Source organism: Schistocerca serialis, chromosome 8 (genome assembly GCF_023864345.2).
Source record: "Schistocerca serialis cubense isolate TAMUIC-IGC-003099 chromosome 8, iqSchSeri2.2, whole genome shotgun sequence".
Taxonomy (NCBI): domain Eukaryota; kingdom Metazoa; phylum Arthropoda; class Insecta; order Orthoptera; family Acrididae; genus Schistocerca; species Schistocerca serialis.
In genome coordinates, this window is record NC_064645.1 from 420348142 (window position 1) to 420636499 (window position 288358).

At 42.8% G+C, this 288358-nt stretch overlaps 1 non-coding gene across 1 annotated transcript; it reads left to right on the top strand.

The window, feature by feature from the left end:
• The first annotated feature begins 167994 nt into the window (after positions 1 to 167994).
• Positions 167995 to 168066, top strand: Trnag-ucc (transfer RNA glycine (anticodon UCC)). Its single transcript has one exon. It is a non-coding gene; the product is annotated as a tRNA-Gly (tRNA).
• The last annotated feature ends 120292 nt before the right edge of the window (positions 168067 to 288358 follow it).

A 288358-nucleotide genomic window follows, 5' to 3' on the forward strand; every position in this document is an offset into this window, starting at 1 on the left:
CATCAGTTATCTGCTATATTAGCAGGTCCTCTGCCTCTCCATTTTCTGCGATCCATTGCTTCCTTCTTAAGGCTGCTGTATGTTGTACCGTCCATCATGTCATCCAGTATCTGGAATCTCTTCCTTCCTCGCTTCCTTTTCCCTTCTACATAGCCTTCTAAAACTGTTTTTATCAGTCCGTCATTCTTTCTTAATATATGCCTAATCCAATTTCTTTTTCTTCTCTTTATTACATCTAGTAACTGTCTTTTCTCTCCCACTCTTCTCAGTACGTCTTCATTTTTTACTCTGTCCATCCAAATTATTCTTTCCATCTTCTGCCATGTCCAGATCTCAAAAGCCTCCAGCCTTTCTCTGTCTTTTTTCCTCATAGTCCATATTTCAGCGCCATATAGAGGAACACTCCATACAAGACATTTTATGAGTTTCTTTCTGAGTTCTCTGTCCAGACCGCTGCAGAAGATTCTCCTTTTCTTATACAACGCCTCTTTTGCCATTGCTATCCTTGTTTTAATTTCTGTGGTGCACTTCCAGTCGGTGTCTATCCTGCTTCCAAGATACTTAAAAGTTTGCACCTGTTCTAGTGTTTCTCCATTCAGCATAATTTTTATTTCCTTATTTCCTCATAGTGCCAATACTTTTGTTTTACTTGTGTTAATTTTCAGTCCATGTTTTTTTCCGTTAGTTGCAATGGTGTCCACCAAATCCTGTAATTCTTTTTCCCCTGTGGCTAGAAGGACCATGTCATCAGCAAATCTCAAACACCCTACTCCTCTTCCTCCAATTTCTACTCATATTTTCCAAGTAGAGGTTGAGAAGAGTGGGTGATAAACAGCATCCTTGTCTTACTCCTTTTCCTAGTCTGATCCAGTTTGTACTTTCTCCTCTCAATTTAACTGAAACTTTTTGATTAAGATATAATGAGTTTATAAGTCTTCTGATTTTCCAGTCCACTCTCTTTTCCCTCATTACAGTCGCCAGCATGTCCAAAACCACATTGTCAAATGCCTTTTCTAGATCGATGAAGCACATATATGGGTCTCGTCCTTTTTCAATAAACCTTTCTCCCAAGATTCGTAGGAGCCCTATTGCATCTCTGGTGCCCGTATTCCGTCTAAAGCCAAAATGCTCCTCGCCGAGATTCTCTATTACTTTCTCAAGTCTTTTATTAATTATTCTTAACATCACTTTGGCTGCATGTGAAATGAGGCTGATTGTCCTGTGCTCGCTGCATTTCTTGGTTCCTTGTTTTTTCGGTAATGGAATCATTACTGTTGTCAGAAAGTCCTCAGGCCATTCACCAACGTCATACATTTTATTACATAACATCAATATTTCTCTTATTCCATCGTGGTTCAAGCATTTTAGTATTTCTCCCGGTTTTGTATCTGTACCTACCGCTTTGCCATTTTTCATTGCAGCTATAGCAGACTTTACTTCTTCCATTATGATGGTCGGTCCTTTCTCGTCATCACTTACACTGTTGTGTGATTCAAGTTCCAGAGTTTCTGGTTTGCTATTTGTGTCATATAGCTCTTTTATATATTCTTCCTATCTCTGGGGGACATCGTCACGATCTTTGTACACTGCCGCTTCGTCTTTACTCAAAATTTCCATAGTAGCACCTCCTGCTCTGTTTTGTTCCCATGTCATAGTCTTACTCTGTTGTATAGTAAGTCGTATCTTCCCTTCCTGTCCAGTTCTTCAATTTCATCACATTACTCTTTTAGCCATTTTTTCCTAGCCTACTCTGTTTCTCTTCGCAGTTCATTATTTAACCTTCGGTATATCTTTCTTGCATCTTCAGTGTTCTTGTTTTTCAATTTTCTTCTCTCCTCCATCTTGGAAATCATTTCTTGTGTGACCCATGGTTTGTTTGACCTTTTCCCTTTTACATATCCTATATTTTGCTGTCCTGCTTTAATGATTCCTTCTTTCAGCATATTCCAGTACTCGTTGACATTATCAGGTGCTTCTTTGTCTCGTAATGTGTTTAGAAAGTCCCGAGACAGCGTTTCTGTAATTTGTTCTTTGTTGGATCTTATCTTCTCTATATCCCACTTCTCTACCATGGTCGCCTTCTTCAGTTTTTTCATTCTTATTTCTATTTCTGCCATAAGTAAGTTGTGGTCACTATTAATATCTGCACCTGGTAATGTGTGCACCTTCTTGATTCCATTCCTGTATCTTTCTTCTACCAGTATAAAATCGATTTGGTTTCTGTATTTATCCCAAGTTTCCAAGTGTAGAGCCTCCTCTTGTGGTTCTTGAACCATGTGTTTGCCGCTATCAACTACATTTCCCTACAGAAGTCAATTAACCATTCACCTCTGTCATTTCTCTTTCCAAGACCAAGACTCCCTACTATGTTTCCCTCTTTCCCTTCTCCCACAATGGCGTTCCAGTCTCCCATTACTATTTTGCAGCATTTTTTATTTTCGTCCATTATTCTCTCTATTACATTGTATGTTTCCTCTAAAATTTGGTCATCATGTTCTGAAGTTGGCATATACACCTGGACAATCAGCCTTACACCAATAACCCAGTCATTTGCATTGTCTACATATTCCACACATTTAGCCAATTCCTTTGTCATAATCATTCCTACTCCATTAATTCCTTTTACTTCTCCTCCTGAGTAGTAGAATACATATTCGACTGACTGCAACTCTCCATGTCCATTCCATCTTACCTCAGAAACTCCTACGAGGTCCATATGATTCTTTTCCATCTTTCTTTTAAGGTTTTCTAGTTTTCCTGCTTGTAGCAGAGTTCTGACATTCCAGGTACCAATTCTCGTTTTGATTTTTTGCCTCCTTTCAAGTTGTCCCCCCCCCCCCCCCCCCCCCCGGAGATCCGAATGGGGGACTATTTTACCTCCGGACACTGATTTAACATGAGAGGAAGCCATTTTTTGTGCATAAAATGGAGACGGCATTATGCAGGGAAGATAATCTGTGGTGGTATTCCGTTGCCTTCCGCAGTTCTGGAGGCCGCCCCTAACATGGGATACAGACGCCTTTTGCAGCCACCCGCTCCGGGTCAGACGCTGCATGAGAAGTATAGGTTGGAAAATGAAAGACCCTTAGCCTTCGAAACCTAATAGCGCCAGGGTCAGAAAAGAACAAGAGCTGGCCGACGGTGGCCAGATAGGAAAGATAAAAGTGAGGAGCCTGGCATAAGTAAGCGGAAGCAATGCCAGGACTCAGCTCGGGACCCAGTGGTCGCCAGCCACGAATCACTAGGTGTGACTCCCTGAGGAAGTCTTTAAATTGCTCTTGCAAATGTCTTCCTTATTCTGTAATAGCAGAGCAAAGAACTGGGACATGTAATTTTTACCTCCAGAATATATGGTTCCTAATTTGGGATTTCCTAAATGCGGTTGTAAATAAACACTAAAATTCAATGTATTACAAATATAGTCTTTATTCGCAACAAATTCATGTTTCAAAAGTAAACATAGCTGTATAACTACCAGTTACTCCAGAGACGTTTTAGCCGTAAAAAGAGAAATACCCAGTTTTTGTGCTTTTTGATAGAGAAATCACGTTTAAAAACTTACTAAGTATCACGTCCACATCTGCACGAAATTCATAACACCAACGAATGCAACATATTCACTTAATCCAGATCCATTTAGAAGTATTAGTTGACCACAGTTGGTCGCAATATATGCGCTTCTCGTCCACTTCGTATTCAGATGATGTGTCTTTCAACATGATTTCATGAACGCTTGAATCGGAGTCTTCCTGTCGTTCTGTGGTTCTCTAGTTTTTTTTTTTCGCCAACGGTTCCCTGTGGAGCTTTAGATTTTGGTGTATCAGATGCATCAAATGAAGCTCCTGGAGTAGTTTTGTTGAAGGTTGGGTCTTCCCTACAGTCCTGGTACTTGATTTCTTCTCCATTCAATCAAGGACTGCGCCAACGCCTTTATGAAAGGAGTTAACATCAACACTACTGCTTTACCTTGGGTTTGATGGTGGAAGTACAGGAGATGGAGTGATTTCAAAAGTAGAAAACGCTGTTTCCCGCATTCCATTAATTAAAGTCGACGGTGGCCTTACCGTGGCTTCTGAGGCCTAACCCATATTGGCTGCAAATTGCTGAGGAAGAAAATCCAGAGATGTAGCAACCAGGGAATCACAAGGATAGATCACACATTTTTGTAACCGTTTTCAGCCAGTTCTATTGATGCGAGTCTGCAGTTTGCCCATCAATGGCCCAACGCCTTAGTCTCACAAACACTGGAACTCGAATCAGGAATAAAATTTAGAACATCTGTTTCTATAAACGGACGCCAAATGTCGGGTTACAGCTAGCTGTTAGCGAACATCCATTACTTCTGTTTGAGCACTGTGAACTGTGGACGACACGCCTTATCAGTTCGATACGAAAGAGAATGCTTCATACTGCTATCTCATATGAAATACATTGAATGTATGCCTTATCCGGCTAGAGGAAGAGCTTCCGACGGAATTCTGTAGAAAATGTTTTTCTTGGCTACGATGCAAGAATAGCTGTGAAGAACGAACCGTTACCATCATCGGCACCAGAGCCACAATGGCGTGTGAGAATGAGTTTCGGTACTGTTTGTCGGAGTGAACAACAGATTGCAGCACCAATCAATGGAGATATTCAGCAACCAGGAATTAGGCAACACCAGAAATGTAGGCACTTTCACCCTGATTCGTTTCCTTTTTCACTTTACTGAGCTTTAAATAATGATAACCCACAATAACGTCCTCTTCTAAAGCAGCTCACGATTGCAACTGAGGCAGAAACGTGATGCGTGCTGTCTTGCTGCTTGCCGTTTCGCAGTAGTAGGAACATACGTGTCGCAGCGATAAGCTTCACTTTGCACAACCCCTACTGCAACGTGTTGCACGGCATATCGTATCGTCTTAGTGTGAACTGCACCCAAGTTATACGAACCCGGATCAGCTAGTCGAACGCTAGGCGCTACTTTCGCTTATTACCTGCACGCGACTTGCATCACACAAAGTACTGTTCATCTCAGCTTGTTCTCACGCGGCGGTGTATGCAGACTGACTTCTTCACTTGACGGAATTTGCAGCCCTCCATACCAAGCAGGTATTTAGATCATTGTCTAGTGAAAAAAATGGAAGCTTTTGAGCAAGGTACGAGGCCTGTTCAGAAAGTAAATGTACGGTGACCGTGACGGACTTCAGTTGTTGAGGGTTGGCAGCATTGAGTGAGTTATGGGGATCTACTGATCAGAGCGAGCATCGCAGGAACACGGTTAAACATTAGATCTATATCTACATCTACATCTACATTTATACTCCGCAAGCCACACAACGGTGTGTGGCGGAGGGCACTTTACGTGCCACTGTCGTTACCTCCCTTTCCAAGTCGCGTATGGTTCGCGGGAAGAACGACTGCCGGAAAGCCTCCGTGCGCGGTCGAATCTCTCTAATTTTACAATCGTGATCTCCTCGGGAGGTATAAGTAGGGGGAAGCAATATATTCGATACCTCATCTAGAAACGCACCCTCTCGAAACCTTGTCAGCAAGCTACGCCGTGATGCAGAGCGCCTCTCTTACAGAGTCTGCCACTTGAGTTTGCTAAACATCACCGTAACGCTATCACGCTTACCAAATAACCCTGTGACGAAACGCGCCGCTCTTCTTTGGATCTTCTCTAACTCTTCTGTCAACCCGACCTGGTACGGATCCCACACTGATGATCAATACTCAAGTATAGGTCGAACGAGTGTTTTGCAAGCCACCTCCTTTGTTGATGGACTACATTTTCTAAGGACTCTCCCAATGAATCTCAACCTGGCACCCGCCTTACCAACAATTAATTTTATATGATCGTTCCACTTCAAATCGTTCCGCACGCATACCAGTGTTTGTTCCGCTATCATATAATCGTACAATAAAGGATCCTTCTTTCTATGTGTTCGCAATACATTACATTTGTCTATGTTAAGGGTCAGTTGCCACTCCGTGCATCAAGTGCCTATCCGCTGCAGATCTTCCTGTATTTCGCTGCAATTTTCTAATGCTGCAACTTCTCTGTATACTGCAGCATCATCCGCAAAAAGCCACATGGAACTTGCGACACTATCTACTAAGTCATTTATATATATTGTGAAAAGCAATGGCGCCATAACACTCCCCTGTGGCACGCCACAGGTACTTTAACGTCTGTAGACGTCTCTCCATTGAGAACAACATGCTGTGTTCTGTAACGTTGTGGCGTCCAGCTGCGTGAAATATGTTAGTAACAAATTCCGTCAAGTGGGAGACAAGTACTGTAGTCCGCTTTATACTCGCGGAAGCAATAACACCTACTGAAACTTTTTCGCGAATCAAAATGGTTTGTGGCGAAGTTGTTATGAACAGATCTAGTGTGTTGAAGTGCCGTAGGGAGTTTAGTGGAGGCAGATAAAATGTTCGTGACGAACAGAGGAGTGGAAGATCGAGGAAATTGTTCGAGAAGACCGGCGATTGATAGTGGATGAAATTTCTGCGAAGTTTCCACAACTCTACAGAACATTCTTATTCGTGAAACTCACAGAAACGCTGTGAGACCCTAAAAAAAACTCCAGAGGAGCATTGTGCTTGTTGCACGGCCTTAGCCATCAAGGCGCTCATGCGCTTCTCTTGGCTGGGACGTTTTGGACAACAACAAAATATTCTCATGACTTGGGTCCTTCAAATTATCATATTTCCACCTCAATGAAAGCAGACGTGAATGACAATGTTAAAAAATATATCGGCTCAACCACTTGTTTATAGTGTAAAACACTAATATTGACGCGTTTCGGAAGTCAAGCTTCCATCATCAGAATAATAAAAAGTAAAAGAAACTGTTAAAATTCGTACCAGGTCGGTTTGACGGAGGAGATAGAGAAGATCCAAAGAAGAGCGGCGCGTTTCGTCACAGGGTTATTTGGTAACCGTGATAGCGTTACGGAGATGTTTAATAAACTCAAGTGGCAGACTCTGCAAGAGAGGCGCTCTGCATCGCGGTGTAGATTGCTCGCCAGGTTTCGAGAGGGTGCGTTTCTGGATGAGGTATCGAATATATTGCTTCCCCCTACTTATACCTCCCGAGGAGATCACGAATGTAAAATTAGAGAGATTAGAGCGAGCACGGGGCTTTCAGACAGTCGTTCTTCCCGCGAACCATACGCGACTGGAACAGGAAAGGGAGGTAATGACAGTGGCACGTAAAGTGCCCTCCGCCACACACCGTTGGGTGGCTTGCGGAGTATAAATGTAGATGCAGATGTAAAATGGAACATGTACCAGGCAAAATAAAATGGATAATAAAATTAAAACATCGTGGCTACTTCCCCTGTTGCAGTCGTGTCTTCCAATGTGCATCTCCACATAGTCGTCAAAATATAAAAAACTCTAAAATGGTGTCGCCTATGGTGTTCCACATCTAATCACATGGCTCTCTCCTCTGTCGTCGAAAACCACCCGTGCGTCTTCGTTGATACTACACACCACATAGCCAAACACGACACTGAAACGCGAGTGAGTTCAGGCGCAAGTAAACAAGGAAGTCACAGAGATGTCTATATAAACAGATAACTTTTACATCTTCCAAGGACTTCATGAAGTGATGGTATCCTGCCAATTGCTAAAAATGTAGTTACATAAAGAAACCAGTGAAATGTTTGAAAATGTTATTTGTATCATCAGTTAGCTATGTGGTGTGTTACTTCTATTAGCGAAAAGCTTGATTCAAATAACGCAATCGTTACCAAAACGGACAAATCAAATTCTATTGTTATTATTAGTGAAGAGCAGTACATTAATAAAACATTGCAGTTCTTTTCGGAAAACGATATTACAGAAATCGGCATGGATTTAACAAAAAAGGTACAAGACGAGTTAAAAAAGCTATTGAAGAGGACTTTCTTCCTCTTCACAGAAAAAGAAAAAATTTGCTGCTCTGTCATGAATCCGAAAGCTCCACGACTTAGATCCCAGTTTAAGGTACATAAGGAAAATTGTCCTGCTAGAGTAATTGTGAATTCTCGAAACAGTCCTTTATGCAAAATTACTAAAACGCTCGATAAAATTTTAAAAGAATCTTTCGTGTTCGAGGATAAGTTTTCAATCACTAATAATTCAGGTTTGATAAATGAAATTAAGGATAAGCCTATCGCTGACACGGCCCGCCTAGTATCTCTAGACATTAAAAACCTTTATGCGAATGTTCTGGTAAATGAGGCCGTTAAGGTCATCAAAGAAAATTTGCTTAAGTACAAAACACCGTCTCAGCAAGAAATAGTCGAATTCATCGAACTGTTAGAATTCGTTCTGAAATATAACTATTTTTCTTTTAACAATAAATTTTATATGCAAAAAGATGGACTGGCTATGGGTTCCAGTATATCGGGAACCATGGCAGACATCTTTATAAATCATTTGGAAAAAAGACTCCTCGTTAACCCGCAACATCCCGTGGAAAAAAGTTGTATATTACAAACGCTATGCAGATGACACGCTGCTTCTTATTGATGGACAAGAAAAAGAAGTTGCAGAAATAGTAAATAAATTTAACGAGTTACACGGTAAAATTGAATTCACTGTGGAAGAAGAGAAAAATGGTGAACTGCAATTTTTCGACCTAAGTATTGGGAAACAAAATGGTAGGCATGTTTTTAAAATATTTAAGAAACCAACCTCAACTGATATGTTAATACAAAATAATTCCTGCCATCCTAATAGAAAGAAACTTTCCGCTTTTAGATCTTTGATAGATAGAGCCTTTAGAGTCCCTATGAATGAGGAGGACAGAATGACTGAGTTGAACATCGTCAAACAACTAGCCAGAGCTAACGGATATCACCAAAACGTTGTCAATAAATTAATATGACAGAAACAGAGCGCGAAAGTAAGGGAGAATATCGCAAATAATATTACGAGAGTGACAGTACCATACTTCTCTGATATTTCGCAAAAAGTGGCTAACATTTTCAAACCTTTTAAAGTTGATACGGCTTTTCAGACCAATAATACGCTGCGGTTTAAACTAAGAAATAATTTACAGCAGGAAAGCGATAAGTATGAGAGAGCTGAGGTCTATAAAATTCAGTGTAGCACGTGCAAGGCAAGCTATGTAGGCCAAACTGGTAGGTCCTTTAAAGTACGTTACAAAGAACATAGCGATGCTTTCCGGCTTAATAATTTCGAAAAGTCAGCTGTAGCCACGCGTATTTGGGAAACGGGACACCCCACGTTGGGAATAGATCAGGATCTCGTTATTTTACATAGACAGGACAAAGGCAAAAAGCTGGATCTACTAGAACAGCTAGAAATTACGATACATAGCGTGGATAATCAGAACACACTGAATGAACAGCTAACTCGTGATACAAATAACTTTTTCAAACATTTCACTGGTTTCTTTTTGTAACTAAATTTTTAGCAGTTCGCTGGATACCATCATTTCATGACGTCCTTGGAACATGTATACGTTATCTGTTTGTATAGACATCTCTGTGACCTCCTTGTTTACTTGCGCCTGAGCTCACTCGCATTTTAGTGTCGTGTTTGGCTATGTGGTGTGTAGTATCAACGAAGACACACGGGTGGTTTTCGACGATAGAGGAGAGAGCCATGTGGTTAGATGTGGAACACCACAGGCGACACCATTTTAGAGTTTTTTATATTTTGACGACTATGCGGAGATGCACATTGGAAGACACAGCTGCAACAGGGGAAGTAGGCACGATGTTTTAATTTTATGGCTCTGAGCACTATGGGACTTAACTTCTGTGGTCATCAGTCCCCTAGAACTTAGAACTACTGAAACCTAACTAACCTAAGGACATCACACACATCCATGCCCGAGGCAGGATTCGAACATGCGACCGTAGCAGTCGCGCGGTTCCGGACTGAGCGCCTTAACCGCGAGACCACAGCGGTCGGCTTAATTTTATTATCCATTTTATTGTGCCTGGTGCATGTTCCATTTTTTCGAGTTTTAACAGGTTCTTTTGCTTTTTATTATTCTGATGTTGGAAGTTTGACTTCCGAAACGCGTCAATATTAGTGTTTCACACTATAAACAAGTGGTTGAGCCGATATATTTTTTAACATTGACACTCACAACCACGACCTCTCATCCAGTATGGATAAAAGCAAAGACGTGAATGAAATTAAATTTCCAACCGACGAGCGGGAGCGGAAAAGTGTTCTTAAGTGTAGAATTGGAGCTGGTGGCAGAGTTCTTCTAGGAAGGCATAAAGAAGCTTGTGCTACGACTTACCATACGCTTTCAACGGGATGGCGATTATGTGAAAAGTTAGTCAATAACACTATCAAAAATATCTTGACATTTCCCCAAATAAAATTTTTTTCTGAAAACAATAGAAAATTCTAGTACACCTAGTTTCTGAACATGCCTCTCACACCGATGTAATATGATAAGATACGTACTGATGATTGTCTTGCATTTAATTTCGTTTCCGGTGAGCTTTAAGAGATTTGTAATTTCGCGTGCTAAATGTGCAGTGCGAAATCAGTTTCAGTGATAGGCACCCTATTCCTGAAATGGCTTACACATAGTTTATCTTACTGTGAATATTGTATTTATTCCATATGGAATATTATTTTTGTAATCGGGTTTTGAGTTGCTTTACACAAAGAATTTACAAAATTAATCTATTTCAGTGTGTTAGCGCAGCCAGCATGACTGAATTGTGTACCTAATTCCTTTCACAGTTGTAGCTTCAGTCAATTTAAATTGCCCACCAACATTCATTAATTTATTTTGCCTTTACTCTGAAACACGAACCTTGAATGTAGCACGGCACCCATATTACAACTTTGAATGAAATTGCTCCACAAGCTCATACAATCCATAGAATCTGGTATATACGGAACGCATGGCAGTATTGTGTTAATTTGAACCTACCTTTCGTAAGTGATTTGCAGATTAAAAGTTAAGTTTTACGACGATAGAATTTCTTCCGAGATCTTCATGTGGTGGAGACGAACAGCTTGACCTTACTAGTATTGGACAAATAGTAAGACTAGCAGGCGATTACAAAATTATGGCCAACATGTGAAGGCACATTTGCCGAAGTTACAGAATCAATTTAGGTACTTTGAGTTACGCTTTGCGACAGTGAAACCAGGAGCTCACAGTTCTCAATTGATGGTAAATAATCAGTAAGGCACTAGCCTAAATGATTTTCCCCCTGTTTTAGCGCTTTTGCGTAAGATTCATTTTCCAACCACTATCATCTCGGATCGCGTTATCCTTGAATTTAGGGTACATTTCAGAGCATAGGTAATTGTTTTAAACTTGTATCAAAATGCAAGTTGTAGTTCACAGGTTAGGAGGCAGCTTACAAACTAATCGTTTGCTACTTCCACCTGACGCAACTTGCTGAGGCTCCATAAAAAGTGACCACTGTGCATTGTGTTGCTAGGGCTTGCGTACTTTCCTCCTACTCGCGGATAATCTAACCAAGTTTTCCGATAAAATAAGAATTCCAGCAGCCTTGTGGCTTTGAAAATGGTATGAAAACCCAAATGATACGCCCGTCTCATTGTCTCGCAGTGCATATTGCACCCGTAGGATTATTACCTAGACTGCAATTCGGGATCGAAGAACACGTCCACATCGCCTCCGTGTTACAAGATCTAGTCATACTAGAAAGATTTCGCGCACTACATTCCAGGAAAACTTGTTTATAGGTGCGGTAGTCAGCTTCCGTCCGTTACCAAATGGAATTCACAGAAGAGAAATTTAGAAAACCGTTCCGTGATATGTTATTAGCATCAGGAGAGCATTACAAAAGTGCTGACAAACTCCTGCGCCAACCTTTTTTACTTGCAATCCACGTCCTCGGTTATTTGCTAGGTGTATCCCAGTTCTACAGTTTTTCCCCTCTAGAGCTCTCTCTACTAACATGGGAGTTATTCCTATACGATTTGGTGTTAGAACGACGTTCTGTATCATGGAAACGTTAATTCTTAAATTTTCCAAGGTGTGAAGAACCAGGATGAGTCGAAAAACATATTACCAGTACCAACATATGTCTATTCAGATGTAACTGAATCGCCTTCGAAGTACCAGAGGCTTCCATTTCAGCCTGGCATGTTAACTGACCTCTGTATGGATTTCATCGATTGAGGGCTCTGCAAATTTCGTCCTCACCCACGTCAAAGCATTTGCTGTTTGAGGTATTATGATGTGGCAGTGGGAAAATATTTTGTCCCCCGGACAGTAAGCTTCTATTCATCTCCCAAATGACAATGTAAATAAATGCAAACACAAAATTGACAGCTCATGAATGCCAAAACGCTGCATAGGGTATGAGCAGCCTAGCAGTGGACGTAGTCTATAGCACGAAATGGATGTCGGAGCAGTTCATTTAGTTTCATCAAGCCTCTGCATGTTTAGAGAGGAGCAATTGGTGGAATGTAATGTATGTGTGTGTTGATCCTTCCAAATGAACCCTTTCCAGATAGGATTACTACCGGCGATACATCGTCTTTCAGCATACATTAGTTCCGCAAGCGGTAGAGCGTCAAGGAGTTTCTCATCTAACTCAATTCACAGACGTTGCAAGGTGTGCAATGTGCATCACAGCAAAATTTACGGTCAAAAATCAGAAAATGGATGTTACAGGAAGAGTCAAGCTAGATAATACTTATTTCGAAAATATATCGAGTGATAACCATGACAGAGACCTCTTAGATTCATTGGCAGTTCTTCGTGTGTGCTAGTCTCAAATGAGACAGGGAATATGATAGTGATAAACGAAGTACCACCTCCGCACACCGTAAGGTGACGAGCGAAGTTTAGATTTGTACTTAAGTTGCTGTGGCCACAACAATAATTTCAAGCGAAGCAAACACGTAATATAGATCTCTACCAATCTAGAAACCGGAATAGAAAATTAAAATTCAGAGAAACATAATGAAACTAAAATGTCGTGGAATGTAATTTGAAGTATCGTTAGTCAGCATCTATGGACACAATAAAAAAGAAATGAAATAAAAATTTAAAAAAAGGGAAAACTCATTTTTCGACTGCACTGCTATGACATGATCTCTTTTACAACGATACGGCGTTAAGAGGCAATGCTCAGTTACAGTAAATAGCATCAGGGACGTTCTGCCAACAGATGATCTGAGAGAAAGAGGCGGTTTCCCCATGTCACATCCCAGTAATGGATACATTTGCCAATATCTGTCAGCCACGAAGCTAACAAGCAGAAAACGACCTGGTTTGTGGCGAGGCCTATCTGACATATCTCTTTACTGTGCACATATGTTTGCGGCTGCGGTCGGGTTGCGGAAGCGCGGAAGCGATACTTCAACGTGCGGAATGCGTTGCGTTGCGTTCGATGGAGCGGTCGGGGTGCAGCGATGCGACCCAACAAGCCAGAAGTGGTAGTGGGTTCGAGATCAAATAGGGCTGATCACATAGTGAAACACGTCTCTTAGAGTGCATGCTTACTATTTCAGTAGTTTGTTAGGGTTCCTATCCATCAATTCCCGTAGGCTGTTCCTCTTTCAGTCTCCTTAACTGAAGGACTGAATTAAGTCGTATCAGTCACTACAGTGCAATACATGTCGTTTACCATAACTTCTGTGAAATGAGCCCTAGAGTTCCATACGTCTCTGTCTTTATACATTGTATCATTCCAAGCTCATTGTCTTAAAGTTTACATATGACGATATGTGATGATTTCGTCAGCCAAACCATGGGTATTTTACATATCACTGTGAAACATCCCTGTATTTAGTATGCTGATGAGTCATTTATGAGTAATATGCAGTTTTGATCCATCTGATGTACTGGTTTTCTTCCAGTCGTGCTGGGTATAGAAAGTAACACCGGTATATGCGCAGCTGGTGGCTACAAAAATGCCTTTCATCACACTTGAGTAACTGGCAGCACATTCACAGAAACTCTTTCAGACTATTTAGCGATCGTTTTACCCTCGAATAGCACTTGAAAAAACTTAACTCTTAAATTTGACGTCTGATTTCCCTTATTTAATTGCGATTGCCATTTCTCCATATATATATGGGAGAACAAAAAAGTGGCACTTCTCTCATCATTCAGACGTCTTGTTTAAATCATTTTGTAATTCGTACTGATGTTTTGACGGCTTTAGAAGAAGGTAAACGACAGCATCCTCTCCAGAGTTTCTCCGAGGAAACTCAATGAAGTTTGCAGGTTGCCTGTCTATACGTTTACAGGCGGAACAAAAATTTTATTTTCTGTATTTCGCATGAATATTGATAGCATTTAAAGGCTGAAAACGCTGTCATAATTTACTTATCAAGAGGTATAATCTTACACCAAAAATTTAACACAGTAAGACAGTTATTACAGTCAGAATCTGTGTGTTTGTCTAGAGGCACCATGACCAACGTCACGCAAATGCCTGGGCGTTATTCATCCAGTGGTTGAGAACCGGAGCAAACTTTACACATAATTTGAAACCCTTACGAAGCTTGTTCTCGCTGCAGCGCCTACAAAATTATGAAAGAAAGAAAGAAATAATCGCTTACTACATTTTCGCTGTGCATACTGCAAAATTTCAGCTTACGACGTTTATTTTATTACGTCTTTACTACTAACTCTGCAACACGCTCTGCAGACAGTATCTACATAATTGAATGTATCCACAAAATTATATCATTGTTAGACCTTAGTTCAGGAGATACGTCGCCATAAACGCAGATGTGCATGAAAAACTTGCTTTTGCTCAAAATGGAGCGTAAATTACCCACACTACATTCATAATGAGAGCACTTAACACTGCCCACAGATTTTACGGTATTATTTCAAACCCCATCTAAATTTTTCTCTCTTTACGCTTAACATCAAACATTTACCACATTCACTCATTTGTAAAGAAACGTTTGAAGACGTTTTTATATGTAGGAATTCGATTCTTTAGAGAATATGAGGCTTACTGGTGAACTCCTATATCATTTGTATAGGTTAAGAACCATAGAGGGCCTGTAACACTCTCTTGGGGAACTCCAGAAGTCACATCTGTCTCACTCGATGACTTCGCGTCACTTACTTCGAACTGTGACAGTTCCAGTCACACAACTGAGACTATACTTCATAGACACGCTCTTTGATTATAAGCTGCATGTGAGGAAAGGTGTCAGAAGCCATCTTGTAATCTAGTAATATGGAATTAACTAGCGACCCCCTGTCGGTAGACGCATTACTTCGTGTGTAAAGTGGATAACGATATGTATCATTATTGATACCTGTATTTAAAGGAATCATAGAGTGAACAGATAGGGCATGCCTAGTTATGAATGTATGAGACACATATTTGACGATGTGAAATACAACAGATGTGCTGATATCAAGGAGTTCGCTGGCAAGAGACAGGAATGAAAATCTCAATCTACAGCAGGGTGTTGAGGAACGAAACAAAAAACTCTCTAGCATTATTTTTTCCACTGTTCTGTCTCCCTAAGAATTTGTATATACACACCAAATAAACTTCACAACCCGCCAGGGTAGCCGAGAGTGCTAACGCGCCGCTTCCTGGACTCAGGTAGGCGCGCCGTGCACGGATCGAATCCGCCCGGCAGATTAACGACGAGAGCCGGTATGCCGGCCAGCTTGAGTGTGGTTTTTAGGCGGTTTTCCACGTCCTGATAGGTGAATACCAGGCTGGTTCCCACGCTCCGCTTCAGTTACACGACTCGCAGACGTCTGACCGCGTTCACACTATTCCATGGATTACACTAGAAGCAGACGGCTGGGGTACACTACTTCTGTCCTGGGGAGGGGGGGGGGGGGAGGGGGGAGGGAGGTTACCGGGTGGGATGGCGGCAGGGAGGGCATCCGGCCACCCCTTAAAACTAACCTTGCCAAATCCGTTCCTGACCATGCCGACCCTCCGAATCTGCGGGACAAGGCATCAGCAATAGAAGAAGAAAATATCAAATAAACTTTACAGTTGCTTCTCCAAAAAACAAATTGTAATAATAGTTTACTTCTATTTTCCAGAATTTGTAGCTAACTGTACCAAAAGGGACACTAATTTTCCTTTGATCAGTTTTATCGTTTTTTTCTTACACAAAGTTTCAGTGATTACTTAACAGGAAAACTGTTACATTAATAGGCTTTATGGATGCTGCTCGTGTGAAGAGCGCTGTTGCATGATCTTAGAGTTAGGTTCCTTTTTTATGCATCGTGCTTATAAATTAATTTACTTCACTAAAAGTAGTTGTACTTGCGGCGGGAGACAAATGTACTCGTACATCCGTTGACTCACCATCCCGATTTTTCACACTGAGCTGTGTTGCATATTTCCATTATCTGTATATATCATGTTTCAGACTTACTTTCGGCAGTTCTAGAGAAAAGAAATTCTGCTACTTCAAAGTCATTCAGACTTTTTTCTAGTACATAATATCGCTATGTTACTCGTCTTTTATTCTCAATATGCGAGGAGTATTGAACATCGAGAGATGTTCAGTATGCTAAATAAACGTATATGAGAGAACAAATATAGTGATTTAAAGGGAAAAATCTATTTTTCACCCAAGACACGGACCAAAAAGCATTAGAGGTATGCATGCATCTAGAGAGATTGAAATGCTGTTACATTAACTGAATCAGCCCTTCCATAGGTCAAGATGGACATTTCAACATCAAGTACGAGTAACCATTTGGTTATAAATACAGTCTATCAAGGAAACTGCCATGATATTAGTTCGAAATCGTAGCTTGCTCTGCTCTGACAACTTCCTGTGACTCGTGTAAGCGTGTTCAGGGTACCGAACATTCTCGGAACTTCTCTCTCTGTTACCAGACAAGCGTTTCCCAGAGATTCTCTGAAAGTTTATTTAAGTGTAATTAATTTTTTTGCGGGACCAGTGAATCAAAGCTACTTTGTCATGAAGCGAGTGAATACATGACTCACAGAAATCTGATGGGAAAAGTTAAAAATAAAGAAAATGATTAAAAACCGAAGAAAATTTAGAGCAATGACTTACGGTAGTGTAGTTTGTAAATAATACGGTGTAGTCTACAGCTCTTAACTACTGTAGGGGACTCTATTACTACTGGAAAGACTATACCGCAATGATGCCTTTCAACAAACATTTGAAATTTTGGAATTTGTAAGTCTAATAAATGGCTCTGAGCAATATGGAACTTAACATCTGAGGTCATCAGTCCGATAGAACTTAGAACTACTTAAACCTAACTAACCTAAGGACATTACACACATCCATGCCCGAGGCAGGATTCGAACCTGCGAGCGTAGCGGTCGCGCGTTCCAGACTGAAGCGCCTAGGACCACTCGGCCACACCGGCCGGCTAAGTCTGACATCTCTGTTCACCTGGAAGACATGGTTAATGATACCAGCATAGAACATCTCACACCATACAACGACTGAAGAAGCGTTATACAGGTGCAGTATGCCAAAGCCAGAATTCAGAGCCTCTTGAAAAAATCCTGCGTGGATTTCGGGAAACCAAACTTTAGAAACTCGTGGCTGTCCATTCCTGGGATAACTCTTTGTGAGTGCACGAAGTTGACCCAAAGTAGGGCACAATACCGAACAACAAAGTAAGAGGTCACACAGTAAAGAAGCTTATACAAAGATAGCAAAATTTAGTCTCTACAGCAGTCCTAAAGCACTCCCAAGAGAGCTTAAGCTTCTGACTGATCTTAATTCCTGATATGAGAGTCGTACAATAAGTAACGAAACAATTTTTTGTCTCAAAGCAGTTTGGTTTCATTCAGGATTCCAATACATAATATTATTACCCACTCCTGGTTCAAAATCATTTTTTTATTCAACATAAACTCCGTTTAGTGCGACGGCTTGCGCCACCTTATTTTCAGGCCCTGTGTGCCCGCATCGTGCCACTCTGCTGGTCGACGTTGGAGCCAACGCCTTACTGTATCAATAACCTCCCCATCATGCAGGTACTGCTTCCCGCGGAATGGACCCATCATTGGGCCAAACAGATGGAAATCGGAAGGTTCGATATCCGGGCGGTAGGGTGGATGAGGAAGAACAGTCCAATGAGGTTTTTTGAGCTTCCCTCGGGTACACAGACTTGTGTAAGGCCTTGTGTTGTCACAGAATAGTTCGTTTGCATTTTTGTGGCAAGGGACACGTTGAAATCGTTTCTTCAAATTCCTGAGGGTACCGAAACATACTTCTGCGTTGATCGGTGCATCATAATGGAGGACATCAAATATAACAATTCCTTCAGAGTTCCAGTAGACGTTCGCCATTTACCGGCAGAGGGTTGTAATGTTATGTGTGCCTCACTGTTTTTTTAACTAATTTGTGCCTGATTTTATTCTGAGAAGCTCAGTAATGGATGGAAATACCGTAAATGTAAATGTGATTGAAACAGTACTTGAGGTGAAGTGAAGCGCAGCTGGACAGCAATCACCGCAACGATGGTAGTGGTGAACATTTGAGTATGGACTATGGAATGGAGTATGGAAAAAAAGACAATTGATTTATTAAAAAAAAAAGAGGACTGTTAATCTGTATCTTGTGGAAAGACGACGTGTTGCTAGGCCGTCGCTCAGAACGTGTTGTTACATTTAATGAAAATTGATATTTTAGTGATAAAACCAAGTAAAGTACGTGTAAAAGTTGCCAAACATCAGTTTACAGAATTGTAAGTGTACAAAGTTTACCAAAATACAGGAAAAGAAATGCATTCTATATAGTTTTCGTTCAGTAAGTAACAACTTCTCATAATTTATTAATTATAGTAACTGGATTATGTTCTTGAACAATAATATGGTGTTGAAACCCACTGACCAATTTTGATGTAGTAGGACATGTAGTTTGAAGGAAGTTTGTGTGCCAAGCAATCTAATTTTCTCACGAAAATCAGATTGCTGTTTGATCTTATTTACTTACAACAGTGGTCCCTCAGGTATGAAAAGCTACGAAAACTTGGGCACAAAGCTATCCGCAATACGGCCAAGTAACTAACAGTCGTATTTTAAAACTTAAAGAACAATAACTTACTCCAAATTGTAATATGTCACCAGCAGGTGCAGAAGCTGATCATTCAAGGAGGCAGCAACCAAAATTCAGGTACCAGTTACGACTTAAAGTAAAAATCTCAATCAAAAATCAATCTCTCTCTCTCTGTCTCTCTCTCTCGCTCTTTTTATTCAGGGAAGAGGTGGTGTGGTGCCACTCCATGGATTAACGTTTCGTTTCCCGTTCAAAGAGATGAACCCATGTTTCATCGCCTGTCACTATCAGCCACGTAACGCGCAAGCATTTCCGCATGACCCTTTTTTGCTCTTTGTGGTCTTCTGTTAGGTGACGAGAACCCGAGAGAGCACATATCTGTTAGTATCCCAACTGGTGGAAGAATGTGTGAACACTACCAATAGAGACGTCCAGTTCTGCAGCGAGGTGTGTGATTGTGACCCGTCGATCACCTCGAATGAGAGTGTCCGCACGTTTCAACACGGCAGCAGCCGCAGCCTAGTGCGGTCGGCCGACAGGTGAGAGATATGACCGGACAGGTCTGAGCCACCTTTTTGCGATGAAGACAGCCCCGAACGACTCAGTATGCTTTTGTTCACTGCCAGATCTCCCTGCACATTCTGCAAGCGCCTACGAGTATCTGCCAAAAGTAACTCAGTGCAGCTCTCTACTTGGGACGCACCTAAAGGCTATGTATAGCACCGCCGCCTGTTGGAACTTCATGAAACTGTAGGGGCTGAAGCAAGAATAACGCACTACGCCCCGCATTCTGCATTTTTTTCAACCGCAGTTGGCCTAGAATGAAATGAAACACCTCTTGCCTTGTAAAGTTTACTCTCATACAATCACTCTTTCCACCCTCTCCATCCCTCTCACTTTCTCTCCCTCCCCCTCTACCTCCAGCTTTTCATATCTATCTATGAATGCGAGCCAAAATTGTTATTTGTGCATAATTTCACCACTGTAGCCAATATGATTATTGTACTTAAAGTTTGTAACACTTCACCTGATTGTATAAATGAGGATGAAGTTTAAGCAATTTGAACTTGTCAGAATCGGATATATATACCACCTGAAGTATTTATTCCAACGAATGTATTCAACATCTCAAACGACACCTCCAAATCCTTTAAAAAATGTATTCTGTAATAATGTTGTTAGGACATATTTTCTTTGGACTTCGTGACAATGTTTACTCTTCTGCTATACGATCAATGCACCCAATAGATTCCGACACCATATTTGTTTACAAAATGTGATAGTATGCATGTGATGTGTTATGACTGTGAAAGGAATCTGTGACCACTGGAGGTACTTCATTATATTTATTTTATGTTTACCGTTAGACACATGTTTAATTTTTTGTCAAAAGAAACCGAAAACCATGTTCTCAAATAGTGTTTTGTTTCTCCACTAGACAGTGCCACAAGTTCCTCCAAAAAATCGTAACACAACACACACACAAATATCATATTAACAAATGTAATTCCACCTGATGATGGAGGTTTAATCCATTGAAACGCGTCGTGGAGATAACAGTGACTGGTAACAGTAAACATGTTGTTTTATTTAGCCAGCCGCGGTGGCCGAGCGGTTCTAGGCGCTTCAGTCTGGAACCGTGCGACTGCTACGGTCGTAGGTACGAATCCTGTCTTGGGCATGGATGTGTGTGATGTCCTTAGGTTAGTTAGGTTTAAGTAGTTCTAAGTTATAGGGGACTGATGACCTCAGATGTTAAGTCCCATAGTGCTCAGAGCCATTTGTTTCATTTAATGTCAATAACAGTCACGGAAAAACCTAACCTACAATGTTCGCATTTAAAGTTAATGCATTACTTACGAACGCCCTCATAATTTAAAATACTCGACTTAACTGATTAGATAAACAACAATAAAAGTTCGCTGTTAGAAGACTTCTGTGTCAGTAGCTGCATGCGCTGCATTTTGCTGCAGCTAAGCGTCAGTCTGTGTTCTTGAAATAACCTAATACATCATAACTAAACTGTTAATAATTTACATAGCATTTCAAGCCTTCAGCAGTTATACTTGTGTCTGCTTCAAGCAATAGATAATTGAATCAGTTGCCACATTTAAATACAGATCATTGACATGGATTAAAAAAAAGTGCCGTACCCGCAATTGAACCCTGTGGCGTTCCAGTCAGATACAAACCTCTACTCTGCTAGTTGACACTGTAGGACAGAGGCTCACCTCTTGTTTTCTCGACATTAAACGCAACTCTGTCCAGCAGTTCCCCTAGTTTCAGTTGCTCATATTTGTGCAAATGTATGGCACGATCCATGCAATCATCTAATTTTGCAAAATCAAGGAGACACCCACTGTCATGACGTTGTCATTCACCCCCCACAAAGGAGGTAATGAACAGATTTCGCTCCGACTGTCCTCCTAATTCCTGGCGAGGCATTGTTAGCGGCCGGCTGAAGTGGCCGTGCGGTTAAAGGCGCTACAGTCTGGCACCGCAAGACCGCTACGGTCGCAGGTTCGAATCCTGCCTCGGGCATGGATGTTTGTGATGTCCTTAGGTTAGTTAGGTTTAACTAGTTCTAAGTTCTAGGGGACTAATGACCTCAGCAGTTGAGTCCCATAGTGCTCAGAGCCATTTGAACCATTTGAACCATTGTTAGCGAGCTGGGCCGAGTGCGCGCAGGCAGACAGCGCTGACGGACGGTCGTACTGTCAGCTCGCAACAACGCTATTGATCACGGCGGGAGGGGTGCCCGCGCGCCAGGGAGGCCAACATCATAAACGCCGCGCCGCGCGGGCGGGATTTGGCTGCTACTTTCGCTGGCTGCTCCAGCCGGCAACCTAAGAGTGCTCGATAAGTCCGCGCGGAACTGCTTCTGCCGGATCGCACTGTCTATTCCTATCCCTCTTACTGTGTCTCCGGAAGGAGGGTAATTAATTGGATGGTGCACATATAGACAGTGCCCCACCACCCACCCTTCCTCCATCCCCACCCCAACACCTCACTCCACTCTCCCAGGGCCACGGCCTTGCCGCAGTGGATACACCTGTTCCCGTGAGATCACCGAAGTTAAGCGCTGTCGGGGGTGGTCGGCACTTGGATGGATGACCATCCAGGCCGCCATGCGCTGTTGCCATCTTCCGGAGTGCACTCAGCCTCGTGGTGCCAATTGAGGAGCTATTCGACCGAATAGTAGCGGCTTCGGTCAAGAAAATCATCATCACGACCGGGTGAGCGGTGTGCTGACCCCACGCCCCTCCTTCCGCATCCTCCCCTGAGGATGACACTGCATTCGGATGGTCCCGGTAGGCCACTCGTGGCCTGCAGACGGAGTGCTTTAGTGCCACTCTCCCAGGATCATTCACCAGTTCTCATGATGCCTCAGTCAGCTCTATAGCTCGTGACCAAGAGCTGCGCAAACATGTGCTGTTTTCCTACAATGTAGGTCATGTGTAGCGAAACCTATACTATGTGCACTTAGCGCATGTAGAACAGCAGATTCCTGGATGAACAGGTTACTACGATCGTACGTAAAAAACACAAACTTACGATTGTAAATAGAAGTAACTAGATCCAAACAAAAAGCCAAGAATCATAACATCTCACTTCAAAGTATGCACAATTACACAATTTCATGTGTGTTATAGACAGCTGAAGATGTCTAATATGAATTGGCAAGACATGTCTGGCATTCGAGAATAAATTTCAGTTGCGAAAGAAGGAAGTTTTCTTATCTTTATTAAAACATAATTGATGTTATTTAGTAGCAAGTACAATATAGTACGTAAAAGCACTATGGAGTTGAGAGCACCGTCATGTGCTCTTGCATGGAACATGGAACGTGAATTACGCAAAATGTTTATGACGTTCTTGGAAAATGAAGAGCTCCTCCATAAAAATCAACATGAGTTCCGCAAACAGAAATCCTACAAAACAAAGCTCGCTCTCTTCCTCCATGAGATCCATAGCGCAGTGGACAACGGCGCTCAGGCTGATGGCGTGTTCCTTCACTTCAGTAAGGCATTTGATACCGTCCCGCACTGCCATTTAATTGAAAAAAAATGAACTTACGGTGTATAGGAGCAGACCTGCGATTAGATTCAAGACATTCTTGCAGATAGAATTCAGCACGTCGCTCTTAACGGAACTAAATCGACAGGTGTAAAGGTAATATCCGGAGTACCACAGTGAAGTGTGATACGACCGTTGCTGTTCACAGTATATATAAATGATCTAGGAAAAAAGCGTCGGATGCTCTTTAACGCTATTCGTTATTGATGCAGTTGTTTATACCAAAGTAACAACGCCAAAAGATAGTAAGAATTTGCAGAACGACCTGTTGAGAATTGATGAATGCAGACTCTGGAAATTGACCCTGAACGTAAATAAATGCAGCATATCGGGCATACATAGGAAAATAAATCCACTACTGTACAGCTATACTATTGATGACAAACAGCTGGAGACAGCGTCTGCCGTAAAATATCTTGGCGTAACAATCCGGAGCGACCGTAAGTGGAATGACCATATCAAACAGATAGTGGGAAAAACAGACACAAGACTAAGATTCATCGGAAGAATCTTAAGGAAATATGAACAAAGGAAGTGGCTTATAAGGCGCTTGATCGCCCGATTCTTGAGTGCTGTTCATCTATCTGGGATCCCTATCAGATAGGACTGATAGAGGAGATAGAGAAGATCCAACGAAGAGCTTATCGTTTCGTCACGGGATCGTTTAGCAGGCTTGAGAGCGTTACAGAAGTGCTAAACAAACTCCACTGGCAGACGTTACAAGACAGATGTTGTGCATCACGGAGAGATTTACTACTGAAATTTCGGGACAGCACTTTTCAGGAGTAGTCAGACAACATATAACCTCCTACCACATACATACCGCGTATTGACCACGAGGAGAAACTTCGATAAATTGGAGCCAATACAAAAGCTTACCGACAATCATTCTTTCGACGTACTATTCGCGAGTGGAACAGGGTTGGACGTATCAGACAGCGGTACCGAAAGTACCCTCCGCCGCATACCATTAGGTGGCTTGCGAAGTATGATGTAGATGCCTCTTTAGCTGGTAGCTGATATCGTTGGTGCTACGATATGATACCTGTTTAATTTCTCAGTGGGGATGAGTTTCCGTATAGACAGCAGTATTCGTTGGCTGTTATGCATTTCTTGCCGGATAATAATATCTTTGCCACGTTTACATTCCGAGGGTCAGACCGCGGTCTATACCACTGCCACTCCACCCGGTTTTCGAGGTAGTCGGGGATACCACTCTCAGTTTCCTCCAAAGAATCCGGTTTTCAAGAAACGCGTTGATGAGCAACTGTACAACACTGAAAGCACTTGCAAAACTACGTTTCAAACGGAGATCACTGCAACTTTGGACTAATTATCAATAAGGTGACTATATTTCTGAGAGTCAAAACTGGGACCAATGTTTATAACTGCACACATAGGCACCAAGTGACGACATAACGAATATAATGTAAAAGAGAGGAACATTCATAGTTACTGTATGATTAAATCACGCTTAAACGCTGTGCTAGTATCTGCCACATTGTGTCTGGTCGTTTTCACATGATACTGTGTCTCACACTTCCCTACATGGGCTAGAGAAAACTTGCCTCGTACAATGAACATCGTAGTTTGTCCGACCTCTCTTTATTATGAATGGATACATGTTTCAAATGTAAATAAATGACAGTGTACGAAGTTTGTTTTCAATTAAATCTAATTTAATTAAACAGTCATATCACATCGTTTTCGACACAGGATGATGAATAGTTTACTTACTTCTCCTGAAACTTCGAACTGAAAATGCAATGCCATTTGGGCATTGCGGAGTTGGTTACAGTCAAAACTAAGTGAATGAAGAACCTAGTAGCTGTGCTATATGCGCTAAAATACTCACGCCAACGAAATATTTCGTAAGAGAGCATTACGGTAACTGCGAAGCAAATCTAATTCAGTAACACCAACTTCTGAGCAAGTATTATTGAAAGTCTCGAACTTGAACACAGCGTATGTTGTGAACGCATTTCATAACACGATGTGACATGACATGTTAGACTAGGGATGTTGTTGTTGTTGTGGTCTTCAGTCCTGAGACTGGTTTGATGCAGCTCTCCTTGCTACTCTATCTTGTGCAAGCTTCTTCATCTACCAGTACCTACTGCAACCTACATCCTTCTGAATCTGCTTAGTATATTCATCTCTTGGTCTCCCTCTACGATTTTTACCCTCCACGCTGCCCTCCAGTACTAAATTGGTGATCCCTTGATGACTCAGAACATGTCCTACCAACCGATCCCTTCTTCTAGTCAAGTTGTGCCACAAACTTCTCTTCTCCCCAATCCAACTCATTAGTTATGTGATCTACCCATCTAATCTTCAGCATTCTTCTGTAGCACCACATTTCGAATGCTTCTATTCTCTTCTTGTCTAAACTATTTATCGTCCATGTTTCACTTCCATACATGGCTACACTCCATACAAATACATTCAGAAACGACTTTCTGACACTTAAATCAATACTCGATGTTAATAAATTTCTCTTCTTCAGAAACGCTTTCCTTGCTGTTGCCAGTCTACATTTTATATCATGCTCCCCAAATAGCAAAACTCCTTTACTACTTTAAGTGACTCATTTCCTAATCTAATTCCCCCTGCATCACACGATTTAATTCGACTACATTCCAATATACTCGTTGATGTTCATCTTGTACCCTCCTTTCAAGGCACTATCCATTCCATTCAACTGCTCTTCCAAGTCCTTTGCTGTCTCTGACAGGATTACAACGTCATCGGCGAACCTCAAAGTTTTTATTTCTTCTCCATGGATTTTAATACCTACTCCGAACTCTTCTTTTATTTCCTTTACTGTTTGCTCAATATACAGATTGAATAGCATCGGGGAGAGGCTACAACCCTGTATCACTCCCTTCCCAACCACTGCTTCCATTTCATGTCCCTCTATTCTTATAACTGCCATCTGCATTCTGTACAAATTATAAATAGCTTTTCGCTCCCTGTATATTACCCCTGCCACCTGCAGAATTTGAAAGAGAGTATTCCAGACTAGGGATACGATGTTGAAATAAAGTGGGCTATAGATTCTTAACTCACGAGGTGTGGTCTCTCAGACTGTGCGAAAATCTTCGAACTCTCTCCCCAAGGCCATTTGTGGTGGAATGCTTCTATACTCCCCCTACCACCCTTAAATCGCCAGGCCTACGATGTTTTGCTGTCGGTTGCTTAATCGCCTTCTGTGTTCATTGTTGACACTTGTTACACATAGATGTTGGGGTCTCCTACACCGCTCCTCGTGAACTAGGTGCCTGATTTCTTCAGTACGGTACCATATAGCTCAAAATGAGTGGGCACGAAATAGTCATTTTCAATTTCCCCTAATTTGATGATATTGTTAGTCAGTCTATGGAGGAGGGTGTCAGTGAAACAGTTCAAGAAATAAACGAAAGAGAGAACGATTTTACATTAGCCATTGATCACAGTTCTGCTATCGAACGAGTGTATCATTCAGAGGAAGCTGGTGATGGGGATCTGCTGTAAATTCAATACTCTACTTATGTGTACTAATTACAAGAACCATAAAAAATTATGTGCTTTTGTGTGATAAACAGTAAAATGCTACAGGTTTTGTTGAGTGCAATAAAATAAACAGGAAGGAACCACTTCAAATGGTGTTTGCCTTAAATCTCAGTTCAAACATAGGGGTTCCAGAAATCCCGTCTCGAGGTATACTTTACAGAAAAGTCACCTCGCTAGTTAAGGGCTAGGAATATAAAAGTTATGTGCTGAAACCTCACACGATCCAGAATTTTATTTGATTTTTTAAAAACCAGAACATTTAGACGTTCTGCAGAACTCATTACGACAAGGGGACTGGACTCTAAAAATCGGAAATACACCGGCAAAGTCCGGACTCTGGTCGCTCTATTATCAATCGTGAGTACTGTGTGGAGGGTATGTCGAATCGCTGCCTACGACTAATTCCGCATGTTACAGACGAAATATCCCCTTTCCCCACACAAGCTTTTATCTACACTCCTGGAAATTGAAATAAGAACACCGTGAATTCATTGTCCCAGGAAGGGGAAACTTTATTGACACATTCCTGGGGTCAGATACATCACATGATCACACTGACAGACCTTTCGCAGCAATGCAGGCTGCTATTCTCCCATGGAGATGATCGTAGAGATGCTGGATGTAGTCCTGTGGAACGGCTTGCCATGCCATTTCCACCTGGCGCCTCAGTTGGACCAGCGTTCGTGCTGGACGTGCAGACCGCGTGAGACGACGCTTCATCCAGTCCCAAACATGCTCAATGGGGGACAGATCCGGAGATCTTGCTGGCCAGGGTAGTTGACTTACACCTTCTAGAGCACGTTGGGTGGCACGGGATACATGCGGACGTGCATTGTCCTGTTGGAACAGCAAGTTCCCTTGCCGGTCTAGGAATGGTAGAACGATGGGTTCGATGACGGTTTGGATGTACCGTGCACTATTCAGTGTCCCCTCGACGATCACCAGTGGTGTACGGCCAGTGTAGGAGATCGCTCCCCACACCATGATGCCGGGTGTTGGCCCTGTGTGCCTCGGTCGTATGCAGTCCTGATTGTGGCGCTCACCTGCACGGCGCCAAACACGCATACGACCATCATTGGCACCAAGGCAGAAGCGACTCTCATCGCTGAAGACGACACGTCTCCATTCGTCCCTCCATTCACGCCTGTCGCGACACCACTGGAGGCGGGCTGCACGATGTTGGGGCGTGAGCGGAAGACGGCCTAACGGTGTGCGGGACCGTAGCCCAGCTTCATGGAGACGGTTGCGAATGGTCCTCGCCGATACCCCAGGAGCAACAGTGTCCCTAATTTGCTGGGAAGTGGCGGTGCGGTCCCCTACGGCACTGCGTAGGATCCTACGGTCTTGGCGTGCATCCGTGCGTCGCTGCGGTCCGGTCCCAGGTCGACGGGCACGTGCACCTTCCGCCGACCACTGGCGACAACATCGATGTACTGTGGAGACCTCACGCCCCACGTGTTGAGCAATTCGGCGGTACGTCCACCCGGCCTCCCGCATGCCCACTATACGCCCTCGCTCAAAGTCCGTCAACTGCACATACGGTTCACGTCCACGCTGTCGCGGCATGCTACCAGTGTTAAAGACTGCGATGGAGCTCCGTATGCCACGGCAAACTGGCTGACACTGACGGCGGCAGTGCACAAATGCTGCGCAGCTAGCGCCATTCGACGGCCAACACCGCGGTTCCTGGTGTGTCCGCTGTGCCGTGCGTGTGATCATTGCTTGTACAGCCCTCTCGCAGTGTCCGGAGCAAGTATGGTGGGTCTGACACACCGGTGTCAATGTGTTCTTTTTTCCATTTCCAGGAGTGTACATTACCTGCATTGACTCAAAGACGAAGTACAAGAAATTTTAACTACAGCTTGTAACGTCCCCTTAGAAAAATTAATGAATTACTGTATTGATAAACCTCTTTCATTATTTGATTTTCAAACAGCTGAGCAGAACTGAACGTACTGACATTTCTCTCTTTACTTATTCTGATCAACACTAAACTGACACACAATATTTTTAGCGCAACGCAATCTGACTTTCAATAATCCCTACAAATAATGGCCCTGACTAACATTAACCTATACCTTTCACAAATCACTTACCTCACAAAAATCTTCGTTACTCGAACTACTGCAATACAGCGAGCGCCACTACTTCCAGCTAAATAAAAGATTCAAACTACTGAAGGCACTAACTAGCACTAACTACTGATAGGCATGGTTAGCAAATTAAAGATTTTGATAGAGGAAAAACAATGTATTTACCTTAATATTGTTCAAAAGTCATATTATATATATCAGTTCATGACATCCAGTCTTACAAATTTACTGTGTCTGTCCAGATCATCCGCTCTCAAAACTCCGCCATCTCACACCCCACATCCACCACTGCTGGCGGCTCACCTCCAACTGCGCAACGCTACGCGCTGGTAACATCCGGCTGCCCAACACTACAATGGCAGACAACAATGCGAACTAGCCACAGACTGCACACAGCACAGTCAATGATTTTCATACAGTGCGCTACGTGGCGTTACCAATAAGAAAAACTAAACAGCCTACTTACAAGCTTAATATCGTTTTCAGAATAAAAACTTTATCGCTTCAGCAAAGTAGGAACCTGTCTAGCCAAGTAATTATGCATTCCGTTCTTTTGACCCTGGAGCTACTGTTTTGATTTTGTTAACAGACAGGCTAGTCAAGGAATTCTCCTTACTCTGTGTTGTAAGAAATAGGAAGTAGAAGGCAAGTGTCCAGTCAAGGTCCAATGAGACCATTACATATTCTACAACAAAAGATAAACTTCATTACTGAAGCATGTGTGGTGAAGTGGCAAGTCGACTACCTGTACTGGAAAAGCGGAATAGATTTTCTAAAGCTGACGACAACTGAAACAGAATTTGAAGTGTTACGTTACGTCATCGAAGAATGAACAGAGACCGGGAATTTAAAACAAGCATTCTTTAACAACGTTTTATGTACCTTTCGCGATCGGGATTTTACTAAATTTAACAGAAACACATAGTTTTGAAAAGCACTGATACACCAACATCCCGAAAGAATCAGTGATTAATGAAAAATTACATGTGTGTGTAACACGAGAGCACCGATTAAATTACGGAAAGTAACTAAAAGGCCAGAATGAGATTTTCACCCTGCAGCGGAGTGTGCGCTGATACGAAACTTCCTGGCAGATTAAAACTGTGTGCCGGACCGAGACTCTAATTCGGGACCTTTGCCTTTCGCGGGCAAGTTCTCTACCATCTGAGCTACTTCCGTGAAGTAGAAGGGGGAAAACGTCTGGCAGAAGAAAAATAAATAGTTACACAATGTAGCAACAGATGCTGTAAGCATCATAATTTAATAGAGGTCGACTACAAATGACAAATGAATCATACAACAATGCCTGAGGTGTACGTCTGACGTTAAACAAACTGTAAGACACAGTGTGCGTGGGTGCACAGCTGTGATACTGTTAGTTACGTAAACCCGTCCACCACGGCAAGGTCATGTCACATCGGATGGGAAAAATCGGTTTTCAGTTCTCTTGAGGCCAAAAACAGCATAAAAAGCGTCAATAAAAACCAAATCGGATTATTAATATCCGTGTGACTGGTGCTAAACATGTTGAGTATGCTGTCGACCGTTTTCTGCAACAAGTCGAAATCGAGAAACAGCATATTCCACAACTGATCGAAGTGTTTCCGGGGTCACGTTCAGAATGTGTTGCGCAATGCGTGCCTTCAACGCAGCGAAGTTAGCAATCGGAACACTGAACTCAACATCATTCAGATAGCCCCACAGCTAGGAGTCACATTGATGATCAGGTGATCGGGACGGACAGGCTGTAGGAAAATGGCGGCTGATAATTGTAGCATTTCCGAAATGGCGCTTCAGCAGCTGCTTATCTGGATTTGCAATGTGCGGAGGTTCGCCATCTTACATAAAATTTATCCCATCCACACATTAACACTGTTGAAGAGCTGTAATGAGGTGGTTGCGCAAAAGACGCCCATAGCGCTTACCACTGACGGTAAAGGTAACAGGACTGGTAACACCTCCTCTTCGGAAAAATATGGCCTATGATAAATGATGCCGTGAGACCGGTCCACACAGCGACCTTTTCAGAATGAAATGGTACAGGTTGATTTGCATGTCGATTTTCCGTCGCTCATATTCGACAATTCTGTGTGTTGACATACCTGATCAGATGGAAGTGGGCTTCGTCTGTCCACAAAATCTTCCACCGCCAGTCATTCTACACTTCCGTGGGAACAAGAAATTCTAAAGTAAAGGTCTCTCTTGCTAGCGGGTAATTTTGAATGGATGGCAAAGAAGGATATTTCGTAGGATCCAATGTTCAATGTTCGGACAATTCTCTCGCACTACACGTTTGCACACCACCAACTCGTCTCCTTCTGCTTTTCTGTGGCCATTGTTTCCGCTCACCTCGAATCAATTCGTTTCCTTCCTCCACCAGGTCGCACACCAAAAGAACCTGTCATCTCGAATTTCTGTATCATTTCCTTCAGACCGACGGCAGTCATCGGACCAACGCCTTTTTTCAAAACTGTCAGTGTCCGGAACTTCTGCAGAGCGACGTGTGCACAGTCATCATTCTTGTAATACAGCTTTAGAAGCAGAGCATGATCCTGCACTGAGACAGTCATGGCGAACGTCGCTGACGCGAAAGGAGAGAAAGCCATGCACCCGGCGTTTTTATACCAACTTCAATGCGTCGGGCGTATGACAGAAGTATTATTTACGTATTCTGACACGTACAGTGCCATCTATTGGTCGATTTCACACTTTTTTCTTCTGTCATACGTTTTCCCCTTTCTCCGAAATATTTCGTTGCAGTTTGAGGTCATTGAGACCAGTGGTGTTATTTCTACAGCGTTTTAAAAGTTTAAGTGTAATCACCCTGTAAGTCTTTTTGGGTCATGTTCCCAATATCATTTTCAGATAACGTAAAAATTGTTCCACATTTTATGAGCTTGGGTCAGATATATTGAAATTCTGGTGAATAAGTTGTAAGTAGGCTGTTTAGGTTTTTTATTGGTAACGCCACCTCTGTATGAAAATCACTGGCTGTGCTGTGTGCAGTCTGTGGCTGCTTTGCATTGTTGTAATACTCGCCATTGTAGTGTTAGGCAGCTGGCTGTGAACAGCGCGTAGCGTTGCGCAGTTGGAGGTGAGCCGCCAGCAGTGGTGGATGTGGGGAGAGAGATGGCGGAGTTTTGAAATTTGTCATGAACTGCTATATTTATATATGATGATATCAAGGTAAATACATTGTTTGTTCTCTATTAATATCTTTCATTTGCTAACTATGCCTATCAGTAGTTAGTGCCTTCCATAGTTTGAATCTTTTATTTAGCTGGCAGTAGTGTCGCTCGCTGTATTGCAGTAGCTTGAGCAGCGAAGATTTTTGTGAGGTAAGTGATTTGTGAAAGGTATAGTTTAATGTTAGTCAGGGCCATTCTTTTGTAGGGAATTTTGAAAGTCAGATTGCGTTGCGCTAACAAAATATTGTGTGTCAGTTTAAGCACAGTCATGTATAATTGTTCAAAAGGGGACGTTTCAAAGTGCCCGCGAAATTTGATGTACGGTAGAAATCTTTTATGACGTGTTGTTTAACTGGCGATTTTAATATAGTGAAAATAAAATTGTCAATAAAATTCTTCTGGGTTTGCGACCGCATTGTCAACTATAAAATTCCGACGTTTCGACGACTATTGCAAGACCCCTTCCTCAGGCGTATTGCTAACTGCTTAATGGGCGCTAGTTTGATTACTTATACAGGGTGAGTCGCGTAAGACGTAACACCCCCTTTATTCAGGGAGCGATTGCACGTATCGGCTTGCGGTTTTCGGCGACTCATAGCGGACTATGGGGTACGTACGTTGGTACATGCACAATAATCACAACGTTATATTGACCGAGATAATGAGGCAAGTACTTGTTTTTTAAATGGGACGCTGTACTTTTTTACCATCATTCGAGCTCTCTGGAAAAGACGCGTATAGTGATGCAACGCATGTTGCTATTGTGATTCAAAGTTTGCTTAAAAGAGGGCGGATGAGGATTTACCTACGTAGCGTAGGCAGAGCATGCTGCGTAGAGCACGGCAACTCGATATGTGGGTCGCGCGAGGCGTGTTTACAGTCTGCAGCCGCTTCCGACCGCCTCGGCCTTCAATCGTACGATATTTGGTTCAAATGGCTCTGAGCACTATGGGACTCAACGTCTATGGTCATAAGTCCTCTAGAACTTAGAACTACTTACACCTAACTAACTTAAGGACATCACACAACACCCAGTCATCACGAGGCAGAGAAAGTGCCTGACCCCACCGGGAATCGAACCCGGGAACCGGGCGCGGGAAGCGAGAACGCTACCGCACGACCACGAGCTGCGGACGCACGATATTTCCCAGCGTCTTTGAAGCGAAGTTTGAATCACAATAGCAGCATGCGTTAGATCACTATACGCATCTTTTCCAGAGCGTTCGAATGATGGTAAAAAAGTATAGCGTCCCATTTAAAAAACATGTACTTGCTTCATTATCTCGGACAATATAAATGTTGTGATTATTGTGCATGTACCAAAGTATGCGCCCCATAGTCGGCTATGATTCACCGAACACCGCTTGTCGATACGTGCAATCGCCAACGGAATAATGGGGGTGTTACGTCTTGAGCCGGCCGAAGTGGCCGTGCGGTTAAAGGCGCTGCAGTCTGGAACCGCAAGACCGCTACGGTCGCAGGTTCGAATCCTGCCTCGGGCATGGATGTTTGTGATGTCCTTAGGTTAGTTAGGTTTAACTAGTTCTAAGTTCTAGGGGACTAATGACCTCAGCAGTTGAGTCCCATAGTGCTCAGAGCCATTTGAACCATTTTTTTGTTACGTCTTACGCGACTCACCCTGTATAGTATGGATGAGTGCTGTCATTGGATTTGAGGGTAAGGAGGAAGGGTATTAGGTACTCTTTATTGGTCTTTGCATTGCGTGTTGTCATTGGCGGAAATATGCGTTTTCCATTGGAGTTTCGGTTATTGCTTGCCATTGGTGGAAATCGGCGAATAGGAAATTGAGCGGCGACTGCAGCCTACCGCTGTTTACTAACTGCCTAGTATCAACTAGGGCGCGTCAGCACTCTTTGTACTGTCTGCCATTGTATCCTACTGCGCCCCTGTTGCTATGCGAGAATTGCCTTCCGCAAAACTGACACTCCTGGCAGCCAAGACGCTTGGAGTCGGTACCCGTCTTCTCTATTCATATTCTTCTCTATTCATATTGCTGGGTCGTGTGGCTAATTCTATAGCTTCTCTGATCTTCCTCCTCAAGCCAAATGGCTGTTTCGCCAGTAAGCGGGCCTCTCGAAATTGAATCTGCCACCGCTGACGGCTGATTTGCTGTTTTGTTTCAGACGGATATATCTCTCGTGTTCAGATAACCTTGTGCCTATTGAAGGCCCAGTCTCGCCTACGTACACCAGTCCACTTTCGGACCCGATATATCAGTCTCAAACAATACAACAAATGCGTGGTGTCAGAACACCAGGAACAGTGCAAGATGAAGTGTGGGGCGTTAGTAAAGAGCTCTACGCTGCAGTCGTCTCTCAATTTCCTGTTCTCCGATTTCCACCAATGGCAAGCAGTAAAGGAAACTCCAATGCAGAACGCCTATTTCCACCAATGACAATATGCAATGCACTGACCAATAAAGGGTACCTAATACACTCCCTCCTTACCCTCATATCTAATGAGAGCACTCCTCCGTAGTATGTAAGTAATCAAACTAGTGCCCATTCAACAGTTAGCAATACACCCTGAGGAAGGCGTCTTGCAATAGTCACCGAACGTCGGAATTTTATAGTTGACGATGCGGTCACAAACCCAGAAGAATTTTGCTGACTGTGACAACGGCCGCGGAAGCCTACGTTTACAGAAAATAAAATTGTTTCCCTACAGAGGTGTTACACCGTTCCCATTTATATTGGAAAAATTATGTTTTGGTACAATTTTTATTTTATTTTGAGCGAGTTGTTTGAAGCAAAATGATAGCCTTCCTCTAGTTTCACTGGAAAGTAGTTCTTTTTACATGGTAGCAAGACGAACTGGGAGGGCAAGGTGTAATTATACGCGAAGTTCCAAGTCGTTTTCTGGGACACTGGTTGCGGCCACGAAATGGTCGTTATTTCGGCCGTCGGCAACGCCACATAATTGTGACTGGAGCAAGAGCTGGTGTTTCGGTTGTCATGGTGCGTTCGTGTCAGGAAGGGGGTGCCACAGATTCCGGCGAGTTTCAGCGAAATCCCCGACGCAGTTGGAGTGGAGTAACCGAAATCAGTGAAGTCACTGAGTCTTACTGTGAACAGAGTTGCGTGTTACAAGTACTCCAGTCGTGATGGACTTGATCGCATATGTTTTCGGAATGAAACCATTGTGTAACTTTGATAATTAGTTCTATTTTCCTTTCGCAGCTGAAACATTTATGTTCTTTTATAGTATGCTGCCCTTTTAATACCAACTAGCGAGTGAACTGTGAAGGTGAAAAAACCAACATTGCTTAAGACTGATAGAGCGACGTTTTCCTCCTTATTCCGACTGTACTTGAAAAACTGTGCCTGAGAACTTTTAGTTGTTTTTTCTTAGATTCGGAAAGTATTACCTTTCCTGTACTGTAATGATACCGTGAACTGAATAGCTTAGGATTTAGTACAGAGCAGCAAACAGAATTACATGAAGAGCTTGCCTTGATCTTGACCCAAATATAAAATCTAATTATTTCTCAACTGGAACTTCCAGCTCTTTACGTGATAGTAATAAGTCACTCCTTCAGCTATTTATTCAATTTACAGCACGATGGACTAGTTTTCCAGCACCACAGCTGGAGCTGCCGGCTGGCACACGTAAAAGTGCAGGTAATGTTAGTTTCAAGATTTTCTGGTTGCCATCTGAAGTGCGTAGTGGAGTCTGTTCTGCGGGAGGTACGCATGTGCGAACTTCCAAAGAACACGTTTTCCCCGCTCGCCTCCCCGCAGGTGGAACATGGAAGCGTAGCTTAGCACTGATTTTACAGCCGCTGCCACCTGTGATGAGTCAGTGCGATGTTTCCTCTAGTGAAGTGTTTACCGCTGATGTGACCCTTACTGACGCTCTCCCGTGAGTAGACCCCTACTGTCGGCCTTTTGTGCGCCCATCTCTGGCATCCAGGATTGCTGAAAGTTACAGATATCACATTTGATTTCGGAAGGTCAGTTTGGAGTTCTCGTGTTCTTTCAAACACCGGTTTCAATAACTACCAGTTGTGTGTCATGAACGTGATCTTCGCTAATCACTATGTTCATTGCGCAACGCCTGGTTCTACAACCACAGCTAGATCATGCTCTTTACCACATATAACAGTCTGACTTTGTAGTTCATGCTTTCAAAGGACATTAGGTATCTATGAGGAAGGCTGAAATCAATTGCGGGTTGAACCCCGTTAATGTAATTGCAAATTATTTTGCGAAACTTGTGAGCGTGTGGGTGCTATTCTGTCATTCTGCGCAACGGATTAATCTGAGATGTACCCTTTACCCTGTGGCCCCTGCAAGATGCTATTTCCGCCCCCACACTACTACAGAAGTCAGACAGGCGCTCCTAACGTTCTAAAGAGGAATGCCTGAAAAACTTTCAGCAATAACTATCTTCTGGAGTCGTCCGCTGTAAGGAAATGACACAAATTCACAAAATTTCTTACGTAACTAGTGGGATACTTGGGTACTGGAGTAGTGTTAGTTAGTGTTAGAAAAAACATGAAACTAACGAAAATTATTATCTATTTTGTTAAAATTTCGAGAAATCACATTGGCACTTTCAGTTATGAACTTAACAAGTTATTTCCGGGTTCTTTTCGGAATGTGAAATTACCTCTCAAGGATAGGATTGGCTAATTAAATTTCTATACAAAGTTTAAGATTGTTATTGACTTGGCAGAATGGCTGAGAGCCACGCCTACTCAACTTTAATAATTATCCGATAGAATGTTGCTAGGTACGGTCGAAGTTGTCGCGTGTGAAATGCAGTGAAGTGTACTGATGTGGAGGAAATATGGGGATCGCAAGAGCTGTAGCGCATAATACCGTAAGCTGCGATGACTGCTGTCTGCGCCGCTCGCTGCTAACAAATAAAATAACTCTCGTTCCATCTGGATCGACATTCGCCAATCAAACTCTCCCCACCCCTTGATGAAGTCAAGCACTCCTATTCGCCCCTAGTCTAACTATTGGCGTGGTACACCGGTCAGATAACCAGTCCACCCCGATGCCACTCAAAAATTTGCTCGCAGGCGTTTAACTATAACGCTGTCCGTTCACTCCCCACAATAAGTGTGGCGGCCAGAACAGCGAACAACGCTTCATCACAAGGACTCAATATAGAGTCGCACTCTGATTCGCTCTTGACAGAGGCGCTTTCCCAGTAAAGTACTGAGGAGAGACTTGTTCCTTGCTCTTTGAGTACACGTATGAGCGCACATGCTACATGTTCTCACTCCAAGAGTGACAACGGAACGGCCCCTCTCCACACCAGACGTGAAGGGGTATATCTTTCGGTCTCTTCCATTACTCATTCAGCTCAAGGCGTCAGGAATATCGTCTGCCAATCAGCATTGCTCTTCCAAAACGGGAGAATGACGTTTCGTTTAAGGTGACCAATCCAGAAATCTATAGCATCGGCGTTTGGCGTTTGCTGTCTCCATGTGAAAACCTCTGAAACTGCATGCTATGTTTGTAAAGAATGCGTAGGCTGGGTACACACATTGTAGCAGAATTTGCTTTTAAGCCAAACACGGGATCGGTCGTTCTCCCTTTCACTTGGGCAAACGCTGTCTGCTCCACAGACGGTCGCCAGCTGACGTAGATAGGTTGACTCGTCCTCTGAAGGGACCGCCCCCCCCCCCCCCCCCGGCGTGCAGTTTGCCTCTCCTGAACTAAACGCCCCTGATACCGTCGTGTCTTGAATGTGTGTGTGTGTGTGTGTGTGTGTGTGTGTGTGTGGTTGTGTGTGTGTTTGTGTGTGTGTGTGTGTGTGTGTGTGTGTGTGTGTGTGTGTGCCAGCCTCAAGTATTTCAATCTGGGTGCGCACTTGCAATTTACTAGTTATTTGCATATCGTTTACATGAATTTATACAACGTTGACTTTATCTTATAGAGTTTTGGTACGAATGAAGCGTCTTGATGTGTGGAATATGATTATGAGGGCGGAACACGTAAGCAATGAAGGTCAGGAGACCATGACGTCTTACAAACTCAACACTTAGTTGGTGTTTTTCTTCCCATCTGCATCTGCAATGTGACCCTTACCGCAGTTACTAAAAGCGATCCTCTATTTATAAAATAAACTATATTAATTCTTTCTGTAGTTTACATGTAACACTTTACATTAATACAATTCAAAAGTGGTAAGCTTCGCCACTTAACACACACAACGGTGAATTCCCAGGCTCAGGAAAACGTGCGGATCTTTACTGTCCATCTGTTATCGGATTCTATACATTATTTCTAACTCCCAACATTAAACTTAACATCTGGTTTAGGCGCTGGAGAACAGCATGTAGGAATTTTACGAAATGCTTAACACTGTGCTGTCTATGATAACGATATTTATTCTGATACCGGTTTCGGTCTTAAACCATCTTCAACGGCAGAAAAAGAATCGCAGAATTATCGCACGTCATACATGCTTTGACCTACATTACTACTGAAAACCATAATTGCCAATAAAAATGGAAAAATTGTAGCTAGATTATAATATTGTGGTCCTTTGACAAAAGGACAACACGTGATGCAGAGCAACTCAAGTTAAAGCATATAATTTGGCTCTGACTTGTGTTAATGTACCATCACACGTTCCCCTGATCTATACATATTCATTGTGCATTACGATTGACTTGGGTAACCCCAGCAGGACAATGCGACAGCCCACACTTTCAGAAATGCTACAGAGTGGCTGCAGGAACATTCTTCGCAGGCTAAACACTTCCGCTGGCCACCAAATTCCCCAGACATGAACATTATTGAGGGTATCGGAGATGCCTTGCACCGAGCTGTTCAAAAGAGATCTTCACCCCTCGTAAACGTACACGTTTATGGCCTGTCAATTCCGTCCAGCACTACTTCAGAGATTAGTCGAGTCCACGCCACGTCGTGTTGCGGCACTTCTGCGTACCAGCGGGGGCTCTGCACGGTATTCTGCAGATGTACCAGTTTCTCTCCAAAGAGAGGTCTGGAAATTATCGCTGGAGACTGTCACCAAATCTGATGAGCTAGAACTTAATTTAAGCGTCAGTTAAATGAAAACCGAACAGCCATCACAGTTGGTTCCATTTAAAAGTAATCACCGTACTAGCTTAGATGTTTATCCTACTGGGAGACCAGAAGTTCAATTGAGAGATTTATATAAAATAAATTAAAGGACGACGGAGCTGATCCTCCTTCGTACACAAAACGGTTTAGAACACTGTTACAGAAACAATGAAACAAACATGCCAAAATTAAACAGACGCAAAATCCCTAAGTTTGGCGATCTTATACAGAACCTCGAAATTTAGCGCGGCCTTCAATGCGAGATGCCTTTAACAGTTTCCACAACGAAACTTCGTCTCGAAACCTGGCAGGAAATCCAAAGAGATTCTGGGCGTATGTGAAGTATGTTAGCGGCAACAAACAATCAATGTCTTGTCTGCGCGATACCAATGGAGATACTATAGAAGACAGTGCTGCCAAAGCAGAATAACTAAACACAGCCTTCCGAAAAGCCTTCACAAAAGAAGACGAACTAAATATTCCAGAATTAGAATCGAGAACAGCTGCTAACAGGTGTAACATTGAAGTAATTATCCTCGGAGTAGTGAAGCACATTAAATCACTTAATAAAAGCAAGTCTTCTGGTCCAGACTGTATACCAATTAGGTTCCTTTCGTAGTATGCTGATGCGTTAGCTCCATACTTAACGATCATATACAGCCGTTTGCCCGCGAAAGATCCGTACCCAAAGACTGGGAAGTTGGACAGATCACACCAATAGTCAAGAAAGGCAGTAGGCGTAGTACACGAAATTGCAGGCCCATATTGTTAACGTCGATATGCAGCAAGGTTTTAGAACATATCTTGTGTTCGAATATTATGAATTACCTCGAAGAAAACGGTCTCTTGACACACAGTCAACATGGGTTTAGAAAACATCATTCCTGTGAAACACAACTAGCTCAATATTCACACGAAGTGTTGAGTGCTATTGACAAGGGATTTCAGATCTTTTCCGTATATCTGGATTTCCGGAAGGCTATTGACACTGTATCACACGAGCGGCTCGTAGTGACATTGCGTGCTTGTGGTATATCGTCTCACTTATGTGACTGGATTTATGATTTCCTGTCAGAGAGGTCACAGTTCGTAGTAACTGACGAAAAGTCAACGAGTAAAACAGAAGTGATTTCTGGCGTTCCCCAAGGTAGTGTTATAGGCCCTTTGCTGTTCCTTATCTATATAAACGATTTGGGAGACAATCTGAGCAGCCGTTTTCGGTTGTTTGCTGATGACGCTGTTGTTTATCGACTAATAAAGTCATCAGAAGATTAAAAAAAACTGCAAAAACGATTTTGAAGAAATATCGGAATGCTGCGAAAAGTGGCAGTTGGCCCTAAATAACGAAAAGTGAGAGGTCATCCACATGAGTGCTAAAAGATACTCATTAAACTTCGGTTACACGATAAATCAGTCTAATATAAAAGCCGTAAATTCAACTAAATACCTATGTATTACAATAACGAATAACTTAAATTGGAAGGAACACATAGAAAATGTGGGAAAGATTAACCAAAGACTGAATTTTATTGGTAGGACACGTAGAAAATGTAACAGACCTACTAAGAATAGTGCCTACACTACGCTTGTCCGTCCTCTTTTAGAATACTGCTGCGCGGTGTGGGATCCTTAACAGATAGGACGGACGGAGTGTATCGAAAAAGTTCAAAGAAAGGCAGCACGTTTTGTACTATGGCTAAATCTTGGAGAGAGTGTCACGGAAATGATACAGGATTTGAGCTGGACATCATTAAAAGAAAGGCGTTTTATCGTTGCGACGGAATCTTCTCACGAAATTCCAATCACCAGCTTTCTCCTCCGAATGCAAAAATATTTTGATGACACCAACTTACATAGGGAGGAACGGTCACCAAGATAAAATAAGGGAAATCGGAGCTCGTACGGCGAGATATAAGTGTTCATTCCTTCCGGGCGCTGTTCGAGATTGGAATAATAGAGAATTGTGAAGGTGGTTCGATAAACCCTCCGCCACGCACTTAATGGTGATTTGCAGAGTACCTATGTAGATGTAGATGTATGGTACACCGCTGTCAGCCACTGACGGGCCAACAGCACCCGTTCTTGCACTTACTCGTTCGAGTTAACCGACGTCCACGCAAATGTTTCTTCAGTTCACCAAAGTTGTGAAAACTACACGGCGAAAGTTCCGGACTGAAATGAGGATGCTGCAGTGTTTCCCAGCCAAGTCGCAGAAGCGTAACCTTCGTCCAGTTGGCAGTATTGGGGTGAGCAGTCATTATCGTGGAGCAGGATGATTTTGTCCGACAGCATTCCGGCAGCCCGAGGGCAAACTGCAAGGCCAACATTGGAAACGTTCCCCATCTGCCCCCGCCAAAGAAATCCAGTGCTGCGTTCACACAGGTTCCACTAAGGTCATAATGGCCTCCTCTTTTGACTAAAGAGGTCCTTTGCTCAAGTGCCTCGAGCGTGAAACCACAATCAGTGCAAGGCTCTATGAAGACACTTCGTACAAACAGTTACGTGAAGTAAAGTCAAAACTGCCAGGAAAGTTGTCGGACTGACTGATCCTCTTACACGATGACGTCCGCCACCACACTGTCATTCCGACGAAGGCGACGCTTCAGTGATTTGGTTGGGAAACAATGCAACATTCTCCGTACAGCTCAGATGTTTCACAGTCTGATTTCTCACATCTTTGGCGACCTGAAGAAAGACATGCGTGAAGGTCGGTTTCAGTAGGAGGAGAAAGAGCAAGAGCGGGTGCGACTGTGGAACCGCTTTCTACTAACCAGGAGTTGATCTTCTCGTCTCCCGGTGCGTTAAACATCTTAACGCGTGTGGCGATTATTTTTGGATGGAAACTTTCATGGTCCCATTGCGGCGGGTGTTCGATTTCCAGTTGACTGCCCCACACACAACCTGTCTTCCACCTGGCGGCTATACAGGGTGGTCTATTGATAGTGACCGTGCCAAACATCTCACGAAATAAGCATCAAACGAAAAAACTACAAAGAAGTAAACTCGTCTAGTTCGAAGGGGGAAACTAGATGGCGCTATTGTTGGCCCGCTAGATGGCGCTGTCGTAGGTCAAACGGATATCAACTGCGTTTTTGTAAATAGGAACCCCCATTTTTATTACATATTCGTGCAGTACGCAAAGAAATATGAATATTTTAATTGGACCACTTTTTTCGCTTTGTGATAGATGGCGCTGTAATAGTCACAAACGTGTAAGTACGTGGTATCACGTAACATTCCGCCAGTGCGGACAGTATTTGCTTCGTGGTACATTACCTGTGTTAAAATGGACCGTTTACCAATTGCGGAAAGGGTCGATATCGTGTTGATGTATGGCTATTGTGATCAAAATGCCCAACGGGCGTGTGCTATGTATGCTGCTCGGTATCCTGGACTATATCATCCAAGTGTCCGGATCGTTCGCCGAATAGTTACATTATTTAAGGAAACACGAAGTATTCAGCCACATGCGAAACCACGACCTGCAACAAATGATGATGCCCAAGTAGGTGTCTTAGCTGCTCTCGTGGCTTATCCGCACCTCAGTAGCAGACAAACTGCGAGAGAATCGTGAATCTCAAAAACGTCGGTGTTGAGAATGCTACATCAACATCGACTGCACCCGTACCGTATTTCTATGCACTAGGAATTGCATCGCGACGACTTCGAACGTCGTGTACAGTTCTGCCGGCGGGCCGGCCGGAGTGGCCGAGCGGTTCTAGGCGCTACAGTCTGGAACCGTGCGACCGCTGCAGTCGCAGGTTCGAATCCTGCCTCGGGCATGGATGTGTGTGATGTCCTTAGGTTAGTTAGGTTTAAGTAGTTCTAAGTTCTAGGGAACTAAAGACCTCAGATGTTAAGTCCCATAGTGCTAAGAGCCATTTCAACAGTTCTGCCACTGGGCACAATAGAAACTACGAGGCGATGACAGATTTATTTGCACGCCTTCTATTTAGCGACGAAGCGTCATTCACCAACAGCGGTAACGAAAACCGGTATAATATGCAATATTGGGCTACGGAAAATCCACGATGGCCGCTACAAGTGGAACATCAGCGACGTTGCCGCGCTAATGTATGGTGCGGCATTATGGGAGGAAAGATAATTGGTCCCCATTTTATCGATCGCAATTTCCCTGGAGCAATGTATGCTGATCTCCTACGTAATGTTCTACCGATCTTACTACAAGACGTTTCACTGCATGACAGAAGGGCTATGTACTTCCAACATGATGGATGTCCGGCACATAGCTCGCGTGCGGTTGAAGCGGTATTGAATAGCATATTTCATGACAGCTGGATTGGTCGTCGAAGCAGCATACCATGGTCCGCACTTTCACCGGATCTGATGTCCCCGGATTTCCTTCTGCGGGGAAAGTTGAAGGATATTTGCTATCGCGATCCACCGACAACGCCTGACAACAGGCGTCAGCGCATTGTCAATGCATGTGCGAATATTACGGAAGGCGAACTACTCGCTGTTGAGAGGAATGTCGTTACACGTATTGCCAAATGCACTGAGGTTGACACGGACATCATTTTGAGCGTTTATTGCATTAATGTGGTATTTACATGTAATCACGCTGTAACAGCATGCGTTCTCAGAAATGATAAGTTCACAAAGGTACATGTATCACATTGGAACAACCGAAATAAAATGTTCAAACGTATCTACGCTCTAAATTTTAATTTAAAAAACCTACCTGTTACCAACTGTTCGTCTAAAATTGTGAGCCATATGTTTGTGACTATTACAGTGCCATCTATCACAAAGCGAAATAAGTGGTCCAACTAAAACATTCCTATTTCTTTACGTACTATACGGGTATGTAATAAAAATAAAAGCACTCCGTCGTCAGGCCACGAATGGCCTACCGGGACCATCCGACCGCCGTGTCCGCCTCCGAGGAGGATGCGGATAGGAGGGGCGTGCGGTCAGCACACCGCTCTCCCGGTCGTTATGATGGTATTCTTGACCGAAGCCGCTACTATTCGGTCGAGTAGCTCCTCAATTGGCATCATGAGGCTGAGTGCACCCCGAAAAATGGCAAAAGCGCATGGCGGCTGGATGGTCGCCCATCCAAGTGCCGGCCACGCCCAACAGCGCTTAACTTCGGTGATCTCACGGGAACCGGTGTAATAAAAATGGGGGTTGCTATTTACAAAAACGCAGTTGGTATCCGTTTGACCTATGGCAGCTCCATCTAGCGCGCCAACCATAGCGCCATCTGGTTTCCCCCTTCAAGCTAGACAAGTTTCGTGGTTTGTCGTTTTTTCATTTGATGCTTGTTTCGTGAGATATTTGGCCCGGTGACGATCATTGGACCACCCTGTACACTAGCGCTGAAATTTTATCACCCACCGGTATTTGAAACAGCTTTCCCCGACATGAGTGCCGTCGTATTAATAAATGTTACAATTTCCACACGAGACAGTAGACACGTTACACTCGCGCCACCCTGTGCTTTAGGCGGCCAGACAGCCCTCGACTTCTTTGCCGGGGTTCCGCTTTGCAGCTCGCCGGCGCGCGGCGGAGGAAGGCGTGGGAGCCGCCGGCGGTCGATGCGGACATTCGGCAGGTTTCGGCGCAAAATAAAAACGAGTAATTGGTGCAGTTGTAAGGATCGGCGAGGACCCTCGCCGGCTTCCACCAGCAAAAGGAGCCGCATGAAAGGGAACCAATTACGACGCGCCGCTGCCATTCAGCAGTCACAACGTCGCGCCGCGTCTCCAGATGTTTCCCGTCCGACGGCATTCCGGATCACGGCGCAGCGTAGCAACCAAAAGCGAAAAGAAAGAAATCGATGCACCTGTAGCACTTCACATCGCATTGAAGGTTCTGCAGCGGAAATAAACACAAATATTTTAAGTAGCAGAGAAAGGGAGAACAGATTTTGAAGGGAAAAGCTAATGAGCGTTACTTCCCCCCCCCCCCCCCCCCCACACACACACACACATCCATCCAGTTTCGTTTCCATGTCGTCCATACAGCTAAAAAAGCCAGGCAGAAATGCTACAACATAGACTTTCAGCACTACATTAATAAAGGTTCTTATAAACTTTCGCTTTGGCAATAAACCTATAAACATACGTACAAAATATTTTTATCGATGTTGCTTTCGTGAGTGAGTGCTGTTATTGTGAAACCTTCCCGTCTCCTCTACATCTCTTTTGTGTTACACCAACTTTCCCTTCTACAATAACCTATGAAACATTCCCTTAGGATTTATATCTCTTGCTTAATAATAACAAATGTAATCTTCCCTTTGACATTTATTCTCTTTCTCAGTCTTCGCATACAAATTTAACTGCTGCTTATTAAAAGTGATTTTCTTATTATTTCGACGAAACATAGAATGTGTCGTCGTCGTGGCCCTCAGTCGTTATCTGCAATAACCCAACACTGTTCCTTTCCTTTTTTACTGTTACTGGATCGCCATCTGACTGCTGCATCGAACTGGGACATGAATATACTTACTCTGGTTTACTATACTCTATTAACTGCTGGTGGGCTGTCATAATAAGTGGCTGTATTTATTACCAAACCTGATGTCATCCTTTAATAGCAAAGCTGTCGTTATTCTTTAATGGTAAAGCTGACGTTATTCTTTAATAGCAAAGCTGACGTTATTCTTTAATTAATTTGACTTAAGTTACGTAATTCGTAGTTACACTTTTTCTTGACAACAATAAAAATTTTTGAAAGTTTTACGTTGATGGATTTTGGAATGGATTATAATCAGTAATGTAATATTGCTGGCAAAAATTAATTATATTCTAAAAACGTTTCTTCAAATATTTACTGCTGGTAATGAAATGATTCTACAAACGTTGAAATGGGACTTACTTTTTACAATAATCTTACAATTAGCATTGCGCAAACATACCTTCAGTAGTAGTTCACAAAGAAAATAATTCAATAATATTAATTCCTCTTATGATAGTAGTTAGCTGACATCTCTGTATATCCATTTATAATCTCTTGTAAATCATAGCTGGTGGTTGGCAGTTACACTGCTCCTCTCAACCTCTCGCTTCAGACCTGCTACCGACTCGCTTCACATCTCGTTTACTACTGACTTCCTACGAACATTAAAGTGCGGTCTCTCCTGCCAACAATGCTTTCTGATGCAGACAATCCCTGCTACCATTACAAAATGTATCAATGCGCGGTCTTTCCCGCTCTTTTCTTAAAATGTATCCATACGCGGTCTCTCCCGCCCTTCTTAAAATTATATTAATATTTGGTCTCTCTTGCCAACAATACTTTGGTGCAGACATTCCCTGCTACCACAATTATTTCCAACATGACAAATATTAATCATTCCTACTTAAACCTATTAATAAAATATAAACATCTTTCATAAGTTGTGGTTTGACAATAGACAATAGAAATATGCACGTCTTACAATTAGAACAATAATATGCCTTTGACTAAAAGCCACTTTTCTTTGCTGGCATTCCGGAACCTCCCAGGATTTTTTTTTTTTTTACCCGCCGGAACAACTGAAGATAAAATCTTCTCTTTGGTTAGACCGCGCCAAATTTCTTCTATACGACTGGCGTTTCGGCGCTTATGCCGAGACCTTATTCAGGATCTTCTGTTGTCCATGGTTGACTGAACAGATATCAGTACCACGTTCTCTTTTCAAGGAGGAATTTTCCCGCGCTTCTGCTGGAGAAGTGGGATTACTGGTTAAAATTCTTTCGGCTTACCTTGCTCGTCGATCACCATTAAATAGAAATGGATTTTCCCCACGTTTATGCTGGAGAGGTGTTACTGGTTAATACTTTTCCTGCTGCGTTGGTGGTCCACCGTTGTTGAATAGAAACGAAACGGCTTGGTGGAAAGTTTATCAAAAATGTTATTGTCCCCAGACGTGGCTTGGTGGAATTTGTTTGTATTGCTCGCAAACTGCGGCCCCGTATTCACTGCCATGATGGCGAGAAGCCTCGTAGCCGGAAGCCTGTAGCCATTGTCTCTATTGAAATTACGGTGTTCCTAGGAAGTTCAATCGCTTCTCGGACATTCCTTCTACAAATATTTATTTTCTTAGCCAGCACACGTTATTGAAATCAATGTCAAGGCCACAGTTCTCATGTTGTTCCTCTACATGGAATTTCATACTTCATTTCAGCCGCGTGTGGCGTTCGTGTATCTTAATACGTTCTTTAACAGTCCTTCCCGTTTCACCTATATACACAAATGAGCCTTGTGACGAAACCGGTTTATAGTATTTCGTGACTTTAATTACTCATAAATCATATTTCAGGTAGATAAAATAAAATATAAAACCAGTTACCTGTTGTCAGCGTAACAATTCGTTTGATCTCAAAAATGATTATCCCGGCTAATATTTTTCTGCTAAAGAAATCTCCACGTTGTGTAGAAATGTTGTCTGTAAAGTCGTGCGAGTGGCATTAAATCGCATATCATTTATCAGATTTTACACAACTGTTACTGGAAGCACTTTTCTCTAGCAAAAGGAACATTCAGTCACAAAATACTACCCGCGCTCAACACTGTCGTATGTCTTCTATTAAAATATTTCATGTAAATCGTCCGAAACAATTATTCTTCATACATCAACAAATAAGAAATTGATATTACGTAACGTGATGTGAGCACTATTTTTAAAGATTCAATCTGAGTTCAATTCTGTCTTTTAAAGTACATTCGGGAACACCGGTGTACATTTATTTCCATTCATTTATATCTAACAACATTTATGTTTGTTAAAATTCTCGATTCAAAACTGCCGCGGAGATACTTTTACTACGATGGCGGCAGACTGACGATAGTCAGTTTGTCTATTTTTATTCTCGATTCCCTTTATATCATGTTAATATATTTAGATAAAACTCTTTAAGCCTTTTGTCTCTATTCTTTAGCATTTAAAATTATTTTCAATGGAAATTACGTCATATTTTTATACCAGCTACTAGTAAACTCCGCTGTAAGTTACTAGCGCTAATAGCTCCGCTCCTAATTGCGGACCTGAAAGTTAACACTTAAAAACATTAACTAGATTGGAGTACAACTGAAATAAATACAAATGCACGTCTAGGCAATAGCGACTCTATTTTTCAAATAATAATTAACAATATATGGTTGAAGGTTTTCTCTTTACAGACCTCGCACGTCTCACGTCCGAATAGTTCATCGGTTAGCACAAGAAGAACAACTGAACTACAATTATCACAGATAACAAAAAAGATTATTATTGTCGTTGTCCATGAATGTAGTTCTCTGATAATAGTTTTAATTCACACAGAAATTAAATAATTACAGAAATAATGAAATAATTATCGTCATTTTTACACAATACAGTCTTTTTTATACGTAGTATCGATAATGTTTCAGGCGTTCGGTCGTAAAATATGGTAACCAACAAAATCAATACTTACGGGAAGGCCGGCCGAAGTGGCCGCGCGGTTCTGGCGCTGCAGTCTGAAACCGCGAGACCGCTACGGTCGCAGGTTCGAATCCTGCCTCGGGCATGGATGTGTGTGATGTCCTTAGGTTAGTTAGGTTTAACTAGTTCTAAGTTCTAGGGGCTAATGACCTCAGCAGTTGAGTCCCATAGTGCTCAGAGCCAACTTACGGGAAGTAGGCTGTTGAGGAAAATATCAAATAGTTTGCTCTAACAAAACTCACATAATTATGTTGTGCAGATATTCTATGTGTACTGAAAAGTAAAATTCGTCTTAGCTGCTCCTAATAACATTTTGTTTGCGAATATAAGAACTAAAATCAGAGGAAATATGCCCGAAGATACCATATTTTTCATTCACGTATGCGATATTGCTACCATGTTATCTGCCAGATACCATGTTTCACAACAACTGACGTTAAATGTTGCCTCTGGTACGTGGCTGTTACCACATAGATGGAACCTTACCAGGATGTTTACAGTGCAATGGTGTAACACGATAATCACATTGGAAATAAAATAAAGTAGCCAAAAGTTGCATTACCAATTGTTTTATTAGTAGTTTTTAGGTACAATAATTTTAGATTTAATGCTCAGGAACTAAGCTCGTGTAATATCCGTGATATGCCTTTGGAATATACTTGAACAGGCTGAGGACATCGCGCAATTTTTCCTTATTGACTGGTATTGGTGTATTATACAGCAGTGGCAGAGGTGCGTTAAATTTCCCCAGAAAATCTCTGTAAGAGGACGACCTTTCAGCTTCAATGATATTTCTTCACGAGATCCGAAATATGATTTATAAATAGTCAGAGAATCTGGTTCTTCGCGGACCAACAGAAGTTTGACAGACGCAGCAATTACATTCTTGGGTGCTCTAAACAATGCCTTCAGTGAAGAAACTTGAAAGAAATCTCCCTGCTGCATTCTGTACACATTAAATGGAGGTGAGTCTTGGGCGTGTTTCAAGATCTGTCCCCGTTCCTCCAAGCAGTGCACATACTGAATGTGATCCCTCACATAATGCTCTACTCGGCCGAAATCTCTATCTGATGGCAACGTAGTATGTCCAACTACTGGAAAAACATGTTCAATCCGTTTTACACGGCCACTTGCCAATAATTTAAGCCAGAGAGCGACTATTGACCAGTTTTTATTTTGACCACAGCAGTTATTTGATATTACTATCAGTTTCTTGCACTGTATGTCATTCATGGTGAAGTGTTTCAATATCCAACTTGCAATTTCATCACTTCCTCTCCTAGCAGTAGCCTCGTCCCAGTAATAAAAGTACCCAACGTTATTGGAGCAATCATGAATGCTGAGGTTGTAGCAAAACAATTTTCTTTTGTAAAATGCAGATCCAGTGGTTAATTTTGGAATGGGCCACGCCTGTTGGAGATCAAATGTTAGAACAAGGGCTTCTTGTCCTCTGGGGCCACTTGCAAAAATTTTTGGCCGGCAGCAACATGTAGGAGGTGTCTCTCGATTTTGTATCCAATTTCTTGGACTTCAGCGTCGTTTTCGGCTTGTTGCAGTTCAATTCTCATTGAGTCGCAGTCCTTACATGTGTCTGTCTTAGGAGACCTGAATCCTATATTAAATTCTTGCGTACATATTCTTCTGAACTTGTCTGAAGATACAGGACTGCCAACACTTTCTGAACAGAACTGAGTATATTCTTCAAAACAACGTTTAACTGTGTATTCCATAGACATAAACATCTTATAAGGATTTTTGCGCCTGGTGTAGCGACTTAATCGTATTTGGGAAGTTTTGATATATCGTCTTCTGAATACTTTTTCTTGTGGTGCCCATGTGCACCTCCTTTATCTGATAGAGGAGTATGAGCGCCACTGTTTTTTTTAAACCAAAATTTCGACTCTCCCCCTACTTTTTTAAAGTCTGTGGATGTTGAGGAAAGCAGTTTTACATACTTCTACTTTTTGCCCTTTAACCAAGATATTATAAGTAATGGTAAATTTTCTTCGAGAGGGACTTCCACTCTTTTTCGTACTTATGGTAGTTTCTTTAACATCTATTAGACCAAATAGATAAGCGTTTTGGATGTTGTAGTTTCCCATTCTATTGAACTCTTCAAACACCGAGTGTCGTTCGTCAGCATCAATCTTTGAAAAACATTTTTTCTTACAAAGGCAATCTGGGACTGCTTCTCGAGGTGTTTGTAGATTTCCTTTTCCTCGATAAGACAAATAGCTTTTACCTAAATTTCTTTATTCTTCTATTTTTTTCCTGTTGGTTTCCCCACGTTTCCTTTTTCTACCTTTTTCGTTTGATTTTTCCTGATCGTCTACAGTATCCTTTTGTTTAACAGGTACCGACGATCCTGCATAACGGACTCTACTAGGCGGATCAGATTTTCCAGAAGCAGTAGGTGACCTTACATCGACATTATTTTCATAATGACTGTTGGTTGTAGACCTACTGGTACATCCTGGTACATATTGAGCGCGGAATACTTGTATCGAAAAGTTCATTACCCTTCTTTCTAAAAAAAAAAAAAAAAAAAAAAAAAAAAAAAAAAAAAAAAAAAAAAAGTTTAAGGGATAATAATAAAAATCTCGTGTGCCTTCCGCTTCTGTTGCTAGTCTATCAACTTGAAGCCACTTGGGAGGTTCCCGTATCCACAACCTGCAAGAGAAGGGATCTACAGTTCATCGCGGAAGCCGAACCGCGGCTGTATCTGGCGTAATTCGTATCTTATTGAAAACGATGGGTCCGAAGATTAACTGAAAACGCTTCGTGATCCGACCAGGATTCGATCTCGTGACCTTTCGCTTGGTAGTCAAGCTACACTACAGGACATAAGGTAAAAGTGTTGTGTTTACGTTTCAGGTACAGATTTCTTCTGAAGAGCTTGAGTTACACCATGATAATAGAAAATATCCTGAGTGATTTAACCTAGTGGGTGTAAAACATAGTAACCCTAGTAGATACCGTGGTCACCTACGCACATATTTATAATTTGCGAGACAAAATGAAACCTATTTCGGTTATTTCTATATAATGCATTGTGCTTATGTTTTACGAAGTTTGGTTACCACGTACTCAGTTCATATTTGATGAAAGGAACGTTCAGAATTTCCGTTTTGGAAAAGTTTCAATACGGAACAGGCAGTAAAACTTGGTAAGTGCAATACATACCACCTTTTACTTCAAACAGATTAAGAAATAAAGGCATCTGTTATAATCTTTTTAAGGAGTAATTTGCATCCGATTTGTTTGGACTCATAAACATGATAATACTCAGGGTTTTCATCTTTGGCATTACAGGAAGAACTGTAGTCAGAATTATTGTTAGCGCTCGAAACTATCGATTCAAGTTCGTCCTCACTACGGAACAGACTGCGTCGGGCCGCCATGTTTGTTACTTACAAAGTTTTACCTGCAGTCAGCTGTCACTTACCATAACATAATACCAACATAATTTCTTAAAACGTACACATCTCCCACAGATTCCTTCACCAACCTATGAAATCAGCTGTAAGGAGTCCGACGTTGCCAAAAACGCCAATTGGCAAAAATTGTTAGATATCATGTTTTACGACAGAGTGTCCTCATTTGTTGAAGTTTGTACACTTAGTTCATTTTAACATCTTGTGGCTAGAACATAGTGTCATGGATATTACAGCCTACACCTTTTGAACACATGTTTAATAGCTTGTTCCTCGGACTTCGGGACGAAATACATCTCTGACTCTGCGTATCATTGACGCGACAGTTTGTAAGTAGATTTGTGGGGGCATGTGACATTAAATATCTACGCACTGGTCATTTAATTCCATGACTACCAGGCCGCGCTCTGTAGCCACCCAGATGGTTTCCGTAGGATTTACGTCAGGGGAATTTCGTCCCAGAGACACGAACGCGAGTGCTCCTCAAACTACTGTAGCACAGTTCCGGCTCCGAGACACGGACAATTATACTGCTGCGAGATGCCACATCCGTCGATAAGACATCAAGCACGAAGGGGTGCAGATGGCTCGCAGCTGTCAGCGTATCTTCGGGTACTACCGCAGGTCCCATACAAGCGCAGGAGAATGTCTCCCATACCACAGTACTACTCCCACCAGCCTGCGTCAACGACACGCTGCACGTTTCGAACCACCATTCACCTCGATGACGGCGTTTGTGGAGGGCCAGCGACCTGGCGTAGCAAAATGTGATACACCCGAAGGGCAGACACGTTTCTATTGATCGACGGTCGAAACCCGATGGTCCAGTGCCCACTGCAATTTTAATTGACGATGTTGTTGGGTCAACTCGTGAAGACGTAGGGGTGGTCTCTGTGGACATGTTCAACAATGTACGATTAGTGGCGTGCTCCGGGTCACTTTTGCGTGCGCCAGTGTTCTGCTCTTTCGGCACAGATGCTACAGATCACCATCTGTCCTCCTTTACAGAGCAAACAAGCCTCCGAACCTCACGTTCTATGAAGAGTCGTAGACGTTCAACAGTTTAGTGCCTAGTGGTACTTTCACTGTCCTTGTACCTCTTCCCGTAGATGCTCACAACAGTACGTCAACATTCGACCAGCTTCGCCGTTTTCGAGATAGTCGATCACAGGCTCTGCGTGATTATAATCTGCCCTTTGTCAAAGTTGCTTATCTCAATGGATTTGCCCATTTGCGACCCGTATCTTCGCTACGGTGATTCCCCGACCCTACCTGCTCGGCTTATACAAGGTGTTACAAAAAGGTATGGCAAATCTTTCAGGAAACACTCCTCACACACAAAGATAGAAAATATGTTATGTGGACATGTGTCCGGAAACGCTTACTTTCCATGTTAGAGCTCATTTTATTACTTCTCTTCAAATCACGTTAATCATGGAATGGAAACACACAGCAACAGAACGTACCAGCGTTACTTCAAACACTTTGTTACAGGAAATGTTCAAAATGTCCTCCGTTAGCGAGGATACATGCATCCACCCTCTGTCGCATGGAATCCCTGATGCGCTGATGCAGCCCTGGAGAATGGCGTACTGTATCACAGCCGTCCACAATACGAGCACGAAGAGTCTCTACATTTGGTACCGGGGTTGCATAGACAAGAGCTTTCAAATGCCCCAATAAATGAAAGTCAAGAGGGTTGAGGTCAGGAGAGCGTGGAGGCCATGGAATTGGTACGCTTCTACCAATCCATCGGTCACCGAATCTGTTGTTGAGAAGCGTACGAACACTTCAACTGAAATGTGCAGGAGGTCCATCGTGCATGAACCACATGTTGTGTCGTACTTGTAAAGGCACATGTTCTAGCAGCACAGGTAGGGTATCCCGTATGAAATCAACGTGCTCCATTGAGTGTAGGTGGAAGAACATGGGGCCCAATCAAAACATCACCAACAATGCCTGCCCAAACGTTCACAGAGTCTGTGTTGATGACGTGATTGCACAATTGCGTGCGGATTCTCGTCAGTCCACACATGCTGATTGTGAAAATTTACAATCTGATCTCGTTGGAATGAAGCCTCATCCGTAAAGAGAACATTTGCACTGAAATGAGGATTGACACATTGTTGGATGAACCATTCGCAGAAGTGTACCCGTGGAGGCCAATCAGCTGCTGATAGTGCCTGCACACGCTGTACATGGTACGGAAACAACTGGTTCTCCCGTAGCACTCTCCATACAGTGTCGTGGTCAACGTTACCTTGTACAGCAGCAACTTCTCTGACGCTGACATTAGGGTTATCGTCAACTGCACGAAGAATTGCCTCGTCCATTGCAGGCGTCCTCGTCGTTCTAGGTCTTCCCCAGTCGCGAGTCATAGGCTGGAATGTTCCGTGCTCCCTAAGACGCCGATCAATTGCTTCGAACGTCTTCCTGTCGGGACACCTTCGTTCTGGAAATCTTTCTCGATACAAACGTACCGCGCCACGGCTATTGCCCCGTGCTAATCCATACATCAAATGGGCATCTGACATCTCCGCATTTGTAAACATCGCACTGACTGCAAAACCACGTTCGTGATGAAGACTAACCTGTTGATGCTACGTACTGATGGGCTTGATGTTAGTACTGTAGAGCAATGAGTCGCACCGCATGTCAACACAAGCACCGAAGTCAACATTACCTTCCTTCAATTGGGCCAACTGGCGGTGAATCGAGGAAGTGCAGTACATACTGACGAAACTAAAATGAGCTCTAACATGGAAATTAAGCCTTTCCGGACACATGTCCACATAACATCCTTTCTTTATTTTTGTGTGAGGAATGTTTCCTGAAAGTTTGGCCGTACCTTTTTGTAACACTCTGTATACTTTTGCTATCGGTCACGTGCCCATAACGCCATCAGGTGGCATCCAACGTCGCGGTAGGCAGTGATCATAATGTTTTGGCTTATCAATGTACAGTGGGTCAAATCGGCAACAAAAACTGAAAACAGTAGGAGTGTATTAAGTCGCAGCATAACTATAGTTTGGCACTGCGCGGCACATGTGAACGTGTCAGTGGGTGACCAATGGGATGGATGGTCAGGAACATGGGTTTTGTGTGTGTGTGTGTGTGTGTGTGTGTGTGTGTGTGTGTGTGTGTGTGTGTGAGTGTGGGTGTGTGTGTGTGTGTAAGTGTGTGAAATTGTGATCGGTAAATATCGTTTTTTGTTTGCGACTGACCTCAGCGATTTAGTACCATGGCGACGTACAGAGTGTTTGAACACGAGCGTGTGCATAATGTGCTTTTGCGAAATCGTGTTTCTTCCGTGTCATGACTGATGCCATAGTCGCTGATCAACTGCGTGCATGCCGTAGAAAGAGAACCACTGCTCAGAATGACGTCAAATGTGTACAGCGTATTATTGATATTGAGGGTAACGGCATGGAAGAAAAAAAATTTAACGAAAATTTTCTTAATAGATGGCGCTGAAATGGGTTGGCAACAAATGACAGATAAATCGCACTTGACGGTATGGTTTGAGTTGCACATTACACCATCCTTACTATTCAATGACTGCACGAGTTAGGGACTCAACAGTTGTGGCACTGTCTGTTAGGTAAGCCTATCCACCACAGTAAGTTCGTATCACATCAGATGGGAAGAAAGGTTTTCTATTTATCCTGAGGTCAAAGGCCGTATAGAAACGAAATTGACATCGGATTTTAATTGTTTCGGGGCCGAAACCGCAAAAGAAGCAAAATTACATCGGTTTTGAATTGTCGTGAGAGCAAAAGCCGTGAAAAAGCAAAATTATATCAGTTTCTAATGGTCGTGAGGCTGGCGCAAGACATGTTGGATGTGCTGTCCACCGATTTCTTCCGTAATTGCTGGCCGGAGTTGCCGAGCGGTTCTAGACGCTACAGTCTGGAACCGCACGACCGCTACGGCACAGGTTCGAATCCTGCCTCGGGCATGGCTGTGTGTGATGTCCTTAGGTTAGATAGTTTTAAGTAGTTCTAAGTTCTAGGGGACTGATGACCTCAGCAGTTAAGTCACATATTGCTCAGAGCCATTTTTTTTCTTCCGTAATTTGAAACCGAGAAACACCATGCCCCACAACAAATAGGCGTGTCACATACCGGGTGCGTTGCAGAATGCGTTCCTGCAATTCAGCTAAGTTCATAATTGAGCACTGAGCACAACTTCTTTCAGATAAACCCACATCCACCAAATCACACGGATTAGGACCAAGTAATCTGGATGGCCAGGTTGTAGGTAAATGACGGCTGATAAGTCTAGCATTACCCAAATGCCTCTGCAGGTGCCGCTTCAAAGGCTGTGCAATGTGCGGAGGAGCGCTTGCATAAACATGATCCAGTTGTAATAGCGTTGGTGCGTAAAAGACTTTCATAGCGTTCACCAGTGACGTTACTAGCAAGACTTATCTCCTCGAGAAAATACAAACCTAATGTACACATGCCGTCAAGCCGCACCACATACTTACCTTTGCAGAATGAAGTGGTACCAGTTGACGTGCGTGCGGATTTTGCGTTGCCCATGTTCTACAACTGACATGTCCTTGCACATGGGAAAGAGCTCTGCCCGTCTACAGAATGTTCCATGGGCATTCATTGTCCACTTCCATGTAAGCAAGAAATTTCCAAGCGAACATTTGTCTTTCTTGCAGATCAGCGGAAAGAACCTCCTAAACATCGGTTATTTTATATGGATAACAAAAAATGGTTCAAATGACTCTGAGCACTATGGGACTTAACATCTATGGTCATCAGTCCCCTAGAACTTAGAACTACTTAAACCTAACTAACCTAAGGACATCACACAACACCCAGCCATCATGAGGCAGAGAAAATCCCTGACCCCGCCGGGAATCGAACCCGGGAACCCGGGCGTGGGAAGCGAGAACGCTACCGCACGACCACGAGATGCGGGCTATGGATAGCAATGCTGGGTGTTTCAGGATTTTATGCACCATGCTCGCAGGCACGCCCATTGTAAGGGCAATTCCCTGCACACTCTATGTTTGCAGACCACCGCTAGAGCCCTCCTGCAATGCTGTCGCGACACCTTCGACTGATGTCGGATCGGCTGCTTTCCTCCCTGTGCCACATTGTACCTCAATAGAAACTGTCTCTTCGAATTTTGTAATCATTTTCTCCAGATCCTGATCGAACAGTGGACCAATGCATTTTTTCATACCATTGAGTGTCCAGAACGTTTGCAGAGATACAGGTCCACAGTCACCGTTCTTGTAGAAAAGCTTTACCAGCAGTGCGCAGTCCTTCTCGGAGACAGTAATATAGTCAGTCTTTTGTTTTAGCAATAATTTGATTTTAATAATTTTGAAATGACTAATTGATAGCTGGCTGTTGAGAGATGTTTATTTAAAAAATGAAGTAATTTGGATGACAGGTTTAATTAATAATAGCAGCTAAAGTTTAACGTTTTGGCGCCCTACCGCCAAACACAGCAGCCAATGACAGAGCAGCAGAATCATGCAGGCGGCCTTTCTCACGGGAATGGTACCGAATCTAGCATGTCACCGGTACCTCATCGCACATTTCGTCATCTCTATGCTTCTTGCATCTCCACTGCCCTGGGAATAGCTTCCTGGAGCCTTATATGATGGCTGAATAAGCCAGAAATATTACACGAGGTCGCGTCTTCAGACTCGGGACATTTCTAATTGCTTCTTTTTGTGTATGTCTAGATGCCACTATACAGGGTTTCTCCTCTAAGAGCCATCAGGCGCATATTCTATGGTCTCTCAACAGGTATTTGCAATTTCGTTTTTGCGTTGTGTAGCTGGGTTCAGCCAAGCAATTACTGTCCATCACGTCTTTTAATCAACGACCACTGTCAGCAGAATGCGTCGGTTTGTTTCTCATTACGGACAAAGTTATTTTTAAAGTGGAATTTTACGTGTCCATTCGACAGGGCGCTCCAAATTTAGTCTAGTCCCATATTTATTTTGTCGATACGCATTAAAAGGAACCGTAGAACACGAAGAATAAACAGATATCCAACAGCGACTCAGTAGCGCTGCGTACTTGGCGACAACAGCCAGTGCGGGCCACGGCAGTTCTGTCGCAGGCATATTCCTGTTTATTCTTCGAGTTTTGCTGTCTCTGTTAATGTATAATGATAAAACAGATATCGCATTAGACTAACATGGTACCGCTGTAGCGAATGGACCTGTAAAATTCCGTTTTAAATCAATTTTATTTGTAATGAAAACAAACCGTCAATTTTCGATACATGGCATCATGAAAGACTTGATGAACACTTTTTTTTTGTTTTTGGCTGATTCCAGCTACCCAATGCAAAAACGAAGTTACGAATATCTGCTTAAACACTAGAGAAAAGGCGCCTGGTTACAAAACTGACTGGCCGGCCGAAGTGGCCGTGCGGTTAAAGGCGCTGCAGTCTGGAATCGCAAGACCGCTACGGTCGCAGGTTCGAATCCTGCCTCGGGCATGGATGTTTGTGATGTCCTTAGGTTAGTTAGGTTTAACTAGTTCTAAGTTCTAGGGGACTAATGACCTTAGCAGTTGAGTCCCATAGTGCTCAGAGCCATTTGAGCCAAAACTGACTGTTTAGGGTGATAATATCAAATGTGAGAAAAGGAAATAAATTTTTCTAAAGATCTGCGGCATTTTTCTGGTGACAGCAAACGTAAAACCATCCGGAAACAGCTAATTAGGCTGTGGAAAACTGCATATAGTGTTTATAGTGATGAGGTCATCAAACAGACCGATTCTTTCAAGTTCTTGTACATTCAGTTTCCGATTTAGGGTAGAGCAACAGTGCGTCAAAGCACAGTGGTCATACTAACTTGTTATAGAATATTGAAAACATTAGTTCTACCGATCAGTTACTGTTTTCGAGAAAACAGATTGATAAATAAATAACAAGACTAAGGTCTTGTGGACACGCCCAGGTGAATTTTCTTCGACACTGCCTAGTAGTTTTTGCTTAAAACATCTTTCGTGACAGCGTAACAGATCATTTTTCTCATCAGTCTTCTAACTGGTTTTATGCAGCCGGCCACGAATTTCTGTCTTTATGTCATTCTCTTCATCTCAGAATAGCTCTTCCACTCTACGTTCTCGATTATTTGTGGAACCAGTGGCAGCCAGCTCCGACTTTCATACAGATGTGAGCTACCACAATCAGCAGTAGGTATTGTCCAAACGTGTGTTTGTGATTACCACGGACACCCGATTACTTTATTTATTTGTTCATTTTATCCCGTAAAAAGTTGTACGGGTGCTTCTATTTTCCACAGTACAGCACATGGCGGAGGGTGCTTTCTGTCATCACTAGCCGTACCTTTCCCCGTTCCACTCGCAGGTCAATGCCGTCTCCTAACGAAAGTTCAAGCTCCCACCGTAGATTTGTTGTCGCCTGCGTGGTGCAGTCAGTATACTGACGACAATATTGTTCCCTAAGTAACCTTTATAACGGAATCGAGAGGGAGTAGAACCTCTTTGACTGTTTGAAGGTTGTTGCTGGGGAATGGAGAAGATCTTTCGTCAGTGGTTATGATCTGCCAAAGCAGCAAGATGATATCAACTAGTTAAGTAAGTCTCTTTACCCTTTAACATATTTGTAAGGAGATTTTCCTCGACACATTTGAGTCTCATCTTTATCTACTATGATGCTGAACTCTGAAGGAATGAATTAAAATTTCTTCAGATTCCACCATTGTCATAGATAAAAATGAGACTCGACTGTCTCGCGGAAAATCTAATTATAAGATCTATAGATTACCTACAACTAAGGTACAGAATTTCCCCATTAAGTCCAATTCTGGGGTGCTATTCCAATGTCGGAGAGCCTCGGAAATAGTGACAATCTGAGAAGGGGAAAATAACCTGAAGATACGAATTGAAGTTTGTGTTGGGGAGTGCACTGGACTTGGTAGTCCGTGCAGCAATGTTAACCATAGTGCTGAAGTAGTGTAACGCTTAGCATTCCTACCTAGCAAGCAGCCGGCACGGAAGCTCGGCGTGTTCGGTCAGAGGGTTAGCTGCCCTCTGTAATTAAAAAAAAACTGAGTTAATGAAACGACGATGAACTTGAACAAGCATCATGGGACGTCCGCACTGAACAAATAGAACGAACAATCACGAACAAAATGAGATTTAAAAAAAAGTAAGCATAGACACCCGGGTTCATGTCCTGGCCGTGGCACAAATTTTATTTCATTTCTTCAGAGTCCATCATATTTATAAGTATGTGCTAGGTGTGTGACCATCTAACGCTATATATGATTTACACCTAGTACCAGCTTTTTACTGTCGAAATTCCTTTCACAATGATTCTGTCTTACTACACGTGGGCTTCCCACTATCAAGAGAAAAGAGCCACTTTGATCTTTGTTCTAATCGATGTAAAATGCACTACGTGGGGTGCCTAGCTGTTGTCACTTTTTCTGTTGTGTACTGATACAGTGGCCATCTCTTGTAAAATCGCTACTCATCTTTCAGCAGTTGTCACCTGGAGCAGTATCGTCTCCTGACGAATGAAGTACTGCTGTTCCATTAGGAGCTGCTCCCGTCAAAGCTGCCGGCGCTACCATCGATAATCTCCTTGCTCTATTGCTGCTCACTACTCACTGACTCTGTAACTGTTCGTTCTGCCCGTGGATGACACTTTGTAAGTTTCCTAAGTGACTTTTTCCACTCTGATCTGGCTGCACATGACCAGCTTCGTTATCTTTCTGTAGCACTCTATCTACACATTCCTGTCTACTAACCCGAATGCAAAGCTGACTTTCTACTGTTACGAGTTCGACCTCAGCCATTAACTCATTTGGCGGAATGACAAGTGTTATGCGCATGATGTAGCCTTGGCATCATAGTCTGTCCCAGATTACTTCACAAGGCTCAAAGTTTCTTTAAAGGCTGTAAGTGTCATTTGTCTACGGAAGTAGAGATAAAATGAGAAAATCAAACAAGTAGATGACGCCCAACACAGCGTTCTCACAGTATCTAGTACTAGTTATCTAAAGAAAGCTCGACGAAATGAGATAAGTTGTGTAGTAATATCAGACGTACTACACTAGTTGTCTATTCCACCTACTGGCTAAAAAGAATTTCTTCTAACGTACGTATTTTTGCTCTGCAGTGTCTTTATTTTCTACATTAAGCTTTTATATTAACAGTACTTGATTGTTAGAGGTCGTAGGTGCCATATACAAATCCCATCCAGTCTCGTTGGTTTCTGTTACTTCCGCTTCCCCTAAGTTACTTAAAGGGAATGCTATGGCGAATCTTCAGTATTACAACTGTCTATTCGTTTCACGATTCCTTAGGTCTTTCAGCAATTCCTATTTACTCAGTACCTGCTACTCTTGCCGGCCGCGGTGGTCTAGCGGTTCTAGGCGCGCAGTCCGGAACCGCGCGACTGCTACGGTCGCAGGTTCGAATCCTGCCTCGGGCATGGATGTGTGTGATGTCCTTAGGTTAGTTAGGTTTAAGTAGTTCTAAGTTCTAGGGGACTGATGACCACAGTAGTTAAGTCCCATAGTGCTCAGAGCCATTTGAACCATTTTGAACCTGCTACTCCGTTGGAGTGCCTACTCACTGCTCTGTGGGTAAGTGCCTTCTGGAATCACGAATAACTGTTCCCGCCGGCGCATCGCAGCGTCAGAACTCACAGATGCTGTCCTGCTTCCGCAGTTGCCTATCGAACTGCCTCCAGCTCGTTCGTCTCCCTCTCTCTCTCTCTCTCTCTCTCTCTCTCTCTTTCCCGTCTCGTCACTCTTTTAACGTTGCTGAGAGTTTTATGAGAATACACCATCTCCTAGGTTCGACCATCTGTCACAACCCACTTGTTACGGGTCTCCTGAGGATATATATTTGCAGACGTAGACGCACGGGCGATGCAGTGTGAACAGCTGCCTTATCTTCTTGTTGTTTTTCATTTTTTATCTCACTATTCTATCTACTGTATTGATGCTCGCCACAACCAGTATCTACCCTTCCGTCCGTATCTGCCTCTTTCTCCCAAGGGTCATTAAGGTTGCTTATTGTACATGGCATCTGCTCCTACAAGTATCCCCATCTTACTAGCAAAACCTTAATATCCCAAATCAATAGCATATATTCCACCAAAATGTCACTTTCTTACGAAAGGGTTTTCTGTAGATTTATTTTCTCGCCTTTCTTAGCAGCACATTTCACTCTGCTTCTCCACCTGATTTTAAAATTCTTCTGTTGCACAACATCCTAAATACTTTCCTCCTCCTGTAGATCCTCCAGCGATCTTCTTACAATTCTATGCTAGAGAAATACAGTTCCAGAAAATATATTTTCATCTTTACGTCTATTTCTTTGATTGACTATTCTGCTTAAACGAACTTTCCCTATAGAATTTCCTACTGTCTTCTTTGAGTACCACTACGACTACCATGATTTTCTTCTTAACAAAATCTGTTTCCTTCTGCCTGCTAAAATTCGTTTCTTGCGTCTTCAGTTTACTTATAAAATAATCTGCACATGATACACTGCTTGGTTCATTCAACAGATCTACTGAGTTGTCCTTATTTTCGGCCACCAGATATGTCGTCTGCGAATTTTAGCATTATTACATTTTTGTCTTGTAGTTTCATACATATTGGGAGACTGCCATTTCTTTTCTTCATGGATACTGCAGCATACAAGTTCGACTATATTTCCTTTGAACCGCATCCGGATTTTATAATTATCATGACCCAATACCTTGCTAAAGCTCCCACTTTTATTGTTCTCACCTTTTCAATAATATTGACCATACTTTTGTGTGTCTTGTTGTTGTTGTGGTCTTCAGTCCTGAGACTGGTTTGATGCAGCTCTCCATGCTACTCTATCCTGTGCAACCTTCATCATCTCCAAGTATCTACAGCAACCTACATCCTTCTGAATTTGCTTGGTGTATTCATCTCTTGGTCTCCCTCTACGATTTTTACCCTCCACGCTGCCCTCCAATGCTAAATTGGTGATCCCTTGATGCCTCATAACATGTCCTACCAACCGATCCCTTCTTCTAGTCAAGTTGTGCCACAAACTTCTCTTCTCCCCAATCCAACTCATTAGTTATGTGATCTACCCATCTAATCATCAGCATTCTTCTGTAGCACCATATTTCGAAAGCGTCTATTCTCTTCTTGTCTAAACTATTTATCGTCCATGTTTCACTTCCTGACACTTAAATCTATACTCGATGTTAACAAATTTCTCTTCTTCAGAAACGCTTTCCTTGCCATTGCCAGTTACATTTTATATCCTCTCTACTTCGACCATCATCAGTTATTTTGCTCCCCAAATAGCGAAACTCCTTTACCACTTTAAGTGTCTCATTTCCCAATCTAATTCCCTCAGCATCACTAGACTTAATTCGACTACATTCCATTATCCTCGTTTTGCTTTTGTTGTGTTCATCTTATATCCTCCTTTCAAGATGCTATCCATTCCGTTCCACTGCTCTTCCAAGTCCTTTGCTATCTCTGACAGAATTACAATGTCATCGGCGAACCTCAAAGTTTTTATTTCTTCTCCATGGATTTTAATACCTACTCCGAATTTTTCGTTCGTTTCCTTCACTGCTTGCTCATTATACAGATTGAATAACATCGGGGAGAGGCAACAACCCTGTCTCACTCACTTCCCAACCACTGCTTCCCTTTCATGCCCCTCAACTCTTATAACTGCCATTTGGTTTCTGTACAAATTGTAAATAGCCCTTCGCTCCCTGTATTTTACCCCTGCCACCTTCAGAATCTGAAAGAGAGTATTCCAGTCAACATTGTCAAAAGCTTTCTCTAAGTCTTCAAATGCTAGAAACGTAGGTTTGCCTTTCCTAAATCTAGCTTCCAAGATAAGTTGTAGGGTCAGTATTGCTGCCTCACGTGTTCCAATATTTCTACGGAATCCAAACTGATCTTCCCCGATGTCGGCTTCTACCAGTTTTTCCATTCGTCTGTAAAGAATTCGCGTTAGTATTTTGCAGTCGTGACGTATTAAATCGATAGTTCGGTAATTTTCACATCTGTCAACACCTGCTTTCTTTGGGATTGGAATTATTATATTCTTCTTGAAGTCTGCGGATATTTCGCCTGTCTCATACATCTTGCTCACCAGATGGTAGAGTTTTGTCAAGGCTGGCTCTCCCAAGGCTATCAGTAGTTCTAATGGAATGTTATCTACTCCCAGGGCCTTGTTTCGACTCAGGTCTTTCAGTGCTCTGTCAAAGTCTTCACGCAGTATCATATCTCCCATTTCATCTTCATCTACATCCTCTTCCATTTCCATAATATTGTCCTCAAGTACATCGCCCTTGTATAGACCCTCTATATACTCCTTCTACCTTTCTGCTTTCCCTTCTTTGCTTAGAACTGGGTTTCCATCTGAGATCTTGATATTCATACAAGTGGTTCTCTTTTCTCCACAGGTCTCTCTAATTTTCCTGTAGGCAGTATCTATCTTACCCCTAGTGAGATAAGCCCATACATCCTTACATTTGTCCTCTAGCCATGCCTGCTTAGCCATTGTACACTTCCTGTCGATCTCATTTTTGAGACGTTTGTATTCCTTTTTGCCTGCTTCATTTACTGCATTTTTATATTTTCTCCTTTCATCAGTTAAATTCAATATTTCTTCTGGTACCCAAGGATTTCTACTAGCCCCCATCTTTTTACCTACTTGATCCTCTGCTGCCTTCACTACTTCATCCCTCAAAGCTACCCATTCTTCGTCTACTGTATTTCTTTCCCCCATTCCTGTCAATTGTTACCTTATGCTCTCCCTGAAACTCTGTACAACCTCTGGTTTAGTCAGTTTATCTAGGTCCCATCTCCTTAAATACCCACCTGTCTTATATTATCCGTATTCGTTTTAGGGTTTACAATAACGTTTAAATTAGCTAGATAAATAAATTGTTTTTATGTATATAGTCTGAATCGGCGAGTGAAAATCTGTACCAATGCCGGCAATCGAACCCAGGTTTTTTGCTTGCAAGGCAGGTTCATTAGCCCTAACTCACCGTGGCACAGCGGTTTACACAACTGCACCGATTACCTTGCTACTCCTCAATCCTCAGTCTAAATTATCCCTTAAATTCCCGTGGATCGAGGAGGGAGGCGTGCTAGGGAAAACGGTGCAGATGCGTGAAACGCTGTGCAAGGGCGCTTAGTGGCTAGAGCATTTGTCTAGGAAGCAGGAGTCTCAAGTTCAATTGCCGGACTCGGCACAAATTTTCACTCGCCGCATCAGTCTGTATACACAAAACCATATTTGTATTAAACCAGTAAAGTTTCTGAAATTGTGTCATTTTATATGAAAAAAATATTGTGATGTTACTCTGGTTATTCTTTATCTTTCCTTCCTCCCTTTGCCGAGAGCAAAGTGATACTTGCTTCACTAATTAATTTACCTTTGCTGCAACGAAAGTGAACTCTACTACCATCCATTTCATGCATTGTAAAGTAGCACTCCGGTGAATAATCGATAGTATAGATAAGTCTTAAACACAGAATCAAGTGCTGCCGATTTTAAAGTAAGAAGTGGACTTTATATCCAAATATTTTTATTTCGTTTTTCTTTATTTCGTGTTCTGTTATGAGCTTGTGTATGAAGGTCCGAACTCAGTTAGCCCGATGATGGACACTGAACTCGCAAGGCATTTAGCTGCGCCTTAGATTCCTCATATACATGTGTGTTGGTATGCGAGGTAAGCACTCCGTCTTCAGGCCACAAGTGGCCCATCTCCCATCCGACAGCCGTGTCATCCTCAGCTGAGGATGCGGATAGGTGAGGCGTGTGGTCAGCACACCACTCTCTCGGTCTTTATGATGGTTTTCTTTGACCGGAGCCGCTATTATTAGGTCGAGTAGCTCCTCAATTGGCGTCACGAGGCTGAGTGCACCCCGAAAAATGGCAACAGCACATGGCAGCCCGGATGGTCACTCATCCAAATGCCGGCTACGCCCGACAGCGCTTAACCTCGGTGATCTGACGGGAACCAGTGTATCCACTGCGGCAAGGCCGTTGCCTATGTGAAGTAAGGCTAACTAATTAGTTTCTAGGACACTTCAGTTACATATTATATACTGTATACTGTTGTATATTAAGTCGTGCTTATAAGCACACTGTCACTAGATAATCCTTCGAGTTGTATGGATGTTGTCTATGAAACTTTTTGTTCCTAACGTTACGCCAAGAATTGCGTCGGATATCTTCAGACGTGCCCCTGGTTCTGTTGCGAATTGTTCCGCAATACTCAAAAAAATGGCTCTGAGAATTATGCGACTAAACGTCTGAGGTCATCAGTCGCCTAGAACTTAGGACTAATTAAACCTAACTAACCTAAGGACATCACACACATCCATGCCCGAGGCAGGATTCGAACCTGCGACCGTAGCGGTCGCTCGGCTCCAGAATGTAGGGCCCAGAACCGCACGGCCACTCCGGCCGGCCGCAATACTCAGCGGAATCACAAATACCTCTGAAGATGTACGGCGAAGCTCTGGAAGAAACTTTGGGAACGACAAAGTTTTGTACACCGCAATCGTACAAACCTGAAAATTTACCAGCAGCTCAGGTGCAATTATGTGGAATATCACAAAATACTAACATGCGCCTATAAATATGTTGAACAGCATCAATAGAACCACCTTTTTCTGAGTACTGCCTGAGAGCTGAAACAGAATTTTCCGCTGTTCAGTTCTCAGTTACCCAAACATCACAATCTGCTGCACTCGCTGGTGATAATGGTAAGTCGACAAATCCGCCCTGCAACTGGAAACGGTGCTTTAGAACTGTATGTTCTTTTGATGACACCCTTTTCCTCAGAACAGTCAGTCTGTTGCACTCAAGTGCTACACTAATAAGCCAAAACATTATGACTACTGCCCACGGCGACGTTGGATCCCACCTGATGCCGTTGCTGGCGCGCGGCGCGGTAACAAAAGTATGTAAGCGGAGCAGACACGGACGAGACATCACCTTAGCGAAGATATGGGCTGCAAATGGGTAAATCCGTTGAGATAAGTGAATTTAACAAATGATATATTATTATTATGCAGAGACTGTGAACGAGTATCTCGGAAACGGAGAAGCTGGTCGAATGTTCGCGTGCTACTGACGTGTACATCTCAGGAAAGAGGTAGGAGGACAGTGAAAATAGCACTAGGCGCTAATTGGTTGGTCGTCCACCACACTTCGCGGAACGCGGGGTTCGGAGGCTCGTCTGTCCCGTAAAGTAGGGTACACGGTGATCTGTAGCATCCCTGCTGGAACAGCACAATGTTGATGCACGCACAGGTGTTTCAGAGCACACCGTCCATCGCACATTCTTGAACATGGAGCCCCGCAGCAGACCACCCTTACGTGTTTACATGTTGACCCAACGACATCGTTAATTAAATTTGCAGAGCACACGGAACCATTGGGATTCGACCATCGATCAATAGAAACGTGTCGGCTCTTTGAGTGAATCACATTTTTGCTGCACTAGGTTGATGGTCGTCTACACAAACGCCGTTATCAAGGTGACTGGCGGCTCGTAACGTGCCACGCGCCACAGACACTGACTGGTGGGGGCAGTTTTAGGCTATGGGAGACATTCTCCTGCGCTTGCATGGGACCTGTGGTACTAATCAAAGACAAGCTGACAGCTGCGAACCAGCTGAAACCGATTATGCTTCCCAGACGACATTGTCATCTTTCAGCAGTGTAATTGTCAGTGACTCGGAGCCAGAACCATGCTACAGTGGTTTGAGGAGCATTATAGCGGACTCACTGTGATGTCTTGGCCACCAAATTCGCCTGATGTGGATCCGACGATACCCCACTGGGTCGCTATCGAGCGCGAACACCGCGTATGCAATCAGCGGTCTGTTAATTATGCGAATCACTTGACCCGTGAACAGGTATCAAATGTCATATACTTCCTCAAACCTATCAACGAACTGTCGGATTGCTAAAAAGCAGAATCGATGAAGTATTTCGTTCCAAAGCCTGACAGAGAAGGTATTTACGCAAGTGGTCAAAATGTTTCGGCGCACCAGTATATGCAGGCGGAACACAGGTACCAGCTGTGTCAGATGCAATTTACATGAGTGAAGCGCTGAAGTGCTTCCCTCGTCCGCTGCGACTGTCACTGTCGAAACAGAATTACGAATGAGGCGAAATGCGAATGGCAATGCCGTTTGTGAGCGGCGAGTACGGTACCGTACGATTGCCAGTGAATGCGTTATTGGCCAGCGTCAGATGAAGATGCAGGAAACGATGGCGCTGACGCTAAATTCCTCGGAATCGTACTGGTTAGCTACAGAGCACGGGAGTGTGGAGAGTGCCGCTCTTACATACTCTAGCCCAACAACCGTCAGCAGATATCTCGAGATAAGGACACTGAACATATATACAGAGTCAACGAGAACTCCGCCGAGAAACTTTCAGAGGTGGTGTTATGGGTTACAACAGAAATACTAAATACTCGTAGATCTGCAGTTAAGATGGTTTGATCAGGCATCAGGTGAAAAATGACTTTACTGATCAAAAAGTATGCATGACACGTTTCGGGAGTATTCCCATCTTCAGAAATCGAAGAGCAATGGTAGCAGAAGGACAAGAGCGTTACCATTTGTGCAGGTAACATGAGAGTCAGAGAGCAGTAGCCGACCGAGACAGACGCAGCAACAGGTGGCAGTAATCGCATTTGAGTCATTTACGAGTTCTTAACCAGGAGCGAATTTTATTGTATCATCTGTGTGCTTTAATAGTTTAGTTTCTTGAGTTTATGCGTGTAAATTTAATATGTAATAGACGGAGTTGTCGCGTTTCCGTTTGCGTCGGAAAGTAAACCAATTTTGTGACATTTTACAAGTTCCTAATCAGGGGCGAATTATTTAGTTTCACATGAGTGCTTCGGTAGTTAGGTTTTCGAATATCTGTGTATTACTATACAAAGTTCGTGCGTTTCCTTCAGGGTTTAGATCACAGTTGCGCAGCGCTTGCCGATAGTGCGTTTATCTCCATAGTTTAGTTTTCCACGGTCTTGAGTATGGACAGGGACTGCGATTGTTGTGTGCGGATGCGAGCATAGTTGGTGACACTTCGCTCTCAGCTTCAGGCTGTGATGGCTTCGGTTACACAGCTTGAGGCTGCAGTGGATGGGCGCCACTGTTGTGGGCCGGCCGTAGGGATCCAGCGGACGTCCAGAACGTCAGAGTCCTCCGATCGGTCTTCACCAGTGGCAAACCTATTTACTTCTCGCACTGAGGCCGACCCCTCATCTGTGGTCGAGTGGGAGGTCGCCCTGGGGCGAAGCAGGCGGCGAAAGACTTCCCAGGCGGCCGCAAGTAAGGCCTCCCAGGTTTGTCTGACAAACAGGTTCCAGGTGCTGTCTGTGGCTCACACCGTCGCTGATCCGGATGCTGTCGCCTGTCCCGTTTCAGAGGAAACCACTCAGCCTTCAAGATCCGGGCAATCGATGAGGGTGGTATTGTTGGTAGTTGAGAGCTCCAATTTTAGGCGCGTTATGGGGCCCCTTAGGGACTTGGCTGACAAGCAGGATAAGAAAACCAATGTGCACTCCGTGTGCATACCGGGTGGAGTAATTCCAGATGTGGGAAGGGTCATCCCGCATGCCATGAAGAACACAGGGTGCAGCCAACTGCGGAGGTTGCTCGCGTCGGTACCAGTGGTGTGTCACTTTGGATCAGAAGAGATTCTGTCTGGATTCGAGCGCCTAACAGAAGTGGTTAAGGCTGCCAGGCTTGCTTGCAAGATGAAAGCAGAGCTGACCATTTGCAGCATAGTCGACAGGACAGATTGCGGACCTCTTGTACAGGGCCGATTGTAGGGTCTGAATCAGGCTCCGACGGTTCTGCGGCCGTGTAGGCTGCAGATTCATCGACTTGGGCCGAAGGGTGGCTGGTTTTCGGGTTCCGCTGAATCGGTCAGGTGTACACTATACGCAGGAGGCGGCTCCAAGGGTAGGAGAGACTGTGTGGTGTGGACTGGGCGGTTTCTTAGGTTAGAGGGTCTCGGGAAAACACAAGAAGGGCTTCAGTCACAAAGGGTGCAGGCTGAACACAGGAAGAACGTAGATACAGGAACCTTTCGTATAACAGTTGTGCCGGCCGAAGTGGCCGTGCGGTTAAAGGCGCTGCAGTCTGGAACCGCAAGACCGCTACGGTCGCAGGTTCGAATCCTGCCTCGGGCATGGATGTTTGTGATGTCCTTAGGTTAGTTAGGTTTAACTAGTTCTAAGTTCTAGGGGACTAATGACCTCAGAAGTTGAGTCCCATAGTGCTCAGAGCCATTTGAACCATTTTATAACAGTTGTAAATTGTCGTAGCTGTGTTGGAAAAGTACCAGATCTCCAAACGCTAATCGAAAGCACTGATGCTCAAATCGTTATGGGCACTGAAAGCTGGCTAAAGCCGGATATAAGCTCAGCCGAAATTTTTGCGAAAAACCTAACGGTGTTCCGAAAGGATAGGCTAAACACGGTTGGCGGTGGCGTGTTTGTTGCTGTCAGAAGTACAGTAGTTTATCTTGTCGCAAAATTGAGTAGATACTTCCTGTGAGTTAGTACAGGCAGAGGTCATTGTTGGCATCCGGAATAAAATAATAATTGGATCCTTTTACCGACCTCCCATTCAGATGATAGAGTTGCTGGAAGGTTAAAAAAAACCTTGAGTTTGATTTCAAATACGTACCTGACTCATACGATAATAGTTGGTGGTGACTTTAAGTTTACCCTCGATGTGTTGGCGAAAATACATGTTTAATTCCGGAGGTACGCCTAAAATATCATCCTAAATTGTGCTGAACGCATTCTCTGAAAATTATTTCAAGCAGTTAGTTCATGAGCCCACGCGAATAGCAAACGGTTGTGAAAACACGCTCGACCTCTTAGCAACAAATAATCCTGAGTTAATAACGAGCATCAAACCCGATTCAGGGATTAGTGAACACTGAGCTGTCCTAGCGAGATTGAATACTGTAATCCCCAAATCCTCGAAAAATAAGCGAAAAGTATACCTATTCAAAAAAGCAGATAAAAATTCCATTGACGCCTTCCTAACAGACAATCTCCACTCTTTCCGAATTAATAATATCAGTGTAGACCAGATGTGGCTTAAATTCAAAGAAATAGTATCGGCATCAATTGAGAGATTTATACCAAATAAATTAACAAACGAAGGAGCTGATCCTTCTTGGCACACAAAGCGGGTTAGAACACTGTTGCAGAAACAACGAAACAAACGTGCCAAATTTAAACAGAAGCAAAATCGCCAAAAGTGGCGATCTTTTACAGAAGCTGAAAATTTAGCGTGGACTTCGATGCGAGATGCCTATAACAGTTTCAACAGCGAAACTTCGTCTCGAAACCTGGCAGAAATCCAAAGAGATTCTGGTCGTATGTGAAGTATGTTAGCGGCAAGAAACAATCAATGCCTTTTCTGCGCGATAGCAATGGAGATAATATAGAAGACAGTGTTGCCAAAGCAGATTTACTAAGCACAGCCTTCCGAAATGCCTTCACAAAAGAAGACGAACTAAATATTCCAGAGTTAGAATCGAGAACAACTGCCAACATGAGTAGCGTAGAAGTAGATATCCTCGGAGTAGCGAAGAAACGTAAATCACTTAATAAAAGCAAGTCTTCTGGTCCAGACTGTATACCAATTATGTTCCTTTCGGAGTATGCTGATGCATTAGCTCCATACTTAACAATCATATACAACCGTTCGCTCTACGAAAGATCCGTACCCAAAGACTGGAAAGTTGCACAGGTCACACCAATATTCAAGAAAGGTAGTTGGAGTAATCCACTAAATTACAGGCCCGTATCGTTAACGTCGATATGCATGAAGATTATGTTCGAACATTATGAATTATCACGAAGGAAACGGTCTATTGACACACAGTCAACACGGGTTTAGAAAACATCGTTCCTGTGAATCACGACTAGCTCTTTATTCACATGAAGTGTTGAGTGCTATTGACAAGGGAATTTCAGATCGATTCCGTATTTCTGGATTTCCGGAAGGCTTTTCACACTGTACCACACAAGCTGCTCGTAGTGAAATTGCATGCTTACGGAATATCGTGTCAGTTATGTGACTGGATTTGTGCTCTTCTGTCAGAGAGGTCACAGTTCGTAGTAACTGACGTAAAGTCATCGAGTACAACATAAGTGATTTCTGGCGTTCCCGAAGGCAGTGTTATAGGCCCTTTGGTGTTCCTTATCTATACAAACGATTTGGGAGGCAATCTGAGTAGCCGTCTTCGGTTGTTTGCAGATGACGGTGTCGTTTATAGACTAATAAAGTCATCAGAGGATCAAAACAAACTGCAGAACGATTTAGAAGAAATATCGGAATTGCGAAAGGTGGCATTTGTCCTTAAATAACGAAAAGTGTGAGGTCATCCACATGAGTGCTAAAAGATACTCGTTAAACTTCGGTTACACGATAAATCAGTCTAATATAAAAGCCGTAAATTCAACTAAATGCCTATGTATTACAATAACGAATAACTTAAATTGGTAGGAACACACAGAAAATGTTGTGGGGAACATTAACCAAAGACTGCATTATATGGGCAGGACACTTACAAAATGTAACAGACCTACTAAGGAGACTGCCTACACTACGCTTGTCCGTCCTCTTCTAGAATACTACTGCGCTGTGTGGGATCCTTACCACATAGTGACGGAGTACATCGAAAAAGTTCAAAGAAGGACAGCGCGTTTTGTATTATATCGAAATATGGGCGAGAGTGTCACAGAAATGATACAGGATTTGGACTGGAAATCATGAAAAGAAAGGCGTTTTTCGTTGCGACGGAATCTTCTCACGAAATTCCAATCACCAACTTTCTCCTTCGAATGCGAAAATATTTTGTTGAAACCGACCTACATAGGGAGGAACGATCACTACGATAAAATCAGGGAAATCAGAGCTCGTACGGAAAGATGTAGGTGTCCATTCTTTCCGAGCTCTATACGAGATGGGAATAATAGAAAATTGTGAAGGTGGTTCGATGAACCCTCTGCCAGGCATATGAATGTGATTTGCAGAGTATCCATGTAGATGTGGATGTAGATGTAGTTGACAGATTACGGATATTGTGCTGCTAAAACAACTGCAGCACTATTCTGGATTTTCAGAGCGGGACAATTACGCTGGTGGAAGATACTATCCCTGCCGACTGCTGCCATGGTGCCTTTGATTACTACCACAGGGTCTATGGGATCCGCGGTGAACATCTCTCTTAGCGATACCGCCCACACCGACCTGCGTGTTTGGCGTGGTGCATATTTCGACCAACCGTCCGTCTGGATGACAGGGTATCAGGTCACAACCATCGACTCTGTGCACACGAAACGCGATGCATCAAACAAAACGACACTTCTCATCTGCACCACGGTTCAGTCTCGATTTCTCCATGCGCACTGCAGTCGTAACTGATGACAATGTCGCGTCAACATGGGAAAACGAAGGCGTGGATTGTTGCCAAGTTCCACGATCAACAACGTGCGCCTTACAACGTGCCCCAAAACAATTGCTCCTGCACGTGCATAGCCGTCTGTGTCTGTCGTCAGTTCTGCTACAGATCGCCGCCTATCCAGCGTTATAGAACTGACTGTTTCCCACCCTACATGTTCAGTGATGAAGCAGAGACGTCCAACAACCTGCGTGTCAGTCACTGTTTCCCCGTTCTTCGACTGCTTTGCTTAGATGTTCACGACTGCAGCACACGAGTAGCTGACCATGTTCACCATTTCAGAGATGCCACAACAACCTGCCCTTGTCAAAGTCACTTATGGAGTGAATTCCAATTTTCGGTCCGTATCGTTGCTACAATGAGTACTCATTCGTCTCCACACCGCTTGTATGCTTTCCTTGACGCGTCACGTGCCCTCCCCACTACATGGCGCAGCTCACCCTGGGGTCTGGCAGTTGTCAGAATGTATTGCGTCATAAGTCTATGTTCTGTGATATAGTTTAATTTTCCTTAACAGTGCTTCTGTTCAAAATCTGTAATCGGTAACTTGGTAAAAAATATTAATTATTAAAGAACGTTTGCTCGGAAATTAATACTCTCCCTTGATACCACGCGTTCATGCAGCCAACGACTATATTCTTCTTCAGTGAATGGTTCCGTCATTTCTCGAAAGCCTGTTCTCGTAATACAGTAATGAGTAAACGTAACCTGAGACTCAGAAGGCGAAAAAATTATAAATTCCTTTCACCACCAAGATTCAAGCCTGGTAGTAACTAGTCGAACTTTGAATACAAGTAAAAACTATTTAATGCAAGAAACATGAATTTCTTGGTTATCTTCAGGTCTGTGAGTAATACTGTCCATGGTAATGAGTACACCACGGATTTTTAGGTAGTAAAAAAGTGTGTTTTAGGCACCTAAAATAGGCTCCTTCAGTAGTTCATTTAGGCTATTTAAAACCTAAAATAGGCTCTAAGAAAAATGATGCTGAGAAAATAAAAATAAATTAAAATACACAGTGTTGACAGTATGAACATCTTATTAGTCATTAAAACAAGGAGAATGAGTATTTACACAGTTACAGAGCACAGCAATCTACAACATTAATGTAGAATATAACTCCAAATGTTTTTGAGTTCCTGCAAGATAAAGATCGCCATAAAAAAGATGTGGTAACGGTTTAATTAATACATTCGTAGCTTCACATATTCTGACCATAGTTGGCTTCACAATAAATAACCAGAATCTTTTCTAGTGAAAAACTGTGGCGTTTGTCAGTCAGAATCAATTTATACTCTGAAAAAGAACGTTCTATATCAACAGATGTGACAGGGGGGTACTTCATTTTCGGCACATATTGGACAGGAATGCTGCAGTCAGGAGTGCTGGATTTTCCACTAAGTATGTCGGCAGCTGCACGCAACTCCTTCAACCAGTGTTCTTCTGCAAAACCGTTTGCATTTTTGCCCATACTTTTTCCCCTACTTCCCCTGGCGCTTCATTAATTTTCGTAGTGACTTCTTCGAGCAAAGAAATATTGTTGTAGATAGTCTTCTAATTGTGAAATTATTCTTGCCATAAATGTGTAGTGGGCCCTAATGTTGAGTCCCGTTTTAAAGAAGAATCTTTGAGTAACTCCATTGCTGCAGTTACGGATGCAGCATCCTCCGGTATATTTTCAACCACCTTCTGGACAGCTGAGAGATGCGTACTATAGTATCCTGCTGCTATCAGCCACGATCCCCAGCGGGTGACAACAGGCTCTGCCAGCAATGGGACATCTGGAAGCTGTTCTTTGAATGCCTGTGTTCTTGATGGCGCCTTAACAAGTACCAACGTATACGCAAATTGGAGATTAGGAATAAAAATAGGTTTTAACCTAAAGATCCGTGATCTATTTTTTACTTACGAATAATAAAACACCTATAAAGAGTATTTGGTATTAACAGGGATAGCGATATAAGAAAATAAAAAGAGACCGAAGTGTCAGGCAAATACGAAGCATGAGCGCATATCAACTAGCGACCTTGCTGCACGCTGGGCAGAAAATATTTTTCCCATCTGTCGTATAGTGTGGAAAAACTTGGAGCCACTGTCTTATATGATGAAATAGGCACTTTTTAGGATATTAAAGCCGAAATAGGCAAAAATAGGCACTAATGTCGAAATAAGCTTTTTTAGGTCCTATAGAATTATCGCTATTAAGTGTAAATAGTAATGAAACGCATACGTATAAATTTTTATCCAGATAGGAACAAAGTAGGTTTTTACCTAAAATCCGCAGTCTAGTAATGAGTAGTAAAAACTTCACACACATACTACTAACATACGATTCAGAAAGGGAAAAAAAGTAGTGCGTCAGTTTCACTTTTGGTCGGGTACAGACGGAAATGAGAGCACAAAGTTTACAGAATAACGCTCAGACAGACCGACAACTTCTCAAAAATTCCAATCACCATTCCAGACAGAAAAGAGGAGGAGTTGTAAGTAGCCTGTTCGTATGTTGGCAGCGCTATAGATTGTGTTAATATCGCTCACTGCGCTTTACGCCCTCGGCGAGAGATTCTGTGGTTGGACGGACTCGCGGTTAGCGAGTGGATGGGGTAGTGTACGAACATCATATTCTTAGTGTTGGTAGTACATCCATTGTAAACTGAGATGGAATGATGTGTTTATAAGAAAATACGCAAGGAAATGTATGATGGTGGATGTTTGGTTGATAATGTTTGGGCAGTGGAATTATTGACAACTACATAATTTTCTAAAAACATTGTTTGCTCATCAACAAAATCTTTCTTTCGTTAACCATATGCTTCCTAGTAGTTAAGAGTCTATAGCAGTTAGAATCCTTTTATTTAGCTGGCTGTAGTTGCTACTCGCTGTAATTGCTGTAGTTCGTGTTATGAAGATTTTCTGTGAGGTAAGTGACTTTTCAAAAAGATTGATGGCTTGCTTTGTTTCGCTTCCCGCGCCCGGGTTCGATTCCCGGCGGAGTCAGGGATTTTCTCTGCCTCGTGATGACTGGGTGTTGTGTGATGCCCTTAGGTTAGTTAGGTTTAAGTAGTTCTAAGTTCTAGGGGACTGATGACCATAGATGTTAAGTCCCACAGTGCGCAGAGCCATTTGAACCTCTTTTTTTTTTTTAGCTTGCTTTGTTGGGATTCGTGACTGAAATGAGTTTAGGAAATTAACAGAGTTTGAGGTAGTTTCATATTCCTTCAATTTCATTTTTTTTTAAATTTCTGTTATTGTAAGGATTTCTTGCAATTCAGACTCTTTCATTTGTGTTAGTAATTGGAAGTCATGTTCTCAATGTATAGCAGTAACATTGCATTGGGCTTGTGTATTGTGGGTAATAAACGAATAGGATAATTTTGAGTTGTCTTCGTCAGGGAAAATTCTGTAGATCAGTGTTTAATAAAATTAATTAAAGAGGTAGTTTCAGAGTTAACATACTGGAGGACAGGGTGATAAGAATCAGTGATCCATAATATTTCTGCAAGAACTGAATCATTTAAAAATTACAGTCAGAAGAAATCACTACTCTGACAGAAAATGATAAACAGGGCAAAGGACCTGAATCCTCTGGAGAAAATAACTAGCTGAACAAAAATTTTCCTTCATATTTGTAAAATCATTCACACACGGCAGCAGCAAAGTGCTAACAAAACAAGTTATTGACACAGCGTCTAAATCGGCAAAAATATTAAACGAAACTTCCTGTCGGATTAAAACTGTTGAAACGTCCCCTTAGAAAAATTGTACATGACTGTGCTTAAACTGACACACAATATTTTTAGCGCAACGCAATCTTTCAAAAATCCCGACAATGGCCCTGACTAACAAGAACCTATACCTTTCACAAATCACTTACCTCACAAAAATCTTCGTTACTGGAACTACTGCGATACAGCGAGCGCCACTACTGCCAGCTAAATAAAAGATTCAAACTACTGAAGGCACTAGCTACTGATAGGCATAGTTAGCAAATGAAAGATTTTGATAGAGAAAAAACAATGTATTTACCTTAATAGTGTTCAAAAGTCATAATATATATAGCAGTTCATGACATCCATTCTTACAAATGTACTGTTTCTGATGGACACACGTCCAGATCATCCGCTCTCAAAAATCCGCCATCTCACTTCCCCACATCCACCATTGCTGGCGGCTGACCACCAACTGCGCAACGCTACGCGCTGTTAACATCCAGCTGCCCAACACTACAATAGTGAACAACAATGCAAACCAGCCACAGACTGCACACAGCACAGCCAGTGATTTTCATACAGAGCAATATGTGGCGTTACCAATTAAAAAACCTAAACAGTCTACTTACACAGTCTGTCCGACCGAGACTCGATCTCGGGATCTAAGCCATTCGCGGGCATGTGCTTTAACATCTTAGTTTCCCAAGCACGACTCACGCCTCGTCCTCACAGCTGTACTTCCCTCAGTGCCTCATCTCTTACCTTCCAAATTGCACAGACCTTTCCTTGAAAGAAAGGAAAGGCCTCGAGTTCGAATCTCGGTCAGGCATACAGTTTAAATCCGCCAGGAAGTTTCGTTTAATAATTTTGTCGATTTAGACGCTGTGTAAATAACATGTTGTCTTAGCACTTTGCTGCTGCGGTTTGTGAAAGATTTTACAAACATGAAGGAAAATTTTTGTTCAGCTAGTTATTTTCTCCAGAGGTTTCAGGTCCTTTGCCATATTGACCATTTTCTGTCAGAGTAGTTACTTCTTCTGACTGCAATTTCTTCACTGTCTTCCTCAGGGCTGCTGCAACTGTACGGAGTATGTTTCCCACACGTATAACATCAGCTTACACATAGACTATGTTGTCGCATTGATACTAAGTTTATCTGAGACGATGTCTGAAGAGATTAGCTACATGTTTGAGAAAGTATATTCCAACTGTGACATCGTTTCGTTTCGACTCACCAGGGTGAACTATGGTGTATCAAAACTGGACATCATATTTTTTTCAAAAGAGAGCGGAATATTTTATGCAAGTGTCAGTTTTCACATAAATTGCTTTAGGTTAGTAATCATTTGGGTGACAATCCTATAGGTTGGGCAGTCAGTAGCGTTAGTGCGGCGGCGAGTTGCGTTGTACAGTCCCACTCGCCTTGTAGTGATTCACTTCTCACACACACGCGCCTCCTTGAAGTTACTAAACTACAGTTCTGATCAGGAAAAAGCTATCGACAAAATAGCTGTACATCTCCTAACAGAATGTCACACTAAAATTCGTTTTGTCGGTGAAAGGAATCGCCAAATGAAAGTATTATGTGCGTAAAATTTCACTCTGTAACGGTAAGTTCAAAAATTGTTCAAATGGCTCTGAGCACTATGGGACTTAACAGTCCTCTAGAACTTAGACCTACTTAAACCTAACTAACCTAAGGACATCACACACATCCATGCCCGAGGCAGGATTCGAACCTGCGACCGTAGCGGACGCGCGGTTCCTGACTGAAGTGCCTAGAACCGCTCAGTCACTCCGGCCGGCACTCTGTTAGGTAAGCTTGCACACGTCAGTCAGTACCAAGAGTTGCTATAAGCTGTACAAAGACTGAAGAGTCCACCCGTACACATCGTTCATAACTGTAGCCAGTTTATATTAATCTATAATTATTTTTCACCGAAATATTACAAACGGATTGTTTTCTTTTTTTTTCAGAATAACTCGCTCGTATGTTGGTACAATCAGTCTCACGTAACAAAATGTTCACGTTATCGAGAGTAAGCAACACTCCACGCGCAATTTAGTTATTCAGAAGGTCGCCAAAACCCCTGAATTTTACTCCGTGTATTAAATCGCACTCTCTTCCACACTTTACAGCACTTCTCACACGTTTTGGTACCGAAAAATCACGATATTAATAATTTTCCTCGGAGCACAGCTCATTAATTCTCATCACTATGAGATCCAAGCCCCCGACTCTCCTCCTTTCTCTCTAGAAAAAGAAATTTCTTATTCCCACAATACGAGACATTATGCTAATTTCTGATTGGCAGAGAAACATCACAGCCAATCGGAAAGCAGCATCAAATCCGCTCAATCCCGCGCATGTATACAGAACTAATCAAAATTCGTCTCTGAATCAGAGCAGTAAATTAACAACAATAAATTCTGAACACCCACAAATACTAAATTAATTCCTTCTTAACAAAACTAATTTACCGAAATCACAATCTTCTTTCGCCAGTACTATAAACTGACGGAATAGTTTGTAGCAGATTCCCTGGTGCGAATGACTTACACGTCATTCTCGAACTTTCCTCACGAGTATAAAAACTTAACATAAAACATTATTTCACTTTTACATCTTCATTCACTCTCGTAACTAAGCACAATTACAATAGTAATTAATAAACAATTAGAAAATTAAACAAACAGTACTACAAATAAAAATGACAGTATTTTCAGTGGAGCTCAAACAGTGTTCATCAGTTATTGACATCTACCGGATCGGATAGAAACTACATACACTTGGGCTCCTGACACCCCATGTCCTGCGCGTGACTCAAACTGCAAGTCTGTTCACTGCTGTTGCGATCTCAATACGCACGACGTAAGGCGCTACCCCTCAATTACCATCTGATCTCAGTATTCAATGTTACCTGTTGAGATTGCAATTATCTTGTCTCATATGGTTATCCTGTAAATAAGCTATGGTGCTTTCTAACCTACTTTTGTACACAGAAAATTAGTTTCCTGCGGAGTTATAGCTGGGCCAATAAAATATCTTTATTTGCTCGCAAAACACGAGAGTATTTAAAGTATGTGAATGGTTGCCTTAACAATTCAATTTCTTTTCTTCACAAGAGTCTGCAGTCAAACGAATTTCCTCGGATTCGAAAGGGAACGGAACTTCACCCGACTGCGTTTACCGTGTAACAATTTCTCTTTTTGCAGTACATCTGGCTTTGACACATTAATTATTTGAGCGTAGTAGATTCCGATCGTGTCCCATACTTCGCTGTTGTTCCTTCAGACAGATCTGAGACAATTGAGTCCACATTTCTTATATTCTATTGCTTCCGCAAATTGCTTCTGAGGGGCCGAGACAGAAGAAGTGCAGTTCTGTCAGGATCTGTAATAGTCCGGAATTTGTTTTTAACTTCAGACAAAAGGAAAAATGTTGGTCTCCCGAATTCTTTCACATGTCGCCAGCGATGCAGCGTTGCTTATGCACCTGAATTTTGTAACGTAAGGGTACTGTGACTCCGTATTTCTGGATTTCCGGAAGGCTTTTGACACGGTATCACACAAGCGGCTCGTAGCGAAGTTGAGTGCTTATCGAATATAGTCTCAGTTATGTGACTGGATTCGTAATTTCCTGTCAGAGAGGTCCTTTGCTGTGCCTTATCTATATAAACGATTTGGGAGACAATCTGAGCAGCCATATTCGGTTGTTTGCGGATGACGCTGTCGTTTATCGACTAATAAAGTCATCAGAAGATCAAAACAAATTGCAAAATGATTTAGAAAAGATATCTGAATGGTGTGAAATGTGGCAGTTGACCCTAAATAACGAAAAGTGTGAGTTCATCCGCATGAGAGCTAAAAGGAACTCTTTAAACTTCGGTTACACGATAAATCAGTCTAATCTAAAAGTCGTAAATTCAACTAAATACCTAGGTATTACAATTACGAACAACTTAAACTGAAAGGAACACGTAGAAAATGTTATGTGGAAGGCTAACCAAAGACTGCGTTTTATTCGCAGGACGCTTAGAAAATGTAACAGACCTACTAAGGAGACTGCCTACACTACGCTTGGCCGTCGTCTTTCAGAATACTGTTGCGCAGTGTGGGATCCTTACCAGAAGGACTGACGGATTACATCGAAAAAGTTCAAAGAAGGGAAGCACGTTTTGTATTATTGTGAAATATGGGAGACAGTGTCATAGAAATGATACAGGATTTGGGCTGGAAATCATTAGAAGAAAGGCGTTTTTCGTTTCGACGGAATCTTCTCACGAAATTCCAATCACCAACTTTCTCCTCCTAATGCGAAAATATTTTGTTGATATCGACGCACATAGGGGGGAACGATCACCACGATAAAACAACGGAAATCAGAGCTCCTACGGAAAGATATAGGTGTCATTCTTTCCACACGCTATACAAGATTGGAGAAATAGAGAATTGTGAAAAGTGGTTCGATAAACCCTCTGCCAGGCACTTAAATGTGATTTGCAGAATATCGATGTAGACGTAGAAGTAACAATATAATATTGGTAATATTAATGATGCTACAAATGAAACGCATAATTAGGCTATACAGTATCATCTTACTTTCTTAATCGGTTTTCGATTTACTTTAAAACTTGATAATGGCTTTGTAAACTGAAAACCAGTTAAAACTGTAGAACATAAACAATATTGTACTTTTCAATTGTAATTATGAAGTTAAGCCAAGTAGCGACGAAAAACGAGTAAACATTAGGAATGATGGTAATGTAGATGTAGATGTAACACGCTAGTATGAAAACCTCATCTCCAAACTTGTGTTTCTGATATTTCTGTAACGTGTTGCCATACTTTATCTCTTATTTTACTAAAACACTACTAGATCTGCGATAGTTTTGATGTTGTGGTAATCATCATATCGGATATGGCAAACCAATAAGACGGCAATTAATAAACAATAACTTCTTGATGTTTGACATGAATCTACTTAGCGGATCCTGGGCTCCTATTTCATAAGGGTATACAGAATTCATGAATACGCATCATTTTCTAAATAAATTTGTGGAAGGAAAACTTAGTTGAGTGTTAAGAAAAAAGAGGATATTAATTACGATAAACAATTTTATAAAATGAGCATTGCCTTATAATCGACTCGTAACTTTAATCTCTTAAGATAATGTTGTTAAAAAAGATAAAGAGATGGGAATAGTACAGGTAAAATTATTCCCAAATTTTCCGTGCACCAGGAGAATTCAAGAAGATACCTGAGTGGGACAAGAGACAAAAATCCAATATTACCGCGTAATGAAAGTTTATAATGCGGTCCAAGAATCGTTCTGTTCCGCAGTATGTGTTTTCGTATACAGATACACAAGGGAAGTGTGGAACTCTGGATCATATTCTTCAAACTGCAAAATGTGACGGGAGGCCCCTAATGGTTTCGGTGATGGTATCGTTGTTTTCATCGCTATCTGTAGGAGCCACTATTAAGACATGTTCCAGTAAAGAGCTAAATGAACACTTTCTTCGAAAGGCTCAGCAACATTTACCAGGAAGATGTCTCTTCTCAGTTGTAGCCGGACACTTGGACATCAGTTTTTAATTCGACCACGATTTAATGTAGTGAATTATGGGGGGGGGGGGGGTAAAAGTATCTGTTTATAATTAAGTTCTATGTGCGGTTTGCATTATAGTGAATTGTATCACAGTGAATTTTCTAATATATTTGGAATATAACCTTTACATTGTAAAGTACAGAGTTGTATCTAGATCATAGTGTACCTAGGAACACGTGATGTTTCCCGGTCGGTGTTTCAATACAGTGACTGATTTTAGAATCACATAAAGAAAACTACAATGGAAATTGCCATTGGCAGTATCCGGCATTTCATACTGTTTTTGTTGCGAGACCTGAGACTGCGTTTGTGAGCATTTGTAAATATTAAGAGTTCCACACATATAAGTTCTTTGTAATATAATTTAAGTTCTTTGTAATATAATAAATGTATTTGGAGGATACTGCTAATTCTTCAATTACAGACTTTTATTGGGAGTAAAATTCAGTTCCATAGCGCGTGTGTGGTTCAGCCGTACTTGGTCGGTCCAGCGCCATCTTGCACCCTGAAACGGATCTACTAAAGAATATAGAATGAAGCGCCAAAAAAACTGGTATAGGCATGCGTATTCAAATACTGAGATGTGTAAACAGGCAGAATACGGGTCTGAGGTCGGCAACGCCTATATAAGACAACAAATGTCTGGCTAAGTTGTTAGGTCGCTTACTGTTGCTACAATGGCAGGTTATCAAGATGTGAGTTTGAATGTGATGTTATAGTCGGCGCACGAGCGATGGGAGACAACATCTCTGAGGTAGCAATGAAGTAGGGACTTTCCCGTACGTCCATATCACGAGTGTACCGTGAATATCAGGAATCAGGTAAAACATAAAATCTCCGACAACGCTGCGGCCGGAAAAAGATCCTGCAAGAACGGAACCAACGACGAATGAGGGGGATCCGTCAACGTGACAGAAGTGCAACCCTTCCGCAAACTGCTGTAGATTTCAGTGCTGGTCCATCAGCAAATGTCAGCGTGCGAACCATTCAACGAAACATCATCATGATATGGGCTTTCGGAGCCGAAGGCCCACGCGTGTACCCTTGATGACTGCACGACAAAAAGCTTTACACCTCGCCTGGGCCATCAACACCGACATTGGACTGTTGATGACGGAAACATCTTGCCTGGTCCTACGAGTCTCGTTTCGAGTTGTACCGAGCGGATGGACGTTTTCTGGTAAGGAGACAACCTCATGAATCCATTGACCATACATGTCAGCAGAGGACTGTTCAAGCTGGAGGCGGCTCATTAATGGTGTTGGGCGTGTGCAGTTGGAGTGACATTTGACCCCTGATACGACTTGACAAGTGACACGTACGTAAACATTCTGTCTGATCATCTGTATCCATTCATCATCATTGTAAATTCCGACGGAGTTGGGCAGTTCCAGCAGGACAATGCGACACCCCACACGTCCAGAATTGCTAAAGAGTGGCTCCAGGAACACTGCTCTGCGATTAAACTCTTCCGCTGGCCACCAAACATTATTGACATTATTGAGCATATCTGAGATGCCTTGCAACGTGTTGTTGGAAGAGCTCTCCACCCTCTCGTACAGCCCTGTAGGACTCATGGTGTAAGTTCCCTCCAGCACTACTTCAGACATTAGTTGAGTCCATGCCACGTCGTGTTGCGGCATTTCTACGTGCTCGCGGGCCCCCTACACGATATTAGGCAGGTGTACCAGTTTATTTGGCTCCTCAGTGTATGATACCTGCAAACGCACTAATGTCTTAATAATTATACCTGTCTTGAAAATGAAAATTTTTGTTAGCTTCCAGCAGCTTCTACTTCAAAACAATTTTAACCTGTAGCTGGTTGCAGATAATACTTTCTCTTTATTTCCTTTCGCTTAGTAATTGTTGTTTTGTAGTAATAATATAACATATAGGCTATAAAATACAATATTGACAAGATTTATCAGATTGCAAAAATTCTTAGGTTTAATAGTGCGTTTCTTCCTAGATATATGACCATGTTTACCTTAGAACACTTTTTCACATTTGGAAAAATCTTGCTTTTCCGGAGAAATTTTTGAGCTTTCATGGGAAGACGGAACACACAGAACATGAATCCATAGTTTCCAAATGGAATAAGAGGGCTGGCTAGAGACGAAAGTACGAATAGTGTTCCATCGCACAACTTTCTCCCCCAACGTATGCTTTTTAAAGCATGTGAATAAATTACTTTCATTTAATCCTATACTTCCGACAGCTTTTGCTTTGTGGTTAAATACCGACATAACTGAGTAACACTGGACTATTAATCAACCAACACAATACAACGAAATAATAGTAAGGCCACAGGGTCGGACCATATACTATTGATTGTCCGATGTGTCATCGTGTACCTTTACCGTACATTGATTTAGTGAAATTAGGCAGGCAGATAATAGCCCACAGGTCCGGCATTTGTTGATGACAGCGTTCTGAACATCTACGTCTTCCTCAAACAGATCCTCAATCAACAACGGAGCGAGGTGCAGCACTAGAGACGCATTTGGCAGGAATTAAATTGCCATCCTTCGTACACACTTAGTTTTTGCTTGGTTTCTATCTGTCAAGATCAGCGATTGTCATTGACTCCTATGAACAGAGTGCGTCGAGATCCTGTGACGTCCTTGCTTTTATAAGCTTACTTCCTGTGCTTATGATCTCATCATTGGGAATACGTTCCAGTCAACCGGAAAAGTTATGTTTGGTACTGAGAATCAAAACCGGGATTTCCAATTCGGCACTCACACGCACTGAACGCTCAACAATTATCACAATATTTTTATTGAAAGAACAGCATCTTCCATCTATGTTTAAAAATTTTTTCTTCGTAAACTCCGCCCGAATAGGCCTCTGAAGGCCAGTGGTACCAGTCGACTGCCGTGTCGTTTTCAGCCTAAAAGTGTCACTGGATGCGGATTTGGAGGAACATGTAGTCAGCACATCGCTCTCCCAGCTGTTGTCAGTTTTCATAACCGGAGTCGCTACTGTTCAGTCAAGTAGCTCCCCAACTTGCCTCACAAGGGCTGAGTGCACCCCACCTGACAACAGTGCTCGGCAGATCGGGATGGTCACACATTTAAGTGGTAGCCATGCCCGACAGCCATTAACTTTAGTGACCTAACGGGAAGCGGTGTTACCACTGCGGCAAGGCCCTTGACTTTCTTCGTACAGCTTAGATAGTTCTATTGACAGCTAAATCTCCTTATGCCAAATGAAATATGATAGGAAATCACTCTGCCTGACAGGAAACGAAAGCACCCGGAAGAAAAGTTCGTACATCAATCTAACTTCGTAGACGGACACACAATGGGCGGGAATATAAATGTTGCAACGCTCTCTGACAAGTAGACCGACTATCAAAGTTCAACAGTGTTGTTAGTTATTAGTTTTATTAACAGACCTGTTAGGGTATATAGAAGGTAGTTTCAGAGCAACGGACAGTTTGGAAGCAAACAAATAAATGATAAGTCATATATACACGCCATAACATTCTTACAAGTCTGTGTGAAAGGGTTCTATGAAGTAATAGAACTACATCTACATCTGTTAGTTGACACTTAAGTATCTGGAAAAGGGTTTTTCGAACCACTTTCAGACAACTTCTCTACTGTTCCACTCTCTAACATCACGTGTGGAAAACGAACACTTAAATATTACTGTGCTGTGTACTTTGTACTCTGATTTCTGTTATTTTATTGCGATGAACATTTCTCTCGATGTAGGTTGGCGACAATAAAATATTTTCATATCCTGACGAGAAATTTGCTGACTGAAGTTTCGTAAAAAAATCCCGCCGCAACGAAAAAAATGCTTCGTTTTACTGATTGCCATCTCAACTCGCTTATCATATCCGTGAAACACTCTCTCATATTTCACGATAATACAAGCTGCCCTACTTTGGACTTTTTCGATGACCTCCGTCATTTCTATCTTGTAAGGATCCCACATCGCAAAGCATTTATCTAAGGACGACGAACAAGCGTAGTACAGGCAATCTCCTTAGTAGACCTGTTCCGTCTTCTAAGTCTTCTGACGATAGAACGGTATTTGTTTTGCCTCAAACACATCATCATCTACGAGATCCTTCCAATCTAAGTTCTTTGTGGTTGTGATTCCGAGGTATTTGGTTGCTTTTATATGTTTTACTATAATTATTCTTTTGTAGTACGCTGTATTAGCCAAGTTCTACTCGGTGTTACTACAGTATGCTTAACTGTGGAGAGTGCATTGTCTAATAGGTACTTTTTTAAGGCCTTTTTAAATAATTTTACTTTAATAATCTCTTTAATCTATTTTTGTAAATTATTGCACAAATTTAATAACTGTCGTCACATGAAGCAATTAAAATTTCCAATGACTCGAACAGACCTATAGCTGTATCTACATAAACACTTCACAGGCCACCATATAGTGCGTGGAGGAGGGTAGCTTGTACCGTTACCAGAAATTCCCTTTCCCGCTTAGCTCGCAAAAAGAGCGACGGAAAGACGACAACCTATATGGCTTTCTACGAGCTCTAATTTCTCTTGTCTTCTCAGTTCTTACGCAAGATTTATGTTGATGACAGTAATATCATTTTGCAGTCTGTGTAAAATCCGATTCTCTAAACTTCCTCAATAGTGCTCAGCCATAAGAACATTCCCAAAAGAATGGTTCAAATGGCTCTGAGCACTAAGGGGCTGAACTTCTAAGGTCATCAGTCCCCTAGAAATTAGAACTAATTAAACCTAAGTAACCTAAGGACATCACACACATCCATGCCCGAGGCAGGATTCGAACCTGCGACCGTAGTGGTCGCGCAGTTCCAGACTGTAGCGCCTAGAACCGCTCGGCCACCCCGGCCGGCCAAGAACATTCCCTTCCCTCCAGGAATTATTATTTGAATTCTCAGAGCATTTCCTTAATACTCCCATGTCGATCGAAGAAACTGGCAACAAATCTAGCAGCATTTGTTACTAAGAGCGTGAAAGCTATTTTCGTTTATTATTCTAACGGCCCTTGCTCCCGTTTAAAAACTGTGTGTATGTCATAAACATTCTGTCTACAGAAAAGTGTGCCACCGCTAAGAGTTGGGCGTACACATGAACGGTATGTAAGTAAATCACATTTGCTGATGTCATTCTGAGTGCAAGTATCTTCGTGTGCTCATAGTTTCTAAGCTACACATTTTAGCCTATGCTTACTATATCTTTTTCCTTATTTGATCCTTGGCACCATCTCTAAATGTTGCCTACGCTGCAGTCTTTGCAAACAACAGTACCGATGACGTATTTCACTGTCAGAGGTATCGGAACGATTTTCGCTTTCAACTTTCGACTCGATCGTTCCCGGACCAGGATATGTTACCTCAAGGCGATACATTTAGCCTTCTCCATCACTCCTGAAAGTTTATAACTTCATCATGGACTCACTCTGTATACCCACGTGGCTTGTGTTCATTCACACTGACACAACATGAAACTCACTGGCAGATTAAAACTGTGTGCCGGACCGAGACTCGAACTCGGGACTTTGACTTTCGCGGGCAAGTGCTCTACCATCTGAGCTACCCAAGCATGACTAACGATCCATCCTCACGGGTTCAGTTCTGCCAGTACCTCATTCCTACCTTCCAAACTTTACAGAATCTCTTCTACGAACCTTGCAGATCTAGCACTCCTGGAAGAAAGGATATTCCGGAGACATGGCTTAGCCACAGCCTAGGGGATATTTCCAGAATGAGGCAAAGGTCCCGAGTTCGAGTCTTGGTTCGGCACACAGTTTTAATCTGACAGTAAGTTTCATATCAGCGTACAATCCGCTGCAGAGTGAAAATGTCATTCTGATACAATATGGTCTCATGGAACCTAGAGTAACCTTTCCTGTGTGATTTTGTTTCGAAATCAAAGCACCTATTCACTTTGCAACTCGGATAGCTTTCGTAAGATTTTTCAGCAGTCAGGTAGGTACGCCATGACGCAGTTCATGAGATGCAGCTCAGAATAGCAGTTCGATCATTTTCAGATCCATCTCGGCTCACTGTTTAGCACCTTTTCAAGCGATAACTATAAGGGTTGCCAAGCGGATTTGCCCTGTACGAACTGAGACTATAAGGCTAAAACTATTTTAACCCCTATCCCTCTGTGTATGTGTGTGTGTGTGTGTGTATGTGTGTGTGTGTGTGTGTGTGTAAATTCCTAAGGGACCAAACTGCTGAGGCCATCAGTCCCTAGACATACGCATACTTAAACTACGTTAAACTAACTTATGCTAAGAACAAGACACACAACCATGCCCGGGGGAGGACTCGAACCTCCGGCGGGAGGGACCGCCAATCAGTGACATGGCACCTCTAACCGCGAGGCCACTCCGCGCCACAAACCTTATCCCTGAAGATTGTCCAAGACTGAAACCGGTTCGTCTTTGGGTTCAAAATAAAAAAACAGCTGATAGTCATTTGATACACAATTTTTTCAGGGTACATCGGTTCTGCATTAAAGCACTACATATCTACCAAATTTCACTGCCGTAAGTCGATTACAGCCCATTGTCGACCTCTGTGAGTTGCTGCACTGTAATTATAACCAACCAGTACCAAGTTAGTTTGATGTATTCAACTGTTTCTGTGCTACTATACGCCGAACGTTGGCGAAGAAGTCCACGAAGCCGAGCGGGACAGCCGCGCGTTCTTGGGCGTCTTGCCACGGTCCGCGTGGCTGCCCCCGTCGGAGGTTCGAGTCCTCCCTCGGGCGTGGGTATGTGTGTCATCCATAGCGTAAGTTAAAGTTAGATTAAGAAGTGTGTAAGCCTAGAGACCGATGACTTAAGGAGGTTGGTCCCATAAGATCTTACCACAAATTTACAAAGTCCACAGACATGCCTAGTGAAGTTCTATATGGTTACAGTACGTGCACTACTCTATGGATGCGAAAACTGGAATACTAAGAAAAAAGGAAAAAGTGAATAGAAGCATGTGAAATGAACGTCCTTAGATACGTAGCTGAAAATACTTTAACGGATACTAGGAGAAATTACGATATTCGAGCTGAACTGAGAAGGCAAAATGCATTTGGCACAATGAAACAATATCAGTTGTGATGGAAAGGAAATATAAGCAGTATGCCAGATGCAAGAATGATTGAAACCGTGAAACAGTATAAACCAAGAGGCCAAAGATCTTCAGGAAACCAATAAACAGATGGCTCAATCAATTTGGAGAAGGCAGAAAAGACAAAAAGTCCCATCCCCTCATGGAAACTGAGGTTGCCCTTTTCCCACAAGATATACTAAGAACTATGGATGAAGGGCAACAGGCAAATTCCATATTTCTAGATTTCCGGAAAGCATTTGACACGTTGCCGCATAGCAGGCTGTTAAAGAAGGTACGAGCATATGGGATAAGTTCACAGATATGTGAGTGACACGAAGGCTTCTTAAATAATAAAACCCAGTACGTTGTCCTCGACGGCGAGTGTTCATTAGAGGCAAGGGTATCGTCTGGTGTGGCCCAGGGAAGTGTGATAGGACCGCTGGGTTCTCTACGTACACAAGTTATTTGGCGAACAGGGTGGGCAGCAATCTGCTGCTGTTTGCTGATGATGCCCTGGTGTACGGTAAGGTGTCGAAGTTGAGTGACTGCAGGAAGATCCAAGACGACTTAGACAAAATTTCCATTTGGAATGATGAATGGCAGGAAAAAGTGAAAAAGTGAATAGAAGCATGTGAAATGAACGTCCTTAGATACGTAGCTGAAAATACTTTAACGGATACTAGGAGAAATTACGATATTCGAGCTGAACTGAGAAGGCAAAATGCATTTGGCACAATGAAACAATATCAGTTGTGATGGAAAGGAAATATAAGCAGTATGCCAGATGCAAGAATGATTGAAACCGTGAAACAGTATAAACCAAGAGGCCAAAGATCTTCAGGAAACCAATAAACAGATGGCTCAATCAATTTGGAGAAGGCAGAAAAGACAAAAAGTCCCATCCCCTCATGGAAACTGAGGTTGCCCTTTTCCCACAAGATATACTAAGAACTATGGATGAAGGGCAACAGGCAAATTCCATATTTCTAGATTTCCGGAAAGCATTTGACACGTTGCCGCATAGCAGGCTGTTAAAGAAGGTACGAGCATATGGGATAAGTTCACAGATATGTGAGTGACACGAAGGCTTCTTAAATAATAAAACCCAGTACGTTGTCCTCGACGGCGAGTGTTCATTAGAGGCAAGGGTATCGTCTGGTGTGGCCCAGGGAAGTGTGATAGGACCGCTGGGTTCTCTACGTACACAAGTTATTTGGCGAACAGGGTGGGCAGCAATCTGCTGCTGTTTGCTGATGATGCCCTGGTGTACGGTAAGGTGTCGAAGTTGAGTGACTGCAGGAAGATCCAAGACGACTTAGACAAAATTTCCATTTGGAATGATGAATGGCAGCTATCAGTGAGTGTGGAAAAATGTAACTCAATGCGGATGAATAGAAAGATCAAACGTGTAACTTCCGGATACAGTATTGCTAGTGTTCTGCTTAACAAAGTCAAGTCGTTTAAAAATCTGGGCGTAACGTTGGAAAGCGGTATGAGATGGAACGAGCATGTGAAAACTGTGGTGAGGGAGGCAAATGGTCGACTTCGCTTTATTGGGAGAATTATAGGAAAGTGTGGTCCACCTGTAAAGGAGATCGCACATAAGACGCTGTTGAGACCTGTTCTTGAGTATTGATCCAGTGTTTGGGTTCCGTAACAGGTCGGATTGAAGATGGACACAATAGCAAATCAGAGGAGGGCTGCTAGATTGGTTAGCGGTACGTTCGAACAACACATAAGTGTTACGGAGATGCCTCGGGAACTCAAATGAGAATACCAGGATGGAAGGCACTGTTCTTTTCCAGAAACACTATTGTGAAATTTTAGAGAACCGGCGTTTGAATCTTACTGCCGAGCGATTCTACTGCCGCCAACATACATCGATCGTAAGGAACACCAAGACAAGATACGAGAAATTAGGTCTCATACAGAGGCGTACAGACAGTCGTTTCTCTCTCGCTCTATTTGCGAGTCGAACAGGAGAGGAAATGACCGGTAGTGGTACAAGGTACCCTCCGCCAAGCTCCGTATGGTGGCTTGCGGAGTAACTATGTAGATGTAGATGCTGACGACGAAGACGTGGTAAGATTTCATAAGTTATACATCCCGCACGCCTTACAGGAGCTTGTTGATGGTCTGCTTGTTGCCATACGCTCTCCCGACGCTTCGTGGCGCACAGTTAATATCGCTCGAGACGCGGCCATTGTCCGCGAACTGCGCGCACTCGGCAAGGGGCTCAGTGCTGCCGTAGGCGCGGACTTGGTTACCTCCCACCGACAGACGCCAGACGCTCTCCACCTGCCTCTGCTGGCCGCTGCCGAAGACAATGGCCGGCGCTACAATGGGACGCGCCCCGCTCTGCCCCTCAGAAAGGGCGGTATGCGGTTTCCCGGAATGCTGGCGCCTATAGTGGGGAACTCCGGGGGCAGCAGTGCGCTCGGGGACCGCAAAGGCGCGGAAGCTAATTTGTCCTGAGGCTGCCAGCGAATCCGTGAGATAGGGAGGCCTGGGAATAGGAGACCTGATTCCACACTCTGCCGTCATATTACACGCGGCGTTTGCCTCATGTACCGTTAACTGGTGTACCATCATTAACTGAAACTACATGGTGTTTCACGATTCAACTTACACACTTCTAGAGATTGTAGAGGGGACTTAGTAGATCAAGTTTTACATGAGAACCCATCCGCTGGAACGTCAATCAACGACGTTGCAAAGCGTCAAAGTTACAGTCACCGACGCCTGTAAATGTACACTACTGGCCATTAAAATTGCTACACCAAGAAGAAATGCAGATGACAAACGGGTATTCATTGGACAAATATATTATAGTAGAACTGACATGTGATTACATTTTCACGCAATTTGGGTGCATAGACCTTGAGAAACCAGTACCAAGAACAACCACCTCCGGCCGTAATAACGGCCTTGATACCCCTAGGCATTTGAGTCAAACAGAGCTTGGATGGAGTGTACAGTTACAGCTGTCCATGCAGCTTCAATACGATGCAACAGTTCATCAAGAGCATTGACTGGCGTATTGTGACGAGCCAGTTGCTCGGCCAGACGTTTTCAATTGTTGAGAGATCTGGAGAACGTGCTGGCCAGGGCAGCAGTCGAACATTTTCTGTGTCCAGAAAGGCCCGTACAGGACCTGATGAACCTGCTGAAATGTAGTGTTTCGCAGGGGTCGAACGAAGGGTAGAGCCACGGGTAGTAACACATCTGAAATGTAACGTCCACTGTTCAAGTGTCGTCAATGCGAACAAGAGCTTACCGAGACGTGTAACCAGTGGCACCCCATACCATCACGCCGGGTGATACGCCAGTATGGAGATGACGAACACACGCTTCCAATGTGCGTTCACCGCGATGTCGCCAAGCACGGATGAGACCATCATGATGCTGTAAACAGAACCTGGACTCATCCGAAAAAGTGACGTTTTGCCATTCGTGCACCCAGGTTCGTCGTTGAGTACACCATCGTAGGCGCTCCTGTCTGTGATGCAGCATCAAGGGTAACCTCAGCCATGGTCTCCGAGCTGATAGTCCATGCTGCTGCAAACGTCGTCGAACTGTTCGTGCAGACCGTTGTTGTCTTGCAAACGTCCCCATCTGTTGTCTCACGGATCGAGACGTGGCTGCACGATCCGTTACAGCCATGCGGATAAGATGCCTGTCATCTCCACTGCTAGTGATATGAGGCCGTAGGGATCCAGCACGGCGTTCCGTATTACCCTCCTGAACCCACCAATTCCATATTCTGCTAACAGTCATTGGATCTCGATCAACGCGAGCAGCAATGTCGCGATATGATAAACCGCAATCGCGATACGCTACAATCCGACCCTTATCAAAGCCGGTAACGCGATGGTACGCATTTCTCCTCCTTACACGAGGCATCACATCAACGTTTTACCAGAGCAACGTCTGTCAACTGCTGTTTGTGTATGAGAAATCGGTTGGAAACTTTCCTCATGTCAGCACGTTGTAGGTGTCACCACCGGCGCCAACCTTGTGTGAATGCTCTGAAAAGCTAATCATTTGCATATCACAGCATCTTGTTCCCGTCGGTTAAATTTCGCGTCTGTAGCACGTCATCTTCGTAGTGTATCAATTTTAATGGCCAGTAGTGTATGTATACTGATGTCCAAAATTAAAGCAACAAACGGAAAATTTGCAAGGGTGCGTTTGTTTCACCACAAAACAGTGTAGACAGGTTATAGTAAAGTAGAAACAATGTGAAGAATACAGAACGTAAGCTACTGAAACGTGCATAACGCTAAACAAAAATGTTCTTCGTTTTTCCCAAATAAACTAATTTTTACGCACATTATGACAACTGGTTAATGTGTTCACTATGGGGTGTGACCACCTCTGGCAACTCATGACACCGAAAGACGATGTCATCAGCCTCATGTTGAGCCAATAACGCCTGTGCCTCCTCCAAAGCTGCTCGCAAGTTTTGGAGAGTGGTTGGTAGAAGCTGACGTGATGCAGCCCGTCTCGCCGTACATCCCAGACACGCTCTACGGGATTCAAATCCGGAGAGCGAGCTGGCCACGCCGTGAGTGCAAATTCTTCCGTTCCCAAGAGAACATCTACCACCCGTGAGGTCGAGCATTATCGTCCATCAATACGAAGTCTAGGCCCACCGCACTTCGCATCACATGAGGTTCCAAGGTCTCGTCACGATACCTGACTGCAGTTAAACCTTACAATTTCGTGAAGAAGTGTTCGTGTGTTTAACACAATCCCTGGGCACACCACAAGGGATTCTCCTCCATATCAGTCCCTTTTCACAGAGTTTTGGTTCCCTCCAGGTACGAATCCGTCGAGAATCACTCTCCAGACTACCTGTTCGACCGTCCAGATGGCATGCCGACGACCCCACTCTACACGTTCCCTTCTGTAAAGACGCGTCAGAGGTCCACATATAGCAAGTCTCAGACAGTAAAGGCCACTCTGCCGAAGCCTTCTGTACACCGTTTGCATCGTAAAACACGTCCAGTGAATTCTGCGGGGTCAGAAGTGAGTTGGCGTGCAGTACTAAGGCGTTACGGAGGTGCCCTTACATCCAAATAACGGTCCTCTTTTCTTTATGTCACAAATGGTCGACCTACTCTGGTCTTCGTGATACAGTTTCGGTCTCTAAAACTTCCGCTATATCCAAGAAACAACAGAACGATTCACATTAAGCCACCGTCCTGCTTCCATTCTTCCTGTGGCCCTTCACCGCAGAGAGTTTGATAGGCGCCTTCTTTCTGCCATACTGCACCGTCTGTGACTGTGTGCACAGCAATTGTGGATGAAGGACTAGCCGGCGAACATAACCCGTTTGTTCAAAAAATGTTCAAATGTATGTGAATTCCTAAGGGACCAAACTGCTTAGGTCATCGGTCCCTAGACTTACACACTACTTAAACTAACTTATGATAAGAACAAAACACACACCCATGCCCGAGGAAGGACTCGAACCTCCGGCGGGAGTGGCCGCGCAGTCCGCGACATGACGCCTCAAACCGCGCGGCCACTCCGCGCGGCTTACCCGTTTGACAGGTGCCCTGACGTGGATGTTCATTGACCGTAATGCCACCTTCCGTGTAGAACACGATCGTACGGACATCTGTTGACAGTTTGTATGATTGTATCGTTGAGTTAGACACAGAACAGGAAATAACGATATATTTCTTTAATTTTGGACGCCAGTGTATGTAGGGTGAACATTAATTGATGAAAAAAGGTTCTGTGAAGATGTGTGCGAAAATACATAGTTACCACCTTAGATGGCGCTGACGAATGACAGTTCCTCTGACCACATGTCTTGTGTTCCTTGTGGGTTACAGGCTGTGTTATTGACACAGCGTACTATAAACAGCAGAATGGCTCGAAATTCATGCCGGGAATAAGCCGGGTTGGTGTCTGTGTACGGCCAACCTGATGGAAACACCACAACTGTACGGAAACAAATACCCTCACACACGCCAGCTACATCACACGTTCCGAGCCCTTTTTGGGTGTTGGCATGGTCATGGGTCCTTTCAGACAGATGAACGTGCAGGGAGGTGGCGGACTGTGCGTACACCGAATTTGGAGGATCATATTCTACAGGATATCGAGACGAACCCAAGTACAAGCTCCAGGCAAGTGGCCCGCAAACATGGTGTAAGCCAAAGTATGATTATGTGTATCCTGCATAACAACCGCTACTATCCCTGTCACTTGCAGTACCATGGAGGTCACTTTGAACGTCCGCTGTGGCGTGGGTGCGATGCAACTCTGTGCTGTGTTCTGGAACGAATTTTGACGATGCACACACACCGTCCTTTTCCGACTACATGTTCATAGGACTTTCTTTCCTCCATGTCGGCATTTTGCTGGTTTTTTTTAATGCTCACCTTGTATACATGCTCACTAGATGATAATGTTACAAACTTTCAAAGATGATGGAGAAGGATAAGTGTATCAATTTGAGGTAAGAAGACCTGTAATTGAAACAAAAGAGTGGAGAAGTATAAGCGAAAAATGTTCTGGTACCTCTGACAGTGGAATACATACACCGGTACTGTTGTTAAGTTTGTGGTGTAGGCAACTTTCACATGTGATAGCACAGACAAAAGAAAGTGTCTTGTAAATTTGTAAACGTGCGCTCTAACATGCGTACCTTAAGAGCTATGAACTCTTGTTCAATAGAGGAGATGTGCTACACATTAGCAAACTTGGACAAGTGCTCATAGCTCTTAAGATATGCATTTTAAAGCCCATATTTACTTAACCATTTTTCTTCTCTTAGTCCATACTACTACCTCAGAAAGTTGTATACCCTATCTTCTTACCAACAACCAGTATATGTATTCCAACGTCAGATGTATCAGAATGTTTTTTCGCTTGTAACTTTGGGTCCGATCGTTCCCGAACCAAGGACGCTTACCTCAACTTCATACGTTTATCCATGTCCGTCATGGTCGCAAACTTGTAACACCAACACGGACTCATCCTGTATATGCATACATGTAGAGGTGTCGACGCCTGTAGCTTTTACGGGCTGTAGCGTCACTGTATGAGTTTCGAGCAAAGAGATATGGGTTATGTTTATAGACTAGCCGACGGTAATGCGCATGAAGCTCGACGGTTGTATGAGGAGCGGAACCCAACAAGACGCCACCCACACCCGCAAACGTTAACGGCAATTCACAGGTGACTTGGCGAAACAGGCTCGTTAGCGGGATATAATGGTGATGCTGAAAGATATCGAACACCACGGGATGGTGCATTTGTAGAGGCTGTTCTCGAGCGCTTCGAGGAAGCACCTACGACAAGTACTCGAGCGGTTGGACACGACATAGGGTCACTTATCCGCTAGTCTGGGAGATTTTGAGGGATGACGGCTAGCATATATTTACTTTCCACCCTGTCCAAGACCTAAATCCTATGGCGGACTATGAAAACTGGCTATGATTTTGCCAGGGGTTTCTGCAATTTGGTGCACGGGATTCTGACTTCCCCGTCATTGTGGCGTTTACTGACGAGACCACCTGGCATCGGGACTGCCTTTATAACACTCGAAACGTTCATTACTGGGCCAGGGGAAATCCTCACGGTCCGCCCGCATCTCGTGGTCGTGCGGTAGTGTTCTCGCTTCCCACGCCCGGGTTCCCGGGTTCGATTCCCGGCGGGGTCAGGGATTTTCTCTGCCTCGTGATGGCTGGGTGTGGTGTGCTGTCCTTAGGTTAGTTAGGTTTAAGTAGTTCTAAGTTCTGGGGGACTTATGACCACAGCAGTTGAGTCCCATAGTGCTCAGAGCCATTTTTTGAGCCAATCCTCACGGTCCACGGTCACCAGGAACGATTTTCGCTCAACATTTGGGCAAGCATTGTGGGTGACCATCTGATTGGGTCGATCCGTGTACCTCCTCGTCTTACCGGCGCAAATTACCTTCAGTTTTTGCAAGAAACTCTACCCGCCCTGTTGGAAGAAGTTCCACTGAACATACGGCTACGCATGTGGTAGCAGCATGATGGGGCGCCCGCACATAACAGTCGTGCTGTGCGCGGATATTCAAATGAACTCTTCGACGGCCGGGAATTGGCAGAGGTGGTCGTAGGAAATTGCCCCCGCGATCACGAGACCGCATGCCACCAGACCTTTTCCTGTGGGGATTCTTCAAGGTTCTAATTCACCCACCTAGAAACGAAGAGGAATTAATGGATCGCATTCAGCATGTCGCCAATCGCATGAAGCCAATGCCAGGAATCTTTGAAAGAGTTCGGCAAAACAGGGTTCGACGTTACCAAGCTTTTGAAGCGTCAGAGGATTTCCAGTTCGAGCACCCGAGCACCTGCTATAAGTAAACAATGTCCTAGCTACAAAAAATGCCCTTTTCAGGGCCAACACAGTTTGTAAAAGACTTCCTGTATGCTAACTAACAGCTGTTGACGGGTTTGTTACCGGTACGTCTTATGATGAAACTACAATCGATGTTTCGGGACGGGACTGATGTCCTCAGATGTCCCATGGTGCTCAGAGCCTTGTGTCGGGATCCCGGCGGATTCGCCCCCAAGCCGCCAGAATGGAAGGCTGGCGTGCTACCAGCGAGCGCACGGGCCGTCTTGAATGCATCAGGATCTCCGGCAAGCAAAGCATTCGCGCTCATGCGTTGTCCACAGCATTCGGCAACGGGGCAATCCTGCGCGTGGCGCCAAGTTTCCGTAGTTTAAAAATTGTGCATCGTCGACCTCCATAACATTAGTAATTTTGGTTCCTACTGGCATCAGCTATCCTGGTTTAAAATTTCGTGACACCTCTTTTCTCCAGCTGTGACATCAATCAAATATGTATGTTATCCTCCTGTGGAGAAGTCGATGATGTCTTTACCTCCGCAAAACGACGAACTAGGCCGGGTTCTCACATGGTTGGTTATAGTTAGAAGTTTGATTCTTGAAAAAACTTCACAAATTCTACAAGAAATGTACAGTACTGCACCAAAGGCCTTATTTTTTGTACTGTTTTATGAGGCATCCAGTTCGATGTTCCAGTCACGACGTCTTCAGGCCTGGCAAGAATACAAATATTGGTGCATATCTTACACATGCACGAATTGTACCTTGTGACGGGCTTGAAGACGTCGTGACTGGAACGTCGAAACTGGTTGCCTAATAAAACAAAATCACAATCGCGCCTTTTCGTACAGTGTTGTTACATTTCGTTGACCAGCCGCAGTACAACGATCTTGATCCCAAGATGGAGTAACATTTACAAATTCCAAAAAAATTTCGATGGTAGCAGTGACTATGCCCGTAGTGACTTTGCACGGGCTTCAAAAGAAAAATAGAGTTTCCATGATTCCATTATAGACTTTATTTTAACTAACATACGTATGTAACAGGCAGAATACGACGCTGTAACGTTTGCTACTCCTATATGAGACAACAAGTGTCTGGCGCAATAGTTAGATCGGGTACTGCTGTTACAATGGCACGTTATCGAGATTTAAGTGAGTCTGAACGTAATGTTATAGTCGGCGCACGAGCAATGGGACACAGCATTTCCGAGGTAACGATGATGTGGGGATATTCCCGTACGTCTCTCTCACAAGTGTACATCGAGTGTAAGGAATCCGATAAAACATCAAATCTCCGACATAACTGTTGTCGGAAAAAGATTCTGCAAGAACTGGACCAACGACGACTGATGAGAATCGTTGAACGTGACAGATGTGCAACACTTCACAAATTTCAGCAGATTTCAATGCTTTGCCATCAACAAGTGTCAGCGTACGAACCATTCAACGAAACATCATCGATATGGGCTTTCGAAGCCGAACACCCACTAGTGTACTGTTGATGACTACACGCCACAAAGCTATATGCTTCGCCTGGACCCGTCAAGACCGACATTGGACTATTGATGACTGGAAACATGTTGCCTGGTCGGACGAATTTTGTTTCAAATTGTACCTAGCGGATGGACGTGTGCGGATATGGAGACAATCTCATGAATCCAAGGGCCCTGCATGTGAGCAGGGTACTGTTCAAGCTGGTAGAGGTCCTGTAGTGATATGGGGCGTGTGCAGTTGGAGTGATATGGGACCCCTCGTACGTCTAGTTACGACTCTGACAGGTCACACGTACTTAAGTATTCTGTCGCATCACCTGCATCCATTCACGTCCATTGTGTATTCCGACGGACTTGCGACACCCCATACGTTCAGAATTGCTACAGAGTGGCTACAGGAACACTCTTCTGAGTTTAAACACTTCTGCTGGCCAACAAACTCCCCAGACACGAACATTTTTGAGCATATCGGGGATGCCTTGCAATGTCCTGTTCAGAAGAGCTCTCCCCCCAGCCCCACGCCCGCTCACACCCTCCCGTAGTCTTACGGATTTATGGACAGCCCTGCAGGATTAATAGTGTCAGTTTCCACCAGCACCTCTTCAGATATTACTTGAGTCCATGGCACGTAGTGTCGCGGCACTTCTGCGTGCTCGTGGAGGCCCTACACGACATTAGTCTAGTGTACCAATTTATTTGGTTCTTCAGTGTGTAAGGAGCCTCGAATGCACCTCGTACTGCATTAACTCGAAGTCTTTGTCCAATGATGTGTATCGCGGTCAGCATCGAGCTCCACGAAGAAATGCGTTGCAATGTAATATACAAAAAATGGTTCAAATGGCTCTGAGAACTATGGGACTTAGCATCTGAGGTTATCAGTCCCCTAGAACTTAGAACTACTTAAACCTGACTAACCTAAGGACATGACACACATCCATGCCCGAGGCAGGATTCGAACCTGCCACCGTAGCGGTCGCGCGGCTCGAGACTGAAGCGCCTAGAACCGCTCGGGCGAACCGGCCGGCCTGTAATATGAAAATGGGAATACGAGCCATGGGATGGCTATCTACGGACACCTTTGAGTGGTACGGAGAAATCTTAAGGGTCTATCCACCTCAGTCAGCCTATAAAATAAGCTGCTTCTAACGTTTTTTGAAAACTAATGAAGCATTAAAGTAAAATCTTTTGCACATTGTTTGTTATTTCTTCGACAATATTTTCCGATTTTTCAAGACAGTCAGTCGATCCTATGAGTCCGCAATAAGGCATATCCATGACGGAAGTACTGTAGACTGCAAATCTTTTCGGAAATCAAGAAACAAAGAATATTCTTAATGTATAGAATATTGCGCCCGGAGTAGCAGCACAGTTTCTTTAGATCTAAAAAAAATAATTAAGGGGCGAACGGCACGGCTTTTTCAACAAGTGAAATAATTAAATTTTAAGAAGTCAATCAACGACTCTTTGCAGATATGCGCCTGGTGTAGTCGACGCAAATTTCAGAAAGATATCTTTCATAATGTCTCCGCAGTCTATTCCGCCGGCCTCAAATATGCTTTATTTCAAGCTGACTGAATATATTGGGAGCATTATTAGTTTCACAACAGTAATGAACAGGAAATTCAATTTTGAGGACACTTAGTCTCTGAACTGTGCGACGTAGAATGCAAAATAGTGTGCTTGTTAGAAGATACTGTGCATGTGAAACAACAAAATTTTGGAATATATTTGATTTTTTGAAACATTAAACTTTTAATTTATCATCATTCTTTCCTTATACCTTTCAAAGTAGCGCGTAAGAGTTTGTTTTTCAGTTCTAGCGACATGAAATGTGCACAAGTGGAATGTAGTTTGTACTACAGGCGTTTATCAAAGTAATATAGGAGACTTTATGTATTGCAACGAACCGAACACGTAGAAAAACAAAGTCACTGCACCACAAGCAAAAAGGATCTTTCACGAGAATTTGAAAATAACTTTTTTGCACTCTATAATGGAAGCAATGTAATGCAAAATAGCATATGACAGACGAAGAAAGGAGGAAGCAAATTAGCACAGGCAAAGAGAACAAATATGTGCCAAGAGAAATCCGCTAGTATCAAACATCGGCCTTAATCTGAGCAAGAAATTTTTGAGAATTTACGTTTGGAACACAGCACTGTACAGTAGAGAATCATGGGCTATGAGGAAACCTAAAAAGAACATATTAGACGCATTTGAAATGTGGATCTATGAGAGGATGTCGAAAATCAAGTGGACTGATCACGTATGAGAAGGTTCTCCTCAGAATCGGTGAAGGAAGGAACATAATTACTGAAACCTTTCACAAGAAGGAGGTCAGGATGGTAGGACATACATTAAGACATCAGGGAAGAGCATCCATGGTAATAGAGGGAGCTGTAGAGGGCAAAAACTGTATGCGAAGACAGGGGGTGGAGGAAATCCAGCAAATAACAAGGACTTTGGCTGGAAGTGCTTCTCTGAGATGAAGAAGATGGCATGGGAGAGGAATTCATGGCGGGTGTCATCAAACCAGTCAGAAGACTGGTGAGTCAAAAGAAACAAATTAAGTCAGTTCATATGTTGCAGTGACATTCGATTCGTAGAACCGAGTTGTCTGATCTGTCCAAGCAGTCCAATCAGAATGACATAAAGGAAAATGGTAAAAGTAAAAAATTATGGCCAGCTTTGATGTTGTCATTATACACGCGCGTTTCCATCCATGATTCCACAGATCTGTCTCCCAGTTATTTGACGACACTGTTTTGGATTTATTTAAGCACACTCTGACATCACAGTATTTTTTGATCATGGAAATTTTTTAATCATACAGACGGCGTCGCGATGGGGAGCCCATCAGGTCCAGTCATAGCCAACGTGTTTGTGGAGCGCTTTGAGGGCACCGCCCTGGTCACGTTCTTGGAAAGCCTAGTTGTTTTTATCTTTACAGCGACGACACGTTCATCGTCTGGTCTCATGAACATGAAAAGCTGGGAGAATGTTTTGACAACATCAACAACATCTGTGACAATGTAAAGTTCATGGTGGAGGTAGAGACCCATGATGCCGTTCCTTGAAATTCTCGTTCGCCGCAAAGGAAATGGGTGTATCAGTCACAGTGTTTACCGGAAGCCCACCCATACGGATGTCTGCTCGCTATCACCTACAACCATCCGTCGCAGAAACCTTCTGCTCTGATGAGCTTGGTGAACCGAGCGGAAGCCGTCTCAGCCACCGAAAACCTGCCGAAAGAACTGAGCCACTTACGCGAAGCATTCAAGTAAAACGGCTACAACAGCCGCTAGATTGCGCAAGCCATCCTTCCGAAAACACTGAAGCAGAAATACTCAGAGGATGGCATGAATAAGCTTGCGTTTTTGCCGTTCTGTGGCTCAGTAACAGGAAAGATTAGCCGGTTCCTAAAGAGGCATAAAATCGATTCGGTCTTCAGGGCTCCAACAAAAATGAGACAACCCGTGTGGCCTGTGAAATATGATGTGGACCTCAGAACGCCAGGAGTGAATAAAATACTGTGTGGGTGTGGGCAGTCTTACGTCGGACAGACTGTGATTACCAATAAACAGCACCGTGTAGATGCTTTCGCCTTCGGCACCCGGAGAAATCAGCGGTAGCAGAGCATGCTATACGAGACGGACATCGTGTTGCATTTCGTAACACCTCAGTTAATACACGGACTAATAGTTTCTGAGATAACGTAATTAAAGAAGCTATCGAGACAAAAAAATTGTCACAACACCGTCACTAAAGACGGCGGCGTACAGCTAAGCACGGCTTGAAACCCCGGGCATCGGAAGGCTGAAACGGTCGCGGTGCGTGCGCAAGGGAAACATTACCCTTTATTGCACTGGAGAGAGCACCAGTGACGTCACAGAAAGCAGCGCTGCTGTATAAGGACAGTAGCAGCAACTGAAAGACAGTCACCACTTGATTATAGCCGAGGATTTCGGGTCGAAAGCTCGTGGATTTTGAGCCACCTGACGTGGCTGAAAGGTCGAGAGTATTTCACCAGTAAAAGATTGTTTCTTTGTCACATATGAAGCTTCTTTGGGCTAGAAAATTTTGCCGTATCGCCCGTATTCTCACCGAGTGACCTGTTCGTCTTTCCTCCGGTGATGGAACCATTACGTTGCCGGAAGTTCTAGAAATAATACGTGATTATTTTAGAGGTACCACGTTCCCTGAACCGCCAAAAATGCGGACATCGACTACCAAGATCTCCGCTAATCCATTCATAGTTCGCAAAATATGTCCCACAGTGTCATTGTTTTCGAGATGACGGAACCAGGATGACGTAGAAAGTAACTGAGCGAATCTGCCTGACATTGTTTTCACCATCAACATAAACGCGTTCAGGTAAAGTAGTTGACAGGCAGCTGCACAAAGATGCCGGGCAGTTAAACACCCCTGGCGAGCTGTCGGCGTGCACCTCGTGTCCTGGCAAATTTGCCTCGGCGCCTTGCCGTGTGGCGGGTACAGACGGCTGGTTATTTACGCGTTTGACGCTCACGTTCTTGTAGGGGAGCTCTGGAGATTTACGCGCAGCCATTAGACAACGGTACAGGTCGCGCTCTAGGCAAGGCGTCTGGCGTCTGCTGTAAATTCTGCGAACGCCGCCCAGCACCTGCACGGTCGCCACAAAGTACGCGCCGCACCATTGTCTGCTGGTTGGGTATTCAGAGACAAGTGAGCAGGCGCCGGGTATCTCGACACGTGAATGAAGATACGTAATACCCGGCGAGCGTCAGCTCATTGCCAGATCCGATTATGAACTATGTTGCGCTCTGTGCTGTACCAGAGATACAGGAGGACGAAAATCAGGAAGATGTAGAACGACGTGGCACAGTGTCACCACTGTTAAGTGTCTTCTGCCTTGTGACGTGGCCTTCCACTGCTTTCCCTTGTAAGGTTATGGTTAAATGGGAAACGTCCCCTTAGAAAATCTGACTTTCAAAAATCCCTACAAAAGAATGGCCCTGACTAACATTAACCTATACCTTCCATGAATCACTTACCTCACAAAAATCTTCGTTACTCAAACTACTGCAATACAGCGTGCGCCTATACTGCCAGCTGAATAAAAGATTCTAACTACTGAAGGCACTAACTACTGATAGGCATAGTTAGAAAATGAAAGATTTTGATAGAGAACAAACTATGTATTTACCTCAATAGTGTTCAAAAGTCATAATACATATCTATATATATCAGTCCATGACATCCAGTCTTACAAATGTACTGTCTCTGATGGACACACGTCCAGATCATCCGCTCTCAAAATTCCGCCGTCTCTCTCCTCACATCCGCCACTGCTGGCGGCTCACCTCCAACTGCGCAACGCTACACGCTGTTCACATCCAGCTGCCCAACACTACAATAGCAAACAACAATGCAAACCACCCACAGACTGCACACAGCACAGCCAGTGATTTTCATACAGAGCGCTACGTGGCGTTACCAATAAAAAAAACCTAAACAGCCTACTTACAGGTGGTTTCTTCAACTGACTCTGAGCACTATGGGACTTAACATCTGAGGTCGTCAGTCCCCTAGAACTTAGATCTACTTAAACCTAACTAACCTAAGGACATCACACACATCCATGCTCGAGGCAGGATTCGAACCTGCGACCGTAGTGGTCGCGTAGTTCCAGACTGAAGTGCCTAGAACTACTCGGCCACGCCGGCCGGCAGGTCGTTTCTTCTTCTATGACTGAACACAACTGTGTAAGCTGTAATGACATTCTTTAACACTGCAATTTTGTCACGGAAATACACGCTTTTACGCAGTTTACAATGTGACAAAGTTAAGACAGTTGTCAAAATGACGCATCTCGGCCTCAGAAAGTGAACTAATCCTGAAAAAGAACAGTATGAAATTGTAACTTTCAAAAAGTTAAATAATCCTAAACATAGAAATATTAAATTTTAACTAGAAGTTTCTTTACAAAACTGTTCTTATGATTGCGTTATGATCTTGACAAGTACTACGATAAATCATCCGATTTCGGTTCAAAGTTCGGTACTATTTTTAGGATGACAATCGCGTGTAAAAGATTACCCAAGGTCGGTCGAGTTTACAGTGGACGCAAGCTGGTGAAACAACAAGTTCACGCGTCTGCACGCGGTATTTACCTTAGCTGCGATGAGTTGTTGTCTGCCTGACTGCTCTCGCCCACTGAAATTCCTATAAAATCTAATTAAGCCTTCACTGAATTTTCCAGCAAAAACTATCCCTATGTCTCTCGATATGTGAGAAAACATGAACTCATCCCTAGTCTCAGACTGTGGCAATATACACGCGCATGGCTGGAGCAGCTTGCATAATATAATGCCCTCTCAGTTCTCGCAAGAACAATTAACTAACTGGCAGGTTCGTTTCTCCACAGTTGGGGTTCAACGATGCTGCGGCTACTTTCTAGCTGCAGGTCAGCCACTGTGAACACTGTGTTCACACAAATTTCTCCTCTGCGCCGTACAGAGCGTTATGCGCACCGTTCTGCACTTGACGCCTGTTCAGAGAAGAGTCCCCGAAAATATCCGTCTTGTTTTTCTCGTAGCCGAACTCTCTCGCCACCTGAGTTCTTTCGTTCTCCACGTCTTTTTTCGAGCAGTAGGAGCATTCCTCTTATTTTGTGGAAACCCTCTGTACCAATCGCAATGGTCCTACCATTACACTGTGTCGAAATCTCGGCACTTTACTCCTTCTCGGTGTGTTTCCGCCAATCGGACGTTTTGTGCTTTAAAAGTTACATGTCTATATCACGTGTGTACCACTTGCAGTTCACATGATCGAATGTGTCACTGGTTTCTTTCGTATCCCTTTGGCATTCTGAAATACAGTTTTCTAAAGCATCTGTCTGTCTTACTACTGGTGGCCCATTATTCGCCCTGCAGTAATCGTCACCTGTCCGGTTGCTGACGCTCGCTGCAGGACGCGCCCCCTAAGAGCTTTCTGTAGTGCCTCCCGGGGTGCAGCCCCTGTGTCTGCCTGTGCTGGATTGCACACAAAACGTTTCCTCTCGCTGCTTGTTTCACCTTCTGCTCATTGGCATGCGTTATATAGGAGTGGTGTGTTAATATCGTCGATCAAGTGTCATCTCTTTTGCATTACATACTTATAGGCAAATATGCTCATTACTGCTGAAGTAAGTTAAGTGTCATATTCATTACGATGTATAAAACTCTTATGTTAAGGTGCGAAATTGACCTTAATTTATTCTGCCACTTTACACTCTTCTGGGCCTATCTCTCCATCTCTGGGTAGCACTGTCTCCGAATGTCTTTGGTTACGTGTTACATATTCTAGTATACTGAAAATTCTGTAATCTCTTGAATAAACTGACATTACCAATTACATCGCCCCACAATGGATGCCAAAAATGTAGTGACCCTTCAGAACTCTCTGTGATACCACATATCATTCAAATTACCAATGAGTTCACCTCACACCCGTGGCCAGTATTTGACATAAATATTAAAGTGAAATCAAAAAGCAGAATGTTATGAGATCGAGGGATTGCTAAGCGAAGTTAACTGGTTGCTTAGATGAATAAAACATGAAATGATTGCATTTTACTTCAGTAACAAACTAAGGGAATGAACCATCTCACCATTCTTTGTGGTCATCCGTCGTGTGGTGATGTCGATGGCTCAACACTGGGTCGATACGGCACAGCGTCGAGTCGGTATTTCTCATGGACGACCCACAGCTTTGCGGTGAAGCCCAGGTATGGTCTTCTTGTTGACTGTTCACCGTGTGTTACGTGGCTGAAGCTGCGATATTATGGTGTCGGGGGTTAGATGTAAGCGTTCGTTGGAAGAGCTCCCATGTTCTCTTGCTATCTCGCAGACTTTATTTTCACTTCTTCCTCTCTCTCTGCTAAGCTCAATGACCCATAGAAATTTTCCTCCTCTCGACGTTGTCATTGGCGGACTAAATTTGCAATGCCGCCCTGTGACGGATCGCCGTTTCACGATCACGCTTCCCAGTGTAGGATGAAAAATGTTCTACTTTGTGGGGCTAGAGTGTAACTCGAGAATCGGCGCCTTTCTCACGTTTTCACTGCCAAGACTGTTTCCAGCATTGGCCACATACTGTGCCGATGTTTCTCTGCATTCCTTAGTTGCTGCCAAAGCAGCGACACTCACTGCGTGAGGCCTGGACAGTCTCACGTTTGGTTTCGTATAATAATCTGTGGACCGATAAGATAAGGTATGAGGAGGTTCTGCGCAGAATCGGAGAGGAAAGGAATATGTGGAAAACACTGACAAGGAGAAGGGACAGGATGATAAGACATACGTTAAGAAATGAGGGAATGGCTTCCATGGTACTAGAGGGAACTGTAAAGGGCAAAAACAGTAGTGTATCAAGGAGAGGTTGGCACAGGAGAGGATTCATGGCGGGCCGCATCAAACCAGTCATAAGATTGGTGACTCAAAAGAAAAAGAAAAGAAAAAGAAAAATCTGCTGGGATTCGTGATTTATAAGCGACCCCCTTTAATGTCCAACTCTTTTGTTTTAAACAGAGTGACTTCTTCTGCCGTTTGTTGGTTGCACATCCCCTGCTGTGTCAGTTCTTGGCGCTTTGCGTCTCCACTTCATTCCAATGCCTTTGGGGTTCGTTCACTTCTTGAGACGTTCTTGCTTTTTTAAGGCAGGTGGAAACGGATGCTCCAGCTGGAAGAGTCAGACGCCTCCGAGTGTGCATTCTTGACGCTTTTGTGTCTGTGCTCCGTCCCAGTGACAGCAGGTTTCCATCAGTTTTCGTCAAGCACCGCGTTGTCCACTAGGCACTTCGCAAGATGACCATTCTTGAGCGAGGTAAGGGCGTCCACCTGTATGTTTGCAGAATGCGTTTCCGGCGCTCACTCTATGGGATCCGACTTGGCCCTCGTCCTGGGCCGCTGGCTCTGTGGTTCGGTGGAAGTGGCCACCAGCGAAGGTATCACAATATACAGGATGAACACGAAATCTATGTATACCTTCTATTCCGTGAACGGTTCATGATATCGAAACGAAATGTCAGTGACTGATAGTAGGCCGAAAGGCACGTATTCTGTTATATGGGTAACACTGTTAACTCTTGTATGAACTGAGCCAGAGAAACAAGTATGGAACGCTGTTATTTTCAGTGACGCCTTCCAAATCTTTACAGAATACAAGTACGATGGTATACGTATTTTCGCAACGCTGTTGGAGCTATGTGCTAAATCATGAAAGGCAAAGTGATCGGGATTGTCCACTGCGAAAACGTTCAATCCAAAGATTATTAGTTATCTGATCAATAGTATCTACAGACCTACTAATAGACATTAGTGTAGGTTATGTCCACCTTAGTGACGACTTGAACTCTGCTGGCGATATTCTCAATGAGGTGTATGAATGTCTGTGGAGGAATGACAGACCACTCATTCACAATAGCCAAAACCAGAGAAAGTAGTCATGTCGGACATTGCAAGGAGGGGGGAGAGGGTGTTGGAGCGACGTCAACGTTCTAACTCATCGCAAGTGTGCTCCATTAGTTACAGAGAGGGACTCTGGGAAGGGCCAGTCCATTTCAGGCATGTTACTGAGCACACATCCTTGTTTCACAGATTCTCGTTCACGACAGGGTGCATGATAATGCTGATACGAACAATCATTGTATCTAAACAGCCCCTCTATTGCACCCTGCACATAATGCTGTAAAATATCATTATATCCTTCCACGCGTACTTTTTATTTAGCGCACAAAGTGGACCAAACCTTAACCATCAAAAAGCACCCCTATACCGCAATATTACACCCCTCCGTACCTCACTGTTGGCACTTACATGATGGCAGGTAGCGTTCTTCAGGCTTTCGGCGAACCAAAACCCTTCCATCTGATTTCTACAGGGTACAACGCGATACAACCAGTTACTCGTGTCCAATCATCCACTGTCTGGTGGTGTCGCTCTGTACACCACATCAAAAAACGCTTAGCCTTGACTACAGAAATATGTGGCTTATGAGAAATTGTTCGACCATTGTACAACGTTCTTTTCAATTCCGTACGCATAGTCATTGAGCAAGTTGCACTGCTATTAGCGAATTGGAAATCACGATTGACTCTTTTCGCTGATTGCATACAACTTTTTTCAACCACTTTCCGCAGTGCTCGGCGGTTCCTCTCTATCAGTGCACGAGGTCTGTACTTTGCTACGGCTGTCCTTCATGTTTCACCAATAGTCGACCTAGGCGGATTAGACTGGCCGAAACGTTCCTATCGGATCTGTTAGTCGGGCGTGTCCTGTGACTAGTCCGCGTTCGAAGTCAGAGTTCGCCTAACCGGACGACTTTCCTTTTTACTGCTTCTCTACTGACAACACCACACTTTCCACCTCCTTTTATAATGGTGGGTCATTCTCTCGCGACTTCTAGTGGACAGTTATGCGTTACATACGGATGTCTGGATACTTTTGTTCAGACAGTGTACATTACAGTACTCGGCCTTTCAAAAGCTTACGAATGCGATTAGAAAACGTTTATCGTTCCATTTAAAGAAAACAAATAATGTTTTCTTCAATATCTTGGTTCGTACAAAAGACGGATACCCACATTACGTATAAATGTGTCTGCTATCATTTTCAGGAAAAATCCTTTCAGTATATGTTAATGAAATAAGAAAGGTTTAAGATTTAGGTGATTTGCCCTCTGTATTTCAGGCTTTGCCATCCCATACAGCTCTGGCTCTCTAAGACTCTAACACCATGGAACTTATTCCCTGATGTCTAAATACATGTTCTATGATCCTGTACCTCACAGTAATCAGCGTTTCCCGCAAATTCCTTTCATCGCCGATTATGTGTAGGACATCCACGATGTATCAAAGCACTTAGTTTTCAGTTTCCCTCTGTAACACAACATCTCAGATGCTTCGACTATCTTCTTCTCCAGTGTCCCGTCCATGGTTCACTTCCCCGTACAGATGTGGTCAAGGTTTACAAATTCAGTAATTTCTTCCTCAAATTGAGAGGAATGTTTAACACCTGCTGACTTTTTTTTAAGCAGGAATACCATTTGTACTTACGCCAGCCACCTTATTACGTCACCGTTCCTTCGTCCGTTCCACGGCAGCAGAATTAACTCACTTCTTTAACAACGTGGTCCCAAATTTAGAAGCTAAGCCTTTCAGTGATCCTATTTCCTTCAGCTTGCCTTGATTTACGCTCAGTCCACTTTCTGCCTCCATTAGATCGTTCATTCCATTCAACAGTTACTCACATTCGATGAGAATTGAAATGTTATCAGTAAATATCGTCATTTAGAGGCTTTCACCATAAATTTTACTTGCATTCCTGAATCTGTCTTCTATTTCCATCTTCGACATACAGACTGAAAACTGGAGAGAGAAAGATGCTTCATGCTCTTCTTCGTCCAAGCATTTTTTGTTCCAGTTGCTATTGTTATCTCGTGATTCTTGATGTATATTACCCCTGTTTTACAATGATTTATATCTACTTTCCTGAGGTTTTGGAATATCTTGCATCGTTATACGTCGTCTAATTCTTGTTCTTGGTCTGCAAGTATTGTGAAAGTTCCTCCTTAAGTTTCGTCTGCGTTATCCAGCGCAAAGAGTTTGAATATAGAAGATGCCATGAGAGAAATAGAAAGACCATCGTAGTGTGGGAGTCCTTAGTCACGTACACACACATATCGCTAGTGACATAGAAGATGCTGAGAGGAGCATGATCTGACGTCCATACTGTGGACATGAACAAATACGATGTGTGCATGGCAAGTGGGCATGCTCAATGGCTGAGTGTTAAATTAAGACAAGAGAGTCTTGAGAGAGGTCGAGGAATTTGACTATCTCGGAGATTTAACAAAGACTTAGTACTGAAGCAAGAATAAGAGAAAAAAGTGGATAAAACCGATTTTATAAAAAAAGTTAGTCTTGGAGGTTAGAAAAAATGTTCATCAAGAGCTATGTGAGTATGAGTGGAGAACATGAGCAACGGGATTGACAGGAATAAAGCGACTCGAGGGCTACGAAATTTGCATCTCCTCGCGGACAATGGGATTCGCAGGAATAAGTCGAAGGCTTTGAAATTCGCATCTACTTTTATATCAGTAGTGCTATACTGGTGTGTCAGAGACTGTAAAAAGCTGCTGCAAATGATGAAAACCGAGTGGCAAGGTACTACTTTCGAATATATTCCAGTATCTCGGTTCAAGCACGAAAGCGTTCTTTCACAGCTGTGGTACCATTAAATGCCATGAAGTGCGAGATGTGCTCCAGAAATTTTGGGTCAGGTACTGAGCGCAGAGAGGAGTTTTGGAACATCAGGGAGGAAAAACTGATTTGCACAGTAATTCATATAACAAAACGCTTTTCTGTATATACTCGGTGTTATAAGAATGCTGAGAATTTCATCTCGTTAAAGAGTGAGAGAAGGTTTTGTACGAACACGAAATACGGTTTGCTGTAGTATTAAATCTTTGTGGTAGCTAGATGCACGAGAACAAGGAACGGCTATAGTCCGCCACTGACTCACCATCGATATATTAGGACCGCGTTTTCTTGTTTTTAATTATGTACAGATGTGACAGGAAGGACCCTTAACTTAATGTCATCCTCTAAAATGCGATATGTTTCGTCTCTTTAATCAGGACTTAGATAAGTCACACGTGACGACTGTACATCATGTCTTACCCCGACCACTTTTGACGTCTGTCATTTCCTTTCCATTCACATGCAATATTCGGAGATACGTATAGATTTCCTTGTACTGAAGCTTAAAATTGAGACATGATCCATTTGTTACAGCTGTTTATTTTGCCTGCTAATCAAATATACCACGAGAGTAAGGGAATGCACTGAAGTAAATCATGACAACAACGGCTCATTTCACGAAGCTTGCAGTGACACATGCTAGCTGGAAAGTTAATAACATGTATATTGACTCGGTCCACATGTTTGGCAGGTGTCGTGGAAATGTATCTCACTGTGTAAGTAGTTTAGTCTCAGTTTACAGAATAATTTTCTTTCGTGACACTATTTCTCCAACTATGCTAAACTAAAACTAAATGAGACGCTAAAGCAGGAGAAGTGGGCTAGGAATGTGACTATAAAACAGCTGTGTCAGTGTGTGTCCTGGTGCCGCAGCAAACAGTCGAGTAGCGGGGCCTTTTGTGTGCCTAGCTAAGCGGACCGTTGCGGCATCACCAGTGAACTGGAAAGAAGCTGGCTCAGAAGGCAAACGCCATTTGCGAGGGTTGCTGTTTGCTGAGCACTGTTTACTGTGTACTGTCGGCGTCGCTGAGAATTTGTTATTTCGTGCCTCGAATGGACCCAGCCCGCTGTACATGCACGATGAGGTATACATGCTTCAGAGTGCAGCAAGAGTTGAATCGTCTACTATCTGCCTGACTTGAAAGCAGAGAAAGTCATGGTTAAGTTAGAGGGAGATTACTGAACATTACCTTTTCACACAATCACCTTGCATATATTATAACTGGGCTGATAAAGTCTCTTTTAGAGAGGTTTTATAGATAAAATTACGAATAGTCATAACTAATGTGCAGCTACTCGTAGAGCTCCAGCGTGTGCTGTGATTATCGTATCGCGGCGAAACTTGCTAGATAATGGCGTTAATGCGAACCGATTTACGCTAGAAAAAATTTTGTTCCAATTTTGGCCACCAGGTTCAAATCTGGCGCTGTACACTGTTCGTGTGACGGTATGAGATCCACATTGTCATCTGACAAGCCGTAACGTAAGTGAACATTATGGCTATCGAGAAGAAAGACAGCGAGCTGTTAGTGAATTTGTTTTATGTGGATGGTAGCAATTACAGTACTGCATTGAAAGAGTATCACCGACTAAAAAGTCTGAAGTGAGGCCTGATGTCATTAAATGGTTTAAAGAAGATGATGATGATGAAATTCGGCACGTGGGAGCGGAAGGCATCCTATTCCGGTGGAAGTTATTGACGACGTTTCCGTTGCTGTAAGTGACCATGCAGCACGTGTCCGAGGTAGTGTTAGTGCTGGTGAAGTGGCTCGAGAATTATCCATCCCATGGTCAACAATACACAAAGCTTTCATGTCTCTACTACACTAGTACCCATCCAAGATACAGATGGTGCAGCAGCTAACACCTCTTGATCCGCAGCAACGTTCTGTAAGTGCTCTTCGGTTTCTGGCACGGATCGAAATAGATTAAACGTAGCCGTACAATATTCTGTGGCATGACAAGGAACATTTTACTCTAGAGATTGCAGTGAATATACAGAACTCCCGAATTTAGGGTACTGTAGAACCGCGTCTTGTACAAGAAGATCTGTTTCACTCAGCGTATGTGAATGTGGTGTTGATTCTCAACTACCTTTATTCTCGGCCCGTTCATCTTTGAAGAGAATACAACCAGAATCTCTTTCAGGCGTATTTTGACGTCTGCACATTATCAAAGTCTACTTGTACACCATGTCACCCTGTTTTGGAAGAGCGGTATTGTGGGGAAACCAATGTTTTCATGCAAGATAGGATAACACCTTATGTAGCTCGCCCAGTGAAAGATATGGTTAATGCAATATTCGGCGAATATGTTATCTCTAGAGGTTTTCCAATGTATGACTTGCAAGATCACTTGTTCTGAATCCATGCTACTTTTGGCTGTGGAAATAACTGTAAGAACGCTTTTACGAGGGACAGGTTCTCTCTCTGTCTGATCAATATACAGGAACACGCTGCTCAGATTCCACCGGAACTGCTGCAAGTAACTGTTGATCACGTCGTTTTATGGATGCAGCATATCTCAGCAGATAATAATAAAATCAACAGTAAGTCTATTTCACTTGTTTGACGTTTTCTGCCCACGTTCCCATCCTAATCCATTACTTATGACAACATTTCTATACTACTTTATTACACTGTCCACACTCGGTAGCTGAGTGGTACAAAAAAGAAAAAAAAAGTGGTCAGCGCGACAGAATGTCAATCCTAAGCTCCCGGGTTCGATTCCCGGCTGGGTCGGAGATTTTCTCCGCTCAGGGACTGGATGTTGTGTTGTCCTAATCATCATCATTTCATCCCCATCGACGCGCAAGTCACCGAAGTGGCGTCAAATTGAAAGACTTGCACCCGGCGGAAGTTCTACTCGACGGGTGGCCTTAGTCACACGACATTTTTGTTTTTTAATTGCACTAACAGCGCCAGATTTGCACATGGATGCAAGAATAGGAATCAATTTCGTTCCGGCATAAATCAGTTCCGCAGTAAAGCATCAGAATAGTCACCAAGTTCCGTTGCCATACGATAACTACAGAGCCGGCCGCTGTGGCCGCGCGGTTCTAGGCGCTTCAGTCCGGAACCGAACTGCTGCTACGGTCCCAGGTTCGAATCCTGCCCGGGCATGGATGTGTGTGATGACCTTAGGTTAGTCAGGTTTAAGTAGCTCTAAGTCTAGAGGACTGATGACCTCAGATGTTAAGTCCCATAGTGCTTAAAGCCATTTGAACCATTTCTTTTTGATAATTACAGCCCACGTTTTATCTCTGTGAGTAGCTGCATTTTAAGTATAACCACCCAGTATGTTAACTACTAAAACGCTTCTTTCTTTTGCTTGTGTCTCCGTCCCGCATCGGCGCCAGTCAGCATTTTTATTTACGAATTTGGCAAGGTTAGTTCAAAGAAAGTTCGGGTGTACTTCCTTTTACCAACCGAGACGCGACATTTGTACCCCCAAGCCTTTTCCTGTAGTGTTAGCCATGTGAAACTGACAAGGAAAATCCACATCGCACCCCTCTCAGATTTAGAGGTAAAATGGCCCAGTGGATAGCCCATCGAAAGCTGAACATATATCAAGCATAAAAACTAGAAGAAGGTGTACTGAACTGTGAAAAAAAGAGGCAATGAACACTTCAAGCTCGAGATATTTAACTTTGAGGGACTTGCAAAAACTGCGCCTCGTGGTTGCCTGGGCATGTTGTTATACTGCAAATCTCCCTGATGCACAATTTTTTTTCACAAAATGATGAAATTTCCGTCCAGCCGTTGACGTGTCTGTTCTCCTTCTGTAGTCTTGGATGTTCTCATACTGTGCATTAGTTATAGAATATGAGCCATGTGGTAAGAATATATTACCATTATAAGCAAATGTGACGAACAGTGAGAGCAGCCGAGATCCCTCACAGACCTCTCAGAGACATGAAAACAACAAATAAACGGGTATGAACTATGTTACAACAGAGAAATTCAAGAGTCAAAACTTCCAAAACGGAGTGCAACAGTCATAAAATGTGGTACTTGTGTAGGGCTAGTAGGAGGTACGGACGTCTGGAGACGCCTACTTTACACCTCGCTGTTCCAACCGGACGTTACACCATGGCATAGACACAAACTTGAATACGGCGAACAGACAAGTCAACGGCCGGAGGGACAGCTCATAATTTTGTGAAGAAAATGATAGGAAGGAGATTCTAACACGGATCTCCCTCTTATAAAGGCAACACCATGAACACAATCATGCCGCTGCTGCAATCCAAACACGCTTGTTATTACACATGTTCAGCTTGGACCGTCCGCTGTTTCTATTTTGCTTCTTTTTTCAAAGTTCAGTATACCCTTTCCCTGTTTTGGTGCGTAATATGTCTTCAGTTTTTCACGGGCTGTGTACTGGGCCATCTTAACACTAAATCTGAGGGCGATGCGATGAGGAGTTTCCCTTGTTAGCGAAAGTTTTCGAAAGGGTTGTGAATCACGTAACTGAGGCGAGAAGTGATTACCACCCTAAATGGCTCTAAGCACTAAAGGACTTTATATCTGAGGTCATCAGTCCCCTAGATTTAGAACTACTTGAACCTAACTAACCTAAGGACATCACACACGGCAATGCCCGAGGCAGGACTCGAACCTCCGACCGCAGCAACCACGTGGTTCCGGACTGAAGCTCCTAGAACCACTCGTCCTCATCGGCAGGCGGTTACCACCCCAGTATTCACTTAGTGGGGTGTGGAAAACTGGATAAAAGCAACAACAAGGATGGTTGGCACACAGACCCTGACCGTTAATCCATCGGGAGGATTGGATGAGGGTCCAGCGCACCTACCCGTCCCCAAAGTGGCACCTGAACACGCACGGCTATCCGAGCAGATGCAATACAACCTACTGAAACTGAAGGATTAATGTTAACTTCAGAACTATTGATGGCATTAGCAGTAGCACGAAGTGAGATTAAGGTGGAAGATTTACATTCCGATGGAAATGTAAAGAAACGTACAGAGACTGACTTCAGTAAAAGTAGGTACTGCCTATAGAAATAGTAAGTGACGACTGTAACGTGACATACAAGTTGGAGGCACATCAATGTCCGATCCTGAACAGCTAGGGTGTGAAACATTGCTACATTTTCTGTTTCTTCTGAGTTAGGGCAATGAGCATGCAGGATGTGGTGTCACCGCAAGACACCACACTTGCTAGGTGGTAACCTTTAAATCGGCCGCGGTCCGTTAGTATACGTCGGACCCGCGTCACTATCAGTGATTGCAGACCGAGCGCCGCCACACGGCAGGTCTAAAGAGACTTCCTAGCACTCACCCCAGTTGTACAGCCGACTTTGCTAGCGAGAGTTCACTGACAAAATACGCTCTCATTTGCCGAGACGATAGTTAGCATAGCCTTCAGCTAGTCATTTGCTACGACCTAGCAAGGCGCCATTATCAGTTGCTATTGGTATTGCAAATAATGTACAGACAAGAGCTACGTTCAACATTAATGGATTAAAGTTAAGTATTCCACCATCTGCGTCCGTTTTTCTAAGTTCTAATTTCCTTGTCCTGTTCCAGACCTCACGCCAGCCTGCGTGAGCTAAAACTTGTGCCTTTCGGCTTCCTCTAAATTTAGTGGGTTAGTCTCCTGCCAATCCACAACATAGGAAACGAAGGAAAACCGCATTTATCTTCTGTTCAAGGGTATAGAGAAAGCCTTTTCCACTGACTGCTTTAAACCTTTGGTAAAGCTTCAAGATTGTTTATCTTCCTGTGAATTTTTAGAAAGCCTGCATTTTATTTGATTTTCTTAATGGGTTACAATTTCACCTTAGAGCATTTCAAGTAGCTCATCATATTTGTTAGTCCTTTATTCATTAAATTTCTGTGATTGTGAAGAACGGTAACTACGCGAAATGGTCAATATTTGCGTCGCGGAAGTATTATCATCAAAGAGATAACAAATGTATCGAGGTACATTGAAGTGATCTAGGTCCTAAATTGTACAATAGTACGAAAATTAGTAACAAATTAAGTTGCCAGCATCACAGATTTATTAAACTACATCTGTTGCTGTATCCTACCAACGATTCTGGCGAATACTGATACAGTATATTAAGAATGAGTGTGGAATGAGAGGAAGGAAGGGAATGATATCTTAGTCCGATAAGTGTGACGTCTTGAGAGTGGAGTTTCACATTCATTAGTGTCATTTACCCTAACTCCACGGGACACCATGATCAGATGTGATATTTCAGTGCCGACGTTCTGGCACATTTCGTACCGTCATCGCTCCTGTCAGAGTTAGATACGTGTTTAGTGCTGATGACAATACTTCCTGCACCTTGGATTAAGACAAAAAAATTTTGTGCTAAAATGATCTTATCATTGTCGCCGTCATCGTGATAGTCATCATCATCACCACTATCGCTAGCGGACTACGAAAAGTTTCGTGATCAGTACGTCCCAATCGTCCAAATGTGTCAGCTGGGAAGGGAAAGAAGATTAGGATTAGGAGCCCCGCCGACAAGGTCGTCAGAGACGAAGCATAAGCTAGGAATGGGCAAGGGTGGGAAATGGAATTGGCCATTTCGTTTTCCAAGGTACCATCCCACCGCTTGCTTTATGCGGAAATGGTAAAGATTGCCAGTCTTGCTTGCGGAGGCGGACCTCACTATCTGCAGCAGCGTCGACAGAACCGACTGTGGTCCTTTCGTGCAGAGCAGTGTGGAGGGTCTGAACCAGAGGCTCAGGCGGTTCTGTGACCATGTAGGCTGCAGATTCCTTGCCTTGCGCCATCGGGTGGTGGGTTTCCGGGTTCCACTTAATAGGTCAGGAGTACATTACACACAGGAAGGGGCTACACGCGTAGTGGGGGCTGTGTGGAAGGGACTGGGCAGTTTTTTTAGTTTAGAGGGTCCCAGGAAACCACAGAAAGGGCGTCCGCCTAAAAGAGGCAGGTAAAACACAGTAAGGTAGTTGTAGAAACGATAGGTATTGTAGTTGTAAATTGTCGTAGCTGTGTTTTGAAAGAACTAGAGCTCCAAGTCCTAATAGAAAGCAATGAATCTCAAATAGTTTCAAACGACCTAACAGTGTTCAGAAAAGATAGACTAAATAGAGTATGGATAGAATAAAGAGAGTATTTACTGCTGTTAGAAGTAGTTTTCCTTGTAGTGAAACTGAATTAAATAGTTCCTGCGAAATAGTATAGGTAGAGGTTATACTTCACAATCGGAGTAAACTATTAATTGGATAGATTTACCGATCCCCCAACTTAGAAGATATAGTTTCTGAACAGTTCAAAGAAGAGTTAAGTCTCATTTCAAATAGGTACCCCACTCATACAACTATAGTCGGCGACTTCAATCTACCATCAATATGCTGGAAAAATTATACATTTAAAGCCGGCGGCAGGCATAAAACGTCATCTGAAATTGTACTGAATGATTTTTCAGAAAATTATTTTGAACAATTAGTTCCAAAGCCTCTAGAACTGTAAATGGTTGCGAAAGCATACTTGACCTTTTACCAACAAATAATCCTGGACAAATAGGGAGTATTATGACAAATACAGGGATTAGCGACCACAAGGCAGTAGCTGCTGGGCTGAATACCGTAACACTCACAACTATCAAAAAGAAACGCAAAGTACATCTATTTGAAAAACCTGATAATAATGCTCTTAACGCCTTTTTAAGATACAGTCTCCACTCCTTCCGATATGATCACGTAAGCGGGAGAAAGATGAGGAATGATTTCAAAGAGAAAGTATCGACTGCGAGATATATACCACATGAATTAATAAGTGATGGTATTGATCCCCCATGGTACACAAAGCGTGTCAGATCGCTGTTGCAGAAGCAGCGAAAAAAGCATGACGAATTTAAAAGAACGCAAAATCCCCAAGATTGGCAAAATTTTGCAGAAGTTCGATATGTAGCGCTTACTTCAATGCGAGATGCCTTTAATAATTTCCACACCGAAACTCCGTCTCGGAATGTGGCACAAAACCCAAAGAGATTCTGGCCATACATAAAGCACACCAGTGGCAAGACGCAATCGACACCTTCACTGCGCGATGGCAACGGTGAAGTCACTGATGAAAGTGGGACTAGAGCAGAGTTATTAAACACGGCTTTCCGAAACTCCTTCACCAAAGAAGAAGAAGTAGATATTCCTGCATTCCAATCAAAAACAACTCCCAAGATGCGAAATATAGTGGTAGATATCATCGGTGTAGCAAAGCAGTTTTAATCATTTAATAAAGGCAAGGCCTTCGGTCCAGATTGTATACCAGTCAGGTTCCTCTCAGAGTATATTGATGCAATAGCTCCATATTTAGCAATTATATACAACCGATCGCTCACAGAAAGATCCGTACCTAAGGACTGGAAAATTTCTCACGTCACACCAATACCTGAAAAGGGAAGTAGGAGTAATCCGCTGAATTACAGGCCTATATCACTGACATCGATTTGCAGTAGGGTTTTGGAACATATACTGTATTCTAACATTATGAAGTACCTCGACGAAAACGATATATTGACACATAGTCAGCACTGGTTCAGAAAATATCATGGTTGCGAAACACAATTAGCTCTTTATACACATGAAGTAATGAGTGATATCGACAGGTGTTGTCAAATTGACTCGATATTTCTAGATTTCCAGAAGGGTTTCGACACCGTTACTCACAAGCGTCTTCTAACCAAACTGCGTGCATATGAAATATCACCTCAGTTGTGCGACTGGATTCGTGGTTTCCTGTCAGAAAGGTCACAGATCGTAGTATTAGACGGAAAGTCATTGACTAAAACAGGTGTAATATCCAGCGTTCCCGAAGGAAGTGTTATAGGCCCTCTATTGTTCCTAATCTATATTAACGACATAGGCGACAATCTGAGTAGCCCTCTCAGATTATTTGCAGATGATGCTGTCACTTACGGTCTTGTGAAGTCATCAGATGACCAAACCGAATTGCCAAATGATTTAGATAAGATATCTGTGGGGTGCGAAAAGTAGCAATTGACACTGAGTAAAGAAAAGTGTGGAGTTATTCACATGAGTACTAACAGAAATCTGCTAAATTTAGATTACGCGGTAAGTCACACAAATCTGAAGGCTGTGAATTCAACTAAATATTTAGGGATTACCACTACAAATAACCTAAATTGGAATAATCACACTGATAATGTTGCGGGTAGAGCAAACCAAAGACTGCGATTCATTGGCAGAACACTTAGTAGGTGCAGCAGATCTACTAAACACACAGCTTACACTACACCTGTCAGCGCTATTCTGGAATATTGATGTGCGATGTGGGATCAGCATCAGGTGGGACCGACGGGTGACATCGCGAAAGTTCAAAGAAGGGCGGCTCGTTTTGTATTATCGCGAAATAGGGGAGATAGTACCACAGACATGATACGTGAATTGGAGTGGCAACCATAAAACGAAGGTGTTATTCGTTGTGACGGGATCTTCTCAAGAAATTTCAGTCACCAATTTTCTCCTTCGATAGCGAAAACAATTTGTTGGTACCACCTACATAGGGAGAAATGATCATCACGATAAAATAAGAGAAATCAGGGCTAGCACAGAAAAATTTAAGTGCTCGTTTTTCCCACACGCCGTTCGAGAATGGATCGGCAGAGATACAGCTTGAAGGTGGTTCATTGAACCCACTGCCAGGCACTTAATTGTGAATGGCTGAGTAATCACATAGATGTAGATGAAGATGTAGATGCGAAATACCGAAAGCGTGGAAAAACTCACTGTAGATGGCCAGACGGGGTGTGCTGTCCTGTGTCACATTGCTCGGGATTCAGGCTGAACTATGTAGACAAATCTAATTCAGAGACAGAGAGATAAATCCAATTTATAGACGGTCAGGCTATTTCAGTCGCGGGAGAACGTCGCACGAACGTCTGACTTTCAAAGAATCATGTACTTCTTGTCTCTTACGAACGCACAAAACCTTTCATGTTACTGAATAGGATTCTTATAGAGAGCATAAGATTACATGAATTTTTCTTTCATTCATTGACTCTGCGCACTAAATCATTACATAATGGGAAGAATGTGTAATTCTTAGTTCAGGTGGTTCAAATGGCTCTGAGCACTATGGCACTTAACTGCTGAGATTATCAGTCCCCTAAAACTTAGAACTACTTAAACCCAACTAACCTAAGGACATCACACACATCCATGCCCGAGGCAGGATTCGAACCTGCGACCGTAGCGGTCGCGCGGTTCCAGACTGTAGAGCTTAGAACCGCTCGGCCACTCCGGCCGGCTGTAATGCTTGGTACGATGGTATTTTGTTTATAAATCAAATTACACAAAATTAACTTTTAATTATGAAAAAGGTAAATAACATACAGAAATTTTTGATACTCCACTGAATGCAATATATTTTCACGTTTTATTCCCGACTAACACTGTTACCTCATGACGTTCCAGCTAATTGGCATGTCCGAACGAGTTATTTTAACTCTCTTCATGGAGTTCTGTAATGGTGCAAAGCGTGAGGAGTGTTGTTTATGGGTTCGTGACTCCAAACCAGCTGCTACATTTCGGAGAGAAATTCCCGTAATCGCTGTACACGTTGTTCCATATCACTCCCACAAACGATTGTGTCATCGAGATTCACTAAGCATTACCACGTTTTTAAACCTCTGAGTAGTTCGTCCACTACCCTCTGAAACGTTGCAGGTGCATTTAGTAATCCGAGTGGCATTCTTCTGAGTTGGCAGTGTCCCCATGTTGCCGAAAACGCTGTTTTTTGTCGATCCTGCGGTTCTACCTCTATCTGTTAGCAACCGGTATTCAAATCCGTTGTTGGAAAATATGGGCAGTTCCCTAATTAATTCTTCTCTGATATTCGGCAAAGGGTAGGCCTCCCTCATGCTTTCCACATGTTGATATTTGTAATCACAACAAAACTTATATTTTAGTTTCCCATGCGTTGATTTTTTTGGGATGACGACTATTCTTGGCCTCCTCCCTCACATGCACTATTAATTTCTTCAATTATTCCCTCTTTCAGCTATTGATCGATAAATTCCTCAAAAATTTTCTGCAAGTACCTAGGTGATCTGTGTGGTTTGTGATTAACTGCTGGTTCATTTACCGTTGGTATGCGGCGCTGTGTGCTACGCGTAGCTGGTAATGGCACATTTGGAGAAAATAAGTACTTAAATTCCAAAAGTAATTTTTCCATTCGTTCCATATTGCTTCCCTCTAGGTGCTTCACTTTTCCTCGTATGCAGTTTCTGTTACCTTCGGCAATTGTCCATGGCTGACACCCCTTGTGTCCCATTCTTCTTCCTCCAGGATATTCATATTACCGATTATCAACCTATTTGTTAATCTTATGTCCTCTGCGCTAAAATTATCTTTAAAAACAGGTACTTCCTCTCACCCTTTATTTCTTGTTTGTGTACAATCCCTTTTCTAACTAAGTAACCCACCTCGTCTAATACTTCATTCTTTTCAGACTGTTGAACTGAACACAAAATTTCTAAGGACATGCTAGACTCAACACTGATCCAAATTGATCTATTAGTACCCTTATATAATCGATCGTGTGAATCAAGTCTTAGTGTGATCGTTCGCGGTTTAATCAGCTCGCCTTTCGCAACAGACTCCATTCACGACATCGCTACGCTGCCAATGGCTTCATCTAACTGAAACGTTTTTCTGTCAGGTTCCAACCTATGTTGCCGAAGATCGAATATGGCACGATTCTGATATAAGAACTCTAGTCCTACAATCATTTCGTAGCCCTCACTCACGTGAGGCACAGTCTCTACACAGTGTTTAAACTGAAGCATAATCAGGCAAAAGTCAATGTTCACCGATCCTAGTGGTGTGACATCTTTATCCCCCACTCCATGCATCTCTACCATGGTGAGTCCTATTGCTTACATTTCACCAGATCAGTACTAGCGACTGATGCATACGCCCCTGTGTCCAATAATATTCTGCAACCCTTTTTCCCTACCATTTCTCTTATCGCACAGTCCACTTCTACATACGATTTCGTAGCGTGCCATCTTATTCGAAATGGCCCTGGGTGGACCTGGGGCTCCCATTGACTTTTAGCACCATAATATTCCCCGGTCCTTTACTTCTAAAACTATTACTTCCTCTTACTTCATTCACATTACCCTGAGGCTGACGACACTGCCTCCTTACATGCTCCATTCATCCACACCTGGAACATTTTATATTAGTTGCAAACACTGTCCGTTCACCCTTGCATTCCAGTCAACAAATCGACCTCCTCACACACTATAGATAACGCACTGCTGTGTGCAAATCCGTGGGATCACCTGTCTGCACACGTCTTGACATTTCCACATGCAACCCTCTTAAGAAAAAGTATTAAGGGCCCTCTGTGCAGCAAAATATTTTCATTGACTGCAGCATCCTGTCCTAATTCATAGCTACATTCATTTACTTTGCTCTATCCTCAAATTGTTGCACAGTTTCCATATTTCTCTTAGTTATTACCCGAATTTTCCCTGTAGTGTCTGGCAGTATTTCGTTTTGTACATCTCTGAATTACCCTTTAAATTCTTCGAATGTTGAGGCTCCTTTAAGAGCTTCTGTATAACCTACATAAGTTTTAGCTTCCCCTCTTAGTCTTAACTTTGCAACACTCAATAATTGCTTAGCTGACCAACCTTCCATCTCAGCCAGATTTTCATGGTCTCCCACAAAAGCGTGGTGATCCTCAGATGCTCTACCCGAAAAAGGAGCAATTAAACTTGCGACTGACAAATCTACACCCCATTACGATGATTGCAATTCTGCCAACCAATGCAGTTCTGTACTATACGCTGTTAATTATGCTACCTTTTCTAACAATGTGCATACTGCTTCCGGCTCTGACACAACTTGTGTCTCTGGTTCTATCGAAGTTTCGCCCTTGACAATACTCATTTTGAGAGCTAACATTCACAAGACAAGAAAGCAAAATGCATTAACTTAATTCTTACGTCTAAAAATGATCAATCTCGACTCCCGATATTTCCTGGTCATATGCCCCTAAGAATTACAATTTCCTGGAACTGATTCTGTACATGGCACTGAGTGACCCTCAAGGTTACATTGTACCTATCTAACAGGCACTAACCAGTTGTGACCTCCATTACCTCTAAAACCAGACAAATCTACAGGTTCTCTATTCTCGTAAAATCTTGGTTTGAACTACATAATGCATGACCGTCAAACATTTTGTCTGCGAGCAAAATTCAATGAAAAATATTTTGACTCTTGCTACCGTAGGTCATAGGTTCAGATATTGCTCTAAGAAGGCTGTGTCAGTGATCTGACACTAGTGTTAGTTCATCCATGGTTTGTCACCCATGGAAAGTGAAATGAGACGTCAAGACTACAGTAGATTTGTTTAATTAACTTCTTTATTCTATACCTCAGCAGAACGCCTTGTAATGTGCTCCCTCCTTCCATCTATTGTTCACATTAAGCATCTTTATGAAGATCTGAGAGGAGCGAAGGTTACAATAAAGTTTCAAGTTTACTTAGTTTGTCATGTTAAGATGGCTCCAGTTCTTGTCTAGGTTCAAATGGCTCAAATGGCTTTGAGCACTGTGGGACTTAACTTCTGAGGTCATCAGTCCCCTAGAACTTAGAACTACTTAAACCTAACTAACCTAAGGACATCACACACATCCATGCCCGAGGCAGGATTCGAACCTGCGACTGTAGCGTTCGTTCGGTTCCAGACTGTAGCGCCTAGAACCGCTCGCCCACTCCGGCCGACCTCTTGTCTAGGGGTCTGGTTCTTGATGCTGAAAATATCACATCAGGTCCTCAAGATTGGTTTGAACTAAATAAATTTGAAGACTGTTGTTACAGCATTTTTTACGTAAATATATTTTCTCACATTTTATTATTCATACAGTATTTTGATTTTTCACAATAACAAAGCCGAAGTTACATTGTTTGCACAAAAATACATAAATATATCCGATCACATCAGAGGCAAGCTCACGATTCTCATACTATGCGGAAATAACAATATTCCAAATGGTTTCCAATTTTTCTTAAAAAATAAATTTCTACTAGTTTATGTTACATTATTAATTTCGATTATTATTTCTTAAATGAATCCAGAAATAAACATTACAAAAAATTAATAATATAAATTTTTAGGGTGCCAATTATTTGTAATTTCAGAAGGTGCTAAAAAATAATTTTAACTGGAAATTCAGAACTGGTACTTATCGATTATAACATAGAAACTAAAATATTTTATAAAATAATTTCCTTTCATAAATTTTAGCATGAAATATGATATACTGTGTACAAAATTACATGAAAGTTTTCAGAAAACCAACTGAGATAATACTGTCCTGTCCAAAATCGAAAAATAATACTGGTACCGACGACTACTGTTGAGGAAAAGGAATGCTAGAGGAGGGTGTCCCGTTACAGCTTCTCATGCGAAACAATAGAAGTCTAGCATTGCTGACAGCGCAAAGAGTGGGGCCAAGCATGGCATCACTCATATGCCACTGTCAGCGACGCCTCCAGGTATTACTATGATGACAGCACAGCAGCGCGGCTGACGATACTGCAGAGGTGGCCGTGACCTCCCTCCAGCGAGTCGGTCATTCTCTGTTCCAGCGGCGGCTGCTGTCATGACTCGGGGCAGGCTGCCCCATCGAGTGCAGTGGACTACTTACTGCATTCTGGGAAGTCCTTCCAGGTGTCACAGGCACACGGTGCAGGCTTTAACACGGGGACGAGTATATTTTGGTACGCGAATTTCTGAGTACTTACAGAATCCAGACTATGTTCGTTTATGGCTTGAAACTTGTACTCTAAACAAGTGATGGCAAGTGAGGAAGGCTTCCATCTCTCTCCTAGTGTATTGCAGCATCAGCTGTCACCGTACCGCACCCACCTGTTCCATAATGCCTGTCGGCCATGTTTTGCTTCTTAAACGCTGAACACCCTTGCATGCTTCCGGCTGGCTCTTTTCCAACTCACTTCGGCTATTGCGTACTTTTTGACCAAAAGTGGTCTACACGCTACAAAATAATCGGAACATCCTATGTCCACTACCACTAATTGTATTCATGAGCAACTGTCTTTTATTGCTACATGGGGGTCTGGAGTATCTCGTGTTCATCCAGTACGCACCTACACATAAGTACCTGTTGACCATATATCTTCCAATTGTCGACTCATTTACTTTAATCGATAGGTCCATTACAAATCTACCTTAAGAAAAATTTGTGTTATTACGTTAAATCCCCACTACGAGCTATATCCACGCAATATTCCAAGCATATTGCCACAATTTTTAAACGAATCTCGACAGTTGACCTGGTCTAGAAAGAAAAAGTTGTCATCGTACGCTACAGCAACTAGGGCATTTCCTGACAGTTATGTAATATGTGCAGAAATGGTTCTAAGTTAAGATCCTTAAGATACAAGATTTTGAACACAAACAGAATCCCGAGGGCATCATCTCGTAATATATTTGGCAATAGTTGATGCAAGATTTCATAGCAACACAAATCAGTCTCTTCAGTGAATCATTGTACAGTAGAACAGCATTCTTGAGCAGTCTATTTCCCTTAATCTTCTAAAGAATGAAGGATATCATAAGTTAATCAAAATATCCACGGGTGTGCTGCCGGTCTATAGTGTCCAACGGGCACAATATTTCGGCGATCATACATGTCGCCATCATCAGGTGAACTGACGGACTGAGCTCCTGTGAACGTGCCGGCACGGAGATCCGTACCCTATGGCTGCTCAGAGGGAACTGGGTTCGGTCGCGGTGGCGGCCGATTTAAATACCCTCCGCCCGCGGCGCGCTTCCTCCGCCGCCCGCGCCCCGCGCCACGGTTGCGCGGTGGAACAGATTGCGACAGCGTCTGAGATGACGTCGGTGTGATGGCTCTGTCCGCCGTGGTCGTCACAACTATACGTTTGCTCGATTTACTCTTGATTAACCCGATCGCTGGTTCCCAAACCCTGCTAAGATTATAGCCACAGTCACGGTTTATGAGGACGTCATTGGTGCGAATTTCGATGGCCTCTCTAACAACGCTGTCCCAGTATCTCGACGTCTGTACCAGAATCCTCGTGCGGTCATACTCCATCATAAGTTATCGTTGACTTGAGAGGTGTCTACCATTACAGCTGTTTCGTATTTTGTATCAGCAGCGTACATTAATTTTTCGCATCATTCATTGCTTCCTTAGTGGATTTCCCTACTCTAATCCATACTGAGCTTTATCTAATCTTGTCAGAAAGCTGTAGAATTTTAATTTACTGATCAATGTTTTATTCCACATATGCACTTGTTGGGAAGATAGAGAAGTCCCATTTATTACGACATTGTTGCTTAACATCTTGGGAATCGTTGCCGGCTCATGCATTCCTTGATTGGTCTCATCATACACGGAGCTAAAGGCGAGTTGTGCCACTCTCCCTGATATGTCATAAGCAACTTTCTTCCTTCCACTTATGATCACAGCCACCTCTACATCCACACGTGTGTATTTGGCAGCTGTATTGTCTTTAATCTCGTCTACATGTTATATTGTTTTGTATAATATTGCCCTCTTTCTCGGCATCTGGAAGAAAAAGGTGAAGAAATTTAGCCAACTCCTTTTAGGTTGTTGCCATTCAGTCTTTCGTCAGAATTGTGAACAGAAGAGATTTCAATTTCCCCTACATTGATTTTGTAGGGAGTATGGCATGCACTGGCATGTTTTCACGAAAGCCGTTAATGCATCACAGAGGAAATGACGTTAATATAAAAGTGGGCACAGGCAGAAATCTGCGAACAACGGCAGCCGTGCTCTCCCCTGAAGAGTGCTGGCGACTTAGACCCCCTTGTTCCAGTTTTCCCCCTTTTCGCCCGCGGGAGGTGGCCACACGCCGCCTTTAATCCCACTGATGACTTTCGCTCCCAGGGTTCGCGCCTGCGTGTTCTCTTCATCAGAGTAGTGCGTAGAATGCGTAGAGTCATAATTTCATAAATGTGTGATAGGGCTAAAATAGTGCCATTATGTCATTCATTCTATCTCACCATTTGTTGCCATAATAGGCTCAGCATTACACAGAGAATGCGATAGCCCTCCTTTGTTATTCTAATACAGCACAATGTTACATCACATTTGAGTAATTACTATACTGTCGAGAAGAAATACGTCATACATGTGCAGTAAGAATTCAAGGAATTAAATAAGGTACTATATTACGGTCTAACCAATCGAAATTAATTTTTATGAAACAAATATGTTTGAAATCAGCTGAGAACACACTATGCGTTTTGTAGGATGCAACTGCGAACTAAAGTGGTTTATGTGACTATTCACATAATTCATTGTGTACTGTGTTGTACTAACTAGAGGTGACAGCAACAAAAGCCACGACTATTGAATATCCTCGTACCCTGTGTTAGAACATTATGAGTAAAATCCAGTATTGGAAAATATTAGTTATTAACACGACTAGCTACGTTAGAACCTTTAGTATAAGTTGATTTGGGAAGGTATTTATCATTTCAGCAATTACAAATCAGGTAACTTAGAAAATTCGTACTTCAAGCAGACATTTGTTTTTCGTAATACGTTTCTGTTAAATTTTCAAGTAGCTAGCCGTTGTTATTACCTCCAGCTCTTTTATTTATTAAGTTTATAATACTTTCAAACCTAAAGATGTTAGTAGCTCCGATGAAAATCTCTCAACCTTTTACAGATCTGTGTGCGATCTTACACTATCTCTTCTATCTTTTCACATTTATACCTAGAATAAAGTCTACTTTTTTTATGCACTTTCTTGACTGAAATGTCTTTTTTATACGTTCGATTATTTTCCTTCTGTGGAAATTATTAGTAATACCTTTTTTACACTCCTTATGGGTACAAGAAAAATTAATAACCTGTGAATTCCTTTTTTAATATAACAGCAAAATTATCAAATTTAAGGCTAATACCTTTTTATACTCAATATAAGATACAAGAAAGACTGATAAACTGTGGATTCTTTTTTTATAATATAACAGAAAAAGTATTTATTTATTTTTTGCCAAACACAACACCTGGGTTTGTGAAACTTGTTTTATAAGGCCCTATCCTTTAACTTTGTATTGGTCTTGAATACATATAAAAGTAACTGTCCGATACCTCCGCTTTATGCTACTAAAATCAAAGTTTACTTCACTACTTCAAGTGTTAGTTTTCTCACTAATCACCTGTGCAACCTGCATTGTACGATTCACTGATGTTTTCACACGCCAGTAATTGGGGACGAAAAGAGTGCTGTCCCAGCTTTATATTCCCTCAGCAATAACAAGTGAACTGTCTTTCGCCACTTGGTAATTACGTTCCGTTTTAAACTAAAGATACGGACTCAACTGAGGATTAATAGTTCATCTGTTAATGGGATTAGTGAAAACGTAGGAGACTGTTGACAGTGTCACGGCTAAGTTGGAGACGTAAAGTCACACGTTGTGCTGTCCCAGGAGCACTATATTTTTACATGGTGCAGCGCGACATCCTAGGACAGCCCTTCTTTGCTGTTCAACTGCTGAATAATGCAAAAGTGATAACTGATTTTCGTTTTTCCATAGAGACTGGAAACTCCAAGGACAAAATACTTTAGTGAAAAATCTTAAGCACAGTGCATATGGTTACATGAATCTAGGACACTTAAAGTGCATGACGGCACATTTCTAGAATCTGAACTGTGGAAAGAAGCAAAAGATGAATATTTAATTGAAGTACAATACAATGAAATGATCTAGCATTTCCGAAAAATCCTGTAGTGAAGTGGTAACTTATAACATTATAGTTAAATGTTACTGCGAAGACAGTCCTCATTTGGGTAGAAACAGTTGCGCAAAACGAAGTTCTGTAACTTAGTCTTAAACTCCGCCATATTAACTATTATCACGCTCAATACGCTCTGATAGTTTGTTAAATACATATCTCCCCATATAACTGACTGATTTCTGTACTAATGTTTAATTCCTGAAGTATATGTAGGGAGAGTTTTTGGTCCTAATATTTTATTGATGCAACACCAAGTCTTTTGAAAATATCTCTGCAGGATGTTTTATCACCAACAACAGATATAATTGTTACAATGGACACTTTATTCTGTAAATATTACGCCTGCAAGTTGCGATTTCCCCCCAAAACGGTTCCACAACTCATTTAGTGGAAACGAGGAAAAGAAACGTGTTTCCTTGAGTTTTAAATCGCCTATATTTGTAATTATGTGATCACTGTTGTGATCTGTCTGTAGTCCCAAGATCCTAACACTTGCTACTACTTGTATTATTTGTTCTGTACGTCGACTACCTACAGCAGTTACGTAAGAGGGGAGGCTGGCGCTTTTTATAGGAAGAAATTTGGTTTTTATTTATTTTACTGCAATGTGATAGTTTACTGCTTCCCTTTCTACTTCTTTATTGCTGCTAAATAATTACTGAGTTTAAATTTTTTATGGTTAGTTTTTATGTCAAATGCTCACAAAAATACTTAATACGTGGATAGAAAAGATGATACCTCCGTTACTGCACAGGTGTGTATATTAAATAAGTGTTAATGCTCCACTATGCGAAATGGAATTTCATCATTCATCGTCATGCTACGCTAAGCCAGATTCCAATAATTATGAGAGCTTTCAGACGTTTTGGTCCATTACTGGAAATGCTGAGTTGTTAATAATCCCTATGCCAATATAGAAGTACTACTGAAACATAGAGTGAATTTCATGGAGAATGGAGTCGCATTTCGAGATTATATAATTCAACAGCTAGTCTCATTGCCTGCCGATTTAAATGCGCCAACATCCGCTAAGTTGACTAGGAGACTGCTCACCTTTAGAACGACGTATCTGAAAAAGCGGACGGATATATAGATTAAACGCTGTCTTGCAATTGGAGTAAGAGGATAAAACTACCGAAGGAACAGAGTTATGGGCATAAGCAATGCTTATGAAATCATGTTCTATGGAAATCCCAGTATCAACACCTTTAAGTATTCTAATTGCGAGTATTATCTCTGTAGACATTTCCCAAAAGGAATTTGATGCACTTTGGAAATTCGGAAGACGAAGAAGGACGTTATCACATGGAGAATGAGGAATATTACCAGCAGCTGCGTGGAACATTAGAAATGTAAGTTCGTAATATTGTGTAACTTGTTGACGATAGTAATTTGATGACGTCTGTCACGACAGATATGTAATGGTTTATGCAGCGGTAAACCTACTCCAGTAATGACATCAGTAATCCACCCTCAAAGTCTGTAAAAGGATTTCTGATATACACCCTTTATGATACATTCTTATAAAACTTAAATCTCAACTTCGGACTGGAATCTGAACGTGAAGCCTCAAATACAGTGATATTTAAAGCAAAAATTATATGAAACGGAGCTAGTCCAAGGTGGTGAACACAGATCTAAGTACAAAATTAATTTGATGTAACGAAGAAATAGTTAGGGCTGTACCAGCCTTCATTGGTATGCTGTGTATATATTCAGACAAAAAAACGAAAAGAGTATCAAGACAGGAAAGAAAAATGAATAAAGTGGAATACAGGCTAGAACCTCCGGTTACAAGCCACATAGCCTTACAGTTGAATTAGACTTCAAAATAAAGAGAATGGATAAACTACAAGTAAAAACTATCATAAGGATGATGATCCTATGAGTAATTCGAGTATACACGGAGTACACCACGTGGTGGCCGAAGCAGACTGGATATAAAATGCCTACTGGTAGTAGCAAGGAAAAATTTCTGGAGAACAGGAATTTAGTAACATCAAACATAAATTTACATGTTAAGAGGCCTTTTCTTGATCTTTTTGTGTGTGGTTTAGCTTTGTACGAAATTGAAATGTGAACGATAATGAGCAGTTCAAACAAGAAGAGTGTAGAAGCTTTTGAAATGTGATGATCAGATGGGGAGATCGACTAGCTGATGAGAGGTAGTAAATCGAATTAAGGAAGAAGGAAGTTCGTGGTGCAACCTGAGTAAAAGAAATGGTAGGTTTTTATGATAGGTCTTGAGGTATCAAGGAATAGTTAATTTGTTAATGGAGGGGAGTGTTCGGGATATGAGTTATAGATGGAGACCTCGCCATGAATGTATTGAGCATGCTGAAATGGCTGTAGTTACTCGGAAATGAAGTTCTGTACTGGATAGACTTGCGTGGGTAGCTGGATCAAATCAATCTTATGACAGAAGGATTCAACGACATCATTAAGGTGGTAACATACAAATGGAAGACCTATCTTACCAGGAGTCCGTGCGATGGGCAAACTTGCTTCGTGAATGGGCAGCACTACGTCAGAGTGGCAGTAAGAGATGGTCTTGGTACTGGACTCTGTGGTTTATAGGACACTGAATGGTTTGAGATATGGTCGTTTAGTAATGATTAACTGCATGAGTGGTATGCCAAGTACAGGCTTCTTTCGCCAAATATAACAAACGATATTTATTGGTCTCAGCAAAAACGTTATCATATGGCAAGAATTTCATAAACAGATATTTGTGGAACCTAAAGAAGGAATTAACCAAATTACGTGCAACAGATTCACAAAATCTCAGAAATATGAGGAAAAAAAAAAAGAAAAATACGAAGATGACAAGTCGCTCGCAACAGATAAGTGTCAAATGGAATAATAGAAACAGGAAAAAGTCAGTCTCGTTTATAAGAGGAGACGCAGTTTGTTTCATCTACAACTACATGTACATCTACATGACTACTCTGCAATTCACACTTAAGTATTAGTCAGAGGATTCATCGAACAAACATCTTGACACTATTTCTCTAGCTTCCAAGTTTAAATGTTCCCATTCGAGTTTTGAGTATTAAATTACGATGATCATTTTTCCATTTGCAGGTGAGAATCAACAAAACATTTTCATATTCTGGGCAGAATGTTGGTGATTGAAATTTTGTGAAGAATGTCAAAGCAACGGAAAATGCCTTTATGTTAATGACTGCCACTTCAACTCGTGTGTTATTGGGATGTTGATAAAGGAATGAGAGGGACAGAAAAACACAAGAAAGAACTAGGAAGATGAACAGTTGCCAAATTTTAAGTTCACAGATGATATAGGATTTCTGGCCAAAGTTTGACACTTAATAAGATAATATATGGTCAGTTATGAAAAAAATTCTACTATGAATTAATGTGACAGGAAAATAAATCATACATAAAAATTATTATAAATGGAATGGATTTATAACTGTTTTGTAAAGTGTCCTGGGTTTTCTCTCAAACCCCTGTATCAATTTCAGTTAAGTTTGGCCCAGAAACAGAACACCTCACTAGTATCAGTATTGTGTGATGTATAGCCTCCCAGCTCCATTAGGGGCAGAGATATGGGTAAACAAGTGTTTCTTTCAACTCCTAATGTATAGGTTCTCCTGCATAACAAGTATGTGTGTGGGAATATTATCAGCCTGACTTACTGATATGACCTGCAGTACAGACTACATGTCACAGGCAAGACACAGATTTCAATGTAGTTTGCCCTGCATCACAGGCTTTGCAGGACAAACCATTTAAGTGGCAAATGAAATGGTTTTCAAGCACCTCGTGTGTAAGCTTCCTGGGACAATAGGTGTATTGTGGCAGTAGGTTTGGCCTACTTTCCTGGTGCTATATGTGTGGGTGAGCATGCCTGAGGACAGTTTGTGATAGATAGGTGCTGGAAGGTGCACGGTTAGTGGATGGGAGAGGATGGATAAGCACAGAGAGGGTACAAGGGAGGGGGTAGAAATGAGCAGGAGGGGATGAACAAAGAATGGAGGAGAAGTGGGTGGATAAATGGTGGGGATAAGGAAGGAGGGACAGAGAGAGGAGGCAGGGGGGATGGGCAGATGGGCAGAGAGCTCAGGACAAAGAGATAATCAGAAGGGGAAGTAGGAAATGGGTAGAAAGAGAGGGAGAAGGAATTTGGACAAAAAGGGGAGAGAAGGATATGGAGTGACAGATAGGGTATGAAAGAGGATATAGATATACAGACATGAGAGGATGAGGTTGACAAAGAGATAGGAGAGGAAGAGGTGGATGCAGTAAAGGGGGAAGGACGAGAAGAGTGCAGTATATGTGACTAATGTTCATCTATGCAAAGCTGTGGGGAAAAGATAATAATTATCTGAATCTACACCTTGGGTACTCTGCATTGTTGTAATGAAACTGGGACCGCCAGAAATTGAGATAGGATAAAACTGGTACTGTTGGACATATGGTACTACAGAGCGATATTAAAAGCTGTGTGGATGGGCAACACATGTAAGAAAGATGTGACAGAAGGAAATAGTGAGAGGAGAATTCTATGGAGCACCCTAATGAGGGGAAGGGATTATATTAGCCTTCTATACACCAAGAAGAAATAAGTGTGGAACAGGAAAGTTAATTAGAGGAAAAATTGTTGGACAGACAAATTATGGTGTACATAGAACGTGTGATAGAAGGTATATAATGTAGTAAGTATGCGGAGCCAAAAAGATTGTCATAATGTACGAAGAAATTCAACTCGGCATGAAATTTGTTGACAATCTTTTGGAGAAAAATCCTGATATTCATTGAGGAGAGTAACGATGCCTTCCTCTACCTGCATCCGTAAGGAGGTTGCAGAACGTGGCTACTATTCGTATAGGCGATTGGAGCTGGACGAAAAATTCGTGTAAACTTATGTTTGACAACAAATGCCCTTGACATCCGAGTAACGTACTTTTAGAATTCAATAGTGTACACTGCCCTCCTCCTGAAGTTAATTGCTCGTTCTCTAAACGTCACTCTACACAGCAGTAATAGGAGGAAACCTTACTGACAATGAAAATTTGCCATGTGCTCAGATACTTTAATGAGTAAATCGGCTTCTGACAAAAAGTGGGAAGCGCTTACCTCTACGTATAATTTCAGCCAGCACTAGTGAGATCTATTGGCCCAGGACGGCGAACTCTGGATTTCGGAATGCTTTCAGGGTACAATATGGTAGCAAGACAAAACGCTGCATCAGACTGCACATGATTAAGGATTATTTATTGATTTCTGACAATAAACCTTACATCATAGACTGAAGCATTATCTAAACCGGGAATAATAAGATATGCACAAGATTTCCATACTGTTTAACATGAGCCATAAACAATGAAAATAATTTTGTTGCGTTACTGTCATGTTCACTAGTCATTTCTGCCACCATTTCGTGGATAATTTGATGCAGAGTGAACTGGGCACATTTGCCAGGAGGAAAGTTTTACGTTCCTCTCACTATGAAGGTGTTCTTCTGGTGTCTTCTCTGGGTCCTTCTGTCGCCTCCTCACTCGCAGGGTGTTTCTCTGGTGTGATCTCTGGGTCCTCCTTGTTGGCACGAGGCCAGCAGTGGATATCATTAGGAAGAGTAAAGGTCCCCAGGGAGCTGGGATATTTTGTATAATAAGGCCACTGCCTGCTTCCTGCCATCTCGGCACAACAGGCACCTCACATAGCACTGAGAGGAAGTTGCCGTGAGGCTGCTGCCATCCGCAAACAATATTTCAGCCTGACATCTTTGAGTGTTCTGTTTGGACATCAAAGGATGCAACACTGACACACTGCGCGACTAGTGTGCGAAAGTCCATTGCTTTCACTCCAAAGTTTGGTGTACTCAACTGAACTGAGTCACTCCAACACGGTGTCTGATACAAAGAAACTGGTCATTCTATGGGACACTGCTCTTTCCAGTGCCAACCTCTTAGTTGTTGAGGTGTGAAATTTTTGAAGCGTTGACCCCTTTGTTCCTGAAATACAAATGGGTTAAAATGGCTCTGAGCACTATGGGACTTAACATCTGTGGTCATCAGTCCCCTAGAACTTAGAACTACTTAAACCTAACTAAACTAAGGACATCACACACAGCCAAGCCCGAGGCAGGATTCGAACCTGCGACCGTAGCGGTCACGCGGTTCCAGACTGAGGCGCCTAGAACCGCACGGCCACACCGGCCGGCCTGAAATACAGATATTCTCATGTTTCACATTGACAACAGCATTGAGTCGTCCTTTCCATATAGGACGTTTTTAAAAGTAGATATTCATGGGGGTAGGTTCTGTGTTTCGTGGGCATTCAGTTGCCATCTGCCCTGGGGGTTATCACTTCCTACTCACAGTATGCTGCTGATGGACGCACAGTTTGCTGATTTTAGGGAAATGTGTCGCAGCTGTTGTAGCAGAATACAAGATTCTGAGCAGCTTGATTACTTTGCCACTCAATTCGTGTTGCCTACTTTGGATACAGTTTCTCGCATTTTGATGTATCGTTAACTCAGATTTCCCGAGCTGACTGAATGAATAGGTATTGTTGTTCTTTCTCCACAGAGTGTTTCACATTTTTTTATACCTTCCCACAGTGCAGCATCATTTTTTAATTTGATTTTAAATTTAGAGGTCTTTGTCCTGTGTTAATTTTTATTGTGATTTTTGTCAGTCATTAGGGTAGATAAATATCTGTTGTTCTCAGTCTTGACTTAGATTGCAAGATCCTTTACATTATCCTACAACTTTTTCATGGTAGGAATCCCACTCATAAGCCCGCATCTCGTGGTCGTGCGGTAGCGTTCTCGCTTCCCACGCCCGGGTTCCCGGGTTCGATTCCCGGCGGGGTCAGGGATTTTCTCTGCCTCGTGATGGCTGGGTGTTGTGTGCTGTCCTTAGGTTAGTTAGGTATAAGTAGTTCTAAGTTCTAGGGGACTTATGACCACAGCAGTTGAGTCCCATAGTGCTCAGAGTCATTTGAACCATTTTGAATCCCACTCATAATCAATATAATCTGGTGAATGCCTAACCAGTTTGTTCTCTCTGTAACAAAGTTATCGTTGTGCACAGAGGCCAAACTGAACTGTCTTTTATATTAAAAATTCAGTTAAAATACTAGCATCACACTCGCTCATACTGAACGATCAAAGATTCATTTTGTAACAGTCACTGCAGTTGCACTTTTCGACACTGATCTCCAACAGAGAACAACTTTAACTTCCCTTCACCTTAACTAAGAACTCTAAAATATCTTTGATGATTTTGTTCCTGAAAAGGGCAACCATGGCAACAAAAAATTATAAAAGCCTCGTTAAATTAATATTTTGATGATACGTTTACTGAACGTATTGTGCAAGAAAATGGCAAGAATTTGGACTGCTATCTTTCATATGTATCACAGTTTGCAAAAGAGTTGACATGTACTCAGATGTTCAAACTGCTTTCCTTAGAACTCGACTTTTAATGCCCTATTGATTCCATAATATATGCCATCGCATGTGTTAAGATCAGTTTCGACTTAAGGAATAACTGCGTAGCTCATTCGTAATTGTCGTCATCAGTAGTGCCACGTCTGAGCGAATTATGGCAGCTTTCTTCAAGAGGAGTCTGCTATACTTCGATTTCTACTGTATCTGCTGACACTGTTTTGAACTAAAATGGAATGAATAGAGTAAATCATGAGTGAAATTAAACTGGAATAAATTACGTTATCAGTCTGACAGTGTCCGAATCACACAAAAAATTTGAAATTTTGTAACACTACTGTCACCATTTCTTGCATTAGCTTTAAACAGATCATTTTCTTATTCTCCACTAATGCAACACCCAATGTAAGGGATTCATGTGGGAGCAGAACCAGCGCATGTTTTGTTTCGCACTCTAGTCACACTTCGTTACCTTTTTAACTACAAGATGGCATCCAGCGTGCACGAACACCTTTGGATGGCACATTCATCACAGTTGCTGTTAAACATGAAGCTTAGGTACAAAACTCCAGAGACCAAACGTAAGAAATAATAAAATTAGTTAGGAAACACTGGTCATGACATAATTTCAGAATACTTAACTGTTGTCGCTTCATGCAGTTTCATTTCACTTACTTTCTTCTCATAAATTCCTTCCTTATCAAGTCCCTGAATTTAATATCAGGCACATAATAATCATTATTTGTAATTAATCTGGCAGTATGCTATTCCTTCATTAATTTTTTTTTAATTTCAGAAACATTTGAACATGAGAGAATCAGTTTAAATGTTGAGACGCTACAAAGATATTTAAAGTTAAGTGGAATCTGATGTCATTATCACGAAACAGACCTGGAGTCAGCATGAATAATAGAAACTTCTATATTAATCTAGCTGGAAAATCCCAAATGTTTCTACAGCAAACAGTGCACTATTAACCTAGTTCAATATCTTCTGATCTTCTAATAGCTTAAATAAACTAGATAGCATCAATTTTTATTAAGAACAAGTAATTAACACATTTTCTTCTCAACTGATGTATGATAATTTTTGTTTCGTTTGACATAAGTTGATATACACTGGGGAGGAACTAGTATTCACTCACATGCCAAAATACATTTTTTAAAATCATTGTTTGAGTAGATGCTGAAAACTTTAAGTGAGCTGTTGTTCATTGTTGTTGCTTACCTTAAAAAGAGTCATTAAGGATATTTACTGTAGTTAAATTGATATGATGGATGAAAGCATGCAGCCAGGAGGAGCACGAGGGTGTAGCTGTGGGAAAGATTTATAGCTGCATATTTAGTCACCATACAGATCATTAAGTGTGGAGATCCTTAAAATGTGCACAGATGGGACGGTATTAGCTGACAGTACCATCAAGTAGTATAGCAGTAGAAATCGAAACTTTTTAAGAAATCCGAGAGAAAACCAAAATCAGAGTAGCCAGAGTGAGATTCGTAACTCATTACTGATTTTTGTGGATCAGATATGGGACAGCTTGCTCTAATACAAAATATATCAGCAAGTGTGCAAATATTGTAGCCCTCACAGTGACATTATGGCTAGATGATGGTCACTTACGTAATTTAGCAGGCCAAATACTAATTCTAACTTAAGTACAGATGGTTAATATCCAAGCAGATAATTTTCCAGCAGAAATTTTTTCAGTTGGGTTTTGAAACTGCCTACATTGTATACGCAAGATTTAGTTAACAATAATTCTTATTTCTGCATTGCATTGCTGCTCTCTGTTTAGGGATATGGTTAAATCAGCTCCTCATAAGGAAGTGTTGATTATATGTTGATAATGGAGGCTACTTGTGTTCCAAGTGTTGTATAGTATAGTTTTGAATGGTACTTTTATTTGCAATCTGTGACTGGTGCGTCACAGGACTTTAATGAATTTTGAGGTTGTAATTAGTATGTCTAGGTGTTTAGTTGGCGTCACTGGGTTCGAGAGCGGGGAGCAGCTATTATCATGACAACTCGTTTCTGTGTAATGAAAGCATTACGTCAACTGCGAAAGTGACCCATAAAATCATCTGACAGTTGAATCACCAGACTCAGTCATTTCAACTGGGGAAAACTTTACTGAACACGTTTCGAAAAATCTACACCATTTGATTTGCTATAGAAGTTATGGTCAGTAAAACTACATTGCTTTCTCTAAAATAGCCTCATCTGACGTAACTGACTAGGAGGCGTGAGTTTGACAGGTTGTAACAGCTGTGATCTTAACTTGGTGTGTTGCCTGTGGACACATGCACGTAAGGAACAATCAGAAAATTCTAACATAACCTTGTCACACTAGTCGTCGCGTGTTCTCCGGTTTATTGACCACTCACCAAAGCTATTCTGTTTCTCGCTACTCGCTATATCGCAGTCGATATTTATTAAACTAACGCTTTAAGATGCAATTTTTTTAATTGGACCAATACATGTGGTAAAATGAGTAATCCGTCGTAATTATCATGACGAATTGCTTCACAGAGTAACTCGCAAGTTACATAAAATTGCGCATATTTGTTGCACAAAATAAGAATGCCGTTATGTGCTCCAATATACACTGTTGGCAGACACGCAGAAGCGCCTAAAACGTCCGCAGCGTCCGTGGTATTGGTTTCTATATATTATCTGTGTTGTATGTCCTTTCTTACTCAGGCAACCGGACGTGAAGCGACGTATCTGCGGCCTTATCAGTCGGAGACAAAGCAATGTCTTGTCACCCGCCAAGGCATTATCACGTTTTCAAATTTTGTGACTTCGAATGTTAGCTGCTGCACACAATACTGCGAGTTATCGAGGTCTATCACTGAAACAGCTAGACTGCTATGGTTAACTCATAGCCTTGAATGTTGCATATATACGAAGGAGTTTGGGCACTCAGGTTTTAATATTTATGTTCCTTCATAAGCTGGTGTTGATGATATTGTATCCTTTCTAGTGCTGAGAAGAGTGAACTTGGTTTTGATAGACCACTTTTTTTAACAACACCCCTAAGCTGCACAAAAATTAATATTGGACCACAATTAGGAATCTTACGTTGGCAGAAATCTCACCCACTTCGGCATTATCCAGCGTTACATTTTTTCTGGAGAAAAAGGGAAGCATTACCAGGAAAGTATATTTTTGTAACATTCGGAAAGAACCGTTTACTTTGTGGAACTGTCAGTAATCCAGTACTCATCCTTATATCTTAAGAGAATTGGCAATTAGTTTCTCCTGGTGTGACAATTATATGAGGAAATGTCTGACGAATTCAGTGCTCGTAGCGGCTGTCACACAGAGATACCCTTAGACACGCCGTAATGTTTCCAGCTCAAAGATATTCGTCTCAGCGCATAGCTCGCACCGCATTCCAAGTGTTTTAAGTCCCCTTGCAGCCTGCGCGCTGAATTTATTATGTGATAACAGTGTTCCGGCCTGTTTCCAAACAGAAATAGACTGCCTACTCGTACACAAATAACGAAGACCATTACGTATTTCACACAGACGTCACCGTAGGCAAAGCTACGAAGACCCTCCGCCGCTGCCACAAACACTGAATCTCCCGCCTGCTGACATCCCTGCGTATACCGTAATTTCAAAGGTCTTTCTGCTCCATGTGATATACTATTAGAATCAGTCATCATAAATAATGTGGTAAGAAGTGGACAACAATAATAAAAGAGACGTTAGTGACGTATTTCGACGTATTGTAGTTCACCGACTACGAAAATGTAACACACTGTTACAGTAACTGTCACTCAACATTAATATGTATGAAAAACAATTTTCGTGGCTATTAAAGCAAAACAATGTATCTACTCTCGTCCACCTTTTTTACGCAAACACCTCATAATGATTCGGACTATATTACACACACGAACAATGTTTTGCATCACCCCGGTTCCCAGAACTCCTGAAGATAGACGTTGACTGTGGATATTGTATCACAGTCGTAGTCCCTTTGACTGTTCAGAGATGTCACTAAGCCCGCCGCAATAAACAGGGTGTTACAAAAAGGTACGGCCAAACTTTCAAGAACCATTCCTCACACACAAAAAGAGAAAATATGTTATGTGGACATGTGTCCGGAAACGCTTACTTTCCATGTTAGAGCTCATTTTATTACTTCTCTTCAAATCACATTAATCATGGAATGGAAACACACAGTAACAGAACGTACCAGCGTGACTTCAAACACTTTGTTACAGGAAATGTTCAAAATGTCCTCCGTTAGCAAGGATACATGCATCCACCCTCCGTCGCATGGAATCCCTGGTGCGCTGATGCAGCCCTGGAGAATGGCGTATTGTACCACAGCAGTCACAATACGAGCACGAAGAGTCTCTACATTTGGTACCGGAGTTGCATAGACAAGAGCTTTCAAATGCCCCCATAAATGAAAGTCAAGAGGGTTGAGGTCAGGAGAGCGTGGAGGCCATGGAAATGGTCCGCCTCTACCAATCCATCGGTCAACGAATCTTGTTGAGAAGCGTACGAACACTTCAACTGAAATGTGCAGGAGCTCCGTAGTGCATGAACCACATGTTGTGTCGTACTTGTAAAGGCACATGTTCTAGCAGCACAGGTAGAGTATCCCGTATGAAATCATGGTAACGTGCTCCATTGAGCGTAGGTGGAAGAACATGGGGCCCAATCAAGACATCACCAACAATGACTGCCCAAACGTTCACAGAAAATCTGTGTTGATGACGTGATTGCACAATTGCGTGCGGCCTTCTCGTCAGCCCACACATGTTGATTGTGAAAATTTACAATTTGATCACGTTGGAATGAAGCCTCATCCATAAAGAGAACATTTGCACTGAAATGAGGATTGACACATTGTTGGATGTACCATTCGCAGAAGTGTACCCGTGGAGGCCAATCAGCTGCTGATAGTGCCTGCACACGCTGTACATGGTACGGAAACAACTGGTTCACCCGTAGCACTCTCCATACAGTGACGTGGTGAACGTTACCTTGTACAGCAGCAACTTCTCTGACGCTGACATTAGGGTTATTGTCAACTGCACGAAGAATTGCCTCGTCCATTGCAAGTGTCCTCGTCGTTCTAGGTCTTCCCCAGTCGCGAGTCATAGGCTGGAATGTTCCGTGCTCCCTAAGACGCCGATCAATTGCTTCGAAAGTCTTCCTGTCGGGACACCTTCGTTCTGGAAATCTGTCTCGATACAAACGTACCGCGCCACGGCTATTGCCCCGTGCTAATCCATACATCAATTGGGCATCTGCCAACTCCGCATTTGTAAACATTGCACTGACTGCAAAACCACGTTCGTGATGAACACTAACCTGTTGATGCTACGTGCTGATATGCTTGATGCTAGTACTGTAGAGCAATGAGTCACATGTCAACACAAGCACCGAAGTCAACAATACCTTCCTTCAATTGGGCCAACTGGCGGTGAATCGAGGAAGTGCAGTACATACTGACGAAACTAAAATGAGCTCTAACATGGAAATTAAGCGTTTCCGGACACATGTCCACATAACATCTTTTCTTTATTTGTGTGTGAGGAATGTTTCCTGAAAGTTTGGCCGTACCTTTTTGTAACACCCTGTATAAACACCATGCATGAGCAGTGCCTATTAGACGGAGGGGCTCCGACAGCCGATCAGTTCCAGTCATTCCACCATGAAGAAGGTACATGGCTCGCGTTGTCTGTAGTTCAACCATGCCTAGACGGTCAATACCGCGGTTCGATCGCGTCTGTATTGGTACTTTGTGACAGGAAGGGCTCTCAACATCTCGAAGTGAATCAAAGCGATGTTATTCGGACATGGAGAAGATGCAGAGAGACAGGATCTGTGGATGACATGCCTCGTTCAGGCAGCCCAAGGGATACTTCAACAATGGCTGACCGCTACCTACGGATTATGGCTTGGAAGAAACCTGAAAGCAACGCCACCATGTTGAATAATGCTTTTCGTGTAGTCACAGGACGCCGTGTTACGAATCAAACTGTGCGCAATAGGCTGCTTGATGCGCAACTTCACTCCCGACGTCCATGTCGAGGTACATCTTTGTAACCACGACACCATGCAGCGCGGTACAGATGGGCCCAACAATATGCCGAATGGACTGCTCAGAACTGGCGTCACGTTCTCTTTACCGATGATTGTCACATATGCCTTCAACCAGGCAATCGTGGGGGACTTGTTTGGAGACAACCTGGTCAGGCTGAAAGCCATAGACACACTGTCCAGCGAGTGTAGCAAGGTGGAGGTTCCATGCTGTTTTGGGGTGGCATTATGTGGGGCCGACGTATGCTGCTGGTGCTCATGGAAGGCACCGTAACGGCTGTACGATACGTGAATGCCATCCTCTGAACGATAGTGCAATCGTATCGACAGCATATTGGCGAGGCATTCGTCTTCATGGACAACGATTAGTGGTCCCCATCGTGCACATCTAGTGAATGGCTTCCTTCAGGATAAAGACATCGCTCGACTATTGTGGCCCGCATGTTCTCCAGAAATGAATCCTATGCATGGAATAGATTTCAAAGGCCTGTTTATGGACGATGTGACCCATCAGCCACTCTTAGGGATCTACGCCGAATCGCCGTTGAGGAGTGGGACAATCTGCACCAACAGTGCCTTAATGAACTTGTGGATAGCACACCACGACGAATACAGGCATGCATCAATGCAAGATGACGTGCTACTGAGTATTGGAGGTACCGGTGTGTACAGCAGTCTGGACCACCACCTCTGAAGGTGTGGTTTTCATGAGCAATAAAAAGGGCGGAAACGATGTTTATGTTGGTCAAATGTTCAAATGTATGTGAAATCTTATGGGACTTAACTTCTATGGTCATCAGTCCCTAAGCTTACACACTACTTAACCTAAACTATCCTAAGGACAAACACACACACCCATGCCCGAGGGAGGACTCGAACCTCCGCCGGGACCAGCCGCTCAGTCCATGACTGCAGCGCCTGAGACCGCTCGGCTAATCCCGCGCGGCATTTATGTTGGTCCCTATTCCTATTTTCTGTTCAGGTTCCGGAACTCTCGGAACCTAGGTGATGCAAATTTTTTTTTTTTGGTGTGTGTACTTTTCTTGTCATAATATGCAAAACTTTTCATGACTTGTGTGTTGAATTAGTGATTCATTTTATACGTATATTACGTTAATTACTGGCATACAAACAGAACCTATTCTCATCACTTAAGGGAGGATGTTTATGAAAAACACACGCTATTCAAAAGATGCATAAAATTCACAATTTTGAAGATACGGCAAGGAAATTTTATACCATGACTCACATGAAATTAACTTTCCCTGTATTATACATATATTTAACACTTTTATGGAATTTAAAAACTTGATTTTAAGAGAATAATATATGTTCTCCAAATTTTTTTCTGTTTAAGCTGTTTGCATATCATTAGCTTGTCTCATGAGATTTTGTGAATATATCGAATAGGAGAATTTTAATAATTTTTAATTATAATTCTGTTAGTGTTATATTAAGTCCATCCAAAATTCCAATCACTTTGCCGCATATCTCCACGCTCAGAACTTCAAAATTTGCTCTTGAGACATCCATTGGGTTTTTAAAAATAAGTATACAAAATTTCGTGATTCTAGCCTTCATTGATGCTGAGATAAAGGTACACAAACTCTGAAAAATATAATTCCGAGGGAATGCAATTAGAAGTTCAACCTAACGTTTTTTCCATATGTCAACTTTTCAGATGGTCCCTGATTTGTACGCAACGTCCTTTTTCCCTTCAACGCTTCTCTTCTGGTTTCTTTTTTTGCTGCCTTCCTTCCTTTACTAGGTCCTCACCTGACATTTCAGCTACAGACAGTATCTGTAAATCTATTTTTCTCAAGGTGTCCCGAGTGAAACTTCCTTTATTAAGACCCATTCTCAACAATACCTTCATCGTCAGTACGTTACCGACATTATATACAAGAACTGCATCGTAAGTTGCGGTTTTGACAACTATAGCAGATGAAAATGTGACGAAACAAGAACTGCTTCTTCATAAACAAAGCAGCTGCTTCCAAGATACGGAACATGTTTACAGATGATCTGTAAAACAAAAGAGCATTTATCACAACCTTCTAGATGCATGTCGTGCAAAATTACTTGTAAGCTATCTACGGAACCCTTGTTCATCGAGCAAGTAGGCAAGTGTTGCTCCAAAATGTGGGCATGGCAGGAACAGCGTATCACACATTGAACTGTTTTTCAGGCACTTCGAATGCGATTTCATCATTGAAGTTTTGGGAACTTCCGGTCTATGAGTTCTACTAATAAATGAAAGATTTATCGAAGATTGAGATTTTCGGCCAATTTCATGAACTTGCCCTCTTCAGACAACAGGGCGCCATTCCATTCTCCAGTGAACTCTTTCTCATTATCTGAGCAGCCATTCTTGGCGGTGTTCCGGTGTCAGTGGTAGCCTGGTAAGATGCACAAGTGAACTTAATGCTGCTGCATGCTCTCCGTTCCCAACGGTCTGAGATGATACAAAGTGCAATATGTATCCAGAGATGATGAACGTTCGACCCCAGCTGGTCACATACGGCATCAATATTGACGTGTGTCTGTACTACGCGGACGTCCAGAACCTGGTCTGCAAGTTTGGGTATGTTCTGCAGGCCCCTGCTGAATGCAGCGATACACCACCGATGCACTGTGGTCAACATGCGAAAGGAACAGTCGATACGTCCATTCAGCTCCCTGCAGGCCGGCATTGCCTCGCCCTTCAAATGGCTGAAGCTGTTCAACAAGAGCATGTTTTCGTCAATGGGGCATGATTGTACTCTAGAATGAATGGAATAGTCTTACAGATAAGATAGTGGCTCGAACACTTCTCAAGCTAAAGAAACCGATATGTTGTCCTCGATAGCGTGTGTTTGTCAGAGACTAGGGTATAGTCAGGAGTGCCCCAGAAAAGTGTGTCAGGACCACTATTACTCTCTGTATGCATAAATGATTTGGCGGACATGGTGCGCAGCAGGAACCTCTTAGCACAGTAAGTGCCCACAGAGCCAAAACAGAATGTGCAAGGACAGGCCTTCTGAGCGTCGTCGCCGATGACCGTGGCAAAACCCCACAGACCCTCAGTATGAACAAATAATACCCTGGTGCCACTATCACCTCATCCACATCTTCATCTAGATCGATACTCGGCAATCCACCTTGCCACGCGAGGCGGAGGATACCCACCTCAGTATTAGTCATTTCCTTCCCTGTTACACTCGCAAGTAGAACGAAGGAAAAATGACTACATATACGCCTCTGTATGAGCCATAATTTGTTACGTTTACCTTCGTGGCCCTTACGCGCAATGTATGTCGGAGGCAGTAGAGTCGTTCTGCAGTCAACTTCAAAAGCCGGTTCTGTAAATTTTCTCAACAGTGTTCCTTGGAACGATTATCGCCTTCAATCCAGGGATTCCCATTTGAGCTCTCGAAGCATCTCCACAGCACTTGCCTGTTGCTCAAACCTGCTAGTAGCAAATCTGGCAGCCCACCCCTGAACTGCTTCGATGTCTGTGGCGTCGACCTGCACTTTGCTGCCGAACTTCCCCAGATAGGGCCTCCCAGCCAACGATGCTTTATGCTCATTTCATTTTATCTGGAACGAGTCCCAAACACTCGGGCAGTACCCAAGAATAGGTCACACTTGCGTCCTATACGCGGTCTCCTTTACAGATGAACCACACTTCCCTAGAATTCTCCCAATTAACATGCTCGTTTAAGTTTCATATCGCTTTGTAACGGTACGCACAGATACTTAAAGGATGCACTGTGTCAAGCAGGACACTAATAATGCTGTATTCGAACGTTATGGGTTCGTTGCACCTACTCATCCGCATTGACTTACAGTTTTCTCTATTTAGAGCTACCTGCCATTCATCACGCCAATTAGAGGTTTGTATCCTTCTACAGTCACCCAAATTTGTCATCTTACCGTACACCACAGTAGCTCAGCGAATAACTACTTATTGATGGCCACACTGTCCGCCGAATCATTACGTATATAGAGAAAAATGGTAGTCCTATCACTTTTCCATGGGGCACTACAGGCGACACTCTCTTGTCTCTGGTGAACACACGCTGTCGAGGACAACACACTGGGTTCTATAACCTGAGAAGTCTTCGAACCACTCACATATTTGTGAACCTATTCCGTATGCTTGTTCTTTCTTTAATAGCCTCCAATGGAGCACCGTGTCCAATGCTTTCCAGAAATCTATTAATACGGAATCTCCCTATTGCCCATTCATTCATTCATAGTTCACAATATATCATGTAGAAAAGGACAAGATGAGTTTCGCAAGAGCGATAGTTTCTAAAACCAAACTGATTCGAAGACATAAGCTTCTCGATTTGAAGGATACTGCAGGAGACCAATGTTAGGAATAATGGTCTGTAATTTTGCGGCCCGTTCTTTTGCCCTTCTTATACATAGGAGTCATCTGCACTTCTTTCCAATCGGTTGGGATTATGCGCTGGGCAAGAGATTTGAAATAAATGAAAGCTACGTTAGGGGCCATTGCCATAGATCACTCTGAAAAGCCAATCTGGGATTCCATCCGGACCTGGTGACTTATTTGCCTTCAACTCCTTCAGTTGTTTCTCTACGCCAGCTATGCGTACTACATGTCGTCCGTACAGGAATCTGTTCGATGGTCACCTGACGGTATATTTGTGCGATTCTCCTGTATGAACGATCTCTTGAATGTGAAATTTAAAACTTCGGATTTCGTTTTGCAGTCTTCAGCTGCACACATAGACCTTGAGCGGTGTATATTGCTGTAATTACGAAAATCCTTATGTATTATTGTGTAATCTTGCGAAAACAAGTTATGGCTGATTTCTGGACCCATCTTGATGCGGATGTAATCCAAAAATTTTCATTTGAAATAGGTATATACTGAAGTCAATGACAGCTCAATCCCATACGTTCGCTGTTACCTCGCAAGCGGCTTGGTCACCAATGTTTGCTGCAACTTCAAATGGATCAAATGGCTCTGAGCACTATGGAACGTAACATCTGAGGTCATCCGTCCCCTAGAACTTAGAACTACTTAAACCTAACTAACCTAAGGACATCACACACATCCATGCCCGAGGCAGGATTCGAACCTGCGCCCGTAGCGGTCTCGCGTTTGCAGACTGAAGCGCCTAGAACCGATAGGCCACTCCAGCCGGTTACTGCAACCTCCTTGCTTCTACTATAGTGTACTTTTCACCGTGTCAAAATTTCAATATTAAATGTGATTCGTTTTTTATTATGGCAGAGACAGAAAAGAAATGACGGTAAGGTTCACAAATCTGCTGAAGATGATGAATCTACGTAGATTCTCCTACATGTGTATACATTCCACCATACAACATTCACTTTTATGAGAAGCTCCACTCTGGGATATTTAATCGTTCCGTTCCTGTTACCATGCAGTTCAGTACCGCTATAGAGTTGAGTCAGTCTCAAGACGATTTCCAAATATTGAAATGTGTCTAAGAATTTATGGCATTTCTCGTTCAAGTACAATTGTTTTTATTTGAGTGCAGAGAAGAACCGACACGGTAAAAATTTTTATGCTAGCGTACACGTATGATATACCCTTTTCTTTCTGTTTTTGTCTTAATTCCAAAATCTGGTTTAATGGAACTCTTCATGATACTGTATCCTGTGTAAGTCCTTTCATCTCTGCGTAACGCTTGTGACATACATCCACTTCAACTTATCTACTTGGGGGACCACAGTCGTATAGGATTTTTTGAAATAAATCTCGGCCATTTGACTGATAATTGATCGTGTATTGTACACAAACATGATTTCGGCTTTTGAGCCATCCACAAATGCATGCTGAAATGGGAAAATATCTCTGACCTGTCTGTGACACGTCAACGGCGCCTATACGACTGAAAACGTCTATTTTCACCGATGATATGTCACAGACAGATCAGACATATTTTAACTAAAACATGCACTTTAGAATGGCTACAAGTCTGAAATCATGATTATGTACAATAAATGAACAATGAAGAGTCAAATGACAGAAATTACGTTCAAAAAAATACAGCCACTTGGCACTGGTTACTGCAGTCAAGCCTCGGTTTCCACGGGGAATTTTTGCTTTCTCACTTCAGATCATTCCAGTATAGCTGTCCTTCTTTTTATACATGCTGAACATTAATAAAACCGACAAACTACAGGGACAGATTACTGACTGAAAATGGAGGTAAAGAGGTTCTACGAACGTGTGTCGGCAAATGCGTCGTTTCCACGGTAGACGGCGCTGACGAAAGTTCCTCAGAAAGTTTGTCTGACCACGCGTCGTGTATTACTTGTGTGTTGCAGATTGTGTGATTGACGCAGCGTGCTGTAAACAGTTGAATGGTCTGATATTGATGTCGGGAGCAACCCGAGATTGTGTTTGTGTACGACCAAGCAAATGGAAGCAGTCGAGAGGCAGCACGGCTATATCAAATCAAGTATCCTCACAAACAACAACCACTTCACACAACATTTCAAGCCCTTTTTGGTCGTTTGTGTGATCACGGTTCCTTACAGACAGATGAACGTGCAAGGAGGCGGCGGACTATTACACCAGATCTGAAGAACCGGGTTCTACAGGATATTGAGACGAATCCGAAACAACTTCCAGGCAAGTTACCCGCCTACGTGTTGCTAGAAAAAGTATGATTAAATGTGAAATTAATGACTAATGTACCCTTCATGACAAACACTACCATATCCATCACCTGCAGCGAGTACAAGAATTTTAGCAGCGGACTTTCCTCTACGGGAAGAATTTTGTGGATGATGTTTGTACCAGATCACCACAAGTACGGGATTCCTGTCATCAATCGTCCTTACCGACGAAGGAACGTTTAGCAGAACTGGCATCATCAAACTGCATAATCGTCATCTGTGGGCGACAGAAAATCCTCGGGGAGCAGTTGAGTAGTCTCATCAGCATCAGTTCAGCATCAGTGTGTGGGCCGGGAGTCTTGGCGACCACATACTTGGGCCGGTTATTATTCGACAACACTTCGATGGAGGAACGTACCTGGACTTTCTTCATATTACTTTACTTGGGCTGTTTGAGAACGTGCCTTTGGTAACACGATAGGTTAATCGAATTCTGCGTGACAGAACACCACCCTACTTTCGCATTACATTTCGCCGAAACTTGAACGACGTCTTTCATGGACGCTGGATAGGTTCACATGGTTCAAATGGCTCTGAGCACTATGGGACTTAACATCTGAGGTCATCAGTCCCCTAGAACGTAGTACTACTTAAACCTAACCAGCCTAAGGACATCACAGACATCCATTCCCGAGGCAGTATTCGAACCTGCGACCACTAGACTGAAGCGCCTAGAACCGCTCGGCCACTCCAGCCAGCCACGCTGGATAGGACGTGGAGGCCCTGTAACATGGCCTGCTAAATCACCTGACTTAAACCCCCTCTGGGGTCACCTGAAAAACGCCGCGTATACTGAAACAACTCCTGATCTGCAAACCCTTCAGCAGCATGATCACGACGCGTGCGACGCTATTCGGAGATAGATCGGAACGTGAGAAAGAGGGCGGCAGTCCATGACGCGACGTGTGAACGCGGGCACTGCGACGCATGGAGTTAATCTGATTTAATTATGAAGTGATCTGTCCGCCGTGATAGCTGAGTGCTCAGCGCGACGGACTGTCATGCCAAGGGGTCCAAGCTCGATTCCCGGCTGGGTCGGAGATTTTCTCCGCTCAGGGACTGGGTGTTGTGTTGTCCTAATCATCATCATCTCATCGCCATCGACCCTCAAGTCGCCGAAGTGGTGTCAACTCAAAAGATATGCACCAGGCGACCGGTCTAGGGGACGGGAGGCCCTAGCCACACGACAATTCATTTCATCAAGTGATTTAGTATCCGCGTAGTTCGTGCCAGCAGCCGCAGTTGTTCGATTGAAGTTAAAATACTCTGGGTTATTAGGCCGCGTCATGTTTCTTCTAAAATGTTCGACGTTTCGACCCCTCTGCTGGGATCTTCCTCAGGATCTTTTGGTGTTCACTACTGCTAGAACACTGTCAGAGACGAGTGTTGCGTCCACTTATAAAGGGGTAATTTTCTGGCGTTTGTGCTGGAGAATGATAGTATTGGTTAAAATAGATGTGGCTATCATTGGTGGGCCATAGTCATAGGCTAATACAGAAGAAGGGGCGTTGGTAGCACATCTCCTGTGGATACCATTGGCGGTCATCGTCATTAGATAGAAGGGCACTGTTCCACACTTATGCTGGAGAAGGGTTATTGGTTGAAATGCCTACTATCGCTATTGGTTGGTCGTCATCAGTGGCTAGATTCGAAACGGACCGAGCAAGAGATGGGGAATGTTTACCCAAAATATTATTGTCCGCCGAGGTGAACTGCAGCGCGTTGTTTATGCCGCTCACACACCGCTACCGCGTATTTACTGCCCTGATGGCGGGGAGCCACGATGCCGGAAGCCTATGCCCGTCCTCTCTATTGAAATTAGATGAATTCTTAGAAATTTCAACCACTTCTCGGACCTTTCTTCTATAAATGTTTGTTTCTTTAGCCAGTACACGTACGTTATTGAAATCGATGTCAGAGCCACAGTTCTCGGATGTTCCGCTACTGCCGATTTTGCACTTTGATTAAGCCGCATGTGCCGTTCGTGTTCCTTAATGCGTTCTTTAACAGTTCTTCCCGTTTCGCCTATATACACTTTGCGGCAGCCACATGACACTTGATAGACACCTGCATTGTGCAGGTAATCAGGTGCATCTGTTTTCCGTTCGATTGATACCACTCTGAACATCTTTTGGGACGTCTATGTGATTCACCTCGTTATTGTGTTTCGGGGCCGGTTCTACGCGCTACTGTCTGGAACCGCGCGACCACTACGGTCGCAGGTTCGAATCCTGCCTCGAGCATGGATGTGTGTGGTGTCCTTAGGTTAGTTAGGTTTAAGTAGTTCTAAGTCCTAGGGGACTCATGACCTCAGAAGTTAAGTCCCGTAGTGCTCAGAGCCATTTGAACCATTTTTGTGATTGGTTGGTTTTTTGGGGGAAGAGACCAAACAGCGAGGATTGGTCCCATTTTTTGTGTTTCGGGACGATTTGTTGTCGTTGTACGCACACCCTCCAATTACGGGCGCATGTTCATAGGGGCTTATTTCCTCCATTTTCAGTCAGGAATCCGTCCCTGCAGTTTGTCGGCTTTATTAATGTTAGCCCAGTATGATTTTATTGTGTAATTTATGCAATGTGAGATAAATATGTGAGTCACGGATGCGACACGAGTAAAAGCATCTTTTTACGATTAACTGTAGGGGTTGAACCTTTATTTAGCCACTGAAAGAGACTTACCACCTTTATGACCTCACTGATAAACGGCATGAAAATTCAGGGATATGCTTTTGTTGTTCGTCTACGTAAATAAAGCGGAGACAGCGGAGAAGGTAACCGGTAGCTACAGGTGCAATAAATGCAGGAAAAAAAAATGAGCTCCAATCTCGCTGCGCTATTACGAAGCGCTTTTAATGAGAGTCACAGAGCCATTTGACCTTCAGCTGGCGCAATTGACGCGGGGAAACAGCAGACCCGCCGGCTTGTCTGGGGCGCGCGCTTTTATGGCTGGTCTTTACGCAGCGCGGTCCCCCCGCGGGGCATGCGGCGCTGAGCGACCAACCAGCGACGAGCAAACAAACGAACGCAACGCAAGTCGTCGACGCACCGAGCCAGCCAGCGGTCGCGTTTTCTTTCCAGTCGGCGGCGCCTCCACCGCCAGGCGAAGCGTAACAGATGGGCTGCGGCATAATTTACTTCGGAGCGGGGCGGAGAATCACAACAAATTCCAGTGGGTCGGGGATAAGGTACTGGCGATATTAATTATGACGGCGTTGGCAGTGCTCCATTTAGCACCGCCTGCGGGAAAGCACTGAACGGATGCCCCGAGAGATATGTGGTCGCTGTGGCGTCAACAGCGTGTGTGTGTGTGTGTGTGTGTGTGTGTGTGTGAGAGAGAGAGAGAGAGAGAGAGAGAGAGAGAGTTACGCCCGGGGGTAGGGACCGCATATGTCTGTTCCACTCGCCTGCCTCCGCGTTCTTGGCTGACAGTGGAACGAAGAGGAAACGAAGAAAGAGAGAGAGAGAGAGAGAGAGGAGAGGGCGGGGGGGGGGGGGGGAGAGAACTGGGAAAATGGTGTGGCGGAGCGGAAAGGATTCAGAAGAAATGCCACGTGGAGAGGTGTAGGGAGGTCGAGAGCTCGCGGGCGGATAATGGAATCGGCCGGCCGCCGTGAGATGTCCAAGAATAAAAGCCACATACGTTCTTCAGGACTTGTTCTCAAATGTTACATAACCCGTTCGTTTTCAGAGTGCTCCTACATAAATGCAGTGCCACAAACATTTCCCGAAGGACCTCGAGCATCGGTTCCGAAGACACCAACATGGTGAAGAAAACTGGAATAGGGTGAAATACCTCTCCAAGTACGTCTCTTCTTTATACTTATACCGGATACGGTGGCGCCGGCCGCGGTGGTCTAGCGGTTCTAGGCGCGCAGTCCGGAACCGCGCGACTGCTATGGTCGCAGGTTCGAATCCTGCCTCGGGCATGGATGTGTGTGATGTCCTTAGGTTAGTTACGTTTAAGTAGTTCTAAGTTCTAGGGGACTGATGGCCACAGTAGTTAAGTCCCATAGTGCTCAGAGCCATTTGAACCATTTGATACGGTGGCGCATTATACTCGCATCCCGCAAGAGAGCGGCTCAAATCTATTTCAGGTATCCAGACTGAGTTTACCGTCGTTGCCCTGAAGCACTTAGTAGGAAGTTCTCGTGGAGAGGAACGAAAGATGGGAGAATTTCAGACTTCTTTTATACAAAGATTGCTTTTTCTTAAAATGGGGGTTTGCCGCTTTCGAATCCATACATTGGTGCATAAAGAAATAATCTCATAAGGAATTAAAAATGGTGACTGGAGCCACTGTCAAAGTTCGCACCTCACGGCGTGTACTGTTTTGCGCAAAGCGTTGTACAGAGTCGTGGCTATTTCTCAAGCCCGTAAAACCAGATTTTTTTAAAACTGGTATAACTCCAGGGGGCTATCACTATAGGGTTCTGAAAAATGCCTCTGAAAAATGGCAATTGTTTGAAAAGCATTTCGGTTTCCTTCATGTTTTTTCCAGAACTCGGATGTTTAAAACACATAGTTCAATTTCGAACAAAAAGAAGCTGTCGCTAAGGACCCTAAATTTAACTACATTTCATTCAAAATAATTAAATGACTTCATTAATCTGTCGAGGCTCCAAACCGCTTCACGCGCTCAAAAAAGTTGTTGGGATGAAAAGGCGTTTAAATTTTGGAGTAGCAAAAAGATGTAGTTTCAAAAGTAACGGTTAATCTACTATTCCAGGACTGCTTGCTCTTCTTCAAACATTCTCTGGTTCTGAACTTGGTACTGTATTTTTTCAGTGATGGCTCTTTTATGGGGCAACGGAAGGCAATGTCGGAGATTTGATGTTTTACCGGATTTCTGGTATTCACTGTATACTCGTGAAATGGTCGAACGGGGAAATGCCCACTTCATCGCTACCTCGGATATTTCGTGTCCCATCGCTTGTACGCCGACTATTGTAACCTGCCATTGTAGCAACAGTAACGTATTTAACAACTGCGCCGGACACTTTTTGTCCGATATAGGCATTGCCGACCACAGCTCTGTATTCTGCCTGTTGACATATCTCTGTATTTGAATACGCATGCCTGTTCCTGTTTCTTTGCCGCTTCAGTGTACTTTTAGTACAGGTATCGGTAGAAGAAAATAGGACATAGAAGAGGATACACTAAGAAGACACGAAGCCCACAGTGATAGGAATGCTGAAAAGGGTGGTCCTGAAGATTTTTCAGCTTTGGAACCCGTTTTTAAAAATTCATGTTTTGGGTCTTGTGGACATAAATACCAATGCATCCAATTGACTGTGGTAGCATAATTAAGTACACTACCAAAACAGTTTGAAGATGCATTTGTGCCACAAAACTTTGCATCCTGGCTTGATGCTCCGCTTGGAGAGTGGCCAGTTTACCATCTCGGACAGCATATTTGGTGTTTTCGTTTTTTTACGGTGCACCCTATGCATGCGACAAACGCCCCATAACCAAAGAAAGGCTCTTACGGCTCACAGACGGCGTCGCATGGACACCAAAACCGACCTAACCGTTAAAAGTGATGGTATCGATCCACTCAGCGAGAAACTACAAAGCAACCGGGTGGAAACCTGCGTTCGTCGAAAATTTACCGCACAGGGCAGTGTGGCTGTCGTCCACGCAGAGAGCTTTCAACTGCCGCCTGTTGATTGGGAAAAGTGGCGTTCTTGTCATTCAAGAGCCGTAATTGGCGTTACAGTTTAAATGGTAGCTTTTTTTTTCCTTGTCCGTGATACGCGAATCACGCATCGCACTGAGTGCGACCCATGATTTATGGATGCGGATTTTAGCAAATCTGGGCGCGTATCGGCTTCAAACGCAATCATCCGGAGTGGCTGAAAGCGGGAGCGGAGCTCTAAAAATTCATTGCGACATAAAACGCGGCCCGGGGCGGACTCGCAGAGCTCCAGGCGGTCATCTCTGGCGTGACCGCTCGCGCCTTCTTTAGCCGGTAATTCTTTCTCTTCCTTCCCCCCTGTAGGCTTTTGACCTTCTTTTCATATCCAGGAGGGTGAAAAACTCTCGCACCATTTACGGTGCTGCCCGATTATTCAAAGAGAGTTTTTTCTGGACGGAGCCAACGTGGTTATTTTAAAAGAAATTCCTGAGTTTGTAAGGGGAGCTTTTGTTCTACATTTAATCACGCGCTCTTGTTACAATCCTTACCATCAGTTATAGTTGTTTTTCTTTTCTTAAGTCAGTTTCGATTGGCTAGGTGCCGTGCTCCACTTTTTCATCACTTTTTCATATCTTGACTTCTTCTTTAATCTCTCTGTTACTTTCTCCCAGCGTAGCTCAGTGGTGCCGGTTCAACAGCTCGGCGGTTCCTTCTGGATAGCTGTGGGCCGGCCGCTGTGACCGAGCGGTTCTAGGCGCTGCCATCCGGAACCGCGCGACCGCTACGGTCGCAGGTTTGAATCCTGCCTCGGGCATGGATGTGTGTGATGTCCTTAGGTTAGTTAGGTTTAAGTAGTTCTAGGCACTGGGGGGACTGATGACCTCAGATGTTACGTCGCATAGTGCTTAGAGCCATTTGAACCATTTTGAACGTTCTGGATACCGGCCGCCAGCTGTAGAAACACTGAGTAAATGGTTCAAATGGTTCTGAGCACTATGCGACTTAATTTCTGAGGTCATCAGTCCCCTAGACTTAGAACCAATTAAACCTAACTAACCTAAGGACATCACACACACCAATGCCCGAGGCAGGATTCCAGACTGTAGCGCCTAGAACCGCACGGCCACTCCGGCCGGCAACACTGAGTAAAGTTCTTGTTTTGTATTGCGCCTGGAAGTCGGCGCGTGGGTCTGCTGTTGTAATTTAGAGGGTAGGCCGAATGTAGGAAGCTAGGAGGAGCAGCTGAGGTAGAACTCTCGGTATTGCAAGTAGAGTAAAAGCGGGTTTACTGTATCTGAACAAAATAATAAACGTGAATACATAACTTTGTACATAGGAGCACGTAGGTGCGAAACCGGATGTATCAAAGCTAAAGGAAGTCACACAGGCAAAATCTGTAGTGGCTCGTCCACTATGAAAATGAAATAATGTTGGTTGGTCGTCTGCTCGTGAGTTACACAGCGCCGGCTAGAGGGCGCTGTCGTCAGTGTAGATCGTCCGCTCTCGTAGTACCAACCTAAAAACTTGTACCAGCACAGTGGCATCGTAGCTATTGATACCATAGTTCTCATCTTACAAATTTCCAGAGACATGTGACATCCTCAGAGAACTGCAGAGTAACGGCGAAGAAACACATGGAAACAAAAGAAATGTAGGAAAAAAAAGTGGTCTCCGTAGATGATTGCCATGCGGACAACCTGTGTTCATTTGCCGGTACTGCCTGAGATTTTTGCTTGGTGGGAAGACTTGTCATACCAGATGAGGAGCTTCTTGAAAGAGAAGTAGCAGCTCATAGGTCTGGAAAGCCAGCAAGGGCGTGGAGACCGATGTACTGACACCTAATGACGTCACTGTCTGACGTCGACACGGCGGTCGGCTACGGCTGATCTTCTTTTTTATGATGCATTTGACCTTGTAGACCTACTCGGTGCAAAGTGACGTTTGTGAATTACAACGCTGAACAAAGCACTCTTCTCCGCGATAGTAGATGCCGTTTGGTAGCGTTACAGGTACAAAAATTAGAGACGAATGGGGAATCGTTATAGCGACGATACGGGCCGTAAATGGGTAAACCGACTGCTGTAAGAGTGACAAAGGGCAGATTGTCGTGTCGCGGCACCTAATAAGGAGCATTACGGAAACAGCGAAGCTGATCAGCTGTTCGCTTGCTACTGTTCTGAGAAATAGGGTTGAAGGACGGGGTAACCACGGGGAGGCCACAAGCTGATGGACGTCGACGAGCCTTCACAGGACGCGGAGTTTGGAAGCTTGCTCACTCTGTAGAGTAGGACAGGTGGCGATCTGGGACTGAACTGACGAAAAACTGCAGTGCTGGGGCAAGCACAGCTGTTTCGGAGCATAGTATTCGGGCCCTTTGTTGAACACGGTCATTCACAGCAGAGGACTCGTACGAGTCCACATGTTTGCCTGAAGACATCGCTAATTGCGATTACAGATGGCACGGAATCTTCGAGGTTCGGCCGTGGATCATTGAAAACTTGGATTGTCTTCATGTTCCTGAAGACAAATACAAAATAAATAAACAAGAAGCTGCCATACACACACTTACTTGAAGTAAACTTCGTAGTTTTGCAACTTTCTTCCCCATATAATTTACTTAATCCATTCATCCATGTCAAAGAAGCATCGAAATCGGTAACGTTCAAATCAGTTGTAGTTGAGCGGACCCAGTCTCGTAGATCTATCTCAGTAACGATGCACTGACACTCATGAACAGTTCTACATGTTTCGAATAGATTTTCTTCCACTTCCACGGGCTTAATTTTGACGCATATTTCGTACAAACCTTTTTTTCTATGTACAGATTATATAAAACGAGAGGAACTCCGCATGCTGATAAACTTTAAGCATTTTCTTCCTTTTTTGTTAATTAAAAGGTTTACAGTCTTTTCTTTATCACTGGACACTGTTGCTCTACATATTTTCTTTGGGTTAGGAAAGTACCTTAGCACAAGAATCATCATCGAAACACAATTCATCGAATCACAAGAGTTATTTCTTGTTTCTTTTAATGTCTCCCCAATTTCCAACAAAACGTCAACACCATTCGAATAAACATCTAAAGAAATTCAGTAATAAGTAATACATAGATATTCAGGAGAAGTCGGTGGTTTCGGCTACATACTCTTCATATTTAGATTCTACATATTATATGTTTGCGAGGTTGAAAACATTAATTGGATCTCACATTACTGTGAAATTCTGGAACCTACACAAAGACAAATGCTATTGGCAATCATATACGAAGAAAACACGAATAAAATTCATTCTGTTTTGTTTCCAGTCTTTTAGCGATGCCTCAAAAGCAACTGCTAATTATAATGGATATTAAATGAATTGCAAATTCAAGCGAATAGCAGCTGTGAATAAATGTATAGGACAAATAGAAATTCGCTTTACAAATTACGATCGTGTTGTGCTGTGTGATCTGTTGACCTATGTGCCTTCAACAAAGGTTATGCGCTTGCGGTGTCGCGGTTGCGCGAACTGCTACAGCTATAGTAGGGCTGTACATTTCTCCAGCCGCCTGGTGAGCAACGAATTTGGCGATTTTCAAAATTTTTTAAATCTTGTAGTAAATCCTTGCAGCTAAAATTTTGACATTGTGTTCCTTTCGATGTATTCTTCCTGTATAAAACGTTCCAAGACAGGTTTCGATACGTCATAACGGACAGTTTCTTTGCAAATTGATGTAAGGAGCATGATAATGAACTTAAGACAGTATGTTAGCCACGGATACGGCACACGAACAACACATGGAGGACGATATGGGGAGCTTAGTGTGAACCAACGAGATACCTGCCAGTAATTTACTGGGCTCAAAAATGGCTCTTACCCGCTGCTTCGCTCGCATCAGTTGTTTTGTTGTGATGGGTGATGGCGAATAGGTACGCTAGTATGTTACGAGATGTCTGTGTAAACAGTGATGTAGAGACTTATGTATAAAATATGTATGCAATGCTGATATGTAGGTGCACAAATGGCTCTGAGCACGATGAGACTTAACAACTGAGGCCATCAATCCCCTAGAACATAGAACTACTTAAACCTAACTAACCTAAGGACACCACACACATCCATGCCCGAGGCAGGATTCGAAACTGCGACCGTTGAAGTCGCGCGGTTCCAGACTGAAGCGCCTAGAACCGCTCGGCTACCGCGACCGGCCATTCTGGGAGTAGCCATAATGTTTTACCTCATAGCTGGAATATTGCACTCAACTCTGTTTATTTATAGTGTTCATTTTTACAGCATGTTACCTGTTTCGGAGTCTTACAGCCACATTCTCCGACATCCATATCGCTGATCTAATGAACAGACCACGCTGTACGTCAAAGAGTTGAAATACAGTACAAGTAGATGATTCACTGAGAAATCGAACTCGAGAAGAATACAACAAGAAAAAACACTGGCAACTATTTTAAAACGTCCAGGAACTTAGTCCTGTGTTTCAAGAGTTTTCAAAGTTGGCTTACAAACTATATCTTCTATGCGTACGCTGTTTAAACTAGTCAGTGCACTCCCATGATCGACTGACTTGGTCAGCCGTATGGATGCTTAAGAATGCAGTTACATAAATCGAGTAAACGGTAACAGAATGAAAGAACATCATAAATAGAAGTATTTCAGTGAAATATTCCAAACATAATCTTCTCAAAGCTGAGAAGTTGTTGTTGTTGTTGTGGTCTTCATTCCTGAGACTGGTTTGATGCTGCTCTCCATGCTACTCTATCCTGTGCAAGCTTCTTCATCTCCCAGTACCTACTGCAGCCTACATCCTTCTGAATCTGCTTAGTGTATTAATCTCTTGGTCTCCCTCTACGATTTTTACCCTCCAAGCTGCCTTCCAGTAGTAAATTGGTGATCCTTTGATGCCTCAGAACATGTTCTACCAACAGATCCCTTCTTCTGGTCAACTTGTACCACAAACTCCTCCTCTCCACAATTCTATTCAATATCTCCTCATTTGTTATGTGATCTACCCATCTAATCTTCAACATTCTTCTGTAGCACCACATTTCGAAAGCTTCTACTCTCTTCTTGTCCAAACTATTTATCGTCCATGTTTCACTTCCATACATGGCTACACTCCATACAAATACTTTCAGAAACGACTTCCTGACACTTAAATCTATACTCGATGTTAACAAATTTCTCTTCTTCAGAAACTCTTTCCTTGCTATTGCCAGTCTATATTTTATATCCTCTCTACTTCGACAATCATCAGGTATTTTGCTCCCCAAATAGCAAAACTCCTTTACTACTTTAAGTGTCTCATTTCCTAATCTAATTTCCTCAGCATCACCCGACTTAATTCGACTATGTTTTGCTTTTGTTGCTGTTCATTTTATATCCTCCTTTCAAGACACTGTCCATTCCGTTCAACTGCTCTTCCAGGTCCTTTGCTCTCTCTGACAGAATTACAATGTCATCGGCGAACCTCAAAGTTTTTATTTCTTCTCCATGGATTTTAATACCTACTCCGAATTTTTCTTTTGTTTCCTTTACTGCTTGCTCAATATACAGATTGAATAAGATTGGGGAGAGGCTACAACCCTGTCTCACTCCATTCCCAACCACTGCTTCCCTTTCACGTCCCTCGACTCTTATAACTGCCATCTGGGTTCTGTACAAATTGTAAATAGCCTTTCGCTCCCTGTATTTTACCCCTGCCACCTTCAGAATTTGAAAGAGAGTATTCCAGTCAACATTGTCAAAAGCTTTCTCTAAGTCTACAAATGCTAGAAACGTAGGTTTGCCTTTCCTTAATCTTTCTTCTAAGATAAGTCGTAGGCTCGGTATTGCCTCACGCGTTCCAACACTTCTACGGAATCCAAACTGATCTTCCCCGAGGTCGGCTTCTGCCAGTTTTCCATTCGTCTGTAAAGAATTCGCGTTAGTATTTTGCAGCTGTGACTTATTAAACTGGTAGTATCGGTTCTAATACGTGATTAAACTCATTGCTGTTTATCAGAGCAGTGGGGAAAAAAATCGAAGTTTAGGATATCAGTAGTTTCCGGGTGTGGCTCGCAGGAGCACATTTCTTGCGGGAGCTTAGAGATGGCTCCAGCGGCGAGGAATTAACTGCCAGTGGAGGGAGCCGCCCTCAGAAGGCGGTCTCCGCAGGCCTTATTAAGCCCCGGCGTGGTCCACAGGGAGCTGGACTGCACGGCGCGGCGCTCCAGGCAGAGGGATCCACTTGCGAGTTTATGGCCGGGGCCTGAGGTACGTAAGCCACTGCTGGAGCCGCCTCCAGTGCATACCTGATGCCGCGGACGCGAGCTCACACCGTGTGTACATTCGCGCACATTGCAACGATAAAAGTACTCCTCGGGAACCCTGATGTTGCGACTCGGTTCCCAAGTGATACGTCGTTAAAATCGCCAACACGACTCACTGCCTTTGTTCCTACTGTTGCGGCAAGCTGATACTTGGAAACGGTATTAAGTATAGCGGTTAACTTGGTTGGAGAAACTCTGCAGCCTGCAGGGAGGTGACCCCGTTCGAGTATCGTCTCAGTACTCACTTTTAATTCGTTAGAAACACTGCGAATAGTCTGCAAGTTGGTAAAACAGCAATTATTTGACACGACTTTTTCTTTGCCGTTTAACTCTCTAATTGCGGGCTGGAAAAGTGAAAACTAAAGTCTTTCCATGCGAGCTCTGATTTCCATTATTTTATTACGACGATCATGTCTCCCTATGTAAGTGGTAGCCGAAAAAATATTTCCATGTTCGTGGGAGGAAGTCGTTGGTAGAAATTTCCTGAAAAGATGGCCCCGCAAAGAAGAAAATATCATATCTGAGGCACTCTCTGCCCTATTTCACGATTATACAGAATGAGATGCACTTCTTTGAACTTTTTCGATGCCCGTCGTCAATCCTGTCTGATGCGGTTTGCACGCCGTGAGGGACGCCAAATATCAACTCTTGGTTTTTTTGATGACTCTCCGTCAGTTACTATGAATTTCCGACAGAAAACCACAAATGCAGCCGCAAAACTGAGACGATACTCCGTAGACACACAATTGAATTATAGGTAGTTTGTGTGGAAGTATCAACAGCCTTCTGGAAATCTAGAAATATGAAGTCAATTTGAGATCCCTTAACGAAGCACTCTTACTTCATGAGAAGAGACAGTGTTTTACAAGACCAATATTTTCTGAATTTGTACTCACAACACGCCAAGACGCTTTTCTTCGAGGTAATTCGTAACGTTCGAACTCACTATGTATTCCAAAATCATACTGCAAATTGATGTCGGTGATAGGGGTCTGCAATTCATCGGATTGCTCCTCTACCTTGAGTATTGTTATGTTCTGTTCAACTTCCCAGCGGTTCTATATGATTGTAAGTATGGAGTTATCACATCGGCACACTCTGAAAGAAACATAATTGGTATCCAGTCTGTTCCTGAAGACTTGCCTTTATTAAATGAGTTAAGTTGGTTCACTACACCGTGGACACCTACTCCTACATTACTTACTTTTCTGCAGTTCTTGATTCGAAATCTCGATTATTTACATCTACTTATTTGGCGAAGGAATTTCGGAAAACCATATTTAGTAACTCTGTTATAGTGGTACTGTCATAGGTAGCATTCCAATTACTATCGCACAGTGAACATATTGTGTCTCGCCGCTGGTATACTACACGTATGACCAAAATGCCTATCATGCTTTGATATCCTTATCACACACACTGTATTAACTCTCCACAAACAGACCTAATGAAATAATTTCGTTCATTTATGTGTCATATTTGCATGGAGTTCTGCAACCACCAAGTGTCTCTGAGGATGCAACAACCTAATCAGGTTTTACTTAATATCGAGACTGAATCAATGATTAATTGTTTAGTATGGTACTGTGCCTTTTTCTTATACAAAATATACAATGAAGAAATGACAGTAGTTTCAAACTATCTCCCACATGGCCTCTCCAGAAGGATTTCTAACCGCCTTCTGCGATGTTAGATCTGTCTGCTTTCCAAGAAGTAATATGTACATTTCATAGTATCTTTGTTACATAGAGTTACTAACTCTTTTACTTGCTGTTTTTCTTTGAGTATACTCAAACATGTACGTCCCTACGTCTCTGAAATTATTAGTCCGCCATCGCTTTTATCCTTTGATAAACTTAGTCCTCTCACGTTTCCGTTCTTATGTACACTATCTGTCACTCTATCAGACCAAACAGAAACAGATCATGTGAATATAGTGCCATTTTCATACAAGGGACAACTTTTTCTCGGTAAATATATTTCAATTTATTAACGATCACGTCACTGTGTTCCCATTTCATTGCGGTAGTTTAAATAAACGTAAACTTAAGTTTAAAAATGTTGTATTCATCAGCGACAACCCATTGCGGCTGAAAGAAATTATTCAAGGAATTCAGTCATTCGAGCAGTACTGACGAACAAACTGGACGACAATTGTAAATAAAGTTTGTCCCTCTTGTCTTCGTTGTGGATTAAACGAGATAGGCAAACGATGAAGCTGTTAAGAAGATTCTAGAAAAAAATACGTACGACAAGACTCAGCAATTTAAGAAAATTGCATGTATCATAGTTCGCTTTGCTTTCTTAAAATATCTTCTGTAGCTACGCAAATTAGTTTTCTCGGAGGGATCAGCTCTATCGTAAACTTTCATTTGTGTTAGCAATACATTGCATCTTATATGATGTTAACTGCTTGACTGGGACTGATAAATGATCTCCAAGTATTCCTAATTACCAGAAGAATCAACTGAAGTAACTCACAAATAATTTTTGGCGATAATTTCAGGACTTTAATTTCAAGTATCAGAAAGACTACAAAATTCATTCGTGAGGTACATCAGCGTCCAAGTTAAATAGCTCTCCTGGTACAAAGGAACTGCTTATTTACGCATGAACCGAAATTATAACACTTACGTTATTCTGTGTTGTTGTTGTTGTTGTTGTTCTACCATATGCATAAATAGTGTGACCTACACCCATTTAAAGCCGCTTACTGTATTCAAGACTTGTCTCTCCGTACTATTTTTACCTTCCACAATTCCTTCCATTAGCAAATGAAAGAAGTATCATATCTGCCGATCACTTCTTTTAGTCAAGTTGTACCAAGATTTGTTTCTTCCTTTTTTTTGTGCTAGCTATTCCGTTGCTATGACGATTTTCTGCTTGTGTACGATCTGTGTTGTTGTGCTTCTGCGGCGTTGTAAAATGAAGCAGCGCTCTTATCCTCCTGAATATACATTGGTAAGTCAAAACATGGCGCCGAATGTAATAAGACCTGCGATATGGCGGCCGGACCTGCCCCGCGAGGGGCCTCCCGGCCAATGACGCCAAACGCTCATTTCCAGTCAAAACATTATGGCCACTGTCTATCGCGAACTTAGATGCCGCTTGGTGGGGTTGCGGGTGCGTGACACGGTAACAAAAGTATATAAGCGCAGCAGACGCGGGCGGGTATCACCCTAACGAAGGTGTGGCCTACAAATGGGGATATCCATTGAGGAGAGACTTTGAGAAAGGACAGATTATTATTGCGCAGAGCTGTGAACGAGTACCTCGAAGAAAACGGCGAAACTGGTCGAATGTACACGTGCTGCTGTCATGAGCATGTACAGAAAGAGGTAAGACAATGAAACTACCATAGGCGCTAAATGACTGGACGTCCACGACCGTACACAGAACGTGGGGTGCTCTGTTGGTTGGTTGGTTTTGGGGGAGGAGACCAAACTGCGAGGTCATCGGTCTCATCGGACTGGGGAAGGTTGGGGAAGGAAGTCGGCCGTGCCCTTTCAAAGGAACCATCCCGGCATTTGCCTGAAGCGATTTAGGGAAATCACGGAAAACCTAAATCAGGATGGCCGGACGCGGGATTGAACCGTCGTCCTCCCAAATGCGAGTCCAGTGTGCCAACCACTGCGCCACCTCGCTCGGTGGGGTGCTCTGTAAAGTAGGATTGTTGATGATCTGTGGCATCTCTGCCGAAAAATCACAATGCATGTGCACGCACAAGTATTTAGGAGCACACTGTTCATCGTATTGTTGAACAGGGAGCTCCGTAGCAGACCAACCCTCCTTGTTTTCATGTCGACCCAACGACGTCGTCACTTACGACTGCAGTGGGTACGGGGCTATCAGTGTCGGCTCTTCGAAAAAATCACATTTTTACTACACTAAGTCGATGGTCGTCACCACAAACGGCGTCGTGGAGGTGTACGGTGGCTCTAAACGTGCAGCGTGCCACGTACGCAGATTATTGGGAGCAGTGTTATGCTATGGGAGACATTCCCCTGCGCTTGCATGGTACCTGTGGTAGTAATCCAAGACACACTGACAGCTGCAACCACCTGCATCACTTTATGCTTGATGTCTTCCCCGACGGCGATGTAATTTTCAGCAGTATAACCGTCCGGGTCTCGGAGGCCAGAAAGGTGCTACAATGTTTGAGGAACATCATAGTGAACTCACGTTGATGTCCTGGCCACCAAATTTGGCTGATGTGAATCCGATGGATCCCTTCTGGGTCGTGTCCGCCCCGGTAACTGAGTGGTCAGCGTGACAGACTGTCAACCCTAAGGGCCCGGGTTCGATTCCCGGCTGGGTCGGAAATTTTCTCCGCTCAGCGACTGGGTGTTGTGTTGTCCTAATCATCATCATTTCATCCCCATCGACGCGCAGGTCGCCGAAGTGGCGTCAAATAGAAAGACCTGCACCAGGCGAACGGTCTACCCGACGGGAGGCCCTAGCCACACGCCATTTCCATTTTTATTTCTGGGTCGTTTTCGGGCGCCATCACCGCGAACGCAAATCAGTGGCCCGTTTTTGATGCGAATTACGTGAGCTATGCGTAGACATCTAATGTGACATAGCTCCATAAACCTATTTACAAACTGTCGGATACCTGATATGCAAATCAGTGATGTATTTCGTTCGACAGATCGACAAACAAGCCATTACGCAAGTGGTCATAATGTTTTGGCTCATTAGTGTAACTTTAATGACCTTTACATTGCGCGATGTGTTACCTAAGATTTAAAAAGTACATGTCTGATGACTAGATTGAGTCAGACATTGCCATGAAAGCAAAACTGCGAATTTGCTGTGGATGTTCTGTACGGTGCCTTCAGTGTGATTAACTGTTCATATTCTTAATTACATCGCTTCATGCACCGTGTATCTTGCCTACTTCTTTTCGAGTTCTTCAACCGTTTATCTTACTGTCGACTTTTTCCCAGTTTCGGAGTAGATTTAATGTATGCAGCAATTACCACGCGAAAGTTAAATTCTAGCTTTGTACTGTTACTCTTTTACGATTTACTCGTTGCCTAATTAAGTTGTTTACTATATTATTAAATACGTATTTGGTAAGAAGAGTTTTTATGTCTCTTATAATCAAGTTTTTAGTGAAATTTGGACGCGACTAGGTAGTATTTTTCTATCATATAAGGAGGAATTGCAAGTACATCTCCAGTGTAGAGAATAAATTCGGTGATTCCGATCGTCTGCACATTCAATGTCTAATGAAACTATTCTAGCCGTTGCATCTCCATATCCTTTGGAAACCTTGACCTGTAGAAAAGGCAGGTGTGCGGTGGTGGTGTAATGGTCAGCATAGTTGCCTTCCAAGCAGTTGATCCGGGTTCGATTCCCGGCCGCCGCAGCAGGCTTTCAATTTCGCGTATGAGTACTTTCAGTTCCGTTTCAGCCGCTGTTAACTGTTGCGCTGCACTTCAGTGTTTACATCGCTGTACTTGTGCTTCGCCGAGTGCCGTCCGTCCGTTAATCTCCGTGTTCGTTCCTGTTCCTTGTGATCTGATCGCTCTTTCTGGTCTTGCTGCTGCTACTTGGAATTTCGGTTGTTTAACCGAAATTGCTTCGCTGGATTAACCATGGCTACAAACCTCAGGAAGAATACTCTGGTATTTGCTTTTGACAAAGAATCCCGTCCTGTTCAGCCGACATCCCTGGAAATAGATGACTGGATTACACAGGTAATTGGTCTAAATTCTGAAACCGTTCATACCTGGCAACTGGATCAGGAAAAATACTGTGTTTTTGTCAAGTTAATCAGTGCTTCGACTGTTGATAAAGTGTTACGAAAGTGGGGCTACGAAGTAGATTTTGTGCATAGAAATGGTTATAAAAGTAAGGTTTCCATCTATAGAGCGGACATTCATTACAAAACCGTTCGTGTCTTGAATCTCCCCATTGAAATTGAAAATGATAAGATTAAGGAAGCTCTTTTAAACTACGGAGACGTTAAATCAATTGCAAATGAAAGATGGTCGCCTCGCTTTAAACTGCAGTGTTTTAACGGGGTCCGCTGTGTAGAGATGGACGTTAAGACGAATATTCCGTCTCACATAACTGTTTGTGGGTATAAGGCACAAATTGTTTATACAGGTCAGGAAGCTACATGTCATATATGTAACGAAACCGGCCACTTCAGACAGGAATGTCCGCGGCGAACTGTTGTGCTCAAAAGTAATTTGATACAGCGTCAGAAGCTTACCTTAAATGATCTGTTACCAAAGAATAGCCCGGAACAACTGGTTGAGGATGTTAACGCAGCGGGACAAGCTGATGTCTCCCTTCACGATAACAGTCAATTTCCCCCGTTAACAACAAAAGGAAACCCCGTTGCCACTGTTCGTGAAACTGAAATGCAACCGAAAAAACGACCTCTGGAGATAACTGATAGTTGTTCAGAGGACGAGCTGTCTTGTCCCACTCCCTCACTTCGCAAGCAAAAACAGTGCGATGAGAAGGCAGAGGAACCTGAAGGCAAAATGCGAATGGAAACTAATGAACAGAAAGATAATACACATACGGTACCAGAAAATGAAAGGGGTGTAAGCAGCATTAATTTGCAAGAAACAACAGGTGCAGTAACCGATTGCAAAGATCAGAATCTATCTGTTAATAACCAAATTCAGGGAGAGGATGCAAAACTGCAGTCTCCATTTGTTTCCCTCGATCAGAAAGTGAGTGAAATTAATAAAGAACGAGGAAGTGGTGGCCAAACTGAAATCACGGTCAACACCTCAGGGCAGGCGCCGGCAACCGAAATTGCTAAAGCGTCTGCTGCTGCTCCAGATAAGCCGCGAAGTAAAATACCGACGCAACCAAATGAGAATGTAGCTCGTAACCAAGGGAAAGGAAAATCCAGTAGGGGCGACCCAAGCCCAAAGAATGTTCAGTCCGAAACGGTCGTACACGAATCACTGGAGGAAAAATCAGAAAGTTTACCAGGACATCAGTCTGCTTGCGGTACAAGAGAAAACATCAGAAGTAGAAAAAAACGGGACAGTAACTAATAAACTGATTGAAGTGTTATTCCATGCTCAGCCTTCCGAGAAAACTGTTACAGCTTCACTGAACCCTGAACCACAGTAAACTAAATTAGTTCAACAAAACAACTACATAGTGACAGCACAATGACGCAATCTTATTCTGTCACCACTATAAACATAAATAAAATCACGACCTGTTTGAAATTATCGGCCCTTAAGGAATTTTTGTACGAATCCGCGACTGATATTGCCCTGTTACAAGAAGTTCTAATTTCGGATTTGGTAATTCCCGGTTTTGTCAGTTACATAAATGTGTCTCCCGAAACAAGTGTTGGAACAGCTATTTTGGTAAGGGAAGGGATTACAGTAAGCGAGGTGGAACGACTGGAATCCGGAAGGGGAATAGGACTAAATATCTATGATGTGACTATCATCAACTTGTACGCCCCTTCAGGAAGTTCTCATCGAGCTGACAGGGCACGTTTCTTCAAAGATGACTTGATATATTTGTTAAGGAAATCACCAAGACAGTTATTACTTGGAGGTGATTTTAATTGTGTTTTAAATCGAAAAGATCAGTTACCTAATTTTAATTTCTCAAGTGAACTAAAACAATTAGTTACTGGTTTAGAATTAAAGGATATATGGGAAATCAAATACCCCTCCATTGTTGAGTTCACTTATGTCACGGCAACATCACGTAGCAGGATTGATAGACTATATATTTCTAAAAATCTTGTAACTTCCGTGACAAAAGTAGAAACCATTCCTACGTACTTTTCAGACCATTCAAGTGTCTTAGCTTGCATAAATCTAACAAGACAGCCGGTTCGCCGGTTCAAGAATCAGTGGAATTTGAACACTTCCTTGTTAGTTAATCATGATTTAGAAGATCTGATTAAAGAAACATGGGCAATATGCCTGCGAGCCCGTAGTAGATATGCCACTGCTATTGACTGGTGGGTTAAAATGGCAAAGCCAAAGTTGGGGAAAGTTCTTATTCAATACAGTGCCCAGAGCGCAAGGGAAATGAAATGCACTATAGAGTATTACTATTCCGTTTTGAGAGATCTATATGATCAAGTCTCAGCAGGTTCCTCACTTCGGATAGCAGACATAAAAAAAGTCAAAGCCAAGTTACTTAACATCAAGAGAAGTCAAATGGAAGGGTTGAAAATAAAATCGAAGGCAAAATCGGTGTCAGCAGATGAAACTACTTCCCTATATCATTTAGTGAAGCATACGAAAAACGGGAGAAGGACTTTTATTGAAGAAATTCGAACAAAACACGGCACGATTCTCAGAACCCAGCAGGATATCATGAACGAGATTTATCGCTATTATTGCGAGCTATATTCTGTACATCAAAGTAGTGATGCTTCCTTGGAAGAATTCCTTGACATCCTAGCCCCACAGCTGACAGAAGATGACAACGAAAATTTTCTCGAGGTTGTCAGTGAAGAAGACGTGTATGAGACTCTGTGCGCCTCGCCACCAAAAAAATCCCCAGGACCGGATGGTCTGCCAGCAGAATTCTACGTCCGTTACTGGCCAATAGTAGGTGCGAAAATCACGGACATTGTAAATGAGGTTATTCAGGGTAAAATGATTCCGGCTGAGTTTAAGGAGAGTAAAATTGTTCTGGTGCCAAAAAATAATGGAAACAAAGATTTAAATAACTTTCGTCCAATTTCATTGCTGAATTCTGATTATAAATTAATAGCTAGAATAATAAACAAGAGAATTTCATGCCTTACAGATAAAATTATTAGTCAACATCAGAACTGTGCGCAAGGCAGAACCATTTTTCAAAATCTAGCGGAATTCAGGGATATCATTGCAATAACTTCTGTAACAAACATAAAGTGTGCTTTATTGTTTTTAGATTTTTATAAGGCGTTCGATGTAGTAAACCATGAATATCTTCTACAGACATTGAAGAAAATAGGTTTCAACGATAGGGTTATACAGTTGATTAAGAACATAGCAACTGGAATAAATGCTAAAATAGCGGTGAATTGTCAACAATCCAGGCCGATGCAAATACAACGAGGTGTTCCTCAAGGAAGTCCTCTGTCCATGTCGCTCTTCGCAATTTCGCTGGAACCTTTCCTCCGACATGTCCATGCTACATTAAAAGGCTTAACATTATCAGGAAACAAAACAGTTATGCTGACGATATAGGGGTAATTATAAGGAATAATGACGAGGTAACCACGCTAGCAACAGTGATTGATTCGTACTGTAGAGCATCTGGAGCCAATGCAAACGGAAAAAAAAGTAAGATGTTAAATCTCAGAGGTTTTGATAATATCAACGTCGAGTGGGCAAAATTAGTCCGACAACATAAAACACTTGGGATCACCCTGACAGCATGCCCTATGAAAATGACGGCTTTAAACTGGAAAGTTGCAGCAGATAAAGTGCAAGGAGCCATTGTAGAGAACTTAACTCGATATATGAACCAAGTTCAAAGAACACAGTATATCAACTCATGCATCCTTGCTAAGGCTTATTATACTGCCCAGCTGTTTCCAATACCGAGAATGATAGCGAGGAGAATGATGTCCAAAATCACAAAATTTTTGTGGAGAGGTGAAGTGTTCAGAGTACCTGCTAAAGTAGCCACTTTAGATCCTAAAAATGGTGGACTAGGATTAACTGATATAACGGATAAAGCCTCTGCTCTTTTTATCAAAAGGCAAGTTAATTTAATAAGAGACTCGCGAGAAAGCATAACCAGCCAACTTTTCGAGATCATTAAACCTCCAAGCCTGCTTCCCCCGATTGACGTGCAGAATATCAACAGTCGCTTACAGCACGTGAGGATTTTCTATGTTGAGTTTAGTTATGTCAGTGTCGAACTCAGGCAGTCCCGACACTTAACATCGAGAGCCATAATGCGGGAACGAAAGAAAAGCGAAGGAAGAAACAAAATAGAACGACAGTTTCCAAACATTGAGTGGACTGAGATTTGGAAAAACATTAGTTCTAATGTGCTCACGTCTAATATAAAAACGTCATGGTACAAGACAGTTAACAACATAGTTAGCACCAATGAAAGACTGCACGCAATCGGACTCTGTGAAACAAATTTATGTCAACAATGCCATCTAGTTGACACAGTAGTTCATCGATATACTTGCAGTGGTCACATGAATAGTTGGAAGTGGATCCGGGAGCAAATAGCTCTGATTACAAGAACATCCCCTGAGTATATATCGCTGTCATTGATAAACAGGCCTGAAGCACGCTATTTCCCAGAAGCAAAAAATAACGCTGTGTACTGGTTGCTGGGAAATTTTGTTAACTACGTCCTTAACAAATTAGGATCCGATAGCATCATAGAGTTCAAGGTACACATGCTGTGTGAGTTCCACAAAATTAGAAGCTATTCGAATCACAAGAAAAAGTTCGGTAATATGCTAAAAATTGTATTTGAAAGAATGGGCATTGGTTAATATAAAAAAGAAGACTGTGTTGACAGTGATGTATTGTAGTTACCTTAAGGATACTATTTAAGATTTTACAGTATATTTATGATGTGTGCTTTCTGTACTTCAGAGAGTAGTTTTTTGAAATTTATAAGCTAATGTACAGAACTTATGTGACATTGAGATTGTGTGTCTAATAGTGCCAAACACAAATCATGAAAGGTGCATTATTGGATTATAGTAGAAATTTGGAAATAGACAGTTTTTATAGAAATCTCCTTATCGATTGGTTAAAACCATAAGATTCTATCCGATAAATGTAATATTCAATGGCTGGCACATTGCCCTGTTCATTTTTGCAGTGAAAGACTGATTATATAAATCTGATCACTTCAAATACTTAGATTCAATTAACGTCCAGTAAGTGTAGTTGGAAGGCTAGTCAACTTTATTATATATCTCCTTTCCGCCATTCTCAAGTATTTATGCTTAATTTAATTCTTTCTGGTGATTTAGTCAGTAACACAATCTTCTGTTGTCTTTCCTTAATGTCAGCGCAATTGAAATGATCAAACCGCTTTGTTCAAATAACTTCATGTATGTATAACTTAGTATGTATTTGCAATGTGTAACATTGTTTTTTTTTAATAAAGGTTTTATATTAAAAAAAAAAATAGTAACTGAGTGGTCAGCGTGACAGACTGTCAACCCTAAGGGCCCGGGTTCGATTCCCGGCTGGGTCGGAAATTTTCTCCGCTCAGCGACTGGGTGTTGTGTTGTCCTAATCATCATCATTTCATCCCCATCGACGCGCAGGTCGCCGAAGTGGCGTCAAATAGAAAGACCTGCACCAGGCGAACGGTCTACCCGACGGGAGGCCCTAGCCACACGCCATTTCCATTTTTATTTCTGGGTCGTTTTCGGGCGCCATCACCGCGAACGCAAATCAGTGGCCCGTTTTTGATGCGAATTACGTGAGCTATGCGTAGACATCTAATGTGACATAGCTCCATAAACCTATTTACAAACTGTCGGATACCTGATATGCAAATCAGTGATGTATTTCGTTCGACAGATCGACAAACAAGCCATTACGCAAGTGGTCATAATGTTTTGGCTCATTAGTGTAACTTTAATGACCTTTACATTGCGCGATGTGTTACCTAAGATTTAAAAAGTACATGTCTGATGACTAGATTGAGTCAGACATTGCCATGAAAGCAAAACTGCGAATTTGCTGTGGATGTTCTGTACGGTGCCTTCAGTGTGATTAACTGTTCATATTCTTAATTACATCGCTTCATGCACCGTGTATCTTGCCTACTTCTTTTCGAGTTCTTCAACCGTTTATCTTACTGTCGACTTTTTCCCAGTTTCGGAGTAGATTTATCGTATGCAGCAATTACCACGCGAAAGTTAAATTCTAGCTTTGTACTGTTACTCTTTTACGATTTACTCGTTGCCTAATTAAGTTGTTTACTATATTATTAAATACGTATTTGGTAAGAAGAGTTTTTATGTCCCTTATAATCAAGTTTTTAGTGAAATTTGGACGCGACTAGGTAGTATTTTTCTATCATATAAGGAGGAATTGCAAGTACATCTCCAGTGTAGAGAATAAATTCGGTGATTCCGATCGTCTGCACATTCAATGTCTAATGAAACTATTCTAGCCGTTGCATCTCCATATCCTTTGGAAACCTTGACCTGTAGAAAAGGCAGGTAGAGGTACGTGGATTAATACCTTCAAGAATAGCTAACAACCCACCAGAAGAAGGTACGGTGAGGCCGTAAAAGATTTTGTGTTAGTTCCGGAGGATGTGCCAACGTGGATAACGATCTCCAGACGTGCTTCCCAAATCCGTGAGCTTTTGTAGGAAGCACATTCTCTCTCAAGTATCAGTAAGCAGATGTCTCTGGTAAAGTTATCTTTTGCTCGTGTTGTAAAACTAAGAATTGGTTGGCTTTTGTGTAATACTTGAAATTATTTGTAATCGACCTCATACGTCTGTCTATTCTATAATTAACGTTCTTGAGTACTGGATCATCTGCGCAACAGATTCAATATTGTTTCTGTGTTTCTGTTGTGGTCTTCTGTCCGAGGCCTAGTTTGGTTTGATGCAGCTTTCCACGCTACTCTGTCGCCTCTTCATCTCCGTATAATTGCTGCGGCTCACATCCATTTGAACTTGAATGCTGCAATTTCAACTCCCCCCCCCCCCCCCCGGCCCAACTTTCCCCCAATAGTAAATTGACGCTCATAAACCGATTATTTCTATTAGTGAAGCTATACCACAAATTTCGTGTATCCCCAATTCTGTTTAATATCTCCTCAAATACACAATACACCTATCTAATCTTCTGAACTCTTCTGAACTAGCAAATTGCAAAAGTGTCTACTCTTCTCTTGTCTGGACTGCTTATGGTCCACGTTTCGCTTCAGACAAATTGCTTCGGAAAGGCCTCCCTACTTGGGCCGTCATTAGTCATTTTAATTGCCTAATAGCAAAACTCGTGTACTACTTTAAGTGCCTCATTTCCTAATCTAATTCCCTCACAACCGCTTGATTTAATTCGACTACATTCCATTATCCTTGTTTTGCTTTTGTTGATATTCATTTCATGCCTCCTGTCGAGACACTGACCATTCCGCTCAATTACTCCTCCAAGTCCTTTGCTTTCTCTAGTAGAATTGCAATCTCATCGACAAATCTGAAATTATTATCTTCTCTCTAGACTTTCATTTCTCCCCCAAATTTTTCTTTAGTTTCTGTTACTGCTTCTCAGTGTGCAGACTGAATAACATCAGGGATAGGAAACAACCCTGTCTCACTCCCTTTTCAACCACTGCTTTCCTTTGATGCCCCCCGTCTCTTACAACGGCCATCTGGTTTCTGTCAAGTTGTAAATAACCTTTCTCTCTCAGTATCCAAGCCGGCCGGGGTGGCCGAGCGGTTCTAGGCGCTACAGTCTGGAACCGCGCGACCGATACGGTCGCAGGTTCGAATCCTGCCTCGGGCATGGATGTGTGTGATGTCCTTAGGTTAGTTAGGTTTAAGTAGTTCTAAGTTCTAGGGGACTGATGACCTCAGACGTTAAGTCCCATAGTGCTCAGACCCATTTGAACCGTTTGAACCAGTATCCTAAACTCTGGTACCTTGAGAACTTCTAAAAGAGCATCCCGATCAGAACTGTCAAAAGCTTTCTCTAATTCTACAAATTCTATAAACATAGGTTTGACTTTCCTTAACCTTTCTTCTAAGATATGTATTATTGTCTGTACTGCCTCACGTGTTCCTACATTTCTCCGGAATCCGAACTGATCTTCCCCGAGGTTGGCTTCTACCAGTTTCTCCATTCTTATACGAAGAGTTCATGTTAGTACAGTGCACCTATGACTTATTCAACTGCTAGTTCGTTAATATTCACCCGTATCAGCTCCTGCTTCTTTCGAAGTGGAATTATTATTTTCTCCTGTATGTCTGAGGTTAACCTCCCTGTCTGATGTATCTTGTACACCACGTGGAATAGTTTTGTCATGGTTGGCTCCCCCAGTGCAGCAGACCTGAGGGAATGTCTTCTACTCTAGAGACCTTTCTGGGGGTAGGTCTTTCAGTGCTCTGTCAGATATTTCTCTCAGTATATCTTCCACGTCATCCGCTTTCTCTTCTTCTCTTTCTCTAACACTAGCTTCACTTCTCATGTGTTATAACTTCCTGGCAGGCTATGTAGTTCTTTAGTGGATATAGGAGCGAGGATTCCTTTTAGCGGTCATGTGGATGACGTCACGCTTTTCGATATTGAGAATCAATTGCCAGTTTTCGCACCGCGTTAAAATTTGCTTCTTTTCCAAAACACAGCGGAGTTTACAAAATATCACCTCACTAGCGTGTAATGCAGTCGCAATTGCGAGAGATTTCTGAAACAGTGGTTTATCAAGTTTATTAAGTGAGGAACTGAGGAAAGATACGATGAATAGCGCATTTAAAAGCACATCCTTGATACAAAAGATAAACGTGTAATGTCTTCACTTATATTGCTCGTTTGACCAGCTATCGATGGCCCTTAAAATTATATTCTTTCATCGAGAAAGTCTGTAGTTAGTGCAGTAACATGGTAGATAATGAAATTCTGCATAATAAACTTATGGAAAAATACTCTCCTCTTTGCGGGCTGCCATTTGCCAGTCTCATTTCGATGTGTCAAACGGTTTATGAAATATGAGGAATCTTGTGGATATTTTATTCTGGATTTATCGCTGGCGCACGATCTAAATGAGTGCTACACCAGGTCAATTTTCTCGACTCTGGTTACAGACAGAGACCTCCACCCAAGTCTACAGAAAAATTCAATACGTTCGCTGAATTTCACGTGCAGCAGCGTACCGTGTAATATGCAGCAAAGGCAAAATCATAGCGACCCTATTTTTCATGCAACCTTTTTCCAATTTCGGACAATGTCTTACTTAAAGTGCAAATATTGTAATAACTATGCCATGGGCTCGTCATCGTGAAGCTGACATACAAAGCTATAAGCAACGCAAAAACGATTTTTTCTTTTTACCAAATAATTTCTGTAAAACCGCTTGAGAAAGGTTGCAGAGATTGCGCCTCCATTCAGTCGTCGCCGACCAACCGAAAGTCGGCAAGCAATGTCGGTCTCCCATCAGATGAAACGAAGGAACTCCTCCAGCGCTTTGGACGCAAGTTGATCACTGCGAATTGGCCATCGTTTCCTACGCATATTCTACCTCAGACTGATACATTTACACATCTTCATTGTCCCTGAAAGTTTATATAACATCATCAAGGAACCGCTCTCTACGTATTGCAGTATGGTATGGTGATTCAGTTTGCTTTAAACTAATGATGGGGAGCTCGTGAATGAGTCGTTCAAATGAACGCTTCACTCCAGTGAAGTGTGAACTAACCACTCAATTTCAATGAACTGGTACTTCAAACTCTTCACAGATAGCACACTCCACACTTTTTTCTAGTTCACTCACTCTCTTCCCCTCTCCCTCTCGCACAACATCGGCGCTACGTCACTCATCCTCCCTTCACTTCAGTCCTCCCTCTACTGCCTGTCGACGAATCGCGCGGTGTTTGTGGGGAACGATAGGTTCACGAGGGGTTGGGGTGGTGAGGGGCGAGGGGAATGCAGCATCAGCTGCTTCCTGCAGTGCTGACATCATTACCAGTGACTATTTGTGCAGTTAAACTTCGCGTCTACGGGTAGCCTACCGTTGGCAGCGCTTGCAGACAAATGAATATTAAAGATACAAACGAAGAGGCTGGCTGTGTGAGCACGCACAGCTAACATGAAAATAAAAGGTTTGTTAACATCAGTGAAAGAGGGATTTTATCTGAAATCGTACCAATGACTACAGGTGACAGTTAACGTTTTGAATCTGGAATGCTATTATTCTCAACAAAAATAAAATGTACAGGAAAACTTTTGAATAATTACTTAATGTAGGTATATAGACTTTGTGACAGTGGTAAACATACTCATTCTATTTTGGATTAAATTCTAAAAGGAACATAAAATTGGACTGCATTTCGTTGGTAGCCCTAGTTTTCAGTCCATGAATACAACAAATAATGTTTCATTTGGCAGATAAAGACTTTTTTGGGCGCTTCATGAGAAAATGTCAAGCAGGATTAAATGTAATACCTTCTTTATAGGTGACAGGCTTCTTTGCTTATCTTTCCTTTGTCCCCTTCGACCATGCTCTATTTAAGTTAACTCACACTCTGTAAGTGTGTAAAACGTTGCGTGCGCCTTACTGCATAGTTCGGCCATCTGTTGGTAAAATTATGAAGTATTACGAAGCTTTATCGTACGAGCGAGGCGAAGCGAGCGTTGCCGCGGCTGAGCGGCGAACTGGGCAACTTCGCCAGGCTTCCGTACTTCATGAATGACCTACTTCATTTGAACGCTTCACGGCAAAGAGTGAAATGAATGAAGCAGTTCACGGGAATGAACGCGTTCGACCCATCTCTACTTTAAACGCGCTAAACAATAACGAGCATATTTGCTAGCAAGGGTAAGTACAACCGCGATACCTCGATCCTACGGTCGCTCATGAAATACTGTTGACAGCGTGCGTGCGGGTCGTTCGGATTATGGCTGTCGGTTATTCACGGCGTCACGCCGTTAGCCGGCTAGCATTGTGCGCTGTGTGGCGCGGCGGTGTTTAGTGTCGTGCTGGGAAAATGCTGCTCGCGAGAACAATGGTCGGCGCCGGCAGAGACAACGCTTCGCGTCTCCAGGAGCCGCCGCGGGCGAGATGACGACCGGCTCACATTAGCGCCGCCTCTTTTGTCGACGGTGCGAACAAAGCGGCCCGAAACAGCCGCCGCGTCGGCTTGTTTGCGGTAGAGTAATTGATGGCAGACGCCGCGGCCGCCGGAAGAAGCTCTTTGCGCCTCGTCTTCCAGGTAAAAGGCCGGGGACACTGCAGATTTGCGTTTCCACCACCTCGGGTCGTCAGGTTTCATCCTTCTGTGACTAATGCATCGCGTTGTCGAAGTCTGCTGAGACCAGTTAGTTAATGCTCGCCCCTATTACGCCTATACCTCAGGTTGGATTCCTCCTATACGTTGGGCAGGGGGACTGAACATGGCATACTGTTACAATCATAAAATAGACGGTAGAAGGTGTTTCTAATTTTTACATCTTAACTTTTACTCGTTTATTTAGTATTTACATCTCCCCATCAGCGCAAAAAAAAAAAAAAAGCCGATCCAAATTCGTCGTCAGATTATAAACCTTATAAACTTATACTGGATATTTGCGTTTCGTCGCCGTGATGAGGTGCGAATAATGTGGATTATTTGGAGGTGAGTGGCTAGCAGATATTTTCATCAGCAGCAATTCATTCTTGTAAGTTCGCATCTCCAGAGTCTCTCACTATAATTACCAATACAACAGGCTAAATTGATTAATACATCAACTCTCCTTTGAGCAGAGTGATATTTACCTCTTCTCTCTTGAGGAAAAGGAAGCGTCCTCCACAGCCGTGATGAAGAATGCAGTGTAATACAGCAGTAAGTGATGTCGCCGTTATATCCGAAGAACGCAAGCTGTAGTGCATTCAAATATCTTTTTTGAGACGAATAAGTTAGAAATGAATGAAACTGGCTCCTTTTCCACAAGATATATCTTAAAAAACTTTTAGTAGTAGGACTATTCCACTTAATTACAGGCCCATATCGTTAACGTCGATATGCTGCAGGATTTTAGAGCATATATTGTGTTCGAACGTTATGAATTACCTCGAAGGAAACGGTCTATTGACACACAGTCAACATGAGTTTAGAAAACATCGTTCCTGTGAAACACAACTAGCTCTGCATTCACATAAAGGGTTCAGTGCAATTAACAAGGGATTTCAGATCGATTCCATGTTTCTGGATTTCCGGAAGGCTTTTGACACTGTACCACACAAGCGGCTCGTAATGAATTTGCATGCTTATGGAATATCGTCTCAGTTATGTGACTGGATTTGGGATTTCCTGTCAGAGAGGTCACAGTTCGTAATAACTGACGGAAAGTAATCGAGTACAACATAAGTGAATTCTGGCGTTCGCTAAGGTAGTGCTATAGGCCCTTTGCTGTTCCTTATCTATGTAAACGATTTGGTAGACAATCTGAGCAGCCGTCTTCGGTTGTTTGTAGATGACGGTGTCGTTTATCGACTAATAAAGTCATCAGAATATCAAAACAAACTGCAAAACGATTTAGAAAAGACATCTCAATGGTACGAAAAGTGGCTGTTGACCCTAAATAACGAAAATTGTGAGGTCATCCACATGAGTGCTAGAAGGAACTCGTAAAACTTCGGCTGCGCGATAAATCAGTCTAATCTAAAAGCCGTAAATTCAACTAAATACCTAGGTATCACAATTACGAACAACTTAAATTGGAAGGAACACATAGAAAATGTTATGGGGAAGGCTAACCAAAGACTGCGTTTTATTGGCAGGACACGTAGAAAATGTTACAGATCTACTAAGGATACTGCCTACATTGCGCTTGTCTATCCTCTTTCAGAATACTGCTGCGCGGTGTGGGATCCTCACCAGATACGACTGACGGAGTACTTCGAAAACGTTCAAAGAAAGGCAGCACGTTTTGCATTATCGCGAAATTTGGGGGAGTGTATCACAGAAATGATACATGATTTGGGTTGTACAACATTAAAAGAAAGGCGCTTTTCGTTGCGACGGAATCTTCTCGCTAAATTCCAATCGCCAACTTTCTCCTTCGAATGCGAAAATATTTTGTTGACACCGACCTACATAGGGAGGAACGATCAACAAGATAAAAGGGAAATCAGAGCTCGTACGGAAAGATATAGGTGTTCATTCTTTCCGCGCGTTATACGAGATTGAAATAATAGATAATTGTAGAGGTGTTTCGATGACCCCTCTGTCAGGCACTTAAATGTGATTTTCAGAGTATCCATGTAGATATAGATGTAGATGTACACAAATACATATAGCTGTGCAAGACACACGCAACACGTCCACTCAGAATCACGGACGGGAAGACACAGATACTTGAAGAGTGAAAAATTTGATATCGGTTAAAGGCAATATGAGGATATAGATATATGTTCATTTTCCTTTCGTACATATCTCCTTTTGGCGCGAGCATGTTTATGTTGCATCTGTATCCCGCTCAGTGATCCAACGTTTATTAAATGCCATATACTTTTTGGCTAAACCAACATAAGATCTGTCGCAAACATTGTCTAGATGTTTCATACACATGTGGCGAGGCTTTCGCATTACGTCCAGACTTCCCAAGAAAGAACATCGAATTATTCATCTATGTAAATATTTGTTTGTTTCTTTGAAAATGTGTCACAACGCTGCATTCGAATAAGCACGTGTTTTTATATACCAACTGTAGCGCTTTATGGTTTATAAATACACACACATGTTGTTGTTGTGGTCTTCAGTTTAAAAACTGGTTTGATCCACCTCTCCATACTACTCTATCCTCTGCAAGCCTCTTCATCTCTGAGTAATTATTGCAACCTACATCCATCTGAATCTGGTTACTGTATTCCTCTCTTGGTTTACCTCTGCGATTTCTGTATTCATCCTTCGGTCCACTCTATAATTTTGACCCCACACGCTTCCCTCCAGTACTAAATTGGTGATCCATTGATGCCTCAGAAAGTCTCCTGCCAAACGATCCCTTCTTTTAGTCTGTTTGTAGCACACAGTTCTCTTCTCCCCAACTCCAATCAGTACCTCCTCATTAGTTACGTGATTTACCCATCGAGTCTTCAGCATTCTTCTGTATCACCACGTTTCAGAAGCTTCTATTCTCTTCTTGTCTGAGCCTTATTTTCCATGTTTCAAAAATGGTTCCAATGGCTCTGAGCACTATGGGACTTAACATCTGAGGTCATCAGTCCCCTAGAACTTAGAACTACATAAACCTAACTAACCTAAGGACATCACACACATCCATGCCCGAGGCAGGATCCGAACCTGCGACCGTAGCTGTCGCGTGTTTCCAGACGGAAGCGCCTAGAACCGCTCAGCCACTCCGGCCGGCCTTCCATGTTTCACTTCCATAAATCGCTACATTATATACAAAAACTTTCAGGAAGGATTTCCTGATAATTGAATCTATACTCGATGTCAAAAAATTTCTCTTCTTCCGAAAAGCTTTTCTTCCCATGGTCAGTCTACATTTTACATCCTTTCTACTTCGACCATTATGAGTTATTTTGCTTCCCAATAGCAGAACTCGTTTACAACTTCAAGTGTCTCATTTCCTAATATAATTCCCTCAGCATCACCTGATTTAATTCGACTACATTCCATTATCATCGATTTGCTTTTTTTATGTTCATCTTACATACCCTCCTTTCAAGACACTGTCGAATCCGTTCAACTCCTCTTCAAAGTTCTTCGCTGTGTCTGACAGAATTACAATGTCATCGGTAAACCTCGAAGTTTTTATTTCTTCTCCCTGAACTTTAATTCCTTCTCCTAATTTTTTTTCTTTTGTTTCCTTTAGTGCTTACCCAATACAGATAATGAATAACATCTGGGATAGGCTACGGCCACATCTCACTCCCTTCTCGACCACTGGTTCCCTTTCGTGCCGTCGACTGTTATAACTGCCATCGGGTTTCTGTACAAACTGCAAATAGCCTTTCGCTCCCTGCATTTTCCCCCTGCCACCTTTAGAATTTGTAAGAGAGTATTCCAGTCAACATTGTCGAAAGTTTTCTCTAAGTCTATAAATGCTAGAAACGCAGGTTCGGCTTTCCTTGACCTATGTTCTATGAGAAGACGTAGCGTCAGTATTGCCTCGCGTGTTCATACAGCCGGTCGATATGGCCGAGCGGTTCTAGGCGCTTCAGTCAGGAGCCGTGCAGCTGCTCCGGTCGCAGGTTCGAATCCTACCTCGGGCATGGATGTGTGTGATGGACCTAGGTTAGTTAGGTTTAAGTAGTTCTAAGTCTAGGGGACTAATGACCTCAGATGTTGAGCCTCATAGTGCTCAGAGCCATTTGTTCATACATTTCTCCGGAATCCAAACTAATCTTCCCCAGGGCCGGCAGCTACCAGTTTTTCCATTCTTCTATGAAGGATTCGTGTCAGTATATTGCAGCCGTGACTTATTAAACTAATAGTTCGGTAATTCTTAAACCTATCAGCAACTGCTTTCTTTGGAAATGGGATTACTATATTCTTCTTGAAGTCTGAAGGTATTTCTGCTGTCTCATACACCTTGCTCTCCATATGGGAGCGTTTTGTCATAACTGGCTATCCCAAGGCTATAAGTTACTCCAACGGAATTCTGTCTACTCCTGGGGCCTTGTTTCGACTTAAGTCTTTCAGCGCTTTCTCAAATTCTTCACACAGTATCATACCTCTCTTCTCCTCTTCCTCTATGTCTACTTCCATTTCCATAACATTGCCCGCAAGTACATCTCGCTTGTATTGTCGCTCCAAATACTCCTTCCACCTTTCCGGTTCAAATGGCTCTGGGCACTATGGGACTTAATATCTATGGTCATGAGTCCCCTAGAACTTAGAACTAATTAAACCTAACTAACCGAAGGACATCACACAACACCCAGCCATCACGAGGCAGAGAAAACCCCTGCCCCGCGTGGGAAGCGAGAACGCTACCTCTCGACCACGAGCTGCGGGCTCCACCTTTCCGCATTCCCTTCTTTGCTTAGGACAGGTTCCCCATATGAGCTCTTGATATTAATACAGGTGGTTCTCTTTTCTCCAAAGGCCCCTCTAATTTTCCTGTAGGCAGTATCTATCTGACCCCTTGTGATATATGCTTCTAAATACTTGCATTTGTCCTCTAGCCATTCCTGTTTAACCATTTTGCACTTCTTGTCGATCTAATTCTTTGGACGTTCGTGTTCCCTTTCGCCTGATTCATTTACTGCACATACACATAGTAAATAAAAATGTAATTTGTGTAATAACATTTTTATACCTTAAGGCAGTCCAGTGTGTATATAAAATCACACGCTTATTTAATTGCAACGTTCTGCCAAAATTACAATGGAATCATTGAAGTAGTTTCACAGATTTAGGGTTTTCAGCACACGAACATTTACGTCTATAAAAATGTAACTGTAAATATTCATTTGTTCAAGATCTTATACATCCGAAAGTTCTCCAGTGGTTGCTTTCGACTTTTGATACTGCATTCCAGTCGAGTACGTTTATGTTTCATGCAGCTACTGGAGCGCCATATGGTATATACATATCAATATATTATATAAATTGTATTGTACTGTATTTTATGTTAACCGGGGGTCTAGAAACGACGGAAAAGCTCCGTTCCCACCACAGCCGCAGTGGTCCACAACCTCACGACGACTACGGCAGTCCACTTCACCCGTCCGCCGCCCCACACCAAACCACTCTTTCAGGGTTACTGTGCGGTTCGGTCCCCGGTGGAACCCCCCCCCCCCCTCCCCCCCCAACCCCCAAGGGAACATCTCACACCAGACGAGTGTAACCCCTATGTTTGCGTGGTAGAGTAATGATGGTGTAGCGTACGTGGAGAACTTGTTTGCGCAGCAATCGCCGACATAGTGTAGCTGAGGCGGAATGAGGGGAACCAGCCCGCATTCACGGAGACAGATGGGAAACTGCCTAAAATCCATCCACAGGCTGTCCGGCTCACATGACCTCGACACAAGTCCGCTGGGCGGATTTGTGCCGGGGGCCAGGCGCTCCTTCTGTGTCCGGAAAGCCGTGCGTGAGACCGCACGGCTAACCAAATATATTATATAAAGGTGATACGTAGTTAGCAAAAATCTCTTTTTCATTTGTTTAAAATCTCGAATCTACGAAAGTTCTTCACCAGTTGATTACTCTGAAATTCTGATATACCTAACGTTGCAAGTAATTACGCCCACGTTCACATGTATCTATTTTTAATATACATAATTCATAATTAAATATGTAATCAACAAATCTCCAAAATTTCTCGATTGATTTATTTCCAAAATAAACATTATACTATAGTGAACAGTCGGACAGACATAGACTATATATTTCTATAACCTATTTTACGTAACAGCTTACAGGTTTTATTTTTAAAACCGACTGCGAGAAATAAAATTCTTTGTTGTAAAAATTAGCGGTTTTGTTTTCTTCGTCGCAGCCGGTTTTAAGTACGATAGTTGGGAATGTAAACCATTTTGCAATTTTTTTTCTCCCGAATTCGTTTTTTCTTATTATTTATATATATATATATATATATATATATATATATATATATATATATAAATTATATACACAACCATGTTCTGTTTCGAATTACCTCAAAGAGGACGGTCTGTTGACACACAGTCAACACGGATTTGCAAAACATTGTTCTTGTGAAAGAGAACTAGCCCCTCACTCACACGAAGTGCTATAGACAAGGGATTTCAGATTGATTATATTTTTCCAGATTCCAGAAATCTTTTGACACCGTACCTCACAAGCAGCTTGTAATCAAATTGCGTGCTTATGGAATACTGTCACAGTTACGCGACTGGATTTTGATTTCCTGCCAGAGGCGTTACGGTTCTAAATAATTGACAGAAAGTCATCGGGTAAAACAGAAGCGATTTCTGGCGTTTCCCACGGTGGTGTTACAGGCTATCTACTGTTCCTTATCTATATAAACTAATTAGGAGACAATCTGAGCAACTGTGTTAGGTTGTTTGCAGATGCTGGTGCCATGTATCGTCTAGTAAAGTCATCAGCAGCTCAAAACCAATTTCAAAAAGATTTACAGAAGATATCTGTATGATGCGAAAATTGGCAATTGATCCTAAACAATGAAAAATGTGGGGCCATTCACGTTACTTTACGATAAATCAATAGAATTTAAAGACCATAAATTCAACTAAATACCTAGAAATTGCAATTACAAACAACTTAAATTGGAAATAACGCACAGAAAATATTATGTGGAAGGCGAACCAAAGACTTTGTTGTGCTGGCAGAACTCTTACAAGATGCAACACATTTACGAAATAAACTGCCTACACTACGCTTATCCGCTTTCTTTTGGAATACTGTTGCGTGGTATGGGATCCTTACTCGATAGGATTAATGGAGTACATTGAGAAAGTTCAAAGAAGAGCAGCACGTTTTGTATTGTCGAGGAATAGGGTAGTTTGAAATCAGCACAAGGCGCTATGTGTACGTTCTGGAGATGTCCTAAGGGTGTTATGTTTCGGCTGGGGGAAGATGTAGAAGCGATTCTTCCCTTCTTCGTGTGTCTTAGGTCATATTCCTGTTTTATCTTCTCAAAACCTGCCTCTGGTATTTGTGTAACATCCGAGGGGTGCTATGTCCACAAGACGTTAAGTTTTATTAACAGGAGAGCCCCTTAACATGAAGCACCTAAATCTTTAAATAAATTAAAAATATATAGATGGGAATAAGACTACTGAGATGAAACCAAGCATGCTCTGTTCATCCATGAATCACTGAAAGCAGTAGGTACCGGCACCCAGTTTGATGCTATGTTTCTTAACTTCTGACGGGGTGGGATACAGTTTCGAACAGTCACTTATCGAATAGAATACGAACATATGAAATATTGGGAAGCATTGTGAATGAAATGAAATGAAAAGTTGCTATAAAATAAAACACGGCATAAGAAAGCCACTTTAAATAACAACCATAGTCTTTCAAATTCTTATAAAGGTGACTTATATTGCAGCACAACCTGACAAACTCGACATTGCCTGCCGAGCGCTGTTGGCAAACGGGGTGCACTCAGCCCTTGTGAGGCAAACTGATGAACTACTTGATCGAGAAGTAGCGGCTTCGGTCTCAGAAACTGACATGCAGCCTAGAGAGCGGTGTGCTGACCACATGGCCCTCAATGCATCCAATGGCGCCTATGGGCTGAGGATGACACGGTGGCCAGTCGGTACCGTTGGTCCTTCCTTCATGGCCTGTTCGAGAGGAGTTAAGTTTTTACATACTCTATAGGCGGCTAATGTTCTCACCTACAGCCCCTTGCACTTCGCAGTTGAAAGCTGTCAAAAGTGCTGCCAGGTGTTAGAGATTTACTTAAGCTGACTCGACAATTCGAGTGCCTTATTAGTACAGACCAAATATATTAAAGCTTCACGCCTGATGCCGAATATTTTCACGCTTCTCGGAGTTTATGACATCAAATTTCTTGAACCATGTGTCGCACGATGATATGTTTCTGTTGGTACGTTCAGCAGCATACGTGGGTACTGTCTGCGAAATATATCGCGAATAGATTACTAGCAAGGAAGTGTAAAATTTAAACGTCTTGCATGATCCGACATTTTTCCATGTATATCAGTATTTATGTTGCCATAACTATATCTCCTGATCTATGTCTCATACAATGACGTAATTTTGTAGGTACATTGAGCGACATTTTGGATATTGTATGCAAAATGTCTTGCGATTAGAGTTAGTAGCAAGAAAGTATTAAACTTGAACATCATGCACAATGCGGTAGTTTCTCAAGCATCTCAGTGTATATGAGCCACAGTTCATAAATTACGTGTGGTGCCATGATATAACTTTGCTTGTGCATTTAGCGGTAAATGGGGATACTGCCTGCGAAATTTATTGGTAGAGGTTCTTACCCCGACAGCGATTGTTGCTTGACATTGAGGATATGTGTACCAAGCTTGGTTGAAATCGATCCAGTGATTTAAGAGGAGATGTGTAAATTGTGTAACACACACACACATACACACACACACACACACACACACACACACACACACACAGGCGCGCGCGCGCGTGCATACATTTTTATAATATTTATGTGTGTAGTACAACACGTTACTCGCCGGCTTCGTACTCTGATCACTTTCAAATTCGGGTTTGTCGATGGCAAATGTGTCATATTTAAAAACTATTTAGTGTAACGTGAAAGTAGATTCAATAGTTTTTACACCTGCCACACACATATTTCCGACATGACTGAATTTGAAAATTGTCACAGGTCGAAAGTGGCCAGTAATGTATTGTACTACACGATGTCATAAAAGTCATCTTGCATAAATAATTTGAATGTCTGCTGTGGATATGTGAAATGGCTTCGGTTTCACATATGACGTTGTGGCTATGGACCAACACATGAAGAAACTAATAGGTTACAGCAAGTTATTCTTAACGTAGAGAGAGATCACCAAACACGATATGTATAAATGAAGTCGTCGGTATTGTCGGAAGTTCCATGAACCTTCTCGCAGATGACTACCTTACACATATAGATGTCACAACGCTAGAAAAAAGTAAGGAAACGCAGGAATCGCTACAAACGCCTGGCGCAGTGATTGGCAGTTGACCTTCAATGCAACTGCGCATAGATAACCCGAAAGACCTGTTACTCTGGTTTATGATTGAACTGCTAAATAGTCATACGGTACATCGAATCCAATAAATACTGTAAGTTCGCGTACGGAGAAAATTTAATTGCAACGCTCACTTAAAAGTACTCAAAGAAAAGGTAAACGCCAGAGCGAAATTCGTTGGTGTAGCCTAACCACAAAAGGTAGCTTATGAAAACCCCTCGCTTAACGAATACGTGAGCAACGTTCGTCACTTTGTGGTCCTGTCCATACAGGACTGATAGTGTGTGTGTGTGTGTGTGTGTGTGTGAGAGAGAGAGAGAGAGAGAGAAGAGAGCGGAGTTTTTTGTTATAGGTTCGTTTTGTAAGTGCAATAGCGTACGTAGATGCTCATTCTCCTCCAGTGGCAGATACTACAAGAGAGGTGTTCTGTATCTCGGTTGGTTCACTGTTAAAATTTCGAGAGCCTACATTCTTCGAAGAGTCTGGCAATATAAGGGTTCTCTTACTTATATCTCGCGAAGAGACCTTGAAGGTAAAATTAGAGAAATTCCAATTCACACGGAAGCTTACCAACAATCGTTTTTCGCACATACTTTCCGCAACTGGAACAAGAGAGCGGGGAAATGACATTGGTACAAGAAAGTCGAAAGGAGTCTATTGGGGTACACTTATATGTGGCACCCGAATGCTTTAATGATACTAATGAAACTAAAATAAAACTTTTATATGTCAAATGATGTATGTTTCTGTGGGCTCTATAACTCGGATCGCTGACTTTGCACAACCGAAGAGCCAAAGATACTGCTTCTGGTCTGAGATTGTAGAGTTGAGTATGAGAGCATTTGGCGCACGGCAGTGAGCGAAAGAGGATGCAGTAGGCAATTTTTCTGGTGCACTCTGTAAAGCCATCAAATGTTAGATTGTAATGTAGGAATTTTCTCATACAAATATTTTGCGTGACGCCGCATATAAAATAGGTAGTTAAAATGATGAGTGATTTTATAATGGAATTTAAAGTCGTAGAATAAAATGTGAATTTAATTGTGACAAGGAAGGATCACTGAATTGATATTAGAAAGAAGCTTTACGAGTACATGTATTATTGTAAATGTTAATGTGGAAGCTGAAGTATTCTAACACTTAAAGTAAAGAAATTAATTTTTTTATTACTTTCCTTGTCCCAGCGCGATAGTGTAAATGAGTTGGTTGATAATTGCTAACAGTGAGTTCTATGGTGAGTAACCCCAGAATGTACGTACACAGATTTGATGTATAGGTTAGTTAGATATTTCCCTTTTGTAATGTTTCTAAGATTTGTTAACACAGGTATACGTAATTTGATGATATGTCTTTATGCTTTATAGTGATGTTAGATAATACTTGCTGTACAAATCTCATTGTTTGAGACTGCGTCAACAAAGATAGGATTTATTTCGCAAAAAGGATGTAATATTTCTGAGCAATGTAATTTCAGTTGTCAGATGTTTTGAAAAGTCAAACCTAATTACGAATACAACTTCACTATTGAAAAGGTCAGTGTTAGTAATTCACCAAATCACTTCCGCCTCCCTGGCCAGGTCATATGTTTTTTAAAGACATTGAATTCTTCTTAAATGTTTTCATTTATCAACCAAAATAATGTCATGTATATTTCAAAGTATTATGGCCAGCATTGCACACCGCTGAGTCTGGTATATTTTATTCTTCTTCAGGCGAGAGCAGAATATAACGCCATCCACCTTTGCAGCTTCAGAAGAAAGACAATTTAATTAATTTTTTTATGTGCACGGGGACCAAAGTCCCAAGAACAGGGCCAGAGGATTCAGTACCTAAATGACTGAATGTGTTTTGCAGTGACTGTATTTCTGTATTGGTACTGGGAGTTGCATTGCCCATGCAGTTCGTATAAAGTTTTGCTGACAATAACACAGAGGAAGCACACCATTTCCAGTTACAAAACGCTACACCGTCACTCCAGTTTTGTATGCACTCTCAGTTCAGGCATTCATTTAAGTTTTTCGATAGTATTTAAAGAACGTTACAAAGTACCCTCCGACGAAAATTGTAATACTTAGCACAGATGTAAATGTAAATAAGATGATGATGATATTGATGATGTGTGCGGTGTTGGGAGCTAGCAACATTTCCTAGGTGACGGAGTTGGGATAGGATGTAATATGAAGAAGGAAGTTTGGCGGGTAGTGGGAAAGGACGGGAGACGGGCTCTGGGTGGTTGGATGTGCAGTGAAGTGATTTTCTCGAGCATCTGTTCGATGTGGAAGGAGTATGGTATAGTTCCTAGGATGGGTAGAAGACTGGTTGGTTTGATCATCTGGGAAGGAAGAGTCGTTGAAATTACGCTGAGAAAGGGCAATGAGCCTGAGGACCAGTAAGGAAGAAGAGACTTGATGTTAAGAGTTTCCCAGGATGGGCGGGGCTAGAGGTACATTGTTTGGGTGCTGGAAGTCCGTCAGAAGACACAGGAGCAGCAAACGTATCGTATGCGAGAAGGTAACTATGTAATCTGGTGCAGAATATGGATGGCTGATGCATCTAATGAATGCTACAGTACCACTCATCAATTTTAATAAGCCGTTGCTGTTATCTGATATTTCAGGTATGAACACAAAAAATTAAAAACATTATTGCCAGACGTTGTGTCCGAGCGATTCTAGGCGCTTCAGTCTGCGGTCGTAGGTTCGAATCCTGCCTTGGGCATGGATGTGTGTGATGTCCTTAGGTTAGTTAGGTTTAATTTGTTCTAAGCCTAGGGGTCTGATGACCTCAGATGTTAAGTCCCATAGTGCTCAGAGCCATTTGAACCATTTGAAAACATTATTTCGACAAAACTATAATTATATACGCTTAAATGAGCACATAATAATTGATTTTGAATCATTGTTGGAAATAAAAGCGGTCTGTTTGGATAATTTACGAAAATAATGAATTAAAACAAAGATTAGCATTTGCGATCAAGACTGATATATAGATAATATTTAAAATAAATGTAACATTTTAATAAATATTTGCGGTCAAAACTGATTATTTTCGTAATGTATAATATAACCAGAAAAAGTACATTTTACTAACAATGAAGTCTGCTCCCTTGGATTTAATGACTGTCAGACAAACTCGACGCACGCATACGGTCAATAATTCTTTGTGGTTATTGCGATTTTATATGTTTCCACATATCCTTAACGACATTGCGGAGATGTTACTTGTTCGTTACGTGAACCATCCGGATACGTCCGGCCACTTCATCCCAGATATCATTCAGAACCTTCTGTCTCTCGTTTCACGCAGTGTACTTCTTACAGAACGCCGACCAAAACTATTATTCGCAATCCGCATGGTACAGTAGGATACTGAGGTATGCGGTGGTAATGCTTCTAGTCCATACAGTCTTCTATTTTCACAATTTCGTCAAGTCTGTCTCTTAGAAAACTGCACAGAACTATGACGGAACCCTCACTGTGTTTAATTGTAGGTGGAATCCACTACTGGGTCATCATTTCTCCTTCAGATCTGCGAACGATTTTCCTTCTGCTGGTTTCAAAAATCTTGAATTTCGATTCATCTGTGAGTTACACTTTCTTCCCCTCTTCATGTGTCCACTTACTGCGTTTTCTAGGCCATTCGAGTCTCTTTATTTCCGAGCGCCTTAAGCCATTTCTACCTTGCAACGCGTCATTTCAAGGCGGCATTAATCAGTTTTACTGTTGCAAGAGATATTTTTTTCTTATTCATCTCTACCTACTCTCCACTAATTTGTGCTGAAATTTTGAGTCTGTTTCTTTTATATTTCCGATAAATTTTTCATCACTTTTAGTTAGAGTATGAGGTCGTCCTGATCGTGGTAGATCGTTTTTGATACCATTTCTCTTTTGGTGATGATGGCTTTATCGCAGTACTCCTATAGACAAGCCACATTGTTTTCCAATTTGGTAAATGGATAAAACTACCTGTATGAGTGCTACAATCGCAGTACACTTGTCTATGGATATATCAACTGTCGGTTCTACAGTAACGATTTGCACACTGTCAACTGTCACTAAGGAACTGACGAGCATTAAATACAATGAAGCGCAAAAGAAACTGGTACAAGCATGCGTATTCAAATACAAAGATATGTAAACAGACAGAATACGGCGCTGCTGCTGGCAACGGCCATATAAGACAAGTGTCTGCCGCAGTTGGTAGATCGGTTACTGCTGCTAAAGTGACAGGTTACCAAGATTTAAGTGAGTTTGAACGGCGTGTTATTGTTGGCGCACGAGCGATGGAACATAGAATCGCCAAGGTAGCGATGAAGTGGGAATTTTCCAGTAAGACCATTTCACGAGCGTGCCGTGAAGATCCGGAATCGGGTAAAATATCAAATCTTCGACATCGCTGCGGCCGGCAAAACATCCAGCAATCACGGGGCCAACGACGACTGAAGAGAATCGTTCAACGTGACAGAAGTGCAACATTCTGCAGATTGCTGCAGGTTTCAGTGCTGGGCCATCAACAAGTGTCAGCGTGCGAATCATTCAACGGAACATCATCGATAAGGGATTTCGGAGCCGAAAACCTACTCTTGCACCCTTGATGTCTCCACGACACAAAGCTTTACGCCTTGCCTGGGCCATCAAGACCGAGATTGGACTGTTGATGACTGGAAACATGGTGCCTGGTCGGACGAGTCTCGTTTCAAATTGTATCGAACGGATGGACGTGTCGGGTATGGAGACAACCTCATTATTCCATGGACCCTGCATGTCCCATAAGGGATTGTTCAAGCTGGTGGAGGCTCTGTAACGGCGTGGGATGTGTGCAGTCGATGTGATATAGGACTCCTGATAACGTCTGGATACGACTCTGACAGATAACTCGTACGCAAGCATCCTGTCTGATCACCTACATCCATTTATATCCATCGTGCATTCAGACGGACTTGGGAAATTCCATCAGGACAATGCGACATCCCACACGTCCAGAATCGCTAGGACACTCATCTGAATTTAAACACTTCCGCTGTCCACCAGACTCCCCAGACATGAACATTATTGAGCATCTCTGGGATTCATTCAACTTTTACGGATTTATGTACAGGATTCATGGTGTAAGTTTCCTACAGCCTCCAGCAGTACTTCAGACATTAGTCGAGTCTATGCCACGTAGTGTTGCAGCACTTCTGCGTGCTCGCTGGGGGCCTACACGATATAAGGCAAGTGTACCAGTTTCTTTGGCTCTTCAGTGTATATAGCACGTATCGTACCACTGCTTGAAGTACACTGCGGGCATTACAGCACAACAGGCAACAACAGGACGTTATGGAAGGGGTTTCATTCGTCACACAGGTAAACAAACATACCAGTTCAGGCAACTATATTTTTTTTTTTGTACGCAACACTTCTGTATAATACTGCATGTAGATGAAAACAAGTATATAAACCTGACATGTTTACCAGTTTTGCATTATTCCTTTGCTTCCTCAAACGCAGCTTTAGTATCTACAGGGAATTAGATGTCAGTTATTAGGTTTGCTGAAATCAATGACCGGTGATGTAACATCGATGCATTGGCTCAGAATGGAACTGTATTGTGTGAAACAACAACCCATCGTATATTTTATGCTTGGATCTACAGCCGCTTTAAATTTGTTGAAAGAAGCCATTCTCCTGCATGAGGTTGTTTTGTATTTATTTCATTTGAATTTCCACTGTAATCAGCAAATTTAATTTCCCTTAACATTATGAAGTGATATAAAGTAAATATTACGCTCTATGCTTTCAGCACGCCATGATTCACTCAGCAACACAGAAGTAATTAGATGTATTGGCGTTCTAAAACAAACACTTTCTTCATTTAATTTGCAGTTTATTATTTTCGCTCACTCGGGGTACCGTTATAGAAAAAACCTGTTTTGCATGCTTGCACCATGTCGTTTCCCACACAGCAGTAAAGAGAGAACAATCAAAAGATAAACCGCTAGATATTTGGTAGACTAAGAATGATCTTACAAAAAAAATGCGAATACCTCAACACAGGATAACTTCTCTTCCGATATTTTATTTCTTCAAAACATTCATACCCGTTTAGGTTTCTACAGTACCGACGCGATAGAAAACAGAAGACATTCCGTAATATACACAGATTAAAATCTGACAGGGCTGTTTATATCCGCAATTATTCTGCACGTTAAATATCTTGCACTGAAGTCAGTCTCACAACGCGGAATGCTTACACTAAATTTTTCGGTCTTCTGATGTTTGTGTAACGGATAAGATACACGAAAATAAATCTGCTTGTAAACTTTCAGGTGATGAGTGACGTGAAAAGCAAACATAAATAACAACTCAATGTATAGCAAGATTACGTCACTTGAGTTGGCTTGTCGAATACTACTTTCCGGAATACAGATATCACCATAATTTAACACTAAGTAAAAAATGTAATTTTAATATCTCTTTGATTAATGAGTTCTTGTGGCAACCCACGCAGCTGAAAACATCATTCGTAGCTTTAAGCCAACAAAAGATGTATTAGGAGAATGGAACAGCACCCTGTACCTTCAAATGGTAGTAAGCCACAACAGTCGGTCAGTCAGTATCAGCTGCTGCACTAGTTAAACAGTGTTGTGCAATGTTATGCGTGACGTTAATGTGATATGTATCTGTGCGAATATGAGAGCTGTAGCGTGTAATCCTGTTGATGTGCGCGTGCAAATTGTGGCTGTTACTACAAATATTTACATGAGTGGAGTGATCGTGTGATAAACGTCTGGGGGAGCACTTGGCACTATATTTTCCACAATAGAACATCCCGGTGTTATTTGAAAGTGTCAATCATAAACATGACATATTTACTGAGATGTTTGCACGCGTGTTACGCGTTAACGCTAGTGAGTAAACAGTTTTGTTATTGCTGCTCACGGGCAATACATTCGTCACAAAATGGTAGACGCCTAAACACTGAGAAGGTAAACAAAACATTTGCATTTTATCGTAATGTCTTTACTGACACGTTTTAGATGTACTGCACCGTAACATTCCCAATGAATTAATAAAATAAAATATCCTTAAATGAGTTTTCTGGTCATTATGTGTTTTTGGGTATAATATCTTGTAGATAGCTTAATGTATTTTATGTTTTATACAAGGGACCATCAAAAAGTTTCGATTTGATGCGGTTACTGAAGCGTACATGCAATGTAGAGCGACTCCAGTGCTGGTGTATGGTTCAAATGGCTCTGAGCACTAGGGGACTTAATATGTGAGGTCATCAGTCCCCTAGAACTCAGAACTACTGAAACCTAACTAACCTAAGGATATCACACACATCCATGCCCGAGGCAGGATTCGAACCTGCGACCGTAGCGGCAGCGCGGTCCCAGACTGAAGCGCCTAGAACCGCTCGGCCACTCCGGCTAGCAGTGCCGGTATATACATTTAGGCAAGGGATTAGTATAGCATTCGTGTCATTCTGACGTTCGTGCGATACATGCACAAACGTGAACTATGGCGACGTTGTTACCAAATGAGTCCAAACGGGACCAACGTACTGTTGTTCTTTTTGTTGACTACCGAACGACAGGCAATTGCGAACTTCTGCCCACAGAAAGAGGCGGTGTTTTACCATCTACTTTGTGCGTCGGTGAAATGACTGCCGCCGTTGCTCACAAAAATTTTGCCTGACTGGCGTACCGATTCAAGAGTGTACGGTCTCCTGACGGAAACTTCTGATGGCCGGTTAAACATTACTGAGTTTTCTATTCATTTTTGTAGGTGCTATCAGATTACTGCTTTTTGGGTCGCGTCAATTTTTGTTTGTTCTTCATTCCTTTTTAGGCTTCCAAATCTCAATCTGTAAAAACGGAACCCTCATAGGATCGCTTTTTTGTCCGTCCAGCCGTCCATCTCTCAGTTTGTCCGCTGTTGAAAAGCCCTTTTTCTCACGCACTGGTAAACGTATCACGTACACATTTATTTCACATTGAGAGGTCTGTGGTCCCTTTACGGAGCAAAATATTGAACTTGCTAAGTCAATGCAATCGAAAGCTATGACGATTTACGTCACATAATTTGATACACGCAAACTCACACATCAAACCTTATAGTGTTCTTCTAGTTAGCCTAGAATCATGAAATTTCATAAGAAGGAAGGTTTCACTTTACAAGCAAAGGAAAAAATCCGAAAATGGTAAATTTTTAAGTACATCACACGATCTTTTTCCTATCTTATCTGACTGGCTGTTCGGTTTTCTGTGGAAATGAGCGTACGGCATTGTGGGCCGGGAGTTCCCCATTCGGATAAGTTCGGCCACCGAGGGCAAGTACTTATTGCTTTCGACGCCACATTAGGCGACTTGAGCGTCGGAGATGGGGATGAAATGATGATGAGGACACAACACGCAGTCCCTGAGCGTAGCGGTCGCGCGGTTCCAGACTGTAGCGCCTGAAACCGCTCGGTCACCCCAACCGGCAATGTTGGGACACGTGAAGCAATACTGACCCTAAGACTTATCATAGAAAATAGATTAGGGAGAGGCAAGCCTACGTTTCTAGCATTTGTAGACTTGTAGAAAGCTTTTGACAACTTTGACTGGAATACTCTCTTTCAAATTCTGAAGGTGGCAGGAGTAAAATACAGGGAGCGAAAGGCTATTTACAATTTATACAGAAACCAGTTGGCAATTGTAAGAGTCGAGGGGCATGAAAGGAAAGCAGTGGTTGGAAAGGGAGTGAGACAGGGTTGTAGCATATCCCCGATGTTATTCAATCTGTATATTAAGCAAGCAGTAAAGAAAAACAAAAGAAAAATGCGAAGTAGGGATTAAAATCCATGGAGATGAAATAAAAATTTTGAGGTTCACCGATGACATTGTAATTCTGCCAGAGACACCAAAGGACCTGGAAGAGCAGCTGAACGGAATAGACAGTGTCTTGAAAGGAGGATAGAAGATGAACATGAACAAAAGAAAAACGACGATAATGGAGTGTAGTCGAATTAAATAGGGTGATGCTGCGGGAATTAGATTAGGAAATGAGTTTTGCTATTTGGGGACCAAAATAACTGATGATGGTCGGAGTAGAGAGGATATAAAATGTAGACTGGCAATGGCAAGAAAAGCGTTTCTGAAGAAGAGAAATTTGTTAACATCGCGTATAGATTTAAGTGTCAGGAAGTCGTTTCTGAAAGTATTTGTATGGAGTGTAGCCATGTATGGAAGTGAAGCATGGACGATAAATAGTTTGGACAAGAAGAGAATAGAAGCTTTCGAAATGTGGTGCTACAGAAGAATGCTGAAGATTAGATGGGTAGATCACATAACCAGTGAGGAGGTATTGAATAGAATTGGGGAGAAGAGGAGTTTGTGGTACAACTTGACCAGAAGAAGGGATCGGTTGGTAGGACATGTTCTGAGGCATCAAGGGATCACCAATTTAGTATTGGAGAGGGCAGCGTGGAGGGTAAAAATCGTAGAGGGAGACCAAGAGATGAATACACTAAACAGATTCAGAAGGATGTAGTTTGCAGTAGGTACTGGGAGATGAAGAAGCTTGCACAGGATAGAGTAGCAGGGAGAACTGCATCAAACCAGTCTCTGGACTGAAGACCACAACAACAACAACAACAACAACTTGCAATTACTACTCGCAGAACACAGGCTAAGTATCGGCTACCTATTACTTAGTACTGATGCTCTCGAAGTCCGTTACCGAACTCTGTCTTCCTGGAGGTGTGGCGCTGCCCGCTCTTTCCATTGACGCGCCGGTCAGCGCCTTCTTCATCCCGTTTCGCGGTGCTGCGGTGGTTGGTGTGCGGGTGATGCCATAGAAATGCAAAAAACGGTAAGTAGTTTTACATTCAGGCTGACTACCTCGCAATGGTAAAATTCAAAGATCAGGCAAAGAATGATCTTATTGCTCATATGACGCGTTTCGGAATTTATCCATTGCCAGATGTCCAGGATCGATTACTGCATGTAGACGTGGCATTTCAAGTTGCATGTGAAACATACATTTGCCGACTAGTCTTTCCTTGCGTTATGTTTGACTATTATCATTGAGACCCGGAAAGGATGAACTGTCCATATACATAACAAATTTTGTACTAAACCATCTGCGTGAGAGTCCTATTCGCACATGGCCAATTTTTAATGTAATTATATGCTGCTATGTGACTTTCAAAAAGAACGTCAGACGCGAACGCTAATGCTGTACTTTATAAGAGTTAAATTACTATGCTGAATACAACTTTGTGAATTAGCGAGCACTGAGCTCTCATTTAACTATATGGTCGAAAGAGTCAGCCTATTGGAATTGTTAAACGAACCCTGTCGCACAGGACCGCGTGCCACAAAGGCCGCAGACTCAACACGAGATGGGGAAACACACAGGCGTTTATTGTCTATTGAGGGCAAAGCGCTGTAGGGTGCGAGTGAGACAGACGAGAACCTACATCATAGGGAAACCCATAGAAGGCTTATGTGGCCAAAGAGACGTAGCAGTATTAAATATGGCGGACCTAAGGTCGGCCACAAATGGAAACATTCATGAAAACTACTTAATTCTGTAGTAATGCAAGGAATCAAGCCACAGTAATTTTAATCTGCCGTCCTCCATAAATTTTCATGATGATCCCAATAAAACTTTAATATTTACTGCTAAAGTGAAATTAACTAGTTTTGAAACAAAAATCAGAATGCTAAAATCTGAACGCTGTGGTCGAACTTAACGATCGACATTTTTTATAGAAGCTTATCATTAAAATGACAAATGTTGTAAATATCAGCTCTGTAACTTCATTTGTTTAAAATATAAAGCAAATTTAAATTATCAGCATTTTCAGTTAAGCATCAGATCATCACTTCCCCTTCACTAAACGCATTGAACGATAACAGCATGACACCTTATTCAATCATTAGGTAATAGAATAATAAATGAAAAGCACCAGTTTGCTTTTGTTCTACAATATTATTTTTATTGCTAACCGGTTTTCGGCTTACAAGGCCATCTTCAGGCATTTGTAAGCCGAAAACCGGTTAGCAATAAAAATAATATTGTAGAACAAAAGCAAACTGGTGCTTTTCATTTATTATTATAATGTTGTTCTACCAAGAACCGACGGAAGATTCTGTTAATAGGTAATAGAATATTTGTTGAAAAGTTTAGTGTGTAATAGCTACTTTTGTTCTTTATTTAATTATCAGAAAGGCTACTGGGCGTGACATTCTAAGTTAAGAAGGAAATAGTATTGGATTTATGTAAAAGAATTTAACATTTATTATGAAATGGATATTATTTCTAGTTTATTTAGAACGTGAAAGTGGTCAAGCTTTGATTGTTTAAGTATGTTACAATGTAAAGTACTGTAGAATAAGCTGTAGCCAATGAGACGGACGGCTTCAGGAAAGGGAAGTGCACTAGTCAGTTGAGCGAAGCTGTTCGGCGCGCGGGAAACGCGGTCGGAGACGGGCAGAGGGCAGTTCTGGTCGAGACACCAAAGGGTACAGTGCTGGTGGAGACGTAAAGCGGACGATCGGTCTTTAGGCAGCTAGGATGCGAAACGACTTAGAAAATTTCGCGTTGTATGGCATCGCGGGACTTAGTCTCTGAGCGGTGAGCAGCCACGAGCCTGGTGTGAACTCTAACCTTTCGCGAACATAACGAGGTACTTGTATTTCGCGATGAGATTGTGAATGATCTAAATGTGTGTGGAATCTTAAGGGACTTCACTGTTAAAGTCATCAGTCCCTAAGCTTACACACTACTTAACCAAAATTATCCTAAGGACAAACACACACACCCATGCCCGAGGGAGGACTCGAACCTCCGCCGGGACCAGCCGCACATTCCACGACTGCAGCGCCATAGACCGCTCGGCCAATCCCGCGCGGCTGTTTGTTTGCTTTCTGAATAAACATTATTCTAACCAAATCACAACTCTGTGGCCTACATCATTTATGGGTTGTTAATTTAGTTCCCGATATTATTATTACTGTTATTATATGTTAACTTTGTATTTCGCAAACTCTTCATCAGCCAGACAATTAAACCAAAGGGCCGCAAGTGTCTAATTTAATGCGTTTAATGTGACACGCGCGGTTCAACCCCTATACGAGTTTGACTCAAGACATTTCGACGAAGAGGAACCATATGAGAGCCCGAACAACTATAGGGTGTTAGCTCGCCACTTCAAGCCTTTGTCAATGCTAAAATTCAACAGTTAAGGTACTTAATATACTCACAACGATTATCACACACACCTTACCTGAGTTGCGTGATTTTCTAACACTTGGTACAGTAGGCAGACCTAATGGAAGCTCTTCTCCTGACAGCGGGACGGTGGGATGTTGCGTTCTCTTCTTGTTACATGCATCGGTCTCGTTCTTTCGGACCCATTATTATTCCGGTGGTCAGTCGTTCTCTTTCTATTTCTACCGTTCTTCGTTCAGTGCCGAGTTGTTATGTCTCTCGTACATTGTGTTTAGGCACTCTCCTTCAATTTCAAATCGTCGTCGTTATCTCCGTTTCCGATTCTTAGCGTACCCTCAAGGCCAGTAATTCGTAAAGTTGTTATAATTGTGCAACTTGTATTATAAATAGTTTATAGAGGGAGGGGCAGTAAAAACAGGCCACCCGAAATACATCCAGAGCGAATAAGTACATCGATGCGTGCGATTCACAGAATGGTTGCGGAGAATTTGAAGTAATTTTTAACGTTTATAGCTGCCAAATTACGTCACGTACTTTTGCAGTGCAATTATTGGTATACGTTTTTAATGTGGCACGGGAAAGAGCCTCGAAGAGGACTTCAATAACATAGCAGGCATGGATCGAATTTCAGCAACCCTTTCTTCGCCGCATTACAGCATACAGATCCAAATTTAAAGAAACTTTCAAGAAGTGGTTATACCACACGGTCCACTAAGTCAGACAGAAGTTGTGCCTACATCGTACTTTCCCATCTTTGCAAGCTATTGTTACTGATATTGGATGCATCAAGAAATTCCCAAAAAATTATTTTTGTGCAATTGTGACCTCACAAAACAAAGAGTGTACTATCTAAAACAGAGGTTCCCAAACTTTTGTCACGCCCCCCTTCTGCCGAAATGAGAACTTCCGTGCTCCCCCCCACGCCCCCCCACCCAAAAAATATAGATTTTTATTAATTATCAAGAAACTATTGAAAAATTTGTGATGGTGACGTCATGTAACATGGTGGGCTATTAATGTATCGAGTCGCAGTTATTACGTCATCAGTCTAGTCTAGTGATTATAAGCCACTCCTAAAGTAAAGAAAGTCCTTGGTAAACAAGGGAAAATAGTTGCGACCTTTGCGCATTAGTGGATGCGGTCCATTATTTTAAGTTGAGTGTAGCATATTACTTTCACTCATTATCACAGTCACGGAGTTCACGAACATCACTGATTTGTACGCCTATAGCGCTCCCCATTGTTATTGCGCATAGGCTGGCATTTTTGTCAAGGATGACAGTTACCGAACGGCGACCAAGGCCCAGTTCGCAGAACCAGACAAAAAATAAAAAATAAGTTTTACGAAATAATTTTGCAGACTTCTCAGAACTTTAAAAAATATGACTAAAACAACTTAGTTACCCTGATTACATTCCCGTGCTGCACACCAATTCTTCACCAGTATACGATTTTAGGACTACTCTTCGCTTGCCATATCTACGATAAACTTTCGTTGTGTCTTCATCCAGAAGGAATACTATTATTAGTTGAAATAACATACCACACGTAACATCAGAATCCATAAGGATCACACGCAGTATTTATATTTAAATCAGATTCACTATGTTTATTTTATATTGTTTCTTCGAAATAGTTTTTTGTAATTTTACAGTATTACCTACATGTAAGGATAGTTAGGAGGAAAATAACAAGTTCTCTTATAATGTGACGTATTTATTATAAAAATATTATTTCCACACACATATGACAAGAAACAAACAAATAAATCAATGTGAAGGATGAGCTTGCATATTTTTTACAAGATTTTGAATTCTTGGCTGAATAGTAGAAACTGCGCAGCGTAAATCATTGGCAATACTGAGTTTGCTTCTAAGCTTATTTTTTATCGCCACTACCGCTGAAAATGCTCTTTCGCACAAATAAGTGGTTGAAAATGGTAAATACAGTTTCAGTGCTTGTTCTGCTGTGCTGGGATACACCGTGAGATATTTCACCCACAATAAAGGCTTATCCATCTTCTCAAAGTCATACTTCGCTGCAGAATCATTTTTAATTTCTAAGACTTCCTCTTGCAGTCTGTCTGGCAACACATCCACGTCAACGTGAAATAGATCCGTCGCTAACCTATAATAAATTTTATCATCACAACTGTTAGGGAAGTATCGTTCGAATTCATCAATGATGTGCTGCAAATGGTTCGATATTTTACTCTTAGTATTATCCTTAAAATCGTTTTGAAATCGGGCTTCTTCCAGGATTCCAAACAATCTGGGAAAGTAGGAATAATTGATGGCTAAAATTTTACGTTTCCATAGTTGCAACTTATCAGTTGCTTTGATGGCATCCCGATGAAAAATTATGTTTGACTCTCCGCCTTGTAATTTCAACTTCAATGTGTTTAAAGATTCGAAAATATCTGACAGATAAGCCAATGCAACATGAACACCGGGCTTTCTAAAAATGGCTCTGAGCACTATGCGACTTAACGTCTGAGGTCATCAATCGCCTAGAACTTAGAACTAATTAAACCTAACTAACCTAAGGACATCACACACATCCATGCCCGAGGCAGGATTCGAACCTGCGACCGTAGCGGTCGCTCGGCTCCAGACTGTAGCGCCTAGAACCGCACGGCCACTCCGGCCGGCGGGCTTTCTAAATACCGCATACAATTCAGTTTGTTTGTTATTTTCCAAAAACTGCATCACTTCGTCTGGAAGTTCAAATAATCTTCCTAGCATATTTCCTTTTGAGAGCCAGCGTACTTCTGTATGAAATAACTGTTTTATACGCTGCTCTCAAGTCTTCACAAAGAGCCGTAAATAACCCGGAATTTAACGCACTCTTTTTAATATGATTCACGATTTTGATGCACAATTTCAAGACATCATTGAGTTCCTTTGGAAGTGTCTTAGCTACCAATGCTTGACGGTGTATTACACAGTGGATAGCAGTAACACTAGGGTTTTTTTCTCTGACCATCTGCACGAATCCTGAGCGACATCCAAGCATCGATGGAGCGCCGTCTGTGCATACGCGTATCACTTTCTGCCATGGTAGCTCATTTTTACAAAAGAATTCAGAGACGGCTGCCATTATATGAATTGCTTTTAAAGTTGACTTTAACGCTGTAGAAAACAGGAACTCTTCTTTAAATGCTTCATTTTCTATATAGCGAACGAAAGCTAATAGTTGGCAACAATTAGCAACAATTCGCAACATTGGTACTCTCGTCTAATTGTATTGCGAAAAACTCCGATTGTTTGACGGCCATGACTAATTGATTTTGTATGTCTTCGCCCATATCATCAATCCGACCATCGAGCGCCGAGCAGCGCGAGCTGTGTGACGGTCACAAGGGGCGGCGTTTTTATATCGCACCGTTGTGAACGTATTGCGGAATTGTCGTGTCGATAGGTTGACAGGGCGAAATAGGACTCAGGAGAGCCTCCCTGGAATGGCTGGGGATAGAATGGATAGCGAAGGGAACGGTGAAGACCCAGGGCCTCAGACGCAGGGGCCCGACCGAGAGCAGGCCGGCCCCCCGCGAGCTGTACGTCCGCGGCCTTCCAGGCAAAGAATTAGCAATAGGGCTGAGGTAGATCTCGCGAGTAGGTCTGAGCCAAACACCACCAACACACAGGAAACAGATGTCGAACATGCACTCAGACAACAAATTCAGAAGCTACAACAGGCACAACAAGACAACAACATGGCGACTTCGCGCAAAAACCAACCAACCGATCACAACGCACCACAACAGGATACAGAACAAAACTCGACCAATGAAGACACAAATCAAACATACGATGATGACAACATTTCACAGTACTACCGCTCTTCAGAACCTGAGTCATCTGAGCAAGAAGAGATGGAACAAGACGATGGGGAAGGGGATTTCCAAACCCCTCCCCCACGGAAAACAGCAAAACGGAAGAACACTGAAGACGACACAGCACCGCACAAACAATTCACTAACCAAACAGAAAACCGATTTGAACCTCTCTCACCTCCAACACAAAGAAGCAATAGTACCGGAAATCCAGCAACTGCATACCCAACCAACTCCATCATCATCAAACGCTCCTAAAGCCATCCCAAAGAAACCAAGGATCCCACCCATTACTATCCAGTACAAAGGCCACTACCTAACGCTCAACGCAACATTGAAAAAGCACATGGAAGGACCAATACAGGCTATCTATAAAGGAGACACTATCAAATACCACTTTGACTCAATGAAAGACCAACGGACAGCACTCGACTTCTTTCATCACCATAACATTTGCAACTTTACTCATCAACCGCAAAGTGAAAGACACCTAAAAGTAGAAATTAAAGGTTTACCAGAAACAGTCACAGAAGCAGAAGTAGACAAAGACTTACGATACCTCAACTTCAAGCCAAGAAACGTTCACCAATACGAGAAAAGAGACAATAATACAAAACAATTACGACCCATGGACGTCTTCTGCGTAACACTTAACAGAAAACCAGCAAACGACACCATTTACCACGTCCGCTACATCCTTGACACAAAGGTGACAATTGAATCTTATCAAAATAAAGACGGTCCACCACAATGTAAAAAATGTCAGGGTTTCTTTCACACCGCAAACTACTGTTCTATGCCGACTCGCTGTGTCCGCTGCGGTGGCGCCCATAGAGCAAGAGAATGCAGCCTACCAGTGAATGCTACATCACACTTTATAAACTGCAAACAAGATGGCCACCCCGCGTCCTTTCGCGGCTGCGAAGAATTCCAGAAAGCAATACGCATTTACCAAGCCCAACGACCAAGAACCACCACTCCAGCAGAAGCAACAATTCAACAAGCCATAAAGAACACACCAATGCCAACTCCAGCTGAAGCCAGCCGAAGAGGACGCAAAACATGGGCAAATCTCCAGACAAATCAGGAATCACCCTCAACTACCCAGGCACAACAAGGACCAAATTCAACCTCAAACCAAACAACTGGACCTGCTTCCTTCCTCGACTTCCTGAACCACATTAAAAACTTCTGGCAAAACACACATTGGACGAACAACATATCAATCATCACCACCACATTTCAGCAATTTATGACTGCACCAGACATACTATCAAAAATAATGGCAATTGTCGGTGGAGTAATGAAATTCTTTGGTATCAAAAATGAAAATTAGACCTACCAGGAAACAAAACCTTCGTTTTTGTAACTTTAACGCCTCAGGACTACACAACAAAAAAGACCTATTAAGTGAATTCATAGAAGAAAACAAGATCGACATACTATTTGTTACTGAAAGACATTTACGTCCAACACAATCTTTTAAACTGAGGAATATGGTATGCCACCGAACAGACCGAACCAACCGACAGGGAGGCGGAACGGCCATCTTCATTCGCTCACATGTACGACACAATCCCGAAATTACGCCACAAATGACATCATTAGAAGCCACAATGGTAAAAATAGGAACAGTACAAGGAAAAATAACCCTGGTGGCTGCATACCTCAGCCCCAGAGCAATATTCGAAGAAAATGACTTGCTACAAATATTTGATAACAACAACAAAATCTTACTGGCCGGCGACCTAAATGCAAAAAACACCACGTGGAATGCCCGACGAAACAATGCACGCGGAAACACACTATATAACCTACAAGGACGACTGAATGCTGCAATTTCCGCTCCTGAAGATATTACCCACATTCCATTCAATCACCGCCACCAACCGGACGTCCTAGATATCTGCATAACCAAGAACCTCGATCCCGACCTGCATCTCCGAACCTTTCAAGATCTCACCTCCGACCATCTTCCTGTAATCGGCCACATCGGTAACGCAATAGAACCGCCTCACCCACGACACAAAACCACAATAAATTGGGACCAATTCCAGAGATGGCTAAATAATAACATTCGTCCCACACTGGACCTAACGACGACTCAAAAAATAGAAGAAGCCATCGGCTCTCTAACGGACAAAATTAAAACAGCCTATAAGAAAGCATCTACAACTAACATATTTCCTGAAACAAACGTTCACACTCTGCCACCACTTATACAAGATCTCAAGTATCTCAAAAACGCAACTAGACGCCGATGGCTCCAAACACGCAATCCGGAAGATAGAAGACAATTAAACAGACTCAAAAAACAAATACATTACCGTGTACAAGAATGGAGAGCCGAAGTCTGGGAAGACCGTATGAGCACCCTGCAACTCCGAAACAAAGACGATTGGAAACTAATTAAAAACCTGCGACGCACAAAAACACATAAACCGGCCTTACTGCGCAACAACAACCTCATCTTCGACGCCTTCAGTCAGGCAGAACTGTTTGCAACTACCTACGAACAACAAAATACAATAGAACCTCAAGGAAGCCAACAACCTGACATACTCCAATATCAACAACATGTGACAGCTACAGCCCAGAATATACGTCAGACACCACCTCGCGACCTACCAGAACTAACCACTCCTGCGGAAATAAAAATAATTATCAATCGACTCGGCACAAACTCCGCTCCTGGACCGGATCTGATCTCCAACATTCAACTCCAGAACCTGCCTAGAAAGCCCTTAGTCCTACTGACCAGAATCATCAACGCCTGTTTAATCAACCATTATTTCCCACAAGCATGGAAGATCACCAAAATAGTACCTATCCCAAAACCTGGAAAGGACCTGAAACAACCACATAATTACAGGCCGATAAGCCTACTCCCAACAATGTCAAAGCTCCTGGAACGCATCCTGCTCCCAAGAATTCGACAACCATTACTTGACGGCAACATCATCCGACAAGAACAATTCGCATACCAAGAAGAACTGTCAGCAGAACTCAAGGTCCTCCGTATTACAGAATATATTACACAAAACATGAACCTCTCCAAGTATACAGACGCAGTTTTTCTAGACGTCGAGAAAGCATACGATAAAGTATGGAAGGACAACCTTGTCACGAAACTAAAAGACCAGATCGACATACCTGAATGCTATATCAAAATGATTGATAGTTTGTTACACGACCGGAGATGCTTTGTACAGATAGATAACAAACGATCAGCACACAAAGTACTACAGGAAGGAATACCGCAGAGTTCGGTACTTTCGCCAACACTATTTACCGTATATGTAAAAGACATCCCGAAAACAGAAACCTCGACAATAGCGCAATTCGCAGACGATACAGCACTTCTAGAAACGCACAGACGACTATCAACAACAATAAATAGACTACAAAACCAAGTTGATTACACAGAAAAATGGGCCAAACTAAACAAGATCAAAATAAACCCAGAGAAGACAGTCGCCATCATATTTACACGCCGTCGACCACAAATCCACGACCAAATCGAGTTAAACGGAACGCAAATACCATGGACAACATCAGTAAAATACCTTGGCGTAACAATAGACAATAAAATGCTATTCAAGCAACACATAGAACAAAAACGACAATGCGTATCAAAAACCATCCACGCAATTTACCCTCTTCTGGCCAGCAAAGAAATGTTTCAAAGAACAAAACTGAACATATACAAAGCCATAGTCCAACCAATGATGCTCTACGGTTGCCCGTCGTGGGGCATAACCAGTACAACCAACAGGAAACCACTTCAGACACTTCAAAACTGATGCTTAAAGCTCATTCTTAACGCCCCATGGTGGACGAGCACAAATCAAATACACGAAGAACTAAACATGCCGACAGTGGACAACCAAATCAACACCTCTACAAGAAGACTCATCGAAAAAATAGAAAGGCTCAGACCTACCAGACAGCAATTACAAGAATTGGCAACTGTAGAACCAGCCCCTTGGCACAAAGTAAGAGTTCCGCTATCCATATTACAATACAACTAAGAGCCAAGATGCAAATCAAATCGGAAAGATCACAGCAAAACAACGAAGCAACAATAAGTATATATAAAATACCAAGACTGTTGGCCTCAAGGACCAATAAACTGTGCCCAAAGGCTCTCAAATGAATACAAGGTGTCCCATTTTTTTGTTTCAAATAAATGGTGTCCCCAGTAAGAAAACCTACCCCGCACACTTGAGGGACCAACCTCCTCCGGAGGTAGAGCCCTTGCCAACGCACAACACACACACACACACACAAAAAAAAAAAAAAAAATCAATCCGACGTTTCACAGTATTGTCAGAAAGCGGTATTTGTGAAAGTTTTTGTTTACTTTCTGACCCAAGAACAATATCAGCAGCTTTCAACAAACAGGGTTTGACTAGTGTCTCTCCGATAATATACTTTTCTTGGTCCTTGAAATAAGTACCGATAACTCATACGAGGCTTCCAGCACCTTTTCTGATGTCTGAGCGAAGGATCCAGCAGTGTCCAACTTCATTCGTTTCAAATTATCACATTTTTCAGCAAAAAATTCCTTTGGCTTCTCTTTCAATGCACCATGCTTTGCCCACAAATGGCGTTACAGGTGGTCTCATGGAATCATTGCTCAATACCTTATAGCAAATAACACACTGCGGCTGGTCAACACCATTTTTTTGTATAGAAGCAAAACCGTATTTGATATACCCATTATTATATTCACGTTTTTTCACGGCACTCATGGTGAAGTGAAAAGAAAACAAGAAGTTAACAGTATAATTTCGCACTAACACTGACTTTATTGAGGCACAACTGTGAAAGATTCAACGCGATTTCAGCAAAATCCAATACATCAGATGTGTCAACAACTGCAAGCAACCAACTGAAATAAAGGAAAGCTACTGTCGTCTGTCGGCACCTCAGATGACTGCCTGTGAGGAGTGGGGCGAAGAACGGGTAAGCGCAGCCGCTGCGCAGGTAGTCAGTGCACTGTCTATCTGCGACCTGGTGGCTGAGCAGGGCTCTTGCAGGGAGAAACGGGCTTTTGCCGGGTTTGGGTGGGAACAGCCCACAGGCACCCTAAGAATTTGATACCTGTTCTGCGGTGCTGTTCTGAGCAGTGCAGCCTGGGGTTTTATGCGAAAATCTTTTTCGTGCCCCTATCTTTCGTTACTTATAAACGAAACGTTATATAAGTTCTGAGATAACATCAATGAATTGGTTGCCAAATTTCACAGTAATTAAGTAAGTTCATGGATACACCTCATACATCGCTGGAAACTGCACAGTGCCAAGCAGTTATCTCTGTACTCATACCAAAAGAAGCCATTGTCGCAGCAAAGAACGTACACTAATTTCAAACAAAACTATGCAGTATTTCAAAAAGGCAGAAGAAAAATAACTGTTTTGTCAGATAAGTAATCCGAGTGAAAGAGCTGTAGTACTGACCGTTCGAAAAAAAAAAAATAATAGCCTCACTAATGGACTTCATTGTCTACCTAGCTGGGTTATGTTTGATTGTTAGCAGCCACGACAATGTTTCCAAACGGCGTGAAGTACTCTGCTCAGAACGAACACTTGTACTAGTTTCGCATTCACCTCGTGCATATTTTTCTGGTGACAAAGGGCATAACCCTGGCGTCCAAATACGAACCCGCCAGTTCATTTGAAGCGTATACAGTCTATTAAAGTCACTGTAATCGCATCACATGGGGATCCGCGGGTTGACGGGGTAATAAAACGGCATTTTTGCAGTTACACAGTATAAGTGATTATTACTCTGGTGAACATAGCCTACTACGGTTAAAAGTTATAACATGATTACGTTCAGTTCATGTGTACAAATGTACGGAATAGTTAATACCTGACTTTTCTGTTTTCCAATCGTCAGAAGTAAGTTGTTTACAAATCTGATATATTAGAATTAACGCTATCGCCTTTGTAATTTTGAGAGTTTCTGTGTGTGACATTCTAAACGTGACATTCTAAACGTGATCTTCAAAAGCTGTATGTTCTAGGATAGGTTATTGAGATAGGATTGCGGGAAATGGGACGCCAAACGATTGCATTTAGCACCATAATCTATCATTAATACCTGCACACTCATTTTTATTAAAATATCGATATTAAAAAGAAATATTAGGTTTATACCGCTAACTCCACCTGCGCCCCCCTTGCAACATCATCACGCCCCCCCCCCCCCCCCCCCCCCCCGCCAGGGGGGCGCGCCCCCCAGTTTGGGAACCCATGATCTAAAAGAAGATCTTAGCTTTTGTTTTGCTGGGATAACCTTCGGGCAACTGTATTTATGAGACAGTTACCGTGGAGACTATTGTTCTTGGCAGCTGGAAGATAAATTTCGCTTCTACTACTCGCGACATCGAACTGTTGCACCCACTGATCTTTGTAAGCGCTAATGACAACACAACAGCAAGGCAGATGTAATTAGACAGTACACTCATATGTGTCATTAGTCGTAAACCCACCACTGGTGATGAAGCGGTCACATCAAAAATTGGGTGTAAATCTACATTTCATGAAGCTCGTAGCGTGCGTTTATTAATACGTAATAGACACAATAAAGCGTTCACAAGAAACATAGGTACTGAACTTAAAAATCGAGGTCAAAAAGCAATTTAAAGCGAAACACTCTCATTATGATTCGGATGTGTTACAGAAACATTAGAGAATCACATACAATTTGCTTAAACAACAAATTTACTGTTACACACGAGTTAATGGCAAGTTGTTTCTCTGCGGAGACAGCAGAACAATATTGGCTTGGAACCATTGGGACCTGCAGAAAAAGTTGTTCTTACCAAATCAGGAGCTACGACAAGAGGTTCCTGCCGTTCACGAAAATATCACGTTGCTCTTAATAAGACTGACAATGGTCTAATCACAGTGCTAAGCTTCCTTCAGTTTTCCTCATCCAGAACTGTTGTTTTCAATATTTACTTGTATCAGATATTAACTTAGGCTACAACTATGTATTTCAGACAAATTGTCCCATCAGCTTTATGTTGTCGATATATCTATTTTTCTAATAAACAATTAAACTCAACGTATTAACCCTTTCAGACTTGAATTTTTCCGGAGGAAGGAAAATTTTTCTTTATATGCTAATGCTCTTAGGTGATTTTTTAATGATTTTAGATGGAAGATTTGTACAAAAATACGTTCCCTTTTTCAAAACATACTTTGTACACTTGGCTTCATTTACCAATTACGAAAAATTCTCTGTTGTAATAAATGGTAAAATGATAATTCAGAAACTAGAATGCAAAATAGCAATAACAACATTCAGCTATATAGTGCAAAATAGTGTACCAACCATAACCGTGTATTCTGGTGGTTACGAGCTGCTGGTGACTATTACACTGATTTGCTGATATTTGAATAGCGATGCCCAACCGTTGGCAGCACTTGCACGTGATGATAAGGTTGAACATCCACAAACGTGTACCTCACGTTTCCACTGGGAAAAAAATACTTCTGTGGCAGCTAAGCCACAGTAAAAGTAAATGTCTACAATTATAGCAGAGTGTCTGAAAGGGTATGCTTACCTCTCTTTCATTCAGTCCTCACACTCCTATAGGAGTGTGAAACTTGTTCCCACACCCGGAAATTTCTAAACGATTATGGGATTGATGAAGGGTTCCACTATGCAAAATCGCTTCCGCCTGCAGGTTAAACGTTTTTCTAAAATCGCAGCTACAGAACTAGCAAATATTCCCATTTTTATCTCATCTCTACAAAATCTCAAAGAAAGTAACCCCTTCTTCAAACTGGGCCAGCAGTTGCAACGAGAATTCGTGTTCTTCAACGTACACTGACGTTACATAAGTCACGGAATAGCGATATGTACGTATAGAGGTGGCGGCAGTATAGCGTACACACGGTGCAAAAGGGCAGTGCGTTCGCGGAGCTGAACTTTCTACTCAAGTGATTCATGTCAAAAGGTGTGCGGCGTGATTATGGCCGCACGAAGGGAAGTAAAGGACTTTGAATGCAAAATGATAGTTGGAGCTAGATGCATAGGACATTCCATTTGCGAAATCGAGAGCGAATTCAGTATTCCGCGATCCACAGTGTCAAGACTTTGCCGAGAATATCAAATTTCAGGCCTTACCTCCCACCACAGACAACGCACTGGTGGAAGCCCTTAACTTAACCACCGAGAGTAGCACGTCTGCATAGGTTGCCAGTGCTAACAGACAAGCAAAAGTATGTGCAATAACAGGAAAAAACAATTGTGCGACATACGACGAAGGTTTCCACTACGACAGTGCGGCGAAATCTGGCATTACTGGCTTTGGATGTAGACGAACGACACTAGTGCCTTTGCTAACAGCACGACATCGCCTGGAACGACTCTCCTGGTCTCGTGACGATATCGGTTGGACCCTAGATGACTGTAAGACAATGGCGTGGTGAGACGAATCCCGATTTCTGTTTGTAAGAACTGATGGACTTGGGAATTTAAGGAGATGGGACCTGGATAAACTGAAAGAACCAGAGGTTGTACAGAGTTTCAGGGAGAGCATAAGGAAACAACTGACAGAAATTGGGGAAAGAAATACAGTAGAAGAAGAATGGGCAGCTTTGAGGAATGAAATAGCGAAGGCAGCAGAGGATCAAGTAGGTAAACAGAAGAGGGTTAGTAGAAATCCTTGGGTAACAGAGGAGATACTGAATTTAATTGATGAAGGGAGAAGATACAAAAATGCAGTAAGTGAAACAGACAAAAAGGAATACAAACGTCTCAAAAATGAGATCGACAGGAAGTGCGAAATGGCTACGCAGGGATGGCTAGAGGACAAATGTAAGGATGTAGAGGTTTATCTCACTAGGTGTAAGATAGGTACTGCCTACAGGGAAATTAAAGAGACCTTTGGAGAAAAGCGATCCACTTGCATGATTATCAAGAGCTCATATGGAAATCCAGTTCTAAGCAAAGAAGGGAAAGCAGAAAGGTGGAAGGAGTATATAGAGGGCCTATCCAGGGGCGATGTTCTTGAGGACAATATCATGGAAATGGAAGAGGATGTAGATAAAGATGAAATGGGAGATACGATACTGCGTGAAGAGTTTGACAGAGCACTGAAACACGTAAGTCGAAACAAGGCTCCGGGAGTAGACAACATTCCATTAGAACTACTGACAGCCTTGGGAGAGCCAGTCCTGACAAAATCAACCATCTTGTGAGCAAGATGTATGAGACAAGCAAAATTCCCTCAGACTTCAAGAAGGATATAATAATTCCAATCCCAAAGAAAGCAGGTGTTGACAGATGCGAAAATTACCGAACTATCAGTTTAATAAGTCACAGCTGCAAAATACTAACGCGAATTCTTTACAGACGAATGGAAAAACTGGTAGAAGCCGACCTTGCGGAAGATCAGTTTGGATTCCGTAGAAATGTTGGAACACGTGAGGCAATACTGGCCCTATGACTTGTCTTAGAAGAAAGCTTTCGAAATGTGGTGCTACAGAAGAATGCTGAAGATTAGATGGGTGGATCACATAACTAAAGAGGAGGTATTGAATGTAATTGGGGAGAAGAGGAGTTTGTGGCACAACTTGACTAGAAGAAGGGATCGGTTGGTAAGACATGTTCTGAGGCATCAAGAGATCACCAATTTTGTACTGGAGGGCAGCGTGGAGTGTAAAAATCGTAGAGGGAGACCAAGAGATGAGTACACTAAGCAGATTCAGAAGGATGTTGGCTGCAGTAGGTACTGGGAGATGAAGAAGCTTGCACAGGATAGAGTAGAATGGAGAGCTGCATCAAACCAGTCTCAGGACTGAAGACCACAATAACAACAACAACAACAGAGCTGATGGTAGGGCTCGAGTGTGGCACGGAGACCACGAAGCTATGGACCCAAGTTTTCAACAAGGCACTGTGAAATTTGGTGATGGCTGCACAATGGTGTGGGCTGTGTTAACATGGAATGGACTGGTTCCTCTGGTCCAATTGAACCGTTCATTGACTCGAAATGGTGATGTTTGGCTACTTGGAGACGATTTTCAGCCATTCATTGGGTTCATTGTTTCCAAACAAGAAAGGAATGCTTATCTCGTACATCTACATCCATACTCCGCAAGTCACCTGACGGTGTGTGGCGGGGGGTACCTTGAGTACCTCTATCGGTTCTCCCTTCTATTCCAGTGTCCTATTATGGATGACAATGCGCCATGCCACTGGGCCGCAATTATTCGTGACTGATTTGAAGAACATTCAGGCAACACATAGTTCCCGACATGAATCCAAAGCAACATTTAAGGGACATAATGGAGAGGTCATTTCTTGCTCAGAATACTGCAGCGGCAACACTTTCGCAGAATTGGAAGGCTGCAGAGGCAGCATGGCTCCGTATTTCAGCAGGGGACTTCCAACAACTTAAGTCCATGCCACGTCGAGTTGCTGCATTACACCATAAAAAAAGGATGTCCGGCACGATATTACGAGGTATCCCATGATTTTTGTCACCTCATTGTACTTTATGGAATTTTTTCTACCAAGGAACAAGTATGATTGCTTCGCACTCGACTTTATTATCCATTAATATGATGGCCGGGCCCTGTTTGTCTCGCTAATAAGAAGGAGGGGCAGAGGGTTTGCTAATTGGAGCCTAGATGTGAGCAACGCCCTGCCACCCCAGCCCCACCGCCGGCAGCAAGTGGCGACACCGACGCAGGAATCTGGTTAGGCACGGCCCGACGCCCCCGCGCGTAATTACTCCGCTAACCGGCGGAGCGGCCTGTCTCGCGAAGTCGGCTGCGTTATTAATGCACTCTGCGACACGGCGCGGCGTGCGCCGGCAGGTGCGTGCTGCGTGCTGGCTGCAAATTACACTCGCGGCAAAGGGGATGTCCTACGCAAGCGTGTGGGCTTAGTGCTAAAGCTCCACGCACCCCGCGGGTCCGGCCTCAGTGCCTCTGGAAGGCAGCAATCCTAGTACAGTATTGTGTCTGTAACATCAAATATCGATCTACGCCGCCTGACAATAGACATAAAGCACCCAGAAGACGCTGTCGGGTGTCAACCCAGCTTCGCCCTCATACACACTAACGGCAGTTATATAAAGGACTAGCTCCTACCCGCTGCCTCGCACGCATGTCAGTTGTTTTGCTATGATGAGTGATGGTGAGTAAGTAAGTTAGTATTTTTACGAGATGTCTGTGTATACAGTGGTGTAGAGACGTATGTACAAAATATGCATGCAGTGCTGATATGAATGTTTTTCTATTATATATGTCGATTCCGAAATCATGCATTACAGACTGAAGCGTCAAAGAAACTGATATAGGCATGCGTATTCCAGAATGAGATTTTCACTCTACAGCGGAGTCTGCGCTGATATGAAACTTCCTGGCAGATTAAAACTGTGTGCCGGACAGAGACTCGAATTCGGGACCTTTGCCTTTCGCGGGCAAGTGTTCTACCAACTGAGCTACCCAAGCACGACTCACGCCCCGTCCTCGCAGCTTTACTTCTGCCAGTACCTCGTCTCCTACCTTCCAGGAGAGCTTCTGTAAAGTTTGGAAGGTAGGAGACCAGGTACTGGCAGAAGTAAAGCTACGAGGACGGGGCGTTAGTCGTGCTTGGGTAGCTCAGTTGGTAGAGGACTTGCCCGCGAAAGGCAAAGATCACGAGTTCGAGTCTCGGTCCGGCACACAGCTTTAATCTGCCAGCAGGTTTCATAGGCATGCGTATTAAAATACAGAGGTATGTAAACGGGCAGAATACTGCGTTGCGACCGGCAAATCCTATATCAGACAACAAGTGTCTGGCGCACAATAATGGATTTGCACTGTCACGGAATAATGTATAGATACTAAGAGTGGCCGACAATCGCGCCAGCGTTGTCTGCTTGCTACTCACGTACATCATACTCACAAATGTTAATAACACTAAAGAAGACGCCGACTACGGTCTTCCTCAGGTTTCCAGCTATCTCCATACCAAATACAGCCGGAATCGGTTGAGCGCTAGAGTCGTGAAAACGTGACAGAATGAGCTACTTTCTCAATAATACTGGTATTAGCATAGAAGGATAGCCTTAACAAGTTGAGAATTGAAAAGCACTGTATTGATTAAGTTGAACCACATTATGTGAAACATATGAAACAAAGAAATCATTTTCACAAGTATCATAAAATTCAAAAATCAAGGAGTAAATAGCTTTTCCAAAAAGTAATTATTGTTCCGTATTTCGCGTTATATTCTTCAAATCAATAAATATCTTGCACGATTACCACACACTTTCTAAAGTAGCCTGTGTTCTTCCTCAGCGTTCAAAATATCTCCAAATCAAATTTTATCAAAGTCTGTTCATCCATTTACTCGTGAAAGCGTAACACACGGAGTTACTTTCGCATTTATATGAGTATGGAAGATCAGATGGGTAGATCACATAACTAATGAGGAGCTATTGATTAGAATTGGGAATAAGAGGAGTTTGTGGCACAACTTGGCTAGAAGAAGGGATCGGTTGGCCGGACATGTTCTGAGGCATCAAGGGATCACCAATTTAGTATTGAAGGGCAGCGTGGAGGGTAAAAATCGTAGAGGGAGACCAAGAGATGAATACACTAAGCAGATTCAGAAGGATGTAGGCTGCAGTACGTACTGGCAGATGAAGCGGCTTGCACACGATAGAATAGCATGGAGAACTGCATCAAACCAGTCTCAGGACTGAAGACCACAACAACAATATGAGTATGGATTAGAGTTGCAATTCTGTGCAACAGGTAGAACGTCCATGCGATAGTAGTAATGTTACCCGCTTCCAGTGCCTGGCAGGGTAAGTAAGGGCAGTGAAAACATTTAGATGTTGAATAGTCAATATGAAGAACATGGAGATGGTGCGAACTGATGTAAGACAGTGTTATTAGCACCGGACAAAGCGTGGAAAGGGCCACATTTCGGGACTCCGCATGGCCGGCCGATCGAATCCAGATTTTTGGGGCATTCGAATGTGAGAGTGGTGCAGTGTTGGACGTGTGGGAATTTTATGGCATGCATACTCGTCATGAACGGTTCGGTCGATCACGTCTGACCACCAAGCGCATCGTAACGCCGTCACATTTGCGCCTGCCATCTGAAAGCAGCAAATAGACTTCCAACAACATTATGTGGCTCTGGCAATCCATCGAGGGCAGTGTAACAGCGGCCGGACAAGAAGGATTTTAATAATGAAAACTGAAACCAACCAGTGCTCCGTAATTCAAACGCAATTTATTCAAAATATGCTACCAGTTTCAACATGAGAAAGCATTGTCTTCAGGCCACAAGCGTAATCAGCCACCAACGTGCGAACCAGAATGCACATGCACATGCACATGCAAATGGAAATGCTGGCGTAACACACTTAATAAGTCTTACTGTTTCCATTCGAATACAACTTTGTTCTTCGTCATTGCGGCAGATTACACCTGGGGGCCGAAGACGACGATATTTCGCGTCGGAACTGGTAGCACATTTTGAATAAACGACGTTTGAATCACGATACATCTTTTGGTTTCAAATTTATTATTCAAGTACATTCTGTATCATCACTCACTCTTGGTAGGAAACTCACAGCAGGCGGCTTAGAGAATTACAGTCCCTACGTGGTCTGCCGTAGGCACCGTGGAACTAACGGCTGCGTTTGGAGTGGTTCCGTGATCGAAAAGCACGGACTGCTGATGAATGACGTCATTCAAGGGTCCTATTCTGATACTGCGCACCCCCTTTCCACAAGCTAAAGATGTGTGCTGTAAGTCATGTGAGGTTTAATATTAGAAATCTAGCCGGCCGAAGTGGCCGTGCGGTTAAAGGCGCTGCAGTCTGGAACCGCAGGACCGCTACGGTCGCAGGTTCGAATCCTGCCTCGGGCATGGATGTTTGTGATGTCCTTAGGTTAGTTAGGTTTAACTAGTTCTAAGTTCTAGGGGACTAATGACCTCAGCAGTTGAGTCCCATAGTGCTCAGAGCCAGCCATTAGAAATCTGGCATTGTGCGTTCCTCGAACACTCAATCAAGACATTTGAAACCTCGACATATATTTTTTGAAAAGAAGAATGAATGTAGCTACTGACAGAGATTCAAAACGTTCGTAAACAATGCAGCTAGCTAATCACGCAACAGTGCAATGTGTGTCGGCAGTATTACGTTAGTTCTACTCACAAGCATTAAGGCGAAACGTGACAAGGTGGAATTAAGTAATTAAAACGATTATTCCAAACGTGAGTTACACTGAGACTAGAAATTACAAATAATTTCAATTACATACATACAAAAACTTCTGACCTTCCGTAACCATTGACAGGACAATGAGGCAGAAACAAGCAGACCCCAAAGAGGAGTCAGTATACGATTTTCTCAAAATATAGTCATTGATTTTTTGAAATGCCTTTAAAAGGAGTGAGGAATAATTTATAATTCTCAGAATGGGTTATTGATAATCGTGAAATACCAAGAAACAGATCGAAATTTCGTCTGTCACATAAAATAATCGCAGACAGAATAATGATGCCAAAGCAGCGTGCACGAGTATTACAGCTAGTACTTCCAGGAAATGTACAAACTTTGATGGATGTCACCTCGTTGCAAGTGTTCAAATGGTTCAAATGGCTCAAAGTATTGTGGGACTTAACATCTGAGATCATCAGTCACCTAGACTTAGAACTACTTAAACCTAACTAACCTAAGGACATCACACACATCCATGCCCGAGGCAGGATTCGAACCTGCGACCGCAGCAGCAGCGCGGTTCGGGACTGAAGCGCCTAGAACCATAGCGGCCAGCTCCAAGTGTTCAGGTACACAGGAAAGAATTTCAGTAATCAATTCCTACCAGCCAAAATCGTCAACAGGACAGCACACTTCACAACTGCTCAATAAAACGGGAGTGATTTCATCTGTCCCTAACATAAAATCTGGTAACTCCTGAGGTGTATATCATCCATGTTGTCAGGTACGGAACATCATGAAATTTACCGTCATCTCTTAACATGTATCTCTCTTTCAATCTTACTGAGTGAGTTTCTCAGTTACATAGGCTGCAAGTACTACTGTTCTTGTCAATTTACTCTTAGTAACGAATGAAAGAACATTGCGAACGTCAACTTGCGTACCTAGAACATCATGTATGTACTCTATGGGAAATTATTAGTTGGTTGGGTAATTTGGGGGAGGGGACCAAGCAGCGAGGTCATTGATCCCATCGGATTAGGGAACGATGAGGGAGGAAGTCCACTGTGCCCATTTAAAGGAACCATCCCGGCATTTTCCTGAAGCGATGTAGGGAAATCACTGAAAACCTGGCAGGGTGGTCGGATGTGGGTTTGAATCGTCGTCCTCCGGAATGCGAGTCCAGTGTGCTAACTACTGCGCCACCTCAATTGAAATGGGATATGAGAGGTAGAGCTGACTATATGATGCGCTCAAGTGTTCGTTGTTGAAGAAGTATAGTTCGGCTTTCTCGTCTCAAAGACCGAGATCTGAGAAGAAGTGTTCTTTGTGTCCGTCCGTGGACTCACTACAGAATACACAGGCACAATCCCATAATAGGTTATTCCACTCCAGGATGCATTAACAATAATAGAGGTTAATGACTTCTGGATTACAGGAAATAGGTGTGCTGCCAAGTTACAGAGTCAGGACATCCAGGCAGAGAAATGCTTCCGTTGATCTTACCTGTGATTAGATTCACACCACGTACAACAGTTAAAATTAATCGATTAGAGCGTCGCAAAATCTACTCCCTTGGAGTAGAGCCCTAACTATTTTGCATATAATCCTTTCTGCTAGTTAAAACAGGTGTACTAATTTCTGTCCGCTAAGAAATATTCTTTTCGGTCATAAAGCTGTTCCAGCAGTCCGTAGCGTAGTATTTTCGCCATTCATCAGAAGGTGACACTCCTAAAGTACACAGAACTTCCTCTGGCGGTCAAGCAACTAAGCATGAACTTGCGTGCCGCTGTGTTCCAATTCCAGGTTCGCTTGGACGAAGAGAGCGAGCTTTTACGACATAACTGTTTCAATTAAACATTTTGATTTCAAATGGTTCAAATGACTCTGAGCACTATGGGACTTAACATCTGAGGGCATCAGTCCCCTAGAACTTAGAACTACTTAAACCTAGCCAACCTGACATCACACACATTCATGCCCGAGGCAGGATTCGAACCTGCGACCGTAGCAGTCGCGCGGTTCCGGACTGAAGCGACTACAACCGCTCGGCCACAGTGGACGGCTTTTCATTTCAATAGAGGATAAGGTTGCAGTACGTTAGCATAACAAGTGTCCAAATTTATTACGACACATTGTCGCCAGCGAAACAGCCCTACGAACCGACCACCCTTTTTGAAAATAGAATTGATCCGCACATTTTTCAAATGGATTTGTATGTTTCGTGATCTTCAGCGTCTTGTGATAGACTTGAGCGAAACTGTTTTGAAGTTGTATCATATAATCTTTATAATCATATAAATATTCCATTAATGCTAATATCTTCCCGCGACGAAAGATTTTAGTTGATAACTTATCTCATCTCAATAACTGTAATTTCGGTGTTCGTTCTACAACTGAAATAAGAAGACAGTCGCCACACTGTTCCTTGTGCCAAAGCTCACCTACAGTATCTGGTCAAAAGTATCCGGACACATCTATGTAGGTGTCGTGAGCGAGCGGGGACTTTTGTGTTGTCAGTAGAGAAGCAGCAAGCTGAATGAGTCGGTGAAGAGCGCTCAGTTACTTCGAACGTGGACTAGTCACTGGATGTCGCCTAAAACATCCGTGAGGGATATCTCAGCCCTTATAGAGCATCCCAAGTCGACTGTTGATGTGACTGTGAAATGGAAACGGGAAGGAGACGTCACAGTTAAAGCAAGACCAGGAACACCTCGTGTGCTGACGATTAGGGGCCATGGAGCATCGCAGAAAGTGGTTGTAAAAAGCCGCATGTAATCAGCGGGAAAGATCACTCTTGAGTTCCAAAGTGCTCAAAACAGTCCTGTTAGCGCAAAGCCTGTATGTAATGAGTTGAAGAAACAGGGTACAGTGATCGAGCATTTCCTCATAAGCCACACCATTTCTTAGTCAGTGCTAAACGACGTTTGAGGCAGTGAAAGAAGGGAAGCCTCTGGATAGTGGAAGACTAAAAACGAGTCATTTGGAGTGATAAATCATGCTATACCCAATGACAATCCGATCGAATGGTTTGGGATTGGAGAATGCCTAGAAAACGTTACCTGCGATATTGTGTAGTGTCAAGTACACAGAGACGGTGGTACGGTATGGACGTGTTTATCGTGGTCATTGTGTGATTTCCTTCTTACGCTTAAGAAAATGCTAAATGGGGATGTATACGTACACAAGGGCACAGCGTTCGGTAGAGGAACAGATCGGAGACGATGGTCGTGCAGAGCATTCTTTCATGAAACAGAATCTGTGAGTTAATGGTTTGTGGACAGTAAAAGTCGTGAAATGGACTCGGCAAACCCACAATCCTGACTCGATCCAAATGGAACAGCTTTGGGATGAGCTACGACGTCCATTTCGCTCTAGACCCCAGCGCCCACTTCACCACGTTCTCCGGTTTAGGATCTTGAGGAAGAAGAGGCTATCGTTCCTCAACATACATTCATACATCTCACTTAAAGTGGTCTAACTAGAGTTCAGGCTACCATAAAGATGAAGACTTTATACACCCCCTATTAACGCATGAAATGTATTCGCAGCTGGAAACACTGACAAGCACCAGGTGTACAGTGGATTGACGACAACGAACATTTGTGCCGGAGGAAGACTTCATCGTATTGCTGAACATTGTTGAACAACGCAGCCACTGTATTATCGTACACACCAGATGAATGTCCCAGCTAATAGGTGTCTGGATATGCGCGGATACATGGCTGCACTTGCATTCGGATCAAAGCATAGTAAATTTCACCTGTTAAGCTCCAGAAAGGTGTCATAGCAACGCGGCGGGCTATTTCATCCTAAATGAGCTATCATTCTGTCGTTAAAGACCTCCACGGTCAACAAAATTTTAAATACTGCACTTAGATTCATCTACATCTGGTTGATATCACCGAAAGCCTAATGAACCTCAAGAAAATGCACACCCCGTTCACTTTACTGACGTTCATTGCCGAAAATTTTCAGGGTCGTTACTGCAGTTGGCGCCATCGTTAGGTTTTAATGTAAAGGTATTCAAAAAGTTCGCATCTGCATCAATAAACTCTCGTTTTTCTCCGAAATGAATAAAACTTAACTGGCGCATCCAAACTAAAATTCTACATTCATGCCAGTACTAGACAGCTGGATCCTTAGTTTCCCAGTAGCGGCCTGGCTGTTGCAGCTAACTCGCTCGTTTACAGGAATAACGTACCGGTAACACAAAATACTAGACGTGTGGTTTCTTCCACAGTTACTAGAAAGTGCTGGACATGTCATTTTCGACTTGAATGAACACCACCTTGTAGGCATGTGTCAGCTAAATAATTTGTTAACGGTAATTTGGCTCTACTGTAAGTGGCGTATGGATCTCGCAATGGCCCGTTGCCCTCCAGGGTCACCTGATCTTATGGTGCGTGCGTTTTTCTTTATTTTTCATTTTGTTTTTAGTCTGAGTGGGCTAGTGAGGGGCCTCGTCTATGAGGCACCACTTCACATGACATTTGAAGACCTGCGAATCGCCGGTCGTTGTGACCGAGCGGTTCTAGGCGCTGCAGTCCTGAACCGCGCTGCTGCTACGGTCGCAGGTTCGAATCATGCCCCGGGCATGGATGTGTGTGATGTCCTTAAGTTAGTTAGGTTTAAGTAGTTCCAAGTCTAGGGGACTAATGACCTCAAATGTTAAGTCCCGTAGTGCTTAGAACCATTTGAAGCAGTTTGAACGTGCGAATCCGCTTAGCACTAGAAGCGTACGCAGTAACTGCGGACGTGATCGCGAAGGAATGGGCGGAGTTTGGTGTGGCTTCATGGAAAGTACATCTAACATTTGTGGATAAACGGGAACTTCCTCCCTAAATGTCACTGTAAAAACTACCTGAAAGAGGCATATGCATGTATGGAAACGCTATAACCGTGTAGAATTAGATGGTTCTTTCGACAACTTTGTAGTGCGATGAGTATAAATTCCTCCCGAAGTTCCTATCTTCACTTATGCTGAAGATACACGAGTAGTCTTGTGAAATCGGCTGAAAATTTCCAAACATCCTATATTACGTCCTGTATTATTCGACCAATGCTTGAATACTGCTTTCAGTGTCGGATCCTCACTAGATGAGTTTCATAGAGAAAATAGAGAAGATCCAGTAAATAGCAGACTGTTTCGTTAGAGGTTTATCTAGTGAGCGTGAAAGGTTCGCGGAAATAAGTCACGTCCAGTGGCAGACGACGCACGAGAGGATCTCGCGAGAAGGCCATGGACATATAATGATATAAATTCAGGTGCACACAGAGGCTGACCCAGAATCGCTTTTTTCTGCGAACTTCGGGACTGAAACAGAAACACGGAGAAGTGACACTACCACACACCGTAATGTGGCTTGCGGAGTATCGATATAGATGTGTAAATATCGTACACAACATTTTGATCTCGATGTCTTGGCCTGATGTGAAAATTAAGTAGGATGGCAATTCGTTGCTTACAGTCCAGTCAGAATGTACAATCAGCTTTCGTCGCTTCGAAAAGAAAAATGAAAATTTCGCTTTAACTTTCTTCACAACGCCGGCCGGTGTGGCCGTGCGGTTAAAGGCGCTTCAGTCTGGAACCGCGTGACCGCTACGGTCGCAGGTTCGAATCCTGCCTCGGGCATGGATGTGTGTGATGTCCTTAGGTTAGTTAGGTTTAAGTAGTTCTAAGTTCTAGGGGACTTATGACCACAGATGTTGAGTCCCATAGTGCTCAGAGCCATTTGAACCATTTTTTTCTTCACAACAGAAATGTTTAGCTGGAACGTTGTCGTTTCACTTTGCACATCTTACCTGCTGCTGCCAGTCATTTATCAACCAAAAGTCTGTGGAACATCACAGGCTTTTACGCTTCGAATTATGATTAAGTGTAATAGGTCATGGGTTGACGAAATTTTATCGCAATACTGTCTTTAACCACATGTTCGCGTAACATATTTGCAAATGAAAAATTGTTTAATACTTCTTCTTCAGTATCTCTACAGCTCTTATTGAGCCTTGGATTCTTCAACAATCTTTCTCCACACTTCTCGGTTACTTACTGCTCTTCTCCACCCCCGGACTCCCGTACTGGTGATATCCATTATTATCTCGACGATCTTTCTTCTATATGTTAAAAAAAATGACAAAATTCCTCCAGCTGTATTAAGCTGTTGGTTTTATTGGCAACTAGTTTCGATGCTTTTACAAAATCATTTTGAGGCTCTAAATACAACACACCATACATAAACAACCAATGCAACAGCAGTAATTTATGAGTTATTATGCAAAACAATTCTATTATAATCATATTACGTAATAGACAATTTTAACGAAACTAATTATATTTATGGTCAATTCCGTTAAAATGCCATCACTCTGGACATTAGCCATTTACGTGGTATCACGAAGTACAAATGAAGCTTTATATCCACAATCGTTTCATTATAGGTTAATATCAGGTATTAAAATAGGCGTATATGCAAGCTTAAGCGATAAGCCGTTATTCTAATGGATAATAATATAGGCGTGGAACATTGCAAAAAAAAATTACAGTGTTCCACTCCTATATTATTATCCTTTAGAATAACGGCTTATCGCTTAAGCTTGTATATGCTCCCATTTTTTAATACCTGATATTAGCCTTTAGTAAAACGATTGTGCATATACAGCTTCATTTGTATTTCGTGATACCACGTAAATGGCTAATGTCCAGAGTGATGGCATTTTAACGGAAATGAACAAAAATATAATAAGTTCCATTAAAATTATCCATTATGTAATATGGTTATAATAGAATTGTTTTGCATAATAGCTCATAAATTGCTATTGTTGCATTGGTTGTTTATGTATGGTGTGTTGTATTTATGGCCTGAAGATGATGTTGTAACAACATGGAACCTAGTTGCCAATAAAACCAACACCTTAATACAGCTGGAGGAATTTCGTCATTTTTTAACATATATTATACAAGCTGACGTCCCGTCGTCCGTTTCAATTATGGATATACGAAGATCTTTCTTCTAGGTCTCCTTTTTCGCTTAGCTAAATGGATCACACGTTTCATCATTTTCTTTGGAATTCTATCCTCTGCCTTTCTCTCCAAGTGTCCTAGCCATCGTATTCGTTGTGATTTCCCAGATTTTACTATGTCCCTGCCTTGTATTAACTCTTGTAATTCGGCATTGTAGCGTATTTTCCATACTGCTTCCTCCCTTGTTGGCCCCTTGATTTTCCGTAGTATTTTCCGCTCAATGATACTTAGCGCATTTTCATCGTGTTCTGTCAACGCCCATACCTCTGACCCGTATGTGATAACTTAATACCTGATATTAGCCTTTAGTAAAACGATTGTGCATATACAGCTTCATTTGTATTTCGTGATACCACGTAAATGGCTAATGTTTTTCTTGTAACAAGGCTATTTTTGAAAAGTTGCATATTTGCCAAGTAAGCTCTTTTTCCTGCTTGTATTCTTTCCCTTATAGCCTTTCCAATACTGTTACCATTTGTTATTAGGGCTCTAGAAGGCTTTAGTACTAACAATAGGAAATTTATGCATTACCACTGTGTGTGTTGCTTGTTTCTAATTAAAAAAATTGTATTTCGATTGAACGGTGTCTTCGGCAATAAAGTATTTGCAAAGCACAACGCAGCCCTATTTTCTGTTCCTGTCGTTTATTTCGTAATTATTCTGAGTAACGTAGGAGATGCATTCATTCGATTTCCAGTGTTATTCGCAACAAGTGTTACTCGTTGATATTATACTCTCAATTTTTCATCGATGTGTGTCCCGTGATGGAAGTCTACAATTAGTTGCCATATATCTGTATGTTCCTACCGCGGACACTAATGTTTTCCAGGTAAGAAGATTCAGGCGTTTTAATGAGAAATTTTCACTGTTTGGCATGAAGCTGGTTCTAGGTTAACTATATACTGTTCAAATATTATTTTAACTGTATAATGTTTTCCTACATGTGCTATGTGTTGACAATGGCTGATGAGCTTCTCGCAACATATAGGAAGTGTAGTGTGCGGTTGTCAGTGAATTAATTACATGTACCCACTTCTATGGAAAGCACATCTCCTCTCTGTCTGACATGTTGTTATAAGCGTAATATGTAACAGGCCTCTACTACAAAGTTCGCGGCACAGCCTTGCCACACTCTTTAATGAGTAGTGTTCATCAGCATAACACAAACATTTAATACAAAACATATGTACGTAGACGTGCATATACAGTGTGATGGTCTAAAAAGTGGCAAACGATCCTTATGATTAAATTTACTAGACTGTGGTGAACAATAAAGTATATTGACACGGAATGGTGGTTCTACAAAAAAGAATTAACATTCTTTGTAGTGCAATCAGATATCAGATATCTGCTTCGCAATGTATGTTATCCATTTTCTGCAACAGTACACAATGCTCTGACAGTAAAAGATAGCATACTTAATAAAAAAACTATTAACTAGAAAAAAAGTCGCTAATGGAGTTTTAACTGGGTTTGGAGGCGATATAGAGGGTGTTAGCATCAAACATCAAGCGGTTATAGGTCACTCCACAGTGAGAAACTTTTGATGGAGACGTTTCTGACATTTCCCAGCGATGCTGCGCATCCTTTTGTATTTTTTTGTGCTCGTGAGAGGCTTCAGGACATAGGAGTTCTTCGGAGTACGTATTACTCGTGTGTTGCCGGTAGTCGCGTCATCGGCTCCGAATGAAAGGAGGTACGGCCAGAGTTATCGCACTTGTAAAATATCATTCTCAGCGTAGCGACAGGTAGTCTTAAGGTTTTCTTGCTAAAAATCACTGTACCAATCTGCTGGAACAGATAGTACGCAGCACACGTGGTTAGTGGCCGATTATTGTTTTGTGAAATCTCGTCGTCATAGGACCGGCAAATACTAAAGGGCGCCTAACGGTTCTAGGAAGCGTCTGCAAACATTTTGTTCTGCACCAATACACACTGATAAACCAAAACATTATGACTACCTGCTTAATACCTTGCATGTTCGTCTTTGGGACGAAATGCATAACTGATTCTGCGTATCAGTGATCAGACAGTTTGTTGATGGGTTTGTGGAGATGCGTAGATAACGGGCCGCTCATTTGCACCCGATAGCGACCCAGATGGGCTCCATAGGCTTTACATCAGGCGAATTAGGGTGCCGAGATGTCACCGCGAGTTTACTATAATGCGTCTCAAACCACTGCTTCACGGCTCTTGCACTGATACACGGACAACTATACCGCTGCAGAAGACATCACCCTCGGGGAAGACATCAAGCACGAAGGGATGCAGGTGGTTCGCGGCTGCCAGCGTGTCTTCGATTACTACCACAGGTCCCATGCAAGCGCTGTAGACTGTCTCCCATACCATGATACTGTGCATACCAACTCGCGTTCTTGGCATATCGCACGTTTCGAACCGCCGCTCACCGCGATCACGTCATTTGTGGGGACGATCATCGACCTAGTGCAGCAAATGTGATCAACTCAAAGAGACGACACGTTTCCATTGACCGACGGTCGAATCTCGATGGTCCCTAGTCTGCTGCAATCGTAGCTGATGATTAGTTGGATCAACATGTGAACACGTAGGGACGAATGAAATCATCTCGGTTTTCAAGCTGGGTCTGTTCGAATAAAATTCTCGAACTTTCGATGACAGTGACCGCCATAGTCGTCAGAAGTAAAACTACCGACAGTAGTTTTAATCGTGGCGATGGTGGCGGATATAGCCACGGAAAGCTCGGGAATTTTATTCGAATTGACGCGGCTTGAGAAGATTTTGTTCGCAGCTCGTGGTCGTGCGGTAGCGTTCTCGCTTCCCGCGCCCGGGTTCCCGGGTTCGATTCCCGGCGGGGTTAGGGATTTTCTCTGCCTCGTGATGACTGGGTGTTGTGTGATGTCCTTAGGTTAGTTCGGTTTAAGTAGTTCTAACTTCTAGTGGACTGATGACCATAGATGTTAAGTCCCATAGTGCTCAGAGCCATTTGAACCATTTTAGAAGATTTTATTTGGACATTCCGCCGCGGAAGACTCCGAGGACATGTAGGGGTGGTCCGCTGCGGAACTCCACGTTCAGCCATGTACGATGAACGGTGTGCTCCGAAATAATTGGCATGCTCCAGCATTGTACTGTTTCGGCAGAGATGCCACAGATCAACATCTATCCTACTTTACAGAGCAGACAATCCTCCGAATCCCATGTTCTGTGAAGACTCATGGACGTCCAACGACTTAGCGCCCAGCGGTAGTTTCAGTAACCTTCTACCTCTTTCCGTAGATGCTCACAACGGTAGGATGTGAAAATTCCACCAGCTTCGCCGTTTTAGAGACACTCGTTCACAGGCTCTGCGTTATAATAATCTTCCGTTTGCCAAAGTGGCTTATCTCAATCAATTTCCATGTTTTCAGCACACATCTTCGTTGGGGTGATCCCCCGCCCATGACTACTCCGCTTATGCACTTCTGTTGCCGCGACGCGCCCCCGCAACACCACCAGAGGGCATCCTACGTCGCGGTTAGTAGTAGTCATAATGTTTTGTCTGATCAGTGTATAATCGATGCACAGATTATGAGACACCCGAAATAACCCTAAAAACTATATCTCACTTTGTTTTTACTTTTGTTGTTAAATGAAGAGTATCCAGAAATAAAAAATATTTTGCAAACCCTGCGCACTATGATTCTAAAGCATGTGTACTTAGGACGAATCCCTTTATTGAAATTACTAAGAAACTACTTAACAGAGGAAGAACTTATTTCGGCTGATGGACACACGCATTTTATTATGTTATTTCATAGTAGTGCGTTTGCAATCGCGGACATGTGTCCGTTGTCAAGTTGTATTCTGATGTCAGTGGCTAGCCTAGACTCTCACAGAAAAATCTTAGTGTAAACGGTTTTAATTGTTTTAATGGTGAATTAGAGCTCTGGCTAGTTTGAAATGTACAGCCATATGCTTGTGGTGGGATACCAGTTGTCACGCTACTGCCTGGTTAGTGATACAGAGGTTTACTCCCTGCTACAGTCTGGAAATACAGTTTAAACTACAACTACTGACAACCAGGATAGAGGGTTGCCACCCTAAAGTATTCTTTGATAACAGGTGCCTACTGGCATAGTGTAAGTGATGCTAAGTTATCATCGTGCGCTCTGGTTTAGTAGTTTGGTTTTAGGTTGGAGAGCCGCTACTGTTTATTAAGGTGCAACCAATTGCAGTACTAACTGGGTATGTCAAGTGTCTGCTAGTTGTGTGATGATGCTGTGGTCAATGTTCTTTTGTAATCGTAGGGTGTCTCATTTTATATTTTGCCACGATTGACATTGGAAGTCTTGATTAAATGATACCTCAGTTTGTTTGTTCAGGTCCAAAGGGAAGTTTTGAGACGATGATTTTATTGAGTGTCCTCAGTCAGTGGAGTTAGTTGGTCTGAGAAACTGGGAAAAATTGATTAAAAAAATACAATTAAAAATAAATAAATGTTTCAGCCAAACCATTCTCAGCCAAAAACATTGCAATATTCCATTCCCTAACCAGATTCACTAATGCAGTAGAAAGTAACGAACTAGAAAGATTTATACAGAGGAGACATGGATGTTAATAAAGTACGGACATGTAGACCTACGGGAAAGAGGTGGACTTAAAAAGAGATAGATGAACCGCAAACACAGTGCAGTATAAACAGCTGACAGATGATACTTCATGGACAGCAAGGAGCCCGTTGCAGTGGAAGTGAGGAAACCCCTGGTAAAATGAATGTTGTCAAGTTGCATTCAGAACCGTCATACGGACTCAGCACTTTGAATGATGGTATGGGGTGCCACTGGACACAAGATATCATCATCTCTTGTTCGTTTAGCTGGGAGTTTAGTCAGTAATGCCGTATCTTCGAGGTCTGCAGTATATTATCCTTAACAAAATAACACAAGACAGCATGTAGCCTAATTCACAAACTACCCCAGTGCAGGGTGTATTTGGCTGTTTCACCGGTCAGCACATTCTCCAGATCTTTCACCCGAGAGACTGGGAAGTATCCACGCTCAGTCAGCAGGAGAGGCGTCTGCAGAAACTGGATGAAACTCACACCTCTAGTTTAAAGGACTGTGCTTAAGTGAGGCCTCTCTAATCGCCATAGACGAAAATTACAGTCTGCCAGGTAAAACCGATCTCTTCCCCAGGAGGTGCGACGGGAAAATACACTACTGGCCGCTAAAATTGCTACACCAAGAAGAAATGCAGATGATAAATGGGTATTCATTGTATAAATGAATTTTACCAGAACTGATATGTGATTACACTTTCACGCAATTTGGGTGCATAGATCCTGAGAAATCAGTACCCAGAACAACCACCTCTGGCCGTAATAACGCCTTTGATACGCCTGGGCATTGAGCCAAACAGAGCTTGAATGGCGTGTACAGGTGCAACTACCCATGCAGCTTCAACACGATACCACAGTTCATTAAGAGTAGTGACTGGCGTATTGTGACGAGCCAGTTGCTCGGTCACCATTGACCAGACGTTTTTAATTGGTGAGAGACCTGGGGAATGTGCTGGCCAGGGCGCAGTCGAACATTTTCTGTATCCAGAAAGGCCCGTGCAGGACCTGCAACATGCGGTCTTGCACTATCCTGCTGAAATCTAGGGTTTCGCAGGGATCGAATGAAGAGTAGAGCCACAGGTCGTAACACATTTGAAATGTAACTTCCACTGTTCAAAGCGAAGTCAATGCGAACAAAAGGTAACCGAGACGTGTAACCAATGGCACCCCACACCATCACGCCGGGTGATACGCCAGTATGGCGATGACGAACACACGCTTCCAATGTGCGTTCACCGCGATGTCGCCAAACACGGATGCGACCATCATGATGCTGTAAATAGAACCTGGATTCATCCGAAAAAATGGCGTTTTGTCATTTTTGCACCCAGGTTCGTCGTTGAGTACACCATCGCAGGCGCTCCTGTCTGTGATGCAGCGTCAAGGGTAACCGCAGCCATGGTCTCCGAAGTGATAGTCCATGCTGCTGCAAACGTCGTCGTACTGTTCGTGCAGATGGTTGTTGTCCTGGAAACTTCCCACCTGTTGACTCAGGGATCGAGACGTGGCTGCACGATCGTTACAGCCATGCGGATAAGATGCCTTCATCTCGACTGCCAGTGATACGAGGCCGTTGGGATTCAGCACGGCGTTCCGTATTACCCTCCTGAACCCACCGATTCCATATTCTGCTAACAGTCACTGGATCTCGACCAACGCGAATAGCGATGTCGCGATACGATAGACCGCAATCGCGATAGGCTACAATCCGACCTTTATCGAAGTCGGAAACGTGATGGTACGCATTTCTCCTCCTTACACGAGGCATCACAAGAACGTTTCACCAGCCAACGCCGGTGAACTGCTGTTTGTGTATGACAAATCGGTTGGAAACTTTCCTCATGTCAGCACGTTGTAGGTGTCGCCACCGGCGCCAACCTTTTGCACATGGTCTGAAAAGCGAATCATCTGCATATCACAGCGTCTTCTTCCTGTCGGTTAAATTTCGCGTCTGTAGCACGTCATCTTCGTGGTGTAGCAATTTTAATGGCCATTAGTGTAAGTTTTTCGAAATGTCAGTTACAGTGAATTGGCACCGCCAGTCTCTCATAAACCACTTAATGATCTACGGGAGGGCGCTCTAAATTCACCCGTCGACACGTCAGAAAGATCTCAGCAGAGCAGTCAGCGAGGCGATGAGTGCAGACCCGTAGTCGCCCAACCCCGTTGCGCATGATGCCGGACGCAGTTCCCGATTACAGAGATGGCGCCTGCGATTGGCCGTGGCAGTGATTGATTCGCAACGCTCGATAAGTGATTTTTTTTCCCGCTGCGAGGAATTGAATAAACCGCGGCAGCGCCGGGCGCCGGCGTGTGGCCGCCAGGGCCGGCGTAATTACGCGCGCATAATTGCATCAGCGGCGACCTCACCGCAGAGCGGCGCGGCGCTACGCGGGCACGTCACAGCACGTCGCTCGCACGGGTCCGCGGCCTGCGCACGTCATGGCGGCGCCGCACGTCCACCACGTCGCCACCGGCGCATGTTAGCAGTGCACTATCTGATAAGGCAGCCGGCCACGTTACACACGTGGCCGAAGCGCGCTGGTGGGATCGACCTCGATTCGCGGACGGTCAACGCGACTACTGACGTGGTAATGACAGTGCTGTGGTCGTGTCCGCGTGGCCGCAAGCGGTAGACTAGCCTGAGGCACCGCTGTACGTCAATACGGAGCACATCTGGTTAGCACACAGTTCTCCTGGTCACCAATATTAGCTTTCCGACAGAAGCAGCTAATTCTCCAAACATTTACGTCCGTAGCGCACCGATGCTTATAAATCGTAGTACCATCATACGGGATATCATACGGAATCGGATACAGCACTGAGACTTGAGACAGAGGTTTATCTTACATGGAGAGTCACCGACAAATGTAGCATTGAGTTCAGGCGTAACCGAGAGAAGTGTGTTTCGGACCGTGTTAATGACACACAGTATTAATAATACAACTGCTGTAAGACGTGTATATTTCTATTGTCTGTTGTCAAACCACAATTTATGAAAGATGTTTATGTTTTATTAATAGGATTAAGTAGGAAAAATTAATATTTGTCATGTTCGAAATAATTGTGGTAGCAGGGAATGTCGGCACCAAATTACTGTTGACAAGAGAGACCGCAAATTGATATAATTTTAAAAAGGGCGGGGGAGACCGCGTATGGATACATTTTAAGAAAAGAGCGGGAAAGACCGCGCATTGATACATTTTGTAATGGTGGCAGGGATTTTCTGCACCAGAAAGCGTTGTTGGCAGGAGAGACCGCGCTTTAGCGTTCGTAGGAGTCAGTAGTAAGCGAGAAGTGAAGCGAGTCGGTAGCAGGTCTGAAGCGAGAGGTTGAGAGGAGCGGTGTGCCTGCCAGCCACTAGCTATGATTTACAAGAGATTAAAAACGGATGTACAGAGACATCAGCTAACCATTATAATAAGAGGAGCTAATTTTATTGAATTAATTTTCTGAGAAACTCAAGACTACTGAAGGTATGTTTGCGCAATGCTAGTTGTAAGATTGTTGTAAAAAGTAAGTCTCATTTGAACGTTTGTCAAATCATTTCATTCAGAATATAATTAACTTTTGCCAGCAATTTTGTATTTATAATTATAATCCATCCCAAAAACCATCAACGTAAAACTTTGCAAAAATTTTATTGTTGTCAAGAAAAAGTTTAACTATGAATTACGTAACTTCAGTCAAATTAATTAAAGAGTAACGGCAGCTTTGGTAATAAATACAGCCACTTATTATGAAAGCCCACCAGCAGCTAATAGAGTATAGTAAAACAGAGTAAGTATATTCATGTCGTAGTTCGATGCAGCAGTCAGATGGCGATCCAGTAACAGTAAAAATGGTAAGGAACAGTTTTGGGTTATTGCAGATAACGACTGAGGGTCACACGACGACGACACATTCTATGTTTCGTCGAAATAATCCGAAAATCACTTTTAAAAAGGAGCAATTAAATTTTTATGCGAAGATTGAGAAAGCGAATAATTTTCAAAGGGAAGATTTCATTTGTTATTACTAAGCAAGAGATAGAAATCCTAAGAAAAGGTTGTATAGTTTTTATTGTAAAAAGGAAGGTTATCAATAACAAAAGAGGTATAGAGGAGACGGGAAGGTTTCACTGGCAACACGAGTAACATATACGTAAATAACCACGAAGTAGTGAAGCAACTTAAATCACTTAATAAAAGCAAGTCTTCTGGTCCAGACTGTATACCATATGGACTCCTTTCAGAGTATACCGATGCAATAGCTCAGTACTTAACTATCATATACAACCGTTCGCTCGGCGAAAGATCCGTACCCAAAGACTGGAAAAATGCACATGCCACACCAATATTCAAGAAAGGTGGTAGGAGTAATTCACTAACTTACAGGCCCATTTCGTTAACGTCGAAATGCAGCAGGGTTTTGGAACATATATTATGTCCGAACATTATGAATTACCCCGAAGAAAACGGTCTATTAACACAAAGTCAACATCGATTTAGAAAACGTCGTTCTCGTGAAACACAACTAGCTCTTTACTCGCAGGAAGTGTTGAGTGCCATAGACAAGGGATTTCAGATTGATTCTGCATTCCTGGATTTCAAGAAGGATTTTGACACTGTACCACACAAGCGGCTTGTAGTGAAACTGCATGCTTATGGAATATCGTCTCGGTTATGTGACTGGATTCGTGATTTCCTGTCAGAGAGGTCACAGTGCGTAGTGATTGACGGAAAGTAAAACAGAAATGAGTTCTGTCGTTGCCCAACGTAGTGTTATAGGCCCTTTGCTGTTCCTTATCTATATCAACGATTTGGGAGACAATTTAAGCAGCCCTCTTAGGTTGTTTGCAGATGACGCTATCGTTTATCAACTAATAAAGTCATCAGAAGATCAAAACGAACTGCAAAACTATTTAGAAAAAATATCTGTATTTTGCGAAAATTAGCAGTTGACCCCAAATAATGGAAAGTATGAAGTCATCCACATACGAGCTAAAAGGAATCCGGTTACACGATGAATCAGTCAGATCTAAAGGCCGTAAATTCAACTAAATACCTAGGAATTACAGTTACGAACAACGTCAATTGGAAGGAACACATAGGAAATGTTGTGAGGTAGGCTAACCAAAGACTGCGTTTTTTTGGCAGGATGGTTAAAAAATATAACAGACCTACTAAGGAGACTGCCTACACTACGCTTGTCAAAAAAAAAAGTGTGTTAAAGCTTATGGGACTTAACTGCTAAGGTCATCAGTCCCTAAGCTTACACACTACTTAACATAAATTATCCTAAGGACAAACACACACACCCATGCCCAAGGGAGGACAAGAACCTCCGCCCGGACCAGCCGCACAGTCCATGACTGCTGCGCCATAGACCGCTCGGCTAATCCCGCGCGGCACTACGCTTGTCCGTCCTCTTTTAGAATACTGCTGCGCGTTGTCAGATCCTTACCAGATAGGATTGACGTAGTACATCGAGAAAGTTCAAAGAAGGGCAGCACGTTTTTTACAATCGCCAAATAGGGGAGAGAGTGCCAATGAAAGGATACAAGATTTGGAGTGGACATCATTAAAACAAAGGCGTATTTCGTTGCGACGAAATCTTCTCACGAAATTTCAATCACTAACTTTCTGCTCCCAATGCGAAAATATTTTGTTGGCATCGACCTACATATCAAATGGTTCAAATGGCTCTGAGCACTATGGGACTCAACTGCTGAGGTCATTAGTCCCCTAGAACTTAGAACTAGTTAAACCTAACTAACCTAAGGACATCACAAACATCCATGCCCGAGGCAGGATTCGAACCTGCGACCGTAGCGGTCTTGCGGTTCCAGACTGCAGCGCCTTTAACCGCACGGCCACTTCGGCCGGCTACCTACATATCACCGTGATAAAATAAGGGAGATCAGAGCTCATACGGAAAGTCTTTCCGCGTTCTGCACGAGATTGGAACAGTAGAGAATTGTGAAGGTGGTTTGATGACACTCTGCCAGGCACTTAAATGTGATTTCCAGAGTATCAACGTAAATGTACCTGACGGCTTAAGGGGCAGTCAAATGAAAATGAGACAGGTGAAATGATGCTGAATGTTAACAATCTGATTTAATGAAAATGTAAGAAGAAAAGTTTGACAAGCATTACGTTTTGATTAAAGAAAGCTGGAGAAATAAATCAACTACAGAGAAAGAAAATTAGTATTCCAGTCATTTCATTAAGAAAAGCAGACCTTATTTACATGATATCTGCATGAAGCTGAACTGCCCCAAGACACTGAAGCCAAAGTTAGTTGAAATGATCTTTCTTTGTTTTATACCACTGCCACTGTTATAATGATCATGTCATTAGAATAAATGTGGTTTGCAGCTAACACACAGTGCTAATAATTATTCGCCACGATTGATTATTACCCAGTAGTGGTGGTTTTAGAGTAGGTAACGGTAAACGTTTTTAGATAAAGGCATTGAACGTCTTGTCTCGCAGCGGCATAAGTGTATTAACAGCTTTTTCGATTATACTTGAAGTAATAAAGAGTTTGCTTACTTATTTCCATTAATCTCGTTTTCATTAGACTGCCCCTTATATACCATGGTTGCAGCCACACTTTGTGTGGGCTGTATGTGTGCACAATGATCAATGCAGGCCATTACTTTTGTTCTCCTTAATGTCTTAGAGACCCATTTATAAATGACTGACCATTAGATTATTATAATAATTTATCAGATTCATTAGCGAAATAATTCATAAATAGCTAAATCATACTAATAAATCCTTTGGGATAAATAATGATTTCATATGGTTTAAACCAAGTAAATGTTAAGTGAGAATAATTGACACGCTTCAAAATATTTCTTTTACACAGATGTGAATTCTAATGAAAATAAAAATAAATAATCATTAACGCAGTGCAGCAGAGTGTTGTAAACAGAAGAAATGTCGGAAAAATTTGTTTTAACATGTGATTAATAAAAAAAAATCAAAAGGAAACACTTAATGTCCAAAAGTATAATTAACTGTGACGTAAAATTCAGCATAAATCAGGGGCGGGCAAGACTGATGGCTCGGATGCAGCAGCACATAACCTGGCTGCACACTTCCCCCTCCACCATGCACCGCTGTCTGAGTGGCAAGAGGTGGAAGAGGGGGGGGACTGCAAAAACGCCGTATTTAGATGGCAACGCAGTCACACTGCTTATTACTTAGTTTCATATTTCATAACAATATAGATCACAAACAAAGCGTACTTTCATTATTATTTGCTTTTTTGGTGTGTTGAAAACATGATATTTTTATCTGGTGCAAAGTGTCAGCATGTATACAGACGCAGTCAATATCACTGATTTTAGCACTTAAGTTGCTACACAATGGCGACTTACTTAGTTTCATACAATATAATAAATACTCTGAACAGTTTTAATGTTAAAGGATTTGGTCTTTAAAACAGGAATTATATTCCAGATTAATCAATTACATATGCACATGCAGAGGAGTGCATTCAACTGAAACGGCGAACTGCCTTGAAAACAGCTCTGGAACCGATGTGGAACTCGCATTGTCCTCAAAACATTACGGAAATTGTCTTAATTCTCTAAAGGTCACAATGAATTCTTGAACCTCGCCTTTTCTTTAACTGTGCTGAACGTAAGGAACAGCGCTGTGCTAGTTAGACCTTGACCCTTCAACAAGCAACACTACTTTCGTTTGAAAACACCCCCCCCCCCCTTCCTCTTACATCAGAAATAAGTTTTTCTCACATTGCAAAATGGCTGAGTATCGGTAGTGTGCAGTCAATTCCACTTCAAATGTGAGCTCCGTAATCCATACTAGATGCTCTAATTTTCATTTTTCCACTCCTTTTTCCTTCAAACATTCAACAATAAAAGGTTTTTGAATAGAAAAATCGTTCCAAGTAAGCCCCTTGACTTAACTAACGTACTCAGACGTAATATATGAAGTCTTCATAGTATGTGTTCATTTCCATTGAAAACTGTTGCAACTGACAGTGGAATAACGTGTACGACTTCTGAAATGTTACTATTCGTACCACCAATTTCTTCACATGCGGAATTTTTCCAGGCGGAAATTTCGCATAAAGTGCCTTTTGTCGTACAGGGAACCGAACAGTCTGTCGATCGTTCTAATGGTTTGCTCTTTTATTGTCAACTAAATGTTTAAATTCTATTTGGATGAGACTGCAATTTCGTTCCTTAGCAAATATGCAGTATCCATCGATCATGCGACTGCATAATAGATATTGAGAATTCTCGTTCCTCCTCCTGTCATTAGCATTAATTTTTAAATGCCTGTGCCGGTAGATCGCTGGACTGAGTGTTTTTGTGCAAACTACCACTGGACCTGTGAAAGTTCTTTATATCACAAACAAATAGTGAAGGGTAAACAGTGGTGACACCGCGATTCTGCCGAACTGCAGAGAGTTGTGTCGAGAGAGAAATGCCACACCGCATTACTAAAACAAATGTCGCGCTGTAACGGGTACTTACGAGAAGGATCCGGCAAAGCCGAGACAGGTGGAGACTTGGCCTGCACACTGGTCAATCGTACAACTCGCCGGCCCGAGTGTGGTTTGGAACGCTGCGGCCGGCCCTGGCACCGCTTTGAAAACAAACGAACTTGTTTATCGCAGGTGAGTCTTAAATGCAGCAGTACGTATAATTGAAGGTCGGCCGCTGTGGCCGATCGGTTCTAGGCGCTTCAGTCCGGAACTGCGGTGCTGCTACGGTCGCACGTTTGAATCCTGCCTCGGGCATGGATGTGTGTGATGTCCTTACGTTAGTTAGGTTTAAGTAGTTCTAAGTCTAGGGGACTGGTGACCACAGATGTTAAGTCCCATAGTGCTTAGAGCCATTTGAACCATTTTATAATTAAAGTCGCCAGCTGCGTCAGGTCCCAGAAATAAAGTGAAATGTTCGCATGGGCGCTCATAATCACCGAACCTAGCATCGGATACTCTGAGTGAAAAATTCAAGTATAAGCCTACACTCTGCATAATCATTCTATGTCCAATGATTGGCACCCGCACAAATTTAAATTTTAACTACCTGAAAATATTCTGTGATCTAGGTTCATAAGGACAGCTCCTTTGACTAGTAAACAGAATGTCTTGGGTCCCGAGATGGAACCAGCCGCTGCTTAAATTTTAAATAAAAATCAACAGCAATGGCGGCCCAAAACTTTCGACATAAGAACAACCCTCGTTCTGCCAACGGTTTTGAGTCCGAAAGAAACAGCAATTATCAGCGGCGTGAGCACTCAGAAGACGAAGACAATGCAGACCACTGCGTTAAGATACGGAATGTGCGTACGCAGAACATGTGGACTGTAACTGAAAAAATGCTCTTGATGACCTCTCCATTGGCAAAAGATTCCCGGTTAGTCCCCCATTCTGATCTCCGGGAGGGGACTTCTAAGGGGAGGTGACCATAATAAAAGACTGAATAACCAACGAAAGGATAACGATCTACGAGTCGTGGCGTGGTAGGGAAGTTAGAAAACCTGGAAAGGAAATTCCAAAGAGGTATTCTAGATACAGTGACGGTCACCGAAGTGAAATATAAAGATGACAAGGAGTTCGGACCCTACAAGTATAGGGTAATATAAATTCCAGCATAAAATGCCATAAGGGGAGTAGGATTTCTTATGAACAGCTGAGCTGCTGTGAACGGTTCAGTGAGTGGGTTTTCTCATCTAATTCAACAGCAAACCAACGCAGACAATTGTAGTAAAGCTATACATGTGGATGTCACAGGCAGAACAAAAAACATAAGAAAGTATTTGTGAATGCTGAACTATTAATTCATTGGCCGGCCGATGTGGCCGAGCGGTTCTAGGCGCTTCAGTCTGGAACCGTGCGACCGCTACGGTCGCAGGCTTGAATCGTGCCTTGGGCATGGATGTGTGTGATATCCTTAGGTTAGTTAGGTTTAAGTAGTTATAAGCTCTAGTTGACTGATAACCTCAGATGTTAAGTCCCATAGTGCTCAGAGCCATTTTTTATTAATTCATTACGTAACCGGAGATGAAAATCTAACAACCATGTGGGATTTGGACGTAGTTGTAGACGAAAAGTAAAAGAAAGAGTTACGCAAGAATATGATCTTATTAGTAGGAATGAGAGAGCAGAAAGACTGAGCTCTGCAGTAAATATCAGCAGATAATAACGAACAGTCTTTCACAATCCGAGGAGAAATGATATACGTGAAAAGGGGCAAGGAGTCACGGGAAGATTCCAAATGGATTACGTCATGAACAGGCAGAAATTCCGAGATCAGATATTGGATTGTGAGGAGTAGCGACTCAGATCACAATTTAGTAATGATGAAAAGGAGACTGAAGTTAAAGAGAATCGTACGGAAGAATATGTGTGAAAGGAAGAATGAGATGCGTTATAATTTCGTTAAAGCTGTAGATAACGTGACAAGGAGTAAAAGATTAGGCTGTTCATTTGAAGAGGACACCTCTAAAAGTGACAATCACAGAAGTCGGAAAGACAGACATTTATCAGAAATGTAACCGTGAAGAAATCTTGGATAACAAATGAAATACTTCAATTGATTGACGAAAAGAAAGGAAAAACAGCGATAGAAATCACGTTAGAAAGAAACAAATAGGTTCGGAGTAGCCAAGGCGGGAGGGGAGGACTTGTCTTATATCGTGATAGTGCAAGAAATTGGAGTTGATATTAAAGACATAGGGGTCCAATGTTAGAACTGGCTTTGGAAGACTTACGATCAAATAAGGCAGTAGGGATACATCATATTCCACTAGAACTTAGGGAGTCATTAAAAGAAGTGGCAGCCAAACGACTGTTCGTGTTGATGTGTAGAATGTGTGAGAGTGGCAAAGTAACATCAGACAAGGTAAAATATCATTCACAAAATTCCGAGGATACTGAATGACAACCGCATAATCAGGTTAACAGCTCATGTATCCAAGTCGCTGACAAGAATAATTTACATAAGAATGGAAAAGAAAATTGAAGATTTGTTACACGACGGTTTGGCTTTAGAGAAAGCTGAAGACCCCAGAGACCCAATCCCGACGTTACGAATGATACAGGAACCAAAACGGAAGAAAACTGAAGACAAATTCATAGGTTTTGTCGATCTGGAAAAGCGTTCAACAATGTAAAATGGTGGAAGATGTTAGAAACTCTGAGAAAAATATATGCAAGCTATTTCAAAAATCGAGTAACATGCAAGATGTACAAGAACCAAGAGGGAACAATTGGACTGGAAGGATGAGAAGGTAGTATTCGGATTAAAAATAGTGCAAGGTGCGGATGCAGTCTTTCGCCCCTACTGTTTTACCTGTACATCGAAGATGCAATGACGGAAATAAAAGGAAGGTTCAAGGGTGGGATTAAAATTCGCGGTGAAATGCTACCTACGATAAGATTCGCTGATGACGCTGCTTCCGTCAGCGAAAGTGACAGACGAAGTAAGGGGTATGCTATACAAAAAGCAGGTCAGCAAAGGAAAAGAGGGCATTCATGGATAATAGAAGTCGACGAGTATCAAACATATGATTTAATTTAAGGAAGAAATTTATAAAACTTTACATTTCGAGCCTAGACTTGTATGGTAGTGAATCACGAACTGTAGGAGAATCAAAGCATCTGGGATTTGGTGGTACAGTAGTGTGTTGAAAATTAGGTGGACTGTGAAGGTAAGGTATGAGCCGGTTCTACGCAGAATCGGAGAACAACGGAACATATAGAAACCAGAGACAAGCAGAAGAAGTAGAACGGCTGGACGTGTGCTAGATCATCCAGGAATAGCCTCCATTGAAGCAGAGGGAGTTGTAGGGCGTAAAAACGTTGAGTAAAACAGATATTGGAATTCTGCCAACAAATAACTGAGGACGTTCAGTGCAAGTGCTACTCTGAGATGAAGAGGCTGACACACGGGAGGAGCTCGTGGTGGGCCACATCAAGCCAGTCAGAAGACTGATGAGTCAAAAAAATGTAATCGTCCAATAGTTTGCTATTAGTCGCTATTGTACAGCCTAAGACTCATAAGAATAGTTGTAACTTTATTAATACTTACACTCTAAGACAAAAAAAGACGCACCACGACAGAGTTATCTGAATTTGAGCGAAATCACTAGATGCGAAATACATGTACAGACAAACAAATGATCACAATTTAAAAAAAAACAAAACTGGTTGGTCCATTTCTGACCCTTACACAAACAATTATTCGGCTTGGCACCGACTGACAGGGTTTTTGGATCTCCTGAGAGATAAGGTGTCATATTCCGTCCAGTTGTTAGTTTCTATTCTTTATCTTTGTAGTATTTTATGAAGTTCCAGTTTCCTGAATTTTTTAAGATGTTGGCACGATCTAGATGCCTTTCAGTACACAAACACATCGCCTCTTTAAGTGTTTGGCGAAGTTGAACATAAACAAAAACTATAAGGGTGTTTAAAAAATTGTGTCATTGGTCCAAACCACGAAATTTCCTACGGTGTCCGGAAAACAATATTGGTTGAGATATAAGACAATCACTCCTCTCATCTGTCTGCTATGTAGACGGTGACATTATAGGCAGTGCTCCATATGGTTATCACTCGTCCTGTCTCATCGTTATCCCTTCTTCTCAGCGAATCACGCACTCTTTCAAATACCTTTGGCCCCATTCGGATTGCGTCACATTCATTGGTGACATGCTCCTGTAAAATATGCACATTGCATGTGGGTTGGGCATATATCAATGCCTATAAATGTCTCCCTAGTCAGAGATTCAACGTATTTAGGTCCGGTAAACTGGGGTGGGGGCTGGTGGTGAGGGTGGGTGGGTAACACACCGTCTTGCATAAACCACAGCTGTTCTCTTTCTGCAAGAGTAGCGTCTCCAATAGCGCTGGTAATTAAACTTGCAGAAATCATTGATACACAGCACCTGTCCATCGCAAGTGTGCAGACATTACAGGACCGTGTGAACAATGCATGTGATGTATTCCGATTGGAGACAGGTTATACTTTAGGGAGTGCGTGATTAACTGCGAGGAAGGGCTGAAGGATTTGCGAGGATACTTGGTAATCAAATTCAGCACTGTATACCGTGTCTCCTTCCACATAACAGACAGATGGAAATGAGAGGAGGTACTGGCCCAAATATCAACAGCTACTGGGTTTCGTACATCTCATTAGAGGAGATTTTCAACAAATTTTGACTAATCCTGCCTCTTTTAGTAACACGAGTATATGACGCTTATTTTCGAACACCCTGTACATTCTTTTCGAGTGTTGTTTACATTCCGACAAAAAAAAAAATGGCTCTGAGCACTATGGGACTTAACTGCTGTGGTCATCAGTCCCCTAGAACTTAGAACTAATTAAACCTAACTAACCTAAGGACATCACACACATCCATGCCCGAGGCAGGATTCGAACCTGCGACCGTAGCGGTCACGTTGTTCCAGACTGTAGCGCCTAGAACCACACGGCCACTCCGGCCGGCTACATTCCGACAGTCTGAACGGCTTTGTAGTAGCGGAGCACAGAGTATCGGGCTACTTAGTGTTTGCTAAGACTTCGTACAGAAGGACAGAGATACGAGTGCGTAGCCAGAATTTTTTCGGTGCTTTTATCTGTTATTATGTGATCCATACTGCGCAACGCAATTAAAGGGTCACATTTTCGGAAACACGTAACTGTCTCCTACTGCAACACAGAAGTTTGAACTTCGAATCAAAGGTGGCTACAAACTTCCTATGTAATCGTGCAGAAACATGGCGCCCTGCGACGTCACCCTCGGCCTCAGCGACAGCAAACTGTCGATACTTACGAAAAAAGGCCAGGGCTCAAAAGTTCATTTGAGGTGTGTCGTATGTTAACGAGTTCACATTGGCTCCAAACTTCACCACAATTCTACCCACTCTACTGTGGACGTGTCATACGTTGGGACGGTCGTCAGAGCACTCTTACCCACACTTTACCACTACTTTTCACACTTCTGCGATGGATGTCAGAACAGCGAAGCCCAATGTAGACATCAAGTGGTTTTTTTATGTGGGACCGAAGAAATCATTTCAGACACACCGCCGCTCAGAATCGAAGCGATGAATAGACCGAGGATGTCAGCAGTGTCAAGGGTTGCCGAGAACATCATCCTGTTGCTCATCATATTGCAAACTGTCACGAAATAGTGGGAATCAACGCTCAAAGGAAAAATGAATTTTCAATGAGGCCCTTAATGTCATCCCCTGAGGCATTTTCGTCTCGACACTGATCGGTGGTGTGTCTGACATACCCACTTCAAAAATAGTTTTGCAACACCCCGGTTACCAGAACTCATGAAGATAGATGTTGACTGTGGATACTGTACCACAGACACAGTCCCTTTGACTGTTCAGAGATGTCACTAAGCCCGCCCATAGATGTAAACAACTATGCATGAGCAGCACGTATTATACGGAGGGGGTGCGACAGCCGATCAGTTCCAGTCATTCCACCAGGAAGGAGGTACACGGCTCGTGTTGTGTGTAGTTCAACTATACCTGGACGGTCAATACCGTGGTTCGATCGCATCCGAATTGTTACATTGTGCCAGGAAGGGCTCTCAACAAGGGATGTGTACAGGCATCTCTGAGTGAACCAAAGCGATGTTGTTCGGACATGGAGGAGATACAGAGAGCAGAAACTGTCGATGACATGCCTAGCTCTTTCCGCCCAAGGGCTACTACTGCAGTGGATGACCGCAGCCTACTGATTATGACTCGGAGGAACCCTGATAACAACGCGACCATGTTGAATAATTGTTTTCGTGCAGCCACAGAACGTCGTGTTAAGATTCAAACTGTGCGCAATACGATGCATGATGCGCAACTGCACTCTCGAATTCTATGGCGAGGTCCATCCTTGCAAAAACGACACCATGTAGTGCAGTACAGATGGGCCCAACAACATGTCGAATGGAGCGCTCAGGATTGGTATCGCGTTCTCTTCCCCGATGAGTGTCGCAATGCCTTCAACCAGACAATCGTCGGAGACGTGTTTGGAGGCAACCCGGTCAGGCTCAAAGCCTTAGACACACTGTCCAGTGAGTGCAGCAAGATGAAGGTTCCCTGCTGTTTTGGGGTGGCATTATGTGGGGCAGACGTACGCCGCTGGTGATCATGGAAGGCACCGTAACGGCTGTACTATACGTGAATGCCACCCTCCGACCGATAGCGCAATCAAATCGGCGGCATATTGGCGAGGCATTCGTCTTCATGGATGACAATTCGCACCCCCATTGTGCACATCTTGTGAATTTCCTTCAGGATAACGACATCGCTCGATTAGAGTGGCCCGCATGTTCTCCACACATGAAACCTATCGAACATGACTGGGATAGATTGGAGAGGGCTGTTTATGGACGACGTGACCCACTAACCGCTCCGAGGGTTCTACGCCAAATTGCTGTTGAGGAGTGGGACAATCTGGACCAACACTACCTTGATGAACTTGTGGATAGTACGCGTCGGCGAATACACGCATTCATATATGCAAGAGGACATGCTACTGGGTATTAGAGGTACTGGTGTATGGTGGTACAGCACGCAATGTATGATTTCATGAGCAATAAAAACTGCAGAAATAGAGTTTATCTTTAACTCTATTCCAATTTTCTTTCTGTACGGGTTCCGGAACTCTCGGACCGAGGTGACGCAAACCTTTTTTTTATGTGTGTATTTTTCTCGGTCCTCTACAAGAGACTCCCGCAGTATCAGAGCAGCGCTGGCCATTACGGTGCTGTCATCCATCGCAGAGGCGTCATATGAAGGGCGGAATGTGGGTAACGGGGGGGGGGGGGGGGGGGGGGGGTGTGACAACGTTCCCATTGTGTTGTACGTCCACAGTGCCATTGGGCAGAACTGTGACGAAAGTTGTTGAAGCGACGAGGATTCCGTAGGGTAGAGTCGCAGGATGCCGCAGCCTGTGCCATTACAAAGAAAATTTGTAGGCATCTTCGAGCCAAATTTCAGTCTTCTACGTCGCAATGGGGGACACTGGCGGGGTTTCGAAAAAGTGGCATTTTGATTATGTTGCACGCATGGTGTCTCACTGGGGTCCACTTAGTAGCCTCTTTCCTAAGCCACAGATACCAGATAGGCTACATTAAATAACATTAGAAAAGAGTATTTTTCATGAATTTGTAGCTACAAGCTTTAGAAACTACTTCCTTACCTGAGAAATTGGAGGTGGTCTATCTTAGCTGCATTACCATGCAAGTCCGTTAGTGATGACAGACGACAACCGGACAATACACCCTAATTCTCATTCCTCTTTCTTCCCTTCGCTATTTTGTGCCTAAAGTGCTAACCAACATTCCACTTTGCTCGGTACAACCAGTAAATAACAAGCATTTACCTCAAGAATATAAAATAATAATGGATTACTGTAGCTGCAACATAATGCAGTGCGTTCTCCAAAACTTCCTAATACTTTGGCAATAAATATAAGGTGATGGCGCACATTTCTTCTTTTTGTTTTAAACGGAAAATACAGGGTCTCTTTCCACGAATATGCAGGAGATATTCTGAAAAGCACATTGGACGATTCCGAATTCAACTCACAGATCTTGTACAGCTTGAACAAAGATGTTGTTTCCGTCTCTTGACGTCAGCATTTCGTGGTTTCCAGTGGCTCCATCACAGAGTAATTCAGTTCCCTACACAGATTACAAAATTTATGATAATACACATGTCGGAAACCTCCTGCGAAGAGACAATTATTATCTTGGTATATTCTGTGAGACGTCAAACCAAAGGGACAAAGAGGGAGTCGACCTTTAAATCAGTTGTCAGCATTATTTTACACTTGGTTTAGAATTTTGGATGCAACGTAACACATACCCTCATTTTTTATCTTTTTCGGTACAATGAAAGCGTCACTTGTGTAACTAAAGTAACCATTTTCCTGTATCAAGGTAGAGGAGGCACAGAGTTGATAGTATGAAAAAAAGTCAGCAAATAATTCAGAAAGTTTTTCGTTACGATTCTAGCTATACTTCAGCCGAAATGTGCATTGACAGCACTATGAAGAATCTACCTCCAAAACGTAATAGTTGAATGGCCGATTAGTTGCTGAATGCCACTTACACCTATCGTGAATGGATAGTCCCAACCAAAGACTAATACGGTCTTAAACTCTGTAACGAGTGCGTCTGTCAGATATTTCAGACGAATGCCACACTGAGCCATTAAGACCCTTAACGAAGAGAATGACTTCGTTCATTTCGAGGTACGGTCTTCTTTTCTCCTTTACCCTGCTCTGTTCCGGATAGCGAAATTGGCATTCGTATCGAGTAACGATAAAGAACTCGATTAAAACCAGCTTTATATGCAAATTGTGACAACGGCGGCAATGAATGTATGCGTTACAATCGCTGTTAGACATAAATGCATTTGCCGATCGCGCTGGTTCGGAAGAGCCAATGAGAAGTGAGTTGGCTCTCCCCATCGGCTCACTATATGCATGGTACAAACGACATTTTAGTGGGGGGTTGTACCACGCAGTGTCAGTACATTCACGTGTGAGGCACAGTTTCTTTCGTTTTTACTAGCAGAGATTATTTTCTTTCCAGCTCGTCAGGAGCCATGCTGTTCTCGAAAACTGAAACGCATTTTAATATTTTTCACAGTGGCATCACAAATTTTGCATAGTACCAAAATTGCTTTATGACGTAGGCCCCTCCGTTGTTCAACTGGCATATAGTTGTTGAAAACGTGATAAACACTTCTTCATAATTCTGTTAAAGATAGTCTGTTCGGTTGGCATCTTCCGCAGCAGTTGTTACATAACAAGTATTATTTTGATTTTAACGCGTTAAGTACACTGCAAATTAAATTTTTTGTCACTCTGTTACTGAAACATATAAACCCCCTACTATTGTTGAACAATAATTAATAATGAACTGCATAGAATAATTATCACCATAGCGTATCACGTGAAGCCCACATTTATTGCAGTGAAGTGTATATTATACCAGTAAAGATAGAAGAAAACAGAACAAAGATCGTTTAAAGTTATCTTATTGTGGCTCCATTGCCGGCCGGAGTGGCCGAACGGTTCTAGGCGCTTGAGTCTGGAACCGCGCGACCGTTACGGTCGCAGGTTCGAATCCTGCCTCGGACATGGATGTGTGTGATGTCCTTAGGTTAGTTAGGTTTAAGTAGTTCTAAGTTCTAGGGGACTGATGACCTCAGCTGTTAAGTCCCATAGTGCCCAGAGCCATATTTTTTTTTTTTTTTTTTGTGGCTGCATTGACTGGGGAAATTCCATTCAGTTGCTACAAAAATGTGGTCCGTGCTTGTTACGCAATGACTTTTCTTTGAAATACTTTTCGTTTGAAATCCACATATTTATAAAAACTTTGCTATCACACCCATTAACTTCATATCTCTTTTCATATAAACTTACCAAAATCCTGAAACAGTTACACTAATAGCAAACACTGCTCGTAACAAGTCCATTACTTTGCCTACACAACCCTAACTTAACGACAACATAGAGCAACACACTGCCACACTTGGCGTCAACAAAAAACCAAGGATAATAATTTATCAAAGATAACTTTAAAAGATGTTACACTGATTTTCAAATTAAATTCGAGATAATATTATTTTGTGGATTAAAAATTAGAATTTCATGAGTTTTTGCAGACTATGATCTGTATTAATATTTATAATTATTATATCAAACACTTCTATTTTTACTGAACGTAAGAATCCTTGGAAGACTACGCTTTTCGGAGTTACGTAATTATGTCTTCTGAGTAGGTAGTATACAAATTGCTCAAATAAAGTATAAATAGCGCAAAGAAATACTAAATAACATGGAAACAACTAGCTACCCCACAAAGAGCGAGATATGTGCCAAATTACGCACACCGGCATCAATAATCTAAGTTGAAAAAACAGATACTGATGGATGCTGCAAACATTACAGGGCACGGACCTTGCATCGTTACAGGCATCACTGATAATTACTGCTTGACTAGTGGAACAAAGTGCACCTTCAAATAAAAAATTGCTTGGAGTGCTAAACAGAAGCTGGACTCGCATTCAGGAGGACGACGGTTCGAACCCGCGTCCGACCATCCTGATTTATGTTTTCCATCATTTCCCTAAACCGCTTCAGGCAAGTGCCTGGATTCTTCTTTGAAACTGCACGGCCGATTTCCTTCCCCATCCTTCCATGATCCGAGCTTGTGCTCCATCTCTAATGACTTTGTTATCGATGGGACATTAAACTCAAATCCCCTCCTCATCCAAAACAGAAGCAGGTCGTCACAAACGTGCCATACCTGTAATGTTGCGAAGGCGTGGCGTCCTGCAAAGTCACCTCGAGCTCTGCCACGCTGAAGCACCAAGGAGTAGACACAATCGAAAGAAAGGCCTGAGCTCAGAATTTCATGTGAGGGGTTAGATGGGCTAATGATGTTACGTGGGCACCGAATTTCGCCACAGCTCTATAGAGAGCCACCACATATTGGGAAGGTCGTCACATCCCCTCTTGCCCACAACTCACACCTTTTTTTGACGCCTCTGCGATGGAGGTCAGAATCACCATGGCCAGCTATAATATTACTCGATTCTCTTATGGGTGGCCGAGGAAACCATTTTCGAAACACCACCGTTCCGTATCGAGACGAAAAGGCATAAGAGGATGGCATAAATGGCGTCAATGAAAACTCACCTTGCCTTGGAGCGTTCATTTCCGCGATTTCGCGACAGTGTGCAGTGCGATGAACAAGAGAACGATGTTCTCCGTGTCCTTTGACATTGCTGACATCCTGCAAGCTTCCGTCTTCCAATTGCAATCAATACTTTAATAAAAGTAGCATAGGTAATGTTAATCAGAACACTGGGAAGAGTTGTGGTCTAAATAACAATAGATTTATTCATTTTTAATATCACATGACAAAAAAATGGCTAAAGAAATGCTACATAAACATTTGTATCCAACAAACGCTTTCAATGATATGCGGTCTATGGTGAACAAAGTGATCAGCTTGGGATTAACACACCACACTATATAGAACTAGTCACTTTGACTGGCTTCAAAATGTGTATCGGTAGTATGGCCAAAAAACTATGCTACTATCGACATCTGTACTCAGCTATTCCACAAAGAAAAACATGGTTCCAAGGAACAGCTTGCTGAGAAGCATATATTGGAGCCCTATGCCTTAGCAGCGAATACTATACCCTTCTGCTGCTGAGAGCGGCACACCACGATGCGCTCGTCGACTGCAGTCATGGACGGTGGCAATCTGTTATTAATGGCGCGTGCTTGAAAAACATGGAAGTATACAGTCTCGCGTTGGGCTGATTTGGAACGCAGAGCCTCTGAAACCCCGGTGGATTCCAGTGTGCAGACGGACCAGTTTGCTGGTCTGCCAAACCAATTTGACTCTGTGCCACGACCATGTATGACGGAATATGTCAAACGTTTAGAAGGCCAACATAAAATAAATAACTACACCCACACATCACTAAATGTGTGCGTGATGCCAGAAGCAGTGCCTCTGATGGTTCATATGGTGACTGGCACAGGCTCTAAGTGGTACACTAGCGAAGCACACAGGTTTCACTGTCTAGATAGAGACCTGCCATTCTTTACTAGCGAAGCGCCAGTAGAAGAGTGTGTTCTTCTCTTTCCCTCAACTTTCCTTGCCAGCTCGGTAGCGTAGCACATTTACGACTGCTCCCACTTTAGAACAAGTCAATCACGAGCTGGAGTGTGACACAGAAGCTGGTAGACCCTACCCTGCTCTGCATACACAGATTTGATCAACCAGCGATTTTCAAAAATTCATCGGGAGAAAGGGAAAAAATATTCAGCTTTGTGGCCTCTTTCCCATCTGTTTAGACGGTGTCTTTGCTAAAAGCATGACCTGGATGGAACCACAGCCCTCCATAAAAGGATCGTTATCTCCTCTGTTGCTCCATTTCGAACTTTCCAAGGAACAGCCATAAACATGCTAAAAGCCTCGTGCCTTCACAAATATGTTTTATAGCAGAGTCTAGACGCCTGGGTACCACTGACCTGTCCCACGGGAAATTGTGGAAACTCAAAGCTGTCTCATCGGCTTCCTACCTAACAAGGGTCCATCCTCTACTTTACTGCCAGTCATAAATGCTCTGCCGATAGCTCCAGCGACCCCTCGGCCCTAGTCTGCCTATCTGGGCACACTCGATGACCAACTGGCGCCATTCAATGTGTCTGCACAATGAGATAGATGGTCTGGGCAGTCTGCAAACATTTTCATCCAGTTTCCGCAGAAGAAAGCGCCCTCCTCATCCCTCAGCCGCTGTACTCTTTTACTGCTGTCAGTTAACTCAGCACCCTCTTCCTTTGAATTCAGGTAACATTTACTGCTATCCCTTCACGAGAGCACACAAGCAAGAGTATTAACTACTGCCAACCATTTCATCATATGAATGAAGTCAGATCGTATCCAGTATAGCAACCCAGTCACAAAGATCATCTTCCCTAAGAACATTCAGTAGCATGACACTACATCAAAAGTGAGAGTGCTCAGCAATCTCTCAAGCCTTCATCGAATCAACCCAATACCTAAAGAGAGAAAACTGACAATCAAGAATCAAACACTGTACCAATTGGTCAGATGGCTTCTAATGATGACAGTCAAGTGGCCGTACGACACTGCACAGAACTTCGACAGAGGGCGCTCCTATTGTACGCTTTGGGTACGCCGTCTTTAGAGCCCCGAAAGAATGTTATTGCACTAACCAATCAAAAGTATCACGACACCTATTAATAGATATTAATTGTGAGGTGTGTCCAAACTTTGGCTTTATAATGATTTGAACTCTGCAAGGGTCACTTCCAGTTAGGTGTCTGAATGTAGTGGAATGGTAACCCATTCTTCCTCAAGAGCAGAAACCAGAGAAGGTCGTGATTCTGGGCGCATGGTTCTGGAGCGAAGTCGACATTGTGATTCATTTCAAAGGTGTTCCACAGGCTTAGGTCTGTACTCTGGACAGTCTAGTCCGTTTCAGGGATATTATTGTCCACAAATCAATGCCTCATAGATGCTTTACGATAAGATGCACTTTCGTACTGATAAAATCATCTTTGAGGTGTTCCTCTAATGTATGCAGCACAAGATGTTGTAAAATGTGTTCATATCCTTGCACTTATCCTTTAGCGTTTTCTTAAGCACAATAAGGTGACCTCATCCTAACCAAGGAAAACACCCGCATACCGTCCCACATCGTCCTCCCTACTTAACTGTTGGGATTACACATAATCACAGGTAATGATCTCCGAGAATTAGCCAAAAGCCGGCAGGTGTGGCCGAGCGGTTCTAGGCGCTTCAGTCTGGAACCGCTCTGCTGCTACGGTCACAGGTTCGAATCCTGCCTCGGGCATGGATGTGTGTGATGTCCTTAGGTTAGTTAAGTTTAAGCAGTTCTAAGTCTAGGGGACTGATGACGATGTTACGTCCCATAGCGCTTAGAGCCATTTGAACCATTAGTCAAACCAAAACCCTTCCGCTACAAATCTAATTAACTGTAGAAGTAAAGAAAGTACTAGAAGAAAACTGAAGAGGAAAAAGTTACTCTAACGGAACCTCAAACACTTATAAGGTTACATCCACATCTATGCTACACAAGCCACTTCACGAAGTTTGCTCGATCGTTCTTGTGAATTGAGTATCACTGTCACTCCGCACCTTTCCTGCAGTAGTGGTGAATTATGAGCAAGATAACGACTGTTACGAAGCCTCCTTTACAGTATTTCTCACGATATATGTGTAGGAGAAAGCAATACGTTTGTGACTACAAATGTACGCTCGTGGAATTTTAGCAACAGCCCACAAAATGATGCATGATGTCCCCTCTTCTAGCACTAGATACTGGGATTGGATGAGCATCTAATAACGCTTCCGGCTCAGTGAGGTAACAAATGAAGAAACCTCTTCTTTCTACTTACCATAGAAAACCTATCTGGTAAAGCTCCCAGATTGCAGAGAAATATTCAAGTGTCGGTCGAAAAGAGTAGGTGGTATTTACTTCCTGTAATTTCTTCCAGTTAATATTAGTTTTTCCTACGATTCGATGCATTTTAAATTGCTCCATATGCGCAGTCCCATCTGTATTTAATCAATGTTCCCGAAAAATCGTGTAATAAAACAATAATAGGACCTTTCCGTTCAATTTTGTGCGCAGTACGTTACATCTGTTTATGTTGCATATCAAGTGTCCGTCCACTATGGGTCTTGTGCACTACGTGGTTATAATTAAAGTGCTCTTACTCACAGAGGTCCAGTGTGGACTGTAATTGACGTATGGCAGCGAGGTTTGGTACATATTCTAATGGGTTAATGTGGAACAGATTCACTCTGGAAACAAATTTGTCCCAATTTTGGCCACCAGGAGCAAATCTGGCACTGCACACCAATTCGTGGATGACGCCGGTGATGCTACTGAGCAAATTGTGTAAGCGGTGGTTAATAATATCAACATACTCCTTTCTTACTCTTTTGACCTTTACTGTCCGCATCCCATTCCTAATGCATTACATACCCATTCACAGCGCCAGATTTGCACCTGGTTGCCATAATCGGAACTAATTTCTATCCAGCTTAAATCTATTCTGGAGTAACGCATTAGAATATTTACCAAGTTCCGCTGCCTTACGATAATTACAGCCCACACTGGACCTCTGTGTGTAGCTGCACTGTAATAACAAAGCGATATTTCGTTATAATCCTCTAGCTTTGCAACTTCTGCATGCACGATTTACACTGAAGAGTCAAGGAAACTGGTGCACTTGCCTAATATCGTGTAGGACCCCCGTGAGTACGCAGATGTGCCGCAACATCACGGGGCATGGACTCGACTAATTTCTGAAGTCTCTGTTGGTCCATCATGGCCAAGGGACATAGGCTGGTTAAGTAATTGCCAATGTCAACAAAATTCTCCAGCAGCCGTGTGCTTTAAGATATTATTTTATTTTATTGTGAAGGATACCAGCTTCGGCATTTTATTACGCTATCTTCCTGTCCCATACGCATCAATCCAAATAAACGAACTTGTCGTATAGCGCCATAAATCTCTGGATATCGTGAATTCAATCGTTACATTCGAAGACGTGATAACAGCTCACGTATTCGAATGTAACGACATGATATCCAGAGATTTATGTAGCTATACGACAAGTTCGTGTATTTGGATAGATGCGTATGGGGCCTGAAGATGGCATAATGATGTGCCGAAACTGGTAGTCTTCACAGTAAAATAAAGTAATATCTTAAAGTACAAGGTTGTTGGTGACATTGACAATGACAATGTCTGAAGTAGTGCTGGACGAAATTGACACCATGAATTTTGCAGGGCTGTCCATAAATCCGTAAGAGTATGAAGGAGTGGAGATCTCTTCTGAACAGCACATTGCAAGGCAACCCAGATACACTCAATAATGTTCATGTCTGGGGAGTTTGGTGGTCAGCGGAAGTGTTTAAATGCAGAAGAATGTTCCTGGATCCACTCTGTAGCAGTTATGGACGCGTGGGGTGCCGTATTGTTTTTCTGGAATTGCCCAAGTCCGTCGGAATGCACAATGGACATAAATGGATGTAGGTGTTCAGACAGGATGCTTACGTACGTGTCACCTGACAGGGACGTATCTAGACGTATTCGGGGCCCAAATCACTCCAACTGCTCGTGCCTCACACCATTACAGAGCCTTCACCAGATTGAACAGTCCCCTGCTGACATGCAGGCTCCATGGATGCATGAGGTTGTCTCCATACCCGTACACGTCCATCTGCTCGATACAATTTGAAACGTCCGTCCAGGCAACATGTTTCCACTACAATGTCGGTGAGGGTAAAACTTTTTGTCGTGGAGTCATCAAGGGTACAAGAGTGGGCCTTCGGCTCTTAAAGCCCATATCGATGTTGTTTCGTTGAACGCTTCGCACGCTGACACTTGTTGATCGTCCAGCACTGAAATCTGCAGCAATTTGCGAAAGGGGCGCACTTCCGTCACGCTGAACGATTCTCTTTAGTCGTCGTTCGTCCCGTTCTTGCAGGATCGTTTTCCGACCGCAGCGATGTCACAGATTTGGTGTTTTACCGGATTCCAGATATTTACGGTACACTCGCGAAATGGTCGTCCGGAAAAGTCCCCACTTCATCTCTACCTCTGAGATGCTGTGTCCAATCGCTAGTGCGTCGACTATAACACCACTTTCAAACTCACTTACATCTTGATAACCTGCCATTGTAGCAGCAGAAACCGATCTAACAACTGCCCGAAACACTTTTTGTGCCGACCGCAACGCCATATTCTGCCTGTTACATATCTCGTATTTGAATACGCATGCTTATACCAGTTTCTTTGGCGCTTCAGTGTATATCTTATATTTCTTATTATTTGCGAATACTATAACAGTAAAATTCCTAGCGAAGTTATACACTTCTTGACGTGAAAAAGCCGAGTGGCGAAGTGTGACCCGAACCCGGAACGTTTGCGTACAGTAGGTAAGTGCTCTCCCGTCTGAGCTACCCAAGCACGACACACGCCCCACGCGACTCACACTCGCGTTTTACTTTCGCCAGCATCTCTCTCCTGCCTTCTAAACACCACAGACGATTCCCAGGATACATGAGTCGGTAATTTCCCCAAGAAGGGCCAAGGCTCGAAGTTGGGGTTTCAGTAAACACTCTGTTGTAATCTGCCAGGAAGTATCAGATCGGTGCTCACTCCTCTGCAGGATGGAATTTCATTCCGTACACACGGCAGTTTTTGTCTGGAATATTCTGTCCCCTTCCCGTCCTCCGTCCGCGCCAGGCTACTCCGCTATCAATAAGGACGTCCCTTGCAGCCCCCCAGTGCTGCCAGGCTGTCCGCTGGCGGCCTGTTTTTCTCGCTCTGCTAAGCGTCTGCCACAAAGACTTAACTCCCGTTGCCGCCGTTGAAGCCAGAGGCGGCAAGAACCCCATCGCAAACACGTCCGCTTTCTCTTCCTCCTGTCCCTCCACCCCTCCCTCCGCACCCACCAAACCCTCACGAGAGCAACCAGAGCAGCTCTTGACCTCTGTATTGTCTTTCGCTGTCCTCCCTCCTCAAACTCTAGAGCTTGCTACAGAACCTACTTTATCCTAACGTGCTTTCTGCTTTCTCTCGTCTAGGAAAGGATATGACCACAGCATTGCGGAATCTGAGATCAATGAAGGTGCTGCAAATTTATTAGTTTATTAAATTTCCCTTTGTAAACCGGAATCTCTTTTTTACTAAACTTATAGAAAATAAGGCATTTCTATTCTTCCTTAAACAGCACACTGTAAAATGTTAACTTTCATGGTCGGAAATATCGCACCTAATAAAATAATTCTGGCTATTTTGGATCTCATATTTAAACCCAATTTTTCGCCCTTATCTGCGTAGGACATTTTCAAGGGAAAACTTGTTGTTGTTGTTGTTGTGGTCTTCAGTCCAGAGACTGGTTTCATGCAGCTCTCCATGCTACTCTATCCTGTGCAAGCTTCTTCATCTCCCAGTACCTACTGCCACCTACATCCTTCTGAATCTGTTTAGTGTATTCATCTCTTGGTCTCCGTCTATAATTTTTACCTTCCACGCTGCCCTCCAATACTAAATTGGTGATCCCTCGATGTCTCAGAACATGTCCTACCAACCGATCCCTTCTTCTAGTCAAGTTGTTCCACAATTTTCTCTTCTCCCCAATTCTACTCAATGCCTGCTCATTAGTTATGTGATCCAACCATCTAATCTTCAGCATTTTTCTGTAGCACCACATTTCTAAATATTCTGTTCTCTTCTTGTCTAAACTATGTATCGTCCACGTTTCACTTCCATACTTGGTTACACTCCATACAAATACTTTCAGAAACAACTTCCTGACACTTAAACCTATACTCGATGTTAACAAATTTCTCTAGGCAGAAATGCTTTCCTTGCCATTGCCAGTCTACATTTTAAATCCTCTCTACTTCGACCATCATCAGTTATTTTTCTCCCAAAATAGCAAAAATCATTTACTACTTTAAGCGTTTTATTTCCTAATCTAATTCATTCACCATCACCCGATTCAATTCGACTACATTCCATTATCCTCGTTTTGCTTTGTTGTTGTTCATCTTATATCCTCCTTTCAAAACACTGTCCATTCCGTTCAGCTGCTCTTCCAGGTCCTTTGCTGTCTCTGACAGAATTACAATGTCATCAGTGAACCTCAAAGTTTTTGTTTCTTTTCCATGGATTTTAATTCCTACTCCGAATTTTTCTTTCGTTTCCTTTACTGCTTGCTCAATATACAGATTGAATAACATTGGAGGTAGGCCACAACCTTGTCTCGCTCCATTCCCAACCACTGCTTGCCTTTGATGTCCCTCGACTCTTATAACTGCCATCTGGTTTCTGTGCAAATTGTAAATAGCCTTTCGCTCCCTGTATTTTACCCCTGCCACCTTCAGAATTTGAAAGAGAATATTCCAGTCAACATCGTCAAAAGCTTTCTGTAAGTCTACAAATGATAGAAATGTAGGTTTGCCTTTCCTTAATCTATTTTATAAGATAAGTCGTAGCGTCAGTATTGCCTGACGTGTTCAAACATTTCTGCGGAATCCAAACTGATCTTCCCCGAGGCCGGCTTCTACCAGTTTTTCCATTCGTCTGTAAAGAATTCGTGTTAGTATTTTTCAGCTATGTTTTATTAAACTGATAGTTTGGTAATTTTGACATCTGTCAACACCTGCTTTCTTTGAGATTGGAATTATTATATTCTTCTTGAGGTCTGATGGTATATTGCCTGTCTCATACGTCTTGCTCAACACATGGTAGAGCTTTGCCAGGGCTGCCTCTCCCAAGGCTTCAAGTAGTTCTAATAGTATGTTATCTACTCCTGGGGCCTTGTTTCGACTTAGGTCTTTCTGTGCTCTGTCAGACTCTTCACGCATTATCATATCTCCCATTCCATCTTCATTTAGATAACACTGTCCTCAAGAACATCACCCTTGTATAGACACTCTATGTACTCCTTCCATTCCCTGCTTTCCCTTCATTGCTTAGAACTGAATTTCCATCTGAGCTCTTGATATTCATACAAGTGGTTCTCTTATCTCCAAAGGTCTCTTTAATTTTCCTGTAGGCAGTATCTATCTTAACCCTAGTGATATATGCCTTTACATCCTTACATTTGCCCTGTAGCCATCACTGATTAGCCAATTTGCACTACCTGTCGATATCATTTTTGAGACGATTTATTCCTTTTTGTCTCCTTTATTTACTGCATTTTTATATTTTCTCCTTTCATCAGTTAAATTCAATATCTCTTTGTTACCCAAGGATCTCTAGTAGCCTCGTCTTTTACCTGCTTGATCCTCTGCTGCCTTCACTGTTTCATCTCTCAAAGTTAGCCATTCTTTTTTACTATATTTCTTCCCCCCGTTCTTGTAAATCGTCCCCTAGTGCTCTCTCTGAAGCTCTCTAGAACCTCTAGTTCTTTCAGTTTCTCCAGGTCCCATCTCCTTACATTCCCACATTTTTGCAGTTTCTTCCGTTTTAATCTACAGTTCATAACCAATAGATTGTGGTCAGAGTCGTCTTCTGCCCCTGGAAATGTCGTACAATTTAAAACCTGGTTCCTAAATCTCTGTCTTAACATTATACAATAACATTATTATAAAATCTCTAGGCTTATTCCATGTATACAATGTATGTTCTTTGAAGCACACTTAAACGGAATTTTTGCTGCCGTCAGTAGCGAGTCGGGGTGTGAACAGGACAATGAAAGAAGTTATGGTCCCCCTTAAAAGCAACCTCCGCTGATTGGGACAATACAACGAGTTTAAATGTGAAATCCACTCGACCACGGCTTAATAGCCTGGAACATCTTATTGAATAAAACAGAACTTTGTTGCAAAATCTCAGCAGGAAATGCAACTAGTGTAAAACAGAGCTTTCTTTTTCTTATTTTTCGCCCACCGGTTTCATAGAATAGATTACGCAGCCGATCTAACAATTCAGTCCTATATATATTTCTGTAACATATCTACGATATATCACGCTTCCGACTGGCAGCTACGGCACAGTCATGTAAACTGTATTTCTCGCCATATGACTGACACATTCTTAATGACAGAATCCTGTAAGTCGAACTATAATTCGAATGTTGATCAGGAACAGAAATAAATCGGGGTAAGCGTAGCAGTAGTGGAAACACCATTAAAACATAATCTCAGGCGGAGACTCGAAACAGACATGTACAGAGGAGGGGCAAAATTAAAGAAACACTACAAATACAACTCATTACCATGCCTAATACGGTGTACGAAAACCTGTTTGCCTTCAAGTTTCGGAATTGTTAAATATAGGTCCCGCAAGGTTTGCAAGCGAATTTTATTCCATTTTTCCTCCAAAATAGTGGCAAGTTGAGATAACAATGAAGGATATGGATAGCGGTCATGCACCCTTCGCTCCAGAGCAGACCACAAAGTTTCAACAATATTTAGTTCTCGTGACTTGTGGTGGTCAAAATAAATACAACTCTCCATCCTTGTGCTGACGAAACTAGTCCTGGACAAAGCAAGTGGTGCGAACGGCGACTCTGTCGTCTTAGAACGCAGCGTCACCACTGGGAAACCAATATTGTATCATGGAATGAATCTGATCAGCCAAAATCGTCACATAATCTTAAGCAATAATGCGATCTTCTAGGGTAGCCATGGGGCTCGTGGAATACCTCGATACAGCTGCCCAAATCATCGCCAGACCTCCGGCATGTTTCACTCGCGGAACGTAAACTCGACAAGACGTTGGGAACAGTGTGAAACACACATCCGACAAGTTGACTTTCTTCCATCGTTCCACAGTCTAGGTTTTAGGGCTTCGGCACCAGCTTTTCCTGTTACATGCATTTGCGTCACTGATGATGCTTTTAGATTCCATTTCGCCCTGCAATTCTCCTTACCGAGCACACTTCGTATTGTTTTCGTTCTGACAGGATTCGCAAGTGCCACATACAGTTCTGCACTGACTTCTCCAGCTGTCGTCATATTTTTACTCATAATCATCTTCGATAACCGCCTGTCACAAGCACTTAACACACACCTTCATCCGCGTTGTGACTTAGCTGATTTTTTCCCCCGTTTTCCCTGTATGTGGTATAAATCTTCTATATGGCGCCTCTTGAACCACCAAATAACAGGGTTACCTTGGTTACGGAAGAGCCATCATACTGGCTCCTACAATTCACCCACGTTCAAGTTGACTTAGCTCCAATACACTGTTCTCACAACTTCACAGAACACTTGCCGCTAATGTTTGATTACACGTACTGAGGACACTGCACAGGTGTCGTTCGGGTTCAAATACAACAGAGCAACAGGCAGGCTTAGCCAGAGCCTACGTTTATAATGAAACATGCGTTTCTCTATTTCTCTCAGTGTTTCTGTACTCTTGTCCAACCCCTGTATCTTTCGGGGGTAGATGTTCTACAGACTAACTTGCCACTCCCCCCCCCCCCCCCCCTACCGCCACACAGTTTCACTTCCGCCAGTGCCTGTACTAAATTTCAAATTAACAGACGATCTCCTGTATCTATTGCCGGACGGGCATTCCTGGAAGAAAGGTAAGGTTAATGAGTTCGAATCTTTGTCCAGCACACGGTTTTAGTCTGTCAGGAAGTCTCAAATCAGCAAACAGTCCTTTCTACATCGAAAAATCAGCATGGTGATGGAGGTTCTAGTGTTCTCAACATACATGTGTAACACACGATTGACAGTAGTCTCAGATAGTTCACTTGGGATGTATTTGCCCATAGGAGACTCGCCAGATCATTGTAAGTACATGTGGAAATCACATAGTACTATGAAGACCAGACCGGTTATTGTATTCAAATGTGGAATAATACTCGTAACGAATACAGAGAACCCAGTAGTATATGATCACCCATACAACGGTAAAATTCCAGAGCCTCACACCCAAATTAAATTCTTAAATTTGTCATTACGATACAGTGTCAAATGTAACATAAGAATTCAGCTCTATGTAGGAGCTAGTCTTCTTCGAAGTAATATTTCAATAGACCTTGACTGCGTCGTTCGCAATAAAACTACTAATGCTTCCACTACTGTTGCAGACAGCCACCATCGGACTGACTACTATGGCATGTGGCTTCTGCTTTACATTCATTATCTGAAATAAGCTGACCGTTTATTCTAACAATATTTGTATTGTGTAACCTTTTTCTTGAATAATTCGAAAACTATGGCCTCTCGAGAGACAAGTTTTTCCTAAAACATGTCACTACCGGCACTGTACACAAGGCAGTTATGAGAATCTCTTCCGAGGCAGTAGGAAATGATGGAGCGAGCATTGGCATGATTAAGAACGTCGTAGACACTATTATTCCAGTTATCACAGACATCTTCAACCTGTCTCTTGTCAGTAGTACATATCCTACTGAGTGGAAGCAAAGTTTAATTCAACCTATACCCAAGACTGACAACCCTAAGTCGCCAGGTGACTACAGGCCGATCAGCATACTACCTGCAATATCTAAAGCCCTAGAATATATCATCCATGAACAGCTGACGGATTACCTCAAAACTCATAACGTCCATGACGAATATCAGTCAGGCTTTCGAAAGCACCATAGTACAGCAACTTCATTAATCAAAGTAACTGATGACATTAAACTTGCTATGGACAGACGTGAAGCTACCATCCTAACACTGCTTGACTTTAGCACGACTTTTGACACAGTTGACTTTGATATATTACTAATTAAAATGAAACAGCTGAATTTCTCAAACATCGCAATACACTGGTTCGACAGCTACCTCAAAAACAGAAGTCAACAAGTCGTTTGTGGGTCGGAAAAGTCATCATGGAAAAACGTGCGCTCTGGAGTTCCCCAAGGCTCCGTCCTTGGTCCATTACTCTTCTCACTGTACATTAATGATATTTCTTCAGTGATTCACTCCTGCAACTACCATCTATATGCCGACAACATCCAACTGTACATAAGTGCAAGTCCCAAAAACATTGCTGACGCAGTAGCGAGTATGAACGCAGATCTTTGCTCTGTTTCTCGATGGGCACAGAACCTAGGTCTGAAACTAAACCCCAAGAAATCCCAGGTCATACTTATATCTCACCCAAAGTTAATCAGCAGGTACTTTTGCGAAACAGTCCCTCAAATACTCCTCAATGGTACCCAACTACCATACCAAAAAACAGTAAAAGACCGTGGAATAATCTTGGATGAACACCTAAACTGGGAAGAACAAACAGTCACAGCTTGCCGGAAATCGCTCTCCTCCCTACATGCAATTCAAAAATTTAGAAAAATATTTCCAACCCATGTTAAACAAAAATTAGTCCAAACACTAGTCTTGACTAAACTTTACTACTGTGATGTAGTTCAACACGGCACAAATAGTGCAAATTCTAGATGCCTCGAGCTGGTGATGAATGCTTGCGTTAGATACGTGTGCAATATTCGGTTGTATGATCATATCAGTCCTCCCAGCTAGGGTGGATACGCCCACATAAGGCACGCGATCTCCACACGATGTGCTTACTTCATCGATTTCTTAGCCACTGGTGCCCCGAATACTTATCTTCTCACATTAAATACCTATCATCATTCCACAGCCGCAATACCAGATCGGATACGTCTAGCATCTTGGCTGTACCTTTACATATCACAAAATCTTTCTCCGTGTCATTCTCCATCTCAGCCATACGACTATGGAACGCGCTCCCCTGTGATCTGCGTCTTATCCAGAACCACTCAACATTCAAGAGGGAACTCAAAACTTACATATTAGGGACGGTATAGCCACCATTGTTGTGCCCCTCTCATCTCTTTCTTTCTCCTCTCCATCACAGCTTCGAATTTTACCATTCTATTTCTCTTCCTCCAACCTATCTACCTCTTCCATATCTCTTTCACCCCATTCTATCGTCTTATGTCTCTGCTCGATGAGAATAACTCACAAGCTGCAAGAACATAACGAGAAAATTCCCAACTAACAATAGGACTGACATTCGCAAAAGAAAAGTATGTTTACTTTCATATACATAGTGATTACTACTATTATTATTATTATTATCATTATTATTCTTGATTGTTGTAATTATTTTTGTATTGTTATAATTATCATTGTACTACTGTTATAATCTCTATTTTTTTCTTTAACATCAATACTGTATAATACGTTATATGTCCTTAATGTTCTGTAGAAATCGTAACTCGTTCAATCTGAGTATGCCTGGTTAGGTGTAAGAGAGGGCCTGAAGGCCCTAATCTTGCCAGGTAAAATAAATGCATAAATAAATAAATATAGCAAAACGTATCCCAGTAAACAATTCAGCTACATTAAATTTCTTACGGGAAGGTCCTGTTCATTTTTTTTTTCTGTGGGACTAATAGACTGGGTGTAGCTAGGGAGAGAGTATGAAATTCTTGCTTGTGGTATTTCAATGCGTTGCTGGTTGCATAAAGCCAGTATGCAGGGCCAACTGAATCACCGTGTGCATTACTCTCGACGTTCGACGCGAAATGTCGCTCGTGACCTAATTCCCCGCATGTATTGGAGAGGGTCGTATTTTGTGGAGTTTCTCTTTCACTTTGCACATTCATTAGGCGTCCCATCGGCTACGGGTACGAAATACCCCATGCTAATAAACAGAGCCTGGGACAACTGCTCCTCGAATGGCGCCCCGGAGCGCGGTTAATACAGTTTCCAGTTTGCCGGCGAGCGGGACAATAGGGAGGCGACTCGACTCATTGTGCAATCACTCTGGCTGCCACCCGGCGCTGGAGAACTCGAACTGGAGCTGGAGGTGGTCTCTGCGTGACAGGCATAGCTGGGCGGTGGCGGCGGCGGAGGCGGAGGCACGCGCAGCGGACCGCGAGGGGCAGATAACGCCGGCGCTGGAAAACGGAGCTGGAGTCTCCGACCAGATGCAGGGTTCTCATCCGCCGTAAGGATCTGTTGTGTCAGGGTAGCAGGAGACTCTTGCACCACTATGTGAGGTGTGTGAGAAAAGTAATGAGAGTGATATTTTTATCTGCCGAATTTTTTATTTATTTATTTTTTCAAACAATAATATTGTTCCCTTCAAAATAATTCCCTTCGCCATCTACACACTGAGTGATTCGTTGTTCCCAGTCTTGGTAGCAGTGCTGAAAGGATTCAACTGGTAGGGTCTTTAACATGTCGGTCACGTTCTTTAGAATGTTCTCCATAATTCCAAAATGACCTCTTTTATGAAATTTTTTAATTTCGGGAAAAGAGAAGAAGAAACAACAGATGAATTGGGATTTTCAGAAAATAGGAATACCTTTCGAGGTCCAAAATTCCGAGGTGGAAGTGGTCATGTGACAGGGGGCGTTGTCATGGTGCAGCGTCCACTTGTCTCCACTGTCCAGTCTCACTGGATTCGCCCTTTTCGTGAGCTTCTCAAGGACATCTCTATAAAACAATTGGTTGACAGTTGGTCCTGGAGGAACAAATTCTTAATGCAAGATACTTCTACTGTTAAAAGAGCAAATCAAAATTGTTTTGAACGTGGACTTCTTGTTTCGAGCTTTTTACGGTCGAGTCTCAGTGTCCCATCCCCAATTTGCCACTTTGTCTCATGATCGTACTAAAAATTATCTAGGATTCATCACGTGATCACGCGACTGGACCATTCGTGGTCATTGGCAATCATCTCAAGGAGATCAACGCACACGTTTCTTTGATTCTCATTCTGCTCAGTTGTGGAGTTTTTCAGTATTATCTTGGCGCGAACTTCTCACACGTGCAAAACGTATGTCAAAATTTGATGTACGGCGGAAGTGTTTAAGTTTAACAGGTTAGTTATCATCCTTATTGTTAAACGTCGGTTAGATCTCAGTACAACACACACACTTTCGGCGTCCTCTGAAAAATGATTTGTGCCAGCAAAAAGCTTGTGCCCTTGGTAAGGAATGCTCCCCAAAGGCGTGGCTCAACTTCTCGTAAGCTACACACTCCGGATTTCCCGAGTTTAGCACCACAATCGATGGCATAGCATTGATCTAAATTCCGCCGTTCCATTTTCGTAACATACAACGAAAACACAACTTTTGTTGTATCCTGTCTACTCGTCGAATATGGGCTGTCTAGGAAACCGGCTTTCTCTGATCGTTAGACAACAATCCAAGCAAATCGTATTAGTGAATATTTATTACAGTAAGATGAATGAGAATACCTAACTTTGCGACTTTACGATGATTTCTCGGAAGCAATGTGCGACAGACAAAATAAGAAAATCTCTTCAGTATACTGAACTCATAATACAAGTGAAACAATACAGTTCCTAAGTAGAGCTCGTAGAACTGGGTCGCGGACAGGCGGCGCGGAGCTTATGTCCTCTTCACGTTGAGGCCACTGCTGTCTTGGTGTAGTCCTAGAGAGGCGTGCCGGCGCTTGACGTTACGCCGGAACTACACTACTGGCCATTAAAATTGCTACACCACGAAGATGACGTGCTACAGACGCGAAATTTAACCGACAGGAAGAAGACGCTGTGATAGGCAAATGATTAGCTTTTAAGGGCAATTACACAAGGTTGGCGCCGGTGCCGACACCTACAACGCACTGACATGAGGAAAGTTTCCAACCGATTTCTCGTACACAAACAGCAGTTGACCGGCGTTGCCTGGTGAAACGTTGTTGTGATGCCTCGTGTAAGCAGGAGAAATGAGTACCATCACGATTCCGACTTCGATAAAGGTCGGATTGTAGCCTATCGCGCTTCCGGTTTATCGTATCGCGACATTCCTGCTCGCGTTGGTCGAGATCAAATGACTGTTAGCAGAATATAGAATCGGTGGGTTCAGGAGGGTAAATCGGAACGCCGTGCTGGATCCCAACGGCCTCGTATCACTAGCAGTCGAGATGACAGGCATCTTATCTGCATGGCTGTAACGGATCGTCCAGCCAAGCCTCGATCCCTGAGTCAACAGATGGGGACGTTTGCAAGACAACAACCATCTGCACGAACAGTTCGACGACGTTTGCAGCAGCATGGACTATCAGCTCGGAGCCCATGGTTGCGGTTACCCTTGACGGTGCATCACAGGCAGAAGCGCCTGCGATGGTGTACTCAACGACGAACCTGGGTGCACCAATGACGAAACGTCATTTTTTCCCGGATGAATCCACGTTCAGTTTACAGAATCATGATGGTCGTATCCGTGTTGGGCGACATCACGATGAACGCACATTGGAAGCGTGTATTCGTCATCGCCATACTGGTGTATCACCCGGCGTGATGGTATGGGGTGCCATTGGTTACACGTCTCGGTCACCTCTTGTTCGCATTGACGGCACTTTGAACAGTGGAGGCTACATTTCAGATCTATTACGACCCGTGGCTCTACCCTTCATTCGATCCCTGCGAAATCCTACATTTCAGTAGGATAATGCGCGACCGGATGTTGCAGGTCCTGTAAGGGCCTTTCTGGATACAGAAAATGTTCGACTGCTGCCCTGGCCAGCACATTCTCCAGATCTCCCACCAATTGAAAACATCTGGTCAATGGTGGTCGAGCAACTGGCTCGTCACAATACGCCAGTCACTATTCTTGATGAATTGTGGTATCGTGTTGAAGCTGCATGGGCAGCTGTTCCTGTACACGCCATCCAAGCTCTGTTTCACTCAATGCCCAGGAGTATCAAGGCCGTTATTACGGCCAGAGGGTGTTGTTCTGGGTACTGATTTCTCAGGGTCTATGCACTCAAATTGCGTGAAAATGTAATCACATGTCAGTTCTAGCATAATATATTTGTCCAATGAATACCCGTTTATCATCTGCATTTCTTCTTGGTGTAGCAATTTTAATAGCCAGTAGTGTACTTCAATTTTGGCGGTCTCAAAAATCATGAGATGGCTTTACGTAGCTGAAACTCGGATTGAGCATAAGGAAGGGATGAAAACAACGATGTACACTTGTAGAACCACACAGCATTGTCACATTACTTGCAGTGTTGTCAGTCTTACTATTATTCTCACGCACTTCGTATAACGAGAATGGCGTGGAAGTTGGTAACGCACGTATTTGTTATTATGGACGTGCACTCTATTTGGGAATCAGGAAGGAACAGTGCTAACTTTAATCGCTGTGCCATTTGTCTGTCAGACGGTTTGGGGGCGGAGAGAAGACGCCAGATCCACAGCAGTAACACTTCCCCGTGACGTCTATTGACTTTCTTGGTCTTAGCGTGGTGCGCTACTGTGTTTACGGAGAGGTATCAACGTGGTGCGTCCACAGTCCCAAGAGTTCACTTGCGAGTTGGCAAAATCATCGTGTTGATGCATGCCACCAGCTATGGAACGGTTTTGTAATAGCGGTTTACCGATCTGAAATAATGTTTGTTATTTTCAATATCTAACTATTTCCAAGCATGAAAGTAATGTTTCGTTAGAAGATTATGTTCTTTTCAAAAATATTCCACCCATATCCAATGATTGTGTATGCTTCATTAGTACTCGTATCAAAAAACTGAAACGGCTTTATTGGTGCCACACGAGTGGATAAATCACATTTTCCTGCATCTTATTTGATTTGACCTGTTTACTGACTTTGTTTTAATGGACCTGTATATGCATTTGAGGACCATACACGTAAAGTAGTTTTGTCTAGTTACATATACAAAATTATTCGTGTTTTCCACACCAAAATAATAAATGTGCTATTACATTTCATCCTCATTCACTCGCAAGTCGCCGGAGTAGCATTAAAGAACTTGTGGAGCGGCGGCCGAACCGCCCCGCGAGGGGTTTCCCGGCCACCAATGCCATACGCTCATTATCATTGTTATTACCACAACACTCTTCTGAAACCGTAATAAAATTGTAAGTACATAGTATCGAGACTGTAGCAGCCACGCTTGCTTACGAATTAAAGCAGCAACTCTCATCTTCAGTTTATACATTCAGAGCAATTTTTGTTACTATTTCTTTCTTTGAAACTGAGAACTTACCAACTGGCCGGCCGCTGTGGCCGAGCGGTTCAAGGCTCTTCAGTCCGGAACCGCATGACTGCTACGGTCGCAGGTTCGAATCCTGCCTTGGGCATGGATGTGTGTGATGTCCTTACGTTAGTAAGTTTTTAGAAGTTCTAAGTTCTAGGGGACTGAAGACCTCAGATGTTAAGTCCCATAGTGCCCCGAGCCATTTGAACCATTTTTGAACTTACCAACTTCACACCGTTATTTATGTAATTATGTACAGAATTACGAAAAGTACTTAACAATAAGCTTCCCCAATGGTAAAAGCGTGCTCGTTGTGCCAATTATGCTCTAATTACAGTGAGTAACTGCAATTCACTGCAAGAAAAATAAACTTCTTCCGTCGCTTTTGAAAGGAACTGAAATAACGTGAAAAATCAGCGGGAGCTACTCTCTAGTATCAGTACCAGAATACATTTCGTCTGCATGTGTATAAGATATTCTTGCTTGGAAAAGAAGTCTCCTAAAATAACTAGCTCGTAAATTTTATTTTATACTTTGTAGTTGAGTGAGAGTATGTTACCCTCTAATTCTTTTGCAGATGTATCAGTCTTTTCTTTGCTTTTTATTTTGAGTGCTACTTAATTTGTTTTACCAGATGATCAATGTATTTCGAACTTCTAATGGAATTTCCGTGTTTCATAATTGATCCGTAATTTATTGGCAATAACTTACTCCTGGGAGAGCGCTCTTGTATGTACGTGACACCGAACATTACAGAGCATACTCAAATTAATAACGTACTGGAATATTTTAGAAAAACGAAGGGAAAAAATGTTGGAAGTAGTAGGACGCGATCCACAATACCAGCAACTCTCTTTCTCAAAGCACAACTGTTAATTAGGACACTAACTCCGTAGGTGTTATTTCCTATTTAGATGCTCTGAAAACTAAACCACTGTTACGTATTAACCTTACATTTATTTACATCAAATCGTACCAAGAACGACGCGTTTCCGAAAGAGCCTAAGTATTCGAAGCAATATACGTATATGCAGAGGACATATGTTGTAGTTTAAAACGTATCAAATACGGCTTCCCCCCACTTCTCAGAACTTGATCCGACCACGAAGGTCGACAGACGTCTCAGACAGTCGAAAGTGGGCACGTACACGTCATAGTGACGTGACAGATAAGTGTTCCCAAGATGAATCGACAGTCTGCTGTAAGACGGCATTGACTTTAGCGATTCTTATGTGCGTCCGACTTCACTGTGGAGGCTGGGAAAGAGGAACGGCGAGTCGTATAGTGGTTTCTGATTGTAGTTGGAGTGCCAGGAAGTGAAATTCATGCCCGAATGTGTTCTGTATAAAGCGAATCACGGCCGCACGGAGTGGCTGCGCGGTTTGAGGCGCCTTGTCACAGACTGCGCGCATCTTCCCGCCGGAGGTTCGAGTCCTACCTCGACCATGGGTGTATGTGTTGTTCTTCGAATAAGTTAGTTTAAGTAGTGTGTGAGACTAGTACCCGATGACCTCAGCAGTTTGGTCCTTTAGGAATTCACACACATTCGAATATTTGGGTACATCACGTGCGCGTGTGTTTGCTTGGAATGAATGATTTCGAGAACGTCACTGAAAGACAGTGGGCGCGGAGGACAGGCTCGTCGTGTTCCTATTCCTTCAGTCATTGCAGCGGTGGAGGCCGCCTCACGAATGGCAGATGGCGAACGGTGGAGACCATTTTGAGCATCTGTCACGGTACCGCTCACGACAGCACGACAGAGCTTGCGGGAAATCTGTGGACAGTAGGTTTCCCACAGCCGGTCGTAGTAGCAGAAGTTGAACAGGGTATCACCTTCGATGCAGTGCCCAACGGTATCAAGGAAAAGAATACCGTTTCCTGTACCGTATCTGTAAAGCAGTTGGCACCACAGTGACATAACGATCTGCTACAAATCGGTTACTTCAAGGAGAGCTCTGAGCCAGATGCCCTGTAGTGTGCATTCTACTCATCCCAAACCACCGCCATTTGCGAATTCAGTGGTGACAAGAGAGAGCTCATTGTGTTTTCTGATAAAAGCTGGTTCCGAACGGTGCCAGTGATGGCCGTGTGTTGGTTAAATGGAGGCCAGTCGAGGGCCCGCTAGATACGTTCGACGTATACCTGGAGTTATGGTCTGGGACACGATTTAAAATGACAGCAGGGGCACTCTCGTCGTTAACCCACGCACCCTGACTGCAAATTTGTAAGTCAGTGTGGTGATTCGACCTGTTGTGCTGAAATTCAGCAGTCCACGGGTTGTTCTCCAACAGGATAATGCTAGCTCACAAACCTTTGTTGTGGCCGGCCGAAGTGGCCGTGCGGTTAAAGGCGCTGCAGTCTGGAACCGCAAGACCGCTACGGTCGCAGGTTCGAATCCTGCCTCGGGCATGGATGCTTGTGATGTCCTTAGGTTAGTTAGGTTTAACTAGTTCTAAGTTCTAGGGGACTAATGACCTCAGCAGTTGAGTCCCATAGTGCTCAGAGCCATTTAGCCAAACCTTTGTTGTATCCCACGCCCGGGTTCCCGGGTTCGATTCCCGGCGGGGTCAGGGATTTTCTCTGCCTCGTGATGACTGGGTGTTGTGTGATGTCCTTAGGTTAGTTAGGTTTAAGTAGTACTAAGTTCTAGGGGACTGATGACCATAGACGTTAAGTCCCATAGTGCTCAGAGCCAGCCTTTGCTGTAACCCAACAAACTCTGCCGAGTGCCGACCTATTGCCTTGCCATGCTGGAATACCAGATCTGTCTCTAATCCAGATCACATGGAACATCATCGGACGGCAACTCCAGCGTCATCCACAAACAGCATTAATCGTCCTTGTATTGACTGACCATCCCACAAACTGAGATCTGGCACCGGTACAAGACAACGCATGGACATTCTCATGCTTGCATTCTACATTCTGGTGGTTACATACACTATTAATGTACCAGCATTTCACATGTGCAATGGATTATCTCGCGGTTAAATTAACCTGTGGTCTTGCAACGTTAATAACTTACTTACGTTACCTAGACAGATGTATTCCAGAAATATCATTCCTCTACATTAATTATTTATTGGTGTTATTTTTTTCTCTCAGTGTAATTCAGAGTGCACGTAGGTTCTAGTCATCAAAAGAACAACACACTGTTCCACTGTGAAATTATGAGCATTACGTATTATAAGTTCACGAGCCCGCTGTCCCGAAATCTGAGTCCGAAAAGTCGAGCAACAAAATAAGTGCTCAGAGAGACATAGCTTCTGCCCATTCAAGTGTCTCCCGACGGCTGGCAATATCAAAGATGGCAGCGTCCCTTTTATAAGAGTAGACAACCATAATGCGGAATTTCTATAAATTTGCGGAGCACAGCTAGTAGAAAATTTCACTAGTCCGAAATACAGCATTTTATTCTAATATGCTATCTTAAAATTAGAAGTGCCAGAAGACGTATGCTGAAACGTGTATCATAATGATATATTACAATACAGGGTGATTCAAAATGAATACCACAACTTTAGGAATTTAAAACTCTGCAACGACAAAAGGCAGAGCTAAGCACTATCTGTCGGCGAATTAAGGGAGCTATAAAGTTTCATTTAGTTGTATATTTGTTCGCTTGAGGCGCTGTTGACTAGGCGTCAGCGTCAGTTGATGCTAAGATGGCGACCGCTCAACATAAAGCTTTTTGTGTTATTGAGTACGGCAGAAGTGAATCGACGACGGTTGTTCAGCGTGCATTTCGAACGAAGTATGGTGTTAAACCTCCTGATAGGTGGTGTATTAAACGTTGGTATAAACAGTTTACAGAGAATGGGTGTCTGTGCAAAGGGAAAAGTTCTGGATGGGCGAGAACGAGTGATGAAAATGTAGCACGCATCCAGCAAGCATTTGTTCGCAGCCGAGGAAAATCGACTCGCAGAGCTAGCAGAGAGCTGCAAATTCCACAATCAACTGTATGGAGAGTCCTACGAAAAAGGTTAGTTATGAAACCCGAACGTCAACTACCCGAGGCGATGGATCGGCCGCCAGGCAGCCCGTGACAGAGCACTGGCCTCCAAGAAGCCCTGATCTTACCCCCTGCGATTTTTTCTTATGGGGGTATGTTAAGTATATGGTGTTTCGGCCACCTCTCCAAGCCACCATTGATGATCTGAAACGAGATATAACAGCAGCTATCCAAACTGTTACGCCTGATATGCTACAGAGAGTGTGGAACGAGTTGGAGTATCGGGTTGATATTGCTCGTGTGTCTGGAGGGGGCCATATTGAACCTCTCTGAACTTGTTTTTGAGTGAAAAAAACCTTTTTAAATACTCTTTGTAATGATGTATAACAGAAGGTTATATTATGTTTCTTTCATTAAATACACATTTTTAAAGTTGTGGTATTTTTTTTGAATCACCCTGTATATTCTTGGTTAAGAACATTACCCATATTCCTAATTAAAGTGACTGCACATTTCAGATAATAAGAAAAACATTCCTTTTCAGTGAACTGTGCCCTGAACATTTACTATAAACATACAGCTCTCATATGGGTCCAGTGCTATTAATTCAATTCAGAATTACGTATCTCTGACAGAATATGAATAATGGGTGAAATAGAATTAAACCTACTCAGTTAAAAAAGGCGGAGGTTCGAGTCCTCCCTCGGGCATCGGTGTTTATGTTTGTCCTTAGGATAATTTAGGTTAAGTAGTGTGTAAGCTCAGGGACTGATGACCTTAGCAGTTAAGTCCCATAAGATTTCACACACACAGACTTTAAAACCGGCAATTAAACTAACTTATTTTCTAAATAATGTTTATGAAGTATGCTCACGTGTAACAAAACGTGCCACAATGTTGTTTGTGTAGTGTCTTGGGCAATTAATTACGATGACTTTCATTAATAATTTGATTCAAATATCTCTCGTTGGTTAATTCTGTATATAAATAAAAATGTGGGTACTTCGCTTGATTCCTCTCGATGAGCGCTGTATGTGGTGGATCTGTTGCGACCAGACGAAACAACAATGTTCCTGCCTCAGCTGTTGTTTCTTTGAGTGATCTGGGGGATAGTTTATTTTTAAGTACAACAGACGAAATATTAGTTCACTTTATTATTTGGATGGATAAAAAGATTTACTTAACTTGAGACATTTCTTTGCCGCAGAAGAGTGTAATTGACTATGAAATCAGCAGTTGATGCACTCAATCAGAAATTGTTCTCTGGAAGTAAAATGTTCAAAATTAACACAACTACATGTTCCACTGAGAGTTTGACTAACACTGTCCTACTAGCTGATGACTGCTGTTTCTGAGGTCTCGGATTGAGCTCTATCATGCTCGACTCTATATTGACCTCACTATGAGGGCGCTGCAGTGCTGTGAGGATTGGAGGGGGGGGGGGGGGGGAGGACGTGGTTCTCAGGAGCGCCTCCCATTCGCGGGCTGCAGGGAGCTCTCGCTAATGTCTGTGGTATCGATTAGCGTAAACGTCTTCAGTGTGGCTCAACCATCCGTGAACAATACAATAAGGTCGATCTTTTCTGAGGTTTCGATTCGTTCTCACAGCACTCCACATGCACAGACGTGTGCAGTGCTGGCTACCCGTTATGCGAATCGCAACGGCTTTCACGACGTCACATGCGGACCAGCGCAAAGCCTTCTAGGTACAAAGTCTACGCACAGCGGCCATATTGGCACGTGACGTCAGAAACTGTTTATTAATTCTGGGCTATTGCTGCGAGGTTATTACGAAGCTGGCTGTGAAATATCTCTCCTACTTGCAACTATTGTCACACAGAATAGTTATATTGCCGGCCGAAGTGGCCGTGCGGTTAAAGGCGCTGCAGTCTGGAACCGCAAGACCGCTACGGTCGCAGGTTCGAATCCTGCCTCGGGCATGGATGTTTGTGATGTCCTTAGGTTAGTTAGGTTTAACTAGTTCTAAGTTCTAGGGGACTAATGACCTCAGCAGTTGAGTCCCATAGTGCTCAGAGCCATTTGAACAATAGTTATATTAATTAGTGTGACTCGAAAATGCTCAGTATTCCTTATCATTCCTACCAGGTTATTGGGTTTCCAGTACTTTTATTTGGAAGAGCTACAGAATGATTTTGTTCAGTTTTACATATACAGCTGTTCGGAAATAATTTCAATTTAACTACCTTAGAAAATTGCTTTAATGAATTCAGTGTTCGACAGATTAAGCAGTATAGAAAGCAGAATTTCGAGGTAAGTGCATTATGATTAAATTTACAGCACTCTGTGACACGAATTTCAATCAAGGAAATAGGAGAAACAATCTTTTCATGTTTAAGGATCTAAAGTTCTAGAGAAACAGGGAAATAAAATATTTTTAGGGTTTTTTAATTTATTATACATTATGTCAGGAGGTGCTCCATTTCGTCGAATGATTTGAGTTTCGTGTGAGATCAGCAAATTTTGAAGTATAGAGGAAAATTTACGAAAATAACCAGGGAAACAAATTCTTAAATTCTGTAGGAGCTCCAGCTGCTTCATTTAAAACCGAAAACGTCTGCTTGTTGTTGCATATTGCCGATTTTTTACTGCAAGAAAGCGTAGCTCCTGAGGTAAAAGATAGGATTTAAAATTACAGTTTGTATTCAAGCCTAGAAACGCGTATTTAAGGCAAATTGTCAAAATAATTTTACATCTTGAAATAACATAGGGCGGTTTTGTTCAGTTACTTTACGCAATGATATAAATTTCCATACTTTCATTACAAGGACATGTAGGAGTGGAAAGCACGAGAATCTCTATGCGGCCTCAGCTCTAAAACTCGTAAAGTTCGGAGGGTCAATGTGGAGGCTGGCCGTGTGGCATCGCCCGCTCTGCCTGTGAGTGGACATGTGGCCGCTCCTTCAGCAAGGTCCGAGCAGGCACACGGGGGGGAGGGGTTTATTACTTATTGGGAGCTCCAACGCTACGCGGGTGATGGAGCCCTTTAGGGAAATAGCGGAAAGGTCGGGGAAGAAGGCCAGTGTTCACTCTGTCTGCTTGCCCGGGGGTCTCATCCGAGATGTGGAGGAGGCCCTGCCGGCGGCGACAGAGAGCACTGGATGCACCCGACTGCAAATTGTAGCTCATGTCGGCACCAATGACTCCTGCCGTCTGGGTTCAGAGGTCATCCTCAGTTCGTACAGGCGGTTGGCGGAATTGGTGAAGGCGGAAAGCCTCGCTCGCGGGGTGGAATCAGAGCTAATTTGTAGTATCGTTCCCAGAACCGATCGCGGTCCTCTGGTTTGGAGCCGAGTGGAAGGCTTAAACCAGAGGCTCAGACCATTCTGCGGAGATCTGGGGTGCAAATTTCTCCACCTCCGCTATCGGGTGGAGAAATGTAGGGTCCCCCTGAATAGGTCAGGCGTACACTACGCGCCGGAAGCGGCTACAAGGGTAGCGGAGTACGTGTGGAGTGCACATGGGGGTTTTTTAGGTTAGAGAATTCCCTCCCTAGGCCCGACAAGACGCCTCCTGAGACGCGGCAAGGTAGGAGTAGGCAAAATGCAACAGGGAATAACAATATTAATGTGCTAATAGTAAACTGCAGGAGCGTCTATAGAAAGGTCCCAGAACTGCTCTCATTAATAAACGGTCACAATGCCCATATAGTACTAGGGACAGAAATTTGGCTGAAACCAGACGTAAACAGTAATGAAATCCTAAACTCAGATTGGAATGTATACCGCAGAGACAGGCTGGACAGTGAAGGGGGAGGTGGGTTTATAGCGATAAGAAGTGCAATAGTATCGAAGGAAACTGACGGAGATCCGAAATGTGAAATAATTTGGGTGAAGGTCGCGGTTAAAGCAGGCCAAGACATGGTAATTGGATGTATCTATAGGCCCCCTGGCTCAGTAGCTGTTGTGGCTGAGCACCTGAAGGATAATTTGGATAATATTTCGAGTAGATTTGCCCACCATGTTATAGTTCTGGGTGGAGATTTTAATTTGCCGGATATAGACTGGGAGACTCAAACGTTCATAACGGGTGGCAGGGGCAAAGAATCCAGTGAAATTTTTTTGAGTGCTTTATCTGAAAACTACCTTGAACAGTTAAACAGAGAACCGACTCGTGGCTATAACATATTAGACCTTCTGGTGACAAACAGACCCGAACTATTTGAAACAGTTAACGCAGAACAGGGAATCAGCGATCATAAAGCGGTTACTGCATCGATGATTTCAGCCGTGAATAGAAATATTAAAAAGGTAGGAAGATTTTTCTGTTTAGCAAAAGTGACAAAAGGCAGATTACAGCGTACCTGACGCCTCAACACAATAGTTTTGTCTCAAGTACAGATAGTGTTGAGGATCAGTGGACAAAGTTCAAAACCATCGTACAATATGCGTTAGATGAGTATGTGCCAAGCAAGATCGTAAGAGATGGAAAAGAGCCACCGTGTTACAACAACCGAGTTAGAAAACTGCTGCGGAAGCAAAGGGAACTTCACAGCAAACATAAACATAGCCAAAGCCTTGCAGACAAACAAAAATTACGCGAAGCGAAATGTAATGTGAGGAGGGCTATGCGAGAGGCGTTCAATGAATTCGAAAGTAAAGTTCTATGTACTGACTTGGCAGAAAATCCTAAGAAATTATGGTCTTATGTCAAAGCGGTAGGTGGATCAAAACAAAATGTCCAGACACTCTGTGACCAAAATGGTACTGAAACAGAGGATGACAGACTAAAGGCCGAAATACTAAATGTCTTTTTCCAAAGCTGTTTCACAGAGGAAGACTGCACTGTAGTTCCTTCTCTAGATTGTCGCACACATGACAAAATGGTAGATATCGAAACACACGACAGAGGGATAGAGAAACAATTAAAATCGCTCAAAAGAGGAAAGGCCGCTGGACCTGATGGGATACCAGTTCGATTTTACACAGAGTACGCGAAGGAACTTGCCCCTCTTCTTGCATCGGTGTACCGTAGGTCTCTAGAAGAGCGTAGCATTCCAAAGGATTGGAAAAGGGCACAGGTCGTCCCCGTTTTCAAGCAGGGACGTCGAACAGATGTGCAGAACTATAGACCTATATCTCTAACGTCGATCAGTTGTAGAATTTTGGAACACGTATTATGTTAGAGTATAATGACTTTTCTGGAGACTAGAAATCTACTCTGTAGGAATCAGCATGGGTTTCGAAAAAGACGGTCGTGTGGAACCCAGCTCGCGCTATTCGTCCACGAGACTCAGAGAGCCATAGACACGGGTTCACAGGTAGATGCCATGTTTCTTGACTTCCGCAAGGCGTTCGATACAGTTCCCCACAGTCGTTTAAAGAACAATGTAAGAGCATATGGACTATCAGACCAATTGTGTAATTGGACTGAAGAGTTCCTAGATAACAGAACGCAGCATGTCATTCTCAATGGAGAGAAGTCTTCCGAAGTAAGAGTGATTTCAGGTGTGCCGCAGGGAAGTGTCATTGGACCGTTGCTATTCACAATGTACATAAATAACCTTGTGGATGACATCAGAAGTTCACTGAGGCTTTTTGCAGATGATGCTGTGGTGTATCGAGAGGTTGTAACAATGGAAAATTGTACTGAAATGCAGGAGGATCTGCAGCGAATAGACGCATGGTGCAGGGAATGGCAATTGAATCTCAGTGTAGAAAAGTGTAATGTACTGCGAATACATAGAAAAACAGTTCCCTTATCATTTAACTACAAAACAGCAGGTCAGCAACTGGAAGCAGTTAATTCCATAAATTATCTGGGAGTACGCATTAGGAGTGATTTAAAATGGAATGATCATATAAAGTTGATCGTCGGTAAAGCAGATGCCAGACTGAGATTCATTGGAAGAATCCTAAGGAAATGCAATCCGAAAACAAAGGAAGTAGGTTACAGTACGCTTGTTCGCCCACTGCTTGAATACTGCTCAACAGTGTGGGATCCGTACCAGGTAGGGTTGATAGAAGAGATAGAGAAGATCCAACGGAGAGAAGCGCGCTTCGTTATAGGATCATTTAGTAATCGCGAAAGCGTTACGGAGATGATAGATAAACTCCAGTGGAAGACTCTGCAGGAGAGACGCTCAGTAGCTCGGTACGGGCTTTTGTTAAAGTTTCGAGAACATACCTTCACCGAAGAGTCAAGCAGTATATTGCTCCCTCCTACGTATATCTCGCGAAGAGACCATGAGGATAAAATCAGGGAGATTAGAGCCCACAAAGAGGCATACCGACAATCCTTCTTTCCACGAACAATACGAGACTGGAATAGAAGGGAGAATCGATAGAGGTACTCAGGGTACCCTCCGCCACACACCGTCATGTGGCTTGCGGAGTATGGATGTAGATGTAGATGTAGCTGCAGAGTGCTTAACAGGAGCGTTCCGATACAGACCCCGCCATCAGTATGTGACGTCACAAGTGTGCGCGCAGGCCTGTAGTCTAGTGGTGTTGACCAGCGCGGCATTGACAGTTCCATGTCTACTGGCCGCAGCCGCCACGTGGGGGGCCCAACGCACCTGCCCAGCTCCCTTCAAATGTCAATGAGACTTGCTGGCCAGCAGCCACGCTGCGGCACGCAGACGCGAGGCCACGCTCCAACTAAAACAGGACCACCGTGGATCTCTGTTCTGTCTGTCGTGCCCCACACTGGGCTAAAGGAACCCTTCACATGAGATGACCAGCACCAATACGTGAAGCTGGAAGATTTAGAGAACACTGACTCACATTGAAACAAGTGTAGCCCCAGTCAAAACAAATCTAATTAACTGGGACCTCAGAGACCAAGACCACAAAAAACGCAGCTTTGGTGAAGTCCAGGACACGGAAACATCTTGTACAATGTCCGAGCTGTCCCACGACGTTTACATTTGATGACCTATACACTGACAAGAATGAATGACTGGACGTGGTCCGATTTTCTTTTTATTCCAGTCAGTTTATTTCTTATTCCAGTCTCTGTCTTCTCGTACAGTTTGTACCCCATACAGTTCGCTCTAGTTCCGTGGAAGTTATCCGCTGACGTCTAAACAGACATCCTATCATCCAGTCCCTTCTTCCTGTTAGTCTTTTCAACGCATTACTTTCCTCTCCGACTTTGAGGAGAACCTCATCATTTCCAGAACGAGATTTTTCACTCTGCAGTGGAGTGTGCGCTGATATGAAACTTCCTGGCAGATTAAAACTGTGTGACGAACCGAGACTCGAACTTGGGACCTTTGCCTTTAGCGGGCAAGTGCTCTACCGACAGAGCACTTGCCCGCGAGAGGTAAAGGTCCCGAGTTAGAGTCTCGATCCAGCACACAGTTTTAATCTGCCAGGAAGTTTCAATCCCATCATTCCTTACATTATCAATGTACTTAATTTTCTACAGTAGTGCACTGAAAATCTTTAAAAGAAATTTTCGGGACACAAAAGATTAAAGAAAGTACCATCTAAATTGTCTATTTATTCTACATAAAAACTCTAATACTTTTTCCAGAGCATTATAACACGTTCATCTTCCTCTGTTCGTTCGGTAAGAGCTGCAAAATATTTTTCAGTGGAGGTTTATCGTTCGTCTTGCCAGTGTCTGTTCGCCAAGTAAATAGAGAAAATGTGTGTCTTCGGATAAATCATCTCATCAGAAACGACTTAAATTTTCTGTGGATGCTGTGTCTTTAGTACACTTGTAAACAAAGTGAAACTACTAGTTTCATTTTCAATATGAAGCATCTCTTCCTCTGTAGCATATCACGTTACTTCACTTCACCGTGGTAACCGACATTACTTCCCACATCAGTGACACGTGGTGTACTGCAGCTCTAAAAATACGTACATACAATTCTAACGTCACCCACATATCTCCTTTCTTGTTCATAAATTTTGCTGAGTCAGAATTAGCTACTGGGGAATGGTCTGACTAGGTAGCTCTTCTTCTACATGTGGAAATCAGTAAGTGAGTTAGGGTTGACAGTATCCATGCACGTGTGTAGTGATTATCGTATGTGGTGAAGAGATAGTGCTTGAGAAAATCTTTAAGACCTTGACTGCGATATATCACCCATTTGTGGACATTTCAAGGAGCACGCAAGAGGCCTTACCTTGAGGAATGATGCCACGCTAAAGAGTATATTAAAGTACGGATGCTGTCGATATCCGAAATTGAAGCCATAACCAAAACCATAATTAATGCCTTCCGCACTGTCTATTTATCCTGCAAAAACAGCCCGAATACCTTCCCCAATCTATACTCCCGCCTCTGATTTCCTGTGTCCTTTCCACAAGGGCAGTAAAGCCATTTTTACCTTACAGTTTTTCATAACATTAAATGATGTATATTCGTTAGATGTACGAAGAAAATGGAAGTCATTGGATGAATCTGATCATCACCAACGGCTTCCTATCCACAGACGCACAATCTTCAGCATCCTGAATGAGATTTTCACTCTGCAGCGGAGTGTACGCTGATATGAAACTTCCTGGCAGATTAAAACTGGCAGATTAAAACTTGGTAGAGCACTTGTCCGCGAAATGCAAAGATCCCGATTTCTAGTCTCGGTCTGGCACACACTGCCAGGAAGTTTCAATCTTCAGCATGTTTGTCAACACGCGACCACTTGGGGGACTGTCTGGCAACATTTTCACTTATCTGTTTTTGGTGCTACACTGTGGTTGCACCTGGATCCGTTTGGAGGATGAGATAGCACATCTACAGCTAAATACATACCGTTACTCCGAAAAACGCTGTTCAGCATATATCGAAATGTCCTGCGTACCAGTATTGCCTATGTTATGTCACATTCACCTACCGAACGACGTAAAATGGCTGTCAACAGAGTGTAACTAAATTTCCTTTACAGACGTTGAGGACTTGTAATTTGGACCAAGATGGTTAAATTTAACATTGGAACTCATGTCCGGAAACGCACCCTTTTCTCGTTATATGCAAGATACTACAACACACTATCAAATCTCCCGCATCTTCAGGGCCACTGACAGGAATATTACTCCACTGAGGTGAGTATGTGATCTGCACAAAGAGATTTGCACCGGCTGTTGTGCTTGTGGTCTTTGTCCATAACGTGCTTCTTGCTTATCCAGAGAGGTTTGTAGCTGCTGTTATGTTTATGATCTTTGTTCATAGTTCACTATCGTACAGCATTAGCTACAGTACAGAATGCAAGCTGTACGCACTTTCAATTTTAGTGTGTTGCAGCTCAGCAGGGTTAACTACACGTTTGCGGAAAACGCCAGCATGATGTTACTGTACGTCAAAGATCGGTCCAGTGGACGGGCTACTAATCAGTTGTATGCGGAGCGATTTCCACACCGCCAGACATCGTCGAACTTCCTCTTAGCATCAGAGTACATGCGTCCTCGGAGACGCGTAGATTCATCACTTGTAGGGCTCGCTGTGGTGCCCAAAGTGCTCCGATTTCTTGGCCTGCACGTTCTGCTGACTGGAACCCGCCAGACTAATAGATGTTTGGTCACATGATGTCCTTGATTTACAAGACCCCTTCGGCAGCCAATGAAGACCTACTGCCGCTTGTTTGGCCTGCGTCGGATGCCAGAGGACGGTCGTTGGCGATCGTGTGTACCGGAAAATGGTACGGCGGTACCGTATCTGTGTTGATGTCTATGGTTGTCACATAGAGCCCTACCTGTAAGCGAACCCAGAGAGCAATCGGCAGGAGTCAGAGAGCTACGTGTGTCGTGATATTTTGCGCGTACGTTTCCGCACAGGTGTTTCTATGCTTAACTCAACCGTCTTGGTCCGAACTATAAGTCTTCAACGGCTTCAAAACGAATTTAGTTACACGATGTATACTCTTCTTCAGACGCCGTAACCTCTCTCGCCTTTTTCTCACTATCCCCGCGCTAGATATATGATGATTGGATTAGGAAAACTACGAGCATCTTCAAATAAAGGTTGTCTGAATTTAGTCAATGGGGTTTAGGCCTACGTCGTCTTCTACCCTAGCATTTTCCCGTAAGTTCCTCGAGGACTTCAGTTACGTATTCGCATATGCTACGGTGAATACAAAACGTCCTAGCAGCGCCTGTCTAAATTCGCGTCACTGTCCGTTGTCATGATTTCTTTTTAAGAATTCCAACCACTGGTATGACTCTGTAGCATTCGTCGCACTAGCGTCTTCTCAGCGATTTCCCTTACAGATGGGCTGCGCTTTCCCTGTGTAGCACCCGTCTTAACACCGTGTTTCTCGACGTAAAGCAGCATATGATTAACAAGTACATAAAATCGCGGTTTTAGTTCACCCACGAGATGCCTTCGTAGCCCAGAAAATATGATATTTCGTTAATAATGAGTGTCATGGTTTGAAAAATGACGGCTGACTTTCTCTTCAACTCGAAAAAATTGCTGCCTACTACAGTAACAAAGAATTTCGTAAAGCTCGCGAGTCGATTTTCTTACTAAGTACTGTGACTACGCACACCGCGCATTCACTATTGCGCGCAAGTGGTGACTGTGAATACAGTGTGATTTCAAATAGTTTCACATGTTCCTACAGAAGGTGGTATTGACGAAAACAACATTGTGCAACACAATTAACGGGGCACTTCTTCAAGCCCTGTAACTGTTTCCCATTGCGGCGAAGACATTTGAAATTTAATTGGAAGTTTTCTGTAACGGGCTCAAAGATGCTTCCAACAGCAAGATGTCGACACATCGAAAAAATGCCCAGAGAAAAGTTCACGTGTGATATGAGGAGGATTAATGATGTCACATTGGCACGAAAGACCCTTTAAGACCTCCAGTTCAGCAACACCCCCGGTGCTACATGCGCGCATTTGTTGAGAAGCTTAGAAAAGAACTTGTACAGACACATGCACTCATTGATTTCTGGGTGCCAGTGTGGTAGTCAAGTGGTAACACCGCTTCCCGTCAGATCACCGAAGTTAAGCACTGTCGGGCTGGGCTAGCACTTGGATGGGAGACCATCAGGTCTGCCGAGCGCTGTTGGCAAGCGATGTACACTCAGCCCTTGTGAGGCAAGCTGAGGAGCTACTTGATTCAGAAGTAGCGGCTCCGGTCTCGGAAACTGACATACGGCCGGGAGAGTGGTGTGCTGACCACATGTCCCTCCACATCCGCATCCTTTGACGCCTATGGGTTGAGGATGACATGGCGAACGGTCGGTACCGCTGGGCCCTCATGGCCTGTTCCGGAGGAGTTTAGTTTAGTTTAGTTTTAGTGTGGTAGGCAACCACTTCGACACCTCTGAACTGAGTGGCGAGGCATTGCTCAGGTAGCACTTGCTAGCCACATGCTGAACCTAAAGCCCTTTTTACACGATGAACGAAAGTGTTGAGCAAAGCCTCCAAGCGTACCTGTACAAGAACTCGTCGCAGCATGTTTAAACTGCAAACGTGTCGCTGATAGCATAACAGTGCCAAAATCGTGATTTCTCTTTAGCGTATGATTAAGTATTTATGAAATTTACAAAGATTTACAGACATCTGTGAAAATATTTACGAAACGTGCACTATATCACTTGCTCAGAAAGTTCCTTGTGATAACGAAAGGATCATAAACAGAAACAAAATTCAACGTACGGTAAGTGCACCAGAAAGCAATATGACAGACTCAGCACTCAGCAGAGACGTGACCACAGCAGGCAGCTACCAGCTCGCGCATGCGCAGTACCGAATTTATTACTGGCCCTGTTCCTTTATCCCTAGAATTATCGCGCGTCGCTACTAACGCAGTGATACCCGTGAGCCCATTCACACGACTGATTGTCAGTCGACTACAAGTTCGTTCATAGTGCAGAACTGGCATATAAGAGATGGATAAAGAGCACTTAGGAATCAAGGACTGGCTGCCTCCGTACAGAAATATTTTCAAAGTGCCCAGTAAAGATGAGGAATCCTTTGCCATTTTATTCGCTTATGTGACAATGTCGCAACTTCTTTCTCCGACACCCTGCCCCTCCCCCCCTCATCCCCCATGTTCCTAATGATCATGCCACACGAAGGTGCGAGACATGAGGGATGAGAAAACATAAATTCACTTTGCTGCTTCGGATCACGTTCACATTTCGTCATATGGTTTGGAACAGTCTACAGTGATTCCCTGTACACCAGGGGATAAATGACAGTTGCTATTCACACCGAAAGATACAGGACATGAACACATTTTAGCAAGTAATGTTCCAGTGAATTGACTTGAACTATGCTGGAGACGTATTGATGTGTTTAGGCAACAACTGGTTCTTAATAGCAGTATCTGTACATTACAGCAGGAAGATGATGATAATTATAGATAAATGATTACTAATGGAGGAGCGCTATTGACATGAACAAGAGGTTCTTTTGTCAGTTCAATTATAGGAAATTATTAGTACTGAAATAGCTACAAATTAATGGTATCTTTTGTAATTATAATTACTTGTATTCTCAAGGAATATTCATTACCTTACTTTATTTAGCACAAATAGAATATGTGGCACCTGGATCTAGTATAGTTTGAATAATAGTACCCAGCTGCTTATTTTTGAAAGCTATTATTATAATATGGCATTTAAATTTTGCTCGGCGACCAGCGTGGGAACCCAGAATCTAAGTTATCGATAGATTCAGATCATGATTGAACATGTTAGTTACAACACATAATGGGAAACACTGTTGACTACATTACATGTGAAATTGTAGATCCTATAATTTAAATTAAAAGAATATTTGAAATGAATGCTATAACTGTCCATTCATGAAAACTACGTGGAGTATTTCAAAACTTATGCTCGCTAAGTTCTGTAAAACAGGATCTACATCTACATACATACTCCGCAATCCACCATACGGTGCGTGGCGGAGGGTAACTCGTACCACAACTAGCATCTTCTCTCCCTGTTCCACTCCCAAACAGAACGAAGGAAAGATGACTGCCTATATGCCTCTGTACGAGCCCTAATCTCTCTTATCTTATCTTTGTGGTCTTTCCACGAAATATAAGTTGGCGGCAGTAAAATTGTACTGCAGTCAGCCGCAAATACTGGTTCTCTAAATTTCCTCAGTAGCGATTCACGAAAAGAACGCCTCCTTTCCTCCAGAGACTCCCAGCCGAGTTCCTGAAGCATTCCCGTAACACTCGCATGATGATCAAACCTACCAGTAACAAATCTAGCAGCCCGCCTCTGAATTGCTTCTATTTCCTCCCTCAATCCGACCTGATAGGGATCTCAAGCGCTCGAGCAGTACTCATGAATAGGTCGTATTAGTGTTTTATAAGCGGTCTCCTTTACGGATGAACCACATCTTCCCAAAATTCTACCAATGAACCGAAAACGACTATCCGCCTTCCCCACAACTGCCATTACATGCTTGTCCCACTTTATATCGCTCTGCAATGTTACGCCCAAATATTTAATCGACGTGACTGTGTCAAGCGCTACACTACTAACGGAGTATTCAGACATTACAGGATTCTTTTTCCTATTCATCTGCATTATATACATTTATCTATATTTAGAGTTAGCTGCCAATCTTTACACCAATCACAAATACTGTCCAAGTCATCTTGTATCCTCTTACAGTCACTCAATGACGACACCTTCCCGTACAACACAGCATCATCTGCAAACAGCTGCACATTGCTATCCACCCTATCCAAAAGATCATTTATGTAGATAGAAAACAACAGCGGACCTACCACACTTCCCTGGGGCACTCCAGATGATACCCTCACCTCCGATGAACACTCACCATGGAGGACAACGTACTGGGTTCTACTACTTACTAAGTCATAAGGATAACTGGATTCATCGTAGCACTTGGGTTAGAGCTGTGTCTAGGTAGATGACGAAGGATCAAATACAGTGGCTCAACACAAAGTTTATAGGCCACAAAATTATTATTGAAAACTAAACCATATAATTCGCCCATGCAATTCTACAGTAATCAACTGCTAATGTGAGATGAAGGTGATGGTAACGTCGATCTCCTGTGCTGTTCTAGAATGAGCGGCAAAAGTATCCATGGCTCTTACTGTGTGACGAGCTCTGAAAATTCTCTTCTTAGCATCGGACTTCCATAGCACACAGCTAATCTTTCAGATCTTCTCGCTTCTTTCTGTTTGCAAGATGCGCATCCATTGCGTGCTATCTACGGACTGACTCAAGCCACGTAGGAGGCTTGTAGTTTTACCGCCGGATCCACCTTTGCTGTTGCCATTTAGCGAGTTCCATTGCGGAGGGATTGCCCTCTAAGTCTTACATGATTACAAACCTACTTTCCCTATGCATGACTAGTAAAATATAACATTTTCATACTTTTGCAGCATATTACTTTTGACATTACATCCATAGATTAATTACAATTATATAAATTATGATAAATAAAGAATAAAACATTTACATCGATGTTACATCAAAGGGCATAGCTATACAGATGTCACATTAGATAAAGTAGAATTTTTTTTTTATGAGACTACTATTGGTATTTCAGATAATTGTGTTGCAGCCTCCATCACCTCTCGAGGGTTTGCATCTTCCGGCACCTGTGTATTGTTACAATTTACTTTGTCATCTCTTGCGGATTCTGACTCATCCGTCGCAAGTAAAAAGGACCGTACGTTAACAGGTACTGGCTTCCGGATGTTTAAATGTAGGAGCTTTCCTTCTAGTTTTGACCTCTTGTAGGAATATGTGCCATTTTTTAAAAAAACAAATCGCACGTGTATCGACAGTATAACAATATGGAACTTAATCCCCGTGACTTGACAGCGTAAAGGTACCATAACTAATTCGGAGAAATGCAACATTCTTAATTACTCTTGATGTAGGTTTATGGTGAGTTTTAGGTACCAAAAAATTGTATCTAACGTGCAACCGGTAATATGTCATCTGACTCTTCCAGAAAAGTGATCTCTCGAAATTACAATAGAAGGCCCTCTTGTAACAACTACCATTGGAGTTTGTTGATACCGTGACGAAAAGTGCCGCTCTTCGCTGGATCTTCTCTGTCTCTTTTATCAGTCCTACCTGGTAATGATCCCAGACTGATGAACAATACTTGAGAATCGGCCGAACGAACGTCTTATATGCCCTTCTTCCTTAAGATACTTTCTGTGAATCTCAGTCTGGCATCTGATTTCCCTGTTATTTAGTTTACGTGGTCATTCCACTTACGGTCACTGTGGATAGTTACTCCTAGATATTTCACGGTAGATACTCTTCCAGGCAATTTGTCGCCAATAGTGTGGCGGTGCAGTAGTGGATTTATTTTTTCATGTGTACTCGATATGTTGCATTTATTTACGTTCAGGGTCAAATGTCAGAGTTTTCACCATTCATCCATCCTCTGCAGGACATTCTGCAAATCTATTATATTTCCTGGCGTTGTTACTTTCTTATAGAGAGCTGCATCATCTGCGAACAGTCTCGGAGAGCTTCCTCCGCTTCTTATTTCTATACAATGGAAACAGTGACGGTGCTGCCACAGTTCCTTACGATACTCCAGAAATTACATTTACATCTGTATATTTTATTTCGTTATGAGCGATGTACTGAGTTCTGTCTGCAAGGAGATTTAG